General features: G+C 48.9%; 2 protein-coding genes and 1 pseudogene across 5 annotated transcripts; 2 read left to right on the top strand and 1 right to left on the bottom strand.

Moving 5' to 3' along the window:
• Window positions 1-5,530: 5,530 nt before the first annotated feature.
• On the top strand, window positions 5,531-22,153 carry SPATA22 (spermatogenesis associated 22; the record flags this gene model as incomplete). 3 transcript variants are annotated; one of them, XM_082860847.1, is made up of 8 exons in its annotated part: window positions 5,531-5,573; window positions 7,282-7,362; window positions 9,289-9,349; window positions 9,489-9,584; window positions 13,922-14,258; window positions 16,965-17,094; window positions 19,030-19,127; window positions 21,962-22,153. In XM_082860847.1, 8 exons carry the CDS (start codon window positions 5,531-5,533, stop codon window positions 22,151-22,153), a joined length of 1,038 nt encoding a protein of 345 aa, XP_082716973.1. The 3 variants fall into 3 exon arrangements, with proteins under 3 accessions (XP_082716973.1, XP_082716972.1, XP_082716974.1); XM_082860846.1 differs by having other exon boundaries at window positions 7,282-7,410; XM_082860848.1 differs by lacking the exon at window positions 7,282-7,362.
• A 25,256-nt stretch (window positions 22,154-47,409) lies between these two features.
• On the bottom strand, window positions 47,410-257,616 carry RAP1GAP2 (RAP1 GTPase activating protein 2; the record flags this gene model as incomplete). Its single annotated transcript, XM_082861620.1, has 24 exons — window positions 47,410-47,498; window positions 51,192-51,318; window positions 51,597-51,714; window positions 51,982-52,095; window positions 54,607-54,725; window positions 56,471-56,608; window positions 65,745-65,879; window positions 67,237-67,323; window positions 67,839-67,910; window positions 73,154-73,309; window positions 75,758-75,887; window positions 77,977-78,077; window positions 83,423-83,506; window positions 86,209-86,262; window positions 87,036-87,114; window positions 96,190-96,293; window positions 97,474-97,686; window positions 98,112-98,144; window positions 98,881-98,925; window positions 101,429-101,464; window positions 143,319-143,403; window positions 222,598-222,633; window positions 247,665-247,781; window positions 257,567-257,616. The coding sequence occupies 24 exons, from the start codon at window positions 257,614-257,616 to the stop codon at window positions 47,410-47,412; spliced, it is 2,322 nt and encodes a 773-aa protein (XP_082717746.1).
• On the top strand, window positions 244,382-245,291 carry LOC309975128 (high mobility group protein B1-like; annotated as a pseudogene). Its single transcript has one exon. The product of its transcript is annotated as a high mobility group protein B1-like (transcript).
• Window positions 257,617-272,871: the final 15,255 nt, after the last annotated feature.

Genomic DNA, 272,871 nt, shown 5'->3' with positions numbered 1-272,871 from the left:
AATTTCATCTCTATAAACAGCCAATGGCAGATCTTCAGAGACCTCCTCTGGAACCACTATGCTTTCTTTCAGAATGCTTTTTCATGGTCAGAGATGCAAGAACCAAATCAATGGTCACTGGGTCTTAAAAAGCTACTTTGAAACATGCTTTCATTTCTTTCTCATGAAGTTATTAGTAATTCTAAGTCGACTTGCTTAGGGATCTTCCTCACTTTGTGCCCAAATACTAAAGGAAAAACAACTGTTAGTAATTTTCAAGACTTTGTAATGCCTGAAAATGTCTTGGGGCATGCTATATATACGAACCAGATTATATGAGTTTATATGGACAAAGTCTAATTTACTGGCAACAGAGACTCTCCACTGGAATGTGTTACTCAAGAGGGGGTCTTATTAGGGGAAACTATCCAGAATACTGTACTAAGATGATTACATCCCTTTGCAGAAATGACTCTGAGCCAAATCCGATTTGATTTCATGCTCAATCATCCAGAAAGTCAAACATGTTCAAGTACTGAAAACACTATGTGCTAGTAATGGGAGATTGTTTGAAAGGGGTACGACAAGAGTAATTCATTACAACCGCAGAGTAGTTCAATTTATAATGTTTTTCCGCATACATTATCTCAGTTTATTCACATATCCACTTTATGAGACAGGATGGGTTAGGTATTGACATCCCCATTGCAGAGGTAGAGAAAAAAGAGGTTAAATAACTTGGTTAAATTTCCCAAGCTTCCAGGAGAAAACTAGGCCTGAGATCTAGGTTTGCTGAATCTAAGTCCAGTGTTTTTCACAGAACAAAAGGGTTTTCCCTGTTATTTTTGGCTTTCCCCAAAGTTCTAATTTTGCTCTTTCCGAATTCACATGAACAGTCACTACAATGTGCTCAGGAAACAAACAAGCTTACAAACAAACACATGATGGAAATATAAAATGTGAATGCTTCAAAATATTTAATAAACCAATACCTGTGTTCTTCCTTTAAGAGATTATAATGCAGAGATAGAGAAAGCATAATAATAAAATCAAAACGTACACATTAAAATTACTGTTCTAATTTCAGATAAAGCCCCGCAGCCTTTGATTTTCTGCCCACATCCGTGTACACTGAACACTTCATTGTAGAGATGCAGAAAACAAGCATAAATGTAAACAGATGACAGTCGTATTGTTTAGTTACTTTGGTTTTAAGAGCAGTAACTATGGTGAATTATTAACACTCGATTATGTTTTGTTTCTTTTCTGCCAATTTGTGGTTAGCTCTGTCCTTTGCCCTAGTCTCTCTGGAAATGCTGCTTCAGCTATGTACTTGGAGCTGGCACAAATGACTTGCATTTCGAGGCTTGTTTTATGGAATTTTAACAGAACAGCACTCTGAAGCACATCTAACATTCATAAATAAAGTCTCCCTTACATGTCAAAATGAATAACTTTTTTGAGAGTTAATGAATTGTAGTAATTCTGTCCTATACTTACCCTGTTTATTGTGTACAGAGTTTGTCTTCTGCGGAAAGCTTTATTAGAAAAAAAGGAGAGCATTTCCTTAGAACTAGAGCAACAGAGGCTTTTCATACTCTTATACCAAGTTAACTTCCGAAAGATTTTTAACTCCCTGTTTCCCAAAGCGCACCCTACAAAAAATACAAATTCTTATTAGTCTAGTTCTTTCCGAGAATTCAGAGAACTCATAGTATACAAAGTGAGACCCTTTCTAGTTGTCACTATCTCACAATTAGGTTGAATATTTAATGTTTTGAAGGACTTAAAAAAAATAGGCCTGACTTACAGTACTACAAATGTTTTGTAGGGATGTTGGTGCCTGATTTATTAGTAAAATAATATACTTTAAAACAAAGGGAGAATAAATTTTTCATAGTCATGGCTGTCCAATTGATCAATGTCAGAAAATTTGTAGGAAACAAATTCAAGGCAGAGTTGTTTCCAAAATAGTATGATTGGGGGATGAGAGGGTTTTCTCTCCAATACGACACATAAAGCGTCTTATACACAGTGTGGTTGTCCAGCAGTCATGTAATCAAACTACTATTACTATTTTAAGTTTTTCTTCCCCTGTGGTCCTATAGCTGTCATCCATCCAGAATAACTTTCTAGGTGGAAATAAATAAATGATAATCAGAACAAGATAGTGATAGAACAGCTAGGTTTATAAACTGCTAGCAAAGATTCCACTTCTGCAGTCCTTACACATGTAGCTCAGGATGTTTCTCATAGTGGGTTTAAAGTCTTTTTCTTTCAATGAGAAATCTATTTTGGGGGGTAGATGGGTGTTACATATGTGTGTGTGTACATATGTATATATCAGGTCAAAATCTGCTTCCTTGAAGTTTTTACTCATTTTTTAAAAAACCTCCTCTCTGGAACCATGAAGACAAGTTTTTTCAGACATTTTATTGTGTGAAGTCTTCTCTTTTCCAAATTAAACGAAGACCTTATTCCTTCAGACTTATTCCTTAGTTTGGCATTCAAGATCTTTTATTATCTGGTCTCAATTTACCTCTAATCCTATCTTCCAACATTCTCTTTTATTTGGCCTAATCTTCAAAGAAACTACTAATAAGTCTCATGGTCTCATAGTCTTAGGACTTCACTAACAACATTCCCTTTATCTCTGGGTCCCTTCGTAACTCTTCCCTTCACCTACCCCAGTCTTCAAATGGTCAGAAGGTAGAGTAACAACAAAAAATGGGCTTTGAACCCAGACAGAAGTAGAATTATTATTCCTGGCCTCCAGTAAGTATTCAATAAATGGCAGCTACTGTTATTAAATAAGGGCTAACATTTATTGAGCATTTACTGTGTGTCAGAACTGTTCATTTTCTCTTTTAGCATCTTCAGGGCAATTAAGTATTATTATTGCTATTTACTGAGGAAGGAAATGTAGGTTTAGCGGGGGTAACGTGCCGGAGATCAAAGGGCCAGAGAGGGGCAGTCCAATGGCCGAGGGCCAGAGCCCAGGTCACTGCACCTTCCCTTTCCTCTCCAGGGTCCTAGGTCTCTAAGGTATGTGTACTCCTTCTCTTCCCGAGCGTGCAGCACTGGCCCTGCCTTCCTGACCACGCTTGGCCTTGCGGGACTGTCATCTAAACCCAGGCTAGCTCTCCCAGCCTCCTGGCGACTCCAATGCCCCGTCTGCTTGACCTCACTCAGACTCTCAGCCAGACCAAGAAAGACCCCTCTGGCCTGGCTTTGAGGCCTGTAGCCTTTTTTTTTTTTTTTTTTTTTTTGCGGTACGCGGGCCTCTCACTGTTGTGGCCTCTCCCGTTGCGGAGCACAGGCTCCGGACGCGCAGGCTCAGTGGCCATGGCTCACGGGCCCAGCCGCTCCGCGGCATGTGGGATCTTCCCGGACCGGGGCACGAACCTGTGTTCCCTGCATCGGCAGGCGGACTCCCAACCACTGCACCACCAGGGAAGCCCGAGGCCTGTGGCCTTTGAGTTATCCTATTCTAGGCACACTCTGGGGTGCCACCAGCATCTCGCAAACTGACGTCTAGACCTAAGAAATGACTTCGGACTGTGGGAACGGGGTTGGGCGACCAGCTCTGGCCTAACTTCCTGATGAAGCTGGGGCGAAGGTTGGCTGAGCAGGCTTGTCCGTCTCTGGGCAAAACTCCAAAGGGAGTGTACCCAACAGTATGAGAACGCAAGGGGAGGCGCGTTCATGTTTCCGTGCCAGGGAAAAGGGGTGCGTGTCTTTCCCTCTTTGCCCACAGAAGTGACGACGACACGGCGCCGAGCCCCCAGGTGGTGGCCTCTGCGCCTGCGCCGACGGTGGCGCGCGGCGGCGCCGTGCATGCGCAGAGCACGACTTCCGCGTCTTTTCGGCGGCGGGAAGGCGGCTGGTGGTGGCTGCCGCGGTGGCGGTTGACGGAGGCGAGGAATCTGAAGGTTAAAGTTGCGTGTCGTATGACAGGAGGGCCAAGGAGGGAAAGAGTCTGTGTGGGCCCTAGTTACCAAACTGCCGCGATCCCTGGGTCAGGAGAGATCATTGGGAGAGAACATGAGCCCTGACTGGAGCTTGATGTTTTTTCCCCAAGAGGCGCCCAAGTAGGCCCGACGGCGTCCTTCCGAGGCAACGGTCTTTGGGGCAGGGTGTGTGCGCATTGAGCAAACTTTCTGCACATCGATGTCACCACCCGCCTTAATGTAATTAGGGTCCAGTGGGAAGCCGGAGTGGGGGGCACCTCAGGGCCCCTGCCCCCGGGGTCAGTGTCCAGGGGAGGATGTGGCGCTTTTGTTTGCCTGAGTCTCTTGTCGTCCCCCGCTAAGCTCAGGATGTGTGTTGCGTTGGTATTTCTGGGCTGAGAAAAGGTCACATAACCTGTTTTGGTTCCTAGAACGGCATCAAGAATATTTTCTAAAGGGCATACTATATCCAGGTTCAAGACCAATCTGTGGCAACAAAGCAGGGGCAGCCCCTGACCTCATGTTTCCCAAGTTTTATTTCTAGAAACGATATTTGGAAATTAATATGTACCTCAGTATGATTTGCACTATTACTCAGTGGTGTTCATGTCTATTTGTCTCATGGGGCAGAGAACTTGGGAGCAGAAATCTTATTTAGATTTGAATCTTACCTTTTCATGAAATAGGCAGGTATTTATTGAATTAAATTGGGATCAAAATATAAGAGGCTAAACATGGAAAAAACTACAACAGAAATTCTGTGGTAAAAGAAAAAACAAAAAAATCTTATTTCACTTGTTTAAGTTATAGAAACGGAGTGGAAACTTATCAGTACAATTATTCTGGATATTAAGTGAGGCCTTAGTCTTTGGCATTATGTAATCCAGGGATCTCAAACTAATGGCCAAAGCAGATGATCTGCACAGTGGTTTTTTTTTTTTTTTTTTTTTTGCTGTACGCGGGCCTCTCACTGCCGTGGCCCCTCCCGCTGCGGAGCACAGGCTCCGGCCGCTCCGCGGCATGTGGGATCCTCCCGGACCGCGGCACGAACCCGCGTCCCCTGCATCGGCAGGCGGACTCTCAACCACTGCGCCCCCAGGGAAGCCCTGCACAGTGTTTTAAAAGTGAGACACAGAATACGTTCTCACATGGCTAGTTCAATTGTGCATGTTTCCTCCCTGGCCTTGTAAGTATGTTTGCCAATGTTGGAGTCCCTCTCCCTCTTTGTAGAGCTGGTTCAGAATTATTCTCACTGTGGGTCCTTGATTCTGAAATAAATTATGTAGACTCTGTGAAAATCCACATATGTTTAGGAAGCAAGATTATAGCCACACTAGTCTTATTTCAAACAGATTTGGCAAAATGGGTTATGCTGTAAATTCTTACTCAGAAAGCAAAAGAGTCTGGCAGAGAGTTTACATTATCGGGTTTGAAACCATAGGTTTAAACCATAATTTCAGTAATTACTAGGCTGAGAACTTGATTTTGATGTTGATACAATACAAGGTATAAATTTCTTTCTTTGAAGGTTTAGTCGAACAACTTCATGTTGTAAAGTTGGAGCGCTAAAGAAAAAATTATAGACTTTGATATCGAAGGAAATGAAGAGAAACATAAATGAAAATTCAACTCGAAATACAGCAGGTATTGACTTTTATTTTAAAAATTTCTATAGTTTGTATATACTATGTAAACCTTGTATAGTATATAGATGCAACATTTTGGAAGGAACTTTTAAAAAGAATGAACATATAGTCTAGCCTCTTTACTTTTTAGGTCGAAGGAAGTAAAATAACTTAAGACGAAACACTTAGTGGCTTAGGTGGAAGTAAAATCAGACTTTCCTGGATTTACTCTTGTATTCTTTCTACAAATCCCATGTGCTTGAGTTGTTTTGTGCTTTGTAAGCTGAAAATCATGAAATTAATAACATTTTAATTTTTATTTGTGACTATTTAAAATATTTTCAGAAGTGCTTCTGTTTCCCTAATAGCTTCCCCTGCCATTTCTGCTTTCCCAATTTGTTAGTATAAGAACAGAGGGCAAGAATGAAGAGAACCAAAGGAATGATGATAATGCACAATGAAGATAATAATAGCTGTTATTTATGGGGGGTGTACTGTATTCTGGGCATTTAATTTTATGTTAATTTATTTACTCTGAGAGAGTTATTATTGTCATCCCTGTTTTCTAGATGAGAAACAAAGGCACAAAGAGGTTAAATAAGTAATTTATGAAGTGGAAGAGCCAGGATTTGAACCTAGACTCCATTCTTTTAATCACTATATTATTCTGCCTCTCACTATATGCCATATTGGCACAATGAGTTTAAGGAAATAGCCGTAGTTTGTACTTTAAATTTTAATTGAAACATGCTTTGAAGTTGTAATTCAAATGCAGACAGTCTGAGCCCACATCATTTTCCCAGCTGTTCATCAGACAGTTACCAGAATCTATATGCTCATGTAAGTGTAAGTGTTGATGGACCAACTAGAGTATGGTATAGTGGCAAGATATCTGAACTAAGAGTTAGGAAGTGTGGGCCCTATCTAGGTTCTTTCACTGTGGCAATGTGTAAGCTTTTTCTTTTTCCTCTGAGATCCCTTCTGGTTTTAGTGTTCTGACTTTTGACCTGACTTGAGATCCCAGGCCCCTCAACTGGAGGGTTTGGAGTAGTATTTATTCTCATTTGGATTTATTACTATCACTCTAAGGCATTCTCAAAATGATCCACAGAAAATATGCATTACAGACGCCTGGAGTTCTTGTTGAAATTGCAGAGTTTTGGTTCCCAAAGCAAGTCGATTGAAATAAAATCTATGAGGGTGGGGTCTAAAAACTGGCATGTTAAGCATAACCACAGATAAATCTTAGTCAAAGTAGAGTTTGAGAACCATGGCCTTAAAGGGTATGCTACCATAGAGAGTGGTTAGAGTTTTGGAAAGCAAAATGGGTCAAATTTTGGTTCTCCCTTACCTCTATTGTACTTGAAGTGCCCCTCCAGTTGATATGGTGATAAGCAAGCACAGGAGGGAAGTAAGGAAAACAAAAAGTGGATTTGGAAAGGGTAGGGGGATGAGGGAGGAGATGGGAATTACTGCCAAACAAGAGGAATTAAGGCAGTGTCAACATAGAACAAGAAAGGAGTTTTTAGACAAATAAGGCTATTCGGGATCTTAAAAAGAGTGTAAAAAAATTCCAAATCTATAGAAATGTATCTGTAATAAATATAAAATTAATGTATAGAAGCAGACAAATTCAAATCGTGAATTATTATATACTAGTAATTAGTCTATAACTAGATCTGACTATTTGCCTATTATGTACTTATTTATCGGTACATTCAATTTAGGCTGTTTGCCTGTACCACTGTTCAATCAGAAAAAGAGGAATAGACAGCCATTAACATCCAATCCACTTAAAAATGATCCAGGTATCAGTACTGCTTCTGACAGTTATGATTTCCCTCCTCTACCAACAGGTAAGAAAATAAGGTGAAAATTTTCAGAAAATAAGAAATAGGATTATAGAAAATTACCATTTCTATTTTATTATAATGGAAATAGAAAGTTTATTTTTTTCTTCTTTCCACTCTCCAATTATAGGGATTACTTGGTTCTTTCTGAACATTCCAGTATAGTAGTTTGAGTTTCCTTGTCTACAAGAGTGTCTTAGCATTTAAATGGAGTATCTTAAATCTGGAGCCTTTGTTCTAATGAAGTAGTAACCTATATTGTAAAGGTTTTTTTTCTCTTTCAAAACACGTATAGATATTGTGACTTAAACATTTGGTGATAAAGAATGGAGAAACTCAAGTTCCTTGAGTTATAAAAATTTGGTGATAGTTGGTGATAAAGAATGGAGAAACTCAAGGATAAGTGTGAATGGGAACACGGGAAAAATGGAAGAAAGTAGACCTTAGGAAGGGTAGAAGCCCAGGAATTTCTAGTGCTTGCCCCTAGTCTTTTTTCTCTTCTTACATAATTTTTGCCATTTTTCATTTATTGGCTTTTCACTCTTTCATCCCATTGGCTTCCTTATAGCTTCGACTGGCGTGTGAACTAAATTGCTTTTGCTTGGTGTTAACATAACCTTTTAGTTCTAGTTCTCAGGGTCCATCATTGGCTGCCCTCTGTTTCTCTTGATTCAAAATCTAGAGACAGAGAGCCTCTGCTTCAGCTCATATTAAATGAGGTCACTGAAATCCTAATTTATCTTTATGGTTAGCCTCTCATATCTGAAACAATTAGCTGTGGTGGTTTGTGCTGAAAGGTCTTAATGTTTGCTTACTTTCTACTTCTCTATGGAAGAAGGCATGGACAGGCAGACAGTCTGAAATATACTTGGTACATGCTGGTTATATACATTGACATTTTTGGGGGGCACACTTAAAAATCTTTAATAGGATTTTATGCAACTAGAATTTAAAAATCCTTGTGCAACCATAGACCTTAATCTACTTTTACATCTATAGTTATTTTGTTTTCTTCCACATTTCATTTGAGGAATTGGAAGTATGAATTTCATATTATTCTCATTTTTATGGATAAAAAATTAAAAATTCACATGGATATGCGTAAGTGGACATCTTCTGTCATTTAAAAAGTTCTCTACTATTTAAAATATTTTTATAAGTAGCATGAATGATAGATGATCTTGAAAAATCACAATTTGAGTTGTTCCATAGGGAAGTGTGCATTCTCCTAAGTACTGAACTTTTCAAACTCTGACCAAGATTACTATCTGTCAGAGATATAACAAGATTCTTATATTGGGCAAGAGATAGGACTAGATCAGTGTTTTTCAAATTTTTTTTCTTGATCCATTAGTAGGTTAGGAAATAACCAACCTTTTAAAAAATAAATAGAAGAGAATAAAATAGAAAAGAATAGAATAGAAAGTGTCAGTATATCATATAGTAAGAATAAGAATTGATAGTAAAATTGTTATATTCTCCCTCAGACACACACGTGCGCGCATACACATGCACACCATGCCTGTATATATTCCGGGTTTCGATGTATTTCTTGCTGTGGGTTGGGATTAAGAAACATTGATTACACTGAATTTATGTTACAAAATACAAGGTGCTATACTAGGATTGACTGTGGAAGAGATACAGATTAAACTATTACCTTGCTTAGAATACAGTGGGAAAGAAAGACATCTAAAAAATTAATAAGGCAGCCTATGACAAATTCCACAACAAAGTACTATTGAAGAACATGTCCATATATTCAAGTCCTTTTCTCCTTCAAACTTTCAACTGCCTCCCCCCATATATTAAATAAATATGAAAGAATTATTTCAAAAAATGCTCCCTATCTTACTCTTACCTATATTACTTGTATCTTTTGAGATTGGGCCTGGGAAGCTATGAATCCAGAGCTGCCTCCTTTAACGAAAACAGTGAACACAGGGTATGTGGAAAAATATATACCAATGAATGTATGTGTCTGTTACAGACTGATGTTATTCTTCTATATATATTTTATATTTTTATATTTCTCAATCGGGGAACAAATTATTAATAGTTAATAAGACGTATTTCCTTGAAAGGCAAATACCACATTCAGTTTCTCATCCCCTGAGAAGTCAAGATTCTGTGTCTAAATCTATTCAATTAAATGCTGAAAGAAGCAAGAGTGGTTGGAGGTGAGTCTACTTATGATTTTTCTTACTCTATTCATACTTCTCCTTCCCATCTCCTCCTTTAGTCCCTTCCCTCCTCCTCTATCTATTCTTCCTTTTTTAAACAGAATTATATTTAGGAAATTTATATACTTAATAACTAACTATAGTGATATTAGCTGTGTTTTATAAAAGAAGAGAACATGCCATATATAACTTTAAAAATAGGTAAATTTGGCAGTGATTATATTTTCAAAGAATACTTCATGTTATAATGAAATTTTTGTAAATATCACCATGAATTTATGATTTTGCTGTGGATTATTAATGATCTAATTGACAATAGTTAAAGAGTCAAGAATAACTGTATCTAAGTGTACTACCAACTGTAAAATAGATAGCTAGTAGGAAGCAGGCGCATAGCACATGGATATCAGTTCGGTGCTTTGTGACCACCTAGAGGGGTGGGATAGGGAGGGTGGGAGGGAGATACAAGAGGGAGGAGATATGGGGATATATGTATATGTATAGCTGATTCACTTTGTTATAAAGCAGAAACTAACACACCATTGTAAAGCAATTATACTCCAATAAAGATGTTAAAAAAAATAAATGAAAAAAAAATGTCGGATATATTTAGGTATTGAGAACCAAATAGAATGCTGAGCCTTACCCCAGTAAGATAATCAGCTCCAAGGTAAATAGGATGGAATAAGAAAGAAAGACAGAGAATGAAATCATAAGCATATGTTAAGATGGTGAGGGTAGGGCTTCCCTGGTGGCGCAGTGGTTAAGAGTCCGCCTGTCAATGCTAGGAGATGCGGGTTCAAGCCCTGGCCCGGGAGGATCCCACATGCCGCGGAGCAACTAAGCCCGTGCGCCACAACTACTGAGCCTGCGCTCAGGAGCCCGCGAGCCACAACTACTGAAGCCCTCACGCCCAGAGCCTGTGCTCCGCAACAAGAGAAGCCACGACAATGAGAGGCCCGCACACCGCAACGAAGAGTAGCCCCCGCTCACCACAACTAGAGAAAGCCTGCGCACAGCAACGAAGACCCAACGCAGCCAAAAACAAATAAATTTATTTAAAAAAAAAAAAAAAGATGGTGAGGGTACTTTTGGGTCATTGCCAGAAATATCTTAAGTTTAATGTCTAAATAATACGAAAAAAATGAATAGATAAAGGACATGGATTATTTTTTTTAGGTTGGACTTTAGTATTTTTGGGTAAGTGGCAAACTACTGAAAGAAATAATTTTGGAAACAAAGTATTGGAAAACAACCCCAACCCCAGATCATATATCAGTCATTGGTTAGTGCTTTGTTATGTTATTTTAATGATCCTTAAAACAACCCTGTGAAGTTAACATAACCTTCACTTTTTTTTTTTTTTTTTTGCGGTAAGCGGTCTTCTCACTGTTGTGGCCTCTCCCGTTGCGGAGCACAGGCTCCGGACGCGCAGGCTCAGCGGCCATGGCTCACGGACCCAGCCGCTCCGCGGCATGTGGGATCTTCCCGGAACGGGGCACGAACCTACGTCCCCTGCATTGGCAGGCGGACTCGCAACCACTGCGCCACCAGGGAAGCCCTAACCTTCACTTTTAGTAGATGAAGATACCATATTTTTTAAAAAGGGGGAAACTTTTAATAAAGGGGTTCATACAACAAAACAGTATTTTTATTTTTAAAAATTTAGTATTGTTTTTATTACTCATGCTAGTTTCCTCAGGACCAGTCAGTTCTTTCTTCAGTACCACTGCTTCAAACTAGGCCTATTCAGTGGTTTGAGATGGTCCTCGGAGGCATAGTTCCAGCTGCAAGTGCTAGGAGAAAATGCATTCTGATAGACATTAGAGAATTAGGTAACGGATTGTAATATGGATAGGCAGCCAGTATTGGATATTCCAATTTAAAATAATAAATGATCTGTCAGACAGTTGGAATATAACAACAGAAAATCCAGGAGCAGAAGACATTTGAAAACCCAAGTAGGCAGTTAGTAATCTGCTGAAGATCTTTTAACTGGTTCTATGCTTAGGTTTAGAATCTAGGCTAACATTGCAAGATTTAGCAAATAAAAATATAGGATGCCCAGTAAAATTTGAATTTCAGATAACGGACAAATAATTTTTTAGTATATGTCACATGTAATATTTGGGACATAATTATACTAAAATCTTATTTGTTATTTATTTGAAATTCAAATTTAACTGGGCATCCTGTATTTTACCTGATAACCCTTGTCTAGAATCTCTTGAAACATGGAATTTGCAAGAGCAATGTAGACTCCTATTCTTATAGGTATTAAGCTATTAGACAAGTTGTCAAGATAGGTTTAGTTTACCAGAATTAGTATACTAGACAATAAGCAAGGTGAACTGATTTAACATCTTCAAGCTTTCATACTAAAGCTCCTATAATTAAATAACTGGTCTTAGAGAAATTGGGATTGCACTTGATGGTTAAGAAATCTCAGTTGAGGAGAGGTGAAGACTTTAGAAACTGGAAATTGGGCACAACCTGGCAAATAGGTTTAGATAGATCAATAAATTGGTTTTTATAAATTTATTTATTTATTTTTGGCTGCATTGGGTCTTTGTTGCTGTGCGTGGGCTTTGTCTAGTTGCGGGGAGCAGGGGCTACTCTTGGTTGTGGTGCGTGGGCTTTTCATTGCAGTGGCTTCTCTTGTTGCGGAGCACGGGCTCTAGGCACGAGGACTTCAGTAGTTGTGATGCGTGGACTCAGTAGTTGTGGCTCACGGGCTCTAGAGCGCAGGCTCAGTAGTTGTGGCGTATGGGCTTAGTTGCTCCATGGTGTGTGGGATCTTCCCAGACCAGGGCTTGAATCTGTGTCCCCTGCATTGGCAGGTGGATTCTTAACCACTGCACCACCAGGAAAGCTCAATAAATTGCTTTTAAGGGAAGATAAAGTATTTTTTTTCTATAATAGCCTACTGTTCTTATTATAAAAATAATATAATCATTCTAGAAAAAAAAGTAAATGGAAGAAAGTTATTCATAGTCACACTGATCCAGAGATAGCCATTAATCAATTAATTAATTTTTAAACAGAAATATCAAGGCATTTCCCCAGGCTAGGAGCACCTCCTGAACGAAAACATTGGAGAAAGTTGCAGATGCATTGTTACCGATAAGGAGTTGTAAAGCTAAAAGAAACTTTCCTAAACTATGAAAATAAAAGTAATTTCCACAGCCATGAGGAAGGAAAAAATTATGTTTCTATTCTCTCTGTTGAATATAAAATTGTTGCCATATGAAGAGGTGATTAATGTAGGAAAAAATTTTATAGAGGTGTATTAGGCAGTTACTTAATGATAATAAGTTTTTCCTGGATATTGGGATGTTTGTGGTATTTATCAACTTAAAATAATTTTAAATTATTTGTGGTGATTTCTTTTCTCATTATTTTCATACTGAATTTTGTACCTAATTTACTTACGAAAGCTCCCTAAATTATATAAGCCTCAGGTCCCATATAATCTGGTCTAGGGAACTTAAACGTTTTCTTGGATTATTTTCCCTAACAAGGTATGGGTTGCATTGTTTGCCCGCTTGTGGTACTTGTGGTATTTTTAGGAAAATTATTCAGGAATAAGCATTTGTGACTTAGACTAGTTTTTCCCTGTGGAACTCTTAACTAGCCTGCTCAGAAATTATACTTTTGATTTTGGCCTCATTAACATCACGTTCTGATGAACTGGTACAGCTCACTTAGGTTAATGTAGCTAGTAAAATGCTGAAACATATTCATAAGTAGAGTTTTTAAGCTACACAGTAAAAGTACAAAATTTCTAATCAAACAGCTGTCTACCCTGCCTATATCTATTTTCCTTGTGATTTAAAATCACTGACGAGCAATAGTTTAACTTTTGAAAATTTTACTTTGTAGAAAATTTAAAAATAAATGTATAAAAAAGGAAGCAGGGAGTTCCCTGGTGGTCTGGTGATTAGGACTTGGTGCTTTCACTGCCGTGGCCCCTGAGGGTTCATAACCACTGTCATATAAAGGCTTGTATAATTTAGAAATATACTCTATGGCACTGGACTTTGAGTTGGGAGACTAGGATTCTCTGGGTTTTGGATTGTCAGTAACTTGCTATATGACTTTGGGCAAGTTACTTCCTCCTCAAGACTCAGTTTCCTCACCAAGAGAGGTATAATATAGGGTTGTTGTGATGATGCATTTGGAATTTCTAACTGTTTAGTAATTACAAAGTAGTTTATAAACCACAAATTACCACGTAAATGCAAATTTTCATTAATAATTTTCTTTCACTTAAGAAAAAGTATATAGAAACAAAATTAATACTAATTTAAAAAACAAAACTATTTCTGCTACAGAGACGGCAACAAAAATACCACTTTAAAAACTTGGGATAGAAATGATTTTAAGCCTCAGTGCAAAAGAACAAATCTAATGACAAATAATGGAATAAATTCATGTCCAGTGAATTTGGGAGCTCAACAATGGAAACATTTAAGAGTATCTGAATCTACTAACTTATCTCACCAAAGAGAAAGTGAAGTACTCACACAAACACATTCGTCAAAAATATCTGGCTCCACAATGAGAAGTCTAGACAAAAACAGTTCATTACAGGCATTTAAGCCCAGTTTTCAACAAAATCAATTTAAGAAAAAAATGTTGGATGGTTTTCCAGAAGAAAACACCCTCAAGGTAAACTTTTAAATATTATTTGCATTTTTGTATTTACATTAAAAAAATGAGATAAGTATTTAGAAAATTACAGAGATAAGAGCATTTGAAATCACTCCCCTGGTATGCATTACTTGATTAGCACAAATACCCAGTTCTGTTCGAGTAGGTATATGTTAGTGTCCAAAATATTTTCTTAGAGGTTGTGAATGGCTGCTGCTTTTCAGAGTTGCTTTAGAATTTCCTACCAGGTTCTGAATTTCACTGTTTGCTAATTATTGAGATGATGATAGTTTATCCATTGCTTGCAGCAATTCTTCAAGTTCTTCATATGCCACTCTTTTTTTTTTTTTAATAGGGGTCAGCAAACTTTTTCTGTAAAGGGTTAGATAGTAAATATTTTTGGCTTTATGGGCCATATTGTCTCTCTTGCAAGTATTCAACTATACCACTCAACTCTGCTGTTGTACCTTAAAAGCAGCCATAGATAATTCATAAATTAATTGGTGTGGCTGAGTTCCAATGAAAATTTACCCAAAAAACACAGCAGATTAGATTTGGCCTGCAGGCCGTAGTTTGCTGACTTCTGCTCTGTAATCTGGTCTTATTTACTTTTACAGCTTCGTATTCCATATTTCACTAATTCTTCAATGCTCCAGCCATTTCAGACTCTTCACAGTTCTCTAAACGCACTCTAATATGACTCTGCTTCGGTTTATATTCTTCCCCATACCTGTGCCTCAGCCTTATTTCCTCTCTCCACCTCTCATTCTAGTCATTCTTTGTAAATGTCTTTCATATATGTTCTGGCTGTTTGCTATCTTCCCTTGCTCGCCACCTGGTCTAATAGATTCTTTATCCTCTGCCCTTGTTTGTGTTCTGGAAGGCTGAATGGTCCTACATAGTGCATCATTCTGGGATCCATTAGCTGGCTTCTGTTAGGAGTCAGCCAGTGGGAGTGGAAGTCCCAGGCAGGACATCAAAGGGTAGAGAGAGAGGTTGGGTTGTCCCATCCCCCCCACCCACTTAAGTGTTGTGTCTCAGGTGGTAGCTGTGTCCCTGCATGATGTAGCCCCTCCGTAAGTCCAGATTTCACAGGCTTGGTAATTTTATTTCCTCCTCTGTCCTTTCAGCCTAGGAGTGGTAAAGTTTCTTATTGTTGTTAGTCTTTGAGTGCTTAAGTACCCTATGTTTATTCTGCCCATACACCTGTAAGCAGTTTTTTCAATAAGCCATCTGGGGTAAATTTTTTTTTCTGGAAATCTGACTAATATTGCATGTTCCACAGTGGTTCTCAACCTTGTTTCCTTGTACACAAGAATGATATGATAGTCACCTTAGTAACAGTGGCTCATTATGGCAGTAATCCTCAACAGGAAGCATTCATATCTTCGTTAGGTATGGGAAGAGGAGGGAAGGTAATTGTAGTTGGAAAAAAGTGTTCCATCAAGTGTTCCTGCATATGCCACTGCCCTCATGAAGGAAGGTGCCCCCTCCCCCCAAAATTAGTATCTTAGCACACTGTATTCTTAGTTGATCTTTTAAAATTTTAGTTAATTAGTTCAACTTTTATTTTTGTATGACCTTATGTCATCAGGCTTTCTTTTCCTCCCTCCCTCCCTCCCTCCCTGCCTTCCTTCCTCTTTCTTGTAGGCCTGCCTACTTTCTTGGCCTGAGGCATGCCAGTACTGGTCCAACAGGCTGGTGGGCAGGCCAGGTCCTGGTGCTCTGTGATTGCAATTAACCTCCCATTTGTGGGTTGCCCACCCTGGGGGTATGGGTCTTGACTATACCTTGTATCTTCCCTCCTACCAGTCTTGTTGTGGTTCTTTCTTTATATCTTCAGTTGTAGAATTTCTTATCTGCTAGTCTTCTGGTTTTTCTCATCAATAATTGCTCTGTAAATAGTTGTAATTTCGGTGTGCCCATGGGAGGAGGTGGGCTCAGGGTCTTCCTACTCTGCCATCTTGGCCATTCCACCCTTTTAGTTGATCTTTAAAAATGCCAAACACATTCCCATCTCAAGGTTTTTACACTTGCTGTTCACTCAGTCCTCACTCAACAACCTATTTAAAATAATAATCCCTGTCTCTTTTTATCCTTTTACCCTGTTTATTTTTTTTTAATGCATAGGATATAGCAATTCCTGACATTCTGTATTTATTTTCTGAATCCCCTATTAGACTGTACAGTCTCTGAAGGTAGATAGATTGTCTGTTTTGTTCAGTACTGTTTCCTCATTAGCTATGTTTGGCACATAGTAGGTGCCAATAAATACTTTTGGAATGAATGAATGAATGAATGTGTCTGGGTTCCCTCTCAGTGTGAGCACGTTAGGGAAAGGAATTGTGTTTTACTCACCTGTGTTTATCACAGGATTGGCACATGATGCTTTAAAAATATTCAAAGAATCGACAAATGAATGAGTGAATAAATGCCCATATAAAACAGAGATAAAAAGAAAAAAAATAATCCTCTTCTTGATTAATTTTCTCCAAGTGCATTCTAGTTTCTCCTCCTTTATAAAGTACTAATGATGCCTTTAATTTAGGGGAGTAACTGTACTAAAATTGTCAATAGTTCCTTTTACATATTTTACATAGTCTTTTAACATATTTTACACATTTGCCTATTATAAGGACCTAGAATCTTTACATAGAAAAGTGAATGAGTATGACGAAAAAAATGACAGGTTTTTCTAATGCCATGTTTTCATTTTTTCAGAAGGAAGCATCATTGTATCAGTTAAAGCTTAAGGAGAAAGAGAATTCTTTAAGAATTATATCTGCAGTTATTGAAAGCATGAAGTACTGGTGTGCACATGCACAGAAAACTGTACTTCTTTTTGAAATATTAGGTAGGTATACTACTTCAAAAATACTTCAGTAATACCATTTGGACAATAATTTTGAATGTTAATAGGAATACCTAGGGGATCTTAAAGAAAAATAACATTTTATAAAAGGAGATTACGGAAAAAAAAAAAAAAAGGAGATTACGGTTTATTAGGATTTTCTTCAGTTCCTGTATCTGTCATAGATTTGTGTGACATTAGATGTATTTGATTATTCATGGTAGAAGAATTCTAATTCATAATGTCAAAAATGGAAAGATTCTTAAAAGTAATCTAACCCAACCCTTGAGGTAGATGAGGAAGTGGGGCAAATAATTAAAATAGACTTGACTAAAAATCATAATGCTAGTTAGCAGCAGAAATGGATCTAGACCCCAAGTCTTCTTATTCTCAACAGAGTGTTCTTTCTACTATATTACACTAAATCCAGTAGTAATTTTGTATATAAGTTAAATTATAAATCAAATATTCTGAAAGAACATTTGTGAAGAATCCTTTACTGATATGAGTAAACACCCTACAATTAGCCTGTTTTCTAAATTAATATTTAAAAGGGAGGAGAGTTTTGTAAAATGTTTCTGGAATTTAATTTTACTTAGACTGAAGAGAGAAACAAGAAGTAGAGATTCAAAACATATTTATTTCCATAGGCTAAATAAAATATTTAATTTAAATTATGAAATATTTTAAACATACAGAAAAATACAGAGAATAAATATCCACCTACCTATTGTTATAGATATCTTTGAAAACTGCTATCCATTTTTCTTCTTCTCTAGAGATAATCACTATGGTATCTTTCCTTTCCATGCTTTTATAATTTTACTCTATACATCTGATTTCATAAATTTATATATATTTATTTACTGTTTTATGTGTTTTAAAATACAGAGTTTACATTTTCATCCAGCATTATGTTTTTGAGATTTAGCCATCTTTCTATCCTGTTAGTGTTGGCTTCATCCTGAGGCTCCAATTATGGTCTCTCAAGCAGCTTCTGACTCTTCCCTTATGACATTAAGAAGATTATCAAAATTCTCTATACCACACATTCTTCCTTATACCACAGTCACATTCTTTGATAGTTTCTTCTGGTTGCTCTTTCCCGGAAACTAGCAAATGACCCCTTGCATATCATCATTTCTGTCTGGGCAACAGGCCCATCACTGCAACCCTGAGCTCTGTAGCTGAGGAAGGGGGTACATTGACTGGCTTACATCAGTCTCAGGTTACTCCTGGGTCTAGGGGTGGGGACAAATCCCATCCAAATCATATGGCTAAGAATGGCATAGGAGAGATTTCCTAAAGGAAAATCTGGGTATTATTAGGGGAAATGGAGGCTGACCTCAAAGTAACAAATGTTCACTATCAGTACCTAATAGATGGTTATTAAAGGAATGAATAATGGTCTCATTTGATAGTAATTTCTTGAGATAAACATGAATTATCATTTGAATTTTATAGATGAAACAGATTTGAAAGAGGTTAAACAGTTGTTCGATTTAGTAAGTTGAAGAACTGAGACTCAATTGCATGACTTCTGATTCTAATTCAATGCTTTTTTTTCATTAAACCATGATGTTTATTTGTTATACTTGTGTATTTTGTTTACTGTAATGTAGTAGACTGGTCTGAGGATTTAACCACTCCATCAAACACATTCAAAGAAAAAAGCTTCAGATGGCCAGCTATTGTCAGTTGTATAAACTTTGTCATATAACCTGATCCTAGGTTGGAGAGGGCCAGAAATTTTGCTTTCCTTAGAATAAAAGTTTCAGAAATATCTTTCCCTCTTAAGATGTTTTCTTATCAATGTATAAACAAAACTATGAGAGGTTGGTGTGGGAATAGCTATTTAAATATCAACTTCTCTTTGTTAAACTTTATTTGCATTTTACCAACACTGATTTTTTCCCCCTCTATTTCAATGTTGCTTAGCTGTTCTCGATTCAGCTGTTACACCTGGCCCATATTGTTCAAAGACTTTTCTTCTGAGAGATGGGAAAAATACTCTGCCTTGTGTATTTTATGAAATAGTGAGTATCTGTTTAAGTATTCTTTGCAAAGCCTATGCCAACAAAAACATACAAATGCAGGCTATAATTCAACTGTAGTAGAAATTCTGTTAATGATTTAGTGGTACTTTCAACATTTTGTTTGGTTTTAATTATGATTTTAAAATTATTTATTTGTTCAACTAAAATGGAGGGCTGCTATATGCCAGGCGCTGTGCTAGATGCAGGGGATACAAAGTGGAATAAAAGTGGTAAATGGCTCTTTCTCTCAAAGAGTTTATAATCTCAGGTAGAAAGACGGAAACATAAATGTTACACTGTGGTATGATAAATGGTATGACAAGTGGTGTGTGCAGGGTGCTATAGAAGTAGATAGGGAGGATGGGTCAGATCAGGGGAAGATTTTTGAAGAATGTAGTCTTGTCTTAGATATTTAAGGTCTAATGAATTAAGCCAAAGTGTTGGGAGGTGGGGGAAGAGGTTGGAGGAACACAGTCTAAGGTGAGGGAGCAGCACGTGTAAAGACATGAAGCTCAGATAGAGCCTGGATTGTTCAGGAAACTGCAAGTAGTTTACAATTACCGGAGTGTAGAGTTAGTAAGTGATGGGGGTAAGGGTAGTGGTTATGAACTTGGGGGAATGCAGAGAGAGTGGGCTGGGACGTAGGGAAGAGCTTGGTAACAAAGGAGGCTGGAAACTTTATAAGACTTACATACTTTGTAAAATAGTTTGGCATTAATTCTGAAATTGGGCTTAATTCTGAAATCACACTTGGAGTCCAATTTGTACTCCACCATTTATTAGCTGTATGACCTTGAGTGAGCTCCTTAAACTTCTTGAGCATCAGTTTTTTAATCTGTAAATTGGGGAGACTAATTCCTACTTTGAAAGGTTGTTTTGGAGATTAGATAATAAAATATATGAATGTATTATAGCATCTGACACATAGCAGATGATCAAGAAATAGTAGCTGTCATGTTATTAATTTTTCTAATATCTTGAAAGCTTATTATTTTTCTTTAGTCTGATAAGTTTTAAAAAAACTTTTATTAAAATATAACACATACAGAAAAATGCACAAATCATAACTGTACAATTCTATGAAGGTATCACAAAGTGAACATTACCAAGGTTAAGAAATAGAACATTGCTATCACCCTAGCATCCTTGTGCCTCTTCCCATTCACTCCCTCTTGTTTTCTGCCTACAAGTAACCACTACTGTGACTTTTAATATCATAAATTAATTCTCCCTGTTTTTGAATTTTATATAAATAGTATCACGTGGTACGTCTTGTTTTATGTCTGGTTTCTTTCATTCAACACAACGTAAGATTCATCTGTGTTGTTGCATGTAGCTAAAGTTCATTTATTTATATTTCTATGTACAATATTCTTTTGTATGAATATATCACAATTTAGTTTTCTGTTCTACTGTTGGTGGGCATCTTGGTTGTTTCTTGGTTTTTTTTTTATTATGAATAATACTCTGTGAACATTCTTATATATGTCTCTTGTTGTGCACATGCATGCCTTTCTGTTGGGTATATACCTAGAAGTAAAATTCCTGAATTGTAGTGCATTTGTATGTTCTAATACAGTAGTTATTGCCAAAGAATTTTCCAAAGGGTTGTAACAGTTTACGTACTCACAATTAGCATAGGAGAGTTGTAGTTTCTCTGCATTCTTATCAACATTTAGTAGTCATTGTTTTTTATTTTAGCCATTCTAGTGGGTAAGTTTAGTGCTATCTCATTTCTCTCCAATTCCCTGGTGACTAATGAGGTTCAGCACTTTTGATGTTTACTGGCCAGTTAGATATCTTCTTTTGAAAAATCTGTTCAGGCTTCTTCTAATTTTTTTCTGTTGAATTATTTTTTTTCCTTATTGATTTATAGGAGTTTTTGAAAAAACTATTCTGAGTACAAGTTCTTTCTCTATTATGTACATTGCAAATATCTTCTCATACTCTGTGGTTTGCTTTTTCAGGCTTAGGAGTGGCTTCTGAGGAAAAGAAAATCTTCACTTTAATATGGTCCTTTAGCAATTATCAACATTTTCCTTTATAGTTAGTGCTTTTTATGACTGTTTAGCGAAAGAAATCTCAGAATAATTTATTCATGACTGAGAGGATTTGGAGCTGGCTGGTCTTTTTCTGGCTTACTAGTCCCATTAGGGCACAACCCTTTTGAGTCTCCCAACCCTAAGCCTGGGGTGGGGGCGGGGTGGTTACCAGAATCTCTTTTCTTTGGGGGACCCTGGAGTCCATTTTTTCTCTAGCCCTATGAGCTGTCAGAAGCTCTGCTAAGTCTCTTAAGACTCTCAAATTGCCTTGACTGTAATTAGCAGATACCTCAGGGGGTAAAGCATCCCCAAATATCAGGCCCCGTTCTGAACTCCTATCCTCTCTCAGATGGGGTCTCTGTAACTCCTCACTGCCTTTTATCTCTCTGGTGTCTATGAGGATATTTTTAAATAAATATTCTATCCAGGTGTTCTAGTTGTTTTCAGTGGGAAAGTTGGTCTGAACTACCTGGTCTGTCATCTACTGAAAGTAGAACTCTGGAAGTCTAATAGAAGTGAATATTCATGTGCCATTATATTGGGAATTATTCAGTCTTTTAAGAAGAAGCAGCTCACTAGCTTGTAAGAAGCCCTACCCAAGTGAAGGTCTTCTGTGTCAGGGCACCCATTTACGACTAACTATTATGGTCTTGTTGCAGTGGGGCCCTAAATGAGGTAAGGGAATTACAGCATTTTGGAGTGATTCATATTTAGTTGATCATATTATTTAAAAAACTGAAATTCAAATGAAGTAATAAATAACTTTATTGATATTTATTTTTTTAAAAACAGGATCGTGAACTTCCAAGACTGATTAGAGGCCGAGTTCATAGGTGTGTTGGAAACTATGACCAGAAAAAGAATATTTTTAAATGTGTTTCTGTCAGACCAGCATCTGTTTCTGAACAAAAAACTTTCCAAGCATTTGTTAAAATTGTAGATGCTGAAATGAGATATTATACTAAAGTAATGAGTGAAATTTAAGTAGTGATGAAGTTTAAATAGTATAAATTAAGCATTTTTCTGTTCTTGTTTAAATTACCATCTCCATGGTTTTATGGCTACTGTTCTTCTGTATTTCACTTGTTGAATTAAAATATTTAAATCCTTTTAATGTGGAAAGAATTTTTGAAAAATAATTTTACTGTTATTATAAAAATGGTGCATTTGCTAAAACTAAAAAACCATTTCAGATAAAAATGCTCAATATAATAAGAATAGGCACATACTTATTTAACATGGGATAATAGTACATTTGAGTCAGCCTAAAAGCCAACATCAAGCTTAATGGGGAAATATAGAGACATTCACACTAAAGTCAGGAACAAGGTCAGGGTGCCCTATACTGGAGCTCCTAGTCCATGCAGTTCATTTAATTACTTCAGATATTTAGTGGGCATATGCTCTGTGCCAAGCACTATTTCATGTGCTTGTTTGTTAACAAAGCAGGTTACAAAGTAACAAAAATCTCTGAATTTATGGTATTTATATTCTGGGACCCATAGAATACATTAGACAAAAGAGAAATATTTGGGGTATAATGATTACTGCTATTGGTAGATGATATAATTGCATATATGGGAAACCTAAGAAAATCAACCAAGAAACTACTGTAAAATGAGATAATTTGGTAAAGGCACTAAAATAGAAAACTATTTTAATATGCAGAAATCATCAGTAGGTGTTATTTATATGACCCAAACCATTAGAGTGTGAAATGGATAAAGATATCATTTAAAAAAATATCTAAGACTAACCAATACTAAGTGATAAATGTGGAAAGTATATGAACGAAACTTTAAAATACATACTAATGAAGGACACAAAAGAAGACTTGGACAGATGGAAAAATAAATCATTTTCTTTGATAGGAAGACAAAGATGTTGATTTTTCTAAAATTAATTTATAACATAATTTCTTTCTCTCTTTATGTATACAAACCACACACACACACATTAACCAAATGAATACTAAAGCTTATAGATATCAAAAAATGAGAATAGTCAGGAAAACTCTGAAAAAGAACAATAGAGGATAGTTTTATCGAATATTATAAAGCCTTAAACATATATTATTATTGTTGCATAACCAATTACCCACCAAATTAGTGGCTTTAAATGACAAACATTTATTATCTCTCACAGTTTCAGTGGGCCAGGATTTCATAAGTGGACTGGCTAGGCAGCTCTGGCTTGGGATCTACTAGGAGGACTCACCTCCAGGGTGGCTGATACACATGATTGCCAAGTGGGTGCTTTCTGCTGGGAGGAGGATTCAGTGTCTTACTATGTGGGCCTTTCCAAAGGGCTGCCTAAGTGTCCTCATGACATGGTAGCTAGCTTCCCCTAGAGCAAGTAATCCAATAGTGAGTTAGCTAGGTAGAGCTATCCTTTATATGACCTAGCCTAGGAAGTCACATAGCATCACCTCCACTACATTCTGTTTGCTGGAAGTGAGTCATTAAGTATGGACCACATTTAGGAGGGAAATTAGGCTCCACCATTTGAAGGAAAGAGTGTCAAAGTAATGGCAGGCATTAAAAAATTAAATACATATTATGAAGGCATATTTATTCATGTAAAATATGGTACTGGTTCATGAATAGACAGGACAATAAAACAGAATTTAAAGTACAAAAATAGGGACTTCCCTGGTGGTCCAGTGGTTAAGACTCCATGCTTCCAATGCAGGGGGCCCGGGTTCTATCCCTGGTCCAGGAACTAGATCTCACGTGCTGCAACTAAGACCCGGTGCAACCAAATAAATAAATAATTAATTAACTTTAAAAAGTACAGGTCTTCCCTGGTGGCGCAGTGGTTGAGAGTCTGCCTGCCGATGCAGGGGACACGGGTTCGTGTCCCGGTCCAGGAAGATCCCACATGCCACGGAGCAGCTGGGCCCGTGAGCCATGGCTGCTGAGCCTGCGCGTCTGGAGCCTGTGCCCCACAACGGGAGAGGCCACAACAGTGAGAGGCCCGCGTACCGCAAAAAAAAAAAAAAAAAAAAAAACAAATTTATAATAACTTTCTAATATCTATCATTTGCATTTGCCAACATTCACTTAACCACTGGGTATTTAGTTTCCAATTTATCACCATTGTAAATAATAGTGCAACCAAGTCTCTACATCTCTGATTTTTGTCTTATATCCTGAGTAGTTTCTAGCCCCAATTTGTGCAATGATCTTGTCTAATACATTGATATTCTATTACATTCTCAAGACTAGATTCCTTGTTACCTCATGACAAAATTAAAAATTACTTATATTTTTACTTATATTTTTATATACCTGTCTCCGGACGCGCAGGCTCAGCGGCCATGGCTCACGGGCCTAGCCGCTCCGCGGCATGTGGGGTCTTCCCAGACCGGGGCACGAACACGTGTCCCCTGCATCGGCAGGCGGACTCTCAACCACTGCGCCACCAGGGAAGCCCCCTTGTATTTGTTTTTAATTGATTGTAGAAGTTTGGGATATATTTTGGATACTCCAGGATAGCTCTGTACGATGCCAATCTCTTAATTTGTAACTGTCTTTTCACTTTAAAAAAGTTACAAATTACTCATCTATGATGAGTAGAGATTTTAAATTTTAATGCAGGCAAATCTAGCAGTCTTAAAAATGATTAATGCTTTTTTGGACTTTAAGAATGATTGAAGGAAACCATAAACAAGACGAAAAGACAACCTTCAGAATGGGAGAAAATATTTGCAAATGAAGCAACTGACAAAGGATTAATCTCCAAAATTTACAAGCAGCTCATGCAGCTCAATATCAAAAAAACACCCCAATCCAAAAATGGGCAGAAGACCTAAATAGACATTTCTCCAAATAAGATATACACATTGCCAGCAAACGCATGAAAGAATGCTCAACATCATTAATCATTAGAGAAATGCAAATCAAAACTACAATGAAATATCAACTCACACCAGTCAGAATGGCCATCATCAAAAAATCTACAAACAATAAATACTGGAGAGGGTGTGGAGAAAAGGGAACCCTCTTGCACTGTTGGTGGGAATGTAAATTGATACAGCCACTATGGAGAACAGTATGGAGGTTCCTTAAAAAACTAAAAATAGAACTACCATATGACCCAGCAATCCCACTACTGGGCATATACTCTGAGAAAACCATACTTCAAAAAGAGTCTTGTACCTGCCGCGGAGCGACTGGGCCCGTGAGCCACAACTACTGAGCCTGCGCATCTGGAGCCTGTGCTCCGCAACAGGAGAGGCCGCGATAGTGAGAGGCCCGCGCACCGCGATGAAGAGTGGCCCCCGCTTGCCACAACTAGAGAAAGCCCTCGCACGGAAACGAAGACCCCACACAGCAAAAATAAAAAAATTAAATTAAAAAAAAAAAAAAAGAGTCACGTACCACAAGGTTCATTGCAGCTCTATTTACAACAGCCAGGACATGGAAGCAACCTAAGTGTCCATCAACAGATGAATGGATAAAGATGTGGCACATATATACAATGGAATATTACTCAGCCATAAAAAGAAACAAAATTGAGTTATTTGTAGTGAAGTGGATGGACCTAGAGTCTGCCATACAGAGTGAAGTAAGTCAGAAAGAGAAAAACAATACCATATGCTAACGCATATCTATGGAATCTTAAAAAAAAAAAATGGAACTGATGAACCTAGTGGCAGGGTGGGAATAAAGACGTAGACATAGAGAATGCACTTGAGGACACGGTGGAGCAGGGAGGGGGAAGCTGTGGCGAAGTGAGAATAGCATCGACATATATCACTACTGAATGTAAAATAGCTAGTGGGAAGCAGCAGCATAGCACAGAGAGATCACCTTGCAATGACCTAGAGAGGTGGGATAGGGAGGGTGGGAGGGAGGCTCAAGAGGAAGGGGATATGGAGATATATATATGCATATGGCTGGTTCACTTTGTTGTACAACAGAAACTAACGCAGTATTGTGAAGCAATTATACTCCAATAAAGATCTATTAAAAATAATAATAAAATCCTTATGATAACACATAAAAGGCACATTATTGGTTTTTTATTTAATTAATAAATACGTTTACAAATCACAAAAACCAAAGCTCTTGGGGGTCTTCAAAATTTTAAGAATGTAAATGTATCCTGAAACCAAAAGTTTGAGATATGTTGTCCTAAAATACAAACATACATGAAAATGATTCACATCAAATGGAAAATGGCTCCTTTGAGAAAGGAACTGGAATGTGCTTTAGTGGTATTTATAACATTTAAAATTTTTTTTGAGAGAGAAGTGACACAATAAGGTAACAAAATAATATAATTTAATTTTTGTAGAGAGTACATATGCATCTAAAATTATTCACCATATTATAGTGTATGCTTGAAATTATTCCTAATTAATTTTTTTAATTTTTAAATGATCTGAAAGTATGATTTGCCATTGGGTTTGATCAAAATGTGGGAAACACATGTATTTTCTCTCTAAACACAAAGAAGATCTGGATGATATATTTTTAATTTAAAAATAGTCTTTTGAAAGACTAGAAGGAAAAATGATCAGATACCAGAGGTGGAAAGTGAACCCTTAGCAGCAAGGAGTTGAACTGGTGGCCTCTGGGACTACTGGGAAGCTTAGGGGTTTGGGACTTTACCTCCCATCAAGCCAGGAGTTGAAGTCAGAGGACTCATCTCAGTGGGATGTAGGACTTCCTGTGCATGAAAAATAAAAGACCTGAATGGAACCTGGGAAGTTTCCACCCTCTGACCCAAAGTCATAGCTGGAAGTGAACTCCCTGTCCTCGAACCTTTCATATTTCACATCTCCTTATTCCTATGTGCCATGACTTAGGAAAAATCATCAGGCTGACCTTTTACCTCACTTCAGATGTTAGATCTGAACATTCTGCTACTTGGAACATTTATTCAATTTTTTTATTTTAACGATTACATTTTTCATTTGCAAGAACTCCAACTGGTTCTTTTACACAACTGTCCTTGTTTCATGGATTGCTACCCTGCGATATTTCTCTGAAGATACTCTTACAATTATCTGGAGGTCTTGTTCTTCCTCAGTTTGGTCTATTTCCTTGGGTGTAAGTTCTTCCTTTTGTTTAGTTCTCTATTCATCATCACACTTTCATGATTTTATGTTTTTGAAATAGCTGGTGATTCCTGATGTATGCACTTCTGTTTGTAGCTGAGATTCCCTATTTAACTATCCTTTGTCTCTGTATATCACTGGCTTGGGTGAGGGTGAAGTTAAAATGCATTCTGCACTGTTTTCGGTAAGAGTTAGGTCTAAATAAGAATTTTTACCAGGATAAGGGACTGCAGCAGCTGGTTCCTCTGGGTATGAGTGTTCCTTGTTTTCCCCAGATTTCACTAGCAACTCAGGGCACTTCTCTGTCTCCAACCTGACCTTCCATACTTTGTCCCTCCCACCTGCAGGCAAATAACCCCCTCACTGCTACCTGACCCAAAGGAGTTACACTATTGCTGCTCTCACTGCAGAACCACAATCACCCTGTCAGGCAGTCCTGGGTCCCTTCTTGCTCTAGAGTCCATCACTTCTGGGTGCAAGACACACCTCATACTGCACCCACCAGGTAAGTAGTATCCTGTAAACACAGGGAGGTGGGAGAGCATAGATAGGCAAACCAAACCAAGGGACAGAAGCCAAGGAGGAGATATCCCCTGAGCTGGGTCTGGAAGGACAGGAAGAAGGAGTTATGTTGATAAAAAAAAGTAAGAAGGAAAACTGAGGCAAAGGGAATGGTATGAATAAAAGCACAGGAACTTTAAACAGCACGGTATATGCAGAGTTTTAGGCAGTCTGAAATAATTAGAGTGGTGAGCGATGATGCCATCAAGGCAGTGTCACAGGTTGCGTTCTCCAGAAGCAGCTGCTGAGATGGAGTTTGGAGTGTAATGTGTTTATTAGGGATAGACACAAGTGAAGGAACACGCCTTCCCAGCTCTGGCAGGAAAGGGTAGGAGCAGCCCACAATGATCTCCTTCCCCATTCAGGACTCTACCCCATACTCCAGATCTCTAGCCCATAGGAAAGACATCGCTCCCCCCCCCCCCCCCCCCGCTCCAGCCGTTTTCTACTGAGGGAGGCACTGATGAGCCCCCTAACTCCGCCCCAGTTCCAGCTATCTCCCGAAGCTCGTCCATCCCTGTGTGCCGGGGGTCTAAGGCAAACAGCACCAAAGAGGGATAAAATCCATCCGAAGTGCATCGGCTCCGCCAAGGAAGCCCGGCTAAAGTGCTAAGGAGAACCTCAGGCACTCCAAAGCCAAAGCGACGCGCGGGGCAGAAGCCAATGGGAAGTCTTCCGGGGGAGGGCCTCCTGTTTGATTGACCAACGGGAGGCCCTGGTTGATAGGTCCTTGTAAATCCGGACCTCTCGGTCGGCCCTTCACCCCTTTCAAGACCCCGGGTGGGGCTGACCAAAGACGCACACCCCTCCTGGGCCGACAGCCAATGAGGAGACCGGAAAGGCGGGACTCCTGCAGAACTAGCTAATGAAAAGCTCGGAGGAGCGCTCTAATTATCCTTCTCCAAACGCCGCGGAGCGACGCCCGCTGGTTCCGCTGGTTGCGCGCGCCATCCAGTGGCGGTCTGGCAGAGATCTCAGCGTCATTATTAGAAACTTAAAATCTGCTTCCTACCTTCGTAGTGTTCCCCAAGCTCAGAAGAAAGGATGTCCCTGTTGACCCTCCCGGTCCACTGGAGAGCAAACAGTCCCGGACCCTCTTATTCTTCCTTAAAACTAAGTAATTCTTTCCCACGAGCACCAGGCGCCCGCTCCCACTGCCCGGGCTCTCTCCTTTGTGAAGGCGTTTGATGCAAAATTTCTAAATAAAATACGAGCAGATTAAGTCCAGGATTACATTTTTTTTAAACAATGCGCAATGACAACAGTCAGATTGTTAAACGAACAAAGGCACTGATAAATTTAACATCGATTACTGAGTTTAAAAACAAAAAAATTCTCAGTAAACTAGGTATTCAAAGAAACCTTAATTCAATAAAGACTCGGAAGACCACAATGAATCTCAGACTGTGTGATACACCAGAAGAATTCCTGTTAAAGTCGAGACGGATATTAATACCCCTACTCTCATCAATTTCATTTAAAGTTTTGGAGCGCCTGACCAAGCTATAAGACTTTAGAGGGGGCAGGGCAGTTAACTGGAAAGAAAAAAGAAAGAAAGAAACTATCAGTATGTCAGGTAAAATGATTTATAGCTGAAAAACCTGAAAAATCCACTAAAAACTAAAGAATTCAGTAAGGTGTTTGGAAGAAAGATATATTTGTGTGCAGAATGTGTTATGTACGGGTATACAGAAAGAAAGAGGGAAAGAAATGAAAGAAGGCTATGGCTTTCCTATATTCTAGCGTCAAAGACTTAAAAGATGTTGTGGAGGAAAAGAAGATCCCATTCACCAGAAAAGGGGAGACAAAATTTTTGTTATATGGAGATAAATGAATACTTGGAAACATAAAAAGAGTCAATTGAAACTATTAATAACAGTAAGAGGATAGTGTAGGGGACTTCCCTGCTGGCGCAGTGGATAAGACTCCGTGATCCCAATGCAGGGGGCACAGGTTCGATCCCTAGTCGGGGAACTAAGTTCCCATGTGCCACATGGCGCAGCCAAAAAAAAAAAAGAAATTTCACATCAATTGTATATGAAGATCATAAACTCTTCAAGAAAAGAAATATAACCAACTGTAAAAGCTCAAGAATCAGAATGGTTATTCTGATTGCTAGAAGACAGTGGAGTAATGCCTTCAAATTTCTGTGGAAATAAATATTTACAATCCAGAATTTCCAGCCGAAATGGTAATCTAGTGTACAGGCAGAATAGAGACATTTTCAGATATGAAAGGACTCAAAAAGGTTGTCTCCATTCTTTCTTAAGAAGCTCCTGGAGGTACCAGCCCCAGCAAAATCAAGGGTTAAATCAAGGACAAGGAGTTCATGGGATCCAGAAAAGCACAGGTTTAGCCCAGGAGAGCAGCAAAACAGAAATCCCTGTATAATGGTTGTACAGGTAAACCTAGAAAGCAACCAGGACAAATTGGAGCAAAAAGACAAAGCTTTTTGCCAGGAAAAAAGTAAACTCAATAGGACTTCAAGAACGCAATGAGACTGTATATGAGAAAGTAGATAAGTTACAACTGAGGTAACTCTTCTCTCTGGGGAAAAACATAAAGCTGTATAAGAAAGAAAATGAAATTCTACATTATAGTGAGCAAAATTTATATCATTATAATGACTAGTACACCTTGATTGCCCACATAACTGAAAATACTGATGAAAGAGGGAAGGAGGGTTAAGAGAACTACTTCCACCTGTCCTTAGAGAAAGACACTAAATATACTAAAATTGATCAATAAATATCAATATAAGGATAGCATCAAACAATATGGCAGGAACAACCAGGGGGGTTAAATGCTTAAGGAGTTAAAAGTGATTGCCGGGACTTCCCTGGTGGCACAGCGGTTAAGAATCCGCCTGCCAATGCAGAGGACACGGGTTCGATCCCTGGTCGGGGAAGATCCCACATGCCGCGGAGCAACTAAGCCTGTGCACCACAACTACTGAGCCTGTGAGCCACAACTATTGAAGCCCACGCGCCTAGAGCCCGTGCTCCACAAGAGAAACCACCACAATGAGAAGCCCGCGCACCACAACAAAGAGTAGCCCCTGCTCGCTGCAACTAGAGAAAGCCCGCGCCCAGCAACGAAGACCCAACGCAGCCAAAAATAAAATTAATTAATGTTTTAAAAAACGATAGTGAGGCAGAAAAAAATGGCGAAACCCTGGTTCCCTGATGGCATCACTGAGCCCCTAAACTGCCTACCTTCAGACTTCGTATTTGTTAAAAGATAATTTTCAAAGTAAGGTAAAATCATGGCTCTCATATATTATAAAAATGAACTTGTGTTAAAGATTTTAACACTGCCAAGGTGTTACAGTCCAAAGAACAGATACATATTTAGATGAGGAATATTGAAATGTACGAACAAACTGGTTTTGCCATTGAGGGGGACAGTAGAGGAGAGTTATCCCTCTACTGGGCATAATTCATTTGTATGTCTATGGACTAGAATTATTTTGTTTTGCTATCAGTTATCTAAAACTTACGAAGTTGTAAAATAAATCCAATAGAATCAGAATAACCCATTGTGTTCTAGACAATGCAGTTTTCCACTGATGCCCTAATTTTTCCCTGCATGTCACATGTAACAAATATTCTCCCATCTTTTCAAGCCATTGTTAGTTGGCTTTTTATTTCCTGTAGCTGAATATATTCCTAGCTGATAGAACTGATAAATTTGACTAAACTTAAAAAACTTTAACTTTGCACAGCATAAAAGGAGCCAAAAGATGAGAACAAACTGAAGGAACACTGCCAACATGAATGCCAAAGGACTAATTTCCTTAATATTAAAAAATCAAACCAGAATGAAAAAGACCAACAACCCAAGAGAAAATGACAAAGGGCATTAACAACTCACAGAAAAAGAAATGCAAATACCTTCTAAACATAGGGAAGATGCTCAATCACACCCATGAGTTTTGAAAAATGTAAATTAAAACTATAATGTAATATTATAGTTCACCTATCAGAAAGGCAAAAGTATAGAAGTTTACTGATAGTGAGGGAAATAAGGTACTTTCATACATTCTTGTAGAGTGGTAAATTAATGTAGGCTGTGTTAAGGGCAGCTTGGCAGAACCGATCAAAATGCAAAATGCACATTCCCCTTGTTACAATAATACTTCAGGCATTTATCCTGTAGATATACTTGCCTGTAAACACAAAGACTTATGTAGAAGAATATTCTTTGTAGCACTGCTTGCAGTTGCAAAAGACTGGTTAAGTAATCATTCAAACATACATAAAATGGAATACTATGCAACCATTTAAATAATGGGGTAGAGTAGTATTATTAGAAGTCAGTGGGAGGGTTCCCCTTTCTCCACATTCCTGCCAACACTTGTAATCTTTGGCTTTATGATAAGAGCCATCCTAACAGGTGTGAGGTGCCAAGTCACTGTGGTTTTGATTTGCATTTCCCTGATGATTAGTCATGTTGAGCACTTTTTCTTGTACCTATCGGCCATTTGTAACTATTCATCTGAGAAATGTTTATTCAGGTCCCTTTGCCCATTTTGTAACTGGGCTATTTGGGTTTCTGCTATTAAGTTGTATAAGTTCCTTATACATTTTGGACATTACATCATATCAGGTACGTGGCTTACAAAACCCATTCGATAGGTTCCCTGTTTGCTGTGTTGATTGTTTCCTTTGCTGTGCAGCTTTTTAGTTTGATGTAATCCCACTTGTTTGCTTCTGTTGCCTATGCTTTTACTGTCATATCCAAAATAACTGTTGCCTTTTCCCTGTGTTTTCTTAGATTAGTTTTTAAGGTTTCAGGTGTTACATTTAAGTCTAATCCATTTTGAATTGTGTTTTTTTTTTTTTTTTTTTTTTTTGAGGTACGCGAGCCTCTCACTGTTGCGGCCTCTCCCGTTGTGGAGCACAGGCTCCAGACGCGCAGGCTCAGCGGCCATGGCTCACGGGCCCAGCCGCTCCGCGGCATGTGGGATCCTCCCAGACCGGGGCACGAACCCACGTCCCCTGCATCGGCAGGCAGACTTCCAACCACTGCGCCACCACGGAAGCCCTTGAATTGATTTTTTATGTGGTGTGAAATAAGGGTCCAATTTTATCCACAGTTGTCGGAAATATAAACTGATACAGCCATTATGGAAAACGGTATGACGTTTCCTTAAAAATTAAAAATAGAACTGCTATATGATCCAGCAATCTCATTTCTGGGTATATCACCAGAGGAACTGAAATCGGAATATTGAAGAGATATCTGCGCTCCCATGTTTACTACAGCATTATTCACAATAAATGGCCACGAATAGATGAATGGATAAAGAGAATGTGGTATATATATAAAATGCAATATTATTAAGGCTTTTGAAAAAAGAAGGAAATCCTGCCATTTGCAACAACATGGATGAACCTGGAAGACATTATACTAACGGAAATAAGCCAGACGCAGAAAAACAAATACTGCATGATCTCACTTGCATGTGGAATCTAAAATAGTCAAATTCATGTAAAAGAATGAAATTAAAACATTTCCTTACAACTAATACAAAAATAAACTCAAAATGGATTAAAGACATAAATGAAAGACCGGAAACCATAAAACTCCTAGAAGAAGACACAGGCAGAACACTCTTTGACATAAATCATAGCAATATTTTTTTTGGATCTGTCTCCTAAGGCAAAGGAAACAAAAGCAAAAATAAACAAATGGGACCTAATTAAATTTAAAAGCTTTTGCACAGCAAAGGAAACCAGTGACAAAATGAAAAGACAACCTACTGAATGGGAGAAAATATTTGCAAATCATATGACTGATAAGAGGTTAATATCCAAAATATATACACAGTTCATACAACTCAATTTAAAAAAAAACCCATTTAAAAAATGGGCAGAAGACCTGAATAGACATTTTTCCAAAGAAGATAGCCAACAGGCACATGAAAAGATGCTCAACATCACTAATTATCAGAGAGATGCAAATAAAAACCACAATGAGATATCACCTCACACCTCTCAGAATGGCTATCATCAAAAAGATTACAAGTAACAAATGCTGGTGAGGATGTGGAGAAAAGCAAACCCTAGCACACTGTTGGTTGGAATGTAAGCTGGTGCAGCCATTATGGAAAAGACTATGGAGTTTCCTTAAAAAACTAAAAATAGAACTAACATATGATCCAACAATTCCATGCCTGGATGTATATCCAAGGAAAACAAAAACACTAATTCAAAAAGATACATGTACCCCAATGTTCATAGCAGCATTATGTGCAATAGCCAAGATATGGAAGCAACTTAAGCGTTTATCAACAGATCAATAGATAAAGAAGATATGAGAAATACATATATATACTCACATATATATGATGGAATATTACTCAGCCATAAAAAAGAATGAAATTTTGTCATTTGCAACAACATAGATGGACCTGCAAGGTATTACACTTAGTGGAATAAGTCAAAGAAAGTCAAATACTGTATGTTTTCACTTATATGTAGAATCTAAAAAAAATAAAACGAATGAATGAAACAAAAAGAAGCAGACTCACAGATATAGAGAACAAACCAGTGGGGAGAGGGAAGGGGTAGGGGATTAAATGGCATAAACCACTATGTATAAAATAAATAAGCTACAAGGATATATTGCACAGCACAGGGAATATAGCCAATATTTTATAATAACTTTATATGGAGTATAATCTACAAAAATATCGAATCACTATGTTGTATACCTGAAACTAATAAAATATTGTAAATCAACTATACTTCAATAAAATAAAATATTCAAACTCATAGAAGCAGGGATATAATGGTGGTTGCCAGATGGTAGGGAGAGGGTTAGTGAATGAGGTGATATTTGTCAAATGGTACGAAGCTTGAATAACTTCTGGAGATCTAAGGTACAGTATAGTAATATAGTTAACAGTGCTGTATTGTGTATTTGAAATTTGCTAAGAGTGGATCTTAAGTATTCTCACCAAGAAGAAGGAGAGAAAGAAGAAGGGAGAGAAGGAGGAGGTGGTGGAAGAGCAGGGGGAGAAGGAGGAAGAGGAGGGGGCGGAGGAGGAAATGGTAACTAATGTGAGGCCACAAAAATGTTAATTAGCTTGATTGTGGTGATCATTTCACAATATACACATATATTAAAACATTGAGTTGTATACCTTAAATATATACAATTTTTATTTGTCAATTATACCTTAATAATGCTGTTTTTTAAAGTCAGTAGGAAAAAGGTCAGTAAGAACATGTACAGTATCAATATTTCTCCAGCATCATTATTAATTTTTCCACATTCATTAAATGGCCAGGTATTTTTAGGTTATCAGCATGTCCCAGGTTTCCATACACTCATTTACCTTTAATAAACAGGGTTCTGTAGTAGACACCTGCTGGGAACCTGCCCAGGTCCCAACGACCCTTTAACTGCTCTTTGTGGTGGCCACATGCCCCAATCCCCTGGCTTTAGTTGATTGGACTAGGAGGTTATCACCTGACCTTCTTGGGCCAATCAGATTCTCCCTCATGGGACTCTGAATAGAACTAAATACTGGCCCTGGACTGACTCTTTAATGAGAGTGATGTGGGCCTGTGTGCTATGGAAAGGTTTTTAGCAGAGAAAATAAGAAACGTGGTCTATCCATCTGGGTCCAATCAGGAGAGAGAAACCACATAGTAGCCTGAATAAGGAAAGTTTAACAAAAAGAATTATTAACTATAACGGGGTTGGAGTAATGAGGGATTGACTGCTGGGAAGTGAAGAGAACGCTGAAGAATACAGGAATAGCAGAAGTAAGGAGCAGCCACCACCCCTGGGGCAGAGATCTAGTGCCTGAGGAAGGGGCTCCCCCTAGGCCTGAGACCCAGAGCCTGTTGGCCTTGGGTCACTCGATGGAAAAAGAAAAGGAGTCACCATGGGCCCACACCAGCAGAACTTGCTGGAAACCCACCCTCTGTTCTCAGGGAAGTGTTTCACTGGAGGCACAAGGCTATAAACCACCTGGCACTGGGGGAGGCAGGAGAGGGGAGATGGAGGAGGCCACCGAGGGGACCTAACCACTGGCGGACCCAAGAGCTGGACCCAGGAAATCTGAGGTTCCTCACCCTCCGCTCCTGCTGCCTTCCCTGCTAGAAGCTGCCTCAGGTACACGGCCTTGAGATAGTAATGTGTAGCTGAGAGGTCTGGCTGTACATGACTGAACCGAGTTAGGACCTCTGTATACACTTTTTTTTTTTTTTTTTTGCAGTACGCGGGCCTCTCCCGTTGCGGAGCACAGGCTCCGGACGCGCAGGCTCAGCGGCCATGGCTCACGGGCCCAGCCGCTCCACGGCATGTGGGATCCTCCCGGCCCGGGGCACGAACCCGTGTCCCCTGCATCGGCAGGCAGACTCTCAACCACTGCGCCACCAGGGAAGCCCCCTGTATACACTTTTAAGGTTCCGCCAGGCAGGTGCAGAGATCTACTTCTCTCGCGGCCACCCAAGATAAACCTCGGGAGTAAGTTCCCTTGCTTATTAAACCTGCACCTACCAATCTGGAGTGGTCTGCCTCTTCAGTCTCTCCTTGCCCTCCACGTAGAGGGTGCCAGTTTCAGACTTCACGGCAAACTCTGGAGGGGACGAACCAGCAAGTGCAAGAAGAGGCTGTCGCTGGGAGAAGCCACTGGCCACTGGGTGCTGCTGGCCGTCGCGCACCGCAGGCCCCGGGCACTGGAGAAGCTGTGCGCGCTGCAAGCATCCGGTGCCGGGAAAACTAGGACGTCGCCCAGGTTGGTGAGGCAGGCCAGGCAGGCCTCGGCATAGTCGTTGCAGCAGCCCTCGTGGGCCGTCAGCTTGAACTTGGTCTTGGCGCTCATCTTCGGCAGCGCGAACACCTCGGACTGCTCCTCGGACGCGATAAGCACCGCTTGACCGCCCTGCGTGTTCCGCGCCTGCGCCAGATACCGCGGAAGCCGAACCTGGAGCCGACGCATGCGCCTACGCTCCAAGGGTTTGCCGAGTGAGGCCTGAGAGCTTGCCGAGCGCACGCAGAAGAACCAGAAAGACAGCCCTCCAGGAAGAGAAATGCCCCCATGGACAGCCCAGCACCTAGAAATAAACACAGCGCACTATGAGGAGAAATGCCAGGTGGCCGGCGCTCCACTTGAAAGAGAGAGGGGGAGAGAGCTTCCTGAGGAGATTATGCCGGATGCCCAGGCCTTCTTGGCCTCCACAGTGACAGAGCTCCATGAGGAGCAGTGCCGAAGGGTTGACCCACTTTATTTTTATTTTTTTTAATTTTTATTGGAGTATTGTTGCTTTACAGAGCACAATGAGGAGAAATGACAAACGCCAGCCTTCTATTTCAGAAAGAGAAACCGTGCTCTGTGAGGTGATATGCCTGAGTGTCGGCCCTCCTTTTAAGACAGAGGCAGCGCGCTGTGAAGAGAAATGCTGGCCGGCCGGCTCCCTCTTTCAGACAGAGAGAAAAGCCCCTATGAGGAGAAATGCTCGGTGGCCAGCAGGCACTCTTTTCCAGAGAGACAGCTGGCTAGGAGGAGAAACGGCAAAGCGCTGGCCTCCTCCTCCGACACAGAGACGGTGTCCTATGCAAAGAAATCGCGGGAAGTCGACCCTCCTCTTTTAACAGAGACAGAGCTCTATGAGGAGACAGCCTGAGTGGTGAGAACTCCGCCTCCGACAGAGAGACAGCACTGGAGGGAAAGAAATGCAAGCCACCTGGGCTCTACCTCAGACCAAAAAAGAGTGCGCTGGAAAAAGAATGGCGCGGACTCTGACCTCATTTCAGTCAGACACAGCGCCCTGTGAGGAGACATTCGGGGCAAGCACTTCACTTTTCCTGACAGAGAAAGAGCTCTGAGATGAGAAGTGCCTGACAGCAGGGTCTCCAACTCAGACAGAAACAACACACTCTGAGGAGAAATGCCCGCAGGCTAGCGCGCGGCTCACACAGAGAAAGAGAGCTCTCTGAGGAGAAAAACAGGAAACTCTGACCTACCATCCAGTCAGAGACGGTCTCTAGGAGGTGAAGTGCTGGAGAGCCAGGCTTCTTCTTCAAACAAACACAGCACACTGGGAGGCGAAATTCCTGATGGCCATCTGCCTTTTTCAGACAGAGAGACAAAACTCTGTGACAAAAAGTACCCGATGGCCGGTTCTCCACCTCAGAAAGAGAGACCACACTCTGAGGAGAAATGCCAGATTGCCAACACTCCACCTTAGAAAGGAGACACCTGTTTACGAGGAGAAATCCCAAATGGCCGGCCATGTTCTTCAGACAGAAGAAAGAGCTCTGTGAAGAAAAGACAAATGTCCAGCTCTCTTATTCAGACGGGGAGACAGCTCTCTCTGAGGTGAAATGCCGGAGGCTGAGTCCTCCTCCTTCCACAGATAGCGCTAACACGACAGAAATGCTTTGTGATCAGTGTGTTCATCAAACAGAAAGACGGCCCCCCATGAGGACATGCCAATATCCAGCTCATACAGAGACACAGAGCTCTCTGAGGAGAAAGGCAGGTGGCTCGGAACTACCATCCATCTAGTTAAGCTGAACTAGTTTAAGTTCAGCTTAAACTAGTTTGAACTGGCTTCACGCTCCACAGAGTCATCCTAGTCAACACGGGCTAGCATTCATTAGTCACTGAATTAAAATCTTAGATCATAATTTTATCATTGCTGAATCCTTGTAATAGATTCCAGTTCTTAGTATCTGCTGGAAATTTATCCTTTCTAGTTTTTGGAAACTCTCTTCCTTAGTAGAAAATTCTAGTGAATTCCCTAGCCGTCCAGTGGTTATGACTTGGTGCTGTCATTGCCATGGGCCTGGGTTAGATCCCTGGTCGGGGAACTAAGATCCCGCAAGCCACGCGGTGCAGCCAAAAAAAAGAAAATTCTATAATTAAACAAGTTAAAATCCTTTTCCGTTACATTCACTGTTATACTAAGTGGCATAGCTGGATTTCATCTGGGCTTTGTTGTCTATTTTCCCTGGATTTTTCCTCAGATTCCTTATTAGTGATAAGTTCTTGTAAAACCTACCGATATTTTAGAGCAAGGCTATGAAGACTTCCCTGTTACTCTTATATTTTTAAAAAATGTAATATAATGTCTTTTAGGTGATTCGTAAAATTCATCTGATCTAATAATTCAAGCACGTTTTCCACAGTCTATCTCATAAAGTGTCAGCATTTTTCTGTAACACAGTCTCACTTATGTCTGTCTAATCATTCGTATGTCTTCGTGTGGGGCCATTTATGTGGCAGCTTGTTTCTGCTCGTTCTTTCATACGGGCTGTTTCGTGTTATTATCCCCCTTGATGGAGTCCATTCATCAACTACATCCTTTTGTTTACCTACTGAAGTTACTAGATTACTTTGCCTCTAACATCCTTAGTGACCGGGAACACGTCACCCAGGGGTGCTGTCTTCAGCCCTTTCCAGCAGCTGTTTTGTTCCTAGATTGCTAGTGGGTTTCTGAAGTCTCACATCACATCTCTCATCTGATAATGTGTATTGGATTGGAGAAAGAGGCTCTAGCTGTATTTTAATTTTTAATTCTTAGGATCTGATTTTTTTTTTCTTTTCAACAAATTCCTTCTGCTTCATGCATGACCTCATCTTTTCTCCCAGTGTTTCTTATTACAAGGTGCCCTGGTCATTCATGCAGCCATGATGCATTTTCATCTTAAGCTATTCCTTACAAGTTTCATGTTTTATTTCTCTTTCTCTATTCTGTTCTCTCTAGTGATTCCCTTTCATTTTCCTGTAAGAGTTTGTGTCTTGCTGGGACAGACATTTCTCCCACATTTGTGATAATGACAATCCCCTTAGGTGGGGGACTGGCACCTCTCAAACCCCTCACACCTTCACTGTTCCCTATCCCTTTCTCACTGGGCCTGAGACTATTGTAATAGGAGAGGGACATATATAGAGACTACAGACTGGATCAGTGGTTCCCAAAGTGAAAGACTGCATCAGAATTCTTCATGTGCTCATTAAAAATGCAGATTCCTGGGACCCACCCAGCCCAATCGAATTCTAACCTCTGGAATGGTGCCTGAAATCTGCATCTTAACAATCTCTCCAGATGATTTTTATGAACCCTAAAGCAAAAATGCTTAAGAAGCCATCCCCAGATGAGAGCAGTTTTCTGTTCTGAGAGTAGAGGGAGCTGGTCTGAAGTGGGGATGAGCTTCTACAAGGTTTTTCCACACCCTGATCCTCCCAACAGGTATTATCTCTGCCTGAAGAAATGGAGACTGGGGGTACCCTGTGGAGGATCACTGCCCTTAGGTGTCATAACTACATCTCAGAGTTTCTCTCTGGAACTTCACTCTGGTTCCCATAAACAGTGAGTGTCTGCCACGGCAGCACAGGGGTACCATTAAATGTTTGAGGCCAGATGCTTGAATCCGCCATAGCAGTGACCCACCAAGTCCACACTGCAAATTCAGAGAACCATTGGATTGCTGGAGCCAGCCATGGAGCCCCTCCAGGCTTGCAGAGAGGTACCATTTCATTAGAACCAGCAATAAAACCAACACCCCACTTCATTCCCCAGGCGATATAAGGCGGGGGGGGGGGGGGGAACTGGCTCCATGAAAGAAGGAGAGCATTTGGCTTGTCCCTCTCTATTCCTACAAGATTGAGGGTCCTACAAACATATCCTCCAATGAGTCAAAGCACGGTGATTGTCTTAACACTGCCAAGACCACCTGTCACTGCTAGGGTCTGGAGAAAGGAGAAGGTAAGTGCTGAATGAAGAGAAAGAGTGCTAGGATGTGGCACAGAGCAGCAGACATTGGTACCTGCGTGGGTGGTGAGGCTAAGGGACCAAGCTGAGAGTTGAGTGGACACCAAGGAGGTAGCAGAGCTTGAAATTCTTACACCATTAAGCAAAGGCTGCATGTAGATTTCTCTCATCCTGGGCTTTGTGACGAAACAGCAGCATTTGAATGCCTGCCAAGCACAAGGAACCAACGGAGGATTTATATCAGACACAGAGGCAGAGAGAACCAAGAGAAAGGAGGCTATAACCACCCCCTGTGCTAAGGTGGCCCTATCCACAAATAAGGGGAAATTGTAACCAGCCAACACTGGGGCGAGTTTATATGGTGACCACAAGGATGTGCCTCTCCAGTCTCCAGCTGCAGGGGGCATCATTGACCAATGGTCCCAGCTGCTGCATTCTGAGAGCCATCGCTGTGTTCCATGGTTGGCACCAAAGCCAGACTTCCCACAGGCTTCCTCCCACTCAGTGCCTGGGTGTGGCAGGGGTAGTGATTTTAGACTCATTCTTGTGATACGCAGGACTCCTCTGGGGAGTGACTTTGGCTAGGGGCCTCCGCAATCATCTTGCTTAGAATCTTCTTAGAAATGAACTGACATCAAAAGATGCCTCCACCCCACCTTGCTTCCTCCCATCTCCCCTTCACTCGGGGTCAGAACTGCATCGCAGTCTGACAGCTCTTCAGCTTTCTTCAGCTCCCTCCCCATTTTTTTTCACAAGCCTTTTGCCTAATAAATGTCTTATTCCTGTCTTCTGCCTCCCTCTTCCCCCATCCGACACTGGTGTGGACGTATAGACAATAAAGAGGGGCTGGGGCAGGGGAGCAGGTTAGCTACCTGTCAAAGAAAAATTGCCCCAGAGTTCAAAAGGCAAGGAAGACTTTATTTGAGGTTACTGTGAGAGAGGAGAGAGATTGAACTCAACTCCAAATACAACAGGGACAAATGGGGATTTCTAGCCCATGGCAGGGTGAGGAATTGGATGGAAAATCATTGACAGGAACTTGGTTAGCTATCAAGGGTGAGGCAAGAGCAACTTCATTGGATATCGAGGATGAAGACTGCGGGGGCGGGGGGGTGGGTGGTCAGAGTGGGGAGGATTCTTGATAAACACATCTACAGGCCAGATGCAGCCCATGGGAAAATGGACTCAACCTCTGGTGACCTGAAAGGCGATGCTCAGGCCTGGGATCCCAAGCAAAGAAGTCTGAACTCTGATGGACACAAAATATCCTATTTATTGTCAATTTCTGCAAAGACACATTTAAGCAACAAAATATACATTTGTCAACCTTTTAGAATTTGTTTTATACATTAACAAATACAATGTGCTACCATAGCAATAAATTAAATGTACACTATTTACATTACATACGCAGTCGGGGGGTCTATGAATCACCTCCTCTCGAAGAGGAAAGACAGAAAAGTCATCATCACACGGATCATCATTTCCAAGCTACACTTTGCGGGTTCTAGCACACAGAGGAATCTCTTCACACTTAAACAACAGCACGACCCAGGCTGGAGTGTGGAAAGACAATGCCCGGGGCAGGGGGGAGCTGGCACGCATGCTAAGGAGCGGGAAGGGGCGATTGACACTTCCAAGCAGAAATGTCACAAAAGCAGAAACGATGGCATTTAAACTCCAGTCTTCCAGCCAAACAGCCTCCCCCTGGGGCTGATAAGGCCCAGGACAGTGCCCCTGCCCCCAAGAGTCTCTCACCAGGCAGGGCTCTTCTGTCCTTGGCCTTAGGGGGGGGTTGTCTCCTTTCTCCCAAAGCTGAAAGGAGGGAGCTGTGGGATGGCAGTGGGTAAGGAGCTGGTGGCAAAACAGCCATCAGAGGCTAGCAACATGTCCCAGCCGGGCCCCCAGGCTGCAGGGACAGCCCTGGCAAACTGCTGACTCACCCCGCCTCTGAGAGAGGGGTACCTGGTGTCTGGGGGAGGAACTGTGGAGTCCCTGCTGGCCACGGGTAGCCATAAGATCTACTTGAACCCTGATCATTCCCCTGCAACAGACCTGTCTCTGTTGACTCAGAATTGAATGAAGGTAGTGTTTGAGTTGGCACCTTAAACAGTTGGGGTAGGAACATGAAACCGGCTCTCGGCCCTTGAGCCTAGGTTTTTACTGACCACCTTTGTTTAAGGATCAGGGAGAGTCAAAGAGTTTTTTCTTTGACCACTTTTCTCCTTAACTTAAAAAGGGGAAAGCGAGGTTTGGTTAACTGCATCTCTCCCCTGGTCTCCACTCCCATTACAGACAAGGGTTGAAGAACCGATGTCACCGAGGAACAGTCCCTGGGAATCTCTTTTCCTCTTTGTTTTCTTTGCCCAAGCCACAGCCAAAACCGCATGGCTCTCCCTAAACGAACATCCCTCCTGATGAAAAGAACAGAGACTGAGGCCCACCAGCACCGTTGGCTGCTGACACCTCGCAGCCAGTGCCAAGGCGCCCGCTCACTGGCTTTCTCCAAATGCAGTCAATGCAGTCACTTGTTCCACCAACCCCATAGGTGGTGCCCAAGAAAGGGCCCTGCTTGTGGGTTCGCATCCCAGCTTTGTCACCAGCTGGCTATGTGACCTCAAGCAAGTTGTTTTCCCTTCACTGGAGCTGAAGTTTCCCATCTGGAAGGTGACACGGTTGGATTAGGTGCTGAGAAGGGGCCCGGAAGGCTGGGACATGGAGATGAAGCTGACAAGGCTGGACCACAGAATATTTTGCCCCAAACACCATTTCCATTCATTAGCACAGACAGAAACTCTAGCTGAGACCTTCTCTCTCTAGCTCTTTCTGCATCTGTTTTTAAGCATTGACTCAGCAGAGGCACATGGATGCCCGACAGAGCCTGAAAAGTATAGTTTCTTCCGTGAGTCAGGCAGGTCCCAGAGCCAGAGCTACGTCCAGGAAACACTTCTCCTATGAGGAAACACCTCAAATACCAGCAAGAGCACCATCCAGATGAGTCTAGTCACAAGGTCTGATGAGGCCTGAGCAACCCTGGAGCCCCAAGACTGGATGCGGCAATAAAAGGAAAGACATTTTGGAGCAAAGCAGATGCAAGAGGGGGATGGAAAAGCAGCCTCCAGGAACCCAAGCTGCCTGTCCCATGGTCCAGAGGGGCAAAGGGAGACCGGCCTGTCCTTGTTCTCCCCCTGCCTCTCAGCCCTGGGACTTCACGGGGGCTGGTCTGGAAGCCAGAATGACCAGAATGAACTTTCTAGATGTGGTGAGGCAGGACCCAGAGGGAGGGACATTTCAGATACTGCCCAGAGCATCCCCATTAGCAAACAGAGGGTAGAGGCCACTTCTCAGGTCTGTTTCTTAGGGGGCCCAACCTGCGCCTCTCAGTTTCTCTGGACACACCCAGCCATCCTGGCCACTGGCTCAGAGGCAGGGGGCAAAGCCCTCCCATGAGGTGGGGCCTGCAGGGAGAGCAGCCAGGGCAGTGGGGGAAGGTGGCTGTAAGGTTCTCAAGTCAGACAGAATGGAGACAACCTAAAAACCCCAGAGGACCCCCAGACCACGACAAACACAGCACAGCACAACCACCAGGCAGCTGTAAATACCAGCTACCCAGAGAAGCGAGCCAGAACCTGGAACAGTTTTTAAAGAAATGCAGTTTGACCTTTCAAGTTCCTTCAGAAACCCAGCCAACAGAACGCCTCCAGAATCTGCAGGCCTAGCAGTGGTGCCGCTACAGGGATTTTTAGTAAAAGCTAAACAGACATTTGTTGACCTTCTAACTAGAATAAATCTTACCGGACTAGTACTTTAAGCAAACACATTTCTAGCATGAGGGAAGAGGTCCACCCAGCCTGTAAATAGGATCCCACAAAGTCCACGTGAGTCGGGGATGAAGGATCAAGGTTTTGCTCTAAAAGCAAAAACAACAGGGAAATGGTCACATCAGTCAAAAACAAGCGTAACATTTCTATGTCTTGCCTTGGGAATAGGCCCAGATCCCAGTGCAAATAAAGCATTTGGTTGGAAATCCTTGTCCTCTGCTCAGTAAAGCAGGTGCCCAGCCTGTGTCACCCTGGCAGCCCCGAGTCACTAAGGCCCCATACACGCTTGGAGCTGTAGCACCGCAAGGGTCTGCTCTTCAGACTCTGTTTAACTTGGAGGATACCTTGCCTTAAACCCCACCACGGCCAGTCAGCAGAAATGACCTGCCGCACTGCAGACTCAGATGGGTGAGAAGGGAGGAGGGGCCGCTTCTCAGAGAGCAAGCTGGCTCAGCCCAGCAAAGGTGGCTCTGGCTGGGGGTGCAGGTGACAGGCAGGGTCTGAACCGCACCCAGCTGGGACCCAAGCTGCAGGAATCCCACCGATGTGACAAATGCCTACGGACTCCTTGTGGCTGGAGAGGGGAAGAAGAGGACTTAGGGGTGGGGGGTGGAGGGATTGAGCCCTGTTAGGACCAAAGGGCTTGGGAGCTGGAGAGAAGCCCCCCCAGAGCACCAACCAACCTGACCAGTTGCCCCTCACATTTCAGATCCTGCCCAGAGCACCCCCATTAGCAAAGAGAGGGTAAAGGCCACTTCTCAGGTCTGTTTCTTAGGGGGCCCACCTACCCCTCTCTCGGGCTCCCGCCTAAGTGGGTGGGCTGAAGTAACTCTCTACATCTCCCACGAACCTCCACCACCAGCAGAGACTTGGATCCCGGCCTAGGCCTGGGCCCTGAGGTTTTCCTCGGCCCAGTGCCCAGGACCTGCTGCTGGCTCTCCCTGAATGCCTTCCCACTCCCGTTGCCCACCCCTTCAAGGGAAAAGCGTCTGCTCAGAGGGGAAAGACTGATGGCTTCTCCCACCGCCACCACATCAGGAGCCTGTGGGAAATGAGGACGTCCAGGAAGAACCCGGCGCCCGCTCCCACTTACCCGCAGCCGGGTCTCAGCTTCAACCGGCCTCGTGGCTCAAGATACACAGGCAGCAGGGACAGAGGCAACCTGGGCCTGACGTCAGCAGATGGATAAGAAACTCCCAGCACAGAAGGAAATAGATGTTTGGGAGCTCCAGACGTGTGGGAGCGGCAGAACCGACTTCTATAGGACACCTTCGAGGATGGCTACAAATCTGGGTTCCTGGAAAAATGGTCCCTCCACCACCACTAAATGCATTTGCTGTGGCTACAGCCTCCTTCCTGCCATGTCCAGGACATGGCGCTGCCCCTGCCTGGGTGCAGCAACCTGCTGTCAGTCTCTGCTGCCCACCTCACCACTCTCTCTACTTCTCTGGACTCTGACTGGTACCCAGATCCCCCCTTGCCCAACTCGCTCCCCTGCAGACAAAACAAGATGACAAATGACCCAGACACACATCACATCAGGCGGTCAGGAGCAGGGGGGCCTGGAGGAAAGAGGCCTTGTCCAGACAGGGGGAGGCGCTGGCAGGGATGGGCAGGACTGTGGCCAGGTCAGGACACTGGGACAGACAGCTGGTCTGGTGGGCAGGTGGCCAGTGGAGATGCAGGCCTGTGACGCTCAGAGTAGTGGACGGCACCCCCAAACTGCTGGAATAGGAGCCTTCTCCAAGACAGAATCGGGCTTCCCTGGAAAAAACAAGGAGAAGGGAGATGATGACCAAATAGTAGGTAAAGGGAGAGAGGAGACATATGTGCCCACGGCTACATATTCTTAGGACGGGGGGCTGCCAAATACAAGGGTGCAGACTTTCTACAGCCCGAGGAGTTGGGCAGAAACATCGCTTTGGTGAACCAGACATCTGAAGTACATGATGGGAGTCGGAGTGAGTGTCAACATTCCCATTTACATAGATCAGGGTTACATAATGTGGGCTCAGCTGTGCCCCTCCCCTTGGTTCCAAATGTGACTCCCACCCCTGGGAGCCCCATGGCAGGGAGAGGGCTGGGAAGTCAGAAGGGTCTCTAGTAACTGCCCTAGCAGGAGGCCAGGCCTCGGTGGTGGAGTGCTGGACCCATGCCCTGCTCTGCTGTAAACCTCATGCACCCCTGGCTGGGGGCTGGGAGCAGGGTCCTCCCTGGGCTCATCCCGCACAATATTTAGGGGACCAGAGCATCTCTGGACGCACAAGGAGGACACATCTCAGCCCACAGCCCTGGCCAAAGACACAAGGAGGGAAAGGCTGCCGTAACAGGGAGGCAAGGGGGCCAAGTGAGGAAGGAGGGCTCTGGGCTGCTGCCCTCTGCCTGCTGGAACAAGCTCCTGTGGGGAAGGGAGACCCACTCAGCGAGTCTGGCCCGATCCTATCAGGCAAACCTTCCCATCGGCACCCGAGACCATCTGCCCTCTTCCCCATCACAGAGGCTCCAGGGAAGAGGTGACTAGCCCACCCAGCGGTCAGGATCTCTCTGGCCATTCTCACATTATCAGGCCACAAGTGCCCCGATCTTAGTAACACACCCTCCCTTGTGGCCACGGCAGGACTAACACCTGACCCACCTTTGACAAGCGAAGGACTCCTCTTTCACATTAGTGACCCTGTTTCAAGAAAAATCCGTATGAGAGTTTTAAATAACTAGACAACATAATCCCCACCAACTACAGCTTCTGTATATTCAGTGCTCAGCTCTCTGGAGAGCCCAGGAAGGGACATGAGACCCCAGGAGCAACAGTTCCCAACTGGAACCTGCCTGTGTCCAAGGGTGTGGCTCTAACACAGGAAGCATGGCCAAGGTGGCTGGCGAGTCCCAGGCTGATGCCTGCACCGTGCGGGAACCAACGGCACCCCCAGATCTGACCAGGGCTTCTCCCCACCTCCCCCCATGTGAGGTGTGAGGCGCCTTCTTCCCCCACCCCCAGGAAGGATGGCTGAGGCCGGAACGTGGGAGGTGGGAGGCTCCCCCTGCTACCTCACATCCCTAGATCCTCACCGCACTGGAGCTGGCATGGCTGAGTTTATCAAAGCGGAATTTCAGGTTTGACCTCGGGGAGTTTCTGCTTTTGACATCTAGGAAAAAGAAGGAAGCCCTTGAGAGGAGGTGGGGCTGCAGAGGTCACTGGGGCTCCAGGGCGGGCGCTGGATACAGAGGCCAGGAGAAGGGGGGGCCTCCTCTCCACTAGGCACTTTAGCTGACCTGCACCGATTCACGAGAGCCAACTCTCAAATTTTCAGAAATGTTGTGAGCTGGTTGTTACACACAGTTATTTTTTTTAATTATATAAGCTTACAATTAAACAAATTATATTCCCCAAAGGTAATAAATACTCAGAAGTTATCATTTCCTAGTTATTTCACTACACTTTACTATTATTTATTCTCCTAAGGTTATTTACGTCTATTATATCTGTCCGGTAGTACTTCCCAACTCCATGTCACATTGGGCGCTTGAGATCAGCCAGGAGTACTCACACCAGAGAAATCAGCAAACGTTATAAATCAGAGCTTGAATAATTGTTTTCTTGTCTAGACTTAAGAAACTCATGGAGAAAACGTTAATAATATAGATCAGACTTGAAAATATGTTTGTCTATAGCCATTACATTGTGAATGGCACAAAAAACTGAGAAAATACTCTTCCAGTATTTGAAAACTATTATCTGATTCAGCAAAGAAGTTGCTCACATCCCTGACAAAATAATATCAATCATCATTCGTGTCGGAACCATACTTGTTCGTCATTTGGAACCTTGCGGCGTCTACGGATACAAAGGTTGGGCAAATATTAGTAAAGGTGCTTTGTGAGAACCAGTTGGCTCTGTCGACTTATATAGTAAAGAATATTGTATATTTCGTTCCAGCTTATCCTTCCCCCCTCCCTGTGTCCTCAAGTCCATTCTCTACATCTGCGTCATTATTCCTATCCTGCCCCTAGGTTCTTCAGAAGCTTTTTTTGTTTTTTTTAGATTCCATATATGTGTGTTAGCACACGGTATTTGTTTTTCTCTTTCTGACTGACTTCACTCTGTACGACAGACTCTAGGTCCACCCACCTCACTACAAATAACTCAATTTCGTTTCTTTTTATGGCTGAGTAATAATATTCCATGGTATACATGTGCCACATCTTCTTCATCCATTCATCTGTTGATGGACATTTGTTATAAAGCAGAAACTAACACACCATTGTAAAGCAATTATACTCCAATAAAGATGTTAAAAAAAGAATGTTGTATATTTTATCATTATTTATAAATTGTGTGCTGCAGATCCTTTATATCAGTAAAATTTACAGTAAACACATACGTGTGTGCGTGCGTGTGTGTGCGTGCGTGTGTGTGTGTTGTGTGTATGTGTATGGTGGGAGAGCCGGTTGTTAAACATTTACCAGCACACCACTGGCCGGGGGGCCCCTTGGCTTTCTGATTTTCCTCTGGCTGAGAGAATCTACAGCACAGTACACTCCACCTGGAGGCTGCTGATTTAGTCTTGACACTTCACATTCAAGGGTTCCACTCAGCACTAGGATTACCTCTCGGTGTGGCCCACCAGCCCCCCTCAGGGCCCCAGGGAGCCCAGGTGTGAAATGACCAATGACCAGGGCATCGGAGATTATAGAGGATCAGATGTCAGGCCCTCCCAGCCATCTCCCTCTCCTCGGCCCTGTCTCTCCCCCTAAAACAGGTTTCCAGATCTCCGCAAACCCACCCTGGTCCTGCGGGTACAAAGCATAACTCCTGTGGGGCTGGGGGTAAGAGGCAGCTCCTCAGGGTTAAATACTCCATAGGAGGTGGGGTCGCAACAAGCACTGGGCAGGTGTTACAGACCCGCTGTAGGTCCCCTTCTGCCCTGGGTGACCTTCAGCAAGTCATACTCTAAACCTCCTTTTACTTGAAACCTTATTTATTTTGATATTTATTTAATACTAAGTCAGAGCCAGGCTTGATTATAGATTCTTCCATTCTTTCAATATTTAATTAAGCCTTGTTAAAAAAAAACAACCAGGGAATTTGTATTACTACCCCACTTTACAGATGAGGAAACTGAGGTTCAGAGAGGTGGGGCTGCCAATGGTGCACCAGGATTAGAACCCAGCTCCACAGCGGACCAGCCACGGCGGGGGTTGCCGTACTGCACAAGCGATTGTTTGCTTGTGAACCAGGCCTTCCCCTTATCCCCAATATCACATGTCGCCTTTTGCCAACATTCCTTCACCACGAGAACCCCAGGAGCACTGTGGCTTAAACCACCCTGTGGGCCCACTGGCCCTGTGTTTCTATCATTTCGATTGGAGCTCCTCAACCTCAGCCTGACCTTTTGGGCCAGGTAATCCTTTGTCGTGGGGACTGCCCTCTGCACTGTAGCATGCTTAGCAGCACCCCTGACTCTGCCCACTAGATGCCAGCAGCACCCTCCCTTCCCCCAATCACGCAAATCAAAAATCCTCCCGACACTGCCAAACGTGCCCTGGGGAGCAACGTCGCCCCAGTTGAGAACCACTGATTGCACTACTGTTTTATTCTCGTTGTTTAACAAATACTTAGGTTAACAGTTCTAAGTCTCATAAGTCTCTCTTTTACTCTTCACACAACCAACCATACGAGGTAGAAACTAGTCCCCTCCCTCCATTTTGCACTTGGGGAAACTGAGGCACAGAAAGACTCAGTAACCTGCCCCCTGGCTCATCACTAGTAAGTGGAAGATCCAGGATTTGGACCCAGGCTCCAGAGTCCTGCCCCACACTATGCTGCCCTCCTCGAGGGCAGGACCAAGGCTCTGATTTCCAGGCACCCCCAACACCCAGTGGTGCCTACAGCACATGTCCGCTCGGATGCCCCTCAGGCTCCAGCCCCTCGCCCTCTCCCCAGAGCGGGCTCCGCCTTCTCTGCCCGACTGCAGGGATCACAGAACCCTGAAAGGCCCGGACTCCTTGCCTTCCTTGAGCCCCCACGAGTGAGCCTGTACATCCCTTGAATCCACGTCCTTCTCCCATTGCCCCAGACAGCCCCCCAGATCCATGGCCCTGTCACCCCTCACCAGCCACTGTGGCCCCTCACTGCTCTCCCTCCCTGTGCCCACTCCCCAGCAATCCTTTCTGTTCAGCCAGCTGCAGCCACCAAAACGGTCTCTCTCCTTCGGATGGCGCGTCTATACTTAAAGGACCTTCAAAGACTGAAAGCCCTCCAACGGCTTCCACTGCTGGCAGGATAATGCAAAATGCTCCCCAGGGTCCCCGTGGCAGCCCCAGCCTGTGGTCCTAACCACTGTCTCCCCTCTCACGGGTCCCCTCCGTGCACTCCAGCCGCACTGAACCACGTGCGTGTCCAGAACACAGTCTCTGGATTCCCCCCAGGCCTTTCTACTGCTGCTCTGTCCACCTGCAACACTCTTCCCACCTCTTATCTCTGTATTATCAGGATGGTCGCTGTGACAGAGGGGCCCTGGGTCGGTGATGGGGTGAGGCGAGAAGTCAGGGCAACAGCCTCAGCTTTCTAATCACACAAGCCCAGCTCCTCTGGCAAATCATTGCACTCTCTGAGCCTCAGTTTCCCCACGAGTAAGGAGGGGATGAGAACACAGGCCTCTGAAGGGTGATGAACCGATGCGGTGAGCTGGCAGCGCTGGAGGCCCTAATACTTTGGGGCTGAAATAGAAACAGGCCAGTTCCGCGTGCCTGGGGCATGTGCCCCACCAACAACGGTCAGGCCACAGCCCCGCCTCCGCTGGGCACACGGTACACACCGCCCACAGGATGCCACTGACCTGTCGGACTCCGGCTCATGATGATGGGGGTGGCGGCTGCCCCCAGGCTGGGGCTCTCGCTGCTTGGGGACGGGCTGTAGACAAACACCTCCTGCTTGAAGGGAGAGGTTGTGGACGGCTGGCTGCTCTGGGGAGAGAGGCTGGGCGAGTGACGCAGCTCCACCCTCGGCAGCCTGAGACAGGCAGCCGTCCACGGCCCCGCCCCCTCCCGCCCCGGGCGCTCCCAGAGGGTGGTGATGGCCGACGGGGCCCTCTCCTGTTTCCACGCTTCTCCGTTTATCTGCAGAGCCTGCAGGAGGCTCTGCCCACAGTAGCTATGTTAATGCTCAGAGCAGTATACGGCTGGGCCCAGGGTGCCCCCCCCCCACCCCGCCGCTCCCCAGCGTTGGACGCGGCCACACCTACCCCACTGTCACACTCCTCCATGACCTCGCCCTCCCCTGCCGTGCTGCTGAAGCTGCTTGTGCTGGAGGAGGAGCGGGAGATGTTGGCTCGGCCATTCTCCTTCAACTTTATGAAGGGCCTGCGGGGAACAGGAAAGCAGGCCCTGCTCACACGCTGAGACCCACGCCACGACCCTCCCGGGACTGAGGACGAGGAAGGCCCAGCAGGCCTGAGCTCGCCCACCAGCAGCCCCCCGCGTGCACCTGCTGGCGGACTTTTGTGTTCCAGAGGGTTCCCAAGGCAAGAGATGCCAACTCTCAGCTTGCCTGGAGCAAAGCACATATTCCCGGGCCGGTGGCTAAAGCCAGCCCCGCCCCGCCCAGCCCCGCCCGCCACACTCTCTTACTTCTCCTTGCTGGGGCAGATTTCTGGAGAGCTGGGATTGGATGAGGTCTCAGACTTTATCTCCTGAGAAGAGTGTCCGCCCTCTGGGGTCTTCGGGTTGCTGGATGCACTGTCGCTGAGGAAGTGAGGATGAAGAGGAGTGAGGATGAAGAGTGAGGCCCTGGGCCCAGCCCCCCACGCACCCCCAGCACTCAGCACCATGGGGACCTGTGGGGCATAGTGCCCCTGCCAGAGCACGGCCACCGGACCTCCATTCCCACCCGAGCCCCCCTCAGACACTGCAACAGACAACAGAATTCTCTGCTCCGTCAGGGGCTACTCCAGCCTCCTCGGTGAGAGTCAAGACCTATCAAGCAAGAGTCCTGGCTTGATGTCCCTGAACCCAAGTCCACCCCCCACCCAAGCTGGCCATCCCACCCAGCAGAGCTCCAGGTCAAGGGCAGGCCACAGAGGGAATGGAAGGTGTCTCGGACATCCACCCAACAGGGAAACAACCCAGTACACATGGGTTCCTCAGGGTGCTGGCCAGGCCAGCCACTGCTTAACTCCAGGGGACACACTTCACACAGACTGTAAAATGAACACTCTGGATCCGGCCCTTGTGCTGGGATGTGGGCCACTCTCGGCCCGGGGCTCCAGGGTTTCCTCCTCCTCTAGTTTACCAAAGACCATGCACTGACACCCACTGTTTAGCCGGTGCCCGCTGCTGGGGACATGATGGGCCTGTCCTCAATGCACTTCTATTTTTATAACAGCTTTATTGAGATATAATCCACATACAATTTACCCATTTAAAGGGTGCAATTCAATGGTTTTTAGTATATCCACAGAGTTGTACAACCATCAGCATGATCTAATTTTAGAACATTTTAGTCCCCCCTAAAAGAAACTCTGGACCCACTCACAATCACTGCCCATTCTCCCCTCCCCCTGGCCCCTGGCAACCACTTGTCTACTTTCTGTCTCTATGGATTTGGGACATTCCATATAAATGGAATCATACAATGTGGTGTGGTCTTTTTGTGACTGACTTCTTGCACTTAGCATAGTGTTTTCGAGGTTCATCTATGTTGTAGCAGGTATCAGTACTTCACTCCTTTTTGTTGCAAAATAATATTCCATTCTATGCATATACCACATTTTATTTACCCGTTCAATGAGTGATGAACCTTTGGACTGTTTCCACTTTCGGCTATTATGAATAATGCCGCTATGAACATCTGTGTGCTAGTTTTTATGTAGACACATGTATTCTTTCTCTCGGGTACGTACCTAGGAGTGGAATTGCTGGGACATTTGGTAACTCTCTGTTTAACCCTCTGGTGAACTGCCAGACTGTTTTCCCAAGCAGTTGCACTATTTTACATTCCCACCAGCTATGCACGAGGGTTCCAAATCTTCCACATCCTTCCCAGCACGTGTTATTATTTATCTTTTTGTTTTATAGACATCCCAGGGCCGAGAGGTGCCTCAATGCACTTTTAATGAGGTTGCTGATGACCTCCTAATTGTCAACCTGAGCAGGGGTCTGGGTCGTTGAGCTGGACTTCTCTGCGTGCCTGACACAGCTGCCCCTCCCTCCTGGAACGCCTCCTCTCCTGGCCTCTAAGAGCCACCCCCTCACCCCTACACCTCCAGGCTCTCTCCTCTCTCATCTTCTTCCCAGTCTTCTTCTCCGGCTCTTCTCCCTCCACTTGCCCTTAAACGCAGGTCTTCCCCAGGCATTCTATACAACCCCCTGTGGGGTTGTATTCCTTGGTCCCTCTCTAAACACCACCTCCACTCCCAGGGACTCCCATCTCTTCTTCTCCAGTCAAGGTCTCTCTCCTAAGCTCAAGACCTGCAGTTCTGACCACCCCCAATTCTGCCCTTCTCTCCTGGGGGGCCCACAAAGACTCACTCACATGTACAGGTTACAAACAGCTTTTCATCCCCCTCCATAAACCTGCCCCTGGTCCTGCACGCCCAAGCTCAGGGGATGGTGCCTTCCAGGGCTGCAGACAGACCACTTGGAGGCCTGGACATCAGCCTAAAAGCCTCCCTTTCCCTCTCAAGACTGTAAGCTTCTGGAAGGCAGGTTTGCATCTTCTGTAGCTCTGTCAGAGCACTGAGCCCAGCACGCGGCAGGCACTCAGCGATGCTGCTTGCCAAATTAAATGACAAGAGGGCTCAGTGATTAAAGGATCAGAAAGTCCATTCGCTGGAACTGGTTAAGTATGATGCAATATGAGAGTTGCTTTAAAAAAGAGAGAGAGAGAACATTCTAGAAGCCCCGAGGAAAGTTTGATGAACTCCATCTGGTAGAATCAGGGAAGGTTTCCATAAGAGTGGACATTTGAGTAAGCACTGAAAAAGGAGGCAAAGAAAAAAAAAAGAATCCAAGCAATGTTTCTAGTTTGGGTCAAAAGGCAACAAGGACAACTTTGGAAAGTCCCGTGCGGATACCAGGCAAATGTGCCTCGGTGGATAAGGAGCTGAGTGGGTGACGGGGGTGTGCAGGTCCCTGGAGGAGGGAACAGGGTCAAAAGGAAGGCATCTCCTGAACCTATGCAAAGCCCTCCCCAAGGATGACACCTGACGGCTGCAGCAGTGGTGAGAGCTGACAACCCCCACAGGGCACAGTTACCATCGTGTCCGGCTGTCCCCTTGGCCTTCAGAGCCCGTGTGCAGACGGGGGAAGAGCCCCGACCTCCGCTTGATGGGGCTCCGTGACTGGTTCTTCGCTGTTGCCACTGCCACCGGAGGCTGTCAAAGAAACCGCCAGAATGAGTGCTGACCACACCCCCAAACGCAGCTCTCCTTCCTCTCAGCCCCCTTTCTGGCCTACACTAGGTCCTGCAATCCCCAGCTGGCCTGGAGGAGATCCCAGAACACAGCGAGCCAGCCAGGAAGGTTGGGATCTAGTAATGGGATCTGGGACCCTAAGATTCAAGCCACCTGCAGCATGTTTTCCTGGGTTCTTAAGCCAAACCTCGTGGCCCCAGGTAACAGTCTACAAAAGACCAGAATTCTTGGAGGAACATGGGGTCGGGGCCACCCTCAGGAGAGCCCTGCATATTTATAAGGACAGGATGACTCGGGGTCACAGACTGAGAACCACAAAGCTGAGAGCCCAGGTCCAGCCTCACGCTTTACCAACGAAAAAGCCGCGGAGCTGAGGGGCGAGGGGCGAGGAGACTCGGCCAAGGTCATAATAGCAAATCACCAGCAGGTGAGCACAAGAGCCCAGGGCTCCCGACTCTCCGTCAGCTGCTCACAAAGAAATGGGTCCAAGCTGGTGTCACAATAATAAGACAGATCGGGAGCCGCAGAACCAGGTCCACACGCAGCCCCGGGCAAAGGGGGAGCCCCCCAAGAACATGGCCCTGCTTCAGCCACACACAGGGGGACCACGGAGAGGTGGGAGACTGAGGGGAGACAAGAGCCTACAGCCAATCTCTAGAGCCCACCAGGCTTCTAACCCAGGCCCCAATGTCTGCCATCCACATGCTGTGCAACCTTGGGTAAGTGACAAAACTCTCTGGGCCTCAGTCTCTTCACCCACAGAATGAAGATAACTGCTCTGCCCTGCTCACTTCACAGACGTTCTGGGAAGAACCAGATAATAGCTATGAAAATACTTGGTAAGTTAAATGAATTATGCAAGACCATTTAAAATACTAATCGCTGGTATCATGATGGATGTGTTCCACTATGAAAAGAAAAAAAAGAAAAGAGGGGAAAGGAAAGGAAGAGAAGAGAAAAAAGAAAAAAAGAAAGAAAAGACTAGTCTATACAAATCCAAAGTCACTTTGCTTTTGTAAAGGACTGACTGGTTCCTTCCCTGGCCAGCCCCTGGTGTGAGCAGACCACACTCAAACCCACAGACCTGCCAGGCTCTTTCCTTGGGAACCGTCTACACAGTGACTAAGAGCTTCGACTTTGGATCAGGGAGACCTGCATTCAAATCTCAGCTCTTCAGCTTACCTGGGTGACCTGTAGCAAGTTACTTAAAACCTCTGGGCCTCCTTTTCCTCAAGGAGGAATGGAGAACAAACACATCAATACCTACCTCAGACAGCTGTCACAGGATCGGATGAGACAATGTCCGTGACTTAGCTCAGTGCCTGGTGCACAGCAAGTGGAGGGCAGCTACTGTTATCATCAATAATAACAAAGCAAGGACACCCTTCTCACAGTCATGGGTCCCAAGCTCCCAAGCAAAGAAACTCGCTTCAGGCCCATTTTGCAGGGTTGGCCTTCAGGAGGAGGCCCAGTTGTCGAGGAAACTCAGAGAACAGGACAACGGGAGGCCTCTAGGCAGGGCCAGCCCCAGGCGCTGCCTGGGGTGGGGGCTCCATTTCAGAGGGCAGGGCCTGGGCTCACCCCCAAAACAGCCTCAGTTTCCCTCTGTCATCACTGGTCTCATCACCTGGCCCAAGCCTCCCCCACTGAGGCCTGGGGGACCCTCCCCGGGACCCATGTGCTGCCCCAGGGCCTGCGGCTCTCACCGAGAAGGTAGTCTTGGTGACCTCCACGCTGTTATGGGAGATGCCCCCGCTGAGGCTGCCGGGGATGCCCCCGCCATGCTGCTTCTTCTGGCTGCTCACCATGGTCTCCATGGAGTGGCTGCGCACACGGATGGCCCTCTGTGGGGAGAGCAGGTGACAGGGGCCTAAGGGTTGGAGTCTGGTCCCTCTCGATGACCCTGTCCCACTTGACAGGGTCTGCAGACACAGCCTTCAGCCTGTGCACACATATTCACACACACATACACACACACACACACACACATTCTCTCTCTCTCTCTCAGTGGCCCACACTACAGTCACTACAGTTTGCAGAGAATTTTCACAGATTCCATCCTATGCTCTGGGAATGGGTGGCTCTTTGCAGGCAGAGGCGAGGGAGGACACCGGCCAGGGGGAGTCTGAGGGGTCAGTGCCCCAGCTCCCAGCAAGGTGGGCAAAGGCTGTTATCCTCATCTTACAGGTGAGGAGAGTGAGGTTTGGACAGCTCACTAAACCCAGGTGACCCTGGTCTAGTTACCACCTCTCCAAGCTACAGCTTCCTCAGCTAAAACGGTTGCGGTATGCGGGCCTCTCACTGTTGTGGCCTCTCCCGTTGCGGAGCACAGGCTCCGGACGCGCAGGCTCAGCGGCCATGGCTCACGGGCCCAGCCGCTCCACGGCATGTGGGATCTTCCCAGACCGGGGCACGAACCCGTGTCCCCTGCATCGGCAGGCGGACTCTCAACCACTGCGCCACCAGGGAAGCCCGGATCCCCCAATTTGACTCTTTTTTTTTTTGCAGAAAGCTAAGTGTGCTTCTGTGTTTAAACACTGGATAGCCCTTCTGCCGTCATCCCGAAGTGCACTTTGTGCAACGTGGAATACGTTCACCTTGCTGGACCATACGGGGCTCTTACTATTCTGCGCATCAAGCCTTCCCGCACACTTGCAGAGGCCTAAGAGGTTGTGAAGACAAGCCTGAAACCTGGCACAGCTGCTAGTGGAGGAGATGCACACTCAGACCGGGCGGAGGCGTGGGGTCTCGGAGCACAGAACTGCTCAGGCCCGCTTAGGGCCACTGAAGAGCACAGGGTGCGTGGGCAAACGCTGAAGTGTCCAGGAGGCCAGGGGCTTGTCACAGAGCATGCAAGAATGAGAAGAGCTAAAATCAAGATTGCTGAGCCGGCAGCAGGGCGGGGCCTGCAGGCCCACGTTGGTCTGGGGCTGGACCCAAGGGCAGTGGCAGTTCTCAGACCGACCCGAGGGAGGATTCCTGACAAGGGAAGTCCCACAGGATCCTACCCACATGTGGATGATGCTCCGCGGTTCTGGAGGCCTTCAAAGATGGCCTGAGAGTCTAGGAAGGGAAGTTTCTCTCTAGTAACCCCCAAACCCTCCCATCACTTCCCTTTAATCCCTCATTCGGTCACTCAGTAATACAGCCAGGGGGCTTCCCTGGTGGCGCAGTGGTTGAGAGTCCGCCTGCCGATGCAGGGGACACGGGTTCGTGCCCCGGTCTGGGAAGATCCCACATGCCGCGGAGCGGCTGGGCCCGTGAGCCATGGCCGCTGAGCCTGCGCGTCCGGAGCCTGTGCTCCGCAACGGGAGAGGCCACAACAGTGAGAGGCCCGCGTACCGCAAAATAATAATAATAATAATAATAATGCAGCCAGGTGGCAATGCAGCTTAGCAGTCACAAGCATGGAGTGCCAGGGTCCAACTGCCAGAATTTATATCTGGGGTCTCTGCTCCATCACCCATTAGCTGGTGCCCCTGGTAGGTTCCTCATCTTTTCTGAGACTTACTTGTGAAATGGGATGGAGGAAAGCTACACTGTGGGGCTGTGGTGAGCAGCCATATAGAGCTCTTAGCAGAGGGCCCGGCACCTCGTAAGTACCCCATAAATGTGGCTATTCTTCTTGTTAATCATAAGCATTTGTTGCGTACTTCTCATGTGCCCGGCACTGTGCCAGGAACTGGGAGAATAACGGGAAGGGAGTCAAAGAAGTGGAAGACACAGCCCCTACCTCCAAGGAACATACAAGTCAGCTGGGGGAACAAGACACGTTCCTGCAAGTAGGGCAATGCTGAAGACCCAGGGCCCACGGGTGCGCCCTCTGCATTCATTAGTCATCCAAGGCCCCAGGGCCTCAGGTCCATGTGCAAAGACACAAGGATGCAGATATCACTAGTTGCTGACATACAGCTGCCCTCCCCCTCCCCCCACATCCCTTGCCGGCAGAGCCACTGTTGAGCCAATGGCCCTCTCTTCCTCCACGAGACAAAGGAGTAAATCGTGATCCACCTAAGGTAGTCACATCGCCCATCCCCTTGCCAGTGGAACATGAAGGGACATCTGCTGGGGGCTGTTCCCAAAAGGGATGTGACTTGTCTGCTCCTGAAACCGTAGCAGCCGCCTTGGGGCCGTGAGGGGTCAGGCCTGAGAGGTAGAGCTGATGAGCAGGGGACGGCAGAGGGGAAAGGGAAAGGAGCCTGGATGACCGTGAGCCACCTTGGGCCCCGCGTTAAGGGAACTAGTGGATTTTCCTTATTGTGTGAGCCAGCAGAACCTCAGCTCCGGAAAACTGACGAAGAAAGACGCTGCTCTCATCCTCACTGGGTTCATTCCCGCACTCGCACACACGTGCCAGCTTAGACACTCCACGTGCCAACCTCCAGATGGTCTCCTTCCCTCCCTTGAAGTATCGAGAGAAGAGCTTGGTCTATGGCAACGTGGCCCCAAGAAATTAGCATGCATGTTGCTCCCAACCCAAATAGCAGATACCCCTGAGGTCTCTCCCCAAGGTCAGGAATTCTCTAATCTCTGACCCAGCCAAGGACCACAACCCGCCTGCCTTTCTGTCCTGACGAGGGAAGCTGATTCAGAAAGGAGGACCGTTTGCAAATAAGCATGGAGCCTACCAGCCTTGTATTCCTGATGTCGCCTAGGCTCTCCTGTCTGAGCCAAAGACACCCCTTGAGGGACCTCATCTCTCTCCCTCTCTCCCCCTTTCTAGACCACAGAACAGTCCCCTAGCAACAGTTTCCTGCAACATGGTTAAAACAGCCAGCACATTCTATTCATTTCATCCTGCAAAGATCATTAAGTCACAAACCCTTTGGAGAACTGAGGGCAGGAGAGGTGGGGTACCACTCTGAGGGGTCCCTGGATAAACATCAAGGTTCCTTAAATGAGTCAAGTGCTCCATAAATCTCAGCATCATTTCATTCCATTGGTGTCCTCATGTGTTGCCACCACTATAGTCATCAACAATGACATGTTAATTAATCATTTATATTGTAATCTGTTCCTCGATGTCTCTTTCCAGAGAAGATTTGACATGGGTCATAAGCCCTGTGTGATGGTATCTGGTCTACTGAGCTCCACATACATGACCTTATTAAATCCTGCCACTCTGAGATGCAGAGAGGATGGCACTGATAGAAAAGGTCCCAGGACTTCCCTGGTGGCGCAGTGGTTAAGAATCCGCCTGCCAGTACCTGGGACGTGGGTTTGAGCCCTGGTCTGGGAAGATCCCACAGGCCACGGAGCAACTAAGCCGTGCGCCACAACTACTGAGCCTGTGCTCTAGAGCCCGCAAGCCACAGCTACTGAGCCCACGTGCCTCAATTACTGAAGCCCACGTGCCTAGAGCCCGTGCTCTGCAACAAGAGAAGCCACTGCAATGAGAAGCCCGCGCACTGCAATGAAGAGTAGCCCCCGCTCGCCGCAACTAGAGAAAGCCCGCGCGCAGCAACGGAGACCCAATGCAGCCGAATATAAATAAATAAAAGAAAAGGTCCCTAAAGGTAAAAGATTACCCAGGTCACACCTCAGGTAAGAGATGGAGCCAGGACCCAAATCAGAACCTGGGCCCCAGATAGAAGGGTCCGAAGATCCCCAAAAGTGGTTCATATTGAACACAGAGTTCAACTGGCTGATGGACTAAGGGTGACCAGAGACCATGGAGCTTCAGCACGTCTCCCCCCAGACATCTCCAGCAGTCTGGGAAGAACCTTCCTGAATGCCCTTGGTGCTGCTGTCTGAGTCAACTAGGTAAGTTGGAGGAGATAATGGGCTGACATGGAATTCCAGGGATGTGCAGGGGAGCCATCTGCTGCTCAAAGCAAACAGGAAGGGGTTTGAAGGCTGGTTCTTCCAAGCACAGTATGTGAACCTTTTGGAGACAGTCCCCTCGTCTGTAAACACGAGGATGACATGAGACAGGATGTGTCCACATGACCGGACACCTGGTGTGTTACCTGCTGGTTCAGGGTCAGCCCTCCTCCCCCACGCTTAGGGACCAAAGGAGAGAGAGACTATGGCTCCTTCAAAATCCTAAAATAATGCTTGATTTGGACAAAATCACCCAGTGACAAGGTCTCAGGTATTCCACGTTTCAATGTGATATAGAGCTGGAAGTACCAGCCTTTTCAAGCTGGGCAGATCAGGTGGTGAAGACAAGCACGGAGGCAGGAGGGAAAAGGCACGTGAAGCCTTCGCAGGGGCATCAGCTCTGCAGGGACCGTCTGGACCCGCTCCCACTCAGCCCCTGTACATCCAGGCCATGGTGCACCACTCCTCTGCTCGCATCTTCCCAGGGGCAGGCTGCTCACTGCTTTCCAGGCTGCCTGTTCCAGCAGCGGACAGCCTGACCTCTGGAAAGGTCTTCCATGCACTGACCTGAAATCTTACCATTTCTGGCCCCTGGAGTCTTAGCCGTGTCTATTCCACATTTCACACAGCTGTCCCTACCTGTCCTTACAGTCTGCTCTCCTCCCAGCCAATCACCAACCCCAGTCACCAGGGTTTCCCTGCCCTCAGCTCACCTCCCGGCTTACGTTCGAAAGAGTTCTCCTTTGGGGGAGTCAGAAAAGAGAGAGGGAGTCACTTTCTCAGTACCTGCTGTGTCACTTCATTTCACCCAGGGGGGATGAGCACCCGTTGGTATCATCGAGGGAGCACGTATCCTCTGGGTCAACCACAAACCTCGCTTGCTTAAATGGGTTTCGTGAGTGTTTCAATTTAACAAACTCAAGTTAATGGACACAGTGCACAGGAATGAGCACTGAAGGGGACATGCCTATCGGTACCAGGCAAGCAACAGAGGCAGGGGCCCTTGGAGAGAAAGATGCTAACTGCTATCCTGCTGAGATGCGTCCTAATCAGGAAGTACTAGGTCCAGAACAGGGTCTTCTGTCCCTCTAGCAGCCCAACGGGAGAAGGAACTATGCATCTCCACCCCGAAAGACCAGAGCTCCAATCCATGAGCTCCAGGGCTGGCCTGCCTGCAGGTACTTCTGCAGGGATTTCTGCAGCCTGGTGCTCCTTTCCCGCCACTAGGGGTCAGATCAGACCAGTGCATCAACTATCACAGTCCCTCGGATGCTAGGAGAAAGTCACCTGACAACTCCCTGCTTGCTGTGGTCCCAGTTCCAATGACACTGGGTGACCTTCCCCTCCCTGGGCCTCCATCCCCTTTCTGCATGATGAGGTCAGCAGGGGACAGGGCTAGCTCAGTGCGTCTCAAGACACGGCTCACATTTGTTTTAGGTACAAAGCACGTGGATACATCAAGTAGCATCACTCATTTCATTACGGACCAATAAAAACACCATGAACGGCTGGCAGTGCCTGAGAATGACATTTGAGAACAACTGTCTAGAGATCAGTACTTTTCAAAGGCGAGTAACGTACACTCCTTTATCTAGAAAACTCTTCTTGCAAGACTCCACAAGTATGTCCACGGACCTCCAACAGCAGTGGTCCCATGGACTGCATTTGCAATAAACCTACTTATTCCATAGAAATGTCTTTTAATTGTGAGTTTAATGGCAAATATATATTTAATCTAAATATATATTTAGATTATCATGCAAAGTAAAAATGCTAAATTTTAAACTGTTCGTAGCACTGGCAGATTCCTGAGAATACCTCCAAGCACCTCAGTTTGAGAAGCAGGTGTGGATGTCCATAAACCAATGGTTCTGTTTCTCATGAGAGAAAAGCTTAAATTAGAGCCAGTGGGGTTGAAGTAAGATGTGAAGAGCTAATCTAAGTAGTGTGAGGTGCCAGGTAGCACAGCCCAGGGCAGTGATGGGTCTGCTCCTCGGGACAGAGACAGAGGGTCACTGCCCTGGATAGTGGGGGCAGAACAGTCACAGAGGCAAGGGCAGAGATGGCTGAGATCGCTTTTAGTCCTGGGAATTCTTAGTTATGTTTCCCTGAACCTGTGAGATGAAAATTTGACAGGAACGAGATGAAACGTGCAACTTTTCTTCCTGGAGTCACTTCACGCACCGTTCCTACAAGCGGGATCCCATGGAGGTCTGGGTGAGGAACTCCAAGGGAATGCCAATGATTCTGACACACAGCGCCATCCTAGGGGCCCACGAAGAAATACCAAAACTAGAAACAGTTTCCTGAGCTGGGTCAGACCACAGACCTGGCCACAGGCAAGACCCAAACATCAGAATCCCTCAAGCCACTGGGCTCCATGCTGCTAAGCCTGGCCTACCCCCAGCTTGGGAGACGTGAGGGCAATGACGGAAGGGACAGGGCAAAAGAGTAAGCCCAGCAGTGTTTGCAGAAAAGCTGATCATAACCGGCAGAGCTCTGAAGGCTTACTCTGTGTGACTGACCATGACCGTGACTGCGTGACTGTGACCATCCCCTCCCTCGCCCCGCAGTGCTACCTCGGAGATAAGCAGGGAAGCAGAATGCAGAAGCGGGTCTATCTTCAGCCTACAGATGGAAGGATTTAGGGTTGAAAAGATGAGTTCCCTGGATTATAGGACCAAAGACAAGCGATGATAAAGTCTTGAAGCATCTCTCTTGGAAAGCCCTTTAGTCAGACCCTGTGGAGTCAAGGACAGATCAACTGCTTCTCCTGCTGGAGGGAAGGGCCTGGACAAATGACCCTTAGACTCACAACCTGTCTGCAGCTGCTGGGCTATTTTATCCACTGTCCACAGCCTACAAGCTCTTCCAGGTTATAAAAATATTTGAAATCTGAAAAAAATCATTATTAACTCCCAAATACAGAAAGAAACCTGCAAAACTGAAAGCAATTTGCTTCATTACATGTCTGCAAAATATAACATGAGGTTAGCTAGTCAACTGTAGCTCAAGGCTTACATAAATTACATTGACTGTGGGATGCAGGAACGGTTTGATACGCTTGCTATGATGGGGGGCAGAGCCTACAGAGGTTTTCCTAACGACCAGGTGTCACGTTCACCCCTCTCTCGGCTGGGCTAGCCAACCCGGCTCCCTCTTTCCTCCCCTTTCATCTCGTCTCTTATCCCTCATCCCCCTTTCTTCTTGATTTCCCAATTTCTATTTCACCCTGGCTGCCACTGTCCATCACAACTGAAACAGATGCCCCAGGAATCTCCCACCAGCCTAGGCGAGCAGCTCAGCCCCTACCCCCACTCCCATGAGGAATCTCAGCACTGACCCCAACTAGGCCATCAGAGCTCTGCCCTGCTCTCTGTGGTCCAGCCTGGCAGCGAGGGACGGACCCCAGGCTTGCCCGGGCTGGGCTAGCATGGGTGGAATCTTAATGGAGTCAGGAACCAGGAGGCAGTGTCATGTAGCTGTTAAGAACACAGGCTTTGGAATCTGGCAAACCCGGATTCAACTCCCCTGTCTGCTGGGTGACTTGGGACAAATTGCTTTGTCTCTTTGAGTCTTGGTTTCCTCGCATATAAAATCACACCCATCATTATTAAAATTGGGTATGAATTATATACCAAAATTATTATGCCCATAATAATAGCCTTCCTCACAGGGCACAGAGGGCAGTCATGAGGCTTTCAGTGGAATAATGTATGTTAAGCTTTCACTTTCCATGAAAACAGTAATAACAGCTAACACTTCTACTGAGCATTTCTTGTATTCCAGGCCACATGTACTTTTCCGGGCATTATTTCAAGGAGTCTTCCCACTGATTCCATGACAGAGGCCCTATGGATCACCCCTGTGCTGTGGATAAGAAATCTGTCGCTCAATTGACATCTATACGCTACCAAATGTAAAATGCGTGGCTAGCGGGAAGCTGCCGCATAGCACAGGGAGATCAGCTCGATGTTTCATGACAGCCTAGAGGGGTGGGATAGGGAAGGTGGGAGGGAGGCTCAGGAGGGAGGGAATATGGGGATATATGCATACATAGAGCTGATTCACTTTGTTGTACAGCAGAAACTAACACAACATTGTAAAGCAATTATACTTCAATAAAGATGTAAAAAAGAAAAGAAATCTGTAGCTCAGAGACTTTAAAGACCATGCCCAGGATCGCACAGAGCTGGGATTCTAATATAGGCAAGTCTAACCCTCACCCCACACATACCGCCACCAAAAGGGTAGCTTTACAAATCATCTTGCAATGGGCAATCCAGCAGAACACTGACCTAAAGACCAGAAAACCTGGGTTTGAAACAAGGTTCTACCTCTCCTGCAGGTGTAACGTTTTGAGCAGCCCTTCAGCCTCTCTCAGCCTATCCCCCTGTGTGTGAGTGAAAAATAACAAGACCCAAGTTCTGCCAACTGCACAGGATTACAGCCAGCCTCAAATCGGATGCTGGATGTTAAGTGCTGGGTGGACCAATATGCACTTGGCAAGCATGTGATGATGAACCTTTTTTACCCCATGCCAGCTAAGTGTCTGTCCAAGCTCTATTTGAATACTTCCAGGGACAGAAAGCTCACTACTTATTTTAGTAGCTCACTCTAGTTAGAAAGCTCTTCCCTTTGCAAAGTCCCTGAGGACTTGCCTGTAACTCCATCCCACCAGCCCTGGCCAGGTCCTCCACTGCCCCGGCAACTGGGAACGATCCTTGCAGTCTCCCACACTGGCTGCTGAAGATTCCTAAGGCTGGTTTCCTTGCTCCTGCCATCCTGCCCTGGGCTCCCCAACCACAGAAAGAGGCAGATGAAAGCAAGAATGTTCTTGGCTTGCACGGGCTCCTCTCCTGCTACTAACTCTTCCCCTGTTCCTTCTTACCAGACTCCAGGAGTCTGATGAGGAGATGGCCCAGATCAAAGACAGGAGGTGGAAGATGCCAGAGACGCTGTCGGCTGCTCTGACCGCTCACACTTCCTGAGACCCCTGCCCTCTGCACACATCTGTGATGCCCCTGCTGGTCCTGCCACCGCTGGCTGGCACTCGGGCTCTGGTCTCAGGGTCATGTGGACTTTGCCCTGCTGTCGTCCCTTGTTTGGCCCCCGCCTCCCTGCCCTAGCAATCCCCGGCCGCTCTTGTGCCCGTACCTTAAAAGACTCCAAGAATCCCCCATGGCCCCCATTCTCAAACTTGTCCTCTTCTGGGCCCAGTCCCAGCATGGCCTGAGTGTGGGCGTGGAGTTCATCGTGAAGGTTGTCCAGGAGGGCGGCCCTCGTCCGGTCCTGGAAGGGAAGAGGGTGGGGGCTGTGAAGCTGGCACTGAAGACAGAGCTGTGCCCTCTCCCTGGGGGGCTCCCGACACCTGGCCCAAGGGCTGTTCTTCTGGCCAACTGCATCCCGGCAATGGTATGGACCGATATCCAGGCTGAGATCCATGCTCACAAATGCTGCAGCTAACACTACAGCTCCGGGCCAGGCCCTCTGCGCTCTTCCCTCTGCCTCTTCTCCCTGGGCCATCCTGCCCTCCCATGGCTCTGCCCTGATGACTCCTAGCCCAGATCTCTGCCCCGGGTGCCGCCTCCACGTACCCAACAGCCCGCAGCTCTTCTCCATCCAGATGTGCGTCCAGGGCTATGTATACAGCCTCCAGGGGGCGCCATTCACACAGACCAGGACCAGCCCTTTCCACAACCCAGCCTTTGCAGGCACCTCCAATCAGCAGGTCCAAACAGAACTCGTCTCCAGCAGTCCCCATGTCAGCAAAGAGCCCAAGACAAAGGCCCAAGAGCCACCCCACCAATCCCACTTACCCCTACCCTTATATACTGGAGTCCATCAGGTCTTCCTGATTCTGACCATTTCCTGTGCCTGGTGTAAGCACACTGTCACTGTCTCTTTTGGACTCCTGTAATAGCTTCTAACTGGTCACGCTTCCTGCCCTCCTCGCCTTCAATCTACCCTCTCTCCCACCTCCTCCTGAACTTTATTAGGGACTCATCACCTCTAGTTCTAGTTGATCTGACCCAACTAGCATCTCTAGGTGGGCCTCCCACCATTCCAGGCCCCACATGAATCCTTCTTAGGCCACATCCAACCCTCTGCAGCTCCCTCACAAAGTCACGCTCTGAATCTGCCTGGCCTTTGCTCATGCTGTTTCTCATGCCTGGAATAACCCTCCCCACTCTTTCCTCCTGGCAAAAGGTTCATCAGATATCCAGACTCAGCAGCTCAAGGGCCACCTCTTCCAAGAAGCCTTCCCTGAACACACCCTCCATTCCCCATCAGCAGAAGCAGCCTCTGTGCTGGTCTCCATCACAGTCCAGCTCACTGCATCATACCTATCTCCCATCAGCCTATGAGCTCTATAAGGGCAGAAACTGTGCCTCACATATCCCAGTATCCCAGGGAACAGAACAGAGCCTAGTACACAGTAGGTGCTCAATAAATGATTGGTGAATGGTTGACTAGACCTAAAGTTTGGATGGAATTCCCGCAAGAAGAATGAGCTCCATATCAACACAAGGCTGAAGGCTTAGAGGGGCAAAGATGGTGCTTCCCCACCTTAAACAGCTCCCAAGAATAGACCTCCAGGAAAGGCTGTCCAGGAGGGCAGGAGGAAGATCAGAAACCGCGCTCTCACCTCCAGCTTCGCAAACTTGTCTGACTTGCAGCAAGCATTCTCTGCATTGGTGAGCTTGGTGAGGAGAAACTCCCTGAACTCCGGGCCCTGGAACAGACAAGACACCCCACCCTTAGCTGCTGCCCAAAGGGCTTCAGCCACAGGAAGAGGTAGGCAGAAGAGGGGGTCTTGGGAGAGCCCCTGAAAGGTCCCCTTCCGACATTTCATCAGTTCTAGCCCAGCCTAAGCCCACCTGCTAAGACGCTAACATGGAAACCAGCTTCCCTGGTGCTGGGAAAACCAACCCTCCACACCCACAGTGGCATTTCCATGACTGGAAGCCCATCTGTGCCCAAGCCTCCCGGGACTGGAGCATGGCATAAAAACCCTTCTTTTAGCAGAAAGGCAACCCCAGTATCAAACACCCTGACACAAGGCCCTGTGCTGGGCCAGGCTGGTGGCACAGGAGAGGTGGGGAGAGACCCCAAGTGAGGAGATTCCCCAACCCTGCTGAAGGTTCTCCTAAAGCTCTAGTCCAATTCAGCGCCCCTGCAACCACGGACACTCAGGTGTGAAAACCTGGAGTCTCGGACATGAGAGGAGCAGAAAGGAGAATTTCTTACCTTCTGGAAAACAGGGGGGCTGGGCAGAGGTGGGCCGAAGGCCGGCACGTCTTCCCGTGCGGTGACTGCGACCTGAAACACGGAAGCTCGGTGTGGGCCAGGAGGGAGGAGACCCAAGCTGAGGATGACGAGAGTTCCGAGCCCTGGTCCTAGGGGACCTACTCCCCTTCTCCCTCCTCCCCTTCCCAGAATACAAATAAAGAACCATCACTGGCACACCCGAGTCACTGTTCCTAGAAGTGGGGCTGGATGGCATGGAGCTATCCTCATACCCTCATCTGCATTCCTGGAGGCCGGAAGCAAGTTTGGCAAGACGACTGGACAGGGCTGAAGAGCAGCCTGGAACCCTGATTCTAATGTAGCACAAGAGCCCAGGAGATGCTATCGCATTACCTCATTCGACTGGGACGCTAATCCTACAGAGAAGGCACCAGCAGAATTATTAGCCCTGGATTCCTGAGGAGGAAACAGACGCCCAGAGCCGTGGAGCCTCCAAGGCTCACAGGAGATCAGCCCCGGAGATGAACTGAGAGTCCAGAGCACCCCGACCCTGCTCTGGGATTCCTTCCGACAACACTGACTCCCAAACCTGGCCAGGCGTCAGAATCACTTCAAGTGTTTAAAAATAAATACCGATTGCATGGGCTCCACCCCAAACCTACTGAATCAGCAGCTTTGGGGTGGAGCCAGGAATCTGCAACCCTTAAACGCACCCGAGAGCTTCTGTGCGGTCAGCGGACTGGTGTTTGGGAGCCCTGGTCTCAGACACAAAGGGTCGGTCAGGCCGGGCAAGGCTGCAACTAACAGAGCGCCAGGGCCCGGCCTGGGAATGGGGGGTGGAAGGACACCAAGGCGCTCTGTGTGAGGGTCTCCCAGGCTCAGCACAGGCCCCACACCTCCCTTTTCCCTCTCTGCACGGAGGTGCCCTGGTGTCACCTGTTCTCAGCCCCCGAGGCTGCAGGCCTCTCTGGAGACTCTGCCCTCTCCCTTCCCCGGCGGCTGCTGACGCGAACCCAGCCCTGGCATGCCGCCAGCCTGCCCAGCCTGTGAAGTAGGGCAGATGCAGAGTCTGCCAGACCGGGTGAGCAGGCAGCTCGGAGCCAGGCCAAGGAAAGGCCGGCCAGGGTCTGCAGGGGAAGGGAGCGGGAGAGGGCTGGTCTACATGACTTTCTCTCCCCAAGTGCAAGACTGTCCCCATGGCCCACACGGCAGTGCCCGGAGTCAGGAAATGGTACGTGCTTGGCTGACGTGATTTCTGGCTGGTTCCAGCTGCCAAACAGTTCCCCCTCCACCACCCACCGTGCACCCGTGGCACAAGTCAAGAATTCCACCCACGGAGCCAAAACTGGGGGAGAGGGAGGGGGAAGGCCACTGACGGGCTGCTGGCGAGGATGAGGCCAGAGGCCAGGCCCAGCTCTCCCCTCTTCCCACCCCGATGCCCCTTCCTTCTCAGGCTCGCATTGGAGTAGTCTGTGCCGACCAGGTAAGGAGCTGCAGATAAGCTCTTAAATCCACCCGAGTCTCGCAGCCAGACGCGCCCATGAGCCCACGGCAGCAGCCGGGTCAGACAGGCGGGAGACAGGATCCTTCCTCTGATGGCGACTCTCTATCCCCACGCGCTCCCTCTCCTGACCCCTTTCCAGCGAAACACCTGGGCCTTTGTTGTTCCCGCCTCTTGGGGACGGTTGGGTTGCCGAGCTGAAAGCAGAAGCTGCTTGAACACAACCTCACCTTCCTGTTTTCTAAATCCAGCCAAGGCCTCCCAGCAGGGGTGGGGGCAGGGCTTAGAAAGACAGAGGCAGCAGGTGACTCTGGGGAAGAGACTCTTCAAGAACTGGAAAGCGGAAGGAGACAGGGGTGTGTAAGTAATAAGAATACACCAGGGAGGCGGGGAGCCTCTGAGGACTCCAGACCTCATAAGATCCCCACATCTGTCCAAGCATGGCCTGGAAGCCTTAGAGAACCACAAGGTCGCTCATGCAGCAGACCAGTAGTGAGGGAAAGAGGGCACCTGGACGGGAACCCGCCTCCGGGGTCTGCTTCGCGTAAGATTCCTGACACCTTTGCAGAACTTGAGGAGACAGGGTAGGATGAGCTCAGACAGGGTGGGGAGAGGGTCCTAGCGATGGCTCAGCTGTAATTTCCTTCCAAGCTAGCAGGATGGGGATGAAATTCACATCTGAAACATAGTTTGATGCGATGTTTCATGCATACCCCAGATCGTGGGTCCAAGTTCCCACCTGCTCTGACAGCTCTGTGATGAAGACCACAGTCAGACCTGGACAGGACCCTGGTTCCACTGTTTCTGGGCTCCGTGGCCTCAGGCCTTAAGAAACTTAAGCTCTGGGCTTCCCTGGTGGCACAGTGGTTGGGAGTCCGCCTGCCGATGCAGGGGACGCGGGTTCGTGCCCCGGTCCAGGAGGATCCCACATGCCGCGGAGCGGCTGGGCCCCCGAGCCATGGCCGCTGAGCCTGCGCGTCCGGAGCCTGTGCTCCGCAACGGGAGAGGTCACAACAGTGAGAGGCCCGCGTACCGCAAAAAAAAAAAAAGAAACCTAAGCTCAGCCTAAATTTGCTCCCCTGTAAACAGGGCCAATGGAGGCCTGCCTGGCCAGAGGCTTGGGAGAATTCAAGAAGACTGCTCATAAGGGCCTAGCACAGTGTCCAACGCAGATCAAATAAGAGGTAACCACTGTCACTCAATTTTTTTTTTAATTTTCCCTGCTGACCTGCACCTAATAAAGTACACCTGAAATACTAGAGTTCCCCCAAACCACTTTCTAATCCACACACACACACACACACACACACACACACACACACACACACACCCCTCTTTCTCAACTCCCCTTCCTTCCCCTCCTCAGCATGTCAGAACTGGAAAGAGCTCAGAGATTGCCTACTCCAATTTCCTCATTTCACACAGAAGGCAACAGAAGCCCGGAGAGGGAAGAAACTGGCCCAAGGTCACACAGCAGTCAGAGGCAGGGTCAGGACAAGAACCCCAGATTCCGGAGCCTCTCGGTCTGGGACACTTTCCTGCACATTCCCACCCCTGTCCTTCACACCCTTCCTCTTCTTCCCTGTTGTTTGTCCTCCCCACTGGGGGCCCCCTGGGGCACTGCCCAGCCCCCAAGGAAATCTCACCCTCCTTTGCCATAGCCCCTAAGCGCGCAGGGGTCAGCTAAGGTCCCGTGTCACCTGGACCCCCCCTGAGGGATCTAACCATGTCCTCCTCAGCCTGCCCATCACTGGGGTGCTGCTGGGGCCGTGGATGGACAGAGCTCTGGGGAGCACCTTGAAAGGCTGATCTCCCTCCCTGCCCTCTGCCCCCCCGACCCAGCCCCACTCACAGTCTTGCCCTCCAGCTTCGATGTTTGCCTGGCAGGCGGAGCCCAAGGTCCCACATCACAGGGACAGCCCCGCTCTCCCTGTGAGCTCTGCTTCTCACCACCTCTCTGAGGACAGTGCTTTCCCCTGGACCAGAAACGGTGGCTAGGGAGACTTGGTAAAGACTTCCGGCATCAACGCTGGAGGTGGGGTGGTGCTTTCTTGGATCTCTGATTTTTCTCTTTCGTATTTTCCTACTCTACAAAAGCTCTTGGAAAGTGGAGAGGCAGTTAGCCTCCTAAATGGAGTTAGGAAACTCCATTTCCTATCAGGAACTAAAAGCAAATACTAGACGTCCACGAGAGGCCTCATTCTGCCGGGAGAGGCCCAGCAGATGAGCCACACGTACATATGTGTCTGCCTGGAAGGCCCTGGGTGCCCTCCTGTCACACAGCGTTACTCTGAGGATCCGTCTCTGCCACCGCTGGCTGTTAAAAGAACCAGGTGGCTGTCTGAGTGACCCAGTGGCTGAACTGCCTCACAGCCTCTTCTGTCCCTTCCCTGAAGCTGGTTCTTTATGTCACTTCCAAGTGCCCACACAGTAGGCACTGAATGAGGACACTTGCTTCCACCAACAAATTAATCAACCAGTTGTCTGAAATGAATGTCCCCGTTGGTGAAAGCCTTGAAGGAAACACCCAAACCATGGCTTCTCCAACTTTTCAGCTAAGACTGCTCAGTGACAGAGGAGGATGAACGTGGGCATATAAAGGAATCAGCTGTCCTCAACAAGAGAGAGTGGGGTTTTTTGGTTCTGTTTTGGAAGCCTCCCATTTGGCTTTAAAGCTGATGTGAATTTTGCACTTCATACACCTGGGTTTGTGCTGATATAACAATTATATAACATCATTTTTCTTTCCGAAAATATTCAAGCAAAATTGATATGCTGGAAAGATGGCTATGAAGTGGTATGGCCTCATGAACCCCAGGGACCAGCACTGGCCTAAGTTATTATATAGGAAACATTTCAGGCCTATGGTTTCCTCTTCCAGGCTCCTTTTCCCTCTCCCTTACAAAAGTGGTTCCTAACACTGTGGGGAACAGGGAGTTCTCTGAGAATGTGAGCTATGGCTTCTCTCCCCAGAAAACACAAAGAAGCATGGGAACTCCACATTTTGCACTTATCTACAAGGAATACATAACAAAACCTATCTAACATCCACTTTAAAAACCCTGCCTCAGTCTATCTCCCTTGGGTCCCATGCCCCCCAACACCACTGTGATACAGAGAAACTGTTACCCAAGAGGTTGGAATTGTTCCTCATGGAGAAGCAAAGGAGAGGGTTAGCGACACAGCCATCAGGAGGGGACAGGGTGAGGGCAGCTGACGCTCATCTACATCCGTGAAGATTCTGAGCCAGTGTGAAAGCCCACTAAATGGGTCAGGAGGTCTAGACCCAGATGCTCACAACACTACCTCCCTGGGAGTCTTCAAATTAAGATCATTTGCCCAGAATGGCTAAACCAGAGGGGCCCACCCAGCGGCCAGGGTCTGCCCTGCTCTCCACCCTTCTCACCATGAACATCTCTCCCTTTCCTTCCTTCCCTTTGTTTGTCACCGCCTTCTTCCTCTCCTCTTTCCTGACAGTCCTCTCCACTTTCTCTTTTCTGCTCGCCTCTGGCTCTGCCTCGCTCTAGCAAATGGCATTACCAGATTCCACGTAGGGACACGGGGTGCTTCTCAACCCTTGAGTTAGAGGCTGGGAACCTGAAGGCAGCAAGATGGATGAGGTGACCTCAGAAGGCGCTCTCCAAGAATCTAGCTCGCAAACCCCAGAAACCCGAGAACTCGTGGGAAATCTATCACGTTTCGGAGGATGGTCTGAGGAGCCACTGAGACGTGGTGTTGCTCGATGTCGCTGATTCCATGAAGTGTGGTGAGGTGCCTGGGCTCACCACCTCCTCCGACGGGACTTTCTCCTTACCTTGTAGGATGGGGTCTCTGTGCCCTCGTTCTCAGCCTGCACAACAATGTATGCATGTAAGAAGTTGGAGGCAATCATATCTGGGACAAACGGTGTGTTTTCTTCTTGGAAGATGATGGCCACAATGTCATTCCCAATGTGTCTCTTTCTCTGGAGCTAATCAGAAAGTGTTCCATTGTTATAAGCCAGTTAGGAACATCCTGAAAACAGAATAGGTCTATATAGGAAATTCCTCATTATTCTATCGTTATACATAAACCCCGGAACGCTGAGACCTCTCTCTCCAAGGAGCTTTTTCTTTCAATCTCTAGAAGCCGCTAAAAAGGAAAAAAAATGAGGAAAATGTCTACGTTGTCAGGAAGAGGCTGGCAAGCTTCTTACTGAGCTCTATAGCACGTAGAGGTAGCCCTGACTCAGGACTCACGGAGACTAGTTAAAAAGTGAGGCCAGGGGCTTCCCTGGTGGCTCAGTGGTTGAGAGTCCGCCTGCCAATGCAGGGGACACGGGTTCGTGCCCCGGTCCGGGAAGATCCCACATGCCGCGGAGCAGCTGGGCCCATAAGCCATGGCCGCTGAGCCTGCGCGTCCGGAGCCTGTGCTCCGCAACGGGAGAGGCCACAAAAGTGAGAGGCTCGTGTACCGCAAAAAAAAAAAAAAAAAAAAAAAAAAAAAGTGAGGCCAGGTTTTGCCCTGGGAGAGCTTGTAATTGATCTGGGAGAGACACAAACACAGGTGGAGCCACGTGAGAACACTAACAAAGCCACCAGCCAGCAAATGCTAAATCAGCCACTACCCACAAAGTGCCTATGCGGGCGGAGAAGAGGGCAAGATCAGAGGCCTGGTAGCAATCTGAGAGGGCTTCCTGGAAGAGGAGATTGGGAGAGAAGGGAGCACTTGATGGAAATGTGGATGATCAGGAAGGAGGGGGCAGATCGTCCTATACCAGAAAGGAGAAGAACCATGCTCAGGGAAATACGGGCAACCTGGCTTGGCGGAGGTCATGGGGGAGAGAGAAATACAACCCCGATTCAGCATCCCAAGCTCGGCCAGGTGCTGTCACAGGTGATCTCAATCCCCAAGCACCTACTGTGTGCCAGGAACCATACTGGGCTGTTCCCAGGCAAGATTTCAAATGTTAAGGCCCTCTTGTATACCAAACCCAGGCTAGGTGCTTACCTACACTTTGTTCCTTTATTAAACACCTACTGCACGTAAGCGCTGTTTCCCACTGAGTTTCTCACTTACTGAGCACCTGCTGTATACTAAGCCCTGTGCTGGGCACTTTTACAAGTTGTCTCACTTATGGCACACACATCATCCCATTTCTTAGGAAGAGAAATTAACATGTATCAGTCCTTGCTGAGAGCCAAGCTCCGTGCACATCCCACTTAACAGGTGACACTGAGAACAAGCCAGGCAGAGAACGGTCCTCAGTCTCAGGCTGGGGCAGCGGGTGAGGGAGGCCGTGAGGGAAAAGAGCTGAAGGTAAAACACTGCGAGAAAACCTACTTTGGGCACAAAAGGAATCCTGCTCCTATTTGTTTCTGGAACATTCAGTAGTTATTTTAGAGCCAAACTGCAGTCTCCTTTGCCAATTTCCTTTTTTCCTAAGAAGCCAGGCACTATGTTTACAATATTACATCTGTGCTCCCTCCTGGGCTCCCTGCTCAGAAACAAATGGGTCCGAGTTTGGTGAAAGGCCTAGCTTCCTTCCTTATCTTCCTGGAGACTGAAATGGTACAAAGAGTGGGACGGGGCAAATGGGACCACAGCCAGGGACCAGCTGCTGGTTTCAGGGCTCGATGAGAAAAAGAAGCCAGGTCCTCCCCGGGGACGTGCAGCTGTCAGAAGCAGCAAATGAGAGGGAAAGGAGGAATACCCTGGAAGCAGAGGTCTCATTCAGGGTTCTCCAGTCAAGGAAAAGGCTGGATTCCTGCCCACGGCAGGTGTCCTAAGAGGTAAGGCTGTGTGACTAGACAAGCTGGAGAGGGGTGTGGGGGTGTCACATGCAATAACCAGCTTGACGTCTCTGGGCCAGGAAGAGTGGCCTGGACAGTGAACAGACATGAGGTAGGAAGCCTGCCACAAGCCGGGCATCGTACTGAGCCCTACATCAGAACCTCATGTGATCCCCACCACAACCCTCTAATGTACGTGGTGTTATCCCCATTTTACAGATGAGGCAAATGAGGACACAAGATTACCAGCTTGCCCAGAGTCACATACCCCTCAGTGGCAGAGCTGGCTTCAAGCCACCACCTGCAGACCACGTCATGTACTCTTTATCACCAGCCTACACGATCAGGGCACCTGGGCTCTGCTCACAGCTCTGCCCCTGATCACCTGGGAAACAGTCTTTTAACCACTGTTTCTGCATCAGTCACAGTGGGATAACCAGCCCTGTCCCGCCTCCCACACAGGCTGCTGACCTGCGGCCTTGGTGGAATAACACAGTAGTTCAGGTTTTGATAAAAGGAACAAAGTTGAACAGACGGGCTTCTTGATTATGAAAATGGGGAAGGCGGCCTCGGTTCTCCAGGGAGACCAGACGCAGGCTTTCACCTCACACGCCCCAGGCTCCTGAAGCCATCCTGAACCCGGTTACCTGCTGGGTGTCTCCCTCGGTAAACGGCAGCTTTGTGGAGACGTGAAACATGATCTCCCTGTCCCGGAATATCGTGTACACTGATTCCACCCCCGTCTGTCCGTGGGTCACATCCAGGCCTCCTCGGAAACTGTCAGGGGAACGGGAGAGTGCCAGGGGAAGAGAGAGAAAGAGAGAGAAGGGAAGTGGGCAACTTGGTACAACCTTCCCTAAGGACATGGGGGCAGGAGAATGAGAGAAGATGTGGAAGAGTCGAGGGCAGAGAGACTATGATTCTGGGAAAGCAGATAAGGCTCATCTTCTGAGCAGATGAGCCCTGGCTTCTAACCGTAAATTACTATTTCAAAGACAAAGGCAGGACCTCCATTCCAAGCCTTGGCTGTGTCCCCTCCACTCCATGGGAAGAGAGGTCGTCCATCTATCCACAACCCCAGACAAATGCCGTCCCAGCTGCTAGTGGCCCCCAAGGCTGGGCATAAGCCTTTGATCTCTGCAAGGCTGTGTCCAGGTCCTCAGCCCAGAGCCAGGGCAGCCGTCCATCCTTTTGGATGGTGGTGAGCCCCACAGGAGTATCCGGAGTCAGCGAGAAGAGGGGACAGATGCTTGACTTCTACTCAGCCAGTCCCGGATATGGTGACCCCACCACAGCAGCTGGGAGGTGTCCAAGGAGGTCCCTTCTCTGGCTGCCTCCTTGCAGGCAGGAAAAAAAAAAAAATACTAAGGAACTGGGTGGGCTTCTCAGAGCTGCCCCTCCTTCCCTTATAGAAACATGGCTGCTAGCCATGGCTCATCTTCTTCAGCAAGGAGAGTGGGATACATGTTCCTTTCAGAAAATGAAATAAAACAGATTCTGAACATCAGGTCCCCCCAACCCCAAGCACTATAATACAAGCCAGAAATGTGCTCAGCCCCACATGGCGGAAAACACATGTGGCCAGGAGTTAGGTCCATTCAGGTTCTAGACCAGCTTCTGCCGCTAAGTCAGCACATGACCTTGGGCATATCACTTAATCTCTCCAGGCCTCCGTTTCCTTTCTCTTGAAAATAAAGGGATAGGATTACATGACCTCTGGGGTCCTTCCTGGTTTTAATATACTTTATTTCATCAGTTGCAAGATGGAACATTTTTTCCCATTTTAACCTCTCTGAAATCAGGATATATCTTATAAGGATGGCATCTCAGAGCCAATGGAAGGTGGTATAATAAGAACAATGACGACCAGTGCTTACTCTGCGTGGCACTGGCCTAAGTGCTTCACGTGCACTATCTATTTCAATTCTCCAGCAGGCTTGTGGGGTCAGTACTATCTTTATCTCCCTTTTTACAGACAAGGAAACTGAGCCTTGCAGAGGCTAAGTCACTTGTTCAAAGTCATAGAGCTAATTAGTGGCAGAGATGGGATTTTGACCCATGTGTGACTGGCTCCAGCCAGCAGTGATGACCTTGAAGGGGGAGGAAGAGGAGGAGAGAAGGGAGCAGAGGAAATAAGTGATTATCGAGCACCTACTTCATGCCAGACACAGAGCTAGTGCGTTCACACGTTAGGACATCCTGGTAATGCGGCTGCTGAGGTGGGAAATTCTGAGGGCTCAGCCGTGTGCCAGCCACAAGGCAGAGAACAGGCTGGCCAGGTCCGAAGGCCCTCCCCAAGTGTTGCCTTTGTCAAGGAACATCAAAGGCCAGAGCTTTCCAAGAAACAGCCCCAATATTCTTTCTGTCCGCTTACAGAACCATACACTGTTGCATAGGTTCCTGCCAGAGGGATTACGGTATTTGCACCAGAACTCTTAATTAACCATTCTTTTTGTGTCTTATCTAAAATGGGTCATTTCCCCCAAAACTACATAGGGTCCTCTTTCCGGAATGCCTAGCAGGTGAGTGACCTGCTCACCTGGAAGGGAAGGTGGATTCATTTCACTCTCAGTCTGAGCCAACTGTAATTAGGAAGGCAAATCTCAGGTGGAACGATTTCCTCATGCATCCTAAGGGCCAAAGTCAATGCCTTTCAGACCATCTGCCATTCAGGATTATCCCCTGTACCACCGAGTCCTTCGAGATGCAATCAATAAGTGTTGATCATTTGCTGAAAAATAATCCCATGGTCCTTGTGCGTGTTGTTAACTCTCACATGCCACCCCCTGAAACTCTGCAGACAGTCCTCCCCCTTCCTCTAGGGCCTCATCAATAGGGGCAGAGCCATCACTTGGCTAAAACCCACCCTTTGAAGTCCTGCAGCGTGATGGTGTCTCCCAGCAGATCTAAGAACTCCTTGAAAGCTGGGCTCTCCTCACTGTTCCCAAACAGCTCCTCCTCCAGGGTCTGAAAGAGAAACAGAATAAGGGGCAGAAGTTCAGAAAAATAAGCCTTCTCGTTGCTGCCAAGAGAAGGAATGTGATTGTCCAGATACCTGGTCCCTTTCTTCCTTTCCCCATCGCCCTCATTTGCCATCCAGTGGCTCTGTCATCCACGGGAGGAAGGACGAATAGAGGCTCACTCAACAGAGCTGGATTTTGGGGGCTGGTTAATGAGGACTTTCTATTTGAACAAAAGCTGCTGCTCAGTTTAAAAAAAAAAAAAAGGCAAAACTGAAGCAAAGAATTCTTAGACTTGATACCAAAAACCAATCCAAAAACGAAAAATTAATAGTTGGACTTCTGACAAAGGACTAGTATCTAAAATACATAAAGAACTCTGAAAACGCAGTAGTAATCAAAACCACAGTGAGGGACTTCCCTGGCGGTCCAGTGGTTAGGACTCCACGCTTCCAATGCAGGGAGCACGGGTTTGATCCCTGGTTGGGGAACTAAGATCCCGTGTGCCACGAGGTGCAGCCAAAAACAAACAAACAGACAAAACAAAACAAAAAAATACAACGAGATACCACTCACACCATAATCAAAAAGAAAGACAATAAGACGTGTCAGTGAGGATGTAGAAACATCAAAACCCGCTTACGTTGCTGGTGGGAATGTAAAATGGTGCCACGTCTTTGGAAAATAACCCGGCAGTTCCTCCAAAAACTAAGCATAGGGCTTCCCTGGGGGCGCAGTGGTTAGGAGTCCGCCTGCCGATGCAGGGGACGCGGGTTCGTGCCCCGGTCCGGGAAGATCCCGCATGCCGCGGAGCGGCTGGGCCCGTGAGCCATGGCCGCTGAGCCCGCACGTCCGGAGCCTGTGCTCCGCGACGGGAGAGGCCACAACAGTGAGAGGCCCGCGTACCGCAAAAAAAAAAAAAAAAAACTAAGCATAGAGTTACCATGTGATCCAGCAATTCCACTCCAAAGAATATACTCAAGAGAAATGAAAACAAAAGTCCATACAAAAAAAACTTGTACACGAATATTAGTATCATTATTATTCATAATAGCCCCAAAGTAGAAACAATCAGAATGTCCATTAACGAACAAATGGATAAACAAAATGTGATATAGCCATACAATGGAATATAATTCATCCATAAAAAAGAATAAAGTTCTGATTCATTGCACAACATGAATGAACCTTGAAAACATTATGCTAAGTAAAAGAACTAGACATTGAAGCCCACATATTATGATTCCATTTATATGAAATGTCCAGAACGGGCAAATCCACAGAGACAGAAATAGATTTATGGCTGACAGGAGCTATAGAGTATGAGGATGATGGGAGTGACTGCTAATGGGAATGGAGTTTCTTTTAGGGGTGGTGAAAATTTTCTGAGGTTAGCGGTGATAGTTGCACACTTCTGTGAACATACTACAAACCACTAAATTGTACACTTTATTGAGATATAAATCACATGCAATTGTGAATTGTATGGTATGTCAGTTACACCTCAATAAAGCTGTTATTTAAACATTTTAAACTCAACAGTAAAAGAAATCCAATTAGAAAATGGTCAAAAGACATGAACAGTCATTTCACTCAAGAGGATATGCAAATGGCAAGTAGGATGTTCAATTAGAAAAGATGTTCAATGTCATTAGCTGTTAGAGAAATGCAAATTAAAACCATAATGAGATCTCACTACACATCTATCAGAATAGCTAAAATGAAAAACAGTAACCACACCAAATGGTGGCAAGGCTGTAGAGAAAATGGATCACTCACACATTGCTGGTAGGAATGTAAAATGGAGCAACCACGCCAGAAAACAGCGTGGCAGTTTCTTACAAAACTAAACATATAATCACCACACAACCAGGCAACGGCACTCCTAAGTATTTATCCCAGAGAAATGAAAACTTCTGCTCACATAAAAACCTGTACATAAATGTTCACAGTGGCTTTATCCATAATAGCCCCAAACTGGAGACAATCCAGATGTCTATCCCTCAATAGGTGAATGGTTACACAGACTGTGGTACATCTAGGTATACCATGGAACACTACTCAGCAATGAAAAGGAACAAACCATTGATACACTCAGAAACGTGGATGAATCTTGCTGAGTGGAGAAAAGCCAATCCCCAAAGGTTATATATTGTATGATTCCTTTTACACAACATTTTTGAAATGACAAAGTTCTAGAAATTGGAGAACAGATCAGCGGTTGCCAGGGGTTAGGGACTGGAGCCGGGGAAGGGAGCGTGGAGGCAGGAGGGAGGTTAGCATGGTTATAAAAGCATGAGCCACACCAGGATCCTAGTGTTGGTGGAACTCTTCCGTATCTTGACTGTGGAACCTACATGTGTGATAAAATTATATACGATGACTAACAAATGGATAAACAAAATGTGATATATCCATACAATGGAATATAATTCACAGACATGCCACAAATGAGTATGTGTAAAATTGGGGAAATCTGAATAAGATCTGTGGATTGTATCACCATCAGTATCCCAGCTGTGATACTGTACTATCATTTTATAAGACATTACCTTTGGGGGAAACTGCATGAAGGGTACACAAGATCTCTCTGTATTATTTCTTATTAATACAACAGCATGTAAATTTACAAATATCAAAAAATTAAAAGTTTAATCATTTTTTAAAAATAGAAAGCAAAGCTGAAAACAGTAGCAAGCTCTGCAATCGTGACAGGCTTAAAACACTGAGTGGCCCTGCCTGATCAAAAGGTTCTACCCACAGTGGCAGGCTCTGCAAACAGCTGAAGGCTCTGCAAACACCCACAGATGGCAATGAACAGCTGAAGATGACACAAAGACACTCCAGTCTGTGCAATCCCTTTAAGGAGGAGGTCTCCAACAGGTGATTCTTTAACATCTCCTTAATGCCTGCTTTATAAGAAGAAACAACCGACCTCAGGTTCTAAGCCTTCAATAGGAAACAGAGTCTAGCTAGATTTCAATAACTTAATTTTGTTTTTTTACAGTATTTCTTTTTAGAATTACCTTCATTTCATGCAAGTGATACTAATTTCCCAGTAAGAGTAGTGACATAAAATATCCTTTAAAAATTGAATTTAAGGTGAAAGAAAAGTTTAAAGAAAAGTAAGTAGTTAGTGGTATCGGTGCAATAAAAAAATGTAAGGGTAGAATGACATGATCTTGGATGGGGTTTGTGAACGTCTAAAATTTGGGAAACACTGCTTTCTAGCAGGGGTCAGCAAACTATGGCCTGGGGGCCAAATTGGGCCCGCTGCCTATTTTTATAAATAAAGTTTTATTGGAACATGGCCAGGCCAATTCACTTAGTATTGTCTACGGCTGCTTTTGAACTGCAAAGGCAGGGTTGAATAGTTGCAACACAAACAGTATGGCCCGTGAAGTCTAAAATATTTACTATCTGGCCCTTTACAGAAAAGGTTTCCCGATGCCTGATCTGTCACATGCCACGAAGGCATCCCAACTCTAGTCCAGCATGCTGTATGCCCCAGGTCATGAAGCTAGGGTTCGGGAGAATAGCTGCTTCTAAGCAACATACATCTTCTCCTGAGAAAACAATCCAGCTTATGCTCTGGGGTGTGCACCTCTCTCTAGGAATTACACCCAGCCTGGTATTACCGTCTTTATTTTTATACTGGCCTTGAACGTGACCATGGACTCAGGGGAGATGTTCTTAGTCGTTACTGTATCCTCCACAGGCTTAGCAAAGTGCCTGACAAACAGAGAGTTAGATGGGGCTTATTTATATCCTAAAACCAGCATAGGGCTTTCACGCAGCCAATGTTCATATATAATCTCCCCAATGTAGGTTTGCAAAACAACAATCCAAAGATTTTAAGAAAAGACTCTTATCTGCCGGGGCGACCCCACCTCGCCTCAGCGGTGTCAGGTACATAAAGAACACACAGACTCCTTCAGACTCCTTCTCAGAGGTGGATGGTTAATGTTCAGTAATTATAACTCTGCTGGAATATTGGACTGTAATCACCTTATGAGATCTGCTTTGGTAAATTTCACAAGCAAAGAACTTTAATTAGTGGGACTGTATGATCAGAGCTGTACAAAATAAAAATGCAGTATGTGAAAATAATTAGAGTGGCTACTTGAATAATTCCCTTAAATTATAAGATTTATCTGTGCTGGTCTTTCAGCTCCACAAGCCTTCATTAATTAGAGTGTTTTTAAGTGAACACATGCCTCTTGTGGTCTAATATCTTCAGACAAGGAAGTCCGCTATCATCCAGCTGAGAAACACACTGTCACGCTAAGAAGATGACACAGATAATATTGAAAGATATTATCGACCTACCACTCACAGGGTCAAACTTTTATTCATTCATTCATTCACATAACAAAAAATTGAGTGTATTTATATAAACACCCCATGGTAGGTTCTTGGATGATACAAAGGTGAAATAGGTGTGGAACCTTCTTCCATACAACCCAGATGAGGAAATACCGGTGTGTTCAGCAGACCACTTCTCAGGATGCTAATAAAAGTTCATAGTAGGAGGATAGGAAGTTTGTGGTCAAATATGTATGGGAAACACTGAGTTCAACAAAGTTATAAAGAGTTCTCTACTCTGGGGGTTCTTAGAACCTTTAAAATGTTCCCACACAACTGACCACACCCATCCCCCTGGAACTCATCTGTTCACAGAGTACCTCACTGGACTAGTGTCTCATGGAACGCACTTTGAGAAACACCATTCTGGTCGACTGACGCCAAAGCAGCACGTGAGTGCTACAAGAGATAGAGGAGTTCTATGTACTGGTAAAATTTTTAACAACCTCCTCTCCAAAGACAGAAAACAGAAGCCCGGGTGTTTGCCCATTTCCATGGTGTGAATACTTCCATCGTGGCTGATTTCAAGCTACCAGGGTGACATCAATGAACACAGAGCTGGGCAGAGAGCATACAGCTGATGCCAGGACACTACTCAAGTCTGGGGAGCAAAAGCTAATTCCCAGCCAGGAGAGTGGTGGGCAAGGAGAAAGCAGCCTGTGCTCACGCATTCCCTCCACCCAGTCCGACTTTTCTTGTGACGAACAGCTCATTGTTAAATATAAGCGGAGGGAGCCAGGAAGATTCAGGATTCACTGCATGAAAAGCTACATTACCATTTAAGGGATCTGCAGGCCTTTTTGAGAGCAGCAGCCCACCTTGAAGATTCTACCACCACCAGTCTAATTCATACATGAAATGTGGTCAACTGTGTTCAGAGTATTTAAGAACCTAATGTGGGGCTCCTGTGCTTGGGGGATGGGAAAACAGAAGTCCCCAGGGAGAAACCACAGGATCTAGTGACCAGTATGGATTCGTGATGCTTACCTGCCTGGCTTTTTGATAAATGACCCCAAATTTGAAGGTGTTGTTGACGTCATGCTCATCGTAGGACACGATCATTTGGGAGGCCTGGAAAATGTGGGAAGAAGAAATCAGATTATTAACTTGGAGGCAAAATGAGGAGGCAAGTGGAAGGGGAAGCACCCCTTTTGGTGGAGAACATGCCCCCCTGATATGAAACATCCACACAGGGAGGAAGAGAAAGGGTGAAGTCCAAAGTACACGGTCGAGATGCAACTCCAAAGGTCTCAGCTGTTCCCAGCCCCTGGACTTCCACCAGTGGTGACCAAACCTCTGGATCACCCATTCCATTTCCCTCCAGATATGCCAGCCAAGGCCTGGACACACAGGCAGTCCAGCAGGACGCGGGGAACTGACTTTACCCCAGTGTTCTATCTGGGGAGTAAAAAGTGCAGCCGGGTCCCCAAAACCAGTCAGCGAGGATGATGCCGGCTCCAATTCCACCTCTAAGCAGCAGTGTGATTTTGAGCAAGGCACTGCTCCTGCCCAGACGTCAATCCCCTTTATCCATAAAACAAGAGGTCTCTAAGGCGGAACATACGCTAGCTAATTCAATATGCAAAGAAAAAACAAACAAAAAAACCCTGACCACTGGTTCCATCGAATTTTCTATTGTGCTTCAAAGAGTTGGTCAGAAACACTAAGCTCTCATTTTGAATCCACTGCTTTCACCTGTGCAGCTTTGAGTGAGCCACTTAACTTCCCTGGGCCTCAGTCTCCTCATCTGTTTCTTTATTTTTATTATTATTATTATTTTATTTATTTATTTATTTTGCCATGCTGCGCAGCATGCGGGATCTTAGCTCCCTGACCAGGGATCGAACCTGTGCCCCCTGCATTGGAAGCACGGAGTCTTAACCACTGGACCACCAGGGAAGTCCCTCCTCACCTGTTCAATGGAGACGTGTGGCTGTGAAGATTCAGTGAGATCAAGCACATGAAGTGCTAAGCACACAGCAGCTATTACCATCATCGTCTATGTAAACCCTCCAGAAATATCAGAGTTGGACCAGCTTGTTAGGAAACACAAGACTTGGGGACTATTGGGATGGTCTCTGCAATAAAAAGGAGGGATTCGACCACATGTTTTGCTACAGGAAGAACAAACCAGGCATGACTTTTTGGCCAGAGTATGTGGCCCATGTCAGGTTGTCACCCCTGACATATCTCTGTGTGGCTCTCAGCTGCCTGAGGAAATGGACACTTCTCAGCTCCCCCTGGAAGAACAGCGCTGCCCGACCCCAAAGGGCACCCCCCACTCCCGCCTGGGATGAGTCAAAGGCTTGGAGCAGTTGCCCTGCCCGGGAAGAGGCACCCGGTCATGGACACCTTCCAAGGAACATTCTAAACTCTGTGAATTGTAAAAACACACACACATCTCAGCCAGATTAACATCCCAGCCGGACGAAGCAGTCCTTCCAATCTAGAAAACATGAAAATACAGCTGCTCTCCCATTATTACCAGAGCCGGAGGCTTTCCAAGCTATAGAGAAAACTGCAAAAATGAGAGGCATCGGGTTCTCTCAGTGGCTGTGATTTGACAACAAAAATTGCCAAACTTGTAGTTAAGTTAGGGCTTTATGATGGGGTTTTGATGTTTGGTTAAACCTCACAAATTCAGCTTTAATTATAAAGGGGAGGGCAGTCTGAATGATAGAAAATATTCCATGGAGCACAGCATCTTACTGGGAAGCGCCTACAGATGCTCGGCGGGGTGGGGGGAAAGAGGCGTCTGAGAGAAGGGCTCTGGCACATTCTCTGTGCAGGAGAGGACCCTGCCATTAGCTCAGCCCCCGCATGGGGACAAATAGTGTGTCAAGCCCAATTGTGAAGATATGAGGCTTCATTCCAGGGGGTTCTGGGTATCCCAGCCAGGACAGGACCCCTCTCCCCTCATCAAACGTCTCACCTCCTGGCTCCTGGCTCCTGGCTGTCAGAACCGGGACTCGGAATGGACTGAATCAGCGCCAGCCAGCCTGCCCCAGCGAGCCCCAGCCGGCCCACCGCCTGCTTCCACGGCCTCTCCCCAGGCCCTGCGGACTCGCGAAGCAGCAGCCAGTGCCCTGGGTCTCTTCCTATGGCCTATTTAAAGCGATTCACTGTCCGTGGGTGATGAAGTCCTCTCACGGCATAATTGCTCTTGAGCGGGCTTGGGAGTTTGTTTTGGTATTATCGCTCTTCTCCCCACCCACAGCCCGACATCAGAACCGGGGTCAAGTTGAGGCCAAGCCTAAGGAAACTGTTAACAGAGAACCAGCCAAGTTTATTAACTAGGGGGCCGGCGGAGGCTCGCAAGGCCTCAGACCTGTAGTAATGTTGGCAACAGGGAGCCGAGGTCTGGCCTTTTCTTTCTCAGTGGGGTTCTGCCTTCTGCCCGCCTCGCCCCCTTCCTGGTGGCTGACCAGGTCTACAGCAGCCCCCCAGCTAGAGGCAGAATCACTCCCCAGCCCAGCACTGGCCTCAGGCAGGTACGACCAGACTGAGAAGCTGCACCACTGCTACCCGTCTGCCACCTCCACACAGCTGGGGACCAATTCTAGCGGGCTGGGGACCCAGGCATGGCTGAGGACGGGTTCCCAGCAGATCAGTTTGTGAAGGGGTGGGCAGGGAGAGGGGAAGACATGGAGGTGTATCACGGAGACCCCGCAAAACCCCCCAAGATGCAGAGAACTTCCCACAGAGCCCCAGGCGTGCAAATCCGTGCCAAATGGCAGAGCCCTGAGCAAGGGGAGAGGGGGGAAGGTCCTCACCTTGGGGTACAGGACAGGGTTGAATTTCAGCCCCACTGCGTCGTCACAGAACGCCTAAGCAGGGAGAGAGAAACACACAGCTCAGGGGCCACGTCCACGGAGGGCACCTGCGCTCCTCTGCCCACCAAGAAAAAGAGCGTGAGGCCAAGACCTGCGGGGCTCAGGCGGCCTGGGGTCAGATCCTGGTGCTACTACCGCTCACTCGCATGTGGTCGGGAAAGTCAAGGGACCTTCCTGGGGTTTCCTGCTGAAGTGAGGCCACGGAAGGTATCCGACACAGTTCTGCCTGGCATTCCCACTCCCGGAGTGTGGGTCCAACCCCACCCAGCTGACCATCCTTCTCACCCCACTTTGATCACTCAGTTTCCAAGTTCCCAGGACCCCAGAGAAGTGACATGGGCCCCTCCACCAGCTGATGGCTCCTTACCTGGGGGGGGCCCTCCATCTCAATCAACAGCCCGGTCATCCCTCAACCCAACCGTCCTCGGCTGTGAAGTCGCCCCAGTTGCCCCCTCTCCTCCCTCCTCCTCTATTCTCCAGCCCTGTCTCTCCATTTCTCTTGTCTCCTGAACTAGCTGTGAACTTGGGGGTTTATCCTGTTCCCTGATCAGCCTCAGCAGCGAGGATGAGATGGGCAAGGTGTAGAGGAAAGGGGGGCATCCGCCAACCGCTCCCCCCAACCGCATCCATGCAGTCAAGGGCCCAAGAGGACAATGGCCTTCCCCTCCCCAAGGGCAGAGCCCACCCAGGACGAGCCTCCGCCCCCACCCCAGAGGCCAGACCTGGCCTAAAAGAGGAAGCCACCTCCTCTCAGTGTCAGTTTTTACCTTTGCAATCTGAGGGACGCTGGGCAACTTGCTCAGTCCGGCCAAGGGGATCCGCTCATGTACTGTCTTCACTTTGGACCTGCACACATGGAGGAGGATGAGAAAGGGGTGTCCACAGACATGGAAGGTGGCTGAGGTCACGCCAGGCCACCAGGCAGGTACTTGCTTCACGTCACCCTGGGTCAGACCTGCCTCATTCCGCCCAACCTGGGCGTTGGGCGCTGCACTCAAACTGGAAAATGGAATGCTACTTAGGGACCCCATGGGAAATGGATACTCAAAGAACCTGCCTGGTACAGCTGACTGCAACTGAAATACGGGAAATGCAAATAGCTACCTTCAAGTTTGACATTACTTTTTTGTTTCTTTGTGTGTTTTTTGTGTTCTCCAGAAGAACTGGGCAGAGCTTCTGGACATATTTGGGTCTGACATGCAATTAAACCTTTATGAAAAGAAAAACTAATATTTGAAAATCTGTATTTACGTAAAATATAGATGAGATGAAAGTTGCTTTATAAAGGGATTCACCATAAGGCTAAGTTTAGCCTGTTTCCCTGATTCATTCAGCACATTATGAAAGTGTTGAATTCTACCGAATGCTTTTCTGCATCTGCTGAGATAATCATATGGTTTTTAATCTGTTAACCTGGTGGATTACATTTCTGTTGAGCTATATTTTCAATCCACGGGTAAAACTCCTCTTGCTTATGATGTATTATTTTTTTCATATCCTGCTGAATTTAATTTATTGATTTTTTTTTTTTTTTTTTTTTTTTTGCGGTACGCAGGCCTCTCACTATTGTGACCTCTCCCGTTGCGGAGCACAGGCTCCGGACGCGCAGGCTCAGCAGCCATGGCTCACGGGCCCAGCCGCTCCGCGGCATGTGGGATCTTCCCGGACCGGGGCACGAACCCGTGTGCCCTGCATTGACAGGCGGACTCTCAACCACTGCGCCACCAGGGAGGCCCAATTTATTGATATTTTATTTAGAGTTTCATATCTATGTTCAATAGCAACACTGGCCTATTTTATTTTCTTGTACTTCCCTTGCCAGGTTTTGATATCCAGGTGTTACTCCAGCCTCGTAAAACGGCTGGTGAACATCTCATCTTTTGAAATAGTTTGTATACCATAGGAATTTTCTGTCCCTTAAAGGTTTGCTAAAATTTGTCTGCGATTTCACAGACAAATCTCTGGGCCTGCTATTCTTCGTTGGGAGGATATCTGTGGCTATCAATTCGGTTCTTTTTTTTTTTGGCTGCTTTCGAGCTTCGTTGCTGCGCAGTCTTTCTTTAGCCGTGGCGAGCGGGGGTGCGGGGAGGCACCCTTGTTGCAGTGCGCGGGCTTCTCACTGCGGTGGCTTCACTTGTTGCAGAGCACAGGCTCTAGGCACGTGGGCTCAGTAGTTGTGGCGCACAGGCTTAGTTGCTCCGCGGCATGTGGGATCTTCCTGGACCAGGGCTCGAACCCGTGTGCCCTGCATTGGCAGGTGGATTCTTAACCATTGCACCACCAGGGAAGTCCCCCAATTCGGTTCTTTAATGGTGAACGTTGAGGGTTTCTACTCCTTATTGAGTCACTTTTCGGGATTTATGGGTTTTTTCTATAAAATTATCCATCAAATGCATTGATACAGAGTTGTTTTTGGTATTCTCTTAAGACTTCATTTCTATTTGCAGTCGTGTCCCTTCCTTCATTGTGGAAATAGTATCTGTTTGTATCTTTTCTCTGTTTTCCTTAGTCAGCCCTTGCTGGGGGTTTAGTTTATTAATCTTTTCAAAGAGATAGCTTTTGGTTTTGTCTATGACCTCTATTCTTTATTTATTTTTGCTTTCTACTTCACTAGCTTATTCTTGCCTTTTTTATTTCTTTCCTTCTATTTTCTTTGGGTTTTCTTTTTCCTACTATTCTTTTCCTAACATCCTGACCTGCATGCTTACACACTGAATCTTTCTTCTTTTTTACAAATGCATATAAAACTATACATCTCTCCCTAAGTACCTCTTTAATTGCATCCCACACATTGATAGGTAGTATTTTCATTGTCACTTAGTTCTAAATATTTTGTCAGTTTTCTGCGATTTCCCCTTCAGCACCTGAGTTATTTTAAAGGGTTTTCTTTATTTTTTTAACTTTCCAAATATGTGAGTTTTACCTTTCAGTATTTTCATTGTTGATTTCTAGTTTAATTTTTGTATATTCAGGGAACATACCCTCTATATTATTTGAAATTTGCTGACTTGATACGTGGACTTTTTTTTCATGTTCCATCTGAGCTTGAAAAAGAACGTATCTTTTTCTCTTTTGTTGAGTTCAAGAATGTATGTTACAAGATCAAATGTGTTAACTGTGCTGCTCAAATCTTCTATATCCTCACCATTTTTTGTCTGCTTGGTCCATTGGCATCTGAGAGATGTTACTGAAATCTCCCACTATGAGGATTTGTCTGCTTCTTATATTCCTATCAGTTTTTGCCTTTTTAAATTCAAGACTATGTTACTAAATACAAGTTCATGACTGTTAGATCTTCCAGGTGAACTGTTCTTTTGATCATCATGTAGGCTGAGGCCTCTGAGGGGTCCAGTAAAGGGCATCCTTCTCTGCCCAAGTTATGAACAAATACAGAAAAGAGAAATTAAAAGTAATTTGGGAATTAAAATAACTCCTTTGGCACTGATAAAGGTGAAGAGGAAGCACATGAGCTTACTGTGAAGGTGCAGTGGGTCTTCTGACTACACCCCAGAGTTAGCCACACCCACAGGCAGTGCTGGGCAGGGGCAAGCCTCCTCTCGTGGGGTCTGCTCAGGTGGGACTTACAGTACAGGGAGCAGGGGGAGTGCCCTGAGGGCAGCTAGCTCCAAGAGGGAAAGGGAAAAGAACACAGCTATACACGTCAAGTTCTTACTCCCAAATTTAGCCTTGTATCAAGGGGGTGAAGAGAGCCAGGGGTGCCACACAGAAGTGCTCCCTTCACAGAGCAAGGAAGGACTCCCAAGTTACAAAGGAGTGTTCCTTTTATCCCTACTAACACTTTTTCCCTAAAACTCTATTTTGTCTATTGCTCACCAGCTTTCTTGGTTAGTATTTCTCCAGCATATCTCTTCTTATTTCTTTATTTTAAATCTTTCCATGTCGTTTTTCTTTAGACATGTCTCTTATTAAGCAGAGTATAGCTGCATTTTTAGTTCAATCTGATAGCCTGATATTTTCATAGGCTAATTTATACTTGTGATTACTAATGTACTTAGAATTACTTTTTCTCATTTTGTGTTTTTAATAACCCTGTGTTTTCTTTTTACAGAAGTTTCTGTAACTTCTAATACACGTATTTATATTTTTCCAACAAACTCTAAACTTACTTGCTATCTCTCTCCTGAGGAAGGAGGGGACACAATAGCTACTGAACTCTTCCCTCCCACTGTCCCTCCTACATTTGTTTATAAATTTAATTCAAGAATCCTTTTTTTAAAAAAAAAAACTTCCTTTCTCCAGTCAGTAATTAAACTCATCAACATAGTTTACCTATTTCTTCTCACTTTTTAGTTGCATCTTTCCTTTTGGTTTCTCTTTTCTTCTAGCTGAAGTACATCCTTTAGTAATTCTTTCAGGGAGAGTCTGTAACTGATATATTCCCTTCATTTTTTTAAATATCTGAAACAGCTGCCTACCACCACTTTAAAGATATTGTCCCATTGTCCCATGGCTGATAAGAAGTCTGCTCTCAGCCTAGCTGTCATTCACAAATAATCTGTCTTTATCCTTAAGTATCTTTAAAATTTCCTATTTATCTTTGAAGTTCTAAGGAAATCTGTTCCTTACAAGTTTCAAATAACTACCTACAAACCATCTAGATCTAGAAACTTTTTTTTTTTTTTTTAGATCTAGAAACTTTTGGAGAGATCATTCTTTGAGAACTTTTTCAATTTGTTCCATTATTATTATTGAGCCGGTCAGGTTTTTTCACCTCGTGTTAAATTCAGTAATGCATACTTTCCCAGAAAGGCATCTGCTTCAAATAAAATTTTCGATATAATAGCATTGGTTGAACATAATATATATTTTTTAAACATAATATCTATTAAAGTCTATTGTTAAATTGTTTGATCTTCTTTACATCTGTGGTTATATGCCTTCTTAATGCCTAATTTCGTGTATTTTTATTTTCTCTTTTTATCTGTATTTGACTAGCTGAATAGTTACCTATTTTGTTGTTGTTTTGTTCCCTCAACAGAAGTTTATCTTTTTCTAGGCTATAAATAAATCTGTAGTTTAGATTTACTTATCAAATCTCATGAGGTTTTCTATTTCTAATTTATTTGTTTCAACTTTAATCTTTGTTAATTCCTTCCTCTTACTTTAGGTAATAATATTGATAATAATAGCAGCTACCATTCTTGAGTAGCTACAATGTATCAGGTTCTGACACAAAATATGCATTCAATAATTTTAAGGTGGATACTACCATCCCCGTTTCACAGATAAACTGAGGCACAGACAGGTTACTAACAACTTACAAATATGATTCTTTCTTTTTGAATAAGGAACTTTTTAAGGCAATTAATTTTCTTCTAAGTATAGCTTTTGACACAACCCATAAGCTTTTAGATGTAATATTTTAAATGTCATTATTTTATAAATATTCTATAACTTCAGCTTTGATTTCCTCTTTGGCCCAACAGTTATTTAGGAAAGTGTTGAGATAACCTACTTCTAAGTGGTTAAGTGAGTTTTTAAAACATTACTGTTATTAATTTGTAGTTTTACTGTCAAATTGTAAGCAAATATATCCAGCAAAGTGTCTGATTTTTAAAATTTATTTAGATTTACTCTGTGGTTCAAAACTCTGGTTCCTAAATCTACTGCTATCAAGAATGATCTGTAAGATTTTTAAAAATAGAAATTTGGGCTAACAATCCTTTTTTATAAAAAAAGGAGCAAAGCTTATGAACAGACAGTTCACTGAAAATAAATACATGTGATCCTTAAATATATGAAGAGATGCCCAACATAATTCAATTAAATTATTATGAATTTAAACTATACTAAAATACCATTTTCAACTATCAGATTGGCAAAAATCCAAGTTCAAATTTATACAGCTCCTACCAAAGGCAATTTGGCAAATCTATTAAAATACACGTGCATTTATGTTTTGACCCAGCTATTTTACTTCTAAGAAATTATTTTAGTCCATACAAATTAACATTTGTACAAGGTTATTCATTGCAGCATTATTTGTGATACTGAAAGACTGACAATGGCCATTAATAGGGGATCTATTAAATAAATTATTTCACATTCAGGTGACAGAATACTATGCAGCAGTAAAAGGAATTAAGAAACTCTTTATGTACTAATATGGAAAGAACTCTAGATATATTGTTAACAGATGCAAGTTACAGAACACCAGGTTCTACAGAATGCTAGGGAAATGAGGAAATGGGAAGATATACAGTTATTCATGTCTTTATCTTACATACTTATATTCAAATATATATATGTATGTATGTTATATATGTATATATAACACATATATATGTGTATATTATACATATGTTATATATAATTGTTATATATATATGTATATGTGTTATACATATATAACAATTATATATATAATTGTTATATATGTATAACAATTTGTTATTTTTTTAAATGGTTGGAGCCTAGAAGTCTAGGTTTTGTTTTAAAGCCCTATCTACCTTATGATCAATTTGTGTAAATATTCCATAGACACTTGAAAAGAAGCAGAGATCTCCATGAGAGGATCAAAGTTTGATAGCCAAGTATAGGTACAGATACATATAAAGATACATATATACAAGTGACATAAATAATATTAATGAGATTATCCATACCCTCTCATTCCCTACCCTAGTTGATGTCAAGTGGTAAGAAGTATGTTAAAATCTACCACTACAATTGTATTCTGCCAATTTCTCCATATTTTAATCACTATATATATGTGTGTGTGCGTGTATATATATATATATATATATATATATACACGCACACACACATATATTGTTAAAATATATACTATTAACAACAAAAAGGTTCATAAGATATCTTTGCTGTGGATTTTATCTTTCACAAATAGACAATGGCCCTCTTTGTCACACTGATTGCTTTGCCTTAAATTCTGTTTTTCCATATTAATATTGCCCACTCTGCTTTCTTTTCGGATTGGATTGTTATAACTTTTTCTCAACACTTTTCTTTTTAAATATACAGTTACTTTCTTTAATAAAATTAATTGATTGATTTTTTTTTCCCTTTGGAGAGATGACCCAAACTGAGAATCTTTTCTGTGTAATAGTGGAATTTAACTAATTTATATTTATTATACATCATCTATGTACTCAGACTTATTTCCATTATCATATTTATTTATTTATGATTCTTCTATTTTCTCTCTTTTTCTATAATGGGTACGTTTTCTTTGTCATTGATTTTGCCTGATATTTGGTGAGTCTTTTTTTTTTTTTTTTTTTTTTTTTGCGGTACGTTGGCCTCTCACTGCTGTGTCTCTCCCGTTGCAGAGCACAGGCTCCGGACGCGCAGGCTCAGCGGCCATGGCTCACGGGCCCAGCCGCTCCGCGGCATGTGGGATCTTCCTGGACCGGGGCACGAACCCGTGTCCCCTGCATCAGCGGGCGGACTCTCAACCACTGCGCCATCAGGGAAGCCCTGGTGAGTCATTTTGATCTTCAGATTTAAGTCTTCAATCAGCTTAAGAACATCCATTATCCACATGTTTAATTCCTGTTCACTATCCTCCACATTCATTATAATTTCGCTTATCATTTTATAGTTGTTGTGTTTACCTTTGAATTATGTGAGAGCTTCTTAAGCTTATTCTCAATATTACTAACTGGGTTTTCCACAAAGTAGATTCTGCTCTTTACTGTTTGTAATATCATTTAGAATTCTTCTTGGCCATTTTTAGTTTTTTTATATTATTTCCTTAATTTAACAGCACGTTCTTCATATCATTCTATTGCCTTATTTAATCTTTTGTCTTTAAAACAGTTTTCTTTTTCTAGAAGTCTGCCGAAAACACAAAGTTAACAGATATCTAAATTTTACTTGGCTTTTTATAACAAATTCTTTTCAAAGCTTGGTTATTTCCCTACCTTCTAAATGCTAGGTTATACTTTTTTAGATGCAGAATCTTTTCTTTCACCAAACTATGAGGGTTTTTTTTTCTCCCTCTCCTTCTTCTTTTTATATCCAAACTTGAAAATGGAGACATCTACTCAGGCTTGTTATTTATCTCCAACCTGTTAGTAGATTCTCCTTGGCAACCCTCATGGCACGCACAGATGCTGTTAGAATACTCTCCTCAGATTTTAGGCTAGAGAGCTGGTTGTTATAAGACATCAATTAAATAATCCAGAAGCCTACAGGGAATGAGGAAGAAGCTGGGACAGGAGTCACTGCCAGCAGAGGAATTTCATCTCTGCATAATTTCTTCTTTGTGCCTGGTAAAGTTACTAGGCTGTGGGACCAATTTTTTTATGTCTGGTTTTCAATTTGGCCATTACTCTGGGTACACGATGTGATTATCCAACTTCCTAGCTGGTGAATGGCTTCTCTCTGCCACCCCACTCACTGGATTTCTGTTTGGGAGAGCCACATTTGAGCTTGGGCTCCCCAGGGCACTGATTTCAAATGCTATTGACCCCAAACAACAAAAGTGTTTCCACGTAGAAAGACCCCTGACTGTTCCAGGGCTCACCCTTACTTCTAAACAGCACAGAATTGTCCCCAAATCTCCAATTTCATATATTCCCACGCTGCATTGCTTTCTAAGGAAGAAGCAACGGGGTGCAACTCTCAATATCACCTACATTACAGTCCTAACTACCCCACAGATGACAAAAAAAAAAAAATCATCAAAGTACGTTGCGTGCTGGGCATCTTTCTCTTATTTTTAGTTCAGGTGCAGCATTTCAGATAGGCTATATACTAGAAAAAGAGGGTTAGATCCTTGTGTTCAGTTATCTTCTTACTCAGAAATTCTACCCAACCTGGGTCTGATTTTTATTAAGAAAGGAAGTAATTTTCTTTACAGAGGTTCACCTAGCTCGAAATCCTATTAGGAGATGGGGATCCAGGTATTACTCCCTCAGAAAACTGGCTCTAGCGATTTAATGGACTCTTCCTTGCCTTGCAAACATCATTTCTAGCCAGGTGAACCTCAGCAAAGAAAATTGCTTCCTTTCTTAATAAAGAGCAAACCAAAATTGGATGAGTGCTGACAACTTCCTTGTACCAGCCCCCCCCCATCTCACCTCTCCTATAGCAAGGCTATGTGTCCCTGTCCATCCCAAATTTATCTCAAAATCTGGGCAGAAAAAAAAAATGTTATTGCTCTTTTCCAAATACCTTCAAGGACTTCCAATTAGATTCACAAATATGGACTGGGAGCGTGACAGGCTCATGGCTAAACACCAGCACTGGTCTTCCTGGCTTCTCCACCAGCCCACCAGGGACAGAGATAAATAAGACAGACTCTGTGCTCCCACAGCGCCCTGTGTAAATCACTAAAATAATACCTGCGCCACATATCCTCCGTGTTCCTCTCCACTAGACCATAAGCCTACAGAGAACACAGACCATCCCTCTGTCATTATTGCAAAGGAGGTTCTACAAAACACGTTAGTCACACCAAACAGAAACCAGTTCCAGTTCCTGCCCTTGAGGAGGTCCTATTCCAGAGAGAGGTCCCCAGCTTAGCTGTGAATCAGTTGTGACCGATTGTGCTCCCGTTGTGACCACGACTCCGTCTCGGGTGCACACAGATGTTTTGGGATCTATTTCCCCTGGCTGCACACCGTAGGTAGTATTCTGGCAAACCCTCTCCCGGGACAGGTTGGAGTTGCATCTCAGCAGGATAAGCCATCTTCCTCAGAGTCCCAGTCCCCACAAGAGAGGCAGGTTGGGGTGACCTTGAACCAGACACCACTCTGACTCCCGCGATCAGCCCCAGGCATAAACACCTGGTCTCCCTGCCTGGCAACTCAGACATAGCCCCAAGGTTCCAGCCAGGTCTGTTTCCCCAGCACACCCAGAGCAGACTGGTCAGACTGGTATTTCTGGGTCCTGGCCACCAGAGGCGTGGCCTCTAAGAGTGCAGAATGATCTAACCTGAGAATGATCCGAAGGTACTCAATACCATCCGTCTCCTCACACTTGATGGACAAGATCAAGTTCCCCAGACTGCTGCCGGTACAGTAGAAGTTTAGATGATCCTAGAGACAGAAATCAGGTGTTAGCGGGGAGGAGGGGACCTTCCGGACATGTTCCCCCAAATCACCTCCTTCACCAGGAGTCAGAAGCCCCATAGCAATGAGGAAGAGAAGGATGCTACTGCTGTGGCTGTTACTGGTGATGATGGGGGGAGGGGGGAGGAGGGGAAGAAGGAGAAGGGTCACAGTGAGAGGCCCAACTGAGTCCCAGGATGTGCCAGGCACTGGGCTGAGGGCCTAAGAGCCCTTATCTCCTTTAATCCTGACTACAACTTTATGCAGGAGGAAACATCATCATCCCCATTTCACAGATGGGTAAACCAAGTTCAGAGTTGCTAACTGTCCAGGGTCACACAACTAATAGTGAAAGATCCAGGGTTCAAACCCACACCTGTCTTGACCAAAGCCCAAGTTCTTCACCACAAGATATCGAGTCCACTTCCTTGCTTCCAGGGGCAATGCTTGCCAATTCAGACTATTTGTGGGAATAAAGCCAGGAGGTTCCCTGGCACCGCCACCCGAGGGGAGCCAGGAGGTCCTCTGGACAGTGGGTCTCCTCCTGGCCCAGGGAGCCCATACCAGACAGGCCCTATCAGGATGCGGCCCTCGGGTTCTGACGCGGCTCCTAAGACTGCAAAGCTGCCTTAGGCCGGAGATTTCCGGAATCTACCTTCGGGACTTCCAGAACCTGCCAAGTCTAATGGGCAGAATATATTTAAAGAAATGTAACTTTGTCACTTTTAAGCCATCAGAGGCTCACAGCACATCATCCAGTACAAGTACTCAGGGGGACCTGCTTGAATGAGGACACGAGAGACTTGTACCATTTTGACAGAAACAGACTTCCAAGGTGTGAGAATGTCTTTGTCCCTTCCACCCTCCTCCACCCCCAAACACTACCCATTCCATCACCTCCTAAGGTATTTGCTGGAGGTGATCCCCACCCAGACTCATCACACCAAGAGCCTTCCTAACTTCTGCATACCCTCTGTCCGCCCCATCCCTGCCCAGGAGCACAGCCAGTCAGACCTCTCCAATGAGGACACAGGCAGGCAGCAAGGACAGGGAGGGCGACTTCGAAGAGGAGAGACAGAGATAAAGGGGCAACTGGAGAGGAATGCTGGGTTCCTGGGGCCCTCCCCCTCCAGCAGCTATTTTTGCCCCCGGGCCCCCTGGGCCTCACCTTCCCCAGGAAGTGCCTGCGGTAGGCCCTGGCTTCACCCTTGCACTCGAGCTTGTAGCCAAACGTGCTGGGGCTGAGGTTGTCCTCTTCCTCCTCCTCACAGATGCTGCTGCCCAGGGAGGTCGGCGTGCTCACGTTCTCAGGGTCCTCAATCCAATAGCCCCCAAACTGGGGCAGGACGATCAGGGGGTATGGGCCTCCCTTCTCCACCACCTAGAGGCAGAGGGAGGGTCTTGCACTGCAGCCTGCCCTGGGTCTGCAGGAGGTGGGGAGGGGTGCCGGTAGGGGTGCCCTCCAACTTCTGGACGGCTCCAAGGAGGGCATCCCGTCTTTGAGGCCAAAGGCAGCAACATGAACCCCTCCCCTAAGCCCTACAACGTCTCCAGCTTCACCAACCCTGTAGTTTCAGAGGTGCAAAGCTTGGAGGGGTACCCCCAATTTAAACATGGAAAAGCTGAGGTCACAAAGGGAAAGGTGGCAAAAGGCCTCAAGCCCTCAAGTACCAGGGCCAGGGTTCTCTCCCACGTGGGGTGGGACAGGGACCATCAACATCATCACCGTCTGCTCCCCCGGCCCCCCCCCCCCACCGCCGGCAAAGACAGGACCCAGAGCTGCCGTGCGACCAGGGGGGTTCCTACCTCGTCGATGCTGGGGTACGGAATGTAGTCGTCCTGCAAGACAAACCAGACAATGTCACCATTAGTCCCGGCAATGCCCAAAAAGTTTGATCACTGTTTCCATTCCCCTCTCCACTCCTTACTCCAGAGGGGGTGAGGAATAGGCTGGGGGGCCTGGCAGGCTGCACCAGGGCTTTGGGAGCATCAGTGGGAAGAACACCGGACAGAACAGCCTAGAGGCAGCTCTGGGATGTGGCTTGAGTTCTTCCCCAAACTGACAGAACCTGAGTGCAAACCCTGCCAGCTGAAGATGCAGTACGCAGAGCGCGGAGTCCCAAACTCCTGTGACCCAGCTTCTCACCCTAGGATGCTGTAACGGGAAGATGACCTCTGGTCCCACCTAGCCCCCTCCAGGAAAGGGGGTTAACCTCTAAGTGATGAGCTGCTTGCCTGGGCCTTGGCAATGGAAGCTGAAGCTGAGAGCTGACGCCTCCGGAGTCTGGAGCATAGAGCCTGACACCCCTACATGCTGCACGCGGTCCGTTTGCAGGAGCAGGTGCAGAGAAGCCAAGCTGAGCCACAGGCCTTGTCTCACCAAGGCCTCCACCCCAGCACACCCTGAAGCTGCCCCAAAGGTGTCACGCCAGGGCCCCGCTTGCTGCCCACTGTGTACCGGTCAACACTGTGTGGCCACTTAAGTGGCTCTTGGTGAAAATAAGAGTTAGACAGTGTAAGAGAGCAGACCCCAGCATGCCAGCTCTGCCCCCTGCCTGTCACCCGCCCAGCCCACCTTGTTCTTCTGGGGTCCCGGCTTCTGCTCTTCAAGCTTGATCCCCTGCAGAAACAAGGAGAAGAGGATCCATGGAAAAGCAAAGGTCACAGAAGACAGGCCAAACAGAGGAGTCTATCAGGAGCAGCTGCCTTAGCTGGGGGTTAGTAACAAGAGCAGCAGCAGCTGGCATGCGCTGGCCCCTTACACACTCAGGCCTCACAGCAGCCTCCGGCAAGGCAGCAGCGTAGGGGGTTAAGAGCGTGGACTCGAGCCAGATCACCAGGATTCAAATCCCAACACTGCTGCTTCTGACCTGATGACCATGGGCAAGTCACAAAACCTCTCTGTAGCTCGGTGTTCCCATCTGTAAAATGGGAACGAAGACGTCGCCTACGCTTGTGGTGAAGATTAAATGTTGGGAGTGTGTTAAGCCCTCGGAAGACTGATCGCTATATAGTAAAACTATAGGCAGCATTTCATCTTGGTGCTTAAATATCTCCACCAGGCTCTCTCAAAGCCAGTAGGTGAGGGTTGAGGATGGGAACCTGCATCTTCGTGATAATGACACAACCACTAATAATAGTTTTCCCTCAAACAGTCCCTCCCCCTCACCCCTTAGGGAGACCTGGCTTTCCCATGAGGACCACGCTTGCTGGTAGCAGCTGCCTTCTCAGCATCTCCACCTGCATCTCAGGCCTGTTGTGGGCACGCTCTCTGCCTCTCCTCCCAGAGCTTCCGTCACTACCGGATCCTCCCTCCTGGAGCCTGCAGCAGCTACTTAGGGTAAAGAGCACCATAATATAGTGGCTAAGCCTTGAAGCTATGTACTAGCCCTGAGCCCTTAAATGTTTTATTTAATATCTCTGTGCCTCAGTTTTCTCACCTGTGAAATGGGGATAATAATAATATGCCTACTTCCTGTGGGCTTTGTCAGGAAGACATGAGATAACGCCTGTCAATCTCTGAGCCCGAGAAGTGCTTGAAATACGTGGGCTATTACCAGCATCTTCTTCCCATCTACATTTATTAAGCCTTCTGGACCTCCCCCCATATTCCCTAGGGCGGTGGTTCTCATTTGTGAGCCCTGACCCCTTGGTGAGGGGTGATTATAAAGGACCCCCAACACTGAACACTGATTTTTGTGCAATGCCTACAAAGTATTTACATATTTCTCATTTCATCCCAACAACCACGTGAGTGGGTATTTTACATGTAAGCGGGCGTTCTTATTTATAGAAGCTGTGATATTGTGACTTATAATAAGAAATACATATTTGGTCTTCATGCAATTTGAGGCACAGAGCTCCTAAAACGCTTGGAATTTCCTAGGTGATAAGAGCAATGGGAGCATCTTTTGTTATAGCATTTGGACTTTTGTCCTTGGTTCCTAAAACAGCTCCAGAGCCATAAAGGTGAAAGGAGTGTCTTGTTATAAGTTTATGTTAATGAGGTAACTTTTGGGAAGCCCCTAAGGATGGAGGCTTGTTGCCAGGGGAACCAACCCCAATTAGAGGGTTGGAACTTTCAGCCCCACCCCCAACCTCCAGAGAGGAGAGAGGGGCTGGAGATTCAATCAATCACCAATAGCCAATGATTTAATCAATCATGCCCATGTAAAGAAGCCTCCACAAAACCCCAAAAGGACAGGGTTTTGGGAACTTCCTGGTTGGTGAACACATGCTGTGCCCAAAGAAGGCAGAGAAGCTTGCACCCCTTCCCACATACCTTGCCCTAGGCCGTTCTTCCATCTGGCTGTTCCTGAGTTACAGCTTTTTATAATAAACTGATAATCTAGTAGTAAACCCTTTTCCTGAGTTCTGTGAGCCACTCTAGCAAATTAATCGAACCCGAGGAGGGGGTCGTGGGAACCTCCAATTTGTAGCCAGTGAGTCAGAAGCACAGGTGTCAACCTGGACTTGGGATTGGTGTTGAAGTCAGGGGAGGAGGGTGGTCTTGTGAGACTGAGCCCTTCACCTGTGGGATCTGACCCTATCTCCAGGCAGACAGTCTCAGAACTGAGTGAAACTGTAGGGCACCCAGCTGGTTTCGCAGAACTGTTTAGTGTGAGAAAACTGCCACACGTCTGGTGTCAGAGTGAGGTGAGAACAGTGCTGTGAGTAGACAGAAAACAGGAGCGAGAAGCTTAGAAAAGGGAAGGAACTAGTGCTAGCGAGTATTAGATGCAGGATTTGAACTCAGGTCTGTCTCCCACTCCACTGCTCTGCCTCGCAGACGTGAGATGAGTCCCCTAAGAAGGGGCTTTCTTTCCAACCCATTGCAGGAACAACGGACCCCCTCAAACCCTCCCCACATCCGTCTGCCCTGCTGGCAGGTTCTGTTTGTCTTCTCTCCATCCTTCAGGCAGGAAACGTCCCAGGATCCTCTGTGCCGTTCGACCTGGAAATGGCCTCAGGTGGTCCAGACCATCAGGACTGTGAGTTCTCTCTTCTCTGCCCTCCCTCCGAGCACCCGAGTTTTGCCTGTGGGTTCTGCTGGTGTCGTGTCCACTGAGGTCACTGCAGCATCCCCACCCGGTGCCTGGCTCCCCGACAACGAGGATGCTCACCTGCATTTTCTCCAGCATCTCAAAGAACTCCGCTGACTGAAAGACACAAAGAGGGCGGGGAGAGAAAGATGGGGCATCAGCCAGGAGGTCTGCTGAGAAAGCCTCTGCGTTGACCGTCTGGAAGCTCAACCCAGGGCTTCCCCAGGGACAAAATTCATTTGGATCAAGAGAGAAGATCATTTGATCTTGCCTTTGCAGGGCTGGAGGGCCAGAATACCCCATACAACAAGAGGGGGAGAAAAGCATGCCCGCCTGGCAAATGGCCCTGGGGAGAACAGTTACTCAGTCTCTGTCAAGAAGGAGGGGTCCCTGGGAAAAGCTAAGGTCTCCAAAAGCCCTGGGATTCAGCCTCCAGCAGGATTCGCGTTTGGGATGTTTTCAGCCCAACAGTGAGGCCAAGATGTCCCACACAAGTCGTTTTCCAACTTTTGTGGCAACACACAGCTCTTCTGTCTTCTCACAGAAGTCTCACTTAGGACTCCAACATACAAAACCAGTGAAAGCACAGCTGCTCTGGCCAAGGCAGAGCCCCTGATGTGCCACCTCTGCCTGCCCCTGTCCCCTGTCCCCAAGGCACCTTTTGGGACCCAAGAACTGGTGAGCAAAACCTAAACACCATTGAACTGCAGCCTCCAGTGGCATGGATGGGTTATTTTTAAAATCGTAAACTACGTAAGTCCAAACTTTTAACCTACTTTGGTGCCACCCTTGTAAACTCCAGGTAAGACCAAAAGGAGAAAAAGTGGAATGAAAGGGTGAGGGACTGAAAGCTCTACCCTAATAAACACATGCAGAGGTTGCCCCAGAAGTGTCCCCACTTCCCGTTCTGTAAAAACAGCTACACTTTTTTGTCATAAGATCACTGCCCACATCAGGGCACTGGAAAGCCACGAGTTAATGAGCGCCCAGAAGAGACAGTCTCCGGATGAATAGGAAACAAAAGAAAGCAGTGAAAGGAAGCATGTCCTTGTCACTTCTTCATGCAGAGGCAGGGCATCCACCCTGCTTTCCTCTGCAGGCACCAATGGGCCAGAACTGCCTGCAGCACCGTCACCCTCAGCATTCTCAGAAGAGAACCACCATGGAAAGGACCCTTGTGGAGTCACCTGCAGAGACCTGGCCCTGCTGCAGACTCCAAGTGACCTCTCCCAGGCTAACGGTGGCCCATCAGAGGCAAAGAGTCTCTGACCCCCCAGCAGTTCAGGTTCCAGGGTCTGGAAACCCCACTTGTGAATGTACAGGGTTGAGGACAAGCTTGGGTCACCCACACCAAGCACCCTTGACCAGAAGCGGCCATCAAACACCCAGCTCTCAAACCTACACTTCCCACTCGTTCTGTGTATTCTTACCGACTCCAATCTCCAGGATACCAAGACTAATAGACATAAAGAACTTATTCAGATCAGTAAGGCTGGAAAGATGAGCAAAAAGAGGACAAGGAGGTAGAAACAATCAACACTTTAAATACACAGACCTCTGACCCAACAGTTCCTCTTCGAAGAATGTGTACTATGAACACACTTACACGTGAACACAAAGACAGATACAATATAATGGCCATTGCAGCATTTTTTGTAACAGCAAAAAATGGAAACAACTTAAATGTAGGAAATTGGCTAGAATAAGCTACATAGAATAAAATACAAATACTACGGAAGACTGTGTGCCAATGACTGAGATGAAATGAACAATTCCTAGCAATCCACAAACTACCAAAACTGACTTGGGAAGAAACAGAAAATCTAAAAAGACCTATATTAAATAAAGAGATTGAATTAGTAATCAAAAAAACTACCCACAAAGAGAAGCCCAGGTCCAAATGGCTTCAGTTGTGAATTCTACCCCTTAAAGAAGAAGTAATACTAATTCCTCACAAACTCTTCCAAAGACAGAAGAGGGAACGCTTCTCAACTTACCCCATAAGGTTAGTACTACACTGACACCAAAATTAACATCATAAGAAAAGAAAACTACAGACCAATATAGCTTATGAAAATCGATGCAAAAATTCTCAACAAAATTCTAGCAAACTGAATCCAACAACATAAAAAGAACTACCATTTGACCCAGCAATTCCACCCCTAGGTATACACCCCCAAGAGAAATGAAAACATATATTTAAAACATATGTCTCAAAAACCTGTACGCTCATGTTCACAACAGCAATATCCATAATACCCCAAAAGCGGAAACAACCCAAAAAGTCCATCAACTTTTGAATAAACAAATTATAGCATATCCATTCAATGGAATAGTATTCAGCCATTAACAAAAAAAAAAAGAATGAAGTACTGGCTCATGCTACAACATGTATAAACGTTGAAAACATTATGCTAAGTAAAAGAAGCCAGACACGAAAAGCCACGTGATTCCATTAATATAAGATATTAATGTATAATAATAATATATTATATAATATTATATAATAATATAATTAATAATATAATTATAATAATTATAATTAATAATATAATAATTCCATTAATATAAGATATCCAAAACAGGCAAATCTAAAGAGACAAAAAGTAGATTTGTGGTTGCTTAGGGATGAGGGAAATGGGGGATTTGGAAGGTGATAACTAAAGGATATATGGTTTCTTTCTGAGCTGATGAAAATGTTCTAAAATTGACTGTGGGTAACGGTTACAGAATTCTGTAAATATACTAAAAACCATTAAGCTGTGAACTTTAAATGGGTGCCTTTATGGTACTGAATTCTATCTCAATAAAGCTGTTCAAAAAGAAAAACTACTCGGTTATTCAAAAAGAAAGCAGTAGATCTATATTGCTTATATAAGGTGCTCTCCAAGATATATTAGGGGGGGTGCAAATCAGAACATCACCTAGAATACGATCCCCTTTTAATAAAAACAAAACCTAAAAAGACCTATATGTATGTATATAAATGCACAGAAAATAATACAGAAGATACCTCACACTATCAAAAAGTGATTATATCGAGAAGGCGGAGAGAATAGTGAAGGGGGGTTTGCTTTATACATGGCCTGCTTCACAAGCAGGTAGACCTACATTACTGGCATAATTCAATTTCAAAGAAATAAGTTTTGGAAAGGAAAACAGAAAAATGTGCAAAGGACAGGAACAAACAACTTGCTAAAGGAGAAATATAAAATGACCAATAAACAATTGGAACATGCCCAACCTCCCAAGTTATGAAAGAAATTAAGATAATAGTAAGATAACATCTTTCACCTATCAGATTGGCCACAATTAAAAAGAAAATCCAGTGTTGGCAAGGACTGTAGGTAAGTGTGCACCTGGTACTTTCTGAAGGGCAATTTGGTACTATGTGTCCAAAGCCTGAAAAATGTTCATGTATTTTGGCCCATAAACCCACCTAAAGGAATTTACCCGAAAGCAATATTTGGGCAACTACACAAAGATATGTATACAAGGACATCTGTCGAAACACTGTTTATGGGTAAAAAAAGTGGAAAGAGCCGAAATACCCATCAATGAGGGAAAGAATAAATCATACAAGGAAGTATGCCCGTACAGTAAAATACTCTAAGAGGAGATCTGTGTTGATTATGCTACTAGGAAGATTCACGTTGTACTGTTAAGTGAGAAAAGTAGGGTTTAGAACAATGTGACCCCTTTTTTCTCAACATATATGTCTTCATCTTGAATACACACATCACCCCTCCAGAGAAAAATATCTTGAAGCATATATGTCAAAATGAGTTATAAGTTAAGGATAATTTTTTTTGCTTTTCAGTATTTTTTAAATTTTCTATAACAATTATAAATTATTTTTGCAATTAATCAACTGCAAAGACTTCAACACATAAGCAGAGGCTCTGGCATGCCTTTCTTTGCTTCTCCCAACTCCTGCTACATGCCTTTCCTGTACCCTCCTAAGACGCTGTGCCCAAGGACCCAAGTTATACAGCCTTTTGTGCCCACAGAAAGCCCCTGAATTCAGGCCAATTCATTTCCAGGTCTAACCATGGCCCTGGGTGTTATAGACTAAGAGTCACCCCCATATCCAGCTTACCCCCTGGGATCCATGTAAACTGGCAACCAAAATACCTTAGGTGTGTTCCTACACAATGTTCCTTGTGTTGGTTAATCTATTAACCCCAAATGATTAAGTGCTAGAAGGCATGGACTGGTCACTGGAAGTACTAGGCAAGGGCTCCATTTCTAGGGTACTTGACCTTAATTATGAGACAAGGTTACACAGGGTTATGTTACAGATGACCAGTGGTTCAGAGGAGGCATGAAGCACTTCTTGCTGGGAGGTAAGGATATTAGTTCTGTACTGCTGTAGAACAAATTACCCCCAAACTTGGTGACTCGCAACAATGTCCATGGGTCAGGAATTCAAAAGTGGCTTCGTTGGTCACTTCTGGCTCAGGCGGTTGCATTCAGAATGTCAGCACAGGCTGCATCACCTGAAGGCTAGATTGGGATTGGAGGATCTGCTTCCAAGATGGCGCACTCACAAAGCTGTCAGCAGGAGGGCCCAGTTCCCCATCACACAGACCTCTCCATCGGTTGCTTGAGTATCCTCAAAATGTGGCGGCTGACTCCCCCGGAGCAAGTGATCCAAGAGAGAAAGCATGAAGGAAGCTATACTGCCTTTACACCATCCTTTCCCTTTTATCCTGTTCTTTAGAAGCTAGTGTCCACGACCAGCCCTCACTCAAGGGGAGGGCAATTAGGTTCTGAAGGAGAAAAGTATCAAAGAGCTTGTGGACATATTTTAAAACTACCACATCAAGGAAGTCTTCTTGTAAGAGGCTGGATTCCAACCAGGCCTTAAAAGATAAACAGAAATCACTCGATAGAGAGGGTGGAGAGGGCATTACAGGCGGTGGTAACTGTGAGGGCAAAGGTGGAGAAGCACGGTGTGTACTCAGTGAATGGTGAGTGGATGAACCTGGCTGCCTGAGGTCTCTGGGTCAACATCCTTAAATTCAGACTGGAAAGGAGGGCTGGGGTCTAGGCCTGAGAGATTCCGAACGCCAAGAATTCAGGCTTAATCTGGAAGGCGCTGGAGAGCTACTGAGGTTTGGGTACAGTCGAAAGATAAAGTCGTCCACAGTATCTGTGGGGGATTGGTTCCAGGACCCCTGTAAATACCAAAATCCGAGGATACTCAAGTCCCTTATTTCAAATGGCATAGCACAGTTGCCCCCTTTATCCGCAGGTTCCACCAACTGGGGATCAAAATCGAAATCTTTAGTTGAATCTGTGGATGCAGAAACCGTGGATACAGAAGGCCAACTCAACAGGAGGGAGTAGAATCCAGTGGTCAAAGCCAGGTACGGGAAGTGACCGACCTGCTACTGGCCGGCTGCGTGGTACAAGGCACGTGATTCAATCTCTCTTACTTCCCTCACCTGAAAGCGGGATCAGCCCCTGCCTTTCAGGGCTCATGTGAGGCTGAAATAAGAACGTGGACAGGAAGTGCCAGGGCCTGGTCCACGGCCAGCGCTCAGTAAACAGCAACTACTATAAGGAACTATTAGAAAGTTCGCTCTGGAAACAAGCTTCATCCTGTTGGGAGATGGTCTAGTACCTTCAGGACAGTTAGCTTTTCCTGATGTAGCTTTTCTTGACCTCATTGGTCTTCCCAGAGGCAGCGTGTTTCGATTACTGTTAAAAAAGGGTCTATTTCCCGAATGAAGATGCTCCGTGGCCTCAGGGCTGGCACAGGTGGTGAGATGAAAGGGCTGTGATTCAGCCTCAGCCCTGAGTAACACACTGGGTGGACGATTGCTGCGTGGACAGTGTCCAGGAGCAGAAATCAGCCAGTGGCAACTCGGCCCCAGCTGGCCTAGCCCCACTTCATGGTGACTTGTTGAACTTTCCAATGGGACAGTTCCAACCTTGGCGAAGAGCAAGTCTCCTTTTCCACCCAGAAGCAGGGGTGACTCAGGCCAGCCTGGAACAGCAGCTCCGGCCACTGAGTCCCACCCTTGTCCACACCCCGTGAGGTTGCTTCACGTGGCCAAGGGCGCACAGCAGGCACTCAGTAAATGCTCACTGACTCACTGGCATCGTCCCACAGGCCCTTTAGGACAGAAAGCCTAAAGCATTCTTCTGAAGGGGATCCCCCTCCATTGGGAAGCCAGGCGCTGGATTTTCACAGAGAAACGTAATTCGGCCTTCTCATCAATAACGGCCCAGCTGTCTAATTTATTATTAGCAACAGCCGTCAACACCCAAATCAGAGCAGCGGCCAGCATTTCCCCTTGGGCTCTGCTTTAACAGTCAGTCAAGTAGGATGTGAAATCATCACCGAGAGCCAGCACCCAGCCGGGGAAACCACAGGCTGGGCCCCAAGGTTCGGTCCGGGTTCAAGCCGTGTCCTCCCACCTCTCAGTATAGAAACCGACCAGTCTCCCTTCAGAAGGACAAAATGCGTCCTTGCGGGGAGAAGGCCAGAGGAGGTCCCACATGGCAGGAACAGAAGTGAACAGGAACTGCAAGGCCAGTCTTGAGGAATCTTCCCGATGCCCCTACCTGTTCACTCTGGTGCCAGCCCCCTGCCCAGGTGGTGAAGAAGTAGCAGCAATGGAAGGGATAGAGCATGTGCAAGTATAGCAGGGCCACCACCCCATCTCAGCACCCTGTGCCCTTCCCGCGGGCAGGAGCGGCCTGGCCTGCCTCTCTCTGGTCCACAGCAGCTCTGCACGTGGACGTGACCTTTCCTGGCAGATGGGTGGCCACCTGTCCTCTCCTTCTTGCTGCATCGCAGGAAGGGCCCCCACCAGCACACCCCCCTCTCTTTCTGACCCTAGTTGAAGTCGCACCCACTGCCATCCATCTGCTGCCCACCAGATCCCTGCGGGGGGTCCTGCCCTAGCTCTGGCCTCCTCTGCTTCCCTCCTGCAGGCAGGCTGTATTTGTGTGTGAGCAGTCTGCCCAGAAGGTACCACACGCCCACTGCTCACACACAGGACGAGGCCATCTGAGCGCCTGCACCTTGGAACAAGGCTCAAAACAGCACCGACTCACAGGGCTGTGGTGGGATAACGTGAGCCAGTCTGCAGAGCCGGACACAGCACCCAACGCAGAACTCGCTCCGTGCACAGCAGCAAGTGTCTCCTTATCCCACCTCAAGCCAGGGCATGCATGAGGAGGCCAAGGCATGTCAACAGCAACCAGAAACGGTAAAACAAGACGAGGATGGAGGACAAGGTGTCTTCCACCCCGCACAGTCCCAGGAGAATGGGATGGAGATGTGGGCTGTGGAGATGAGAGGAAGAAAACGGGTCTGAGCAGGTTTCCTCATTACACAGAGAAGGAAGACATCACAAAAGAAAAGGATTTCTGGAGAGTTTTGTAGAGATTTTTGGAAAGCTGGAAGAGCTGGGAACCCAGAGCACACACCCCATCAGGAGCCAGACCGGATGTGTCCCAAGGCCACCCAAGCACAGTACATGCTGCGCTGCCCTGGCTCTGCTGCTGGCTCAGAGGCCCCCATCCAGAGGACATCAGGATGCGGGCCAGCTGGCCGCCACTCTGGTTGCTGGAACCTGCAGAAGAAGGCAAAGGGCGGTTCACTAGAATAGAAGGTCCTTGAGGGGAGGGCTCTGATTATTTTGTTCACTGCTATATCCCTGGATGTACAGCTGCCTGGCACAGAGGAGATGCTCCAGAAACATTTCCTGAATGAATGAGAATGAAGTGGGCAGGGGAGACTGACTCCTAGGCCTGTGGGTGGCCGAGGCTATCTCCTCAGGATGGCTACAGTCAGGGGCAGGACAGGCCAATGCATGTGCTAGTAAGGGCTGTCTCTTCTCTGGCCACAGACTGTACCCCTCACCCTGGACAGCCAACAGGTGTCCCCAGTAAGTTGCATCCAGGTCCTATTCCAACCAAGCCTCCTTCCCCGCTCTCCCCTGTGCAACCTTCATGCTTCTCTTTCCCTTCTTTGGTCTGCCTTCATACCAGCTCACACTGAACACAGCTCCTCAGCTGCTTGAGGCCTGCAGAGGCACAGCTTCGACTACGTCAGCTTGGGCCAGGAGCATACAAGGCTCTCTATTACCTATGGCAATGGTGATACAACGGAATTACCAGGAGAGCGTGTTAAAACACAGGTTCCTGGCCCCAGCCCTGGGGAATCTGCATTTCTAACACATTCCCAGGTGATACGGATACACCTGATCCAGGGACTACACTGTGAGAACCACTGACCTATGGGATTATAATGTTTAATGCAGGGGGTGTGTGAAAGGGACCAACCTGGCCAGAGCAGAGATTGGGCAGGGAGGAAGGGTGGGAGGATGGCTGGTTTTTATAGGACATCTTAAAAATGACGCAGATTTATATTTAAATCTGTAAGAGAGGATTTGAAAATGCAAATGACTACAAGTACCAGGCAAGTAACATAAAAGGATGAAGAGATAATAAGAGATTGAATCGGTAATCCAAAACCTCCCAGCAAAGAAAAGTCCAGGATCAGATGGCTTTCATGGTAAATTTCACCAAACGTTTAAAGAAGAATTAGCTCTAATCCTACATAAACTCTTCCAAAAACCTGAAGAGGAAGGAACACTCCTTAATTCATTCTGTGAGACCAGAAATACCAAAACCATACTAAGAAACTACAAGGAAACAAAACTACAGACCAATATCCTTGATGGATATAGATGTAAAAGGTCTCAACAAAATACTAGCAAACTAAATCCAACAGCACATTATACATTGTGACCAGGTGGGATTTATCCCAGGAGTGCAAGCTTGATTCAACATAAGAAAAGCAATCAATGTAATGTATCACATTCATAGAATGAAGGGAAAAACCACATAATCATCTCGGTTGATGCAGAAAGAGCACTTGACACAATCTAACACCCTTTCTTGATAAAAACACCCGGAACACTAGGAATAGAAAGGAACTTCCTCAACATGATAAAGGGCTTTTTTTTTTAATCCACAGCTAACATCATGCTCAATGATACTGAAAGCTTTTCCCCTAAGACCAGGAACAAAACAAGGATGCCCACTTTCACCACTACTGTTCAGTGTACTGAAAGTTCTAGCCAGAGCGATTAGAGAAAGAAATGAAAGGCATTCATATTGAAAAGGAAAAATAAAACTATCTCTATTTGCAGATGACATAATCCAATATAGAAACCTGAAAAATACACAAAACCACTACTAGAGCTAATAAAGGAAGTCAGCAAGATTGCAGAGTACAAGATCAACATACAAAAGTCATTTGTATTTCTATACACCAGCTATGAACAATCTGAAAATAAAATTAAGAAAACAATTCCATTTGCAAGAACATCAAAAAGAATAAAATACCTAGAACAATTTAAACACGGAGGTAAAAGATTCACACACTGAAAACTAAAAAACTTTGATGAAAGAAATTAAAGAAGACTTAAATAAATGGTATGACATTCCTTGTTCATGGGTTGGAAGACTCAATACTGCTAAGATGGCAGTAATCACCCAAAGTGATCTACAGATTCAATCCAATCCCTATCAAAATCCCAGCTGGATTTCTTTGCAGAAATTGAAAAGCTTATCCTAAAATTGATGTGGGAACTCAAGGAACTCAGAAAGCCAAAACAATCTTGAAAAAGAACTCACAATTCCCAATTCCAAAACTTACTACAAAGCTACAGTGATCAAAACAGTGTGGTACTAGCATAAGGATAGACATATAGACCAATGGAATAGAATTTAAAGTCCAGAGATAAATCCATGCATTTATGGTCAACTGACTTTGAACAAGGGGGTCAAGACTAATCGATGGGGAAAGAACAGTCTTTTCAACAAATGGTGCTAGAAAACTGGATACCCACATGCAAAAGAAATGAAGTTGGACACCTATACCTCAAACCATATACAAAAATACAAAAAGCAACAACCTAAACCTAAGAGCTAAAACTGTAAAACTCTTAGAAGAAAACAAAAGTTAAATCTTCATGATCTTAGATTTGGTAATGGATTCTTAAATATGACACCAATAAAAAAGGAAATATAAATTACTGAACTTCATCAAAATTTAAAACTTTTGTGCCTTAATGGACACTATCAAGAAAGTAAAAAGACAACCAACATAATGGGAGAAAATATTTGTAAATCATATATCTGATAAGCACCTAGCATCCAGAATATATAAAGAACTCTTACAACTTAACAAAAAGACAAACAACCCAATTTAAAAATGGGCAAAGAACTTGAATAGACGTTTCTCCAAAGAAGATACACAAATTGACAATAGGCGCATAAAAAAAATGCTCCACGTCATTAGTCATGGGGAAATGCAAATCAAAACCACAATGAGATACCACTTTCATACCCACTAGGATGGCTATAATCAAAAAATAGAAAATAACAGGTGTTGGCAAGCATGTGGTAAAACTGGAACCCTCATACATTGCTGGTGGGAATGTAAAATGGTACAGCTGCTGTGGAAAACAATTTGGCGGTTCCTCAATAAGTTAAACATAGAGCTGCCATATGACCCAGCAATTCCATTCCTAGGTAGATACCCAAAGAACTGAAAACAGGTACCCAAACAAATACTTGCACAAGAATGTTCTTCACTTGTACACTAAAGAGCCGCGCTATTCACACTTGCCAAAAGGTGGAAACGACCCAAATGTCCATCAATTGTTGGATGGATAAACAAACTGTGGTGTATCCACACGACGGAATATCATTCAGGCATAAAAAGGAGTGAAGTGCTAATAAGTGTTTCAATGGGAATGAACCTCAAAAACATCCCATGTGAAAGATGCCAGAGACAAAAGGTCACATACTGTATGATTCCATTTCTGTAAAATATCTGGAATAGGTAAATCAATCCATAGAGACAGAAAGCAGATGGGTGGTTGCCAGGGGCTGGAGTTGAGGGAGAATGGAGAGCAACAGCTTAATGGGATTTTATTTGGAGGTGATGGAAATAGTTTAAAACTAGGTAGAGGCGATGCTTGCAAAATATTGTGCATGTACTAAATGCCACTGAATTATTCACTTTATTTATTTATTTATTTTTTGATGTGGACCATTTTTAAAGCCTTTATTGAATTTGTTACACTATTGCTTCTGTTTTCTGTTTTGTGTTTTTTGGCCCCGAAGCACGTGGGAACTTAGCTCCCCGACCAGGGATCGAACCCGAACCCCCTGCAGTGGAAGGCGAAGTCTCAACCACTGGACCTCCAGCGAAGCCCCGAATTATTCACTTTAAATGATTAATTTTACATTGTGAAAATTTCCCCTCAACAACAACAACAAGAGTTGGGGGACTGAAACAATGGTAAACTGAAGAGGACATGCTCCTTCCAAAAGAGGCAACTGCTGCTCATCTCTGCCAGGCTGCAAGAGGAAATGCAAGCTCGATGTTACCAGAGTTTTCAACTTTTCAGGATAAGCCAGAAATCCAAATTTGTAGGTAAACTCTCCCAACTTCTATGCATTGATAACCAATTAAAAGTTTTTAGGGCTTCCCTGGTGGCGCAGTGGTTGAGAGTCCGCCTGCCGATGCGGGGGACGCGGGTTTGTGCCCCGGTCCGGGAAGATCCCGCATGCCGCGGAGCGGCTGGGCCCGTGAGCCATGGCCGCTGAGCCTGCGCGTCCGGAGCCTGTGCTCCGCAACGGGAGAGGCCACAACAGTGAGCGGCCCGCATACCGCAAAAAAAAAAAAAAAAAAGTTTTTAAAATCTCTACGTAGACCAAACAAAATTCATCTATGAGCCAAGTCAGTCCGCAAGACACAATTTCCAAGCTCTGCTCTGTACAATAGGGAGCCATTGAATGTTCCTGAGCTGGAAAATGAGAAGATGTAAGGAAAGTGTAGGGAGCCACAAGGAATCCTCTTTTGGGCACACGTGACATGCCAGGCACTGGGGCACTGAATCAGTGCCACCCCATTAGTACAAATGCCACCCCATTAGTCCCAGGGAGGGAGGGTTAGTCCCAGGGTGGAAGGGGTTGAGTGATTAAGCAACTTGCCCGAAGTGAACACACTTAGTAAAAGGCAGAAGCCAGATTCAGGTCCAGATCTATCTGAGTTTGCCAACTCCACATCTCAACATGCGTGTCTGACAGACATCTCAGACTTAACTAGGCCCAATACAACACTCCTTAACTCTTTTTTTTTTTTACGGTACGCGGGCCTCTCACCGTTGTGTCCTCTCCTGTTGCGGAGCACAGGCTCCGGATGCGCAGGCTCAGCGGCCATGGCTCACGGGCCCAGCCGCTCCGCGGCATGTGGGATCTTCCCGGACCGGGGCACGAACCCGCGTCCCTGCATCGGCAGGCGGACTCTCAACCACTGCGCCACCAGGGAAGCCCCTTAACTCTTTTTTTTTTTATCATTAACTCTTTCCCTCAAAAACTTTCCTCCACCTTAGCCAGTCTCCCCATGGTCCACCCATCCTGACGCTCAGGAGGAAACCCCCAGGATTATCACTGATTTCTTCCTCATTCCCCACACGCAACAGACCTGCAAGTCCACTGTCAAAACATATCCCAAGTCTGAGCACGTCTCAGCAGCTCCCCCACCTCCATCAGCTCTCACTGCCCCTCATCAGGACCATGTAGCAGCCTCCCGGCCTCCACACCAATGCCTTCCTAATCAGCCCCCCGGACAACAGCCACATGGTCTTTCTGAAAGATAAATCAGATGACGTCCGTATCCACCTTAAAACCCTCCAATGCACCACTCCATATCCTGCCAAGGTCCAGGGGCGTCAGGCCATTTCGGTTTGTAACAGTGTCACCAGGCTCACACCCTGCCCCCCATTCCAGAGCCAGTGGTAGCACAGCCTGAGACTGGGGGACTCCTTGGTCCAACCCGCTAACAAGTGTCCTATCACTCCCCACACTCATCCCTAAACTGTCACAGCCCACGAAGGGAAAGAAAGGGAAGAACACAGCCCACTCCCGCCTGCAGCAGGTAGGTCGTGAATGAGAAGAGGCCAGCAGTTCCAACCTGGCCGAGTCAGCCTGGGCCCCCATGCGCACAGGGGCCTGGTGCAGATGAAACAGGGGGGCCCACAGAGCCTCCAGGGACTATCTGACTTGGCAGGAAAGGACCTTAACTCCCAGGCCAGCAGGAATGTCACACACAGCACTCGCAAGTGTCACACTAACGGCACAGCTTGGAGGCTCTGTGACAGGACAGAGTCCCCTGCCAGGGCCATCCCAGGCACACAGCACAAAGGGGAGAGGGCTGGACCCACAGGGCTGGCCCGCCAGCTCCAAGTGCCTGGAGCCAGGCGGAAGCCCAGCTACAGAGTCCCTCCCTCTCTCACCCTGGCACCCCACCTGGCACAGCCTGCAGTTGGCTGAGGGTCCCCTCAGGCCCTCACCCAGCATCAGGAAGCCTTGACAGAGGAGCACAGAGGTGAGCTCTGCCCAGCCTCATGCCAGGACCGCCACACCAGGGAGGAAAGGCTCTGGTCCCCGATTCTGTCCCACACCCTCCCATGTCCCCTCCACACACACAATCCCCTCTGTCCCTAATCTCTGTTCCTCCTTCCCCTGAGTGACAGGTGGCTTCCATACCCCACGATAGGCCAGCAGGCACCAGAGGCTCCCTGCCAGGTGACAGCAGGAGGGGTCCTGGCTCCTCCCTGACCCAGCTACTCCAGGCCGCCAGTGTGGACAGGCACTGCCCCATAGCCCGGATGCACTCACCAAAACGTTCTTTAAGAAATCCATCATCTTCCACTAGTGCCTTCCCTGGCGAGTCAGGGGGCCCTCACTGTCTGAGCAACACTGTAGCTGTGGCTGCTACCACCCCAGCTGCTGCTGCTGCTTCTGCTGCTGCTGACGTTGAACAACTTCCTTAAGATTAAACAAGGAACTGCAGGATTTGGGTGTCCGCCCGGAGCTATTATTCCACACTGACTAGACCTGACCTTTGACCCCTCCTTTGCCAGTGCTGTTTTTCTAGGGAGCCCAGGGCTGGTGGAGCCACTACACATCATATGTAGTAAGGGCAAGGGGTCCATCCCAGGGGAGAGGCACCATGCCAGCAGGTTGTAAGGGGAGACCCATTTAGGGGTGTGGGAAAGTCAGGGTGCGGGAAGCATTCCTGTCTTTCCATCCCTAACTTTTTTTTTTTTTTTTTTTTTGGTCCCACCATGCAGCATGTAGGATCTTAGTTCCCTGATCAGGGATCAAACCCATGCCCCTTGCAGTGGAAGCACAGAGTCTTAACCACTGGACCACCAGGGAAGTCCCTCCATTCTTATCTCGAGTGAGTTCTCAATGCTGCTGGCCTGTGATGCGTGACAAGAGGAAAGGCTGGGGCACAGGATGCTGTGGGACTCAAGGCTGGGACCTCAATTTTCCATCTGCGAATTGAGATGCTCCATGTGTAAGGAGAATAAAAACGAAGTAGAAGAAAGAAAACAGGTGCCTGCACCTTTAAAGGCATTCACATGGCCCTCACAGAGCCCCAAAACTTCCTACTCAAAGGTTTGAAGAAACAGCTAAAAGAGTAAGACATGGTTCCTTTGCAGGTGGGGCTTGTAGGAGGGGGCAGAGGCAAGGTGAACTGCTTTCTTTCACAAAACAGCCTGGGTTTTGTTTTTTAATCACTGCATGTATTACTTTGGTTTAAAAAAATTTTTAATGTGCCTTAAAAAAGAGAGCGATCCTCACGTCCTGTGGCTCTCTCACAAGGAAAATTTAAAATAAATAAAGCAAATGGCTTGGGAAAACTCATACTCCATCTACGGCCCAGGGCCCAGAGCACCGAGTGATGTGCTATTAACAAGAGTGAGAAACCAGGCCCCAGAGCTCAGCCCAGGGCTCACCTGGGTCTCGGAGTCTCTTCCAACACTAATAAACACATCACATTTAATATCTATCCACTACCCTCGGTCCTGTTCCAGCTTTGGGAGAAAAGCAATGTCCCAGCTCAAAAGGAAAGGAATGAATTTTTAAATCCCTCAAAAAAAAGGCAGCATGGTGTGGAAGAAATAGCCCTGGACTTACCGTTCAGCAGACAAGGTTTTAACCCACGGCCTGCACCTTACAAGCTGTGCAAGGCTGGTTACTCAGCCTCTGGGCCTTAGTTTCCACATCTGTAAAATGGAAAAATCTGACCCCCTCTGCACAGCGGTTGTAGGATAAGGTATGGTGTATATAATACGTCCAGGGAGGGTGGGGCACAAATACCGTCAGTAAATGGCAACTATGATGATCTTCATTCCTTCATCCCAGTGCAGGCTCCGTACTCACTCTTCATGCCCCGGCCCCCAAGACAGTGTGAAAAGTACCCCACCACCTGCTCAGCCAAACCCAGGAAGCCGATCTTGTCTCTGCTTTCCCTCCTCCAGCCCAGCCTGCCGCCAGACACACAGCCCACCCCCTCTGTCCAGCGCAGCCCCATCCTGCGCTTGTTTGAGCCCCAGAAACCACAACAGCATCAGGGGGAGATCAGAGAGGCCAGGAAATGTCCCCAGGGACTGGGGGAGGGCACAGCTCAATCGAGGTCAAAGAAGGTCTTGGCATGAGTCCATCCCTGGGGGCTTCAAGTGACAGTGAAGGTCAGGGAAGGGGGGATGTGAACTGAGCCATCTCACACATTTGGAGGAGTCACGTGCTAGAGGAAACCCTGGCTACAGAGAAGGCTGGCAATGTCCATTCCAGCTCTTACAATTCTGATATAAAGGATCATGTTAGTAGAAGGGATGTGATCAAGCTCACCAGCCTCCCTGCCCCCAACGGGGTCCCACTGGGCTGTCCCTAACGAGCCCTTCTCTCCTTCCCCGGGAGAAAGGAACCCTGGATAAGGCTCCTGCATCCTCAGTATCCTCCCTGCTCCCTCCCACACCTGCTTCTGGCTCATCTGCATTCCTGCTCTGGGCCAATGAGTCAATACCAGGGCCCCACCCCCCCACCCCACCCTTGCAGCCAAGCTCTCCAGGACATGCCACATCCAGAACACTTCTGCAAGGCCCTTGGCCACAGCACGCCAGGGTCCATGAAGCCTTGTGGTCCAAGCCCCTGCCTCTGCACAGGAACACATCCAGAGGCGGCGAGGAAGAAGAGAGGTAGGCAACTAACACACTGATTCCCTCTGGGCCAGGCACTGGCTTGGGGCTGGGGACCCTGGGAAGATCAGCCTCAGTCCCTCTCCTCCTACCTACTCCCCTTTACTTGGTTGACTTCTACTTGTCCTTTAGGCCTTAGCTTGAAGGTCACCTCCTCCAGGAAGCCTTCCTGGCATCCACCCCTCCCCCAGGTAGTACTCCCATAGTATCCTGCATATACCCTATCGAGTCTCTTATCTCTCTGCATTATAATTTCTCATTTAATTGTCTGTTTCCCCACTTCATCTGTTAACCTCAGCACCTGGCACATAGGTGTTCAATAAATACTTGCTGAATGAAGGACTGAATAAAGGAACTGACTTCCATCTAAAGACTAAGACAATCACAGAAGTAAATAATTAGAACTCAATAAAAAAGGAACAGTAATGGGAGTGCCAACGCCTGTATGGACCCCAAAGACGAGTGGACAATGGCCGTGCTGCAAGGGAGGGACCTTCCGAAAGGGGCTACTCTCCCTATTTTGCAGACAAGGCCGTGGAGGTACAAGAAAATCAAGTCCTCATCTCAGGACACACAGTGGTAGAGCAGGAGTCAATATCCAGGCCCAGGATTCATTCCCACTACCTCCCACCTGACCCTTATGATAATCCAGGTGGGGAGGAGGTGAGAAATGAAGCTCAGAGATGGCAACGGACCTGCTTCAGGTCACACAGCCTGTGAGTAGCAGAGCCAAGTGTTCTAGGTGAAAGATGGGATGCGGGGGAGAAGAATGGAGAGGAAGAGGGGGGACAGGGAGGGAGAGAAGGTACGTGTGTTTGTGCTAAACTCAGGGGGCAGGAAGGAGACTCCAGGCGAGGAGGCCCACAGCCCTTGGCAGCATCATGAGCAGCGGTGGTAGCGTGACCCCACACTGGCGGCCTCTCCAGGGTGGGCGAGGGGTAGGGGAGTGCACATGCCAGGAAAGTGAGCCTGAGGACAGGCAAGCACAGAAGGAACGAGGGCCAGAGAGACCAACAGCTGTTCTGGTGGGGCAAAAGTGCCCACTGACCACTGGGAGATGGGAAGGAGAGATTATGGTCTGAACACATTTCCCCTCTGTTAAATTAGCCTCCAAGCCTCTGAATGAGACCTCTCTTCCTTCAACACCAGGAAACCCACAGTTAAGAATGCCCAACAGTAATTTGATTATAAAAAACCCTGCCTGCAGCAAGGCCACTGGGATCAGCAGGGTTTCCTTCCCTGCCTGTAATTTTTCACCAGCAGCTGTGGTCCAGTAAAAAGAGCACCAGACTGGGAATCAAGACAGACCAGCTCCCACATCCCAGCTCAGCCTCTGGCCAGCTGTGACCTCGGGCCCCATTCTCGTCATTTGTAAAGTTGGAATAATGACCCCCACCTTCCTGTTGACAATGAAGGGAGATGACAAATGTGAATGCACCTAACACAGGGACAACAACTGATCAACAAATGTCAGCTGGCTCTAAATCTGTTGGATTTACGGGATTAATTTTGTGACGGGAGCAGCTGACGTTTACTGAACTCTCACTACGGGTGCCAGGCCCTTGACAAAGTACTTTACGTGCATCCTCTTATCTAATCCCCATGAGCACCCACGAGGCGGTCACTATTACCATCCCCACTCTCAGGCGTGAAAACTGAGGCTGAGAGTTAAAAACCTAGTCAATAGGTGGCATCAGCGACGCAAACACAGCATCCAAGCGTCGAACCACCACACTCACAGGGCTTGGATATGTTGTTCAGAGCAGCTGATTGGTCCACAGGAAGCAGGATGCTCAAATCCCACCCATCCTCCCTCAAGTCTTTCTGAAACCCCTCAGTCAGAATTCCCAGAACACATGACTCGACTTGGGTATCATATTCTGTTTGGGGTTTTTTGTCCGTTTGGTTTTTCCAGCCGTGCCACACGTTTTGCAGGATCTTAGTTCCCCGACCAGGGATTGAACCCGGGCCCACAGCAGTGGAAGCACCAAGTCCTAACCACTGGACTGCCAGGGAATTCTCCTTATATTCTGTTTTATCTGAATGGCTACTAGGACTGTCTGATCTTTCCCCTTAACTGACAACTCCTGGTAGGCAGAAGCCACGTCTGCACACCCCAGAGTTGTACACATCCCACATTTCGTCAAATTTTGAATGACACCCATCATAAGATACATATTATTTTATGTACCACTAACAAAGCAAAAACATCACCAATTACAAACTATGGCACTATTGCTAGTGAAATGCAGCCCGATTTCAGAGATATTAAATGAGACGGGGCGGGGGGCCGGAAAGTATGTCTTCACAGCGATGAAATACAGTAGTAGATACTCAGTAATTATTTGTACTCAGTAATTATTTCTCAGGGTAGGAGAAAGAATGCTAACTTGAAATCACAAGCTTCAAGTTTGTGTCTTACCAGCTGGCTAAGGGGAGAGGGCTGCATTGCTCTAGTTCTCTTCCATTGTGGCTGTGAGAACCACAGTGAGTTCAAGAAAGTGCTTTATAAGCTGTAAAGCACTGTACCAACCTACAGTGTAAACAGCAGGAAGAGGAGACGATAGGCACCCTCAGCGGTTATGAGAGACACCAGCAGACCCTGTGTGTGTTTGCAAGAGGCTCTGTAAGCGTGTGGCTGCCCTGGCATTGCTGCTTCCAAGCTGTCCCTACCTTGGAACCACTAGACCCCAGCCCAGCACTGGTCAAGAAGTCACGGTGTGCACACCATGGAGGTTCTCCAAGCCAGGCTCTGGGGTGCCAGTTGGCAGAGTTTCTGCTTCTGATCCAGTCTGTGGCCTGAAATTTCCAGTCTTCCAACAAAGTCGGGCTCAGCTTCAGGCCTGAGCCTCACCGTGGGGGGACTGGAAAAAGAGCCTATGAACCTCATCAGGTTATTTGAAATAAACCTTGCTGGGTCTGCAACAGGGTGAACTGGAGGGTTAGGCACCCTGGGGGCAGCAACAGCCTCCACAAAGGCTTGGTGACAGAAAAGTGAGGAGGAGGTGAGTCTGGCTTTGGTCTCACCAGTGGCCATACCTGTGGCCCAGGCAAGAGGCCCAGGTCCCCCTGCTTGCATCTGTCCAGAGGAATAGGAAATAAAGCAACACTGAGGCTGAGAAGGTAGGACCAAAGAGCAGTGTTGGCCTCCCAGAAAATTCTCTGCTTCCCTCCCAGCCCCCTTGTCCCTGAAATGCAATGGCTGGTGCTCCACAGCTGTGTCTCTCCAGTGTCAGAGGCACGGTTCCCTCCCTCCATCACACCTTGGTGGCCCTTGTTCCCAGGCAAGGTTCCTGCATAGCCAGCGTCCTTCCGACTTATCCTCGCACATTACTGCACTTCCTTCCCCTCTCCCTCTCCCTTTCGCTCCCAATTCTGCCCACTTTCCTGCTGGCTCTTTGAGGGTAGAAACTGCAGGCATGCTACCAGTGCACCTGGACCCTGGGTTTGCAGCAAGAGCAGCAGAAGTCCAGCCACCACCTCTCCACCTCTCCCTCCACAAAACAAGTTTTAAGAACCAAAGAATATGAATATGTGTGTATATGTGTGTGTGTGTGTGTGTGTGTGTGTGTGTGTGTGTGTGTGTATCTGAATTACTTTGCTGTACACGTGAAACTAACACAATATTGTAAATCAACTATACTTCAATGAAAAAAATAAAATAACCAAGCACTAAGGACCCTGGGACCGATTAGCCTCCTCCCCTAATCCTGGCCCTGATGTGCGCCTGGGAGAGAAAAGAAGCTGCAGAAGCTCCTGGGTTTGCCACTCACAGAGAACCCATCACAGAACGAATGTGGAACCTGGGGCCCCCCAGCAGACCCTGATCCTCTTCCTTGATCCCAGAAGCTGCCCAAGCCTCCCCCTCCAGGTGCCCCCACCCATAGGAGTGTCCCTGTCCTCCTGGCAGAGTCTAGTGTCATCTCAGGGACCCATGAACATACCCGGCTACCGCTGGGGAGGTGTCCTCATGCGGCCAGTCACGTGGCTGTGATCGGGGCTCAGCTGACTCATCTCCAAAACAAACATTCATCCTATTCTCACTACCCAGCTCACCCCTAGGGCAGTTTGGGCAAGACTGAGTGAGTGCAAGGACGCAACCTCACACATTTCTAAAGTAGGAGGTGCCACGTACCAAGACATATAGCATATACCAACATACCTTCTCCACGGGGCCTCTACCTTCTCTGTGCCTCAGTTTCCACGCTCATCACGGAGTATGCAAGGTAGCCGCTCTCCCTTCCCCTACATCAGGGCTGAGCTGTCGCCCCAGAGAGATCACTAGGTGCCCCATCGCCAGCAGCAAGCTGTCTGCTGCTCCCAACACCCTCCTGCCTACGAAATGTCCCAAATGCACCACTTCTATTACAAGATGAAGAAAAACAAAGCTCCCCACCCCCCATGCCCGCATCAGCACTGTTAGTAAGTGGCAAAAACAAGGTTTAGAGATGATCCGAGTCAGAATTTCAATGATCTGTGCTCGCCTCCACCCAGGACAATAGGTTACTGGGATTTCACTGGGGCCAGTCCCTTGCCTAGCACATAGCCGATTCTCATCAGATGTACCAGGCTGAGAACTGAATAAATCAATACATGCTTTGTGCTTGGCTGAGCAAAGGGCAGTATCAGAAAAAAAGTCATGGGGAACTGGTAACTTCGGGGGCTCACGCTCCCAGATGTGCCTGGGAGATGCCATCTGAGGCATCCCACCTCAGCCCTGGGCAGCCCCTAAAGGACCCCAACCTACCCCTCCCCAGATGGCAGGAGATGGCAGGAGGAAGGACGCAGCGGTTTCCACTTGAGACTAACCTTCAGGAAGGGGATGTTTGCAAATTGCACGTTCTTTTCCTTCCCCATCTTCTAGTTAACGATCACCTAAATAAATGCTTCGGTCCCAAGTGATTCTAACAGTGGGTCCCCGAGCTCCAACAGCCTAATTATACATACACAGCACGGGGGACTGTGACGCTGAACAGCCCTCTTCCCCATAAACCATATGTCAACTAACACGACTGCCCTGCCCCCTTTCGCCAGCTGGGGCTGATGAACGGGGGTGCTGGGGCAAATGCAGGCCCTCACAAGGTCTGGGGTAGGGCCGTTGGGCTGCCCGTCCCAAGCCAAGCTATCCTGGCTGGGGAAGCATTCGGGGGCAAACACTCCCACCAACGCAGAGTCCCACAGCGCCCACCTCCGAACAGTCCCCCCAAAGGCACGATGGTACAACAAAGAGCTACCCAGACATTCACATTCACCCCACGTTAACACTCACGCAAACACACACACCTAGTCCTCGGGGGGCTTATGGGCCACCAAGGCAAGGACAGTTAGCCAGCTGCACACGCCCTCCTGCTATAAACAGCTATCATCTCTTGCTGTTTGCAATCTGCCTGCCCAGTGGTCCCCTCCTCAAAAGCAGGCAGACAACAAAGGAGGCGCGCAGAGGGAAGGAGGTCTCACGAAGTTAGAGACCTCAGCCTGCTTCTCACAATCCGTCCCTTTTCCACCAAAAGAGATCCGTGCGTCCAGTAGACACTTTTTAAATTTTTATTTATTTTATTTATTTATTTTTGGCTGCGTTGGGTCTTTGTTGCTGCGCGCAGGCCTTCTCTAGTTGCGGCAGGCGTGGGTTACTCTTCGTTGCGGTGCACGGGCTTCTCATTGCGGTGGCTTCTCTTGTCGCGGAGCACGGGCTCTAGAGCGCAGGCTCAGTAGTTGTGGCGCATGGGCTTAGCTGTTCCGCGGCACGTGGGATCTTCCCGGAGCAGGACTTGAACCCATGTTCCCTGCATTGGCAGGTGGATTCTTAATCACTGTGCCACCAGGGAAGTCCCCAGTAGACATTTTGGAAGTGGTGCTGGTGCCTGGCTCAGAGAGCTCGTGTCACCTTTCAGACCTTCCCTGAAGCTGTAGGCTGGGCAGGACTGAAACAGCAGAGGAGCCTGTGAGGCTGGGAACACGGGACACATTCTGACCCAGGCCTGGTCTCCCCTAAGGAGGTCTCCAGGGACACCCGAGTGGGGAGGATGGAAGTGGGCACAGTGGTGGGGCCCCAGCTCCTGGTAGCCTGACCCCCTGGGTCTGCCCAGATGGCTTAGCAGGCAGCTGGTGGGCTTGTCACTGCTCCCCAGTTCCCCCCAGCCTACCGTCTGGTGTTGATGGTATAAGCCACAAGGGGGCCAGGTGAGCCATATGGAAGTTCCAGACCCACAGGTGGAGATCCAGGTAGTTCCCTACTATGTGGATGGATGCGGCCAAGACAGATGATTGCAAAGCAGATCTATCTCAAGAGAGCTCTGGCCTCTTCCAGTCCCAGACTCACTTCCAGGCTCCTTTCAGCTCCCCAGAGGGCAGGTGGCATGCTCTGGTCCCAAGACACAGCCCCGTTTACACTGAATTGGGAGTTCCTTTGGCCACATGGCTATGCAGAGGGAAGGGTGAGTTGGAGCCCAGGGAGTGACCAGTCTGAAAGGGCCACCAGGAGGTGAAATCATGACCCTGCTCTCCCAGGCCTAAAGGGTAAGCCATGCAGAAGGAAGATGCATTCGTGATTTTAGCTGAACCTACATGGCTCAGGCTGGGCACTCACCCTCATGACCATCCCCTCCTAGAACCACCAAGCAGTCTGGATCTGTTCTGCCCAAGGAAACTGTGTGCCGAGTTGTGAAGGAAGTCTGGTGCCTTCGAGGAGCAGGGTGGTCATGGGGTCCTAGCTACCGGGAGGGTAGCCTGACTGTACACATGGGAGACCCCACCTCCAGCTGGAGCAGACAGAGTCACGGTCTTCCTACGCTTGGCCACTCTGGTCAGCTGCGGAATTCTGCACACCTTAAGCAACAGAGTCTTCCTGCCTCCATCAGTCGATAAATCTGGCCCTGCAGCTCCCCTAAAATTGCTCTTGTCAAGGTCACCAGTGACCTCCATGTTGCCAAATCCCAGAAGAACTTCTCCCCTCATCTTCACCCCTTAGCACCACTTCCTCCTCCCTGCAGCGTTCTGGGGTTTCCTTCAGCTCTCCTCGCAGGTCCCTTCCTCTGTAGAGACCCTCAAGGCTCAGCCTGGGACCTTCCCTCATCTCTGTCTCTGCTGCCTTCCCAGGGTACCCATCCATTCCCCTGAATTTAATTCCATCTCCATGCTGCTTCCCCTACATGAATATCTCCAACCCTGACCTCTCCTTGGACCTCCAAATTAGCAGCTCCAAATGCATACTTGATTTTTACACTTTGCTGTCTCACGGGGATCTCAAACTTGGCATGTCCAAAATAGAGTCCCTGATCTTCCATCCTGAACCTGTCTCTCCGCAGGCTCCTCCTCAGAAAAATGGGACCCAAACCCACCCATTGCTCAAGTCTCATCTAGGATGATGAGACATCTAGATTCCTCCCTTTCCGTCACCTCCTAGGTCCAATCCACCACAAGCTCCTGTCGTCTCGACTTCCTCACCATAACCCTAATCCATCCATTTCTCTCCATCTCCACTGCCAACACCCTCCCGGGTTCAAGCCCCCTTCGCTTTTTGCCCGGACTAGAGCCACAGCCTCCCATCTGGGCTCCCACCTTCCCCTTCTGCTGATCTATAGCCCATTCTCCACGTGGCAGCCAGAGATGAATCACATCACTCTGCTGATCAGGACCCTTCCCAAGACCCACAGGCCCGGATGCTTTGCCTCTCGGCAACCTCCCGCCTCGCTCACCCTACTCCAGCTGCACAGGCCTCCTTTCTGTTCTTCCAAAGCACAGACACACAAATAACAAGGACCTACTGTACAGCACGGGGAGCTATATTCAGTATCTTGTAATAACCTACAATGGAAAAGAATCTGAAAAAGAACATATCCAGGACTTCCCTGGTGGCGCAATGGTTAAGAATCCGCCTGCCAATTCAGGGGACACGGTTCGAGCCTGGTCCGGGAAGATCCCACATGCTGCGGAGCAACTAAGCCCGTGCGCCACAGCTACTGAGCCTGCGCTCTAGAGCCCGCGAGTCACAACTACGGAGCCCGCGTGCCACAACCACTGAAGCCCACGCGCCTAGAGCCTGTGCTCCGCAACGAGAAGCCACCGCAATGAGAAGCCCAGGCGCCGCAAGGAAGAGTAGCCCCCGCTCGCCACAACTAGAGAAAGGCCGCGAGCAGCATCGAAGACCCAACACAGCCAAAAATAAAATTAAAGAAAATAAAAAGAATATATATTTATATATATATATACACACACACATACATGTATACACACAGGGTTGGCCAAAAGCTCGTTCGGGTTTTTCTGTAAGATCTTACGGAATAACCCAAACGAACTTTTTGGCCAACCCCATATTTATGTATAACTGAATCACTGTGCTGTACACCTGAAACTAACACAACACTGTAAATCAACTATACTTCAATAAAAAGAAGAAAAGAAGAAAAAAAAAAAGAACAGATTGTTCCCTGCCTCGGTGCCTTTGCACTTGTCATATCTGGCACCCAGACACACCCCCAGCTCTTCACACGGCCATTCCTTCTCTCCTTTCAGGGCTCAGCTAAAATGTTACTTCCTCCAGGCCTTCCTTGAGCCCCCTGGCAAAGCCATTTCTCCCTGCCACAGGCACAATATTCTCAAATAGCACCCTCGAAATGATGCCCCTCCCCAAACACCATGTTTGTGTCTCTCTTCGGGGCACTGATCAGAAGCTACTGTTGTCTGATGGCTTTCTTAACTACCGTCCGTCTCCCTCACTGGACAGTAAGCTCCGTGTCCACAGGAATCGTGTCTGCCGGCTTCCCTGCTGTGTCCCCAGGCCCTAAAGCAGTCCTTAATCCATGGCAGGTGACCAATAAATACTAGCCAAGTAAAGGAAGGGATTTCACTGGAACTTCCACGTGTAAGGTGTTCTTGTGCAGGAGACCAAGCAATACAAACTCCTGCTGGAGGAGTTCAGGGAAGGCTTCATGGCGGAGGTGGCATCCAAGCTGCACCTTTGAGTGAGGAGATTTAGAAAGAAGGAGGGAGGCTGCGGGCTGGGGGCTGAGGAAGAAGCCCAAGCAACGGAAGAGGAGCAAGCACGAAGCACATCCCAGGAAAATAATCAGCCTCACTGGCTGTAGACCACCCACTGCTGTCAAATGATCCCTGCCGGGAATGACCTGACTAGGACACCACCCCAGGGTCTCCCCAACCAAGTGCCAGGAGATGCCCCAAGCAGCCATTTGTGCACCTCTAGCTAAGAGGATGCTGGCTTACTTTCCCACCCCACACAGAGAGGGTGAGTCTGCCCACCTCCCCCATATCCCACAGCTGCTGGGCCCCCTGCGCCTCCTCAGGAGAGAAGGGAGCTGCCTGGGAACAAGCCCTGTGACGCTTGGCACCCTGCAAGTGGTCTCTGGGCCTCAACCAGCATAATGACTTTCCTTTTAGCAGGACCAAGGCTTGCCTGCGAAGTACCTTTGTGGGAATTAGAACAGGGCACCCCTCTGGGTGAACCAACTGGAAAAAGGCATCCTTCCCTCTCGTCAGACAGCCCCTCACAAGATACCCAGTGGGCCAGCAGATTGCCGATGTCAGCCCCCACTCATCCCTGATGTTGGGTGCCCCGTGTGGTCCTTGCCTTCCATGGGGGCCTGGCCCACCACAGCGATCTCTTTGCAGTCCAAGGCAGAATCTGGACAGCCGCCCCCAGATCCCCGTGCCCTCAACGCTCCATCCCAGCAGAGGAGTCCAGGCTACGCCAGGGTGTCCCAGGAGTCTTGCCCAGGTGACCAGGGTGACAGTCGTCATGGGGCTGAAGCTGTAACTCGCCCACCCCTGCCCGTCCCTCACAACAGCTGATGGCCGATTCCCAGAAGAGACCATCTGGGTCTTGGTGATGCCTCACCCCCAACACACACACACACTCACGGAGCAAGGAGAATTAGAGATTATCGGTGCGCTGTAAGGCCCTGCTCGAGTGTTTACCCTCCCGGGGATATTAAATTTTAAACGTGTGTGCCTGTTTACTCTCCCTGCCGGAGCCTTGCTGGCTACCCCGTAGCCAGGCAACACTATCTGACCTGGGGGACCAGGAGGGGGACTTTCCATGCCAGGCAGGTCGCCTGGGGAGGGTTATCTAAGCACGGCTAGTCTCCGCACAATGAAGTACCTCTCTCGCCTCCCACTCCTTCCCCCCCTCAGCCCCCAGGTGACCTCACACCCACAACACACAGTCCGCTCTAACAGCAAGAAGCAGAGGGTGGTCCTGAGACGGAAGTGGTGACACTTTGGAATGGGATCTGTTAGAAGCAGATCACTGGGATTTGGTGTCATTATCAACCTCGTGGCCAGCTTTGCTGTTTCCCTGCCAGCCAAGCTGAGAGCCAGCAGGCTGAACCTGCAAGAAGAAAGGTTCAGGCTACATGGGAGGAAGATGAACACGTATGAACGGAGACAGGCCACGGCACCACCTTCCGAGGGAAGACTGGACAACGCCAAATCAGGGCTGGAAGCTCACGTGTGTCATTTTTTTCCTCCATGAGGGGTTATCTTTCCACCTGGATGGGAGATCAGCAAGTTGCTGACTGAAGGTAACAAAATCAAGGTCACATCTCAGCTCTGGATTGACGACGTGAGCACTGTGTGACCTTCTTTTCTCCGTGGAAAAGTTTAGGGACATGTGACATGCCTACCCTCCGAACCCCATGGTCAGGGGAGGACATTTGAAATCATATAATCAGTCATGGGCTCACACAGCAATGAAATCAGGCAAGCAAATTATCAGTCATAGAATCATAGGATCCCACAGATGGAAGACCTACTGTGTGCTGGGCCTCTAGGGTTTCCACTAGGGGTAAAAAAAAATCTCCCCCATTTTACAGATAAGGAACCCAGTTCTGACAAGACCCAGCCTCTCCTACTGAACCATGAAGGTGGCCTGAGCTAGTCACAGCTGAATAACACCCACCTACAAAAGATGTCCTTGTCCTTAATCCTCAGAACCTGTGAACATGTGAGGTTGATGGTGACAGAGGGAATTAAGGTTGCTGATCAGCTGGCCCTGAGGTGAGCGGAGGATCCTGGATTACCCAGGTAGGCCCAATATAAACAAAAGAGTCCTTATAATAGAAGGAGGCAGAAGAGAGAGAATGAGAGCGATGGCAGTGTGGGAAGGACCTGGCCCAATCAATGCTGCTGCCTTTGAAGATGGTGGGATGGGGCTGGGAGTCGAGGAATGCAGGTGGCCTTCTAGAAGCTGGAAAAGGCAACGAAATAAATTCTCTCCTAGAGCCTCCAGAAGGAATGCGTCCCCATGGACACCTCGATTTTAGCCCAGTGAGACCCATTGCAGACTTCTGACCTCCAGAACTCTAAGATGATAAATCTGTGTTGTCTTAAGCTACTACGCTTGTCATCATCTGTTTCAGCAGCCATGAGACACTAATACAGACCTCTCGACAGATATAAGTCCAATGTAACCACGGGCAGGAAGGAACTCTGACACTCTAGCACCACGCCCCTGCTCTGCAGAACTGAAATGTTCTGTGACACATAGTTACAGTCCGGGATGAACGTTATTTTGATGTTTTGATAACTGCCTTGAAGCTCTTTGCTGATCTTCAGGAAACCAGGTGTGGATTCCTGACCTTCACTGGGCCTGGGACCCACAAGCAAGGAGAAAGGCTGCCCAGGAGATGACAGAGGACCATGCCATGCCAGCAGGACCTGGGACCCCGCCTGTCCATGACAACTCAGGCTGGACCGATGACCTGGGAGGCCTGGGTTTCAAGGTTCCCACCTCCGCTGCCAGCACTAACCTCAGGTACCCCCAGGCTCTGGATCTGTGGCTCAGCTTTGCTCTTGGGGTGACAAGGCCCATCCCTGACACTTACTGAATCCTCCCAGGCTTTGACCCACCTTCCCGCTCTTCAGATCTCACCATGGTTCCTGACCTGCTTTCTCCTTCACTATTCTAATGTTTGAGGGACCCACTCTCCCCCCACCCCAGACCCCAGGACGCATCCCCTCATGGGGAAGTGACAGGGAGAGGATCTTCCAAGGATTTTCTGCTTTTCTGAGCATACCCAGGCCACCCTTGCTTCCACACCCAAGCAGGGACCACCAGACCACTCAGTGGAGGTCATGTCCCTTCTTGGGTCACTCTCCGAGATGGTTTCTGGGGCTTGGCCTCCTCGCAGCCATCATACCCTCAAAGGGTGGACATCACGTCTTCCCAGTTCAACAAAGGGCCGTCAAGCATGAGGAGACGGAGCTACGCAAGGAGTAGCTCCTGTCTCCTACATCTCACAGCCTGGCTCTCCCGACCACGGAATAACCACCCCAAAGGGACCCTCAAATGCTGTCCTGAAACCCAACTGGACATCCACAAGGTAGCGATGCTGGGAGCCATCGGGGGTCCAGTGGATTTTCAGAATCATCATCTCTGGGGCGAGATGCAATGCTGGTCTCCTCTGAGCCCAGGCCACCCACCAGGGTGAGTCCCTGGGAAGGGAAAACTCTAGAAACAGTAGCAGAGCATCTGGAAAAGGTCCTAAACCTGGATGCCCTTAGACACAGGGAGGATATAAGGCAAAATAGTTGGAGAGAGCACATCCCTCCCAATAGTACGGAAATTAATTTTTTAATACCATGTTGGTCAAACAAAGCGTATCTGACGGCAAACTGGGCCCAGGCCTACCAGCTAGCGATCCTCAAACAAGCAAACCAGCCCATCTACCTGACCTCCTTCATCCCCTTCCTGCCTGTTCCCACCTGCTTTCCCTCCTTCCCTCGCCTCTTCCCTCCCCTGCCCCCTCCTGTTTCCCCTCTCCCCAGTCCCTCCTCTTTTCCCCTTCCACAGCAGAGGACGCCACCAGGCCACCCACCCCTCACTCCTGGCTTCCCATTTAGAGCCAACCAGCCATCATATTAACATCTGACATTTCAGAAGCTTCTCGGTCCTGCTGCCAAATCAAATCAGCTCAGCTGTGTCATTTGCTAGCAAACCCAATTCACTCCCGCAACAGGTTCTGCTTAATTTCCACGTGGACCTGGGCTGGAGCTCTTGAAAGGCTCCCCTCCACCTCTCCACATACCTGGAGATGCAGACCCTGGCAGCCCAGGCTGCTGGTAAGGGCATGGCAGTTTCCCTCAAAAGGAGCGAGCCACGCTGTTCATAGACTGCACTACCGCTCCTCCAAAATCACTTGGTTCTCCTATCCCAAAGAAGGGAGCCAAACACTATGTATAAAGTGGAAATAATTTATTAAAAAAAAATTAATGTCACCACCCTCAAAGATTTGTTTGGGGACTTCCCTGGTGGCGCAGTGGTTGAGAATCTGCCTGCCAATGCAGGGGACACAGGTTCAAGCCCTGGTCCGGGAAGATCCCACATGGCCGTGGAGCAACTAAGCCCGTGCACCACCACTACTGCGCTCTAGAGCCTGTGAGCCACAACTACTGAGCCTGCATGCCACAACTACTGAAGCCCACGCGCCTAGAGCCCGTGCTCCGCAACAAGAGAAGCCACCGCAATGAGAAACCCGCGCACCGCAACGAAGAGTAGCCCCCGCTCACCACAACTACAGAAAGCCCGCACGCAGCAACGAAGACTCAACACAGCCAAAAAAAAAAAAACCAAAAATTTGTCCATATTTTTTTAATAAAATAATTTAATAGAATAATTTACCTCATCTTTAGAGGACTCTTACAGGGGTTACTATCTCTTCTGGAGCAGAAAAATTTATCTAAACTTCAGTGATTCCTTCTGAGCCACGTGGTTTTCTCTTCACTAATTAAATGCAAGTAAAATCGAATTTAACTCCTTTTTATTACAAATAAGCACAAATGGTACAATCCCATTTATTTATTTATTTATTGCAATTTCTTTTTTTTTTTAACATCTTTATTGGAGTATAATTGCTTTACAATGCTGTGTTAGTTTCCGCTTTATAACAAAGTGAATCAGTTATACATACACATATGTTCCCATATCTCTTCCCTCTTGCGTCTCCCTCCCACCCTCCCTATCCCACCCCTCTAGGTGGTCCCAAAGCACCGAGCTGATCTCCCTGTGCTATGCGGCTGCTTCCCACTAGCTATCGATTTTACATTTGGTAGTGTATATACGTCCATGCCACTCTCTCACTTTGAGAGGGTGTGGAGAAATGGGAACCCTCTTGCACGGTTGGTGGGAATGTAAATTGATACAGACACTATGGAGAACAGTATGGAGGTTCCTTAAAAAACTAAAAATAGAACTACCATACGACCCAGCAATCCCACTACTGGGCATATACCCTGAGAAAACCAGAATTCAAAAAGAGTCATGTACCACAATGTTCACTGCAGCTCTATTTACAATAGCCAGGACATGGAAGCAACCTAAGTGTCCATCGACGGATGAATGGATAAAGAAGATGTGGCACATATATACAATGGAATATTACTCAGCCATAAAAAGAAACGAAATGAGTTATTTGTAGTGAGGTGGATGGACCTAGAGTCTGTCGTACACAGTGAAGTAAGTCAGATCCCATTTATTTATGCCTCTGTCTGTGTGCATGACACCGAGATGTCTCGAGGCTTAGCAAATGGTAATGATGAATATGGCTGGATGGTGGGATTATTACTAGAGTTTTGTTTTGGATTTTTTTACTTTATACTTTACAATTGCTTACATTTTTTTATAAGAAGCATGTAACACTTTATTTAAAATAGGGTGTGGGGTGAGGGGTTGCTGTTCACTTGCAAAAAAATATATATCTTATAAAATTTCTCCAAGATGGGGCTTCCCTGGTAGCGCAGTGGTTAAGAATCCGCCTGCCAATGCAGGGGACATGGGTTCGAGCCCTGGTCCAGGAAGATCCCACATGCCCCGGAGCAACTAAGGCCACGCACCACAACTACTGAGCCTGTGCTCTAGAGCCCGCGAGCCACAACTACTGAGCCCACGTGCCACAACTACTGAAGCCCACGTGCCTAGAGCCCGTGCTCCGCAACAAGCGAAGCCACTGCAATAAGAAGCCCGCGCACTGCAACGAAGAGTAGCCCCGGCTCGCCACAACTAGAGAAAGCCCGCGTGCAGGAACGAAGACCCAACGCAGCCAAAAGTAAATAAATAAATAAATTTATTAAAAAAGGAAAAATTCTCCAAGAAAATACTGGGCTTTTTTAGTTCAATGCCACATTCTCAAGGCTGGATCAATTGATGAGAATTCATAAATCACCTATTATGAGTATGTCTTAAGCACCGACCACTAAGTGTTTATGAAGCACCTGCTCTGGGCCCCTTGTGTACCAGGCCCTGTGACAACAAGGATAGGAGAACATGTCCTGTCCCCTCGGGCGATGGAGCTGGGGCTGCATTGGGCCAGTTCCTCCCAGCCCTGCCCCAGCAACGCCCTGCCCCATCACACACATACACACACCTGCAGTCACACCTGAATGACCTCCAACTACACAAAAGTAAGCAGGTGCTGGCATAGCTTCTGGGCCTCACCAGCCTCCCACCGGGGGCTCCTGAAAGAGGGCCGCTCACACCCTATAGTGGGTTAAATGGTGTCCCCCAAAAAAGATATGTCCACCCAAGAATCTGTGAACGTGACCCGATTTGGAAAAAACGGTCTTTGCAGGCATAATTAAGCATCTTGAGATGAGAGCCAGGTGGATCCAGGTGGGCCCTAAATCCTTATAAGAGACCCACAGGCCCAGGGAGACGAGAAGGCCATGTGAAGACGGAGGCAGAGTGGAATCATGCAGCCCCAAACCACAGGAAGGCCTATAGCCACCTACACGCCTACAGGAAGAAGCAAGGATCTGCCTCCTCTAGTGCCTTTGGAGGGAGCGCAGCCCTGCCGACACCTTCATTTCAGACTTCTAGCCTCCAGAACTGTGAGAGAATACATTTCTGTTGTCTTAAGCCACGAAGTTTGTGGTAATTTGTTACAGTGGCCCCAGGAAATGAACAGACACCCTAAGGCCTGAAACACCATCTCCTCACTCGTCCAAGAACCGGGAATCTACTAGGGGTCCAGGGGGAAAAAGCCAACAGGAAGGGGACACACAGGAGGTACCTACGGGACTCATAGTGCAGGGGTGACTCCCTCCAGGAACAAACACAAAACCCACTGTCCACTGTCCCACAAAGCACCAGACACACCGGGCTTGAGCGTCAGGTCAATGACATGACCCCCAAGCATGCATGGGGTGGGGATGCGAGGCGGGGCATGGAATCTGGCAGGACCCCACTCCAGAGCCGGTCTCAGCGCAGAAGTGTCTATGGCAGCCAGAAGAGGAGTGGGATAATCAGTGAAACCACCACACAGGTATTTAGCTCACTGCCCACGATAAAAACCACGAGTATCCACCACATACCAATGTAACACCCGTGTGGCGTTATATCGGTACGAAGCCCTTGCCCACCCGCTTCCTCCTGTAATCCTCACAGCAACCCTACGGGGTGGGCTTAGTCCCACAGATGAAGGAACTGAGGTTCCTAGGAGATGAGCGAACTGCACAATGTCACACAGTTGTTACTAAGGCCCAGGGCCAGGCCCGGGCTCTGTGTGCCAGACCCAGCGTTGTCCATCGGGGAAGGCAGGACCAAAACAAGCAGGGATGTTGTAAACTAGAGGCTAAGTTATGGGGTAGGACAGCTGCCAGGCCTTCAAAGGCAGGTGGCATGACTAGGGCTACAGCAGCACGCGAAGCATCCTCAAGGAGACGCCCTGAATGCCAAGTGCTCTACCAGGGCACAAGGTCAGTATCTGTCTAGAAATATAGACTCGTTTCAATACTAGCCGCAGGCAAAAGGAATTAGGAAGGAACCTTCTGATGGGGACAAACAGATTATAAAATGCATTCCAAGGCCAACCCCGGGACACTCCATGGCCTTGAATTATCCAGATCTCCGCTCAGTCCAATCCCAAAATCCTTCATGAGGACAATGGCCTTACAGTTTCTCCCTATCACCATGGGGACCACCTGGTCTGTGAACACTGATTAGCTCAGGGCAGCCTGACTTCAAGTGATGGGAACAAATCCTGGCCCTGCCCTCACCAGCTGTGGGACCTGGAGCAAACAACTTAACCTCTTCCGCCGCCAAGTTCAATCGGAGATGCCAGAAGCAACTCATCTCCAGTGTCAGCTCAAATGACTGGCGGTGGCTACCTGCAGGGCTTTGTCGGAGAGGACTCTGAATCCACTTTTAAACTCATGGGCGAGGGTGCCATGATCATTACCAACATCCGCCATAGGGGCAGAAGGCTGGTGGGCTGGCACGAGTGCCACACATTTGCCTGCTCTGATCTGGAGAAACATCACGGCTTACAGAGACAACCATACACGTGCATGGGTGCATGTATAGAGCCAGCGGATTTTTGACTAAGGTACCAAAGCAACCCTAAGTCTTTTCAATGACTGGATATCCATATGGGAATAAATGGACCTAGATACCGGTACCATCAGGCCACTCAAGATGGCTACCCTCTCGCTCACTATACATCCCCCTGCTCAACTGGTCCCTGCCTCCCCTACACCCTACTCACCTGACAGACTTTCCCTCTTAGTCATAGAGCCTAATCAGTAAATGCCTACATACTTGCCCCCCACTCCGACCCAGCTAGTTCTAGTCTTTAGATCAGAACACCTCCACCATGATAGCGTATCAAAGGGGCAAAGGGGCGGTGAAGGACGTGCTCCTCTGCTGGTTTCCCTGGTAACCAATGAGCCAACCTGATGTCAATTCCCACTATAACGGGTATCCTCCCTCTCCCCTCCAGTAGCGAAGACTGCTGCCCTGTCCTGCCCTCGTCTGCCTCACACAGTGCGGTGTCACTCCAGGACCTTGCTTCAGACATGTAAGATCCCCTGTCCATTAAACCATCGATGTCTCTGTCACTGACTCTGGGCTCTTCCTTCTCGAGGCTTTCTGTCTCGAGGCTGGGCAAGTATAAGGCTTGCTGCCCAACAATGCCTATATCATGCCACACAATTAAATTAAATTGAGATGGATCTTAGACCTATAGCTCAAACTAGACAGCTTCTAGAAGAAAATATGGAAGAAAATCTTTGTGATATGGAATAAGCAAAGAAAGCTACAGACACAAAATGAAAAAAAAAGTCCATAAATTGGACATCATCAAAATTAAAACTTCTGTTCATCAAAGACGCTGTTAAGACAAGGAATGAGCTTGTATCTAGAATATGTAAAGAATGCCTACAGGAAGATGAACAACTCAATTTTAAAGGGGGAGGAGGGACAAAGGAACTGTAAGAATGGTCCACAAGCATATGAGAAAGTGTTCAATGTCATTAGTCATCAGACAAATGCAAATTAAAGCCACAATGAAATATCCCTCCCTACACACCCACTCAAGTGGCTAAAATTAAATAGACTGACAAATGGCAAACGTTGACAAGGATGTGAAGCAGTCAGAGCTCTCATAACACTGCTGGTAGGGACATAAAATGGTACAGCCACCTGGCTAAAAGTTTGGCGGTTTCATATAAAGTTAAACATTCACCTCCCCTTTGACCCAGCCATTTCCCTCTAGGTATTTACCTAAGAGAAATGAAAACACATGTCCAAAACAAAACAAAACTTATACCAGAATATTCAGAGCATTTGGTTGTTCATTATAGCTCAAAACTGGAAACAAGCCAAATGTCGCTCAACAGGAAAATAAACAAACTGTGTTGTATTCATACAGTGGGCATAAAAAGGAACAGACTACTCATACACTCTACATCATGGGTGAATCTCACAGATATTATCCTGAGCTGGACACAAACAAGTACAGATTGTGTGATTCCTTTTATCTTTTTTTTTTTTAATCTAGTTCCCTGACCAGGGATCAAACTCGTGCCTCCCTCACTGGAAACAGAGTCTTAACCACTGGACCACCAGGGAAGTCCCCGTGACTCCTTTTAAATTCAGTTCTAGAACAGGCAAAACTAATTTACAGTGGAAAAAAAAATCAGAATACTGGTTGCTTCCCGAGGGGAGGGGGTTGGGATTGACTAGGAAGGGACATAGTGGAACATTCTGGGGGAAGAGAAGGGTCCTCTATCTGAATCAGAGTATGGGTCCCATGGGTGTATCCATTAATAAAAGTACACAGTCAAGATTTATGCATTTCAATGTATGTAAATTTTTAAAATCCGGTTACACCTAAAGTAATTTGCAAGAAGTGTAGGCTAGTTGGCCTTAAAACAATGAACAGATGCAGGGGACACGGGTTCGTGCCCCGGTCCGGGAAGATCCCACATGCCGCGGAGCGGCTGGGCCCGTGAGCCATGGCCGCTGAGCCTGCGCGTCCGGAGCCTGTGCTCCGCAACGGGGGAGGCCACAACAGTGAGAGGCCCGCATACCGCAAACAAAACAAACAAACAAAAAAACAATGAACAAAATCAGGTACAATAGAGGGGTGGGTTCATGCAGGTGGAGCACACACAGACATCTCCCGGCTCTCTAAGCCTCCAAGGTGCCCCCCAACAGATGCAGAGCCAGATTAAGCTCCCCTCGTATCTGCACTGCCCTTGGGCTCCCCTGTCCACTGGCCTGTATGAAATCAGAGGCCTCCTGGGAAGTGGTTCCTGAGGAGATAGCATCTGGACCAGCGACATAAATAGGGTCTGCGTGGGGACCAGAGACAGCTCTCCTAGGAGCGCCAACAAGAAAGCCAGCTAAACCTCCTGCAGCGGTGGTCATGGGCCGCAACAAACGCTTGTCCCAACCGTCATGCCCCCAACTGCAGAGCATTCTTGAAGAGGGGAAACCAAACCCCCTTGCTGGTGTCCTTGAGCCCTTCTTGCCTCTGCCCAAGAGGGGTCCCAACATCCTTCCCACAAACGCCTCCTCATCTCGTCCATACAAACTTGGTAGATGTGGCAGGGGCTGACACCCCCTCACTCAACCCTGACAGAGGCAGGTGGGTGATCTCTTTTCCCAGTGAGAACAGAAGACAGGGAGCAGGAGCCACAGGCAAAGTAAGAGATGGCATCGGGCCTGGGGCAGTGCTACAAGCTGGAAAGGAAACCCCAGCCCCTCCCCACCCAGGCCAGAAAGTGGCTGGTGGGCAGTTCGGGAGCCTGGGAGGGTAGGAGGCCGAGACCCAGCACAGCTCTGTCCAAAGGGAATGAAGGGAGTGCAGAGAAGGCACCTCTGACCTCCACTTTCTTCCCCAACATGTGGGCACTTTGCACCTGCCTGACCCATCACTGAGGGTTTCGAGGGCATCGGTGAGTGATGGAGAGCAAAGGACCAAGGGGGCAAAGCAGGCATGAGACTCTCTGCTCCCCCCACAGCGGGCACCCCAGCTCTCCCTGTTCTCTTCGGGAAAGGAGAAGGTCTGGGGTGGAGGAGGCTGTCCTCAGACTGGCACAAAGAGGGATGGAGAAGGCTGAGAAAGGGTCACCTCCCAGCTGACCGGGCCAGCCCAGCCCTGGTGGGACTCCAGAGACGAGTGTGACAATTCAGATCAAGGACACACCAAGTCCCAGCATCACCACCTTCGACAGAACGCCCCGTGCACTTACTGTGAGCTGGAAAAGAATCAGGAGGGTCAATCCCAACCCCTTCACGCCCAAAAGGCTGTTGTATGGTCGGTCCCAGGGGGTCACTCAACCCCCGTGCTTGCCACTAGGGTCCCTTCCAACTCCCCCACCCACCTCCCCATGAAGCCATCCTCACTCCTCCCCCCCCACTGAGATGACACACTGCAGCTTGTCACATGCTCAGCCATATGGTTTCTTCTGCTCGGTTAAGGCCCCCCGAAGACAGCAGGTTCTTTGAGGGACGAGGACGGCAGCCTCAGTCTGACCACACGGGGCCTAGCGCAATGCTGGGCACACACTCGCTCTCCTTGGTGCCTGGTGACCCATTTGGGCATGAAAACCAGATCATAAAAGATGTGGGGAAACAATTCACAGCATCCCCAGGGAGACAGCCCCAAACCCCTCTCCCAGCCCACCCTGCACCATCCACAGCTTGAATTCTGGTTGGGAACCGGGCTCTCATTCTGCCCATCTGCTCGGCGTCTCTTTGGTGGCTCTTCCTCAGGTTCATATTAGCGAGAAAAAAAAAATTCCCTTGAAAACCACAAACACAACGAGGTGGAGAAGGGGGCGTAAAGGACCGGTTGCAGCAGGCATGCCAGTGGGGGGCAGGGGCCTGGGGAGTGGGGGGCGCTTCTCGGGCTGGAGGCCAGCTTCTGCTCCAGCAGTCCCTTCCCAATGGGGGGAGCAACTAGAGGAGGTTGTCCCTGGCGTGTGGGGTGGGATGAGAGCATCTTATCCAAAATGGTTTGGGTCTTAGAACTGAACTTACTCTATGACTACAGGAGGAACACACCTATCTTCAATGGGACCTTGGCCAAGTCATTTCCCACCTCCTGGCCTCCAGCTTCCCTAAAAAGGAAATGGATCACCCATCCCTGACATTTTGTGACTCCCGAGCTACTCAATACCAAAGGGGTTTCACTGCCACCCCTAACCCGAGCCTGCACTGCCAAGGGAACCAAGTGAGACCCTCCTCCACTGCCCAGATGCTGGGAGGGAGGGGGGGCTGATGGAACTCCAGGGCCAGTGACCCTGGAGAGATTCCAACCTCCACCCTCAGTGTCTCAGACCTCGATGTGCAGTAATAACCTGGGGAAGTTGGGAGGTATCAGCAAAGCAGAGGCCTAATCCCACCCTGGAGAGGACATCGCAGGCGGGAGCCCAGACCTGCACAGGTGACTCCACAGGTGAAAGTGATAGGGAAGGAGGGGGCTTCAGTCCACATCTTGAAGAACACATGTATTCAGGCTTTTTTTTTGGCCGCACCGTGCAGCATGCGAACTTCCCCGACCAGGGATCGAAACTGTGGCCTCTGCAGTGGAAGCGCGGAGATTAACCGCTGGACGACCAGGGAAGTCCCTGTATTCTGGCTTAATTTAGAGGAGTATTACTGGAGAAAGAGGGTCTGCTGGGATAGGAGATTCAGACAAAACCAGAGGAGTGGAAGGGAAGCGCCTGCTCCTCCAACCTGGATTCCAGAATGGTCAACACACCATAAACATCGACCAGAACTAGGAACCCACAGAACAGGACGCAGTCGCTGCCCTGAACTCAACGCAGGGACGCGTGGGCCTAACAACATGACTTGGTAAATGCAGTCCCGACACGGCTGCTCCCTCCGTGCTGAGCAGGCTGGGGAGAGGTAAATGAGCATCGCAGCTTTAAGTAGCCACCAGGACACTAAACCCAGAGGCCACCGCGAGCTCCACATGTGGCCTCTCCACCGTAGTTGACACATCTGCCCATCCCTCTCACCATGTCCCCAGCCTCGTCCACACCAGCCTTTCCCTGGGGAGGCCACCCCCGGAATCTCCCATCTTCCCACTCCATCCTCTCCCTGGAGAGTTCACCAACCCACCCACCCCTCCACTCCCAGCTTCAATTCCCATCTCTACAAAAATGACTCCAGATTTTTATCTCCAGTCACACCCTTCTTCTGAGCCTGGCCCCCAAGTACCCGGCTGCTCAATGACACCCCCATTGGTGCCTCAAGCATGTCCAACTCAGCACTCAGAACTTAAAGCCTCATCCTCCCTCCTGGGTCACCCCCTCTCAGAGAATGGCTGTATCGTTTATCCGGTTGATCCAAACCTGGGACCATTCTTGCTTCCTACCTCTCCCCAAATCCTCATATCTCACCAATCCACCTCCTGGGAGATCTCTGAGATCTGACCACTTCCAGGAGGTCACAGGCCCTTCAGAGTCAGTCCTCTCCCACTGGACTCCTGCAGTGGCCTCCCCACTCATCCCACTTCCACTCCGTTCCGTCCCACACATCCTCCATACGAGCCAGGGTGACTTTGCAAAAGTCCTGTCACCTTACTCCTCTGACTAAAATCTTCAATGACTTCGATGCCCCTAGTTAGGATAAAGCCCAAAATCTTAGGCAAAACTTCCAAGGGTCTGCCTCTTGGTCCCTAACTGTGAGTGCTCTAGCCATTCTTTTTTTTTTTTTTTTTTTTACGTCTTTATTGGAGTATAATTGCTTTACAATGGTGTGTTAGTTTCTGCTTCATAACAAAGTGTATCAGTTATACATATACATATGTCCCATATCTCTTCCCTCTTGCATCTCCCTCCTCTAGCCATTCTTGTCCCTGGAGAATAAACTTCTCTCCTGCCTCAGGGAAGACGGAAGACGGAGCCTCCAGCAGTGCTTCTGGAGCTGTAATGTACATGTGAATCACTAGGGAATGTCGGTAAAATGCAGATCCTGATTCAGTGGTCTGCAGTGAGGCCTGAGAGTCTGCATTTCTAAGGAGCTCCCCGATGAGGCAGGTGCAGCTGGTCTCTTGGCCTCACTCTGAGTGATAAGCATCTAGAACACTCTCCTCCACCTTGACTGCACTTCTGCTTCACTAAGTCCTACTCCACTCTCAGGGTTCAGCTTAAGCACCACTTCCTCAAAGCCCTCCCTGACCCTCTCCAAGGCTCGATTAGATCTCCCCTCCACAGACCTTATATTGTCTGAGCTATGCTGTGCTTCTCCTTTGGAACATTCATCACACCTAACGGTCCATCCCTCATTCTTGAAATTATTTTTTCAACTTTTGTCTCCATAGCTGGATAACAAACTCCAATAGAACAGGGATCATACTGCCTTGTTGCTACCAGGTGCCCAGTGCTCAGCACTAGACCTGGCACCTGGTCAGCACGTGTAGTAGAAAGCTGTGGGTCTTGCCTGCCCTGCATCCGTTTCCTCTTCCTCTCATCGTAGCATCTTCAATTTTCCTTTAAACCGCCACCCCTCCCCCATTATCCGTTCTTACAGTTTAGACCGGGGTCCCCAACCCCCGGGCCGTGGACCGGTACCGGTCCGCAGCCTGTTCGGAATCGGACCGCACAACAGGAGGTGAGTGGCGGTCGAAGCTTCATCTGTGTTTACAGCTGCTTTCCATCGCTCGCATTACCACCTGAGCTCCTCCTCCTGTCAGCATTATGGTGAGTTGTATAATTATTTCATTATATATGACAATGTAATAACAATAGAAATAAAGTTCGCAATAAATGAAATGCGCTTGAATCATCCCGAAACCATTCCACCACCACCACCACCCCACCGCCAGTCTGTGGAAGAATTGTCTTCTACGAAACCGGTGCCTGGTGCCAAAAAAGTTGGGGACCGCTGGTTTACACGGTGGGCAAGAGACCCAGGTCTGGCCAATCAGAGCCTTCCATCTCTGAGATAGACATGTGACCTAAGCCCAGCCAGTGAGCTTCCTCCCTGGGACTTTTGTTAGAACTACTGGGGGAAAAGTGATACTCTTCTTTCCACTGGAGTTACTTAGCAAGTAGGAGCTACTGTCCCCATCTGCCACCACAGAGCCAGAGCTTGACAAAGGATGAAACACAGAAGAGAAACGGTAAGAGACGGATTTCGTGGACGCAGCCGTGCCTGGAGTCTATACTTGCCATTACGAAGGCAATAAATTTTCTTTTATGCTTAAGCCAGAGCAAGTTATGTTTCTGTCACTTGCCACCAAGAGTCCTGACTAACACAACATTCAAATAAATATTGGGTGTTGGGTAAATTAAATGAGCACATAAGTAAAATCTGCCAAGAGAACTCAGTGACTCCTCCTAGGAGACTTTCAGAATTCCTCCCTGCAAACTCCCGCCATCCATGAGCAAAGAGACAAGCATCCCACACCCAACCCTGCAGACCAAGGGACTAAAACTCAGAATGGTGACGCGTCTCAGTAATACCCTGTGCAAACAAGCCACCCCAGCACCTGACTCGGATGCCAGCACTGTGACTAGGCTGATGAAGGTGGTCTGGCTTTCAATGCCCCTGGGTACCCCACCAGGAGGAGAGCAGAGCTGTCTTCTAGGTCAGCCCTGCACCCTACCCACTCCTGCATTCCTAATTCAACCAGGACAGGCTCTGACTGCCATTCTGTGATATTCCCCCTCAGTTCTGTGTGTGATGGGCATTCAATGTGGGATGATAATGGGAAGATGGCTCTTATCTACCTCCTTTGAGGGTATCACTTTGCAACAGATTAGGTCAGGGAAGAGGGGGCACCACAGGGTCTCCCAGGAAAGAGATACCTAATTATTTCCCTGTGAGTCACCTTGTAGCAGAACCCCAGGACCTCAGATGACTCAGGTGACGTCTTCAGACCTAGTCCTCACCTGGCAAAGTGTGAGGGAGGTGCATTGCTGCCTAGGCAGGATTACTGGCTGAACCAAAGTCCTCCCTGAGGGCCAGCTCAGGCCCATGTGGCCACCCTGCCAGGAAGACTGAACAGTAAAGGGGGAGAGCTCGGTGTAGGGAGGAGGCAGCCCCCTCAGGGTCCTGGGATGTAGTCTCCCAGGAGAGAGACGTGTGAATGAAGTGCTAATAGGGAAAGAATTACTGGCTCCCAGAACCTCCAAGGCAACTCTCCCACAGAGACTAGGGTGACAGGGCCAGCCCAGGAGGCAGTCAGAGGCAGGTAGAGCAGCACACCAGTGCCATTCAAGTCCCAGGAGGGTCCCAGCCCACAGGACCCCTCCCTCCCCACCCCCAGCCCCAGGCAGCCCTTCTGGGCAGTAGCCCCGTAAGGCTCCCAGCTGCATTCTGAGTGTCCCCACTTACTCCCGCCTGGGCCCCTTTGTGCGGAACCTACAGCTCCACAAGGCCTCTCGCTAATGACCAAGCATCCCGCCCACCCCATTCAGCCCCAGTCTATTTCCTCACTGCCCCTGGACACCCCCGAATCTCACAATCACACTTTCCTCCTACACGGGTAATCTCAAGTGGACGCTGCCTTCAGAGGTGTGGAGACATTCCAAGGCCCCCACGGGGACAGAAGCAGCCAGGCCAGGGGCCAAAGCAACAGCACTTTCCCCGCGCACTTCCCCTCCCCACTTACCAGCCGGAAGCCTCTTACCTTCATGGTGGGAGGCGCAGTGAGAGGAGGGGACAGCGGCCGGTCTGGGAGGGTCACATCCGAGCTGTTGGCCAGCTCCTGCTTCCTGTTAGGCCACAGAACACAGAAGAGGTGAGTGGGGGCCTGTCTGCCCCTCCCCTCTCTCCTCTAACAGCAGCTGGGCTTAAGGACACAGTCTAACACATGCAGAAAATAAAGCCAGTGCATTTCTTTGCCAGGATGTGCTCAAATCTTAGGCAGGGCTACTCCCAGTGTGGTTCCTGCACCACAGCATCACCCAGACACTTGTTAGAAATGCACATTCTCAGGTGCACACCAGACTCCCGGGTGATGGGGCCCAGGAATCTGTGTTTTAACAATCTCTCCAGGTGATTGTGATGCTGAGGTCTGAGAACCACAGGTCTAAAGAGATATAGGACTGGGAAGGAAAAGAAGGGGAGAGGGGTAAACGTTTTCAGTTCCTCCTCCCTGGGGGGACCGCTTTGTCCCTAAACACACACACACGCGCGCGCGCACACACACACACACACACACACACACACACACACACACACACGCCCTGGTCAGACTTTGGGAAGACAGGGCTGCCTGCTGTGTATGCCGCAGGTAAAACTTATTTTAGTCCATGTGGGCTAGGACCGTGGAGAGGCAGCTAAACAGAGTTGTGTCACCATGACAACACGACTGCGACAAGTCCGCTGCTCTCACACACTCCCCACTTTCCATCTGGCCCTTGCTGGTGACCAGGGAGTGCTAGTGTACGGTCCAATCAGTAGGGAGAATGTGTGCCACGGAAAAGCCTTCAGAGCGATGGTCACGCACAGGGCCAGCTGGGCAGAACCTGGGGGAGACTCCAGACGAGGGACTCTGGTGTACAGGACGTGCCCTGGCTATATCCTGGGACAGGAGGGAGAGGCAAGGATAACAGAATTAAGAGCCTAAGAAGACCAGGCTGAGCCACAAAGCCCCCAATTTTGCGACTGTTTGCTTCTCCGGAGCCCCACCCAGAAGTAGTCAAGAGTCAGTCCCCAACCTGGTCCCACTTAAATGACCGAAGGACCCCCACTGCCACCTGGAGAGAATGCTTCTGTACTTTGTTCCAGCCTACGTCCTGCCAGTGGGGGTGACAGCTCCAACCCCAAGCCCCGCTTCGTGAGAGAAGCCATGTTCCCTACAGGGGGAACCGTCTTTCCGGAGGAAACCCTGGCCCTGGGGCTCAGACACCACCCCAGCCTGGCTCCCCTCAGCCCAGGCAGGCCCAGCTACCCTGGCACAGCCCCTGCCTGTCCCTGCCACCTGTCCTCCAGGGAGCCAGGTAAGGAGGCTGCGTGACCGTCTGGCTCGGTGGAGGACCCACGTGACCCCGCTAACCTCAACCCTGCCCATCCCCCTTTCTGCACCTCCATCTGCCTCCCTCCTCCTTTATTCCTGGACCTTGGACTCACTCCGATGACTGGAGAGTGGGGTCCCCTCCCTCCTGATCCAGACTGTAACACACACAAGAACCAAAGGGTCAAGACTCAACACTCAAGACGTGCGCACACACGTGGTCACACACAAAGGAACGGACGCAGCTCCTTCTACTTCTCAGTCAGAGCCACCAGCCTCCCCTTGCATTTATGGCCTTGGAGGTTACCATTGTGGGTAACGTCCGGCTGCTCTGGCCCTCACCTGCCTGTGGATCCCACAGAGCTGGGTGGAAACAAGCTTGCTTCCCCTAGCCACTCTACCCTTTCCAAGCAGGCACTGTTCCTCCTCAATGGGCCTGCAGCCCGGGACTCACGATGATGGAAAAGGAAGGGAGGAAAGATGCCCAGAGAAGGGAGCATCACCCTCAGGTCCCCTGAGGTGAGGACAGGCAGGGCAGTTCCTGGGTGGGTCTGGGAGCCTGGAAGGGAAAACCGTGCAGGGAAGGGAGGGGAGGCAAGCCCCCACCCAGAGTCTACAGGACTGTGTGGGGTTAGCTGAGGACCTCTGGCTCACTCCCCTGGAGATGGCTTGTGGGCAAACTTGACCAGTAGCCGCCTTGGCTCTCTGGGAACACAAACCCTAGAGGAGGGCAATGGCAGCAGATTTTTCATATCAGGGGTCGGGGGACCCTCATATACACAGTCACACTGTCCGGTTCTCTCCATAAGGTGGAAGATGTCCACGCCCGCAGGACCAGAGCAGCTGAGATTATTACCAAGGTCCCTGAGTCCCAGGCAAAGGGCCCTCGTACCCAGCCCTTCGTGGACTAAGCCTCTCTCCCCTGAGCCAGTCTGCTCTCCCTGGACCAGTCGCCAGGAGCTGGTGAGGGCTATCACATGGGAGCACGGGGCATCTGCCAGAATGATTTCCCAAAGGATGCTTGGAGCCCGGAAGGTGCTGGAGCAGGAAGGAGCACGAGTGGCTACCGGCCTCCTGCTAGCTCCAGGGCCCTGTCCAAGACTCCAGAGGGGACACCAGGCTGGGCAGAAGGCATGACCACTGCCCTCAAAAAGATCAGAACCCAGAGCACATGCACACCGATGGCCGCAAATCAGAAACTACCCTGCCTTGGTACCTAGATAGCTTGGAATGGCTTTACGGGAGGGGATGGGCCACACGGCACCAAACCCTACTCTGGACTTCAGCCCTCCCTCCTAGGAGCCAAAGGTGCTTATTTAAGAGCTGACTGCCTGTTATGGATTGAATCATGAACTGCCTTAAAGATATTTTGAAGTCTTTTTTTTTTTTTTTAGCTGCGCTGTGCGGCATTTGGGATCTTAGCTCCCTGACCGGGGATCGAACCCGCGCCCCCTGTGTTGGAAGCACAGAGTCTTAACAACTGGACCGCCAGGGAAGTCCCAAGATATTTTGAAGTCTTCACCTACCTGTGAATGTGACCTCGTTTGGAAATAGGGTCTTCGTAGATGTACCCAAGTTAAGATATGGTCATTAAGGTGACCCCTTAATTCAATATGACTAGTGTCCGTATAAGAGGAGAAGGTGGCCACCTGAAGACACAGACACACAGGGAGAATGCCATGTGACAACAGGGGCAGAGGTTGGAATGATGCACCTGGAGCACCAAGGAAGGTCAAGGATTGCAGGCCACCATCAGATGCTACAAGAGGCAAGGAAGACTCTTCCCTGGAGCCTTCAAGAGGAGCATGGCCATACCGACAGCTTGATTTCGGACTTTCCACCTCCAGAACTGAGACAACAAATGTCTGTTGTTTTAAGCTGCCTGGTTTCTAGTACTTGGTTAGAGCAGCCCTAGGAAACAAATACACTGCCCAAGTCCCATATTCTAGCCTTGGCTTTGTAATTGGAAGACCAAAACCCAAAAGGATGAAATCCCTGCTTCCGCCGCACCACCCCTGCTATGGTCAGCTGGGCTCAACCTCGCCCTGCCCCAGACCTCACAACCAATGACATCTGCGTGTGAGCCACCCTCCCAGGGACAGCCAGGCCCAGCCTAGCCACCAGCTGGTGCTAAGATAAGACAGAGTAAGAACATGGTGCTCAATGCAATTCTAGCCCTTTCTCAGCCAGACACATCACACTTACCGAGGGGTGAAAGTGACATGATTATCTCAAGAGATAACCTTGAATCTGCTCTAATTTATTATAAGCAAAAGGTAAATTATTAGCAGAAATGGTAATCTCCCTCTTATTGGTAATGACTTTCTTGTAACCCACAGTGATCCTGACATGGGTCATGGCACTAAGGTTGAAGACTGCCTCTCGAGCCAAGCCAGCCCACAGGCAGCTCTAAGGCCGCAGGGTCCCAGACCTACCCAGGAACCCAGAAGAAGAGGGGCTGGTGACAGAGGCAGAGGAGGGAAGCAGGGAGATTACACACTCAGCTAAAAGAGAGGGTGGTTAAGAGCAGGTGTGAATGAGCAGGTCAGAAGAGCCTCCCGCCTCTGGGGTCCTGGAGGCGCAGCCCACTCAGCTTCCCTCTGCCCCAGAGCTGCCTGGCACTGAGGTTCTCTACTCTGGGATTCTTTCCCCAGCTGGGAGGGCTCAGGGGGGCCGGGAGAGGTCCTATCTGGCTTTAGCCAAACGTAAATCTCAGGAGGAAATGATCAAAGAGCTGGGAGAGGAAGCTGAGATAGCCGGGGGATGACTCACCCAGATGGGGCTGTTCACAGGGAACTGGGCAGACCTCCAGGCGAAGACCCCACTTACAGCACCCAGGCCTCCAGGGTCCTTGCCTCCAGCCTCCAGTGTCTCTGCCCCAGACCATTTGAAGTCATTGCAGCTATCATCTCTCCCACATGTCTATGAAAAGGACCTATATTAAGAATCAAGAGATTCCTGCGTTCAAGTTTGTCTCTACTTGCTACCCCACTGTGTGACCTTGGTTAAGTTACCTCACCTCTCTGTGTCCCAGTTCCTTCCTCTGCAAAGATGGGGGTGATAATGTTCTGAGGATTTAAACATAATGGCTGTGAAATAAAATATAAAGTCCTATACAAATGTAGACCATTATTATTATAACTCATAAAATGGTGATCAGGTTTCCAAGTGGAAAGAGAGAAGCAAGGGTCCAGGGCTGTTTACGTGTCTTTGAAAACATTCCTGGCATCTCAAATAAGCACCAGTTCTAGCCCCGGGGATCTACCGTCAGGATCGTAACCATCGGTTAATAATCAGCAACAGGAAAAAAATCCCCTGTAACAGCAGATGGCTCTGGGGCCAGGTTTAAGCCCTCCCTCTGGCACAGAGTTTCCCCCAAACCTACACACTCCCCTTGTCTGCATCTCCCACTACACCAGTTCCCCAGCCACCCTGCCACGTTCGGCCCTGCTTTCTCTTGCTTTCCAAGTAGCCAAGCTAGAGAAACGCATACAGCTGGCCGCTATGAAGAGCTTCCCAGGAAAACCAAACCAAAAGGAACGAGACACATTATCACAACAGCCATCAACCGATGGATGGATAATCAACATGGTCCCTCCACACAGTGGAATACTATTCAGCCATAAAAAGGGATGAAGTGCTGATACACGCTACAACATGGATGGACCTCAAACACATGCTAAATGACAAAAGCCAGAAACAAAAGGCCACCTATTACATGATTCCATTTATACGAAATGTCCAGAATAGGCAAATCCAAGACAGAAAGCAGATGAGCGGTTGCCTGGGGGCGGGGGGCAGAAGGAGAAGGGGCAGGGAGGGTCTGCTCGTGGGCCCGGGGCTCCTTTCGGAGGTGATAAGAATGTTCTGGAACTATGCAGTGGCGATGGCACAGCCCTGTGAATATACTAAACCCCACTGAATCGTACACTTTAAAAGGGTGAATTTCATGGTATGTAAATCATACCTCAAATTTTTTTTTTTTTTTTTTTTTTTGCGGTACCGGGCCTCTCACTGTTGCGGCCTCTCCCGCCGCGGAGCACAGGCTCCGGACGCACAGGCTCAGTGGCCATGGCTCAGGGGCCCAGCCGCTCCGCGGCATGTGGGATCTTCCTGGACCGGAGCACGAACCTGTGTCCCCCGCACCGGCAGGCGGACTCTCAACCACTGCGCCACCAGGGAAGCCCTATACCTCAACTTTTTAGAAAGAAATAAGGATGAAGGGGCTGAATGGGCTCCATTTCTGCCATTCCTGCTGCTTAATTTTCTTCTCTGGCTGCCTTTTGGTGGCCCCGGGGCCCCGGGCTGTGTGCAGGGGCTTGCATTCTGGAGATGCTGAAGATGCTGAGTACGGTTTCCTGACTGATCCCACCTGTTGAAAGCACTGCCTTTCTTCCCCACCCCCAGCATTCTTAAGTACTTGCAGCACAGTACTTAAGAACTGAGGAGAGGGTTTTGGAGTTCCAACTTTTCACATTTCCAAACCCTGCATAACCAACTAGACCATAAACGATAGGAAATAAAATAAAACAAAATGAAATTAAAAAGCTTCCAGAGAAATCATCATAAGAAGGAGATACGACGGGAAGAAAAGGGAATTAGAAGCCAGGACTGGCTCCCACCAGCTCTAGCCGTGATAAGCTGGACCCCCAGAGTCTTATTATCTCTGCTTTCCCCTCTGCAGGATGGGCAGGCTAACCCCCAACTCCTGCTCCCTGCACTGGACTCGGAAAATTGCGCTCAACTCTTCAATATGACTAGAGTCTTAGACAGTTTTCATGGTGGCAGAGAATTGTGTGGTCATTGGGCAAGCTGGGCCAGGGGGAAGGACGAGCAGGGACCGGGCTGGGCATGGGCTGGGGGTCCCAGCCCAGAGGAATCCACCTTGCTGTCTACAGAGACCCAAGGCCACAGGCACAATCATGTAGCCCTTATTCCAGCAGCCAGCAGTGCTGGGGCATCCCCGTGGTTGGAAACATGTCCAAGAAGTTCTGTCCATCGTGGCAGGACAGCCTGGCAGATGCTGGAGTAGAGGGCCAGCCTCCAGCCTCGAGGGAGGCGGGCAGGCAGTGTGTACAGTGGATCAAAAGCCCTGGAGTTCTGGTCCAACAGACCTGGATTTGAATTCCGGTGCCACCCCGGATTAGCTGTGTGACCGTGACCAAGTTACTTCGCCTCTCCCCACCTCAGCTTCCTCATCTGTAAAACGGTATAATAATACTCACCTCCTTGGGTGGTCTGAATAAGGCCTGAAAAGCACTTAGCACGGTGCCTGGTCCACAGCCAAAACATAATACCTGGCCGCCATTGTCATTGCCAAGGCTGCCGTCAGGTAAGCTGGAGGGAACGGGCATGGGCAGGGACACAAAGGCAGAAAGCCAATCAGAGAGCAGAGAGGAGGCAGGAACAGCTTCAAATCCGAGGGAACCTGGATGCCCACGTACTTAAGACAGGAGAGTCCAGCCACTGTGTGTGGGCCGCCGGGTCCTGCGTTTGTGCACGTGGCTTGATCCCAACCCCAAGGGCCCAGACGTGGAGGTGAAGACATTACTGTCCACACTCTGCTGGGGCCAGTGTAGAAGGGGAGAAGGATGCCAGCCCAGCAGAACGGGCGGGGGAACGGAGGGAGGGAAGGGGACACGGGATTCAGGAATGAGAGGCTCCAACACGTGGAGGGATTGAGCCCCGATGCCCCCCTTGGAGAGCCCCTTGGGAAGGAGCAGGTGCTGCTCACCTGTCCGCACCTGGCAGGGCTGGCTCTGGTGACACATCTCGTTCCCATGCACACCCTAAGAGGATCCAGGAGACTCAGAGCACAGCTCTGGACCTTCGAGGGTGCAAAACTCCCCGGGGAATGCAACCCCAATCCCACCCCACCGTGCCCACCCAATCTCAGGGTTCACAGACGCAGAGACCAGCAGAGCCGGGAGAAACCAAGAGAAGCCACCCGACAGGCTGATCTGGTGACGAGGACATTGAGGCCCAAAGAGGCCGAGGGAGATGCCCAAACCCCACAGCGAGCCTCTCTCTTCTCCTCCTGAGAAGAGCTGCGGCTCTCCCGTCACCTCAGCATGAACGTGGGAGGTGAGCAGGTCACGACATCTCGGGAAGAACCCGAGGAAGCACGGCTGGTTTATGGACAAACGTTTATACAGCATGAGTGCCGGGGCCCTGTGTGAGGGGAGAGGTGGGGCGGGGGCCCCAGGGATCTACGGCTCTACGGCTGTGCAGGTGTGCCGGGTGCGACTCGGCCGCAGGACAGCACGTGGGACCAAGGGGAGGCCGGGGCGATGCTCCGTGCCTGCAGCTACAAAGAACATGCTGGCGTCTCTCTGGGTGCGTAGCGGGAGGATGGCACTGCCCTTCCCTGGAGGACCCTGAATCCCTAAACTGGGCCAGGGGTGGGAGAAAGGGCAGGTTTCAAGGAGGCGCAGCACACGACAGGGCAAACCAGCCACGAGAACCAGCTGTGGCCCCCGCCTGGGGGTGGGGGGGACACAGCCTCCCTCCGGCATTACAACTCAGAGGTGATGGACCAACCCGTCCACAAGGGCAAACCTCCACACTCCCGGGAAAATACGCCGTTACTGAACACATAAGCTTTAGAACTGACTCAGGCCGTAGGGTTCACACATGAGGAAGCAGAGACTCAGAGGGGTTCCATGTGGGCCTGAGGGTCCCAGAGTCAGAAAACTGGAGAGTCGGGCCTCAACCCCAAGATCTCCGACTCCGCTTGCATGGTTCCTTCCAGTCACAATGAGAAAGCCAGCTCTGCCGGGCCCAAGGGCCACAGCGGCATCTGAAAGGAGAACACTGGCCAGCAGCTCCCTTTAAGCTTGAGCCCTCGGGGACCAAGGATGGGCTGTGTGTCTTAGCGTGCACGGTGACGTCAGGATTATTTACACGCCTCTGAGAAGACAATCCGGAAGGGAGAAGTGAAATTGCAGGAGCCATACTGGAGGCCCAGCACACCCACGTGAAAGACCCACCTGCCAAGTGTGCACTGTGGGTTATCGGTTAAAACAGATACAGAATAAAGCGGGGGCCAGGTCTCCTTGGGAGATCAGCTAAGGTTACCGAGGAGGTGAGAGCTAAGCCAGACCTGGCGGGAAAGGCCAGCACCTGTCTGGGAGAGAAAGAGGAAGGGGAAAGGCGCTGAACAGAGGCACAGAGGAGTGAAAGCAAGGAGCACCAGGGGGCCGCAGAGGAAACACAGGCGTGGCACTTAACAGGCTCTCAAAAAGGAAAAGAGAAAACTAGCAGGGAAGCCTCAGGGCTTCTCATGTACTAGGTACTGTTGGAAGTGACCCACATATCCTATCTCGTTTCATACTCACAACAACCCTTTGCAGCCAATATCATTAACCCCACTTCACAGATGGGGAAACGGACACTCAGAGAGGTTAAGTTATTCGCCCAAGTTCCCACAGCAGGAGAGTAGCAGAGCAAAGCTTGGACCCATACAGTCTGGCTCCACAGTCCACGATGTTAACCACGGTGCCACCCTGCCTGCCGGGAAGAGCTAGAGCCCGCTCAGGAAAAGCAGCCACATCGCACTTTCCCAGAGTGGGGGGCACGCTTTCCTGCGGGCACCTGAGGTGATCTGGGGTGCCCTTTATTGCCATAATCACTTATTGACCTTCTACGTGTGGCAGGCCACCCTGATCTTCCCTTTATGCTAGTGACATACGGTCACCTTCTAAAACGAGTTCATTCAAGTTTTTAAAACTGAGCCAGTTAAAGAAAACTATTAAGTAACGGATACAGGTGTCACACAGACACGACAGAAGCGCTGAAGGTGGTTTGGGAAACAGGCACTGAGCAGGCTGAACTCTGTCTCATGGGCAAGGGGGGGCGTGGACGTGGAAGGCAGGTGGCTGACCTGCAGGGTTTTGCTGGAGGACCCCAGGCAGCAGAGCGGAGGCCGCAGTGGCTGGAAGGGGAGGGGCGAAGGGAGGAACAGCATGGGAGGGGCTCCATTCTGCTTATGGTCACGAAAATGAAAGGAAAGGGTCCGATCCATCAGGCATTTCATAGCCAAAATGAAGGGCACTTGGTGACTAAGAGAAAAGGAGGAAGAGACAGCCAAAAACGTGAAAAGATGAGGGTTTCAGAAAACTGTGCGATGCTTCAACCATGACACAGACAAAGGAGGAGAACTGGGTTTGCAGAGGCAGACGATAAAGCGTTCATTCTGGATGTGTTGCAGCTCAGGAGGCCCTGGGGTCCCCAGGTGGGATCAGAAAAGAACTGCAGCCTAAACAGAGACACAGGCGTAAGGAAAACAGAGGCAGGAGCTGAGGCCATGAGAGGAAAGGAGGCCCCCAGGGAGAACAGGTAGGGCTGAAAAAGCAAAAAGGAACAGAAGCCTTCAGCAGGGCAGGTGAGAAGAGGTGAGAGAGGGAGGACCACGCCCGGATGGAGTCTGGAAGCCACGCGAAGGGCAAGTGCCAAGGAAGCGATGGTGGGCAAGCCACCCCGTTGTCCAAGGGGCTGCATGTCCACAGCACTGAGGAAACAGCCTACCTGCCTGTCATCCAGCCCCCAATGTACTGCATCGCTTGAAAACTGCTGAGTGAGCAGCTTCCCTCACATGGTCAGCGGTTCTGCTTAGCACCGCCTGGCCTCAATTGAGGGAGCTCCATCACGGTCAGAGCAAAGGCAGCCAGCTCACAAGGTCACAGCCCCAGACAGCTTCAGAATCAAAACCATAAAGCCACGGGGTCACAAAGGCACAGAATATCAGCATTTTCCCAGCCTGCGCGGATTTCCTGACCGGGATAGCAAGTAGATGGGTGCTCATTTCACGCTTCAGTTTGGACATAGGACACGTATCACAATAAAAAATAATTGTTGGGCTTCCCTGGTGGCGCAGTGGTTGGGAGTCTGCCTGCCGATGCAGGGGACGCGGGTTCGTGCCCCGGGCCGGGAGGATCCCACATGCCGCGGAGCGGCTGGGCCCGTGAGCCATGGCCGCTGAGCCTGCGTGTCCGGAGCCTGTGCTCCGCAGCGGAAGAGGCCACAACAGTGAGAGGCCCGCGTACCGCAAAAAAAAAAAAAAAAAAAAAAAAAAATTGTTAAGCAGTTCTCTCTCACTTTCTTTAGGAGAGATGAATATAAATGTGGATATGGATATAGAGATAGAGATAGAGACAGATATACTCTTAAGCCTGCTGAGACTTTATGATGAACATATGAGACTGATCACATGCATTTATTTTGCTTCTTCTGAAACCCCTTAAAAAAGTGTGAAATGGGCTTCCCTGGTGGCGCAGTGGTTGAGAGTCCGCCTGCCGATGCAGGGGACACGGGATCGTGCCCCGGTCCGGGAGGATCCCGCATGCCGCGCAGTGGCTGGGCCCGTGAGCCATGGCTGCTGGGCCTGCGCGTCCGGAACCTATGCTCCGCAATGGGAGAGGCCGCGGCGGTGGGAGGCCTGCGTACCGCAAAAAAAAAAAAAAAAAAAAAAGGTGTGAAATGACACAAGCAAATGCAATGGAAGAAGAAAATTCAGCCTAGAAGAGATTACAAGTGCCTGAAAGAAGGATGGGGGATGGATGACCTGGGGGAGTGTTTGATACTCGAGACACTCAGTCTTTGGACCCCATCCCCCAACCTTTCACTTCCTCACCAACCACATGACCTCATCAACCGCCACCACCACCACGAGAAACTGGACCATCCCTAAGAAAAGACAACGTCTAGGTTCCTCCAATGAAACGGGCAGCTCACTACCCAATCATCACCCTGCATGGAAACCCCCAGGTGCACGCCAGCCCAAGCACACAGGGCTCCCAACCCACTTCCAGTACCTCACTCTTAAGGACCGAGGGACAGCTAAGGGTGGCCAGACATTTGAGGAAAGCCTCCAACATAAGCAAGAGACATCAAAATAAACAAGAGGAACCTGAAAGAAACAGACACTGCAAGGAACCAATGGAAAATTCAAAATATACTATAAAGTAATATGGCCTCAGATATACGACAAGATTTTACATGCACAACACAAGGAGAGAACACTGTAAAAATGGAATGATCAGGAAAGAAAGAGATCTCAGAAAAGAGAAATATGATTGGAAGGCTAAGCTGAGGAAGTCTCCCAAAAAGTAGGACAAAAAGATAAAAATATGGAAAATGAAAGAGAAAAGGTAAAAACATTAGGGGATCAATAAAGTTTCCAGAAAGAGGTAATAGAGAAGAGAGAGGGGAGTTGTGGTAGCTAGTCTCCAAAGGTGGCCTCCCAGTGAGCACATCTCTTGGTATTGATGCACTTGTAGCGTCCCTGCTGCCGCCTTGAATCTGGGCTGGCCCTGTGACTCGGTTTTGACTGACAGAATGGGAAAGAAATAATATTACTTAACTTCCAAGGCTGAGTCATAGGAACCCTTGAAGTTTCCACCTCTATCTCTAGGAACATTTGCTCTAGGGAAAGCAAGCCAGCATGTAAGAAGTTTGACTATACTGAGATTGCCATGCTATGGCTAACACATGGAGAGGTTGCATGAAGAGACACCCAGCCAGCTCTCAGATGTCCTAGACATCTCAGTCCATACAAGTGAAGAAACCATCTTGGACATTTCACCCCCAGCACATGCAAAGAACCGAGGAACCAAGCCAGAACCAAGGCCCCAGACATATGGCCCCAGCTGAGCATCCCAACCGTCTCCAGCCATCTGAGCCACCCAAGATGAGGTCTCAAACATAGCGGAGCAGAGATAAGCCATCCATCACCAATGTGCACTACCGAAAATCCTAGCACACAGAGTTTGATAATAAAATGGTTGTTGTTTCACCTTCACAGGAGAAATTTATCAGAGAATCAGTACAAGAACACTTCTGAGAACTGAAGGAAGGACCTGAGTCTCTGGGTCCACTGAGCACCCAGCACAGTAAATGACAAAGGATCCACCCCAAACATTGTCAGGGAATTTCAGAATGCCTAGGTAAATGAAAAATCATCAACAATTCCAGAAAGGAAATACAAAAACACACCATAGACAAAGGGATGTAAATCAGCATATCACCAGACTTTTCAACAGCAATTATAGAATCTAGTATAAACAATGACATAATACCTTCAAAACTCTGAAGGAAAATTATTTTCAACCTAACATTTTATACCCAGGCAAACTATCAAGCAACTGTGAGAGTAGAACAAAGATATTCTGAAACATGCAAAAGCCCCCCAAAATTTACCACCTTGCACCCTTTCCTGGAAGGCTACTGTTAAAAAGCAGCAATCAATCCAGCAGAAGCTAGAAAGCTCTGGAAGTGAGGCCTCCTGTTAGAAAGAGTAGAACTGACAGGATATGCAGTGGCCATAAGCTTTGGGGTGGGGGAAGAAAAGCTATTAAAGGAATTATGGTAGAATAAATTAAAATAGTAAGAGAAAAATAAAGATAGGTATATAGAAAACTGCACTAATGGGGGAAACATGAGTTGCTCATTAACTCTAGGAAAACTAAAAGGTTATACAAGAAGGGAAACACAATTATAGCACCCTCTTTGGCTCAAAAATAATATTTACACAGTTATAATAAGTAAACATGGACTATTGAACAACAACAACAAAAATGGTGCTAGTGGAAGGATACACTGCGCATTAAGTGGCCCCAGGTCTTGGATGAATTCCTGGTAAAACCTGGGAAGGAAGGAGCACCCCCCAATCCTACCTCCAGAGTGCCCAACACGGGGGTGTTTTAAACCATCCATGCTAAGGAACCACCCAACAGTCTGTTGGCATTAGGAGTCACCCTATCGCAGAGCAAACCAGCCTCCCAGCTAAACTATCACTCCAAGACTCTGCCTCTTAATTCTTAACTCTTCCGAATAAGTTATTACTTGGTGATATACCAGATTAAGGATTTTCATCATTGGTTCAAACTAAATGATAGTCTCAGTGGGGAGAGATCATAGCGTTTCAGGGTAAGTATGTCTGATCTTTTCAATTAATAATGTCATTCCCTATCTGAAAATTTCACTCATTAGAAAGACAAATGCTTGGAGCTGTTTTCCAGGACCGAGACAGGGCACATGGCCCACCCTCATTCTTGCACCACTGGGAGATGAACGTCCAGGACAAGGGGGATCCCCCTGCGGCCAAGAAATCAACCATAGCTGACTCAGCCCACAGGGGCGAGGGCTACAATCTCATCTTACCAACAACATGCTCTGACCCTGCCTACAGAACCCAAGCAGATGAACCAAACCCAGCAAAATCAAACCTCTTGCCTCCTCCCAGCACTGGCTTCTCTCTAGTGGACACTAGGAAAGGAAGGATAATTGTGAGATCCTCCAGCAGCATCCCGGAATCTGGGTGTGATCCTTGCAGTATTCTATGACTGGAAGGTTCAGAAGAAGGGCTTGGCAGCCTGGAGCACCCCTGGATAACCAAGAGCCCCAAGTGATGAGCAAAAACCTACTTCCCAGGCCAGGCCCACCTCCTGAATCAGTGAGAACAGAAGCTACCTCTGTCTGGCCCCTTCACAGGTCTCTAACATGTACCCTGCCCACCGGCCCATTCCCAGCATAGCAGCTGGCACTGAATGAACTCAATAAGAGTTCAGAATAAGAAAAGGAGAAACTCATAGACCTTCAGACCTAGAGGGCCAAGTTAGCGCAGCATGGGGCAGGAGGCTGCTCTCTCCACTACAATCTGGTCTATTCACTGTTCTGGCTTCAACTGACCTCAGTGCCCTGCTCAAGAGTCTGGGACACAGTTAACCCATTCCCCACCAGTTTGATCTGTTACTAAGCTCATGTCATTCCCTGGTAACTGATTCTGCTTCCGAGCTTGGATTACTCCTCTGGACATGGAGAGTGGACGTAAAAGAAGCATCTTCCATCATCACTGTCATCCTCCTCATACCAGCTAAGATGTATTTAGTACTACGTGAAGCTCTTTACATGCATTATTTCATTTCATCTTTTCAACAACCCTATGGGGTAGATACAGAATTATTCTGTCATTTTACAGAGGAAGAAACTGAGACTCAGAGAAGTTAAGTGACTTGTGGAAGGTCCAACAGCAAGTAAGTAGCAAAACTGGGATTCTAAGGGGCCCTGGCGGGCAAGTTCTAGATGGCTCCCCTCTGTTACATTCCTGCTTTGGTGGCCTCAGCGTCAATCCTGGTACTCAGCTCTGCAGCCCTGCAGCCCTGGCCTCTGAGAGCTGGCAGCTAGGGCACTGGGATCATTCATTAAACATTCTGCTGGGAAAAGAGTAGTTCAAGAGCCTTGAAGTTCCCTCCTACAACAACCTGGGGTCCAAAAGCGATGCTGCTGGGAAAGGGGCCTGGGATGAGTATTTTTTTAAGAGAAAGTTACTTTTCATTTGCTAAGTACCTAAAAACTATCCCTTTAAATACAAATAATCTATTCTGGATTGTTTCAAAGGACACCACGAGTGAGAGCCTATCATTCTAATTCTGATTTTCACATGTTATCGTAAATATTAATAGAAACTCATTGGGAGCAAATTCAGAGGATCCAGAGGCATCTCATGAAGTGGACTGGGGGCAGGGAGGGGCCCTGCCACATCTGCTTTCTGCTCTTCTGATGCAACCCATCAAACCAGAGCAGGCGAAGCCCCAGGGAGCAGACCCAGCACCTGCCACAGGGAATCAGGGCTGAGAAAAGGCTGCTGTTTCAGCTTTCCTGCTGAATCATTTCCAGCTGCCCTGGGCACTTAAGTGACAAGATGATACATCAACATCAATAATGCTGGAAGGGTCTGTCCATGGACATGGCCTTATTCTCCCCAGGAGGCATGAAGTCAGCCTCGACAGACAGCTGGGGCCACTGAGAAGTAAGGGCCCCTGCCCAGGACCTCTGCTGTCCTTTCCCAGATCTCCCTGTCCCAAGGAGTAGACCAAAGAGAGACAGGAAGAGGCCACTCCTGGGCCAGCCAGAAAATCATCTGATAAATAGGCACTGCTGGAACGCAGTGTGTATGATGGGGTGGGAGAAGCAAGTAAGGGGAGAGGACACGGCTCTTTCTGCTAGAGGAGCCGGGCACAACTGCAAGACTCAGTGGGGCGGGACTTCCCTGGTGGCGCAGTGGTTAAGAATCCGCCTGCCAATGCAGGGGACATGGGTTGGAGCCCTGGTCTGGGAAGATCCCATCCGCCGAGGAGCAACTAAGCCCATGAGCCACAACTACTGAGCCCGTGCGCCTAAAGCCCATGCTCGGCAGCAGGAGAAGCCACCGCGGTGAGAAGCCCGCGCACCGCAACGAAGAGTAGCCCCCGCTCGCCGCAGCTAGAGAAAGCCCGCGCGCGGCCACAAGGACCCGACGCAGCCAAAAATAAATTAAAAAAAGAAAAGACTCAGTGGGGCACCAGGGCCCTTTGCTGGACTCCAACCTGCCCCCCACGCATCAGCCGACTCCTCTGGGCACTCGGTAACTATCTGTTGAATGAATTGAAGGGCTTGAGGGCTACGACGGGTCAGTACCCCATGAGCAATCACGATGAGAACTTTCCAAGAAATGAAAGATCCTCCAAGAAATGAATCCACTCGCAGACTAAGCTGTAAGTGATCTGAGGACGGGAACTGTCTTGGCCACTTCCGTAGAGCACGCAGGGCCCAGGGCAGCACTGCAGACCCTCAGAACTGTCTGTTAACACTAAGACCTTACATTCATATAACAATTTGCACTGACGATGTTTATCATCACCTTCTCTGCACGTTCAAGCACGGTTTGGGGAAGATCACGGTTGGGCGTGATGTTTTCGTCTTATATATAGATGAGTCAGCTGAGGCCTGGAGAAGGAGGGATGATTTCCTAAAGAACTCACAGCGAGTTAATGGAGAGACCAGAACTCAAACTCAAGAATGCCTCAAGGTTTGTGGGCTGAGCTCTCCTGTTTATGTGTGGAGTGAATGAGCGAAGGAAAGAATGAAGGAAAGGGCGGCTGCGTCCCCTCTGATCTCTCCCACCTCTGCCTTTCCTCGGCAAAGCACGGAAATCACTACACCTGGTTTTCCCTGCTCAGCCAGGGTCCCGCCAGGTAAGGATGGTCCTCACTCGCAGTGCAAACTCCAGGCAGGCTTCCAAGAACCACACCCTGAGCTACCGCTCACCCTCCGCACCTCCAACAGCGCTGAACAATGAATTCCTGTCTGGCCGTGTCCTTTTTGAGGCAGCACGTGTGCTGTCCGCCTCAGCCAGGAGCGCAAGCCATCAGGCGGAGGTGGCCCCCCGCAAATCATCCCTGTAGCCCCAGCTCTCCCTTGGGAGAGGACAGCAGGCAGAGGCCAGGTCTGACAAGGAGCCCAGGGTCCACACAGACCAGGGGTGACTGCAGTAGCCTGTCCTAGCTTTGCTATCGCTCAAAAGGCTGGCTGACGCCTCCCAGTCCCCTGCCTGTCCTTTCTGGGTCCCTCTCCAGATCAGAAGGTGCGCACGGAGCAGAGTGAAAGGGCCATCCACCCGCCTATCTGGGTCAGAGCCTCTGAGGCCTGGCTGACGAGGCCCCAGGCCACATGGCAGGGCCCCGGGATTCTCCGCCAATCGCCCCAGGAACAGAGCTGACTTAACGCCCGAAGCTCAAAAGCCAACTCCCAAGGGAGGCGGCAGCTTTATCCTGCTCTGAGCTGCAGATGGAATAGGTAAATGAGTTTGGGTTTTTTTTATGTGTTTGTTTTACAAATTTACAGAACGGGGATTGGGGGTGGGGCAAGGGGACAGGGCAGAGGATGAAAAAAGAGGAAGAAAAGAAAGACAGGGTGGAGAGAGGGGGAAGAGAGAAAATGGAAGCTTCTAGAAGCTTCTAGATGGAAGACACTTCCCTCCCCATAACGGCCAAAATCCATCAGTTAAAAGGCCACAGAGCTGAAGAAGCCCCAGCAGGCGGGGGCGGGGGCACCCAGAGCTGAGGCCTGTGGTGGGAACATCAGTGGAACCACACAAAGGGCTGGGCCAGGTCTTTCTGGGAAGAAGTGGCAAGAATGGAGGAAACCGGGCTTCCTGGTGGCGCAGTGGTTGAGAGACTGCCTGCCGATGCAGGGGACACGGGTTCGTGCCCCGGGCCGGGAAGATCCCACATGCCGCGGAGCGGCTGGGCCCGTGAGCCATGGCCGCTGAGCCTGCGCGTCCGGAGCCTGTGCTCCGCAACGGGAGAGGCCACAACAGTGAGAGGCCCGCGTACCGCAAAAAAAAAAAAAAAAAAAAGAATGGAGGAAACCTTTAAGCAAAGCATCCCCTTGCGGAGCGGCAGCGGTTGCCCTAACATCCCAGTGACCTGCGGACAGGAAGTGCTCTCCCCACAAGCCGGGGGAGCTCAGGATAGGCTTCACTGCCCTCAGAGCTGCCAGTTCAGCCCTTGACGGCTCCCATCAAGTCAGCCCCTCACCCATTCTCCCCAGCTCCCCAGCTCCCCCCGCCGGACTATGAACTGCAAAAGGGCAGTGATCAGGCCTGCCTCATCCCTGCTGGATCCTCAGCCCCTACCCAGGCTCCAGGACTGATATGTAATGGGGGACATGGATGGACAGACAGACAATTATGCTGCCCCCAGGGAGGGCAGCTCAGAAGGGAAAAGTGAATGGACAAGAGACCAGCTTGAATGCATGGGCACCAACAGGAGTGGGATTCAAAGCAAGAGAGATCACGGGGACTGATCTGACTGGGTTCAAGCCGAGGGGAGGGACCAAGGAGGAAGCAGGGCCCCTTCCATGTGAGAAGTGCTTGGAGGTGAAGCCATGCCCAGCGCATGCAGAGGGCAGGCAGGGAGGGAGTGGGCAAGGCCAGTGCCCATCCTGACTCTGCCACACCCTCTGGAGATAATTATAATTTTGCTGAGCACTGGCCAGCGCCAGCCTCTGGGTTCCGCGTGCTAGACACACCATCTCACTGACCCTCACAACCACCACCGTTACCACCCCAATCATACAGATGAGAAAACCAAAGTCCAAAGAGGTGGAGTGCCTTGCCCAAGGTTACCCAGCTACCAAGGGGTGAAGTGGGATCTGCGCCCAGGTTTGCCCGAGTCCACAATGGGGCTCGAGGCAGCAGGGACACCCAAATGCTCCAGGACAGGCCCCCTGGGACAGCAGCACCAAAACTGGAGAATGTCCCGCCTCCATGAGAACCAGAGTTGTCTGGCTTCCCTCCTGTGCCCTCAGGCTGGCCGCCTTGCCATTTTCTTTGTGGAGCTGTTGAACCAGCGAGGTCAGGGTGGCACTGAATGAGCCCAGTGAAGAAAACACCTGTCCCACGCCCAGTGTCCGGTCGGGTGTCTTAACCAAGGCCCTTCCCTGGATCTCCCAGGGAGGGAGAGGGCTCCCCGCAGCCCTGCCCCCCCTCAGCACACCCTCTCCCCACTCAGCCTCACCCACGCCGGGGCTGCCTTTGCCGTCCCTGTGATGACCCCCTTTTCTGCCTCCAGCTCGGGCCTCTCCTCTGAGAGTCAGATCCCACTGCCAGCTGGAATCTCCTCTGGGATCTCAGCACCTCAAACAAGTGTCCAAAAGTGACCTCAACACTTCCCCCGACCTATTCCTCCTGCTGGGTTCTGTCTCCCTATGAAAGGCCCCGAGCACTCCTGACTCTTCCTCCTGCCTTATACCTGACAGCCAACCCCAAGGTGAATCCATGGACCCGCAGCAGGGGCATCACCTGGAAGCTCATTGAAAATGCAGGTTCTAGGGCCCACCCCAGAGCCACCAATGGGAAGCTGCATTTCTTTTTTTTTTTTTTTTTATGGAAAGGCGTTTAATTTTAAATATAGCAGTGTGTACATATCAATCCCGAACTCCCAGTCTATCCCTTCTCCCCACCCTTCCCCCCATCCCCGGCAACCACAAGTTCATTCTCTAAGTCTGTGAGTCCGTTTCTGTTTTGTAAATAATTTCATTTGTATCATTGTTGTTTTTAGATTCCACACACAAGCCACAACATAGGAGATTCGTCTTTCTCCATCTGACTTACTTCACTTAGTATGATAATCTCCAGGTCCATCCATGTTGCTGCAAATGGCATTATTTCATTCTTTTTAATGGCTGAGTAATATTCCATTGTATATATGTACCACATCTTCTTTATCCAGTCATCTGTCGATGGACATTTAGGTGGCTTCCATGTCTTGGCTATTGTAAACAATGCCGCAATGAACACTGGGGTGCCTGTATCCTTTCGAACCATGTGTTTCTCCTGATATATGCCCAGGAGTGGGATTGCTGGATCATACGGCAGAGGAAGCTACATTTCAACAAGACGCCCAGGTGACTTGTGTGCACATTAAAATCTAGGAAGCGCAGCTCTAACGGTCAACAATCCTTTCATTCTGCCTCCTCCAATTCTCTCAAGTCCATCCACATCCTTCCATCCCCCTCCACCATCACCTTCAAGCCACTGACATCTTCCTAACCAATCTCCGTAGCCCCACTCTTGCCCCACTCTGATACCTTCTCCCCCAGGAGACAGAGTGACCCTTTGAAATGTAAATCTGATCAAAGGAGTCCCCTACATAAGGCCTTGAAATGGCATCCGGTTCCCCTCATTATGAAGACCGAAGGTCATGCATCCATTCACTGCATTTTTATTGAGTATCTTCTATGCGCCAGGCACTGTTCTAGGCATCAGAAAGAGAACAGTGAACAAAATAGATGAAAAGCCCTGCCCTCGTGGAGCTTATATCCTAGTGGAGAAAAGGAGATAATAAATATCGAATGATGCAAAAGCTCTAAATATGAGGTTTATCAAGGGGTGACAGATGTTACAAAGAAAAAGAAGGCAGGAAAACGTTTGCAAATTTGAATAGGGTCACCAAGAGGAGACTTCAGTGAGAAGCTGTCATCTGAGGGAAGACCTGAAGGAAGCGAGGGAGCATTCCATGAGAATATCTGGGGGAAAAGCATTCCAGGCAGAAGGAACAGCAAGTGCAAAGGCCCTGAGGTAGGAGCATAGCTTAGCGGGTCAAGGAATAGCAAGGAGGCTGGCGTGGCTGATGCAGAGTGAGCAATGAGAAAAGAATAGGAGCTGAGGGGAGAGAAACCACAGGGGGCAGATCACGTAAGGCCTGTGGCATGGTAAGAACTTTGGCTTTTACTGCAGAGAAATGGGAAGCCATGGGAGGGAGGGTTGTAAGCAGAACAGAGATGTGATCTGACTTATGGATTCAGAGGATCATTCTGGCTGCAGGGCTGAGCACAGACTGCAAGAGGGCAAAGACTGAGAGCAGGGAGGCCAGTTAAAACGTTACCTCAATAACCCAGGTGAGAGCCGATGATGGATTTGGACTACATTGACCGTTGTGGAGGTGGTGGGAAGTGGTCCAACTCTGGATGGAGAATGAAGGCAGAGCCAACAGGATTTGCTGATGGATTGGATGGGGGCGGAGGATGGGATAAGGACAATGTAGAGAAATGAAGGAATTTGGCCTAAGTAACTAAGACAGGGAAGGCTACAGGAGGGATGAGTTTGGGGGAGGGGGAGAGACAGAGACCAGGGATTCCACTTTGGACGTGTTCAGTTTGGAATGTCTTTCAGACATATAAGTGGAGATCACTGAGGGATCAGCCCAGGCACATGTCCACGTAGGAGAAGGAGGGTAAGACTGAGATAGACAAGCCAGGAGATGGAGGGAAAGCAGGAGGGTGTTTTCATGTGCAAAACGAAGAAAGCATTTTAAGAAGGAGGGAGTATTAGGCAGTGTCAAATGACTAAGGTGAGAGCCCAAAGGTAACCCCTGGATTTGGTAACCAGAGCAGCCACTGTGGTGGGGAGCAGAGCCAGGGGCAGTAGCTGGAGGTGGACATGCGATTGGGGTGGGGGGGGTGGGGGGGGGTGACACGATTTCTTGGTTGATTGACGGGCTGTCTCATTTTCTCCAGATTCAAACCTTAGGCTTGGTTCAAGCTCTGTCGGTCTTGGGTCTGATCCTCAGCTCTCCTCTCTCCTTTCTCCCAGCCCACCGCTGCTACTTTCAACACATCCATCTGGGGCCACAGGTGAGGACAAGGGAAAAGTTTAACTCTGCCCAGGAAATGAAAAGACCTCGTTTTCCCCAGTTGGGAACTATAAATTTTTCTGAAATTCCAACCATTCCTCCCTTGGAGTCTTGATTGTTTTCAGTCTTTAAGAGTCTCCATTAAAATGCAAATGTCCCAGCTAGCCAGAAGGAGGGAGACAACTCAGGCCGCCCTTACAATCCTCATCTTTCTGGATAGCTAACCCACAGGGAGGCCTATGATTCCCCAGCTAAATCCTTCACCTCTCATCCGGTTCTCAGGATACAGTCTTTTATTATCCACCCTTTATAAATGACTAAACTAATTCTCCAAAAAATTAAGTAATTAATCTATCCAATCATAAAACTAGGAAGTAGCAAAGTCAGGATTTAAACCCAGGCAACTGACCCCAGAACCCTCATACCATGTTTTTTCGGTTTCTTCCACTTTTTGTTTTTTTTGGTCTGTTGACTTTTTGCACGTTTTTTAGTTGTGATAATACATACATAACATAAAATTTACCATACTGACCATTTTAAAGTATACAAGTCAGTAGCTTTAGTTATATTCACAATGTGGTCCAACCATGACCACCAGGAAGGTTTTAGTTCCAGAACTTTTTCATCACCCCCAAAGGAAACTGACCTGTTGATTTTTGAATGAGTGATACATTCGTGTAGTCCAAAAGCCAACAATTATTAGAAGGTATACAGTGAAAGGCCTCGTCTTACCCTTGTCCCAGTCTGTCCAGTTCCCACCTGGCCCATGAAATAGTTTTTACACATCCTTCTGCAGCATCTTTATGCAAATATAAACCAATACAAAGATGGAGTCCTATTTTCCCCCTTTTTTTTTACACAAAAGTTAATACATTATACATTCCACTCTGCACCTTGCTTTCTTTACTCAAAATATCTTGGAAGAAATTTCTGTCGCTACATAGAAAGCTTCACCATTCTTTTTTAAGTAATATAGTAGCCTGTGGCATGAATTTGAAATAATTTAGGTAACCAGTTCTCTACCGATAGGCATTTGGTTGTTTCCAACGTTTTGCTATTTCAAATAACATTGTGGTGAATTGACCTTGTACTACACCATTCCACAAGTGTGGAAATATACATGCTGGATAAATCCCCCAAAGTGGTTCCCTGGGTCAAAGGGCATATGCATGCATAATGATGACAAGTGTTGCCAGACTGTGCTGCTTATAGGATGGTACCCATTGATCTCCCATTAAACTGGTACAAGAAAGAGGGCCGGGGACTTCCCTGGTGGCGCAGTAGTTAAGAATCCGTCTGCCAATGCAGGGGACACGGGTTGGATCCCTGGTCTGGGAAGATCCCACGTGCCACGGAGCATCCGAGCCTGTGCTCTAGAGCCCACGCGCCACAACTACTGAAGCCCGCGCGCCTACAGCCCGTGCTCCGCAACAAGACAAGCCACCGCAATGAAAAGCCCGCACCCGCCAACGTAGAGTAGCCCCCACTCGCTGCAACTCTAGAGAAAGCCCGCACGCAGCAACAAAGACCCAACGCAGCCAAAAAGAAAAAAAAAAAGAGGGCCAGGACTTCCCTGGCAGTCCAGTGGTTAAGACCCTGCCCTTCCACTGCAGGGAACGCAGGTTCGATCGCTGGTCGGGGAACTAAGATCCCACGTGCCAGGCGGCACGGCCCCCCAAAAAAAGAAAGAAAAGAAAGAGGGCCCACATGCTCACCCCACACACTGTGCTAGCCCTCGTGTCTGGAACCAATGCCAAAGCAGCTTTTGTCTATCACTTTACCTGCCCAACTCACTCTTATCCCTTCCTCTAGTACTAAAACTCCCCACCCCTACTTCAGGGATCTGATCCTCTCCCACCGAAAAGGAATCTTGTAGGTACAATACCCACAATGGCCACAGGAATGATCCCCAGACTCAGGAGGGGCCATCATCATTCCCCACCCTCACCCCCATACAGGGACGGATGCAGAGACGGGCACATAATCCAAGCCAATCAGAACTCCTCCTTGGGACCTGTCTAACTGGAACTGGTGGAAAGGAGCTATTTTTCCCTCTCTGGAGGAAAAGGGATTAAAATGCAAAGCCACAGTGGTCTGCAACCGTGGTTTCAATATCATGGGGAGAGGTGGCCCAAGAGAATGAAGCCAACACAGAGACAGACACAAGCGACAGAGAGGAAGAGAGATTGTTCATGGTCCTGGATCCAGCTGTTCCTGAGGCCGTTTCCACAAATAGGTTATGCCGGCCAATTAAATCCTCCAATCTTGTTTAGTTAATTCAACCTGGGCTTCTGTCACTTGCCCTCAAGAGTCCTTACTAATACACTGTGTATAAAGTATAATCCCAATTGTGTTATAATAGAGAGAAACAGAGTAGATGCAGATGTAAATATACCGTGTGGGAGGGTATGTGTTTGGATATGAAAAAAGACCAAAGAAAATACATTAAATGTTAATAGTGGTTATCTCTGCAAGTCCCCCATCTGGGATTGCAGATGAGTTTTATTTTAGTCTTTGTACTTTTCTGTGTTTTCCAATTTTTCTGCAAGGAACATGGATTTTAAAAATATAATAAACGTTTCTTTAAAAAATCAGATCAGCAAGAAGCAGCCCAGAGAGCACTCCTAGCAGGTTCCGAGCACGTGCCACGGTCAGGAACAGCAGAGACGTCTGTTCTGCATGGTCAGCGCCCCCTGGGGTGGCTGCTGCCCATCTCAGGCTGCCGTGTGTGCACAAACCCCAGCCCTCCACGGTGTGGCCATGGGCTCTGGTCTGTGGCCCAAGGTCAGCACAGAGCCAAGGCTCCTTTCTTCCTACTCAGCTCATGCTGAGCACCCCCCGCCTAGTCTCCACCCACCCCTGGTCCCCTCAGCCTCCAAGGAGAGCCCCGTAACGCAGAGGCAAACGCCCATCCCTGAGCTGTCGACCTCAGGACTACAAGGAGAGCTCGCGTGAGGTGGCCCAGTCCCTCCGGCGCCTGCGCCCTGGGCTGACCTTCCCCAGCACCACAAGACAAGCAGTGGGGAGTGAGGCTTGGGCAGGACAGTGACCTTGTTCTGACCTCCAACTTTAGAACATGGGCTGTTAGGGAAGGAAGGGCTGTCCCTTCCCTGGAGTCCCCCAGGCACTCTGGCTCCACACACATGTCAGTTTTCACAGAAATGGGACTAGAGACACCTCCACCTGCCTACCCCCTCTCCACCCAGGGAAATACTCTCTTTTATCTGTGTTACATTTTAGGGTCCTGCATAAGATTTTTTTTTTCTTCTACCACGGTAGCCCTTTTTCAGTGTGCGATTCAGTCCCGTGCAGCCATCACCACTACCCGTTTCCAGAACTTTTTCCAGAATCCTTAACAGAAGCTCTGTATCCATCGAGCAATAACTCTCCCCACCCCAGCCCCCAACCCCTGGTAACCTCTATCCTACTTTCTGTCTCTATGAATTCACTATTCCAAGTACCTCGTATAAGTGGAATCATACAATCTCTGTCCTTTTGTGTCCGGCTTAGTTAACTCAGCATAATGTTTTCAAGGTTCATCCATGTCGTATCAGAATTCCGTTCCATTTTATAGCTGAATAACATTCCACTGTACGGCTATACCGCATTTTGTTTATATATTCATCAGCAGAAGGACACTTAGGTGGCTTCCGCTTTTGGCTACTGTGACTAACGCTGCTATAAACGTGGGTGCGCCATATCTGTTTGAGTCCCTGCTTTCAATTCTTTGGGGCATATACCTAGGAACGGAACTGCCGAATAAGATGTTTGTTTACACAGATAATTCCATTAAAGAACACGTGACAATCATTCATTAGTTCTAGTCCCATTTCACAGATGGGGAAACTGAGGGTCACCGTTTGAACACCCTTATGCATCGAGGATCACATATGGTGTTGCTTCCCTGGGTTTTTCCGTGAGGCTTCCGGCTGCCCCTCTCTGCCCTCCTGCAGTTACATCCTTGTTTAGGAGTCCCTACGTCTCCTACACCTGAGACCTCTGCTGGGCCTGGGCCTCCAACAGGGGGATGGGTCACTCTTAGCCGGGGGCCTTGTGACCAAGAGCACCTACTGGCTACACGGCTGGAGGGAGTGGCAATCTGTATGCAAGGAATCCAGACTTTCTGGGTTGAGAAGCAACTGGGCTCCACTGAACATCAGCAAAAGAGGACTGAAAGCATGATCCAACCCCAGAGCTGAGGGCCAACCCGGAGGGAGGCCTGGCTGTCCTCCGGGACAGTCCTCCGGGACTGTCTAGCACAGTCACACGTCTGACTGCCTCCAAGTTCAGGATGGACTCAGGGAAAAGGTGGCCCAGGGAGCATGTTTACTAAGGCTGCATCCAATATGCTGTATCAGGGAAGAAGAGCGAACACCTCACGTGCAGAGGTGGAAGGAGGCATCGAGAGATGCCTGCAGCCTCCAACGAAGACTGAACCAAGGCCACCACCAGCTAAAATACCAGGGCCAGGAGAGTGGACAGCTGTCAGGTTTTTCCTGCCCTGCTTCCATCCCCTCACCTTCTGATAGCAACACACCAAATTTCCTTAGGTGACCCACCCCTCCTATTGTCTCAGCCCAAGCAACTCCATCTCTGGAACCAAGAGTGAGCACAAGACCCAGACCTGGCTAATCCGTGTATCCTATCCCTCCGGCCAAAGTCAGGGGTGGGCACACGACCCACTGTATCCAGCAGGTCATCCTTGGGGCTCCGGCTGAAATTACTGGGAACTAGGTTTGCTCTTCCTACTGGTGTTGCTAAACTGGGAGAATGTAAGCTTGAAGCGGCCATCATCCAACTGCGTGGATAACCTGAGGACGAAGCCAACTCAAAGAAAAACATAGCCTAGAGACAGAGAAAGAAAACTGGTGCCCAAGGACACCACTGGAGCCATGGGTCCAGCCATTCCTGAATCTGTGCTCCCTTGAACTTTCCAGTTGACCTAAACCAATACATTTCTTTTTTTCCTTTAGGTTAATTGGAATGGGGGTCTGTCACTTGAAACCAAAAGATCCCTGACTAATTCAGCTCAATTGCCCAGCAAAAGAGTCATTTTGGAGGTACCACCCACCTCTCCTCCAATACAAAGACTCTCTAGCTCCAAACCCCTGACTAAATAGATTGCCATAAAACAAATATTACAGAACTCTATTTCAACCATAATGCTGATTCTGCTTTTCTATGCTAACTGGGGTACCAAACTGCCACGTGGGTTTGGGGGAGGCCCAGAGCATAGAAGCTTCCCATTGCCTAACCTGCCCTTCTCTCCCCAACACTCGGCACCAACCACAAAATGGACTCAGGTGACCCTGACAGCCTCATTTCCCACTATTCCCCAACATGAAATCCACACCACAGTCCAACTGGGTTCTGAGCATGTCCCCTGCTCATTCTACCTCCATTCCTTTGCTTACATATCCTATTTAACTAGAATATACTTCCCCACTTCACCACTCCCTTCAGAAATCTTGTCCAGGCTCCATGGCCCACCTCAAACACCAACTCCATGAAGCCTTCCTCAGGTGGCCTCCAGGGCACCAGGCACCTCTTCTCCAGCACCCACCATCTCCGGTCTTGGGTTCACACTACATGTCTGGTCTCTCCTTTGAGAACACAGACTGCTAGAGGCAGGGAGTGTGTCTCATTCTCCTCCTGGACCCTGTCTTCCAGGGCCTGGTACACATCCGGTGCTCCACGTATAGTGATGGACGTGAACTGGAACAGCACGAATGAATGTCTGGAACCCAACTCATTCAGAAACAGGACTGCCGCCTGCATTTGCATTTACGGAGGAGAAAGAGAAGGCGATGTTGCAGAGGGGGTGGCAGCACCTTCCAGAAGCGGGGAGAGGTCAGAGGACCTGAGACGCGGAAGCCAGGTGGCCTTGTTCCCATCGCTTGCACTACAGCCTGTGACCTGCTCCGCGCAGCTGTGCCCCTGGGGGACCTTCTCAGCTATCAGTAACTGGTCTTTGCTGAGGTCACACTCAAAAGCTCTTTCTGGCACATTTGCAGATAGAGTTTTCAAACAGCCTGTTTCAGTTACCTCTTGATTTACATACTGTTTCTGCCTTTACATCTCAGATTAAATATCTTATTAAAATAAATGCTCTATTAAAATACAGATGGCACGGGTAACCCAGGCTCCAGCCCAGACCTTCCCGTTCTCATAAAGGAGCAGGAATTTCTGTTCTAATTAGTGAGGAGAGCAGCCAAGAGACCTTTCAGCTTATCTGGAGCCTGACAGGACAGACCCCTCCCCCAACTAAGGCTCCACAGTCCCCCACGGGCACCCCACCCCCGGCTAAGGCCTGGTGTTTGAAAGAAGCCCAGCTGCCCAAGAGACCTATCCAGTCCCTTCCTTACAAAATAACGACAATCTGCTACAGTGTCATAGTTCAATATAACCTGAAGCCTTTTCATATACCTGGTATGCATTTCATACACCTGAGATGCATTACAGTCCCCTTCATAGAAGGTGAAAGTCAAGGACAAAGCGGTCAAGTAACTTGGCCAGGGTCACCATGTAATAGGGATAGGAGAAAAGCCTAGAATTTGGCAGGAAACAGACTTGGGTTTGAATCACAGCTCTGCTATACAAGCTGAGTGACAATGAATATGCCACCCCTTTTGTTTTTTGTGTTTTTTGGTTTTATTTATTTATTAATTTATATTTGGTTGCACCGGGTCTTAGTTGTGGCAGGTGGGCTCCTTAGTTGCGGCTCATGGGCTCCTCAGTTGCAGCTTGAGGGCTCCTTAGTTGCAGCACTCAGGCTCCTTAGTTGTGGAATGAGAACTCTTAGTTGCAGCATACGTGTGGGATCTAGCTCCCTGACCAGCGATCGAACCCCAGCCCCCCGCATTGGGAGAACAGACTCTTAACCACTGCACCACCAGGGAAGTCCCCTGCCACCCCTTTTGAACATCAGTTTTCTCCTCCATGAAAAATGGGGATGACAAGGATCAGTTGTGCAGAGAAAGAAATTAGTGAGGTTTAAGTGCCAGCCCAGTGCCATGCCCAGAGTGGAGCTGAATACTAGTGCCCTTCCCTGTCCCTTCTCTTGGGATTCCTGAGTTTTTGTTCTGTAAAACCCAGCCTCGCATAATTTCTGTTATTTTTTTTTAAATAAATTTATTTATTTATTTTTGGCTATGTTGGGTCTTCGTTTCTGTGCGAGGGCTTTCTCTAGTTGTGGCAAGCAGGGCCACTCCACATCGCGGTGCGCGGGCCTCTCACTGTCGCGGCCTCTCTTGTTGCGGAGCACAGGCTCCCGACGCACAGGCTCAGTAGTTGTGGCTCACGGGCTTAGTTGCTCCACGGTATGTGGGATCTTCCCAGAGCAGGGCTCGAACCCATGTCCCTTGCATTGGCAGGCAGATTCTCAACCACTGCGCCACCAGGGAAGCCCCTCTGTTATTTTATTTGTGGGTAATTAGGGAGGACAAGGGAGGAGGAACATCTACAGACAAATTAACAGTGGCCATTCTGCAGCCCAGCTCCTGCACGGCACCCAGCCAGGCTGCCAGGACCCCTCATTTCCAATCACAATGGACCTGCCCCAAACCAAGAAGACCCAAAGGGCATGCAGGGCTGAGACCCAACCCCCAGCCTCCACGTTCAGTTAATTACACATAGAGCTCCCCAACCCTGAGCCTCTTGCTTCCCACACTGTACATCCAATCCCTCAGGGCTGGGGTAGGTGACACAGGTGCAGCCAGGTACGCGTGCTGGGGTGAGCAGGAGGGCATCAGCCCTGTATGGAGCCGGCAGCTGGCACTGTAGGTGCCATGCGGAAGGCGGGCCCAGCCAACGTTGCCAGAGCTTCTGATTTCTCAAGAGAAGATGGAAACACACATTTGTAACATGGAACCTTCCAATTTAAAAATATCAGCTTAAAAGTAGAAAACATATGTGGATCTAACAAGCCCGCTCGAGAACGGGCAGGGCTTTGTACCGTTCCCTGCGGCCTCCCCAGCGCCTGCAACAGCGTCTGGTACACAGTGGGGGCTTCATGAGGATCTGAGGAGTGTGCAGGGGCCAGTTTCCCACCTCTGCCTCAGATTACAAACTCCCAGGTACCAGCAGTTCTGCTGTCCCCACTCTCTGCAGACAGGACACTGGTATTGTAGCACATGACAGTGAAAAATGAGGGGGGTCCCGCCTCCACCCTTACAAGGGCCTGTCCTCTAAACCCGGTGAGGGCTGCACCTTGCTCGGGGGCTGTTACGAGTTGTTCTAGCCCCGAGAGTAAGCATTTAAGACAACAGGTATCAGCACAGCGCCCTGATTCTACCACACACGTTCAGGGTGGTCGGTAGAGATCTTAATAGTAAAGAAACAGAAAAGCGGGGACGAGGAGAAGGACAGGGGAGGGGATGGCTCTAACCAACAGCCGGCTCCCTCCTGCCTCTGGAGAAGCGGCCCCGCAGGGTCAGCCCACCCCCGAAGGGCTCCGGGAAGGACTTGGCCAGAGCTCCAGCCTTCATGAAACAGTGTTCATAACTGATAAGCTTAAAAGCAAGTGACAATTTTTCAACCTAGCCTTGCTCCAAGGGCAGCAAATAAACACAGCATCGGCTCCAGGCCCCCACTGAGCACGTCTGGAAGGAGAAGGGAAGGTGAAACCAGGCTCCCTCACCCCTAGAAACCAGTGTGGAGTCTGACCCCATCCACCACGGTTGAACTGGGACTCCCCATTCAGAAATACCACCTCATGACATGAGCTCCCTTTATCACAGGTGTCAAGGCTACCCCAGGTACCACCCATATGCGAGGCACTGGGCCTGACTCCACAGTAATTATAACTGGACTGTGGAGAGGCCTGAGGGAGCCTGCTGGGGTTCTGGAAAGTGCTACATCTGATCCGGGTGGTGTCTACACAGGCAGATACATATGTGGCAATTCGTTGAGCTGTACCTTTAAGACTTGTGCACTTACTATGTGGATGTTACCCTTCATTACATTCATAATAACAGCAACATCATGGAGGAAGCACTTCTCAGAAGTCAGGCACTGCATAAGTGCTTATCCTGGGCTCCAGATAATATAATAGTTAAGAGCACAGTCTCTGGACCGCAATAGAACCGAGTTAAAATCCCTGCTCCTCCACCGCTGATTCTGCCCCCAGCAGGCTCCTCGACCTCTGAGCCTCTGTCCCTCAGCTGGAAAACAAAGATAATAACTGGTAGAATTAAGATAGATGTGCACGTGAGCCCTTAGCCCAGAGCCCCAAAAACAGTAAGCCTCGAAAGGTGCTGGCTAGGGCTTCCCTGGTGGCGCAGGGGCTAAGAATCCGCTGCCAATTCACGGGACATGGGTTCAACCCCTGGACCGGGAAGATCCCACATGCCGCGGAGCAACTAAGCCCGTGCGCCACAACTACTGAGCCTGTGCTCTAGAGCCCGCGAGCCACAACTACTGAGCCCGCGTGCCACAACTACTGAAGCCCGCGCGCCTAGAGTCCGTGCTCCTCAACAAGAGAAGCCACCGCAATGAGAAGCCCACGCACCACAACGAAGAGTAGCCCCTGCTCGCTGCAACTAGAGAAAGGCCTCGTGCAGCAACGAAGACCCTATGCAGCCAAAAATAAATAAATAAAATAGATACGACATTAAAGGAATAAAAAAAAAAAGGTGTGGGCTAGGACTTCCGTGGTGGCGCAGTGGCTGGAACTCTGCGCTCCCAATGCAGGGGGCCGTTGTTCAGATCCTTGGTAAGGGAACTAGATCCCACATGTATGCCGCAACTAAGAGTTTGCACGCCACAGCTAAGGAGCCTGTGAGCCGCAACTAAGGAGCCCACCTGCTGCAACAAAGGAGCCCAAGTGCTGCAACTAAGGAGCCCGCCTGCTGCAACTAAGACCCGGTGTAACCAAATAAATAAATAAATAAATATTTTTTTAAAAAAAGGTGTTGGCTTGTTACAATCATTCAGCCCTCAACAACCCAGGACTTTGGTGCCGTAGGGTCCATTGTAACATATGAGAAAAGTGCCCCCTTCCTGCCAACAGTGCTCCCTAAACTGTAGGCATTTCCTCACCACCTTCCCAATTTTCCCCAAATCCATGTACCACCTATTACTTTTCTTAACACTTTTCTTTAAATGACTCGCCATTTTTTTTTTTTTTTTTTTTTTTTTTTTTTTTTTTTGCGGTACGCGGGCCTCTCACTGTTGTGGCCTTTCCCATTGGGGAGCACAGGCTCCGGATGCGCAGGCTCAGCGGCCATGGCTCACGGACCCAGCCGCTCCGCGGCATGTGGGATCTTCCCGGACCGGGGCACGAACCTGTGTCCCCTGCATGAGCAGGCAGACTCTCAACCACTGCACCACCAGGGAAGCCCGACTCACCATTTTTTACTTAAACAAATTTACTTTTAAAAAATGTTATGTAACTGTCATACAAGGAAAAACGTCACTTGCCAGAATTCATCTTTTTTAAATAGCTGTTAAAATAAAAAGCACTTGTCCACCTGGAATCATCTTGCCTACCTCCTTTACTTTTTGTGCCTCTGGGAGGCAAATAAACTCCGTTTGTTGAGCCGGTCGTGGGGTAGGGGCAGGGGGCGGGCCTCATCTGCTTAAAATGACTGAGAAGCTTCCTGCGCCCTTCAGCAGCCCCGTTTGCACAGAAGTGATTTTCGTTGGTTTAACCGAGCAGGCCTGGCAAGCCCTCTATTTGGCAACATCCTGGTAACCAGCCATCTGTGCACCACGCAGGCTCCCAAGAGATAAAACTGCATTTAGAAAAGAATGTATATTTGCTAATGGCGACTGTTCGCTAATTCAGACGCCCACTGGCCCCTCTTGGGCATAAATGAAGGGAACCTGACTCTGCCTATCAGACAGCAGCCCCAGGACCCCAAATCTAGGAACCCAGAGTCAGGACAGTCCTGGCGCCCAGACCCAGCTTCAGTGTGGGCTGGACTCAGCCTGGACCCTCACATCTATGGGTCCCCAAACCACGCAGAGGCAGGAAGGAGTTAGGGGACTAATCATGGAAATACACATGTGCAAGCAATCAGGTTCATTTCTCTCCAAAATCTCTTCCGGAAGGGAAGGGAAGAGAGGAAAGGGGGAAAATCTCAGACAAGAAAAGGGGCATCTTGAAACCTGTGTCAGAGGGCACTGCAGTATTAAGAGGACCTCGAGGTAAGAAGCAATGGGCACATTTAGCCGGGGGAGTCAGTGAGTTCATTCATTCATTCAGCAAATATTTACTGAGCGCTCCTATTGTAGGCAATGATGTGAAAAACGCAAAGTCCCTGCTCTCAGACATCTCACCTTCTAGGGGAGGGAATGGCCAATAAATTATTTATTATCTAAGCTAGATGATATCAGTTAATGATAAGTGCCGTGGAGGAAATGAGTCAGAGTAAAGTAAAAACGGCTGGAGTGAGTTGTTTAGGTTGGATGGTCAGAGTCCTTTTGGAGGAGATGACATTTGAGTTGAGAGCCCGATGATGAGGAAGCACAGTCAATAAAGTCACTGTAAAGAGCATGTATAAAGGGCCCGGGGTAGAAGCAAGCTTGGCATGTTCTAGAAACAGAGAGAAGGCCTTTGCAACAGAAGTACAGTGATCACAGTGAGTGAGGGGAGAAGTGTTAAGAGACAGGCTCACAGAACCAGGCAGGGGAAGTAGACCCAGCTTCAGAGTTTAGATTTAATTTAAAGTGTCTTGGAGGGACTTCCCTGGTGGCCCAGTGGTTAAGACTCCACGCTTCCAATGCAGAGGGCGCTGTTCAATCCCTGGTCAGGGAACAAAGATCCCACGTGCCATGCGGCCAAATAAAATAAAATAAAATAAAGCCATTAAAAAAAAAAAATGTAGGGTTTCCCTGGTGGCGCAGTGGTTGAGAGTCCGCCTGCCGATGCAGGGGACGCGGGTTCGTGCCCCGGTCCGGGAGGATCCCACGTGCCGCGAAGCGGCTAGGCCCGTGAGCCATGGCCACTGAGCCTGCGCGTCCAGAGCCTGTGCTCCGCAACGGGAGAGGCCACCACAGTGGGAGGCCCACGTACCACAAAAAAAAAAAAAAATTTAAAGTAAAGTGTAATGGAGGGCTTCCCTGGCGGCGCAGTGGTTAAGAATCCACCTGCCAATGCAGGGAACACGGGTTCGAGCCCTGGTCCGGGAAGATCCCACATGTCGCGAAGCAACTAAGGCCATGCACCACAACTACTGAGCCTGTGCTCTAGAGCCCGCGAGCCACAACTACTGAGCCCGCGTGCCACAACTACTGAAGCCCGTGTGCCTACAGCCCGTGCTCCGCAACAAGAGAAGCCACCGCAATGAGAAGCCCGCATGCTGCAATGAAGAGTAGCCCCCGCTCGCCGCAACTAGAGAAAGCCTGTGCACAGCAACGAAGACCCAACGCAGCCAAAAATAAATAAATTAAATAAATAAATTTTTAAAAAGTAATCAGGGTCTTTTCTAAAAAAAAAAAAACGAAACCAAAAAAAAAGTGTAATGGGAAGCCTACGGAGTAGACAGACTTAATTTTATTTGAATTTTTAAAACTCCGCTGTGGCCGTCATCAGGAGAATGGGTAAGGGGGGACAAGAAGCGAGGAGACCAAATAGGAGATGAAAATAATGGCTCAAAAGGAATCTAATAAACTCATTTATGCCTCAAATTCTGTTCCTTAGCTCCTCAGACTCGCAGTGAAGTTAGAAATGGGAAGCTGGTTAAAGGGAGATGTTTGTTCTTTAATGCAACGACAGCCAACCGGGTCAAACATGAGACGAGAGAGGGCGAGTACCAGGCCCTTCCACAGAGGGCAGGACCCAGCCACCTCCTAAGAAGAGAACAAGCAGCCATCTGTTCTGGGGCCTGGGAGCAGACTAGCTCCTGCCTTGTGCCCCTTCCAGCCCTGGGACTCTGGGACTCCAAGACCAGGACTCCTGGACACTCCTGAGGCTCGGACGCCCTCATCCAGGCAGCTTGCAGGGCTGTCGCTGGCTCTCCCATGTGAGAACCTCAGGATCATCCCTGACACCAGCCTTCAAACCCTAAGGACAAAGCAATCAATGGCTGCTAACATCACAAAAGCAGACAACTGGACAACCTCCACGGGCATGGTCTTACCAAAAAAAAAAAAAAATCCAACCCAAATCTGATGGAGCTTCTAAAACTAAATACCAACTTACAGTTAAATAGGGGACAGCAGAACATGTGAAATGACACTCAGAGACTCCATCCACAAAATTCTGACTCTGGGACTCTCCCCAAGACAAGCAACACAGTTTCTTCAATAAAGAAATCGTACGGGGGGGAAAAAGAGTTGGAGGAGAAAACTTATAATGAGACATATCACCAATCACACTGGATTTTGTGAATCCTGGCCCAAAAAAACTTTTGAAAAACTTTTAGGAGGCGATTAGGGAAATCTGAACACCAATTGCATGTGATATTAAGAAATTATTGTTAACTAAGGGGGTCTGATCATTGCTAATTTCTTAGAAGAATTCTTATCTTTAAGATGCATGAAATATTTAAGAATGAAACGATATAATGTCTGGGATTTCTTCAAAATAATCTTGTGGAGGAGTGGATTGGTAAATAAATGAAACAAGATTGGAGTGGATAAGGGTTGAAACTGGGTATTATATTACACTATTCTCTCCACTTTGCAGCACACTTGAGAATTTCCACAATAAAGGGGTTTTTTTAAGCTAGGGATGAGCTTTTTCTAATACCGTACACAGGAATAACCCACTAGACATCCTACCGACAATGGAGAGTCCAGGCTCATTAGAGTCACTGTTCTGCCTCCCCACAGCCTGCCATTCGTGATTTGCTGAACGATGAGTGAAGTTATATTTTCCTCCTCATAAATCCCACGGTGGGAGTTGTCCCAAAATAACTACTCTACCCCCCCTGTAAAATGTGGATTTCTCTTTCATTTATGCTAATTAACCTCTCTCCAGTTCAGAATGTCATACCCGCAGCCAACGGACTTTACCCGTACATTTCAGAAGGCACAAAATTTGACTCTGTTCCTCTACCTCAGTCTTTCCAGCTAAAGATCCCCGTTTCCACCTCAGAGGGCACCACTCCCTCACCATCTACTTCTATTATTTTTGAAGGGATGTTCTGGATTTATCCTGCTCTGCCACATCTATATGCTCTGAAAATCAGAGCGATTTTTTTTTTAACATTTATGGCTGCGTTGGGTCTTCGTTGCGGTGCGCGGGCTTCTCATTGCTGTGGCTTCTCTTGTTGCGGAGCACGGGCTCTAGGCACACAGGCTTCAGGAGTTGCGGCACGCGGGCTCAGTAGTTGTGGCTTGTGGGCTCTAGAGTGCAGGCTCAGTAGTTGTGGCACACGGGCTCAGTTGCTCTGCGGCATGTGGGTTCTTCCCGGACCAGGGATCAAACCGTGTCCCCTGCATTGGCAGGAGGATTCTTAACCACTGCACCACCAGGGAAGCCCCGAGAGCGCCTTAAAGGAGCTCTCCGTTACAGGGCTTTCCAAACTACCGTCTCCAAGCAAGGCTTCATTCAGGTGCCTCCTTGGAACGATGCTCAGATTCAGTCCCCTCTCAAACACAACATTGTTTCTGTAGGATCGCAGGTGATGGAATCCCTGGAAGATGGTGGGAAAGAAGCAGAGCCCCCAGGTGGTCCCACAACTCCCAGAGAGTCGTCAGGTCAAGACTGATGAGCCCTACCCACATTTCTCCAGGAGGCAAACTGAGGCTGGAGCTTTGGGTACAGTTCTCAGGACCTACCAAGTGTGCCTGGGAGTCTCCTGCTTCTGAGCCCCTATGGGCTACCTGTGTCGTTACCATTCTCCCTGGCACACCTACCTGTCCCCCATATACACTATCTCCAAGTGGCCTGCGGAGGACAGGAAGGTGACAAGGACCACTGGGCCATTACTGCAAGACACACAGTACTTTACATCCCTTATGGTCAACAGCCACAAGCGTTATCTGCACAAGCCTGTCCGTTGAGGTGCTGGGAAAATCGATGGGTGAATCAAGCCTTCTGGGAAGGATGAGGAGGGCACCTGAATCTGACCTGACCCTGTGATGAGAGGCGGAAGGAAGGAGGAACTCGGCAAATGTAACACTCATCATGGAGTTTAGGAAGTGCTTAAGAGGGGCTGGCAGCTGCGGCCTGCTCCAGGGCCCCCCCATGGCCAGTGCCTGCAGAGCAAGGGTCAATCATGTACAGGGAACGAACTTCAGATGCTTAAAGACAAATGAACTCCAGAAAACAAACAGCAAGGGAAGCAAAGGTCACTTAGCACAAACATGAAAGCAAGCCCTCTCTCTCCTTGGCAGCGTAAATCCATGGCCAAAGCCATCAGGATGGCAGGAGCAACAGAAGAATAGGACAAAGGCGGAGGTGAGGAGGGTCACCGCTGTGTGCCTGCGTTGCAGGGAAGAGCACAGTGCATCCAGGAGGACAGACAAGCACCCTGAGCCTGGGACATCCTCACCCCGGCCAATCCCTTCCTGCCCCCTGTCCACGTCCTTCCCCGGTGCCTCACTGCAGCCCCCCACCCCCAGACTATCTCTGCCCAGGCCCACACCTGCCTGGCTGCCTCCTCGGCCCATGTATGGCTGGTCTGGACTACTGGTGGGGCTGTCATCACCAAACATCTTACCTTCGTTTCTGGGACATGGGCCCAGAGAGAGGAGAATGGGAGCAGTTCCAATCAAACGTCTCCATCCCCATGCAGCACTTCCTACCTTTCAGATGCATGTTTACCCACGTTATCTCCCTTGAGCCTTGCACGCCCTTTGTGTAGATGCAGGAACTGAGTCTCAAAGAGGTGAAATCTATCACATCACAGTCAACGGGAGGAGCCAGGACTAGAGCTTCTAGCCCTCTGTGCAGGGCTTTTGCCACGCTCCGCACTCTACACTCAGAGACAGGAGTGTTCTGATGCATCTGCCTTTCTAGGGAGCACATCTCCCTTCTCGTCCCTCAAAACAGGTCCAGGTTGTCTCAGAACAGCCATCCCATATCCTTCTGACTTCAGAGGGCTGGATTGTTCATCCGCCCTGTGCAGATAAAATGCCAAAGGGCACGGAATAGATGAGAATCAAAGTCTACGGGAGAATGGGGCCCAGACCTGGAGCCCTGAGCTCCGGAGTCCTGCTGGCAGCTTCTCCTGCTAGACAAGTGTGCCCTGAGCATCAGTCATTCCTAGATCACCTGCAGAATTTCTGCCATATTCTATACCATTTGTACTATTACCACTGTTTCTACTAAACAGGCTCATTCTTGTGACTTGATACTTCTAATTTAAAGTGATACTTTATATCACCACTGCAAGAGGGAAAATTAGTACCACTGGCCAAAACCAGGAGAGAATCCTAAAAATAGATAGTACAAAAACAACTTAAGTTATAGGCAGGCACTGTTCCCCAATTTAAAGACCCTGAGCCAGAGGTCTGTTCTCTTTGCTATAAAAGGGAGATTAGCAAGTGTTAAAGAGGTGTTAAAGCCAGACTAGCACCAATCTAAAACTTTCCCCTTGAAGAAATTACAAGGATTAGCAGAGAACGGAAAAGGGAAGAACTTTCCCACTAGGTGACTCAATGTTACTTCATGCTTAACCACCTTCAGTTACTTCACTGAAGATTCATCCTGCACTGTGGGAAACATCAAATTAGACTAGGTTATAGGAAGTGGGACAGGAGGGATGAGAGACAACCAAACCATAAGCGGCAACCCATGCCAGCTTCTCCAAGTGCTCCAGTTAGTTCATTGCCCGTCACCTCCCCCAGGCACATCCAGCTTCTGGGCAAGCCCAGGGGCCACCAGTCACCACCCAGGCATCTATGGCTCCACTGCCCTTGTCTTAGCCCTTGTCCAACGCAGAACGCAGCACTAACTCCGAACTCCTCTGGAAATGAGGATGCAGCAGGGCCACCAGCAGTTACCCCAAATCCCCACAGCATCTCTGTGGACAGTCAACTCGAATGACCCCTGGTTGCTGGGAAGCTCTGGGCTCATATACCCTAGCAGAGGAGGGAGGCTATGCCAGCCTGTGTGGGCAGCTCCCTGGGGTCTCGTGGACATCACGTCTGTAGCTAGGGGCTGCAGCCCCGGAAGCAACCCCAAAAGCTCCTTTGTCCATCCCAAACCCCACATGTCTCACCCCATAGGTCCTCCAGCCTATCTCTGAAATCGCCTGAGAGAACGATTTTCAACACCCAGGATCAAACAATTAAGAGAGTAAACCCAAGAAAGGTGAAGAGTCAAAGACAGAAAAACCCAAAGACAGAGGGACACGGAGGCAGGGGTGGAGGTGGTAAGCAACCTCCAAACTTGCTCCTCGCCTGCCGGCACCTTGCGCAAAGCTAGCAGATCCCGACCTGGCCGGCACCTCGCGGGCTCAGCCAAGTTGCAGAGAAGCAAATGGCATCCCCAGCGTACCGGGCCATTCGGGCCTGAGCCAGGGACGGTCGCCCGGGTCGGATCAATACTACTCGCGCTGCAGGCTTTGGGAAGGGCGCCGCGATAGGCAAATTCGGGGAGTGGGAGTGAAGGACTTGGTGACCCTCTGTTGGGGCTGAAGTCCGAAGGGTTCTCCCAGCCGCCCTCCGACCCAGCCAATGCCCTGCCCGGGCTTTCCCATAACAGCCAGTGTCGGCGGCTAAGCTCCGAACTCGCTCCCCAGACAGCGACCGGAGTAGAGGCTTTTCCCCATCCAGCTCGAAGCCAAACGCCCTCTTGGAAAAGTCCACCCCAAAGAAAACGGGAATTTAGCCCGAAAGCAGCGGGAAGGGGGAGGTGGCGCTGCCAGGCTTTACCTTTTCTCTTTACTCTGTTTTCGGGATTTGTGCAGGAGTCCGATGAGCACCACGGCGGCGCGGATCCCCGCCTTTCGGCAATGCATCCTCCCCGCGGGCTGGGACATGGCGAGGCCGCCGGCGGTGCCCGGCCGCGCCCTCGCCCGCCCGCCGCGCGCCCCCGCCAGCCCCGCTCCGCGCGCTCCGCGCCGCCCGCTCCCGGCCCCTGCGCCCGCGCCCGGGTCCCCGGCTGCTCGCCTCGCATGGGCCCCGCCCCGCCTAGGTGCGCCCAGGGGGTCAGGTGACTGGGTGCTCACTTCCCGGCGACCTTCAGTGTCTCCTCGGGGCCCGCCGGGCGGCCGGTGCCCGCTCCCCCAGCGCGGGCATTTCCAAGGCTCGCTAGGGGCGCGGCCCGGACGGGTGGCTCCGGGGCTGTAGCTCCGACGCGCCGCCCGCGCCCCGGACCCCGCCCCGGACCCGCCTCTCGGGCCCCGGCCCGGGGCGCCCCGGCTGAGGGCGGTTCAAGCGGGCCGGCCGCCACCGAAGGAAGACGGCCGGCTCGCGCTCAGCGCTCCCGGGGCTCGGCGCCCGCGTTCGCCCTCTGCCCCGCGCCCCGGCTCCTTCCCGTCCCGCCGGGCGGCCAGGCCCCAGGGCTCCCTCGCCTCTCCTTGGTCCCCTCCTCAGCGCTCCGTGTCTCCCGCCCCCGCTGGCCGGGCCCCGGGCTCCCTCCCCAGGCGAAGGCGGCTGACGCGCTTTCCCAGCCCGGCCCGCCGAGATACTTCTCCGATGCTGTCACTGTCTTTAAAACAGAGGGAGAAAAAACATGCACCGAGAGGAAACGCGCGTCCTCAGTCCAAGCGAAACTGCCTTCGCGCGCGGGCACCGCCTCAGGCCTCCTCTGCCCGGGGCCAGGCTGCCGGGCGGTTAGAAGGGCATCCCGCGTCCAGCGCGCGGCGCCCGCCCTCCCGGGCCAGGGATCCCTGGCGTTTTGACTCGGCCGGATGCTACCTCTCACCTTTCCCCAAATCCCGGAAAGGACTGTCATGCGGGGGTAGAGGGATCTACTGCAGAGTCCGCATCGATGTGGGCTGGGGTCAGTCCCCCGGTTAACATTTGTTTTCCCGGCCCTGGGAGTTTGACAAAACATAGGGTCAATGATAGATTTCCTGGCTGCTACACCTGCACCTCGCGTCCCAGGTTGCCAGGGAGACGCAGGTGGGGGGGAGGGGGACCCTACTCCACGGCAGCCGGGGCCCCAGCGCGGGCTGCCTCACACACCCAAACGTGCATTCTTCCCCTCCTCCTGCACACCGCGTGCACGCTTCTCCTTCACTTCAGAAGCCAGTTGGTGGGGAAAGGGCCCTGGCCCGGTCTCTACTACGGGCGTGGGGTGCTCCTAAGCCCCACTCAGTCACTTCCATTTGCTGCCAAGAAGCCTAGCACCCTCTCACCACCCTCACCTCCCCCCACCCCCTGCTTAACTACTGGCTTTGCTTCTCCTTCCATCCCCCTAGGGAAGGGAATCGGCAGAGGACTGGAGGGAATTAAAACTAGCCAATTAGTCCATCTTTGGTAACAGCCCTGTTGGGGCCAATGAGGTCCCTGAGGCAATTTGCCTTGTTTTTTATACAGTCTGCAGTTCAAGCAAGCAGAGAAAATCCAGACAGGGAAGCGGACCTTGCTGGAGAGGGGACGGGGGCTGCGAATGAATTCAAGGGCCTGAGACCTCAACCCCTCCTCTCCAGTGGGCACAGCTTCTTGCTGGCATTGGGGGGAGGGCAGGGAGCGCCAGAGTGGTGCCAAAATGTGCCTGGTTTATTTATGAAGCATCTATTAGCAATGGCCTCCGCCCCCCTGAGCCTGCCTGGGTGGTGGGAGACCACAGATATAGCCATGGACGGCTATCTATAGCCAGAGAGGAGTGTCCCAGGCCCCACCCCTGGGACTGCAGCTACCCTGGCTTCAAGGACTACACCAGTAAGTGACCTGAGAATCAGTCTGGAAAAAGAGTGGGGAAATGAGTATGTCCTCAGTGGGCAAGAGGGCAGCGCGGCAGCACATACAGCCCGGGGCTCCTCTAGCCTTTACCATACACAGAACCTCTCCATGGCCAGGAGGGTGCTGGAGGCACTGGCTGTAGGTCTAGGCCAGCATGGGGTGTATTTTATCCACACACAGGTAGAGTACACCTCGGTGCAAGACCTGAATCCCTCCCAGGTGGGTGAATGTGGATGGCTCCCACCTACGCCCCACTGCCTGGGAGGTATTTTAGATCAAGTTCATCAGTGAGAAACAGGGCATTGGCATGAAAGTGAAAAATCTTTCCACCAAGCGGGTAACTTTATTCATTGTTATTCTGGGCTTCCAGGCCCTCTCAACTCATCTACAACCACAATGTTTCCAGCCCCGGTGTGGCTGAAAATATAAGGTTGTCCCCCAAAGACCGTAACCTGATCTGATTCCTAGCGCCCTAAAAGGTAGAAGTTTTCTGGGGGTGGGAGAGCCATTCCTTCTGCCCACACCCCACACAGGAAACACCAAAGCATAAGGACACCCATCAGTGGCAGAGAATGTAATGGCCATCTGCTAGATGTGGCCATTCCACCAACATTTACGAAACAATTAGGATGCATCCAGCTTTGTGCAAGAAACTAGGGTAAGAGAAATGTAAGAGACCATCCTTGCTCAAAACAAGCAGGGCTAACACACATGAAACCACAAAACCATCCCATTCCTGGCTTATCCAGTTTATCCAATGTGACCCAGCCACTGTTCCCCCAAGTTAGGCCATTTGCATACCACCTTCACAATGTCTTAATACCATACTACTCAGTTATTTACTTATTAACTTTGCTTTAATTAAATCCACTCACTTCTTAACTAATTTTAAAAGAAAACAGTATTACCACCCTAAAATCTATTATTGCTTGTCATTCATCCCATACAAACATACACAAACTTATTAAATTCTAGCTCAATTCTGTTGCCTGGCGAAGGCTCGGCACCTGAAGCACCTTCGTTAAAAGAGAAAAATAGACAAGCATTAGTTTTTAGCTACACACTTGCATCAAATGAAGACGTTGTCCTTGAAAAAAATCACCAAGTTTGAAAGAGAACCAAAAGGGAACAATTTTTCAGGTAAGTGACTCAAAGGTCTTCTAGGGCCACATCCGTGGGGTACTTTGGGGTGGACGGAGAAGACTGGACACTTCCAGACCACAGGGAGTGAGGTCAGTGAGGACCACAGTGGTCAGAGAAGGGGTCTTCTCCCAGATCCCAGGCCACTGAGCAGCAGTTTATCCTCGGCAGTGTCCCAGCTCACAGGGCCTCCAAGGTCTGTCCCAGCCCTCCCCCCTCCCCAGCACACAGTCCCTGAGAACAAAGTGCTGGGCAGCTGCCAGCCTGGGTCTCTGTCCCAATCTGGGGAAACCCGAAGGCTGAGGGGGCCTGGGTGGGAGCTGGGTGGGGAAGGGGACAGGGCAGTTAATCATGAACAGAGGGCAGACAGCTGCACAGCCCATTCCTAAGGGGCCAGTGGGGTGAAGCAGACAGACACGCATGCTTGGTCCTGAAGAAAAGGGCCTTCTGTGCCTGGGAAGCCGCTCCAGGAGACACATCCGCGTGAAAGCAGGAATCAGCCCCACTGCCAGCGCCCAGGTCTGAGAGTAAGCGCTCCTCCCCACCCCCCACCCACCGCCACTACCAGTGCCTCCACTGCTCCCCAAAAGAATTGCAACCCTCCTTGGCTAGGATCACAGGTAGATGTGAGGCAAGAGGGACTGTGGAGCTATGGGGTAGGGCCTCTTACGAAAACCAGCTATTTTCAGATATCTTGCTTCTCCCCTTCTACAGGGGACAGTGTGCCCAGCCTTCCCACGGATCACACAACCTTTGGAGCAATTCAAGAGTTATACACCTTTAGACCTGCTTAGGACAGGCCAGCATCCCCACTCTCTTATGCCTTTGGGGGTACACACCAGCTCCAGCTCCGAGAGAAATCACTCAGAAGCCCCCCTCATGTCTCTCTGCGGAGCACTCACACCTGTGCTTGCAAGGAGGAGCCAGACTGACATTCATTCTTGGCAGGTACGTCAGCACCCCCTGCTGGACCACGTTACAGTTGCATCTCTGGGATACCACCATATGAGGAAAAGGAGAAAGAGGAAGGGGGAGAGGGAAAGGGGGGGAAGGGAAAGATTGGGAAGGTCATTTGAAGTGGAGAAGCAGTTTCTATTTTGAAAAGAGAGAGAGACGCAGGAGGGATCTTTGCCACACGTTGACTCTCCACCCAGCTCCTAACCTCCCCTCTCAGAGCCCACGACCAGCCCCCAAAGGGGTCCCTCCCACCACAACAGGCTCCTTTGGGGATAGCAACAGACCACGCCCAGGCTGGGCATGGAAGCCAAGCTTGGGAACCACAGCTCAGCCTACTTCCCCGGAGCCACACATGTCACACTGAACAGAGGATCTGCCGAGAAACTGGCTCAGATTTGGGAAAGGGATCTCGGTGACTTGTGTGGCATTTCCGAGCTCCAGGGAGAGGAAACCATGCCTGAGGAAACCCACAGATTCCACTCAGTGGCAGGCATCCAGCCTTTGGGCTAAACATCATCTAGTACCCAGAGCCTGCAATGCATGATGATAACCAGAACTTTGCTGCTTTCCTGTTCAGGAATTACAAGAAAAGAGGGTAGGAGGAGGAAGAAAGGAGTTCCTCACCTATTTCTTGGGCTACTGAAGGTATTTAAAATATTTCTTTTTGGTTTATTTATGGAATTTTGAATCCATGAATCTAAACGGCATGGCTACAATTTTTCCCACAGTAGAAACATTCAAAAGGATTCTTCCATGTGTGAAATTTCTGATGAGCAGGAAGCAGATTTTGCATGGAGGCTGCCAGGGGTCACTCCAGGGAATCGGGAGCAGATGGGGCCAAGGGTGGGTGTCCTGCAGCACAGGCATCTCATGCTCAGGGTCCCCAGTCGTTCCCCACCTCACTGATTAGCTGTTGCTACCGGTGGAGCCACTTCCAACTCTAGGCTTTCTGGGGCTGAGTGGAAAAGTGGGGAGGAAAGCTGTCTTTCCATAATATTAGCAACATTGCTTAGCAACATCTTTCAAAGCAAGAACCAGCAGACTCTCCAAAAACCTATTCTGTTTGGCTCTACAAAGAACAGAGTGGTTTCTTACATGTGCATTATTTATATACTAGTCTATATACCCAGTAACACCTTCTGTGCTGGCTTCCTCAGGAAGAGGACGTATTACAGCTAAGTGAGATTTCCAGACAACAGAGTTTGGAGCAGCAAAACTTTTCTTTGCTTGCTTGCTTTAATTGTTATGACCTTGGCTAGAAATTTCTCTAAAATGTCTTACAGATTTTTTGCCCACTTCAAATATAGGTTTCATGGAAACTTTTCTTGGTGACTCAGAGCCATTATTATCAATACCACCTACTGTACTCAAGCTAAAACTCAGTTATGAAGAACCGGTCACTGAGGTGAGGACCCATTTGTCTCTATATTTAATGACCTCGATCAGCTGTGATGCGAAGATACTACAGCGAGGGAATAAAAACTTAAAGACCCCGCAGTCAGACGAACTTGGGCTAGAATCCCATCCTCAGCTTTTATTATCTGTGTGGCCGTGGGCTAGAAATTTCATCTCTCTGAGCCTTGGTTTGGTCATCTGTAAAATGGGCACAACAACAGTGCCATCCTCCTAGCGTCCTTGCAAGGCTTCGATGAGCATGCACGGTCCGCACAAAGGCTTGTATGAAAATGGTCGTAGTAGCTTTATTCAACAAAGACAGTCCATCAGCAAACTGTGGTCTATCCACTCCACGGAAGACCACTCAGCAATAAAAAGGAACAAAATACTGACACATGCAACAACATGGCTGAATTTCAAAGCACTATGGAGTGAGAAAAAGCCAGATACAAAAAATACTTACTGTATGATTCCATTTCTACAACGTTCTAAAACAGACGATCTAAGGTACAAAAAATTAGAACAGTGGTTGCCTCTGGAGGTGGGGGATTTTCTGGAGAGATGGAAATGTTCTCTATTAGGACAGGATGGTGGGATACATTTGTCCAAAATGTATAATTAAGATTTGTGCATTTCAACGTATGTAAATTTCCCCTCAAAACACAAATTAATAATAATAGAGGGAGGATGTGGAGTGGGTAGAGGTATAGATGAAACAAGAGTGGCAGAGGGGGCTTCCCTGAGTGGCGCAGTGGTTGAGAGTCCGCCTGCCGATGCAGGGGACGCGGGTTCGTGCCCCGGTCCGGGAAGATCCCACATGCCGCAGAGCGGCAGGGCCCGTGAGCCATGGCCGCTGAGCCTGCGCGTCCGGAGCCTGTGCTCCGCAACGGGAGAGGCCACAACCGTGAGAGGCCCGCGTACCGCAAAAAAAAAAAAAAGGCAGAATGTTGATAACTGGGGTGGGGGGGGGTGTTCATTATACTATTCCATTTACTTTGTATATGCTTGATATTTTTCCACAATATAAAATAAAAAGAGGAAATTTCCTGGCGGTCTAGTGGTTAGGACTCGGCGCTTTCACTGCCATGGGCCGGGGGTTCAACCCCTCGTTGGGGAACTAAGATCCCACAAGCTGCACAGCGTGACCAAAAAAAGTAAAAAGAACATGTTCATAGTGGGGGGAAGAAAGGTTAACAGTGTTTATCTATGCAATTATGATGATTTTTATTGTTGTCTTTGTGCTTTTCTTCTACCTATAAATTTATAAGGACTACATGTTAGTTTTGTAAATAAGTAAAAAGATGGATGTTATCATTAATTAAAGGAGGATGCACGCAAAAACACCTCGCAGGTACTCTTTAGGTGGCCTTTCTCACTGTGCTGTTTTAAGTCCTTGCTCACAGTGACTGGTCCCTGGGAAACCAAATACAGGTGTACCTGGGAGATATTGGAGGTTCGGTTCCAGACCACCGCAATAAACCAAAACTCACAAGAAAGCGATTCACGTGAACTTTTTGGTTTTCCAGTGCATATATAAGTTATGTTTACACTATACTGTAGTCTCCTAAGTGTGCAATAGCATTATATCTAAAAACACAATGCACATACTTTAATTTTAAAACACTTTATTGCTAAAAAATGCTAGCCATCGTCTGATAACACAGGGTTGCCACAAACTTGCAATTTGTAAAACAAAACAAAACAACAAAAACAACACGCAATATCTGAGAAACGCAAGAAGGCAAAGTGCAGTAAAATGAGGTATGCCTGGAACTGAGCTTGACAACAATTAGGCCAAGCATCCTGGGTACCAGCAAGTGGGCGAGTGTTTGCCTGCACAGACACACAGATCTTACACGTCCTGAAGAGAGTATGATCAGGCCGCCCAAGACGGCTGTTCTCTTGCTCTCTGTCCATCCCCTGCTCGACCAGCCCCTGCTTCATCTACTCCCTGCTCATATGACTGACCTTCCTAATCAGTAAATGCCTACAGACTTCCCCTTGGCCCCAGCTACTAATTTACAATAGCTTATCAAAGGGGGTGACGGGCGTGCTTCTCTGCTCGTTTCCTTGGTAACTGATGAGGCAACCTGACATCAATTCCCCCTATAACTGGTAACCTCCCTCTCCCCTCCAGTAGTGAAGACCGCTGCCCTGTCCTGCCCTCGTCTGCCTCACACAGTGGGCTGTCACTCCAGGACCTTGCTTCAGACATGTAAGATCCCCTGTCCATTAAACCATCGATGTCTCTCTCGCTGACTCCAGGCTCTTTCTTCCGTCTCAAGGCTGGGCAAGTACACAGCTTGCAGGCCTGCGGGGTGCAGCCCAAGTGTGTGTGTGTGTGTGTGTGTGTGTGTGTGTGTGTGTGTGTGTGTGTGTGAGTGAGATAGGTCGTGGCCCTGTTGACCTGATTCCTAATAAACCCTAATTTTTTTTTCCTGTTATCTGAACTAATCTCCTGCTTCTTCGGGTCCCGGAAGAACTCTGGGTCGGATACTCCTTTCTAGAGGGAAATTGCCCCTATAGGCGGCCATAATCAAACGCTTTCTACCTAACCCAAACTAGAGTTCACTTCACAACGGACTCTGGACTCTAACTCATTGATGTGTTCATTGCTCTTTCCCGTGATGACTTTAAGTCCTATTAGCCTTAAAGACAAACACAAAGTTTATCTTCCTTGTAGACACAGATTCCCTGAGCTTCGCCCAGCCAGGAGCCAAGCTTTGAGCCTCCCAGGGAGCAGCTATGAGTCTGCAATTTGCAAGCTTTTCGCCAGGACTGCTTTCTGAGGCCTTTCTGCCCTTCCCTCCAGGAAAAGTTCTTCCGGCTGTCTAGCCTGCAGCACTCCTGTTGTAATCTAAGCTCTTCTGGTGAATAATTCCCTCCATTGTTGGGAAAACCCCATTTAGTTCCCACTATCTTACCCCTCCTCCAAGTCCCAAAGCAGCTTCAGAAACTGCACCAGCTGTTTCCCTTTCTCCCCAAGGCTCCAAACTCTTTGCTTCCATCCATTTTCTCCCCTGCCCAGCCCCCCTCACTCATCGTCATGAGGCTGCATGTGTCACAGCTAATACCTAAAGGACCAAAGTTTCCCAATTATTTCCTTCTTCTTAATGCATTAGAGCAGTTTCAAGGTTATTGGGAGCTGGGCTCAGCAGCCAGCTGTGTGTGAACACCATCCATCAAACCTGTCATGCAGAGGACACGTAAGAAGATGCTGTCAGACCGTCTCCAGGCAAGACCAGCAGTGACCTTTGTGAGGGTCCCTTCTTGGCGAATCTGGAGCAGAAACAGTCTCAACCCATCCAGCCCTCGAAGCCGTGGGATGTGTGCGAATTAGTGTAGGAGGGGCAACTAGCAGTGTAATCCCCCAAAATCCAATGGGGAAATTAATCTTGCAAGCTGCTGACCTGTCCAAATGTAGAGTACACCCCTGAGTTATTCTGCACCTAGCCCCTGGTTTGTTTCCTTTGTGGCAATTATTCTAGCTTAGGGAGGGGATTGCGGGGGGGCGGGTGGTACTGATTTGTCTGTTTGCTGGTTTTTTGGGTCTGTTTGCCCCAGTGGACTGTAAACCCCATGAGCTCAGACACAGTACATATCTTAGAGGTCACCATCACCTGCTCCCTCTTCACCCCGTGCCCAGAATGGCACCTGATGCACTCTAACCCTCAATAAATATTGTTGGAAGTGAGGAAGGAGAGGAGGAGAGAAAGAAAGGGAGGGAGGGAATTCCCACTAGGAGGACCGTGTGTCCTGGAGTTGAACTGGATTGGCTGGACGGGAGGGCAGAACATCTCTGTTCCAGGGATGGAGACCCACCCTCCACCCTCTCACAGGTGCAAAAGCTCAGATAAGGTGGCTAAAAGGATGCTTACATTGAAAGCCCCATTCCAGCCTGGCACAGCCTCGTGAGCCTGGCAAGGAGAAACCTCAGATCAGTGGGTCCAACTCCAAGGTCTCTTTCAGGACACCCGAAAGTCCCCCTGACTGTTAGACAACCCTACGGAGGAGGGAACTAGTCTCCTTCTCATGTTTATAGATGAAGGGAGGGACCTCTCTAGGGCCAACCCTGGACAAGCTTGGTCTGACTCTGGGGCCCACACTTGGGTGACAGGTAGGGGTTTGGCCACTCACCCTTGGGTATGAAACAAATTACATTCCTTTATTTTTCTAAAAATACCTTTTTAAAAGTCTTCTGGACTTCCCTGGTGGCACAGTGGTTAAGAATCCGTCTGTCAATGCAGGGGACACAGGTTCTAGCCCTGGTCCTGGAAGATCCCACATGCCGCGGAGCAACTAAGCCCATGCGCCACAACTACTGAGCCTGCACTCTAGAGCCCGCGAGCCACAACTACGGAGCCCGCACGCCGCAACTCCTGAAGCCTGCGTGCCTAGAGCCTGTGCTCCGCAACAAGAGAAGCCACCGCAGTGAGAAGCCCACACACCGCAATGAAGAGTAGCCCCCGCTCACCACAACTAGAGAAAAGCCCACATGCAGCAACGAAGACCCAACGCAGCCAAAAATAAATAAATAAATAAAGTCTTCTAGGGTTGGCAGGAAATGCAGTATTTTTGGAGCCCTCTCCTCCGGCCCATTTACTTCCACCATCTTCCCTTCCTCATCAAAGAATGACCAAAGGGCTCAGATAGTCCCCTGGGGGGACAGTGCTGTGCCCCATTCTATAGTCACCTGTGGAGGAATCACCCCACCCATTCCGAGGGTCCATGGCCCTGTGTAGGTCACCATCCCAAGTATCCAAGGAGCAGCTCCGAGGGCAGGTCCTGCTCGCCCTGAAGCAGGAGAATCACCTCAGAGGGGAATAAACACCACCCCCCTGATGGAGCATTTGACAGCTACAAGCACATTCACATCTTTTATTCCATTGGATACTCACAACTCTGTAAAGAAGGAATATTAATATCATCCCCATTTGCCAGATGAGTAAACTGAGACCCAGAGAGCTTTAACTCTTCTGTCCAGGATCACACAGCTCTTAAGAAGCAGAGCTGGGACCCAGACACAGGTCTCCATAGTTCCTGACTCCCACAAAATTCATAATGAAGAGGATGGAGATCCCAAGGGATTAGGAGACGACACAACCAATCAGAGGCTCACCATGCCTGTCACCAGACAAACTGGAGTTGGCTTTTCCACCTGCCTAACACTCAGGCCCCTTCTTCCGGTCGACAGGCCTTGATTTTCCCTTGGGGAATACCCCGACACCACTCTTGGTTTTTGTGGTTCAGATGGGACTGTCCCTTTCTCAACCTCTCCACCCTGAGCTGTAGAGTGGGTACATGGTCCAGGCCTGGCCAATCCATGTATTCTATTCATCCAGCCACAGTGACTGCTTCTGGGATGGGCATATAAACCCAGTAGGTCCAAACAAGTGAAGACCTGAATTGTTGCCGGCACCATAGAAAGAAGCAGCTTATTACCCCCTGGGATTTCCAAAGTTGCTGGCTGTCTTATGTTTAAACTGTCTCATGAGAGGAGAATTGCCTGTGAGTGAAGTGAATGCAGAGGAGAGCAGAGCCAAGAGACAGGGACAAACAGACTGATGATATTTTTTGACCCACCTGGATCCAGCCATTCCTGAAGTCGGTGCTCAGATCTGTTTTTCCTTTTGGTGTCTTTTTTTTCCCCCTTGAACTAGTTTGAGTGAGATTTCTGTCACTAGTAAATGAGTTAATTAACATATGAGATCTCTACCCAATGGGCATGCAAAATAATAGCTTTAGACAAGTAAGAAAAGCACATCGCTCCTTTACCCGAGGGGAGCAGCCCTCAAAGTGATGCATAGGCAAGTCCTTCCAGGAGGAGCCCCTAGGAACACCAAACAGACCTGGAGGCACCAACCCAGCCCATGAGTGACAGGCTTGGGGACAATCCTCTTGACCCTACTCTCGGGGAAGGCAGAATGGCCTAAATCCCACCCTGAAGATAAAACGGGAATTTCTCCCTTCCTCCTCCCTGTCAGCATGTGGGTCACTCGTTTTATCTTTCTTCAGTAAAATCAAGGGCTATTCAAGGAAAACACTGAAAAAAAGGAACATTTGGACAATTCTAAAAATGTGGGACATTCTACAAAAACAACTTTGCCAGGTCTGCTGTTCCACATTTAAAGAAACTAAAGAGATGTGATAACCAAGTACAAAGAGTGACCATTAATAATAAGCCACTAACATAATCTAATATACAATCCACATTTAAATTTGGGAAAACTATATTTGGAAATGGACTGTATATTAAGTTACATGGTTAAATTAATATTCACTTTCTTACATGTGATCGTGGTATTGTGGTTCTATCAGAAAGTGATACTGTTTGGGGGAGACACCTGCTGAAATATTAGCGTATGACGTATCTTGATGTCTGCCACTTATTTTCTCTACTTTACTCTCATTATACAGAGAAAATGAGAACACCTGTGCAAATGTTAATAAGTGGTGAATCTGGGTGAATACAGCTGCTCATTGCATTATCCTTCTCATTGTCGCATAGGTTGATAATTTTCAAAACAAAAAGTTGAAAAGAAACTACGTCACCCTTGCCGATACGTGCCCTCAAATCAGCACACATATGTGCACGCATGCAGGGAGCGTGCATGTACACACGTACATGCATTCTGTGACCCAACAGATGGGTGTGCAAAGAGCACTGGGCCTGAGTCAGCAGCACCAGCCTCTGGAGCGGATCTGTCCTCTCAGTATCCATAGATCCTTTTATCCTAGTCTATTTTCTCAGCTGTAAAATGAGGGCTGAAAATGCTATATACACCCATGAGATGCAGTATGAGCATTTAGGTGGATGCAGTAGTACTGTGAAGGGGTTAAGAACTGAAGCCAGAGGCCTAGATGAGATGGTCTTTTCTATCTTAAGGTTCCTTTCTAAGGAAGTGGGTGTAGGTGACAGAAACTGTCTCCAAGGTCACCCCCTTCCCACCCAATTGCCCAGTTCTAGGCCTCTCAAGGAACCTTAGAATTTGAACTTGGGTTTGAGATCAGCAGGCAATATCCAGGACCAGCCCAATGAGAACTGGCCTCTCGGTTCAATCAGCAAAGGAAATGCATTTGGGCTGCAAGCTGTGCCCAAGGGACCCTCAGGGCAGAAGTGCCTTAACAAGTGTGAACCAATGAAAAGCCAAGGCCAACCCCTCTGAACTTGGCTGGGGAAGTCAGTTCATTCAGTCTCACAGACAAATCCATGGCCACCCCTCCGGTTAATAAAGCTCTCTGGGTTCCTGGGCTTCTGAAAAAGGAGAGGTTGAGGATACTCTCAGCAAAAAACCATCCTGCAAAGATCCCAGGCAGGTGCAGGAACTTCAGAGGGCAACAATCCACTGACTTAGGGAGGATGGTGCCGGAAGGGGTAGAGGGTGTGGCAGGCAACGCACAGCTGGAGAAACTCAGCAATCAGAAAAATGCAGCCACAACAAAGAGGGCGTTTCACCCAACAGACTGGCAAAATGCACACGCCTGCTAGCGGTGGGCGTAGAAACCAGAGGGCAAGTTTGCAGTATTATTAAGATAAAAAGTCACCCACCCTATCACCCAGCAATGTCACCTCTAAGATTTACACAAATCTAGAGAAACACTCGCATGTGTGTAGAGAGATGAGTCTGAGGCTGTTCACTGCGGCACTTTCGGAAAAGAGTCAAAAATACCAGAAGCAACCATTTAGGGTGAAGACTGCTAAGCAGATGTGATATATTCATAAGCTAGATAGTATACAATGTTTAGAAGGAATGAACTAAATCTATATGTTGGACATTGACAGTTACTTAAGATACATGTAAAAATATTTTTTAATATTTAGAAAAATATGTACCAAACTGAACAGTGGCTACTCTGGGGAGGAGAAGTGACTGGCATTGTGGCCACAGGAGACCGTTTCTTTTTTTTTTGTAACATGTATTTTTTTATTGAAGTATAGTTAATTTACAATGCTGTGTTAGTTTCAAGTGTACAGCAAGGTGATTCAGTTATACACATATATATTCTTTTTCAGATTCTTTTCCATTATAGATTATTATGAGATAGTGAGTATAGGACTTCCCTGGTGGCACAGTGGTTAAGAATCCACCTGCCAATGCAGGGGACACGGTTCAATCCCTGGTCTGGGAAGATCCCACATGCCGCGGAGCAACTAAGCCTGTGAGCCACAACTACTGAGCCTGGGCTCTAGAGCCCGAAAGCCACAACTACTGAGCCCGTGTGCCACAACTACTGAAGCCACGCGCCTAGAGCCCGTGCTCTGCAACAAGAGAAGCCACCGCAATGAGAAGCCCACGCACCACAACGAAGAGTAGCCCTCGCTCGCCACAACTAGAGAAAGCCCACGCGCAGCAACAAAGACCCAATGCAGCCAAAAATAAATAAATAAAACAAATTTATTTTTTAAAAAATGATAGTATGTTCCCTGTGCTATACAGTAGGGCCTTCTTATTTACCTATTTTATATATAGCAGTGTGTATATGTTAATCCCAAACTCCTAATTTATCTCTCCCCGAGACCTGGAGACTGTACTTTTTTTTTTTTTTTTTTTTTTTTGCGGTACGTGGGCCTGTCACTGTTGTGGCCTCTCCCGTTGTGGAGCACAGGCTCCGGACGCGCAGGCTCAGCGGCCATGGCTCACGGGCCCAGCCGCTCCGCGGCATGTGGGATCTTCCCGGACCGGGGCACGAACCCGCGTCCCCTGCATCGGCAGGCGGACTCTCAACCACTGCACCACCAGGGAAGCCCGAGACTGTATTTTTATTTTTTTATTTTTTTTTCCGAGACTGTATTTTTAATGTTCCGATTTTTTTTTAAAGAAAATGTATTCTTACATTACTTGGGTAATGTAGAATAAAATTTCTTAAAGGAATCATCAATTTTTAAAAGTAAATCCACATAGTGAAAAGATACACAGTTATAAGAAAAAGGGGGAGGAGGAAGAGGCTTTAAATGGACGGCTATAGAAAGATTTGCAAGATATATTCTCCAGGGAGAAAAGTAAGATGTAACACCATGCTGCGTAGGATATTACTTCTTATGTAAGAAATGAGATAAGAAGAATAAATGTTCGTATTATATAGGAATACAGAAGCACTGGAAATACCTGATAAGAGGATTTAAGAAGGAGGTGACCAGGTGGATTGGAGGAAGAGCAAGTCTTCTCACCATATATATTTTTTAATCGCTTTGGTTTCTGAACCAAATACATGTAAATAAATCGACTATTCAAAATAAATTATAAATAAATAGACCAGTCGGGATACCCACAGTACATTAGATCGCACCGTGGAGACGATCAGCAATAGTCATAAAGACAGAAGCCAGACCCTTGGGGTCGGTTATTCTATTCTCGGGAATATATCCTAAGGAAATAAACCCTGCACGTGCAGAAACTACATGCATCAAGATGGTCGTTCCAGCGGTGTTTCTGATAGTGGAGAAGTGGAAGCAACCTAAATGCCCACTAGTGGGGGATCAGCTTATTATTTACGCTCTGGCGACAAGGCCACTGGACAGTCCAGGGCTCGCTCCCTAGGGATTCTCCTCCACACCAGCCTCCACACACACACACGGGCCAAACATGGGTGTCAGCACAGTGACAATTTAGTGCAGGTGAATGGAATAACTGACGGCACAGGTGAAATCCGCCAGCACTCAGGGTTTCCAGCCTGAGCCTCACACTCCGTGTGCCTGAGCAGAACCACGGGTCATCGTGACAGTTGCAGATTCCTCGGCTCCACCCTCCGAATTCCACTTCCGTGGGTCTGGGGTAAAGCCCCAAATCTGAATTTTATCAAGTACCCCAGGTGGTTCACTTTGAAAACTATTGTCCTCTGTGTCAATGCAAACTTGTAAATACTTTCTGTGTTAGAGTGGGAGGATTAACCACAGGAGCTTTCTGGCTCACTTGTCTCATGTTTTCTTTAACAGTGGGTTACGTTATCGTCCCAGTAAAGACACTGACATGCATGGATATCCACATGCATGGACAATGATTTTTATATGTAAGTACAAGCATGGGAGAGTGAGTTCTGCTGGAAGCAAATGTCTCAGTCTTAACTGGGGGGTAGACCAGAAAGCTCTATATACTATACTAATAATATGTTACCATTCCATTGCTGTTATTATATTAACATCAATTAATTAATAATATATTGTAAGTAAAAATGCAGTCTTAATTATTAATAAAAAAAGATGTAGGGACTTCCCTGGTGGCACAGTGGTTAAGAATCCGCCTGCTAATGCAGGGGACACGGATTCAAGCCCTGGTCCGGGAAGATCCCACATGCTGTGGAGCAACTAAGCCCATGCGCCACAACTACTGAGCCTGCACTCTGGATCCCGCGAGCCACAACTACTGAAGCCCGCGCACCTAGAGCCCGTGCTCCGCAACAAGCCACCTCAGTGAGAAGCCTGCGCGCTACAACGAAGAGTAGCCCCCACTCCCCGCAACTAGAAAAAGCCTGTGCACAGCAGCGAAGACCCAATGCAGCCAAAAATAAATAAATTTATATTTTAAAAAAAAGATGAAGTTATGAGAGCAAGCAATTTCATTGCATTTACCACGTCTGCAGTGGGAAGCACTTTACACATGCTGACTCAATCCTCATGACAATCTACATGGGTGTTACTACTATTGATCCCATTTTACAGATGAAGCAGCCAAGGGGCAGAAAGGTTAAACATTTGGCTGGGGGTCCCATGGTAAGGTGCAGAGCTGGACTTCCCACCCAGCAGGGAGCTTTTGTGTGTGTGTGTGTGTGGTACGCGGGCCTCTCACTGTTATGGCCTCTCCCGTTGCGGAGCACAGGCTCCAGACGCGCAGGCTCAGCAGCCATGGCTCACGGGCCCAGCCGCTCCGCGGCATGTGGGATCTTCCCGGACCGGGGCACGAACCCGTGTCCCCTGCATCGGCAGGCGGACTCTCAACCACTGCGCCACCAGGGAAGCCCCCAGCAGGAAGCTTTAAAACACTAAGCTCTTAACCACTGTGCTCACCCAACAGCCTTGACCCTGATAATGGCAGCCAGGAAGTCAACTCCAGGCTGCGGCCAGTTCAGTCTCCACTGAGAAATAATTCAGAAAGCACGTCCTAACGGGGGTAAGGGAGACGCTTTCTCTTTGCCGACTAAAATGACCCATTATAACAGTCCCTGAAGGTGACCGCTCTTCTGCTGTCTGATGCCATCTGCTTTACTATCCAGATCTCCGGTCTCAGCTCAAGCCCTGGCTCCCACTGTCAGGGATGATGTGAGGCCGGGGCTGCTTGCTGCAGGTGCCAGAGGTAAGACAGGCCTGGCACTGGGAGGCAGGCCCAAGGGGTCCTGGAGTGAGGAGTCCTAGGAACATTCTCTTCTGATGAAGGTCACTGCCTGAGCCCTGGCCTTCCCTGGAGAACTGAAGCCCCAGGAAGGAGAGGCAGGCACAGAGATTAGGAACAGCCTATTCCCACTGTAACTCACAAGCCCTCCATCAGAGCTACCATCAGGAAAGTGATTAACCTTTGAGATAGGAACCAGCTGCACCAGGGAGCAATGGGAGAGGGGAGGAGCAGAGACTGGGAGAGCAAGACAGAGAAACAGAGGGAAAAGAGGCAGATACCCAGAAGCCAAAAGACAGACGAGCAAAGAAACACTGAAAACGATACAGCCGAGGGAGCAGAACAGTCAGGAAATGATCACCTGGTCTGCTGGCCCTGCCAGGGCATCCACGTGTGCCCACCTCAATCTCCCCAGAGGGCAGGAGTACACATTCCAAGTTACAAACCTCAAGTCAAAGCACCTGCTCGCCCACCTGCCCGGCTGGCCACACCCAAGAGCTGGCAGTCCTGGGCTGACAGCGCCACCTGCTGGTGCTGGGGAGAACTGTCTATGTTCCCATCTTGCCCACCACCTGGGGATGCAAACTTCCCATCCCCTCTCCTGCCCCTTCCTCATTTCACACCTCCCAAGCCTGTTCCCGCCTCAAGGCCTCTTTATGTGCTCTTCCCACCACTTGGAATCCTTTTCCCCCAAATATCTTCATGACTGGCTCTTCCTCTTTCTTCAGGTCTCCGCTCAAACGTCCCTTTTTTTTTTTTTTTGCGGTACGCGGGCCTCTCACTGTTGTGTCCTCTCCCATTGCGGAGCACAGGCTCCGGACGCGCAGGCTCAGCGGCCATGGCTCACGGACCCAGCCACTCCGCGGCATGTGGGATCTTCCCGGACCGGGGCACGAACCCGTGTCCCCTGCATCGGCAGGCGGACTCTCAACCACTGCACCACCAGGGAAGCCCTCAAACGTCACTTCTATGGAGAGGCTGCTCCTGACCACCCACCTCAAGGAACCCCTGTGCCCCTCCCCCGTCACCTCACTATTTTGTTTCCTTCACAAGCGAGTCTGGGCATTATCTGAGACCACCTGAATTCTTTATCCTGTTCCTGTCTGCCTCCCCCATTAGAAAGTACCACGAGGCCCCACCAGGTCTGAATGGGTCCACTTTTGTATGACTTGCACTCAGAACTGGCCCTGGCAATGAGCATTGCTGTTTGAACCTCTCCATAGTCATTCAGCGGAGCCTCCTGAGCACACAGACCCAACTTCAAACTCCACAGGGATGACCCTCAAGCTCCTCAAAACTCACCCTGTTCAAGGCCAAAGTCATTATCTTCCCCTGCAAACGGGGCTTCTCTCCTGCGCTCCCAGCTCCGTGCCTGCAAGTGACAACTTTGCAAATCCTCTGGGCGTGAAACCCCGGTTTCTAGGGGACTCCTCCTCTCACTCTCCTCACGTGGATCAGACACCTCACCTGGAGATTCCACCTTCACTCGGCCCTGGCCGGGCCGCCCCCCGCTGTGGAGGGACACCCCCCCCACACACACACACACACACACACACACTCCCTCCCCAGCCCAGTCCCCACCTCCCAGTTCCTCAAGAGTGACAGTTTCCTCACCTCCTTAATCCATCTCCAGGACTCCCAAAGACGCCTTCCCCAACCACCAAGGAGACAGACAGTTCCCCACCCCAGTCTTCAGGGCACCTGTCACCTCCACAGTATCACACTTGAGACCCTCTCTGAGCACACCCTCCACTTGCCTCAGTACCTGACTCACTGGTACACAAACAGCTTCATACACTCCCCCACCCAACGCCTTTGCTCTCACCGTTTTCTCAGGCTGGGACACCCCCTGCAACCCTCCCCTCCTAGAAGGTTCCTTTTCAAACTTCAAATGCCACCTCCTTCAAGAAGCCTTCCCTGTTTCCACCAGGAAATATTCACTGTTCCTCCCATGTCTCTACTGGCGATGGCTTGCGCTTTGTGGTTGGCTGTTAAATGTCTGTCTCCTCCATAGATTGTGAGCTCTTGGGGTGCAGGGGCCAGGCCCTGAATCACCTAACCACTCTCAGTGTCTTCAGTATTGGCAATAATCGTGAGCACTAAGGACCATCCTAAGTGCCTTTCATGTGTTGGCGTATTTAATCCTCAAGCATCCCTACGAGGAAGGAGCTCTCATCATCCACTTTCCAGACAAGGACATGGAAGCTCAGAGAGGTTCGAGGTTTGTCCAACATCACCCCGTTACTGCGTGGCAGAGCCAGGATCCCCAGCGCCTAAAACAGCACCTGACACAAGATAGGTGCCCAGTGAATATTCTTCAGAGAAACGAATGCGGGGTTCCCTGGTGGCGCAGTGGTTAAGAATCCTACTGCCAATGCAGGTGACACGGGTTTGAGCTCTGGTCCGGGAAGATCCCACATGCCACGGAGCAGCTAACCCGTGCACCACAACTCCTGAGCCTGCGCTCTAGAGCCCGCGAGCCACAGCTACTGAGCCCGCGTGCGGCAGCTACTGAAGCCCGCGCCTAGAGCCTGTGCTCCGCAACAGAGAAGCCACCGCAATGAGAAGCCCACGCACCGCAACGAAGAGTAGCCCCCGCTCGCCGCAACTAGAGAAAGCCTGAACGCAGCAACGAAGACCCAACGCAGCCAAAAATAAAAATAAAATAAAATAAATTTATTTTTTTTTTAAATGTATAACCAACAAAGACCTACTGTATAGCACAGGGAACTCTGCTCAATATTCTGGAACAACCAAACTGGGAAAAGAATTTGAAAAAGAATAGATATATGAATAACTGAATCACTTTGTTGTACACCTGAAACTAACACAACATTGTTAATCAACTATACTCCAATATAAAATAAAAAGTTTAAAAAAAAAAAGATGCAGGCAGCAATGGTTTTTTAACGGACTTAGAATCCTAACATTTTTCCTGTCTCAGACACTTACAAGTTCCTGAACCCACGCCATTTGGGGGACAGGCGCGCAGACACTGCTGGGGCTCCCCTGATAAAGCCTGGGTCCCATTCACTGCGAGGAACTTAGGCCCCCGCACGGGACATCACACCATGTAAAACATAGCTGTCTTGCATGTCTTCTGTAACACAGCCCTCCCAGACCCACACGACCAAAAACTAACATGGTCCCAGGAGAAAGAGGGAGCGGCTCCAGCTTCCTGGCTGATAGGGATTCCACAGCTGCACCTGGAGGTCGTGGATTCAAGTGTAAACAGAGAAAGTGTCAGAGGTCACCCCCATCCGCCATCCCCATAACACCCGAATACTTCGGACCCAGGCACAATCACCACTGTTTACAACATTTGACACTTCACCAGGAGACCTTCCACACACCATGCCAACCACCCCTTGGAAGCAGCAGCCGTCACTCCCGTTCTACTCCCTCCATTACTCCATGTGCCCCTCGAGTCTGTGCGAGTGTAGAGCACAGTTCTACCCTTCCACGCCTGAACCTGTCTTGAGCGTGATCACTGGGTCTGCCTTTGAGCCTGTGCTCAGAATTAAGTACGATCAAGAGAAGAGAATGACAGAGGCTTCTGAGTCAGACAACCCTGGTTGGAACCCGCTGCATCTCGTACCAGCTATGTGACCCAGCAGGTCACTTAACCATCCTGAGCGGCTTGTGGGATCTTAGTTCCCCGACCAGGGATTGAACCCAGGCCATGGCAGTGAAAGCGCTGAGTCCTAACCACCGGACCGCCAGGGAATTCCTGGTTTCTTCCATTTTAAAATGGGGAGAACAGCAGGAGCCGCTTCACGGGACAGTGGTGAGGGTGGAATGAGGTAACAAAGTCGGTGCTGGTTTTGTTGCTGTTATAACATAAGGTGGCATCGACCAAGCTCGTGCCTTTTAGGGGTTGTGTTGCTCAGAGTGTAGCCCTGAGCGACGTGTGTGTGTGTGTGTGTGTGTGTGTGTGTGTGTGTGTGTGCGCGCGCGCGCGCGCGCGCGTGCGTGTGGCTGGCGGGGGGGCTGGGGTGTCTGAATGAGAATGCAAAAGCCAGGACCCACGACTTAATACACTTGAACTGGGTGCGGACCAGTTCTGTTCTCAGGCCCAGGGAGGCAAGAGCTGGGTGTGAGCTCCCAGCTTCCAAAGATCAAATTTGTGGCCGCCTCCTTGGCGCCACCTAGTGGCTCCGGATTTATGGAGCGCAGACATCTTCTGGAACTGGAGATCTGGGAATATCTCTCAACATCAGCATTCGACCTGTCACAGACTGGGTAGAATCTCTGGGCTTGTCTGGAGATCTCCAGGGGAGTCTGTCCAGCGTTGTCCAACAGAACTTTCTGTAACTATGGAGATGTTCTGTATCTGTGCTGTCCAATACAGGAGGCACCAGTCACAGTGACTATTGAGCACTGGAAATGTGGCTAGTGTGACTGGGGAACTGAATTTTTAATTGTACTTCATTTTAAGTAATTTAAATTGCCACACGTGACCGTATTGGACAGCACTGGTCTGGAGGATTGTTTGAGACCTGGAATCTAGCTATGCCTCGGGGCAGATAGACTGGCTCCCTGGTCCTTCCAGTTACGAAAACCAAGACACCCCCTTTTCACGTAGGCTGGTGAGACCTGGGTTCTGGCCAATTCCACCGAGAGTCCTGACCAATCAGATGATGAACAACTGACCCAACTGGGTCCTCTTCTAGGACCTATAAATACAAAACACATTCAGGGAAGGCAGGAGGAAGGAAGCCTATTACTGAAAGACAAGAGGGCCCACGCCCCTGGAGCTGCTAGCGGGTACAAGGCAGGGCTCCACGCTTCCAGAATGCTGCACACCCCAATCCTGGAGGAGCTGGGCCCCCACATGACTGGAGAGCTACCCAGGGCCTTTCTGTGTCTTTATACTGCAGACACAAGCATGGCTTTGGAGACAGATAAATCTGGTTCAGTTCCCAGATTGCCAGTTGTGTGACCTGAAGCAAGTGACAACCTCTTTGAGGCTAATTTTCCTAATCTGTGCAATAGGAATCAGGGCACATATCTTACAGGGATCGGGCGAGGGTTAAGATAATGCATATAAGAGCATTTCACACAGTACAGATGCACAGAACAAGCACTCAATGTTTGCTAAAATAATTATTAGTCCTACATAGCTTTACACCAAACCATCATTACCTAAGTTGTTACAGCCTGGAAAAAAAACCAAAAACTGATCAATAGAACAATTATCTGGATTGCCACACCAGGGCACAGTCCTTGGCTCCCCAACCCAAGTCCGGCCAGTCTCCACATTTTGCAGATTCTACCGTGGAGCATCTTGTTTCCACATCACACCTGAAGCCACCTTCATCTCTCTCTTGAGCGGTTACTGGTCCATGTCCATCCGCTTCCAGTGGGGTCCCATTGGCTCTACCTTAGCAGCCACAGTGACCCTCCAGACCGCTACTCAAAACCTCCAACTATCTATCTCCCCATAGCTCAATAAACTGAACACACGCTCTGAAGTCTGACGTTCAGGGCCCACCAGCACAACCAGGCCCCCACCTTCTGGACCTGAATCCTCATTATTCTGAGACCCCAGCCACACCGACTCCCTGAGCAAACTTGCTCTTTTTCACCTCTGGGCCGTACAAGATTCAAGAGACAGGTCAATGGAATAAGACAGAAGCCCAAAAAGGTATCTTTGGATATGTAAGAATTTAGTGGTGGAAATGGAAAACTAAAGTCTAGTGCTAGAACAACTGACTGATTATTTGGAAAAAATGAAAGTGTAAGTTTATCTCTCATCTTACCCCAAACTAAATTTCAAATGATTAAAAAGTTAAATGTAAAAAGGAAATAAAACTATTTTTTTTTTAAAAAGAACATACAGGCAACCACCAACTTTCTGAATGGAGAAGGACTTTTCTAAGCATAAAAGTAAAAAAAGGGGCTTCCCTGGTGGCGCAGTGGTTGAGAGTCTGCCTGCCGATGCAGGGGACATGGGTTCTTGTCCCGGTCCGGGAAGATCCCACATGCTGCAGAGCGGCTGGGCCCGCGAGCCATGGCCACTGAGCCTGTGCATCCAGAGCCTGTGCTCCGCAACGGGAGAGGCCACAACAGTGAGAGGCCCACACACCGCAAAAAAAAAAAAAAAAAAAAAAAAGTAAAAAAAGAAGTCACAAATAAAAAGATTGACAGATTTTGCTACCTTAAAATTGAAAACTTTTGCAACAAAAAACAACAGAGTCAAATTTATGGGCAAAGGGTAAACTGAGAAAAATTATTTGTAAATAAAAATATGAATGACAACGAGTTAACAGCTTTAATTAAAAGAGAGAAATCAACAAGAAGAATATGAATATACCAATAGAAAAATAGCCAAGAGTCATTAAGAAATATTTTCTTAAATAAATTAAAAAATAAATGTGTGAAAACATTTTACCTTTATTGGTAGCCAAAGGAAATCATCAAAGATACACACAAAGATTTATATTCAAGGACGTTTTTGCAGCATTAAAAATAGTTAAAAATTAATAACGAGGGGGGGCTTCCCTGGTGGCGCAGCGGTTGAGAGTCCGCCTGCCGATGCAGGGGACACGGGCTCGTGCCCTGGTCCGGGAAGATCCCCCACATGCCGCGGAGCGGCTGGGCCCGTGAGCCATGGCCACTGAGCCTGCGCGTCCGGATCCTGTGCTCCGCAACGGGAGAGGCCACAGCAGTGAGAGGCCCACGTATCGCAAAAAATAAAAATAAAAAAAATAATAATAATGGGGGAAGGGTAAGCTGGGAAAAAGTGAGAGAGTGACATAGACTTAATATATACTACCAAATGTAAAATAGATAGCTAATGGGAAGCAGCCACATAGCACAGAGAGATCAGCTTGGTGCTTTGTGACCACCTAGACGGGTGGGATAGGGAGGGTGGGAGGGAGACGCAAGAGGGAGGAGATATGGGGATATATGTACACGTATAGCTGATTCACTTTGTTATAAAGCAGAAACTAACACACCATTGTAAGCAATTATACTCCAATAAAGATGTTAAAAAATAATAATAATAACAGGGACTTCCCTGGCGGTCCAGTGGTTAAGACTCGGTGCCACTGCCGTGGGCCTGGGTTCAATCTCTGGTCGGGGAACTAAGATTGCAAGCCACACGGTGCAGCCAAAAAAAATTTTTTTAGTGTTTTCTTTGAAAAATTAAAAACAACCTTAACATTTAAAAATAAGGGACTTCCCTGGTGGCGCAGTGGTTAAGAATCCGCCTGCCAATGCAGGGGACACGGATTCAGTCCCTGGTCCGGGAAGATCCCACACGCCACAGAGCAACTAAGCCCATGTGCCACAACTACTGAGCCTGCGCTCTAGAGCCCGAGAGCCACAACTACTGAATCCCGCATGCCAAGAGCCCGTGCTCCTCAACAAGAGAAGCCACCGCAATGAGAAGCCAGCGCACCACAACGAAGAGTAGCCCCGGCTCACTGCAGCTAGAGAGAGCCCGCGTGCAGCAATGAAGACCCAAAGCAGCCAAAAATAAATACATAAATTTAAAAATAAAACAGTGATTAACTATGGAAAATTATAATGATAGTATGGTATGCAATATTTTTAATTATGTTTTTAAAGAATATTTAATGGTGTTCAAAATGTCATTATATAGTACGTTTTAAAAGGAAGCTAAAAAGCACAAAAAGATTATAAAGGAACACATCAAAGTGAAAACATTTTAGGTGGTGGGTAATGGCTTTTTATTTTTTCATCTCAATATTTGTATGTATTTTCTAAATCTACAGCGAGCCCTTACTTATTTTTATCATCAGGAAAAATGCTAGTTTTAAAAGGAAAAAAAAAAAAAGATTGTACCAATATGGGAAAATGCTTGTACTACAACAAAGAAAAAAAGGACAGAAGCATCTCCATCCAGGTCTGTGGAGAGAGACTCAAAGAGGTCATGTAAGTTTTCATTCACTTATTCAGAGTTAATTAATTAATGTTTGTATAATAAATAATAAAATAAAATGTGCTGTGGTCCATCACATCAATGTAAAAATTAAATATCAGTGAGGACGTGGGGAAGAGGACTCTAGGAGAACTCTCACACATCCCTGGTAGAAGTGTCAATGGTAAAACCTCTCTTGAGGACAATCTGGCTGCATCCGGTAGAGCTGCAACCCACCAGCCCCACCCCCCCCACGTCCCTCTCCAGGTGACCTCTCACACAAATGCAGAGAGGGTCAGGTGAGGGGACAGGGCTGCAGCATCGTTTGCAACATCAGAAAATGCAAACAACATTAAGTTTCTATCAGTAGGGATATAACGGGGGAAACAAAAAATGTGATGTTTATGCGAAAAGAAAAACAAAAAATACTACATGGCAATTAAAAAGGAGGAGCTACACCTATCTCTGATACCATGGATGGATTCCAAAATCCATGTGGAGTGGCACAAATGCAGAACTATAATGGTAACAACTAACACATCTAGTGTGCTCTACGTGCCCATCCTGTTCTAAGCACTTGACATATGTAAATTTGCACAATCCCCAAAATAACCCTACAAGAAGGTTTTAGGTTCTACCCTTATTCCCATTTACAGATGAACAAACTGAGGCACAGAGAAGTTAAGTAACCTGCCTGAGGTCTCACAGCTCTCAAGTGGCAGAGTCAAGACCTGAACCCCGGCAGGCTGATGCCCGAACACCACCATGACGTATAAATTCAAAAGGACATCGTGCAGGTGAATTTTTAATACACACAAAAAACTATATTGTGTTTCTAGATACCTATCTTATGAACGTGAAAGTGTTAAAAATGTGGACTGAGAAAAGCATACCAAATTGCTGACAGAGCTCACCTCTACTGATGGAAGAGGCAATGTAACAGGGCCAAGAAGGAGTGATTCCAGGAACTTAACTTTATGATGTTTTACTTCTTTTCTTAAAAAAACAAAGCTCAGGGTTTCCCTGGTGGCGCAGTGGTTGAGAGTCCGCCTGCCGAGGCAGGGGACACGGGTTCGTGCCCCGGTCCGGGAAGATCCCACATGCCGCGGAGCGGCTGGGCCCGTGAGCCATGGCCGCTGAGCCTGCGCGTCTGGAGCCTGTGCTCCGCAACGGGAGAGGCCACAGCAGTGAGAGGCCCGCGTACCACAAAAAAAAAAAAAAAAAAAAAAGTTAAATATAGAATTACCACATGATCCAGCGATTCAGCTTCTGTGTATAACCCAAAAGAACTGAAAGCAGGGACTCAGATATTTGTACACCCATGTTCATAGCTGCATTATTCACAACAGCCAAAAGGTGGAAGCAGCCCAAGCGTCTATCGACTGATGAGCAGATGAACAAAATGCGGCATTTACATACAATAAAATAATATACAACCTTAAAAAGGGAGGAAATTCTGACACATGCTACACCGTGAATAAACCTTGAATACGTTATGCTAAGAAAAATAAGTCAGTCACAAAAGGGCAAATACTGCATGATTTCACTTATGTAAGGTCCCTGGGGTAGTCAAATTCATAGAGACAGAAAGCAGAATGGTGGGTGCCAGGGGCTGGTGGGAGGCGGGGAATGGAGAGGTACTGTTTCATGGGTACAGAGTTTCAATCTGAGATCATGAAGAAGTTCGAGAAATGGATAGTGGTGATAGTTGGACAACATTATAAATGTACTTAATGCCACTGTATGTATTTCACCACAATTTTTTTAAAAACGATTTGATGAAAATGCAACAAAATGTTAACAACGGTCAATTCTGGGTCATGAGTCCTCAGCGGTTTGCCATGTCGTTGTTCTAAAAAACTAACAAAACAGGAGGCTCCGTGTGGTCGAGGACGTGGAGGCCCCAGCCTCGCAGCTGGCTCAGCCCTCTTCCATCTCTTCCCTGGTCCTCCTACTTTTACCGCATTGTGGTTGCTATGGAAACAAGGGGCACCTTGAGCTCCCCGAGCTCAGCCCAGGTGCTGCTAACTCCAGGAATAATGTCAGAGTGCGAATGAAATAAAAACCCCGATCGTCTGGGCCTCGTGTACACATACCTCTGCCCTCCTGATATATTTATCAAGGGACCATGTGTTCATGCGTGAGCCTGCGGTGACTGTCACCTGCACGCGTCTGTCCTCAGCAGCAGGCTTGGGTGTGGGTGCACACGCTCCGGTTTGCCCATGGGGGTGTGCTTGCATGCATGCGGGCATGTCACGTGGTTACGTGTATCTCCCCAGCCCAGGACTATTATTACCAATATCAGAAATATTAAAGCAGGGAACACTTACCTGGCACTAACAATGTAGCAGGCACTGTGCTCCATGCTTCACCCGGACTATCTCCTTTAAACCTCACAACAATAGTACCTACATATAGGTACTATTATTATCCCCAGAAAAAGAAATCAAGGCACAGAGAGGTTATATAACTTGACCAAGACCTCCCAGAGCACATGAACCTAACCACTGAATCTGTACTGTGGGGAAAAGAGATCTTTAAATGGCATTAGTTCCCAAACAGCTGCAAAACGTGCCGCATCAGAAGCACCACCTCTGGCCCTGATAAGGCACAGGTTTCCTGGGCCCCACCCAGGCCTCAGGAAGCAGAGTCCCCAGGGTGGGTCTGCACGGCAGCCAGGGCAGACAACTAGTGGTCCCCTGGGTTGAGCTGACTGACAGGGTTGTATAAGGCGTGGCAGGGTGGGGTCAGGGGCTGTTCCTCGGCCCAGAAATGGTCCTGGGAAAGTCTGTGATTCAATGCTCCTCGATTCCAGATGGCATCAGCTGGTGGCAAGGCAACCAAGAAGAGGTAAGAGCTGCTGTCACACTCACACACACACACACACACACACACACACACACACACACACACCCAGGGCAGGGCTCCAAAATTCAGTTATGTGGCTTTGTGGCCTGCCGGGCACGGATTTCCGCTCACTCCACCCTCTCAGAATGAGCTGGGCCGTGGGTGGAGGATGACAGTGCCGTAACCCGACCCGTTCACAGCTCAGCCCGAGGCAGGGAGGGGTCAGCCGCCTCACCTGGACAACAAACAGTGACGGAGCCCAGGCTGGGCACTCCAGAGGCTCCCACGGCCTCAGCCCTCAAGGGGAGAGGGACACAGACAGAAACCACTGGACTAGCACAGGGCAGGAGGAGCTAAATGTGGAACCCTTGAGGTTCCAGCTGCTCCAGGAGCACAAGGAACAGAGTGCTTTGTCCTCAAAGGGAAGGAGGTGTTCACGGAGGAAGCAGCATCTAAGCTGGTCCTGGAAGGACAGGAGGGATGATGCTGCTGGGAGAGGAGGAAGTAAAGGCATTTCTGCAGAAGCAGCCATCCAGGCTGAAAAGCGCCAGGAAACAGCAAATCCCATCACCCGGCTGGAGCTAAAGGTCAAGAGGAGACACAGTTGTAAGGGCGTCGGGGGGAACAGCTAGATAGGTACTGGGGCACAGAGAGGTTAAATAACCTGCCCAAGGTCACCCAGCTGGTAGAATCAGGATTTACACATAAGCTGCCTGACTCCAAAGCCCAATGAATTAACCACTAAGATGGGGCTCACCGGCTGGTAGCCTTTTCTTCTGCACGTGCTTTAGAATGCTGTAGAGGTGGGCCTGTCTGGACTGGGAACAATGTTTCTCAGTGGGTCGGGGGAGCTCTTATACCCCTGCCCCGGAAACTCAGCAAAGCCTGGAGACGTTTTTGATGGTCACTACTAGGGGGTAGGTGGCTGGCATCTCATGAGCAGAGGTTAGAGATGCTGCTGAACATCTACCGTGCACCGGAGAGTCCCCATAGCAAAGAATTCTCCAGCCCCGATTGTCAACAGAAACCCTGGGCTAGAGAGACTCACCCACCTACGGCCCATTTTAACATCCAGCCCCACCTGAGCCGTTGACATTCATCACACTCGTTTATCCCTTGGGGCAGGGGTTCCCAAATTTTGCTGCAGGTTGGAATCACCCGGGAATCTTTTAAAAGTGCTGATGCTGGGTCCCACCCTAGACGCTCTGATTTCCAAGCCTGGAATTGGGTGCGACCTGGGCATGAGAACTTTTTTAAGCCTCCCAGGTGATACCCAAGTGCAGAAAAGCTTGAGAACCAGTGCTGTGGTTGAGGGCACAGAGGATCCAACTATCTTCTGTGGACCACGGACAGTTAGTTTTTCTAATGCCAGAAAGAGAAGTCATTGGGGAGTAAACACAAACAAAGACTGCCCAGGGGGACTTCCCTGGTGGTCCAGTGGTTAAGACTCCGTGCTCCCGATGTAAGGGGCCTGGGTTCAATCAGGGAACTATGATCCCACATACCACGCCCCGCAGCTACTGAGCCCACGCGCTCTAGAGCCCACGCGCTGCAACGAGAGAGAGCCACGCGACACAACTAGCGAAGCCCGCGTGCCACAACAAAGACCCAGCTCAGCCAAAATAAAATTAATTCATTGATTAGTTAATTCAAAAAAAAAAAAAAAAAGACGGCCCAGTCCCCAACCAGGGTCTCAGGGACAAGCCCATGCAGAATCAGGACTAACAAGGTCTACCATCGGTGCTGTGGATACGGGCCTCCTTGGAGAAGTTAGAGATGGCTGTGGGGATGATGAATTAGAGTTGGCGGAGGCCCGAGGAGGAGGTTAATTAGAGAGGCTTTGTCACCATCTGGGCAGGAGATAATGGGTCTGAACCGGGAGGAGGGCAGGAGAGGACCAATCCCCGTGACTCGGGGACTTCACAACCCAGTGACAGAGAAAGAACTGGATTAGGAAGAGAGAAAAGATTAATTGAGAGTGAGTCCAGTCTGGAGCCAGAGCAGGAAATGACCAGTCAGTGGCTGAAGGCAGTGGTGAGAGCACCAGGGAAGGGGTGAACTGGGGAGAAGGGACCAGGGAGTAGGCCACAGGGAGATAGGAGCTGAGACCCGCAGGGCTGACACACCTGGAGCAGAAGTGGCGCACAGGTGGCGTGAATCTGGCCTGCAGGATGGGTTACATATGGCTTTGTTTTTTTGTTTTTTTTTTTAATTCTTGAGCTAGTTGTCAAGATGTTGCCCAAACTCCAGATTTCCAGCTTCTCCTGTAACGTGGAAGATCTGGGGAGACAGGCGGCATTCCTGCAGAGCACAGATGTGTGCTTGCCGGTGCCCCCAGGCCCCGCCTGGCAGTTGTACTAGGCCCTGCCAGATCCCTGCAGGCATCAGGTCTGTCTTCAGGAAGAAGAGACCAGGTCCTAAGTCAGAAAGTGGTGAAGATGGAGGAGCTGACAGGAAAGCAGGAAAGGGGCCAGGCACTGCACAGAGGCCGACCGCCGACCTCCGCTGTCCTGGTCCTGCGCCCACTGCCTTTGAGCTGGGCCGTCTCAAGTTAGGCACATCCCCACTTGGGGTCTCAGTGTACTGATCTGTAAACAAGGAGGGTGAAGCCCTTGATCTCTCGTGGTCCATCCTCATGTCCATCAGGCTCCTGCAGGCTGCCCAGGGCCAATCCCTTTGGCCAGGCTTTGAAAGGAAGCCTAGAAAACCTGAACACTTCCAACAAAGATCAGGCCAGGCAGCGAGAAATCCCAAACAGAGCCAAAGAGGCCAGGGATGACCCGCCAGGGGCACAGACAACTCAGGGAACAGGAGCCACCTTCCATATTCTGAGGGGCTCTCGGGAGAAAGCAGGGTTATTAGCCCGGTTTAGGGTGGGAGATGAGTGACCAAGCGGCAGCAGTTACAGAAATTCCAGATGAAAATAATGGTCAGCTTTGAACAATCAGAGCTGTATTGCAATATAATATCCTTACAAGATAATGAGCCCCCCGTCACTGGACGTAACCAAGCTCAGGCTGGGTGACTAGTTTTAGGGGCACAAGGGATTCACATAGTGGCTAATTTGACCTTTTTATTTCAAGCCCTAAGGTTCAAGGACTCCAGAGATCTGGGGATCTCTCCTGAAGGCTCCCCTCTCCCTTTTCCAGCACCCCCAAGGAAAGGCGCTGGGCATTAGGCTCTAGACTCTTCCAGAGGGAAGGCCGAGGTGGTCTGGAAAAAGCATAGAACGTCTACTTCCTTGCTCCCCTTGCCCTTCACCAGGACCACAGGCCCCAGCAACCCCTGCCACACAGCCCCCATCCCAGCACAGCCTCACCCAGCACCCCCTCAGAGGCAGGGGGAGCAGCTAGCTCCTGAGCGGGGCTCCCAGCACAAGCCAGAGAGGCCATCTACATCCCCTCCTGACACCTCCATCCCCACTCCCTGCTCCCAGCCCCAGAGGAACCAGCAGGAGGAAGGCAATAGAAGCAAGCACTCCCCCAACTCCAGACCCCTCTGAGTATTTCCCGGGCACCTGTCCATCAGGAGCCTCTCCAAGAGGATGCAGGGGTCCTGACACACCCACAGGGTCCACAGTGTGTGGACCGGAAGCACAAGGCATGCACAGCGTGGGGAGTCAAAGCCTCTCGCCAAAGCCCAGTGGGAGCAATTCTCCCCTAGCCTTGGCGAAATCCAGCTCCCGGTGAGCCAGGCAGAGCCCTCTGGCCTCCTCCTCACAGGACCCTGAGACTTCCCAACCAGGACAGGCCAGCAGGCCTCTGAAGAAGTTCAAGGGCACGGCCAGAGCCCTGAGCGTCCACAAGGACTTTCAGGGAGCTGCAGTGAGGGGGGGCCCCCAGGAGAGTTGGACCTGGGCTGGCAGGCCACAGGCCGCCCCATCTGCATCCTGCTCCCCCGCATCCCTGGCCTTGTCGCCATTAGCCCTGTCCCACGGGATCAACAAGCACCATTCGGCTCACCAGCCATGAGGACAAACCCCCACGGGGCCCCAGGAATAAGCAGAGCCCCTCCTGCCCACCATCCCGCACCCACCTCAGAAGAGCCCCAATGCCCAGTACCTACTGGCCAGAGCTGCCAGCCAGCTCCCTGCTGCCCATCATCAGATACCCACCAGACCTGGTCGAGACCCAGGGAGCTGCTTGTCCATCAAGAAATCAGAACAGGGACTCACCAGGGCTTCCTGGGCATGACGGGGACCGGCCGGTATGATGCCAGGAGCACACAAATCCCTGGGGTTTGCTGCCTGGCAAATGGCACCTTTAGGTGCTTCTCCCAGCGCCTGGCAATGAAATCAGGCCACAGCCCAAACGCCGGCTAAGCGCCCGCCTGCCTTGCTCCCCCCCTAGCCACTCACGCCCCACGACTCCAGATCCCAGAACAGGCATGTTCGTGGTTACCATAGGAACTCGCTAAAGCCAAAAAAGACACCACACAGTCACCCACATGGGCCCTCAAAGCTCATGTCCACCTGCACGGGCAAGCTTGCACACACGCCGACACACACCTACACGCGCCAGCACTGTTCTCAGGCTCAGGGACCGTCCTAAACAATCAATGAACCAGGGCTGATACTTTAGCCAGAAACAGGGATGTGCCCCTCAGCCCCAGCTGGAACGTGTCTGCAAGTGGGTTCCCTGCACATCTCGCGTGGCCAGCTGTCGGTTACAAGAGCAGTGGCACCAGCTAGGGCTCACCTGGTGCTCACCTGCCAAGGCATACCTGGAGCTGGGGGGAGGGGGGTGCAGAGCCCCCGGGACCACCACCAGCTCTGCCCGCAAGGCCAGGGAGAGGGCACTGCCCAGCCTGCTTCCCCGGCGGCCGACCACCCCCTTCACCCCTCAGGATGCTGCTTCTCTCCTCTGTACCCTTCTATGGGAGGGTGGGGGGGCAGGTATAAAGGTCAGGACCTAAGCCAGCCACTTGGGAGGGGAGAGGGGAAATGAGGAGCAGAGACTGTAATTCAGAGCCTTACTCCCTCCCTCTACCCCCAAGCTGCCCAAACTCCCCGTCTCCGTACACGGGACCAACATCCACTCAAAGGCTCACCCAGAGGGGTTCCCTGGTGGCACAGTGGTTGACAGTCTGCCTGCCAATGCAGGGGACACAGGTTCGAGCCCTGGTCTGGGAAGATCCCACATGCTGCGGAGCAACTAGGCCCCGTGAGCCACAACTACTGAGCCTGAACGTCTGGACCCTGTGCTCCGCAACAAGAGAGGCCACGATAGTGAGAGGCCTGCGCACCGCGATGAAGAGTGGCCCCCGCTTGCCGCAACTGGAGAAAGCCCTCGCACAGAAACGAAGACCCAACACAGCCAAAATTTAAAAAAATAATTAAAAAAAAAAAAAAAAGGCTCACCCAGAAACTTGAGTCTTCACCCTTCCCCTTCCCCTTGCTCCCACCTCCTACATCCAAACCAGCTCCAGGCTGGGGAGTCCGCCTCCTCAAGAGCTCTCCAGTCTGTCCACTCTCCCCACCCCCACTGGCCCTGCTCTGGCCTCAAGCCTCTCCAACGAGTCAGCAGATGGCAGCCAGCGGGGCGTTCAGACTCAAATCTGGCCACGTTACTCCCCTGCTTTAAAGCCTTTCCGTGGCTCCCGGCCACACAGAGGGGCAAGCCCAGCCCTCCACACAGCCCTCCCGCGCCCCTGGACGAGGCCCAGCCTGACCCCGCAGTCACACCCAGTGATCTGTCTGGTGTCATAACCGCACCCAGGTCCCTCCCAGCCCGCGCCATTCACACCTCACTGCCCATGCGCTGTTGCTGCTGCCCCGGGTGCCTCTCTCCTCTCCGGGCTGGGCTTGCTCACCTTTGGAGATGGCTGAGGCATCACCAAGTCTCCAGGAAGCCCTCCTCCGTCCTCTCTGAGGACATCTCTGTTAGCACTTGTCACATTCCATTGCAGCTGTCTGTCTATCTGTCTCCCTATGGGACTATAAGCTTTCATGAGCAGAGACTGTGTCTTTTTTTTTTTTTTACTTTGTTGCCGCGCGCGGGCTCTCTAGTTGCGGCGAGCGGGGGCTACTCTTCACTGCGGTGCGCAGGCTTCTCATTGCGGTGGCTTCTCTTGCTGCGGAGCACGGGCTCTAGGCGTGCGGGCTTCAGTAGTTGTGGCTCGCGGGCTCTAGAGCACAGGCTTCAGTAGTTGTGGCGCACGGGCTTAGTTGCTCCGCAGCATGTTGGATCTTCCCAGACCAGGGATTGAACCCGCGTCCCCTGCCTTGGCAGGTGGATTCTTAACCACTGCGCCACCAGGGAAGTCCCGAGACTGTGTCTTTTTCACCTTTGCTTCCCCACCAGCCCCAGCGCCTAGCACTGGGCTTCGAATGCAGGTGCCCAGTAAACGTGAGCTTAACTGATTCCGCCTTCTAACCCCACAGAACATCAAGTTCCCCCTGCCTCTGGCAACCCCAGCAAATTCAGCAGACACCCTAGATATGTAGGAGATGAGCTGACTCAGATGGGGCAGCCGCAGAAGGTTCTAAAACACCTTTGTGCCTCAAAGAGTCTTGTATCTGCAGTAAGCAAAGACCTGGTGGTCAAAGATGGGAGAAGTAAATTGGCGATCGTGACCTTCAACCGATGCATGAAAAAAAGCCATTACAGGGACTTCCCCGGTGGTCCAGGGGTTAAGACTCTGTGCTTCCAATGCCGGGGTTGCGGGTTTGATCCCTGGTCTAAGATCCCACGTGCTGCCATGCAGCCAAAAAAAAAAAAGGCCGTTACATCAGAATCAAGGGGTGGACCGTGGAGGGACGGGCTTTCCGGTAGGGCTGGAAAGCTGAGGCACAGACTTGATGCACAGCTGCCTGGGCCCTGACTCTGCTCTCCCCGCACCCCCCAAGAATGTAGCCTTGCTAACAACACCAAGAGAACCTGGAGAGGCAGATGTCTGTACAGGGAATCGCCCAGATTTTGTACGTAATCCTCATAGGATGGGGACTGAAGCCCTGAGTTTAAAAGGGCTGTGACACAGCCAGAAGCTGAGCTTTCTAGATGTGGCAAGCCCCCATCCTGCATGGACAATGGCTCCAGCAGCTGGCATCAGGGACCCCAGGGCCAAAGGGAAGTTACTCTGAGACACAGCGTCTGCTGCTGCCCTATGTGCTCTCCTCCCTTCTAAGATTTTAAATCTTAGCTGGTGAAATCTGAAACCTAGAGTACAGATGGCTGTGTGGTGTCTTCTGACCAAACCACAGGACAGCTGAAATGCTGCCCCAGCCAGGCTGCTGGGAAGACAGCTCCTCCAGGCCCTCTCCCTCCTTCTCCTGAGGAAGAAATAAGACGGCACAGTGACCTCTGGGCGCTCTTATGCACTTTCTCTCTATTTAGAGATGCCCACTTCTAGTGACCAAGAGCAGGGACCATCAATTAAAAAGTTGGATTCTTTTCCCTGCAGGGCAATGGGTTCTAAGTTCCCGGTCATCAGGAATGTGTATGATGCCCTACCCCAGCGGTAGAGACAAGCTGCACTGAATCACCTCCACGCTCACGCCGTCCCACGATGGCCAGTGCCTGTGTATCACAGTCATCTCAGATGGCTGGAACATGGCTTACCAGCCCATGCAGCAGACACACACACACACACACACACACACACCTCTTTCTTTAGCAAAGAAGCAGGAGTCTCTGAGAGGGAGGGCAAGGGGCAGCAAAAAGAAGAGTGGAGGAAAGTACCAGAGGCTCCCAGTTCAGGTCGTCCTCTCTGGATGCTGCTTCAGGGACCTCCATGAGCAAACACATGGTCCTGCCAACCTAGGTTCCCCCTGTGGGAATCCAGTCAGACTATGGTTCAACCACTGCAATACAGACCGTATCCCAAGCTGGCCTGGGAGCAGGCTGGTGAAGCGGCGCTCCCCACCTGCTGTCCCTGCCTCTTTCTCTCCAGCCCTCCATCTCATGTGATGGGCTAACCATGATGACCCAGAATTAATTCATCCAGCAAATATAGACTGAGAACCTGCTATATGCCAAGCATGGTGTAAGGCTCTGGGGAGCCAGAGATGAAGTATGCAGAACCTCTGCTCTCAAAGACACTCATTCATTCGTGCATGCATTTGCGTAGTCAACAGCGAGCACCTACCATCATCAAGGTCCTGAGAGAAATGCAAAAGGACAAAAGGCATGAAGGTGAACTCCCAGAACGTCAAAGCTAGAAGAGAGCAGATTGGGCACCAGTCCAACCCTCCCACTTTACAGATGGGCAAACTGAGGTTTGGAGAGGTTAACAATTTGTTAGTCTCCGCCTCCCAATTTTTTCTCCTGTATGTGCTGCCACCACCCCCCTATCCAGTGTTCTTGTGTGGTTCCAGGCCCCCAGCACCCCTTGCCTCTGAGGGTCTTCATCATCAGGTACCCCAGACCCCTCTCAACCTGGGCCTCCAGCAGGGAGCTGGGCCCTCCCATCCACAGTGTTGTGGAGGCAGGGGTGCATTCTGGGGCCAAAGCACCAGACTCTCTATCTAAATCGGGAAAAGAGTGGGGAAGTAGGGCGGAGAGAGGTGCTGAGAACTATTTAGCTCCAGCCTGGACTGAACCAGCCATGAAGTACAGACCTGGATTCAAATCCCAGCTGCATGACCTACTCCCTGATGACCTTGACTAAGTTTCCTAACCTCCCAAGCCTCCCTTTCTCTTCTGTAAAATGCAGACAGTAGTGGTAGCTGCTTCCCAAGATGGTTGTGAAACCGCAGGGAAACTCTGTGATGAAAAGTGAGCACATAGTAAGTGCTCAATAATGGTGGTGCCAGAACCCCCATCTTCAGAGCTGCATAGCTCAGGGACACTTCCAGGAGTTGTATGGCTGACTGTCTTCGTGTCAAGGACACCAGGTAACTGGGGAAGAAGCTGAGGCAATCGGGAGCATGGGCTGCAGGCCAGGGGTATCTGGTGCTCAGTGGAGAAGCCAATGGGCTGCATTAGTACAGAAATATGTCTCACCCAGCAGAAGCCGAAGGAAGGCAGCAACTGGGTACCTGGAAGAGCCCTAGCACATGCAGTTGGCTGCCTAAGGACCTGTCAGTAAGCAGAGCCACATCCTGGGTACCCAGGCAGAATTTCTTCTTAGGTATTAGTGGGGAGGAGAATGAGGGAGCAGCTACTGATCTTCCTTTTAGTCCTAAGAGTCATGGGGGTGATGGGATAAAACCTCCTATGGTATCTGCCCAGCCCTCAACTCATCCTTCTTCTCTGAGAACTAACCCCTCCCACAGAGAGAGCTGGCTGCAGCAGACATATTTTACCCATAAACCCCATCTCTCCAGCTAAACTGATTGGACCATGTTGGGCCAATCAGATTCCCTCTTTTTTTTTACAGTTTTATTGAGATGTAGTTTATTTACTGTAGAATTCACCATTTCTAGGCCTATCATTCAATGGTTTTCAGTATCTTCACAAGGTTGTACAACCATTACCACGAACTAGTCCCAGAACATTTTCATCACCCCAAAAAGAAGACTGTATCTTTGCATTTGGATTATTTCCATTTGGGGCTATTATTAATAATGTTGCTATGAACATTCACATACAAGTTTCTCTATGGACATATGTTTTCATTGCTCTTGGATGTATACTTAAGAATGGAATTGCCGGTCACACAGTCACTCTACGTTTAACCCTTTTACATTCCCACCAGCAGCGTGTAAGGCTTCCAATTTCTCTACATCCTCACCTACACTTGTTATTATCTGTCTTTTTGATTGTAGTCATTCTAGTGGGTGTGAAGTAGTATCTCACGGTGGCTTTGATGTGCAAGTCCCTGATGGCTAATGACGTTGAACATCTTTTCGTGTGCTCATTGGCCATTTATATAACTTCTTTGGAAAAATGTTTATTCAGAGTCTTTGCCCATTTTTAAATTATTTTTGTCTTTGTATTATTGAGTTGTTAGAGTTCTTTATATAGTTTAGATATGAGTCCCTTATCAGATATGTGATTTAAAAATATTTTCTCCCATTCTGGGCATCGTTTTTTTACTTTCCTCATGGTGTCCTTTGTAACACAAAAGTTTTTAATTTTGAAGAAGTTCAATTAATCAGTTTGTTGTTCTTGTTGTTTTTGTTGCTTGTGCTTTGGGTGTCATACCTAAGAAACCATTGCCTTATCCAAGGCCGCAGAGATTTTCATCAGGTTTTCTTCTAAGAGTTTGATACTTTGGGCTCTTACATTTAGGTCTTTGATCCATTTTGAGTTATTAATTTTTGTATACGGTGTGAGACAGGGATTCAATTTCATCCTTTGCATGTGGATATCAGTTGTCCCAGCACCATTTGTTGAAAGACTATTTTTCTCCATGGAATTGTCATGACATATTGTACTTGTTGAAAATCAATTGACCACAAATGTGAGGGTTTATTTCTGGACTCTGAATTCTATTCCATTGATCTGTGTGTCTATCTCTATGCCCTTACCAAACTCTCTTGATTACTGTCACTTGGTAGTAAATTTGAACTCACGAAGTACAGTCCTCCAACTTTGTTCTTCTTTTTCAAGATTATCCTTGAACTTCCATAAGAATTTTAGGATCAGTTTATCAATCTTCGCAAGGAAGGCAGCTGGGGTTTTGATGGGGATGCATTTCCAGTTCCTGTTCAATGCCCCCTGAGCTCTAGCTCCACCTCCTCCCCTTGGGTTCCCTGAGGCACCTGGGATTTTTTTCCATAAACTCCATCTTTTGCTTAACCAGATTACACTGGGTTTTTGTTTCTTGCAATCAAAAGAATCTTAACCAAGTGCAAGTAGGAACACAGTCCTACACACTGTCCCAAACAACCCTCTCAACACCACCTCCCCAAGGCCTAAGACCTCAGACGGTCCCCCACATACCCAGAGAGCCCACTGGGGTCCCAATCTCAACACTGGCCCATGCCCCCAGCCCTTCACTCCACCTTGTAACTAGTTCCTTTGCAGGTTACATGTATCATCTTTACTAGTTAAAATAAAAACAAACAGGCCCCCAATAAACGCTTGTGAAATTGAACTAGATGTCCCAAGACGGTACCAAAAAAACCCACTCCTACCACTCTACACCCCTTAGTAACTCAGCTTCCTACCTAGCAACTCATGCAATACGCAGATAGGAAGCTCTAGGAAGGCCAGACATCGCTGTGCCCACTGGACAAAGGATACGGAAACTGAAGTCCAGAGAAGTTAAGTGTCTTGCCCAAGAGTGACTTGCCCTAAACGCTGGACTGCCCTCATGCACACCCCACGCCAATCAGCACAGGCACCGACAGGCCCATCGTCCCGCCCCATCTTTAAGAGCTACTTTCGAAGCTACCTCCTCCTGGCAGTCTTCCAAGATTGCTCCCACTACATCCCTGGCATCAACTCTACAGAGAGACTGAAAGCTCTCAGAGGGCAGGGACAGTTTTCCATCCATCCCTGCCCTGCTAACTGCCCACCCTCACCCTTCTGAGCAAAACAAACCTGAGTGGGAAGCTTCCTTGTTTTGACCCCCCCCCTTAGATGCCAACTCGCGAGACTGGCTGTGCTCTGCCCAGGGAAGTGTACCCAGGGGATGCACAGTCAGTGCTGGCAACCAAATGGCATGGCAGAGAGAAGCCAGCCTGGAAAACCTTTCAGCTGAGATGGAGGAGTTACAAGCAGCTGGGGCTGCCTCCAAAGGAGGACACTTAGTAGAGGAATTTTTCATGCTTGAGCCAATTCACGTGTTGCAGGATAATATTTTGAGCTAGTGACCAATGCTGTTTTTCCCTCCTAAAATTTCTCTACTTTTTAACTCACTTAATTGGAGAAGGTGGTTGGTCAGTACTCATTGCCCGAGGGAGGGATGCAGATGGGAACCGACTTTTGTGAAGTCTCAAGGGGGAAAGAGGATCCAGGTGCAGGCAAAATGGTTTGGCCAGAAACACAGAGGGAAAAGAACGAAGGTGATGAGAGAGGCGCAGTCAGAGGTTCTAGGACAAAGGGGTGTCTGCTCAGGGCTCCCCAGACAGACGAGCAGACACGTGGTAAACCGAGGCAGACAATCAATCCCCAGACCCTGAATCTGGTGCTGGAATTCTCAGAGAGCCTCAGGGCCGGGCTGATCAGGACGACAGATATCTGGTAATAGATGACTCGATGACCAACTGACCACCCACAAACACACACACACTGGGGTGTTTCGCCAGGTCCTAGAACTGTGTGGCACAATTTTCCAGGTAGGTGGGAATGTCAGAAAGACAGCCTGGGACTTCCCTGGCAGTCCAGTGCTTAAGACTCCACACTTCCACTGCAGGGGGGCATGGGTTCAATCCCTGGTTGGGGAAGTCTGCATGCTGTGCTGTGCGGCAAAAAAAATGGCCTCTTGGGACTGGGGCTACAAATATTATATATAAAAATAAAATGGTTACGAGTGATGGAAAATTAAAATATAAAAATTAAAGTGATGGAAAATACAATTATCTTTCTTATACCCTTGAGTTGTGGCCTGAAAGTTTCACTGCTATACACATTTCCACCACACGGGTCCCCCTGCTTGCTTCCCAGCATCTGCCTTTTCCCGGATACTTCGGGAATCAAGAGCCCAGTCCAGCCTCCTCCAAGTCCACAAGCCCCTGGACTGAGACAGAGAATCTGACAAAAGCAACAGTCCCGCTCACGTTTTCCACAACCAGGAGGGAAATGAGGGCCCCAGAAGAGCTCCATCCGCCATCACCTCTGACCTTTACGTAACAGGAAGTGGCTACTTACTTGACCTTCAGGCTTGCCAGCATGGTCTTGTCGATCCTGCCAAGAGAAAAGCAAGGGCTTCCGTCAGTGCCAGGGCTGAAGGCTCCCACCTAGCACCTGCAGGGGACAGGTCCCGGGGCCAGCCCAGACCACCAGCCCCGCAGGGCCGTGGACAATGTGGCTTCAGGAGGAAGGAAGTTCTCCTCCAGCCCAGAAAGGGAGGACTTGGGAGCTCTGGGAGGGCCGGAGCCACTCATAACCCAGGGAGATGGGTCCTGTTATTCTCCCTATTTTAGAGATGAGGAAACAGGCTCGGGAGGATACAGTCACTGGCCCGGTCTGGATCCCAGAATCTGACTCCAGACCCAGGGATCTAAAGCACTTTATATGCCATCTCTGCTTTCGTTACCCAAGCTCCAGAAGAGGACTCTGCAACCCAGCCTCATGGGTCACAGCGGCTGGACAATCAATGCATGGATATTTCCTGGGATTCTGCTTTACAAAGATGCCGCAACCTCCAGCACCAGGGACCCTCCTGCTCTGGGAGCTGCCAGTTCCTCTAAGGAGGCATAAGCCACTCCTGAGACAGAACCTGACAGCAGGCGCCAGGGTGCACAGGAGGTGGGGTCTGTCGGGCACAGGAGCTCAGAGCCCGGAAGATCACGTTTGCGGCAGACTGTCCCGGCAGCCAGCAACTCCACCCCAGCCTGCGCCTACCCTTGCTGGAAGACAAGGCAGGGCTGCTAGGCTTCTATTTTTACCCTCTGCATATGCCAGCCCTTATGGCTGGTAGAAGAGGCCCCTTCCTCTCTCCAGAGACAGAAAGGTAGGCGAGATTCCCACTCTCTGTCTCCTCTTGTTTAGGGGTCACAAATACCAGAGTCACATCACCATCAGTGTCACCACTGCGCCATGTCATCATTGTCATAATGCCACCAAAATCACCACCACCTCCAGGAGGCTTGAAACCCTGGGAAGTTCTTATAGCCACCTCTGCCCAGCAGCTCAGCTCTGCCATGAGCTCCCCATACACGCAACGACTGGGGCCCCAGGGAGGAGGGGAGCTGTGTCAGGGGCCACACGGTGAGGACGCAGAGCTGCCCCAGCAATCACGAGTCAGCACCAAGCCCCTGAGCTGGGGGGTGGGATCCTTCCACCCTGAGTCAACTCCCAGCACCTTCCGATCTCAGTTCCCAACAGCAAAATAAGCCACACCCGCGGTTCCTGGCCCAGGTCCCCCCTCCCAGCTTCTTCCCCACGGGCCCCCTGGGCCCCTTCCTTGGTGCTTCCACGAGGCCCCCAGGGGTTTCACTGGGTTCCTAACCCCCTCTGGTATGGAGAGCCTCGTCCTCTCCCATTCAACTCACTGAATGGGAGTAAGGTGGACCCAGGAGCAGATCCCTGCACTCTGCTACAACATCTGTTACCCAGAGCAACCCAACTGGAACCTCTATCAATAAGCCCTTACATTTTATATTTTCCCAAGGAACCTTTTTTAATTCTTACAACATCCCTTTGTTGTGGGTAAGGCAGAAATTCCCCATTTACACATGGAGAAACTGAGACCTGGAGAGAGGAAGTGTCCCATCTGGGCTCCTCAAAGAGCAGAAGAGGAGCGGCGCCTTAACCCAGGTCTCCCAGCATGCCCTCTCACCCTACCACCCGCCACCCGCCACCCACCAACTCTCTGGGTCACACCCTGGGCCACAGCAGCCCCGGTCCCGGGACCCACGTCCACACCTACTCAGTCAACCGGGCTCCCACGGGGGTGTGGCCTTGGAGGGCAGGGTCTATGGCTCGGCAGGGCTGAGATGGGGAGATAGGGCAGCCCTGTGACACTGAGCTTTCCCCTTTCAGGAAACCAAGGTCCCCAGGTGCTTCTGGGTGCCATCTCTGTCCTCCCTCCCCTGCCGCATCCCATTCACTCTCATCACCTTGTCCACCAGTGCTACTGGACGTCCACCCTGGCATCCAACAGAGCTCTGAAAATACCACTCCCAAGACTCTTTTCACTGTCTGGAGTGGACCAGGGCTCCAGGAATCTGTAATTTAGCCCTCAAACAACTGCAAGATCCCTTCCCTGCTGAAAGCCATCCCCGCACAATAGCCACCCTAACCCTCCAGCCCCACCAGGAAGCTCTGCCATCCCATGTCTTGCAGCCCCTGTGCTCCCTTCCACTCTCCTTCACCGCTTACGCCCCCCACTACTGGCCACCCAGCTTCCACACCAGGACAGCCCTGGCCACCCTCCCCCCCTCAGCAGTGGGAACCTCTTCTTTGACGACGCTCCAAAGCTAGAAGCTGAAAGGAAACTGATAATGAAAACCACTAGACCCCGTTCCCCAGCTGAGGAGAAGCTGCCGGCAGCTGGTAACCAGAGACAAGTCTTTGACCTCAGTTTCCTCACTTTATGGCCCCGTAGGGAGGAAAGAGCCTCTCCTTTGTCCCAGACAGAAACTTAGCAGCAAAAGGTGGCCCAGAGGGTCAGGCGAGAGGCTGGAGCACAGCCCCAGCTGCTCAGACTGGCTGTAGGGGGAGGGCGGGGAGGGGCCCCTGGCGACAGGCCTGCCCGGTCCTCTCACTGCTCACCCCTGAAGCGAGCAGACAGCCCAAAGGCCGAGCAGGCCACACACTCTCCCGGCCACGAAGTCACAGAGACGACCCAGACAGAAGCATAACACACACGCACAGACAAGAGCGCACACAGGTACAGAAGCTCCGAGGCGCACACCGGCATCCGCTCAGAAGCGCAGAGTGCACACGTGGCCACGCGTCGGCACACCCACCCAGCCAGGCGCACACCTCACAGCCGGCCGCACAGACGTGCACACCTGAACACACAGTCCCAGATGCACACGTGTTCACAGTCATCACAGATGCACATACACGTTTATGGAAACACATGACACAGAGGCCCACGTTCACCAGAGTCACACTCACACTGGCTCCAGCTCCGACCTCTGAATTCCCTAGAAGACTGTACCCAAGGGACAGTGAGGAGAAGCCTGGTGCCCCTCCCACAGGATCTTCCATCTCCATCCGCCCAAGCATCTGAAAGTCCCCCGCACTGCTCCCTACAGACCAGGTCACAGCCACAGGCTCAACCGGGCCTCACGGCCAGATTCGCTCCCACCCCTTCACCCGCCCTCCCATCTGTTACCCACCATCCGAAGCCCCCAAAGGAGACGCTGCGCTTCCTGCCAAACATGGCTGTGACGGAGGGGCCCCTGGTCCAGCGATGCCCCCGAGGCTGTTGGCAAGACTGCTGCGGCCTCGGAGCAGCGGGGTCGACAGCCACCGGCAAAGGGCGGGGTGCCCGGTGTGGCACCTCCCCCAATGCCTGCCCCCCAGCCCGGCTTCCTGTGGGTGAGGCCGCGGGGTGGGAGGGGTGTCCTGCCCCCCAGGACGCACCAAGACAGGCAGGGGAGGTCGCAGAGGGCAGCTTCCCCACACCCGGATGAACCGCAGCTCCGGAAGGGGCTCGGCCGGCAGATTGCACCACAGCCCGGGTTGGCAGCTCTGCCCCACACAGCCCAGGCTGCCCGGAACCCAAGGAGGCCCGAGGATTACCATGACTGTGCCTGGGAGGGGGAGAGAGACCTGGCTGGAAGGCTCAGGGAGCCCTGCCGACGCGGGCCCACACTGACTCCCTGGGGCTGCCGGAGGCGGGACCTTGGCCTTTCTGCCTCCGCCGTACCAGATAAACCTGCCCCACATGCACACGCGTGTAGACACAAGTATACGTGCACCCACGTGGGCCCAGGGGCGCACACACGTGCACACATATATGCACAGGACCCACGGGTCCACCTAGGCGCATGCGTGCTCACGTACGTCAGCAGACGCCGGCACACACGTGCACGCAGGTACTGCACACTCACCTGCAGGTGCGTGCAGACGTTTACAGACACCTGCACATCCATCTCATGCACATACAGCTCCCCAAACACACACACGCTCACACACACATCAACGTACGTGCACACACCTAGGCGCATGCTCAGATCGCACACACGCCTACAAGGCGCCCTCACGTACACAGGCACAGGCACAGATCTGTACCGCTCAGATGCCCTTGAGCGTCTAGACAGAGGTCAGCAGTGCTGAGCTCCTGCCGGCAGTGGCAGAGGTGGCAGGTGGCACCGAAGTGCACGTCTTTGCCTTTCCCACTGGACCCACAGGCTAGTCCTAATCTCTGTCTGCACCAGTGCTGCCATGCCTGGTACATGGTAGGTGCTCACTAATGAGAGCCCCGTCGAAGAGTGCGGCACATACATACAGCAGCCTAGGGTAGAGGGTCACGGGCAGGGTGCCAGGTTCCCGCCCCTACCAAGCAGTGGAGAAGCTTCCACCACTGGCCTTTCCCACTGGCCCACCTTCCCCGGAGCTGGGAGTCAGATCCGCGCTGTGATGCCAGAGGGCCACCCCCAGGCTGTGGACAAAGGGCACAGGCATTTTTATTTTCTTGACTCCTCCGCTGCAGGGGACACGAGGGGCCTCAGGCCCTATGGGGGCAGCACAGGGTCCTGACCGAGTTCAGGGCTAGGGGTGGCAAGTGTGGGGTCCTGTGCCCCCCTGGCTGCCCAGCAGGAGCCTGGTGGTCCTTGGTTCAGGTTGCACCCTCCACCCTCACCTTCATCAGAAAAGGAAGGATCGAGTGGTTCACTCCCTAGGGTTGCATAGACCACCGGCTTCCCGCTGGACGTCCACTCCACACCCAGATCTGTCACCCCTACTGCACCCACCCCACACTCAGGAGATGCTCAGCAGGTACCACGGACCCCCTGGTCCTGCCTGTTCTGCATCCTTTTGGCCTTCCTCTGAGCAAGACAGCTCTGCGCTCCATCTGCTCCCGGGGGGGACACCTGGCCAGGCCTGGCCAGCCAGGGCTTCACCCTCCTGGCTGCAGTGACTGGTTTGGGAGTGGGCAGGAGATCTAATCGGACCCAGTGGGACTCACTCCCACAATGCTTCCCCCCTCTCCTCCCCAGGGTTGCTGAACCACGGGATGGACCACCAGGGTAAGCCAGAAACGGCCCACAGCCTCAGCCCAGGCGTCGCGTGGGTTACTAATAACTAATAACCCACATTCCTTTTGCAAAGCGCTTACTTTTTTTATCAATTAGAGGGAGTTCCTCGTGAGCCCATCATTGGAGCACATCATCTGACATGCTTCCATGTGGGAGAGAGAGGAGGGGTTGCCGTCACAGTAAGCTTGGGCACTTCCGGCCTTCCGTCTTATCTATGCTTATCTGTACACACATGTGACCATGTGTGCTTGCTGTCCACCAACATATTCCAGGGGAAGACACAGCTGAGAGATGCTCTGATTCAGGCCCTCATAGTCTGCAAAGACACCCAGATAAAACCCAGGTAGGAGGCCACCCGGGCCAAATGTTCGCAGACCCAGAGGAGACACAGGCCCAAGCCCAAGCATCTGAAGGTCCGAAGGGCAGCCCAAGGACCAGGCAGGGAGGAGCATTTCAAGACCAGGCTGGATTCTCCCACCTTGCACGGCAGCCACAAAAGACACCAAGTCATGGGATGCAGACACCTGACCAAGGAGCGGCAAGGGCCTGGCTGCCTCAGCAGGAAGGGCACAGAACTCACAGCCTGGACTTGAACTTGAGAGTCCAGAAGGGCCGGGGCCGTCTTCGCCCCCCAGAGTAAGGGCCCAGAGCAAGAGAAGGGAAGTTCCCAGGTAGCTTTCAATTTTACCGCATAAGCTCAGGAGGGAGGCGAGAATCATTCTAGAGCCTCATCCACTCTCCCCTCCTCAGTGCTGAGGCTCCCAAGCTTTGGAGCTGTGTGACCTCCAGCAACTTACCTAACCTCTCTAGGCCTCAGTTTCCTCCTCCATAATAGGGAGTGGCTGCCACCAACCTCACAAGATTATAAATGAACGTAAACACGGCACAGGGCTTCCAAACCATTCCCGGAGCTGTTATATGTACTATCTATTATGATTCCACCCCCTCCCTCGGTCCCACGCAGCTTCCAGCTGCCCCTGCTCTGACCCCTCCGTTCTTCTTCTGGGTGGTGGTGGGCAGCGAGGAGTCAATGGCTCTCTGGGAAGGACTGCAAGTCAAGAGAAAAGAGAAGCATGCTGTGTGCCAGGCCCAGCCCTCCTGCCCCACCAAGCACGGCCCAGCTTCCTCCCAAACCTCAGCTGACTCAGCATGTGGGCAGTCAGGGTGGAGATAAGGACAAGCTATGGGGCCAGGGGCAGCGCTGTGACTGTGAGTTGACTATGGGTCAGCACTGACCTTTCAATCTCACAACCACCTCTGAGATAGCACCACTTTATCCCCATTTTACAGATGGTGACACTGAGGCACAGAGAGGTTAAGGAACCTGCGTGATGGTGGCAGAGCCAGGTCTGACTCCAGAGCCCAAGTTCTCAGCCACTGTTCTATACAATGATCTGCATCATCGGACCAAACCTGCCCCACTGACTCTGGAACCTACAGAAATGCCCAGTTCACGCAACGCCCATTTTACAGATGGGGAAACGAAGGCAAAGCTCAGCTCAACGGCCAGGAAAGAACAACAACGAAGCTGGATGGAGCATGTGCCTGAGTCCTTCTCACCTGAGGTTGCTCCTTGCCCTTCCACAGAGGAATGGCCCACTTTGGGTCACCACGTCACAATGCCCTGGCTTCCCCGGTGGAGGCCTGTGGGTATTTCTGGTCCAGCTGAGGAAGCAAGTACCAACCAGAGCTCCAACTCCGGGACAGAGCTCCAGGGAACCCAGCCAGTTCTCTGGATTTTAGAGAGACACGGAGCGGAGAAAGCTGGCTGGGATCAGAGGAGGAGAGGCAGCCCAGGTCCCTGCCAGGAGCCCCTCCATCATATATCTGCAGTCCCTTGGGGGCAGGAGGGAAGGGAGAGACAGTGTGGCTTCCTCCATTTCGGCAGCTCCGTCCTCGCAGCCACCAGCAGGAGGTAAAAGATGAAACAAGCTCCCTTCCCAGGCGTGGGGATGAGGCAGTTACAGGAAGCTGAGGAAACAGATGTCCTGAGAGAAGCAGGCACTAGATCATTCAGCCTGGATCCTCCCCCACTCCAGACGACATAAGCTGGCATCAGCACCGACCCCGTAAGGCTCAGCTCTCCTCCTATCTCGACCACTGAATCACCTTGAGCAGGTCACGTCATCTTTGGAGGCTTCAGTTGACCTTGCCTCAAAGGGGAGGCTAGATTAGCCTCTGCTTCCTTTATAAACCAGGTGAGGGCAAAGCATAGTGGCAGAGAAGGACCAGGAAAACAGGGTGCCATGGGATTCAGAGCCAGCAGACCCACACTGGTTGGGAATCTGCACCTTGGGATGGAGACAAAATGACATCTCACATCTGCAATGTGATTTACAGCACCCTGATCACTTCCCCCCTCACGCTGCCTCAAGGGCTAGACTGAATTTCCCATTGCACAAGTTCTGAAAAGCAAGATGATGACCAAAAACATTACAAGAGAAGCGCTTGTGAAAACTCGGTTCCAAGAGCAGGACCCCAACATATGACAGTCGTGCAATTTATTCTGATTTGTTCAGTAACGCTATCTACAAAAAGAACTCCCAGCAACACGTGGTTGTGAACTAAAGAAGCTGCAACATGTACCATTATTTTAAATTATTTTTAAATAATAATAAAGTATTTTAACCCATCAGATAAGTTAAAAAAAAAAAAACCTTGATAATGGTGTGAGGATGTAAGGAAACAGGCACCCCACCATTAGTGTGTAGATATTTGACAAGATCTATTAAAATATTAAGTGCACATACTGTTTGTGCCAACACTTCTGTTTTTAGAGATTTATCTGGGGAATTCCCTGGCGGTCCAGTGGTTAGGACGCTGCGCTTTCACTACCAAGGGCCCGGGTTCAACACCTGGTTGGGGAACTAAGATCCCACAATTTTCATGGCACGGCCAAAAAAAAAAGAAGAAGAAAAAGAGATTTATCCTGGGCTTCCCTGGTGGTGCAGTGGTTGAGAGTCCGCCTGCCGATGCAGGGGACACGGGTTCGTGCCCCGGTCCGGGAAGATCCCACGTGCCGCGGAGCGGCTGGGCCCGTGAGCCATGGCCGCTGAGCCTGCGCGTCCGGAGCCTGCGCGTCCGGAGCCTGTGCTCCACAACGGGAGAGGCCACAAGAGTGAGAGGCCCGTGTACCGTAAAAAAAAAAAAAAAAGAGATTTGTCCTACTGGTAAACTCATACAAGCTGACAAGATCTATGCACACGGATGTTAACTGTATCATTGTTTATAATAGCAAATACAATTAGTAACATAAATAACCATCATTTCACGATATTGTGGAACAAGCATACAATGGAATACTGTGTAGCCATTGAAAAGAAGGAGGTAGGATTTATATGTGTTACTACATAAAGATATCCTAAAAACTATAAAAAAAACAAATAGGGGCTTCCCTGGTGGCACAGTGGTTGAGAATCCGCCTGCCAATGCAGGGAACACGGGTTCAATCCCTGGTCCAGGAAGATCCCACATGCCGCAGAGCAACTAAACCCATGCACCACAACTACTGAGCCTGTGCTCTAGAGCCCATAAGCCACAACTACTGAAGCCCGTGCACCTAGAGCCTAAGCTCGGCAACAAGAGAAGCCACCGCAATGAGAAGCCCGCGCACTGCAATGAAGAGTAGTCCCCGCTCGCCGCAACTAGAGAAAGCCCACGTGCAGCAACGAAGACCCAACACAGCCAAAAATAAATAAATAAATTTATTTTAAAAATTAAAAAACAACAAACAAAAAGACAGAACAGGGACTTCCCTGGTGGTCCAGTGGTTAAGAATCCGTCTCCCAATGCAGGGGACTTGGGTTCGATCCCTGGTTGGGGAACTAAGATCCCACATGCCACAGTGCAACTAAGCCCGCACGCTGCAACTACTGAGCCCGAGCACCTCAACTAGAGAGCCCATGTGCTGCAACTTAGACCTGACGCAGCCAAAAATAAAAAAAAAAAAAAAAAAAAAGAAGACAGAACAGCTCATATAATAGGATCTCATTCGTTTAAATAAATATGTAAATTCTTATATATGCCTAGACAATTTCTGGAAGGAAACATAAGCAATGGCCCAAGACTGGTTACCTCTGAAGAATGGGACTGGAACTGGAAATCTGGGGGGAAGAAACTTTTCACTTTATGTCCTCCTGTGCTGCTTGATTTTTTTTTTTTTTTTTTTACCAAGAACATGTTATAATTTAAAGAAAAAGTGTTAAACAGATGGTTTGCTAAGAAGAAGAAGAAAGAAGATGAAGGAGAAGAGGAGGAGGAGAGGGGTGGAAGCTACAAACGCTTATTTCTTTAAAACCTTCTTAAACTATTTAGAGTTCAAACTGACTGCTGATTCCAGTCCTGAGATCACCTCTTCTACCCTGAAGGTAAGTCTGTCTTGCCCCAGAGAGGTAGAACCCAGGTCTCTCTCTCTCTCAGTATCTGACTCCAGATGGTTCTTCCATACACTCTGGTTGGTTTTTTGTGTGTGTTTCGTTTTGTTTTTTGGCTGCGCCACTCGTCTTGTGGGATCTTAGTTCCCTGACTAGGGATTGAACACGGGCCCTCGGCATTGAGAGCACAGAGTCCTAACTGCTGGACCACCAGGGAATTCCCCATCCACTCTGCTTTTAAGCATAGTTTGTCTCTTAATCTTAAGTAAGAAAACCCCAAAGAGACCAATATACCACTTTGTTGGGGGAAATTTGACAGTTCACGTCGGAATCCTTACCTTCATGCCAAGAAGCTTCTAGAGTGCAGATCATGGCCAGTTTGGGGATCTGGGTATTGGTTTTTTTTTTGGTTTTTTTTTTTTGCGGTACGGGGGCCTCTCACTGCTGTGGCCTCTCCCATTGCGGAGCACAGGCTCCGGACGCGCAGGCTCAGCGGCCATGGCTCACGGGCCCAGCCGCTCCGCGGCATGTGGGATCTTCCCGGAACGGGGCACGAACCCGTGTCCCCTGCATCGGCAAGTAGACTCTCAACCACTGCGCCAGCAGGGAAGCCCTGGGTGTTGGTTTTCCATGGGTATGTCAAGCCTGTGAAAATCCATCAACCTGCACACTTACAACCTGTGCTCTTCTCTGTATGTATATTATGCTTCAGTAGGAAGTTTTTTTTAATATGCATACCTTTTGACCTAGAAATCCCAAGGGGAAAAAATCAGAGCTGTGTGCCAGGTTGTACTTTTGAGGGTCTCCAGCTCATTGTTGTCATAACTATGAAATGCTGGGAACAATCTAAATTTCCAACAGTAGGAGTAGGTTAGAGAAAGACAACATCTCTCAACAATACAGTTCATCTCAGCCAACCAACCACAGGTAGAAAATATTCGAGGAAAAAAATTTTCCATAAAATTCCAAAAAGCAAAACTGGAATTTGCCATCCTGGCAACTATTTACGTAGCATTTACATTGTATTAGGTATTATAAGTAATCTAGACATGATTTAAAGTATATGGGAGACCTAAGTGACCATCAACATATGAATGGATAAAGACGATGTGGTATATGTATACAATCGAATACTACTCAGCCATAAAAAACAATGAAATTTTGCCATTTGCAACGACTTGGTGGACCTGGGAAGGTATTACACTTAGTGAAACAAGTCAGACAGAGAAAGACTGTTACCATTTATATTTCAAATCTAAAAATAAAACAAAGGAATGAATATAAGAAAACAGACTCACAGATATAGAGAAGAAACCAGGGGATACCAGTGGGGAGAGGGAAGGTGGTGGGGGACAAGATAGGGGTAGGGAATTAAGAGGTACAAACTATATTTTATAATAAATTTAAATGGAGTATAATCTTACATTAGTTTTTAATTTAAAAAATAAAGTATAAGAGAGAATGGCATAGGTTATATGCAAATTCTACACCATTTTATATAAGGGACTTGAGCATCACAGGATTTTGGCATACTGGAGGGGAGCGGGGTGGGGGGTAGTCCCAGAAGCCATCTCCCAAGGATACTGAGGGACGACTGCATATGTGATGCCAGGGCAAACAAGGTACAGTAAGTCTCTGAATAGAATGCAACAGGCGAACTAATATGCTCAGGACCATATTGTTCAGGAGGTGAGATTAAAGATCATGTTTTTTTCTTCTTTGTGCTTTCCTGAACTTTCTAAGTTTTCTGAAATAAGCAGGTTTTGCTTTTATAATTAGAAAAACACAATAAATGCTATTTAAAATAACGACAAGTAAAAGGAAGTAAAAGGAGGCAAGAAAGGGGACAGGCTCAGTGTTATAAAATAGTGGTTCTCACATGCTCCAGGTGTGAGACCCACCTGGGGCTTGAACAGCATGGGTTCAAGCCCCAGCCCTGCTGCTTGCAAGCAGTGTGAACTTGGGCAAGTTCCTCAACCTCTCTGTGCCTCAGACCAGACTCCCCATCTATAAAATGGGGATACTAGTGGTACCTACCTCAGAGGGTTGTTGGGAGGGGTATAGGAGTTAATACGTGTTACGCCTTCAGAGAGGTGTCTGGCACAGATCTATACACCTGTTAGCCAGTGCAATGGCTAAACTTCAGATCCCATCGTTCTGGGGTGGGGTCATGGAGTCTGCATCTTTAACAAACTCCCCAGATGATTCTAATCCAGTGAGAAACACTGGAATGAAATCCACTAGGATACTCCCATTATCTTTGGTGGCCCTGGAGTTATCTGTAGGAAAGCTTCGGCACTAGGAGCTGTCCAAAGGAGATCACAAAGCCAGCTCTTCGCTCTCCCCCATTCAGCTGTGTCACTCCCCACCCTCCCCTACTACTGCAGAGCCTCACCTGGATACTTCCCTCCCCAGGTGGGAGAGAAGGTAGGTGTCGGCGCCCTCTACAGGCAAGTCTGGGTAGTGCAAGGAGGGAAAGGGGGCATCTTCTTGCTTGTATTTCTAGGATGGCAGCCATACTGCCCCCTGGCAAAAGGGATTGAGGGATGGAGGAATTCTCTGTATGGCAAGAGATAAGTAACAACCACCTGGTGTCAGAGCACATGGGTTCCAGCCCTGATTCTGACGTTAAATGTGGCTGTGGGGACATCGCTTAAACTCCCTCCGCCTCACTTTGTTCATCTATAAAGAAAAACTGCCAACATTTCTTGAGTATTTCCCATGAACCAGTTACGCCATGATTTCATTTCATTTAATCCTTACCATAACCAATTCCTCCATCCTGGTGAGGAAATGGAGCCTCAGAAAGGTTAAGAGATGTGCCCAAGGTCACAGGGCTGGCAGGTGGCAGCAGCAGAATTCAAACCCAGAGCCTCTGCTTTTAACAATTCTGCCATTTCTATAGAGGATGAGGGCAGTGCTAGATGTGAGATACAGCCAGGCTGGGCTCCAGCAAACCCCTAGATTTCCCCTGGCTCCCTGCCAATGCCCAGCTGAGGAGTACCCCAACCTGGGCCAGGACAAGGAAACCCTGAGATTCCTCCCTGGGCCTGGCAAGCCAGGCTGGGGACCCATTCTTCTGGCAGATGAACAATGACTCAGACGGAGGCAGGCAGGGGGCACAGAGAAAAGGAGGGACCTACACACAAAAAAAGGCCTGCACCTCAAACACAGCATATTCACTTATCCTGACTTCCCTGGATAAAGATGGGGGTCCTCGTGGGATCTGTGCCTCCAGACCCAGAGGAATCCTGCTGGACCCCCAGCTTCGTGGCATCTCCACCAACCCTGCCCCTTGCCCCTTTGAAGAGAGCAGGGCTGACTTAGAATCACATAATAAAAGGAGACAGAAAAGGCCTTTTCCACTCAGGGTCCCCTCTTCTTTCCCCATCACCAGCCCCACCCTCAGAAGGACTCTGCACAGGTAGGTGCCTCCTGTATTACATGAGAGTTGGGGGTGGAACTGGGGCTGGAACCTGCAGCTCGGTGAAAACCTGGACCAACGCCTTACCTGAGGCCAAGGGGATCCGTGGGTAGAAGTGTAGTCACCGCTAAATAACCCAATGAGTACGAAATAACCCAATACATACTGACGGTGTTCCCACTTTCTAGATGGAGAAATTGCGGCACAGAGGGACTAAGTAATTAGCTCAAGGTCACACTCCAAAGAAGTGACTGTGGCAGACTGTATTTTCCAAAGATGGCCCCACCATCCCATAATATATCCCCATTCCACATGTTCTTCTTACCCTGTGACATTAACACCCCTCCATTAGGCGGTGGGGTACACGTTCCTCCCTCTTGGATCCTGGTGGACCTGTGACTCTGGCAGAAGTGAAGCTGCATCATTTCCCAGGCCAGGTAAGAAAAGGTGAAATAGCGTCTGTCTGGCTCTTTCTTGCCCCTAATCCAGCCAGCACACTGTGAGGAAGCCCAAGCTAGCACACAGAGGGGGCACACAGAGAGGCCTGTGTGGCGAGGAACTAAGACCTCATGCCAACAGCCAGCACCACATGCCAGACATGTGAGCAGCTGGGCCTTCAGACAATCCCCGCCCCTGGACTTTGAGCCACCCCAGAAGACAATGGCAGAGCAGATACAAGGATCCCCACAAGCCCTGCCCAAGCTGCAGATTCCTGAGCAAAATAAACAACACTGTTGTTTCAGGCCATAAGCTTCTGGACGGTTTATTATGCAGCATCAGATAACCAGAACAGTGAACCAAGCGAACTGACTCCAGAGCTGTGTTCCCAGCCACCCTGCAGTGGTCCCTGCTGGGAAAGACAATGTAGAGAAGGGGTACCGAGCTTAGGTCTGGAGTCAGACATACCTTCACGTGTTCAATCATTCATCCATTCATCGAATGGTTATCACATCCCTACTTTGTTCCAGGCTCTCTGATAGTGCTGAGGGTATTTCAGCGAACAAGACAGACAAATCCCTGGGGGGACGAGGGGTGGAGAGGTGGAGGACAAGAGAGGGATAACTTTACAACAGGTATTTACGATAGGGTGATGTGATCCAAAGGGGAGTGGGGGTGGGTGGGGAGCTCTGTTTAGAGGGGGTGATCTGAATCGGCCTCTCTGAAGGAGAGGCCGTAAGGATGAGACGGATGCAGCTTTGTGAAGAGTGGAGGGCACGGCAACAAGTGTCAAGAATAGACCCAGATTCATGTCCTGGCTCCACTACTTACTAGCTGTGTGACCTTGTGGACGTGACTCAGCCTCTCTGAGCCTCCACTTCCTCATAAGATGGGGATGCTTTCATAACCCACCTCATAGGATTGTTCTGAGGAGCCAAGGAGCTAATACATGTATCTTGTGAGTTCAGGGCCTGGCACAGGAAGAGCTCCATAAATTTAAATGATTAGGCTGAGGCCAAGGCTGCCAGCGGGATGCCTGGAGCCTCAGAGACCATTCTGCTCCCCATCAGAAACTGCCAGGCATGGCTACGAGGGAAGAGAATATGGACAGTGGAGGTGGGGGAGCCTGCCCACCGCTGCACTGGTGCCCAAGCCTCTGAGGATGGCTGAAGTGGATGGGGGTGCACACACCTCCCTGAAGATGCTTCTGTCACCCGCTGCAGCCATCCTGACTCATCTCCTCCACCCAGGGCTCACCCACCCATCACCCTCAGCTCAGAGCTCGAAGGATGGGGCTGGAGATCGGACTGGTTGTCTCTCCCCAGGCCCCACCTGAACAGCAGTGGGCACCCACACAGCCAGTGGGAGAGAAGCAATTTCCTCAAGTCAGAGGGAGGGACAGGGACAGGAATCCCAGAAAGAGGGCAGAGCTGGGCAGGGCAGAAGACTTAGGGGCCTCAGGGGGCCAGGAAATCCTGCTGGGTAAAATGTCACCAGCCATCAGACCTGCACACCCTCAAGGACCCTGGAGAGCGCCAGGTCACGGCCAACTCACACACCCAGAGAAAAGAAAACGAATAAGCCGGGGCACACCACAGTGCACACAGAGACATGCTCAGAGGACCACAGGTAACCACACAGACATGTGCAGACACAGTGATCCAGCAACACGCCCTCCAGGGACCCACGTGTACAGATGCGCACACGCGCACAGGTGTGCCTCACTATGCCTGTCTGCCTGTCACTCCCCCCAGCTCTTACTCTCTACCAGTCATCTAATTGGCAGGGTCCCCCAGGTGCCCATACCTGATGCCACCCAGCCTTGGTAGGGCCCCGCTAGCGCACCCAGCATGGCCCAGGAAGGAGGCTGACAGCCCTGGATCTGAACTAGGGAAGGGGGTGGAACACCAGCCAGCCCAGAGATCAGGAGCAAGTTCAGAACCCAAACCAGGTCTCAGGCCAGGCTCCCCAGAGCACAATCCTTGCCTTGGTGTCCCACCTGCCTTGGGAGCCCCAATGGCCACTTGGCATTTTGAGAAGATAGAGTGGAATCTCTTTCTAACTTATCTATAAGGCCTAAAGCGTGGTGGCAAACACAGTAAAAAAAAAAAAAAACAAAAAACAATGACAACAACAAAAAGAAAGTGTAGCACGGCAGACTGAGATCAAACATGATCCAGAACTTCTCACTAGAGAAGCACCAAAGCATTGAAAAAGGTGTGGGCAAGAAGAGAGTGTCATCTGGCTCTTAAAAAAAAGGGGGAGGAGGGACTTCCCTCGTGGTCCAGTGGTTAGGGCTCTGCGCTTCCACTGCAGGGGGCACGGGTTCAATCCCTGGTCAGGGAACTAAGATCCTGCATGCCGCAGCACGGCCAAATAAAATAAAATAAAATAAAAAGGGAGGAGATGGGTAGGCTGGCATTACTGATTGCCCCTCCTTTTTCTTTTACTAAACTTATTAAAAACAAAAGGAGTCCCAAATTACAGAGGTCAGAGGAGTCTTTAAATGACTGTAAATGAAGACAGTAGCTGTTGCAACCGCCCAGCCTAGGCTAGGTGTGACCTTGCCTGAAGGCAGAAGGATGGACACCATGACCTTTGTATTGCCAGCCTGAGCTGCCCCTGCATAAGCAAGAGGCAGCTGGACACCTTCCCCCATGTACGACCTCCCTCTGGGGAGGGCCACGTTGCCCAGAGATGGGAGAGGATAGGAAGACAAGGGTCACCGTGGTACCATGGCAACGGGTCTTGGCAGAGGTACGTCCTCGCCTTCTCCAATCACCGCTCACAACAGGACCCAAGTATTTGCCGACAGCACCTCACCTGCCAACGCGGGTGGTGGCCCAGGAGGAGCAGGTAGATGCACTGGAAAAAGGAAGAGGAGGGAGCTTACAGGTACTGTACCCTGAAGTAGGATACCTGCCCCGGCTTATGCCCTAGGGCCCCCCCAACTAATCCTCAACCAGAGTTGTCCCTTCCCTCACACCACCTCGTCGCTCTCCCACCGGCCCAGCCTGTCCCTGCCACTCCAGACACCCCCCAATCCTCGACTCACTCCACAACCCCAGTTCTGCCATCATTCTGGGCCACTCTCTGCCAACCTGCTCTCCCCTCCCTTCCTGTTCATTCTCTCTCGCCCTTCCCCACCCCTGTGCCCCGTCCTCCCCACTGACTGTGGCCCAGACCAGTGCCCATGACCATCTGGCAGCTCCAAACGCCAGCATCTGCCCTCTCGCCACCCGTCCTTTAAACACCTGCTTCCGAGCTGCCTGTTCCCCTCGCCCCTCTGCCCACCCTCCAGGCTCCCATGTGCTCCAGGGGACACAGCCCAGGGAAAGGCACATATGAGCAGCTGGCATTGTTGTCTCCAATCCACAGAATGCGAAGCAGAGCCGTTCAGGGGTTCTGGGAGACTGGGCCGCAGCTCCAGGAGGAAATGACCAGGTCAGGTGTCCGGCCCCTGAGCCCAAGAGTCTCTGACTAAGAGGAGGTCACCTAATCCAGCCCCCTCCTCCACTTAAGTGAATGAATATCTGGGCCACCCAGAAGGTGCTGTCTTCCCAAATATACAGAAATCTTCCATTCACAGAGCTCTCGCTATGGACCCATCACCATGTTCAAAAACTTGATAGTATTTTATTTAATACCCATAACCCCCAGATAAGGAAACGGAGGCTCAGAGAACATAGGAAATTTGCCCAAGGTCACGCAGTGTCGGTCACCCCAGGGCGTACTTCAGACACTCTCGGTCCCACTTCCTACTCCAGCGACTTCTGCAATGACCGGTTCCCTGCGGGCTTTGAGAGCAGCCACATGGCAATGCTTCTTCGAGGACCCAGCGGGACCGTCTTTGAAGCCGCAGTGCAGGGTGCCCACACGAACCCCCTGGGGCCTCACACGTAAGGCCTGGAAGCATGTGGGAGTTAATGTCCACGGACGGAACAGAGCTGACGGATGAACACGTCCCTGTTTCTCTCCCCAGCCGGGCAGTTCTGAAACGCATCCCTTAAGGCTTCTCAGGAGACCTCCCAAGACAGAGCGGTAGTCAGATTAAAAAGAATGCATCCTCGGGTTCTGCTCTGGGGAAACACAGGTGGAAACACAGACAGTGGTGGAGCTGCGATTCAACCCAGGTCTGCTCCGCTGCTGCCACCACCATCCGTGCTGGGGTCCCCTTCCCTCGAGGTTCAAGTCATTCTGAACCACAGTGGCTCAGCCACACTTGATCCAGACAGGATCATGGTCGGCGTGGGGACGGGATGCCTGCAGCAGCAAGGTCATCTTCTCTGGAACTGAGGCCACCTCCCGATAAATCGCCTAACAGCCTGGGCTGAGCGGGCTGAGCGGGGTTCCCAGCTAGCTGTGCCCTGGTCCTACTCAACTTTAGTATCCGCCTCTGCCCAGAAATTTGGTGACTCTAAGTCCCCCATCCCATCCAATCCTCCCCACACCCTGCCCCCCGCCCTCCATTCCTCAACATCCTAGAAAGGAGGAGGAACCTGAGGTAGTTTCTGGAAGCCTGAGCATCCAGGTCTAGAAGATACCCACCCTGCCCCACACTTAGAAAATCCAACACACTCGCTTGGAGGTGAGGGCAGAGCTTCCCCCAACTCCTGCCCAGGTCTCAAAGACATGCTGGGACTTTCCAGGGGGAAAACACTGCTGGGGACCTCACATGCCCTGAGTCACTCCCAGCCTCCCAGCCCCAGGCAGCTGTGAGCTCTCTGTTTACTCCTCACTCTGCAGCAGGAAGAACGGAGTGGGGCGGTGCCTTCTCCCCTCTCCATGGGAAACTGAGGCGCGTGGGGCTTAAGGGACAGCCCCAGGGTCACAAAGCGTGAAAAGAACCAGAGGGCCCTGGCGCCCAGCCCAGGACAACCCTATTATTCCCTATGGAGGCTGCTCCAATGGGGGCCACTCAGCAGAGGCAGATCCCCGCCTTCAGAGCCCAAACCCCACTTGCATATAAATGCCCTTTGGTTTCTTAAGAAGGCTGTAGAGGAGCTATAGAAAACAGACGAGGAGAAAGAAGGACGAGCCCCTGAACCAGCTCCGGGTCAGGACACCCAGCATGCCCTGGACCCCCACCCAAGGCAGGCACCCCACGCTCATCCACCCAGGGCCTCCAGAAACGAGCATCAGGCTGATCCTGGCCCGGCCCCAAAGGTCCACAAAGGCTTCTCACACAGCACCCCACCATCCTCTCCCCTCCCTGCAACAGGCACAGGTTGGAGTGGGCATGGGGTGGGGTTTATGTCCTTTCGGAAAAAAACAAACCAACCCAGCCTAGCTACAGGGTCCTCCTGGGGGTCCTGGCTTCTTCCTCTCGCCACCACCTGTAAACACCCCACCTCTGAGCTCCACCTCGGTCAGCTACACACTCCATACAGGATGTGTGTGCGCCATGACCCACCCGTAGGGGTGTCTGAGGACAGTCACCCCACCTCCCCAACAACCCACTCCGCTGAACTGTTCCGTGGAATCGCAGCGCAGGGCTCACACGCGTCCACACGAGCTGATTTCTCTTTGCAAACACCTGCATTTGCACTCACAACATACACCCCAATTCCACCCTGGGTTCAGTCCCACCCCGGACTCGCGTCCTGATCCCTGCTGACTACGGGATTACCACCCAGCCCCGAATCCGCTGACCTTCTGTGAAGCCGGCGCCCGGGGCTCACTCCTCGACGTGGACGGAATGGCAACAGTCTGTCGCGGCAGCTCTCTCGGCCCGTGTGCCCGCGGCGGCGGCGTCCCCCTTCTCCATCCGGCGGCGAGCCCCCTCCTCCTCGGCGACGGGCTGCCCTGGCCGCCCGCCCCGCCGCGCGCACCGTCACCGCGGCGCGCACGCGCGCACCCCGGCCGCGGCTCGCCGGGCACAAAGCGGCTCCCCCTGCCCGCCGCCGCCGTCGCCGTCGCCGTCGCCGCCACGCGCACACCTGGCAGTCGCGCCCCAGCCGCCGGAGCCGCGCTCGCCGCGGGAAAGCCCGCGCCTGGCCGAGGCGGGGCCCTCCTGCCGCCCTGCACGACGCCGCCGCCTGGGTCTGCGCCCCGGTTCCGGCAGTGCCCACCCGATTCGCCCCGCGCCGCAGCCGCGTAGCTGCCGGAAAGTGGGGGGGAGACGGAGGGGCGGGCACGAGCGGCAGGAGAGGGCGCGGGGGCGGTGGGGGGCCGATACGTAGAGTCCGGGGTGCGGCGCCCGCGGGATGCTCCAGTCGCCGCCGCCAGGGGACTGCCCGAGGCGGCTCCTCGGGAACAAAGGCGCGGGGAGGGGCAGGCGCGCCCAAGGGACCCAGGGGAGCGGAGGAGGGGACAGCCCACCGGCCCACAGAAGTTCCTGGAGAATGGGGCCCGGGCCGGTGGGGAACGGAGGTGAGGAAAGATCTGCAGGTCCCTGGTGGATTGAGGAAGACACCGGGGCTCTCGCCAGCTCGGCGTGCGGTGGGGATGGAGAGGGGGTTCAGTGCTATCTGGACTTGGAAGTGGGAGGTTTCAGGGACTGCCAGAGTCCTTGAAACTGTTGTCGTCGTCCCCCCCCCCCCACTACCCCCCGCCTTCGACTTGGCAGCCGGGAGCTTTCATTCATTCGCTGCACAGCCATCCTCCCAGCTTTGGCCAAACCAAGGGTGTTCCTGAACTTGAAGGGGTTGAAGGCAGGAAGGGTGCCCTAGGGAGCCTTTGAGACGCTTGAGTCTTCCTCCCTAACCTCCACGGAGGGCGGCCTCTGAATATGGCTTGCACATCTCAGTGATGGGAAGCCCAGTCCCTCAGGGGGCAGCCCACGCTGTATTGGGGCAGCTCTAAATGTTAAAAAGCCCTCCACTTAATTGCATGGAAATCTGCATCCTTTCCACCTGCTGGCCATGGCCTCACTCTGCTCTGGCCACAACAGCTTCCTGCTTCTGGAACATAGATAGGGCCTTGTTAACTGCTGTTTCACTTCCCATCTCCTGTGCCCCTCCCCAGCCTTTATGCAACACCCCTCACCAGCAGCTTCTCCATAGGTCTGCCCCCTGAGTCCTTCAGAACTCAGCTCAAATGTCACCTTCTCAGAGAGGCCATCCACCTCTTCCAAACTCCCCACACACCCACTGGTCACTCTTTATCTGATGCTCTGTTTCAGTTTGTTCAGTACTCTGGTCATCTCACAAGATATCCTCTTGTCTATGCGTCTATAGTCTGTCTCTCCCACTAGAATGTGTGTCCCTTGGAGGCAGGACCCTTGTCTTCCTTAAGACCAGGCATCGTAACCCCAGGGCCTGACCTGGAGTAGGGTGGCAAGCAAAAAGGAAGGCGGGTGGCCAAGCCACCCTCTGAGTCCCTTCAGCAGCTTAGCCCATCACCCCAAAACGTAACCTGCTCAGCCATTCAAGGGTAACGTCAGCATGGTATTAGCAGAAGGATGTGCTCAATCTCTGTCCACAAAATAAGTGAGGAAGTGACAGAGCATTCCTCTTAGTCTGAGACAAAATAGCACTTTCCTCCTCAGCTCTGGACTCTGCCCTGAGCTCTTGCAGCCCCAAGACACGAGCATTTTCTTAAGACATGGGGCCATACCCAAGCTTCTGGTCAACTGGAACCTCTCAGACAGCTGATCCCCTCAGCCTGCTGCCCAGGTGCAGACAAGATTGGAGGCCAAAATAGACTTCTCCTTTATTTCTGTTAAACTGTACCTTCTAGACTTGGACCTGGACTCCAAGCCTCCAGGGCACTTCGGGTCCAACTGTGCCATCTTGTCCGTTGGGACGGTGCCCAGGTTCCTGCCATCGGCAATGTCCCCCGCATGCTGTCTACATCCTTCCTCACCAAGTCCCTCATGAACACACTGAGCAGACTCAGCGAGGGCAGCCCACTCATCAGCCTCCCTAGCTGTGCCCTCCCCCAGCCCACATTCCTCTGTGTCACCTGCAGGCTTTGATGGGAAGAAAAGAACAATTTCTTGCTGAAACTCAGAACCACTGTCTCCTGCTTTACCACCCCCAGCCTACCTTCTAGTCTAGAAGACTAATCAGAAAAGCAAATAAGCTTCCCCGAGCAGGATGGGTTCCCAGGGAATTCACTCACTGCTGCTGGCCCTCTATCTCTTTCTTTTCTAAGTACCCCCAAGCCATCTCTTTAATAACAGACTCTGAAACCTGACCAGGAATGATGCTAAGCTCACTTATTTATGGTTCGTGAACTTATTTCCTCTGCGCTGATAAAAATTACCCTCGCCATCTCCCACTTTGGGGCCCACGCCACATCCTCTGAGAGGCAGTGCGCGTAGTGGTTGCAGGCACTGCCACTTACCCTGCGCCTCAGCTTTGTCATCTGATAAATGGGGAGTACAGTACCTAGATCATAGCATTGTCGTGAAGATTAAATCAATTTACGCCTGCAAAGCATTTACAACATGACGCATAATAAACACACAGAAGTTAGTACAACTTTTGTGATATAAGAATAATAGTTGAGAGAGATGGCGCCGGGGCAAGTGAGAGCCAGACGGGCACTGGGCGACTCTGTGCCTCGAGGAGGAAAAATAATTAAGCGTGGGCAAAGGAGATCCTAAGAAACCAAGAGTCAAAATGTCATCATATGCGTTCTGTGTGCAAACTTGCCGGGAGGAGCACAAGGGGAAGCACCCAGATGCTTCCGTCAACTTCTCAGAGTTTTCTAAGAAGTGCTCAGAGAGGTGGAAGACCACGTCTGCTAAAGAGAAAAGAAAGTTTGAAGACATGGCAAAAGCGGACAAGGCCCATTATGAAAGAGAAATGAAAACAACTATCCTTCCTAAAGGGAAAACAAAAAAGAAGTTCAAGGATCCCAATGCACCCAAGAGGCCTCCTTCGGCCTTTTTCTTGTTTTGTTCTGAGTGTCGTCCAAAACTCAAAGGAGAACATCCTGGCCTATCCATTGGTGATGTTGCAAAGAAACTGGGAGAGATGTGGAAAAACACTGCTGCAGATGAGAAGCAGCCTTAGGAGGAGAAGGCTGCTAAGCTGAAGGAAAAGTACGGAAAGGATATTGCTGCAAACCGAGCTAAAGGGAAGCCTGATGCAGCAAAAAAGGGAGTCGTCAAGGCTGAAAAAAGCAAGAAAAAGGAAGAGGAGGAAGATGAGGAAGATGCAGAGGATGATGATGAATAAGTCGGTTCCAGCGCAGTTTTTTTTTTCTTGTCTATAAAGCATTTAACCCCCCTGTACACAACTCACTCCTTTTAAAGAAAAAAATTGAAATGTAAGGCTGCGTAAGATTTGTTTTTAAACTGTACAGTGTCTTTTTTTGTATAGTTAACACACTACCGAATGTGTCTTTTTTTTTTTTTTTTGCGGTACTCAGGCCTCTCACTGTTGTGGCCACTCCCGTTGCGGAGCACAGGCTCCGGATGCGCAGGCTCAGCGGCCATGGCTCACAGGCCCAGCCGCTCCGCGGCATGTGGGATCTTCCCGGACCGGGGCACCCATGTCCCCTGCATCGGCAGGCGGACTCTCAACCACTGCGCCACCAGGGAAGCCCTCGAATGTGTCTTTAGATAGCCCTGTCCTGGTGGTATTTTCAATAGCCACTAACCTTGCCTGGTACAGCATGGGGGTTGTAAATTGGCATGGAAATTTAAGGCAGGTACTTGTTGGTGCACAGCACAAATTAGTTATATACGGGGATGGTAGTTTTTTCATCTTCAGTTGTCTGTGATGCAGCTTATACGAAATAATTGTTGTTCTGTTAACTGAATACCACTCTGTCATTGCAAAAAAAAGAAAAAAAGTTGCAGCTGTTTTGTTGACATTCTGAATGCTTCTAAGTAAATAAAATTTTTTTATTAAAAAAAAGAATAATAGTTAATTTTTTGAGTGCTGAGTCACAGAGCTATAGCAGCTTCCTCTTCAAGCCTCCTGGGAGGTAGCCTTCCCAGGTATGAGATGAATAACTCCATCCTTCCTATCTTATGATTGCTTCCCTCCGCCATGGACTCAACTGGGCTCCTGTGACTCTGAAGAGCATTCTTGTTCTTTGGCTCAAAAAAGGTTAGCCTCAAGCCACCTGCATGGGCAGGAGGTCCCACCGTCCTCTTCTTCCCCGGCTGTTATCTTGGGCGGGTATAGCTGGCCCACATCAGTCTTGGAGCTAGCTTCCCTTCCAGCCTTCCTACCGGTGAGCCTGCATTATGTTCATTTGTCCTTCACCTGGTTCCTGATCAATGAGCTCCTTCTCTGGGCTAGGACCTCGGGATACAGAAGAGGGAAAAGGCCCTGCCCTCATGGACCTCACATTCCGGGGGAGCCACAGACAATGAACAAATAGGCAAATAAGATAACGTCAGGTCGTGGAGAGCTTTTGACGAAAGGAAAGGAGGTGAGGAAGAAGCTGCTTTACGTCAGATGGTGCTTGGCTCACAATAGGGCTTTGCACGTTGCCTGAAACTGATTCCGACCACGTGCCCTTCATGTCTGTGCTTCGCCAGCACGTTCCCAGGACAGCCTCCTTCTCTGTCCCTGCAAGCATTCACAACTGCACATTCAGGATCGCATCGCCGCACCCTTCCTGATACTCTTGCCTCAAGCGCTAGCGCCATTTCGGTCTTTTCTCTGTATGATCTGAAATCTGCCCTCTAGAGTTTAGGGCATTTGTCTGACCTCCCATTTCCTGAATATCAAGAGTTCCCAGGTGGCCTGAGTCACCTTTCCCAGGGTTCCTGTCACGTCACATCATCATCCAATTAATTCTTCCTCTTTGGGCAGAACTGGATCCAGAATACCTGTCCCCTCACTGCTTCCTGTACCTTCAGAAATCGTCATTGAGACAAGAGAGAGCACATGCATTGCTCTTAGCTAAACAGGACTCCTGGCAGATGTCTGGGTAGGTGAAGCCTCCCGTCATCTCTGAACCTTATTCCTGGGGCCGGTTTGGGGAGATGCGGTAAGAGCATGGTCCCTGTTCTCTTGCTGGCCAGCACATGGTGTACCCCCAAATGACATCACTTCCATTCTTCTTTTCCACCCCTGGGAGGAAAGACCTGTTCATTCTTGCCTTCAAGGGGCCTGCTAATTTAGAAGCTGGTGCAAAGAAGTTTTGATGGGGAAAGTGGGAAGAAAGGTCCTGGGTCAGGTCTAGCAGAAGCCTTGGGAAGGGGTGTGGCAGCAGCAGGGCTCCCGGGGATATCTCCATCGAGACTGCTAACACGGCTCATGTCTGTCCGCAGTGTGGAAGAAGAGTGGGCGGGAAGGAGCCTGGGAGCAGGAAGCTGGGTGCCCCTCACCGGACTCAGGATCCCAGCTGGGTTCTCTGGCATGGCGGAGGAGAGCGACAAGAAAGGAAGGGCTGGCTCTACCCAGGTCAAAGCAGGGACTGCCCAGCAAATATACCAGCCACTCTCCCTCTTAAAGAGGAACCAGCGGGACTTCCCTGGCAGTCCAGGGGTTAAGACTCTGCGCTTCCACTGCAGGGGGCACAGGTTCTATCCCTGGTCTGGGAATTAAGATTCCCACATGCCACACGGTACGGCCAAAAATATAAAATAAAAGGAACCAGTTGATGATCTCCAGGCATCGTTTCACTTGAGATTCATGATCTTCCTGATAGAAGGCAGGGAAAATATGATCATACCCATTTTACGGAGGAGAAAGCAAAGAAAATGATTTGCCTCAAATCACTCAGTGCATTCTAGGCTTGACAAGCACCCCGGCTGACAGACTCTTTCAAAGACCCTGGAAGGCCTCTTTGCCACTGAGGACTGTGGTTCCCCACTGGGAGTTTAGGGACCAGTGTGGGACTGCTATATAATAAGTACCGACTGGAGGGGCCTGGACAAAGGATGAGAGTAAGGGCAGTGGGTCCCCTTACCTGGAGGGAGACTCAAGGTCGGCACGGCTGAGGATGCGATGCTGCTGGGGGCTGTAGAGCCACTGGAAGGCTGTCAGTGTCCTCTCCTCAATTCGGAACCGCCCTTCCTGCACATACCTGCAGGCGAGACAGGAGAGAGTGAGGAGGTGGGCAGGCGGGGCTCTGCAGGGATCCTTTGGGAGTTGGCCCTACTTGCTAGAAAATGATAGATGAGAGGTACCTGTCCCCAAATATACCCCCTGCTCGTCTGCCAGAAAGCCCTGTTTCCAGAGAGCCGCCGTTAAAATTCCCTGAAGAAGAGGCAGCTACAGGGAGCAGGTTTCAACTCAATAGATGGAAAAACTTTTTACAAGTTAGTTGTCTGGGACTTCCCTGGTGGCACAGTGGTTAAGAATCTGCCTGCCAAGGCAGGGGACACGGTTTCGATCCCTGATCCAGGAAGATCCCACAGCCAGGGAGCAACTAAGCCCGTGCGCCACAACTACTGAAGCCCACGCGCCTAGAGTCCGTGCTCTGCAACAAAGAGTAGCCCCCACTCGCCGCAACTAGAGAAAGCCCACACACAGCAATGAAGACCCAATGCAGCCAAAAATAAATAAACTAAATAAATAAATTTATTTTTAAAAAGTTAGTTGTCTGGGGCTTCCCTGGTGGCACAGTGGTTGAGAGTCCGCCTGCCAATGCAGGGGACGCAGGTTCATGCCCCGGTCTGGGAAGATCCCACATGCCGCGGAGCGGCTGGGCCCGTGAGCCATGGCCGCTGAGCCTGCGTGTCCGGAGCCTGTGCTCCACAACGGGAGAGGCCACAACAGTGAGAGGCCCGTGTACCACCAAAAAAAAAAAAAAAGTTAGTTGTCTGAAGTTGAAAGGAGTCACTTGGAAGGAGTGAGTTCCCTGTCACCAGAGGTATGTAAGCAGAGGCTGGGCAGGGGATTCAAGCATCAGACAAGTGTCCATTCTCCAAGCCCTTTATAAGACTGAGACATTGGATTTCTTAAGTTCACAGCAGGAGAAAGTCTGCTCTGGAATGGGGGTCATGAGTCAGATGTCAGGATTAGATCTTCCAGAACCTCAAGGGTCACTCACAGGGTCCCAGCCACCCTCTGGATCGACAATCAGCCCAGAGCAAGGATCGGGGAAGCTGAACTGGGCAAGGTGAACACGAAAGGCTCTCACCCACCCTGGCCACCCATTCCTGGTAGAATCATAAATCTGTCCATTAATTCAGTATTTATTGAGTGCCCACGACAATGAGCAAAAGATACATAATCCTGCCATCCTGGAGTTTACAGTTTTGTGGGGAGAGAAGCCATCAAATAATCACATGAACAATGTATCATTTTAAACAGGCCCTCTCATACACTGCCAGTGAGATTGTCAATTGGTACAAGCCCTCTGCTGGATAGCCTGACAACATCTGTCTAAATTATACATGTAATTCCTCTGTAATCCAGCGATCCCCCTTCAGAGAATTTACCTACAGATTCTAGCATGTTGGACAAGGTAATCCGTGGCACTGTTTAATAAATAAATAAAATAAAATAAATTTATATTAAAAAACAATGTATCCTGGAGCTCTTTGCATGATAGCACACAGAGAATGCCCTCAATTAAAACACTTTTTTAAAAAAAAATTATTTATTTTTATTTTTGGCTCCATTGGGTCTTCATTGCTGCACACGGACTTTCTCCAGTTGCAGCAAGCAAGGGCTACTCTTCATTGCGGTGCGCGGGCTTCTCATTGCGGTGGCTTCTCTTGATGCGGAGCATGGGCTCCAGGTGCGTGGGCTTCAGTAGTTGTGGCACATGAGCTCACTAGTTGTGGCTCGCGGCTCTAGAGCACAGGCTCAGTAGTTGTGGCGCACAGGCTTAGTTGCTCCCCGGCATGTGGGATCTTCCCAGACCAGGGCTCGAACCCATGTCCCCTGCATTGGCAGGCGGATTCTTAACCACTGTGCCACCAGGGAAGCCCCAGGATATGTTGTTAAGAGAATAAAAATCAAGTGCAGAAAGGGCAGTATTAAAAAGGGGGAGAGAATAAAGTAGGAATTCCTATTTGCTTATCTTCATATGTAGAAATTCTGGAGACACAAAAGCTAATAAAAGTAGTTACCTGGGTAGGGGTAAGGGAGAGCTGGGGGAATGGTGGGGATGGGGGAGTGACTTTTTAACAGTGTGTCTTTTTATACAGGAGAGGTATTACCCATTATTCCAAATGTTTAATTGTGTGTGTGCGTCCGTGTTATGAAATTACAAACTGCATAAAGTGCTATGAAAAGAAAAAGTTGTGCAGGTGCTCTGATATTGCCCGATGGGGCACAGGCTATCTGCTGGGGGAGGAGATTTCCCAGAATGCAGGTTGCTGGAGGGCAGAGGGCTTTCATTGCTCCTATGATCTCCCAAACCAAAACGTCTGGTCCCCGCCTGTCTCCCTTCACTCTCTTCGATATGATCTGATGGGCATTTCAGTAAGATCATCCTGGTGGAAAAAGAGCAAGGTAGCCAGGTTAGATGTTCCTGGAGGGGTCCAGGTGGGACAGTGTTGGTTTGTACAGGGGATAGTGCTGGAGATGGAGAGAAATGGGAGGACTCAAGTGAGCGAAGGAGGTAGTGTCCACTGGTCCAGGGGATGGGTTGGACATGGGTGAATGGGAGACAGACAACAAAGTTGTTCCTGAGTTCCTGGTTTGTGCGGGCATCTGGCTGCAGTGCCATTCAAGCTGGACAAGGACAAGTTTGGGAGGGAAGATCCTGACTTTATGACTTCAGTTTGGGACATGACCTTCCTCCATGACCTGCTTCCTGCCCCAAGATGACTCCTGTCCTATAAAACCTGGCTCAAAACTTGTCTCCTCCAGGAAGCTTGCCCTGATTAATCCCATCCTATTCTGAGGATGAGTTTCTATGCCTTTCCCCATCCTTGGGCTCCTCGATATGCGCTCCCCCTCCTTGCCATAGCCACCCCTCCTCTCCCCGACTCCCATTTCCCCAAGGCAGGTGTAAGGGACTGTCCTCCACTCTTTGCAGACACCCTGACCTGGATGCTACTTCCCAGCTTCAGGTGACTAATTTTTCCACTGTGAGTCCCTGAATCCTCATCTGTAAAATGAGAGTACTAATAACACCCACTCTGAAGGGTTGTTAAGATGATTAAATGAGATAATGCCAGGGAAGCTTCTGTCACATGGTCATCATTATCTCCTTTCCTCCCCACCATCCCCATCAGTCCTCACCAGTCACTGGCTTTACCTGCTTCACCGATGACAGACAAACCCACTCCCTGCACTCTCTCCTCCAAGCTGCACGTCAAACCCCTCAGAACTGGTGGATCCCATTTTAGAGATGAGGAAAAGAGGCTCAGGGGACAGAAGTGAACTTGTCCAAGGTCACACATGCAGGAAGCAACAGAGGCAGGCCTCCTCTGCACCTTCAGCCCCTGGCATCCAGTTCCCTCCGTGCACACACACATCCTTTCCTCCTCCATACCAGCCCCCACTTCCCAACACAGATCTTGTCAGCTCCTCCCCTGCCCAAAAAGGTTAGTGGTTTCCCACTACATATCAACTGTCCTCCAAACAGCTCACCTGAAAGGTTTAATTCTTCCCCACTTTGCTCCCCGCCAGCCTTTCCCACCGTTACACGCCCCCCCCACCCCCGCCCACATTCACGCATACAGACCCCTGCATTCCCCATCTGTTTGTCCTTCTCCAGAGACGCTCTGCCTTTTCTTACCTCGGAGCCTTTGCTCAGGCTGTGCTCAGATCTCAGTCGCCCTCCCTCCATCTGAGTCTTGCCCTACCCCACCCCAACTGCTCAAACCACACTGCTTCTAAAAATCTGTCCCCACGCCCCCAGCCAGAATCCGAAGTTACTCCCAGGTTCCAGGGATGCTTTGCTTAACCTTGATCACAACGTTGCTCTCTGCCCGCGTGAGTTATTTATGTGCCTGTCTGTCTCCCTGCTAGAGTGCAAAGACTGTGTCTGATCTTCTCTGAAATCCCTGCCACACCCTCACCCAGCACCCTGTTCGACTGAGCCAGTTTCCATAAAAATCACAACAGCCACAGTGATCAACTCACTACGTTCTTGGGCAGTTTCTTCCACAGAATGCTCTGACACAGATGATCTCCATTAATGAATCCAATTTGGTAACTTAGTAAGTGTATTTGCTGCACTGCACTTCATTAAACATAGGAAAAACAGAACACCATCCATCCCCAAATATCTTCCCTATTAATCTGTTTTGTACCTGAAATTCTATTGAACAGTACACAGAAGGAGATTAAATACTGCAAAGAGTCAACCTTGTAAGGCACGAGCAGCCATTAAAACTTGAGCAAGGGGCTTCCCTGGTGGCACAGTGGTTAAGAATCCACCTGGCAATGCAGGGGACACGGGTTCGAGCCCTGGTCCGGGAAGATCCCACATGCCGCGGAGCAACTAAGCCCGTGCGCCACAACTACTGAGCCTGTGCTCTAGAGCCCGTGAGCCACAACTACTGAAGCCCTTGTGCCTAGACCCCGTGCTCTGCAACAGGAGAAGCCACCTCAATGAGAAGCCCACGCACCGCAATGAAGAGTAGCCCCTGCTCGCCGCAACTAGAGAAAGCCCACGCACAGCAACCAAGACCCAACGCAGCCAAAAATTTTAAAAATTAAAAAAAAACACTTTAGCAAGGACCAGCTTCTCAGATTATCCCTGGAAAAGTAGGCATCAAGACATGGGCATAGTCAGGGACATTTCAAAAGGAATGAGAAAAGGGGGGGAGGGGTAGAAGTTGCTCATAGTAAGAGTCCCCCAGTTGTGGAGGTGGGTGACACCTCCAGGAGGATGCAACCCATCACCAAAAGAGAGAAGGGTCAGGCACTTTACAGGTTACACTTATTTTTTCAGTTGAACACTGGGGAAGGTCAGGCAGGCATCGAAACCTGAACCTTGAAAACATTTTGCTAAGTGAAAGAAGCCAGTCACAAAGGACCACATACTGTAGGATTCCATTTATATGAAATGATGTCCAGACTAGACAAATCCAGAGAGCGAGAAAGGAGACGAGCGGTTAAGGCTGGGGGAGGGTGGGGTGGGAGGAAATGGAGGAGAGGGACTGCTGAAGGTTATGGGATTTCTCTGGGGGATGATGAAAATGTTCTAAAATTGACTGTGGTGATATTTGCACAACCCTGTGAATATATTCTCACTGAATTTTACACTTTGGGTAAGTTGTGAGGCACGTGAATTCCCATAAAGCTGTTGTTAAAATAAACAAATATCTAATAGCGCATACTGATATAAATAAGTGATTGAATAAATAAATGGGGAGGAAAGAGACAAATCTCGGGTGCGGGAGAATTCCAAACAATATATGGAAGCACTCTGTCCTCAAAGAGGTGAACCATAACTCCACTCTACTTAGACATGGGCTTCACAGAGTAACTTCCTTCCAAAGAGTATACACTATAGAAAGGGGGAGGGGAGCAACTTTACAGTGGAGAAGACTGACAAATACTACCTCAGCCAGGTGATCAAAGTCAACGTCAACATTGATAAGCTATGTTGATAGTATGTATCCTTGATATGATGCATGACAATGGCACTCTATCCTCGTGGTCTTTTTCCCCCAGAACTCATGACCCCAATCTAATAATGAGAAAAACATCAGACAAATCCCAATTGAGGCACATTCTACAATATGACCAGGACTCCTTAACACTTTCAAAGTCATCAAAAACAAGGAAAGTCCAAGAAACTGTCACAGCCGAGAAGAAGCATTACATTAATTACTAAATGCAATGTGGTATCTGGATGGGACCCTATAACAGAAAAAGGACATAAGAAAGCTAAATAACCTATGGAACTTAGTCAAAATAATATATCAACATTGGTTCATTATTGTAACAAATGTACCATACTAATGTAAGAAGCTAATAATATGGGAAACTGGGTGTGGGGTATACGGGAACTCTTTGTACTATCTTCTCAATTTTTCTGTAAATCTAAAACTGTTCTAGGGACTTCCCTGGCAGTCCAGTGGTTAAGACTTCGCCTTCCAAAGCAGGCAAAGGATCGGGTTCGATCCTTGGTCGGGGAGCTAAGATCCCATATGCCTCATGGCCAAAAAACCAAAACATAAAAAAAATAAAATAAAATAAAAACAGAAGCAATACTGTAACAAATTCAATAAAGACTTTAAAAATGGTCCACATAAAAAAAATCTTAAAAAAAATAAAACTGTTCTAAAATATAAAATTTACTAAGAAATAAAAAAGACATCTCCATGATAAAGAGCTTTTGCAGATTAATGTGAAAAAAATATATATATATAATGAGCAAATCAACATGGAAAAAAAGGACAAAGGAAACAAATGAGGAGTTTACAAAAATAGAAACACAAATGACCAATAAACATTAAAAAATCAACTTATATAAGAAATAAAAATTAAAACAACAGGGTTTCCCCGGTGGCGCAGTGGTTGAGAGTCTGCCTGCCCATGCAGGGGACACGGGTTCGTGCCCCGGTCCGGGAAGATCCCACATGCCGCGGAGCGGCTGGGCCCGTGAGCCATGGCCGCTGAGCCTGCGCGTCCAGAGCCTGCAACGGGAGTGGCCACAACGGCAAAAAAAAAAAAAAAAAAAAAAAAAAATTCCCTAAAAGGTCATCAGTAGAGGCTAGACAAAGAAATTATGGTTCAACTTAGAATGGAATACTTTACAGTCACTAAAAAGAATGTTGCCAGAGCACTTTGAAATGTTTTTCAAGTACTCACACAGCCTTAGCCTCTAGCCTCTGTCAGTTCCTTCTCCCAGATCTGAAGCCCCACCGTCATAAACTGGGCAACAGGCCCTCAGAAATAATCAGAAGCTAAAAAGTCATACATATCTAATAACGAGCTGAAGAACCCAACCAAATTCTAATTTAGTTTTTGGTACTTTATGGAGAGCTTGGAGGAGGAGCCTCCAAAGCAAGAGCTGCTCTAAAAGAGTAGGTAGACATCAGACATATTTGTTGCCCAATGAGTATTCACCACCGTCTCTCCCACTCAAAATTTTGTTGTTTGGGTGGACTTAACCCCAGGCCCCAGTTCCCAGGATGAGCGCATGACCCAGCCTGGCCAATATGAGCAGTCCATCCCCCTTGCCATGGTGATTGGCTGAAGGATGGCCATGTGACCCAAAACAGGCCAATGGGATGACATTCTGATAGAACCGCTGAGAAAGGGAAGCTGTCTTTCCCGGAGGGTTGTTCGTCTGGAGGGCTGCCTGCGGCTCCTGAGAGCCACCTCACTTCCACAACGGAATAAAAAGGGAACAGAGGAAAGAGTAAGGAGAGAGTAGGGCGTTATTTGGTGACATTATTTGAGCACGTGAATCCAGTTTTGCCTGAAACATGGAAAGTTCTTGGTGTTTTCAGTTACATAAACCAGTAAATTCCCTTTTTCTCTTAAGCCAATTTGAATTGAGAAAACCGACTCAATCTGAAATCCTGGAAGCAGAGGCCAAGGCTGATCATGTTGGGAGTGTGCCATGGAGTTCAGAAGGTGTCTTGCCTTCAAGAGTGCTCCCTGCCAGGGCTTCCCTGGCGGTGCAGTGGTTAAGAATCCACCTGCCGATGCAGGGGACATGGGTTCGAACCCTGGTCTGGGAAGATCCCACATGCCACGGAGCAACTAAGCCTGTGTGCCACAACTACTGAGCCTGCATGCCATGACTACTGAAGCCCGCTCGCCTAGAACCCGTGTTCCACAACAAGAGAAGCCACTGCAATGAGAAGCCCACACACCACAAGGAAGAGTAGCCCCTGCCCACCGCAATTAAAGAAGGCCTACGCACAGCAACGGAGGACCCAATGCAGCCAAAAATAAATAAATAGATAAATAAATTTATTTTAAAAAAAGAAAAGAGTGCTGTCTGATCACTCAAGTCACATTTTCAGGACCTTCTCAGAGCAATGGGCTTTTTTAACCAGGAGTGAAAGGTGACCTAAAACCTATATTAGGATACTAGGGACTTCCCTGGTGGTCCAATGGGTAAGACTCCGTACTCCCAATGCAGGGGGCCCAGGTTCGATCCCTGGTCGGGAAACTAGATCCTGCATGCATGCCACAGCTAAGAAGTCCACCTGCCATGACTAGAAAAAAAAGAAAGATCCCGCATGCCATGAAGATCCCGCGTGCCGCAACTAAGACCCCATGCAGCCAAAATAAGTAAATAAAATAAATAATAAAAAACAAATAAATAAAAAATTTTTAAACCTAATTAGGGTACTAATAATGATTTATGCTTCATCAGGTTCAGCCCAAGATCCAGCCCAGACAGGCATCAGGGCAGAGAGAGTCAGAGCAGGAATCCAAGCTCTGCCCCTTTAAAACTCTTCCTGTTTCCTCCTCCATGAAGTGAGGGAAGGAATCAAACTGCACAAAGTGATCTGGGAAGTTCTGGGGTCCTAGGGTGGTGCCTCCTTTCCAGGGAGAGGGCACTAAGTAACTGCCCACTCCCCACCAGATCTTCAAACAGATTAACTCTACTTTTATCTGATTTATGTACTGAGGTTTCATCTGAAGAGCAGCTCCACTGCTAAATAATAATTTTGATTATTTGGACTTTGATTCTTGGAACCCTTGAACAAAGGTGGGATGGGCTGAGCAGGCTGACCCACTGACCCCTCTCCTGCTCTGACATGCTGAGGTTTTTTTGACAAGGTGAACTTGGATGGGCAGCCAGGCCCTGTGTTCAGGAAATATGAAGCGAAACAGAGGAGGAGTTAAGCCCCTGGGGAAGCCCTGAGTTCAAACCCTGACTCTGTCACTTGCTTGCTGGGTGACATTGATTAACCACTTTCCTTCTCTGAGCCTCAGTTTCCTCATCTGAAAGAGGGGGGTGCTAATGCCTTCCCCTGAGTATCACTGTGAAGAGTAACTGAATCAGCCTGATTATGGTAGAGCCAGTAGGAAGTGCTCTGGAAGCCAGGTTGCTATTATTAACGATATTATTGTTGTTCTTTGTATTCAGGCTACAGAATGTACCTGGTGAGAGGTGTTCCGGAATGCTACTTCAAAGATGCTCCTGGCCCTGGTTTGGGTGGGATGATTTGCGATGGGGAGGGGTCCCAGCCAGACATTCTTGGAGTCCTTCCAGGGCAGGAGTGGGCTGAGCAGGCTGCCCTGCATTCTAAGTTCCGCCAAGCAGAGGTCAGGCCCCTGGTTGAAACGGCCCTGAACGTTCGGACAACAGGGACATGCGCCCAACCCCTTTGCGATGCGTCTGAAACCCTCTTGGCCTGCAGTCTAGCCACCTGACACCAGCAGGCTCTGATTTCCCAGCCTGGGTAGGACTCGGTGGGGTAGGGGCAACCACCCACCTACACGGGGACCTCTTCCCTCCCTTCCTAGGCCCCCCTTCTCAAACACCCTATCCCCCAATTGCCCACAACCACCGGTCCGCGTGTAGGTGAACTGAAGCACCTCCTTGAACAGGAGAGGTGAGAATTGTAGGTTGTGCCCTCTTGGGCGGGGCCCAGTCCTTGGCCGACCCCGAGCAGCAGAAGGAATGAGGGTAGGAGGGGGTACCCCACTGCACAAAGAGAGCTAAGGCGCGGGGAGGAAAGTGAGGAAACCCCGCAACGAGTCTGTAAAGAGGACCGGGGTCCCTCCAAAGCCTGACGTCAGGAACAGGGTCCAGGGTACCGGCGACGATCGCTCTGGAGAACCGCAAAGACCAAGCTCGGAGACGCCGGATGGGGATGACCAGGTAGCGCAGCGCCTCTCGTTAAACCCGGCCCCTCTGCCTCCGCACGAGAAGAAAGTTCGGGCCAGCGCCCCCGCTCCTTCCCGCGCCCGGCCCAGCCCCAGCACGCGGGGCGCGAGGGTTCGCGCCCGCACCAGGCCCCGCGCCCGCCGGTGCTCACTCACCAGCGCACCAGCTGCCAGCGCTTCTCCCCCGGCGCCCGGCGACCCGTCATGCCTCCCGGCCGGCGCCAACTCCCTATCCGCCGCGGGTCTCACGGTGGAGGCGGCTCCGGCTGCCGCAGGCCAGTGCCGAGGGCGCGCTCCGCGGCGCGGGTCCGGCGGGCGGGGCGGGCGCGAGGCGACTCGGCCGGAGCCCAGGCGGTGCGGCCTGCAGCGCGCATCCCCCACGGGCGGCCGCCGGCCCCGCCCCTGGAGCCGGCCGGGGCTGGGTCACCGCACTCCTTGCCGCGGCGACGAGACCGCAGCCTGTCCGCCTCTCTGCCTTCACCCACGCCCCGCCTGCCCAGCGGCGCAGCAGAGCGGGCTTTCTGTGGAGCACGGGGACAGGAGTCAGGTTCTCCGAATTCCACTGTGACGGAAACCTGACTTGCTGAGTGACTCGAGAGGATTCACTTAATTCCTGTGCCTTACTTCCTCATGACACCTGTTCCATCTACCCAGACAGTTATGCATAAAAATAATTAAACTACTATAAATGCTTTACAGATGCGTCTTACAGATTATTGAGCTATTTTAAGGTAACAATAATTAAAACAGCATGGCTTTGGTCCAGCCCGCTGCCTGACCCTAGGATCAGCTCCACCCAGGCCTTCAAACTACTTTCACCCAGAACTTTAGTTTGAGTTGAGCAGAGACCAACATGGCCCACAGCGTCCTGGGAGCCTGCTTTGAAGGAGCTGAGTTTTAGAAATGTTTATAAACACAGAGATTGTCTGTACATTGCACAGTGCAATTCACCTGCCTCTCATATCAGGACAATCCACATGCTTTGCAGGAGGGAAACTTCTGCAGAGAGGAGAAAATCTAGCTCCCGGTGTAGAGCCCCTGGGAGCTTATCTTCCCCTTAAGGATGGTGGACCCGTGCTCAGGAGCGTTGGAAAAGTTTCCAGCAGAGTCCAAATGCTACTGACATCTGTCACTATATCCATAGGCACCTTCCCCAGGGTGCAACAAAAATCAGGATTACATAAATCCTGAGAATCCTCATCTGAGCTTTCCACTAGGTCTCAACTAAAGAACTGACAGGAAGCAACAGGGAATGAAGAACTTAACCAATACAGAGGCATCATGTAAAAGAAAACAGAGAAGGAGATACAGACAAGATAGTTTGGCAGCTCGCCTTTGACCTTTAAATATAGTGTCTCGCATGAGGCTAGCAATTGCCTTTGAGTATCCTTTCCTTAAGCTTCCCCAACATAATTAACAAGGAAACCAAGGAAACAGAATAGAAGGTCTGAAAACATCCCCACCTGTGTGTATGTGTAATATATGTATTTCAAATTAGTGATGGATATGGTGATGTAACAATTAGCCATTTACAGAGGGGGAAAAAAAGCAAGACCTCTATTTCACATAACAAGATATATTTCAGATGAACTATAAATGTAAGTGTATAAATATATATAAGGGAGTAGAAAAAATACATAGGTAAGTATTGTGATATTAAAATGGGGATGGGGTTTTCCTGGTGGCGCAGTGGTTGGGAGTCTGCCTGCCGATGCAGGGGACATGGGTTCGTGCCCCTGTCCGGGAAGATCTGGGCCCGTGAGCCATGGCCACTGAGCCTGCGCATCCGGAGCCTGTGCTCCGCAACAGGAGAGGCCACAACAGCAAGAGGCCCGTGTACCGCAAAAAAAAATAATAATAATAATAATAAAATAAAATGGGGATGGATTGTTTTAAGCTTGGCATCAATGGCAGAAGCCATACAGGGAGAGATTAATGGATTTGACTAAAATAAAAATATTTAACCTTAGCACATAACAAAAGTATAATAAGCAAAATTAAAAGGCAAATGTCAAACTGGTTTAAAATATATATGCCTGGGGCTTCCCTGGTGGCGCAGTGGTTGAGAGCCCGCCTGCCGATGCAGGGGACACGGGTTCGTGCCCCGGTCCGGGAGGATCCCACATGCCGCGGAGCAGCTGGGTCCGTGAACCATGGCCGCTGAGCCTGCGTGTCCGGAGCCTGTGCTCCGCAACGGGAGAGACCACAGCAGTGAGAGGCCCGCGTACCGCAAAAAAGAAAAAAAAAAAAAAAAATATATATATATATATATATATATATGCCTGTATTTGAACATCCATATTCATAGCACTGTTATTCCCAATAGCAAAGGAGTGGAAGCAGCCCAAATATCCATGGATTAATGGATAAGCAAAATGTTGTCTACACATACGATGGAATATTATTCAGTCTTAAAAGGGAAGGAAATTCTGACACGTGCTACAACATGGATGAACCTTGAAGATATCATGCTAAGTGAAATAAGCAAGTCACAAAAGAACAATACTGTATGATTTCACTTATATGAGGTTCCTAGAGTAGTTATATTTATAGAGACAGAAAGTAGAATCATGGTTGCCGAGGTCTGGGGGTGGGGAGGGAAGAGGAGACAGTTACTGTTTAATGGACACAGCATTTCAGCTTTGCAAGATTAAAAGAATTCTAGAAATGGATAGTGGTGATGGCTGCACAACAGTGTGAATGTATTTAATGCCATTAAATTGTACACTTAAAAATAGTTACAATAGCAAATTCTATGTTATGTACACTTTACTACAATAAAAAATTTAAATGTTGAAAGTTTTTAGTATAAAGAAATAAGAAATGATAAATTCTCCAATCGAGAAATGGGCAAAGAATGTGAACAAACAATTCACAGAAGAAATATAAATAAATAGACACACTTTTTTAAAATATATTTATTTATTTATTTTTGGCTGTGTTGGGTCTTTGTTGCTGTACACAGGCTTTCTCCACTTGCGGTGAGCGGGGGCCACTCTTCATTGCGGGCGTGGGCTTCTCATGCCGTGGCTTCTCTTGTTGCCGAGCACAGGCTTTAGGCCAGCAGGCTCAGTAGTTGTGGCTTGCAGGCTCTAGAGCGCAAGTTCAGTAGTTGTGGTGCAAGGGCTTAGTTGCTCCGTGGCGTGTGGGATCTTCCCGGACCAGGGCTCGAACCCATGTCCCTTGCATTGGAAGGTGGATTTCTAACCACTGCGCCACCAGGGATGTCTCTAGACACATTTTTAAATGTCAATATTACTGGAAATTAAGTATTTGAAAATGTAAATGTGATGTTATTTTTTTACTTGTCAAATTTGGAACAGTTGGTTGTTTTTGTGTTGTTGTTAATTATCCCATGCAGCGTTTGTATGGAGAAGGGAAGTAGGCTCTCCCAATCATGACTGAGGTCAGTGTACAAATTGGTTCAATTATTGTGCATGGCAATTTGACAGTATGATCAAAAGCCATCAGATGTGCATTTCTCTTGACTTAGTAATTTCTCTTTTTGGAATTCATCCTAAGGAGATAATTAGAAATGCGGGGGCGGGGGGAGTCTTGTAAAAGAATGTTCCTTGCAACATTGTTTGCAATAGAGTAAAACTGAAGACAACACAAAAGTCCAACAGGAGATTAGTTAAGTGAAGAAGCAAGTCCATATGATGGGATATTATACAACTACTAAGAGAGACTTTTACTGACATGAAAAAAACGAGATATATTTTGATATGAAAAAAAAGTTACCAAGTAGAACTAATATATTAAAATATTTGTAGAAAAATCTGGAAGAACTACAGGAACATATGTAAAAAGTGATTTATCTCTGGGTGGGTGAAGTTATAGTGATTTTTATTTTATAGTTTTTCTTATCCATATATTCTAATTTTTCTAAATAAACATTATGTACAATGAGAAAAAAGACAATAAAAGTCACTTTTCAAATGATTAAGCTACCAAGATATTTGCCACATGGCTGGGTTTTGGTTTTTTTTTTTTTTTTTTTCGGTACGCGGGCCTCAGCCTTGTGGCCTCTCCCGGTGCGGAGCATAGGCTCCAGACGCGCAGGCTCAGCGGCCATGGCTCACGGGCCCAGCCGCTCCGCGGCATGTGGGATCTTCCCGGACCGGGGCACGAACCCGTGTCCCCTGCATCGGCAGGTGGACTCTCAACCACCGCGCCACCAGGGAAGCCCCACATGGCTGTTTTTAACATTAAAAAATAGAAACAATCTAATTATCAAACAATATGAAAATGGATAGAGTGCATTGTAGTTTATCAGTACAGTGGAACTACACTCTGTAGCAGGAGAAAAATGTTCATGCTACATTCTAAGCCAAAAAGCAGACTACAAAATAAGATGTTTAAATTATACATGATTAAGGGCTTCCCTGGTGGCGCAGTGGTTGAGAGTCCGCCTGCCGATGCAGGGGACGCGGGTTCATGTCCCAGTCCGGGAAGATCCCACATGCCGCGGAGCGGCTGGGCCTGTGGGCCATGGCTGCTGAGCCTGTGCATCCAGAGCCTGTGCTCCGCAACGGGAGAGGCCACAACAGTGAGAGGCCCACATACCGCAAAAAAAAAAAAAAAAAAAAAATTAAAAAAAAATTATACATGATTAAGATTTTATATAATAAATTTTTTTAATGCCAAATGTTAGGATTTGTTATGACCAAAAGGTATAAGTGGACAATTTTGTTTTTATATCTTTGCTTATCAAAAATTCCTAAGTTTTCTACAATGAATAATGTGGGGGAAAAATTTTAATTTTGATACATAGGCATCGATTGGTGAATGAAAACATTTAATGACTTTTAGGAGATTTCCAACATACAAGTGGGAAAAAAAACACAATACAGAACAGGGTGTGGTGCTATATGATGTCAGTACCTTAAAAATGGGGAAAAAAGGGCTTCCCTGGTGGCGCAGTGGTTGACAGTCCGCCTGCCGATGCAGGGGACGCAGGTTCGTGCCCCGGTCCGGGAAGATCCCATATGCCACGGAGCGGCTAGGCCCGTGAGCCATGGCCACTGAGCCTGCGCGTCCGGAGCCTGTGCTCCACAACGGGAGAGGCCACAACAGTGAGAGGCCCGCGTACCGCAAAAAAAAAAAGAAAGAAAGAAAAAGCGTGTGTGTGTACGTATACACAGAATTTGTTAATGGTGGAAAACTGGGCAGAGAAGTTGAAGATGGAGGATGAGGAAGTTTTTACTTTTATAAGTATCAGCATGTCTTTTTTTTTAAAGTATTTTTAAGAATTGTCTGCGTAGTCTGTATATAATTCTGTACTATCTGGGTGGTGAGATTACGAGCTCTTTATCTTCTTTAAAAATTTTTTAGGGCTTCCCTGGTGGCGCAGTGGTTGAGAGTCCGCCTGCCGATGCAGGGACACAAGTTCGTGCCCCGGTCCGGGAAGATCCCACATGCCGCAGAGCGGCTGGGCCCGTGAGCCATGGCCACTGAGCCTGCGCATAAAAAAAAAAAAAAAATTTTAGATTATTCAAAAATGATAGTGTATTTCAAACAAATAAAAGACTACAGCCAGCCACAAATAGCCAGTTATCTTCAGGAGGCTGCAAGCATTGTGAAGACTCCACAGAAACATGGGGGGGAAAAGTTGTGATATAATATGGGTAAAAAAATCAGATATGCCAGGGAGTTCCCTGGTTGCCCAGTGGTTAGGACTCTGGGCTTTCATTGCTGTGGCCCGGGTTCAATCCCTGGTCAGAGAACTGAGATCCCACAAATTGTGTGGCATGGCAAAAAAAAAAATCAGATATGTCATGAAGATGACTATATAAATCATCATTCATACGAACAAACTAGAAGATAATACACAAAAATAATACTAGTTGCACTAGGGCAGTAGGATTACAGGTAGATTTTTGTTACTGCATTTCCCAACCTTTCTGAAGTATAATTCTAATGCTTCTGTAACAAAACACAATATTTAAAAGAATTGGCTGAAGGAAGTGGTACATTTAAGGCAAAATGTGGAGCATTACATGTGGCAAAGCTAATACAAAGTTAGGGAAAAATTAAGGAAAAAAGTGGCCACAGTTACACCAGATCATGAAAGAACTGGGGAGCTAGCTGCCCAAGATCATGGAAAGTGGTCTGAAATGGAAGAACTTCAGGCACAGGCGGTGGAACCTCTCAGGATCCCTTCAGTGAAGTCTCCCGGGTGAGCATCTGAGCTCTCTGCGCTAGAAGGAGGAGGATGTGGGCAGGAATGGGGCAGAGGGGATGTGTCTGAGGCTGAGTTGTGGCCTAGTACACACACACACACACACAGAGCTCATTCCTGTTGCCATGCTAGTGGTTGAGGAATGATCTCAAACTCCAAAAGTCAGAGCTGAGATTTTAGGGACCATTTTATCCAAATCAGCCATTTCACCCCTGAGCAGACTGCAGCCTTGCCCTAGTTTGATCTTTCATTCTTAAGGTAAGCTGACTAAAAGGCTTATCCACAGTAACTTCTAGTTGGGTCTCCAGTCCCAGAGCTCCCAGTCCCTCTAGCCACAGCATCCCAAGGGACCCAGATTGGGTGGTCTTTTGGGGTCAGGACAGACGGCCAAAGTCTTTGAAGAAAAGAGGGTATCCCTGTAACACTGTCACCTGCCCTCCTGTTTAGAGCATCTTGGTGTCCACCATTGCTAGAGTACTCAGTGGGCAGCAGCCTGGCAGAGAACAGCAAATGGGGCCCAAGTTGAGGAAGGTTGTGCCAGATATCTCCTTCCTCCAGAACCTTTCCACACCTTTCTCTACTCTGCTTGTGTCCCAGGAGGTCAACCTATGCAAGCAGTGCCAATGGACTCCCTTAACTTCTGGCTTCTGATTGGAACTGGCTTGAGGAGGCGCCAGCAGGAGATGGGGAGGAAAGAGGAGAGTGAGTCTGGGATATTTATTCCTCAGCTCCCTCCCAGGTCCCTGTGGGTCAGATGCTTCATTTTAAGGAAAGCCACAGCTCCTGCCAGGTAGCCCTCTCCCCATACCCATCCTTTCTGAATTCTCATAACTGCCTTCCTGTCCCTCCAGGCCTAGGGATGGTAACATCTCTGCCTATCCTTTGTTCTTAAACTCTGCCCCACAACCTTGTAGATAGTCCCTTAACTCTCTTCAAATGATTCACATTTTAAATGTGCTGTCTGTTCCCTGCCAGGACACCGACCAATGCAGAGCTGTTACCACTGTGGGTGCCTTCTGCCACCACTGGAGTCAACTCCTCTCTGAGGGGCCTGATGAAGCCCACCTCTGGCTTTTTTTTTTTTAAGCCACTGATTTTATTTTATTTATTTATTTGGTTGCGCCGGGTCTTAGTTGTTACACACGGGCTCCTTAGTTGTGGCATGCAAACTCTTAGTTGCGGCATGCAAACTCTTAGTTGCGGCATGCATGTGGGATCTAGTTCCCTGACCAGGGATCGAGCCCCAGCCCACTGCATTGGGAGCACGGAGTCTTAACCACTGTGCCACTAGGGAAGTCCCCCACCTCTGGCCTCGATCGGGCTGGAGTTTGAATCCTGGCTCTGCTGCTTACAGTCTGGGTGGTATCAAACTTAACCTCTCTTGAGCCTCCTTTTCCCCACCTACAAATGGGAATAAACCTTTCCAGTAGGATTTCTCTGAAGTTTCAATGAGATTAGGTGGGTAAAGTGCTCAGCTCAAAATAATGTTACTTCTGAGGCCTGATGTACACTTTTTATACAATTTAGTCTTCTTTGACTTGGTTACAAGTTTAATTTTGAAAATAGAAATATGATTTTTTAAGTGTTTAGTGGATGGCTTGGCATATAGAACATGCTTAATAAGTGTTATCATCAACATCATCATCCGCAACATCATAGTCTCCGTGTGTCATAATATGTCTCTGGGTCTCCCCATAACGTCAGGTATAGGACCATGCAGTCAGCTTTGCTCAGTGTTACTGTCCTCTGTGTGCTGACTGATTGTTAACCCCCTCCAAGGGGGCACCTCAAAGTCTCCTTGCCCAAAAGCTTAAGCCCTAGCTCTGCTGGTTCATCATTTTCAGTTATTCCTTGGATGCTTTTGGGCACATCTTTTGTTGTCTCACATGTGGATCTTCTTCCTGCAAGTGTCCCACCGACAGCCCTAGGGGCCCAGCTGGGAGCTTGGCCCAGTGCAGGACTCTGTCAGAAGCACTTCTTGTGGCAAGGCTAGAGCCCCCCGTGACCAGGCAGGGCCACCCATCAGACAGGCATCTGGAGCTGTTTGCTTCAGCTGGTGAAAAGCCAGAGTCCCAGGATCCATCTTTTTTTTTTTTTTTTTGGCTGTGTCGGGTCTTAGTTGCGGCATATGGGATTTTTCATGTGGTGCGCAGGCTCAGTAGTTGCGATGCGTGGGCTTAGTTGCCCTGCGACATGTGGCGTCTTAGTTCCCCGACCAGGGATCGAACCCGCGTTCCCTGCACTGGAAGGCAGATTCTTTTTTTTTTTTTTTTTTAATTTATTTTTGGCTGCATTGGGTCTTCATTGTTGCTGTGCACGGGCTTTCTCTAGTTGTGGCGAGCGGGGGCTACTCTTTGTTGCGGTGTGCGGGCTGCTCATTGTGGTGGCTTCTCTTGTTGTGGAGCACAGGCTCTAGGCACGCGGGCTTTGGTAGTTCTGTCACACAGGCTCAGTAGCTGTGGCTCGCGGGCTCTAGAGCGCAGGGTCAGTAGTTGTGGTGCACAGGCTTAGTTGTTCCGCGGCATGTGGGATCTTCCCGGACCAGGGCTCGAACCCATGTCCCCTGCATTGGCAGGCAGATTCTTAACTACTGTGCCACCAGGGAAGTCCAGAGGGCAGATTCTTAACCACTGTGCCACCAGGGAAGTCCCTCCAGGATCCATCCTGATACTGATCAAGGAGAAAAACATTTGGGTCCTGGTTATAACAATTCCATCTGCATGCACTTTACAAAACCCTTTCACTCTCACCTCATGACAACCCCACAATGATCCTGTTGGCAGAGTAGATGTTGCTTTTCCTTTTTTACTATTTTAAGGAGGAACTGGAGCTCAGAGAGGTTAAGGCTTCCCCAGAATTACCTAACTAGTAAGTAATAGAGCTCAGACCAGAGCCCAGGTTTTCAGGTGCTTCATACCACATGTCTTCTGGGGATACAAAACATACCTTTCATCCTTCTTACCAATATCTCATGAAATTGAGGGGTTGGTTCATCAGAACTGGTAAATCAATGGTTTATCAGACCCATAGCCCTGCTGGAGACACACACACAATACATGGCCCAGGAATGCTGCCCCAGGAGGGACAGCAAGGGATGAAGCAGCAGGACTGGGCTGGCCTTTCTGCTCCTCTCCCAGGGGTTTCCTCAGGGGAGATGGGGTGAAGAGGAGCTACCTTCAGCACAGCTAGAAGCTAAAGTTACCGCAGGGTGGGATTTGAGTTGCCTTTGAACCCCACTGCCTGTCAAGCCAACTAAGAGAGTAATTTCAATTTTTTGAGAATCTGCCAAGAGCAGCTAAAGCTTTTATCCATTGACACTCAAGTCCAGTTAAGGTTTGAAAGTTGCCTAGGAAGGACCGGGAGCAAAGGGATCCATAGAGAAAAGGCAGGAGGACCTTTGATGAGTCGTTGGAACCTTCCCTGAGGCCCTCATGCAAAGGTCTCCCAGTTCTGGAGACAAAGGTAGACGATTTCTCTGGCTATTTGGCCCAGGAGGGTAGGGAAGGAAGTATTCGGCTGGCAACAGAGTGGGAAAAGCCAGATCAGCCCTTTAGTCTGAAGCCCCTCAGCCCCTTCCTCCAGTCCCTGAAGGCAGGGATGGAAATGACTCACCCAGAGGGAACTCTGGACCATCTGCCACTCACTCAGTGCCACCTGGTCCCTTGCCATCATAAGCAAGAATGCCTACCGAGCACGCAGCACTGTTGTATGTACTTTACATGCATTATTTCATTTAAACCTCACAACAACTCGAAGATCTTATGAGCCATGTAGACCATCATTACCCCATTTTACAGATGAGGAGACTGGGGTCCTAGAAGGAGGAAGGTATTGGTAGACCCAGAATTAGAAGCCAAGCAGTCCGGTCCAGAAGCCTCCCATGTACAGTGAAAACGGATCAACACCTATGTTCTGGACTTTAGTTAGGGTTTTAAAAGGATCTTCTCTTGGCTTTTGGGCCCCTCAAATAGAGGGCAAGGGGATGTCTTATTAACTGCCGCCCAGAGAGGTGACGTGACTCACCCAAAGTCACACAGCTAGTGACAGATCTGAGGCACAGGGTAGATTTTCTGACCCCTGGGCAGCTCACCCCCCAACCCCAACCCTTCCCTGGGCCAGTGGGGGGCACTGTCTCTGGTTTCTACGCCAGGGGGTGGGCAGAGGGGAGGAGCGGATCGCGGCCTGCGGGCCTGGGCGCTGTCCGCGGTGCTGATACGCCCGCCGCGCCCTTGCTCTCCAAGTGGTCGGCGGGTTCCCCGGGTTTCCCTTCCAGCTTCCAGGCAAAGCCGGCTCCGCGAGTTCGGCAGCCCGCCGGGGTCCTTAGGCCTGGCTCCCGGGGCTCCCGGGACTCCCGGGATTCCCCCTCCCCCCACCGCGCTCAGCCAGCCTCCCCTCCCCCCGCCCCGCCCACGGCCCCTCCTCGCCAGTCCCAGGTCCCTCCCTTCCCCCCTTATCTCTCCCGCCCCCCCTTCCCCCCTACTGCTCGTTCGCCAGTTCCGGTCACGTTGCTGGGTGTTTACGCCTGGAGCCCGCCCCGGACCCCCCTCGGCGCCCGGGAGCCCCCCGGAGCCCCGGCCCGACCGCCCCGCAGCCTCGCAGTAGCTGATGGCGCCACAGCCCGGGCGGGTGCTGCGGAACCCCGGGCGCAGCTAGCGCGGGGAAGAACAGCGCCTCCCCCCACCCAGCCCGGCCAGGACTCAGGGCTCCGCTGGCCCGTCGCTCCCTCAGGTCCCGAAGGTGAGGAGGCCGGTGGGCGTGGGGGTGGGCGTCCGGGTGGCCCCGGGTGGGGAACCGCACGACCCGGGCTCCAGCTCCCCCGGGAGGGCTGGCGCGGGGCTGCGCACCACAGCGCGGGAGACGGACAGGACCCGCGGGCTGCTGGCAGAAGTTGTCCTCCGCCGCCCAGACTCGGGTCCTTCCTGGCCCTGGCGAAGAGTCCAGAGCGGCCCGAGGTCGAGCCACCGCCACCTCCTGCCACCTCCCACCACGCGTATCTTTCCTTCTGCCTGCCTTCCCCTGCCCTCCCTAGGTACCTCTCTTCGCCGTCCTCCTTCGTCTCCACATCCCCCCCTGCCTTCTCTGGGAGTCATATTCGAGGCATAATCAGGGCAGAACATTAAGACTGAAGGGGGCGGGGGCTCCAGTTTCCCCATACATCCCACTCCCCGTGTCCCTGGATCTTCAGCTCCACTGAGGTCGGGGCTCCTGGGATCTTCAGTAGAGAGGGGGGCCATAGCCTAGAGGTATTGGGGGATGAGGGGCCCCAGAGTGGAGAAGACCACAAGACCACCAGAGAACTGTGGCTCCACAACTGGCCAAGTGACCCCACCTGGCAGAGAGTCCCAGACATCTGTCAAGGACTGACTTTTTGTTCCCAACTCAAGTCCCCAGGAAAGCCAAGGACTTGGGGAGGTTGTGGGGGGGAGTAATTATTTTTTAATACGTGTACTGACTTGGTCTGGTGAGGCCCTGCCCTCAGGAAGCTTATGGCTTAGAGCCAGGTTTGCACACGCACACACGGGGGGCATGCACACACACACAGCATAATATGATACAAGGCAGAATGCCTGGGGAACACAAAGGCAGGAGAGAGTCTTCCCAGCATGGTGGGCCAGGGAAGCCTTCATGAGAAAGGTAGCATCTGAGCAGGGCCTTGAAGGATGGGTCAGGTTTCGGGAGGCAGAGATAGGGTGGGGGATAGTGAGGGGATGTCCACGGCTAGCAGCAAGAGGTAGAATCTGAAAGAGGAGTTCAGACTGCAGATGTGCACTGTGTTTTGATTGTGAAGGGCCTTGAATGCCACGGTGAGCACCCAGTGGAGAGATCCTAGTTGCCAGGCACTGTAGTTGTATATGTTGGGCAAACTACTTAACCTCTCTGAGCCTCTGCTTCCTCATCTATGGGGTGGATATACTAATAGGACCTTCAGTGCAGGGTTGTTGTAAAGATAAATGAGTTAGGAGGTTCCCTGGTGGTTCAGTGGTTAGGACTGGGTGCTCTCACTGCAGAGGGCCCGGATTCAATCCCTGGTCAGGGAACTAAGATCCCGCAAACCGCGCAGCCAAAAAAAATAATAAGTAAATAAATAAATGAGTTAATATACATAAAATGCTAAGAGCAGTGCCAGCCATTTATTGTTATTTTATAGGTATTATTACCTGTGCACAGATGGTTTTTTTTCTTTTTTTTTTTTAACTTGGCTGCATGGCTTTCGGGATCTCAGTTCCCCGACCAGGGATCGAACCTGGGCCCCCCGCAGTGCAAGTGCAGAGTTCTAACCACTGGACCGCCAGGGAATTCTGCTGATGATTACTATAAATATTATTACCTGTACATCCATGTCTGAGAAAGACTTCTTGAGTTCCTGCTCTCCCTCCTACCCCAGGCCTCAGAGTCAGGTAGTGAAGAGGAATAATGACTAAGAAAAGTAAAGAATATATTCATTCATTTATTTATCCATTTATTACCATGCCTGTCTTATCTAATATACCTGCCCTGGCTATAAGAATGATAAACATAAGTTTAACTTTCTCCTTGAAACAAGAATTCATACTTAAAGAATTTTAACAAAATGTGGGTATTTTAATGTTCAGAACAGTGCAAGGATATTTGTTGACTCAATAAATATTTTCAGTCCCAAAGAGACAAGAAACACCAAGAATGAAATTGAAACTGGGACAAGAGAAGCAGTCAGGGGCTGCGCGGTGGCAGACAGTGCAAACTCCACATAAGCGAAAGCAAGAGGCTTCAGTTGTGCTTCATCTTCCAGCCACGGTGTCTGCCTGAGGGAGAGACGGGGGCAGCAGAGACCAAGGGACATGGAGCAGACTAAGGAAGGGAGGATGGTTAGCCACTCAAGGAAAATTTGGACTACTTAAGTGGTTTTCAAACTTTTGGTTACTGGAAGCCCTTTCTCCAATGAATTTGTATGCACAAGCCCACCATATAAAAGAGGAAGAAACACAGCAAAGCTTCCATCCTGTCTTTTGCCCTCAAACCTTTTGGCCACATCTGAGACCCCTTTGCAGAGCTCTGGGGCTCTATGCAGCAAAGTTTGAAAAACACTGATTGCGATGATTCTGAGGGCCCCTCTGAGCCCTGAGTACTATGATTCTGTACTTTCTGTGGTTCTTTCGACCCAAGGAGCTCTAAGAACTGGAGAGGAGAGAGAACTACAGTTTCCTCCTTGCCCAGTCTGTGGGAGATAGATAGCTGGGGAAGGAAGTGGGTACCCATAAGCTCCAGAGACAAGCAGGAGATGAGGTCATTTTCAGAGATCAGGAGCCCAGGCCTTAGAAAGTCAGAATTGTACCAGGATCACAGAGTTCCTGGGCCTGACACTTTGTCAATGGCTGGGGACCTGAGCACAGAAGGTTTCTCCCACCAGCTTCGCCAAGAAGGAAAAATATTTATAACTTTCAAATAGATGAGAGGCATATCAAAAGTACTTGGAATTAACTCTGTAAATTGTGAAGCCTGTGTTACAGGTCCTTTTTTATTCTTAATGACACTTTTTTTAAATGAACTTTTTTTTATCAAACTAGAAAATTCAAAGAGAGAACTAGGGACACAAGGAGAAGGTGGGCAGCATAAACAACGCAGGCCCTGAAGTGGTCGGACAGTGGACAGAGGTGAGGGACCCTTCTCAGCAAGCACTATAATCTGTGAGTTTGGGCATCTCGGGCTGGGTGCAGGGAGAAGACGGCACTGCTAGCTCTAACCCTTCATCTGCTGCCACTGGCCTGGACCAAGTCCTCAGGCAGGAGCATTTTCTGAAGTCTGGAACTTCCGGCACTGCATTTCTATGCAAAAACCTGACGTTTTCCTGGCTCAGGCCTCCTGAAGTGCCTATGATTCCCCAGCTACACAGAGAGATCTGTGTTGTCCCTGGTTCCCCCTTCCCCACTCCATTCCCCGCCCTCCCCCAAACAAACTAAACAATACCGTCTAAGAAAGAATATTTGCCAAGATCGTTTGTGACCCAAATTTCTGCCCTGAGAAGAACAGCCTGCCTAGTTGGAAGCAAATACTCAAGTCCTTCTGGGAAGGCACAGAAACAGCTGGTTGGTTCAGCCTCTCACTGCGGCCAGGGTCCAGTCTCCAGGGCTGTGTGGAAAGGGCTTTTACTCTTCAGAAACATTTGCTTTTCAGCAGCTAGGGACAGACATTTTCTCTCTTCATCCTAAGCACAGGCCCACATGCCTTCATCCCTCGGGTGCGCGTACAGCAGACACATAGATACAAGAGAAGCAGGAACCCTCCCCCAACACACATACACACATGCACACACATCCATGCACTCCTTGAGGCATGCACACAGGCTCAAGTATACGCACAGGTGCAGAGGCACACACATCCCAACACAGACACACAAGAGCACAGACGTAGCTCACCTGTTCCTCCCGAGTTAGGCACCAGTATACTGACTGCCTGCTTGAAATCTATTTCTCCTTGTTTGAGGTCTCCTGAGCATGTCAAATCTAACATGTCTCGGGCTGGGACTTAACTTCTCTGTAAATCCGCTTCTCCGTCAGTCTGCCCCAGCTTGACAGATTCACTCACTCAGGCATTCTACACATGTTTACTGAGTGGTTCCTATTTGCCAGATGCTATGCTAGCTACTAGGGAACAGGGGGAAACAAAACAGAGTCCTTCACCTTGGGTTGCCAAGGATCTGGCAGGAGAAACAGATAAGCAGAAATGTAATGTATTCTTGTGGTGATAAGTTCATGGGAAACAAAACAATGCAGATTAAGGGAATGGAGGGTGACAGAGTGTTCCATTATTTGGTTTCTTGTTTGTTTGTTTTGGCAGTGCCATGCGGCTTGAGGGATTGTAGTTCCCCCATCAGGGAACAAACCTGGGCCCCCAGCAGTAGAAGCACAATGTCCTGACCACTGGACTGCCAAGGAATTCCCAAGAGTTCTATTTTAAATCAGGCAATCAGAGAAGGGCCCTGGGTCAGAGTCCTGAATGCAGGGAGGGAATGGACCTTGAGGGTATCCTGAAGAAGGACATTCCTGGCAGAGGGAAAGTCCCTGAGGCTACAGTATGCTTGGCAGGTTGAATAAAAAGCCATGAGGCCAGAGCTTCCCTGGTGGCTCAGTGGTTAAGAATCTGCCTGCCAATGCAGGGGACATGGGTTTGATCCCTGGTCCAAAAAGATCTCACATCCTGTGGAGCAACTAAGCCCGTGTGCCACAGCTACCGCTCTCCACAACTAGAGAAAGCCCACAAGCAGCAACAAAGACCCAACACAGCCAAACATAAATTTTAAAAT

Source organism: Leucopleurus acutus, assembly GCF_964270905.1.
Source record: "Leucopleurus acutus genome assembly, chromosome: 19".
In the NCBI taxonomy this organism is placed as follows: Eukaryota; Metazoa; Chordata; class Mammalia; order Artiodactyla; family Delphinidae; genus Leucopleurus; species Leucopleurus acutus.
The sequence above is the reverse complement of the archived record's forward strand: the minus strand, read 5'-3'. Positions and strand labels throughout refer to the sequence as shown.